Source organism: Homo sapiens, chromosome 9 (genome assembly GCF_000001405.40).
Source record: "Homo sapiens chromosome 9, GRCh38.p14 Primary Assembly".
NCBI classification, from domain to species: Eukaryota; Metazoa; Chordata; class Mammalia; order Primates; family Hominidae; genus Homo; species Homo sapiens.
Genome location: NC_000009.12, coordinates 95800027 through 96065102, shown reverse-complemented (window position 1 = coordinate 96065102; position 265076 = coordinate 95800027). Strand labels below are relative to the sequence as shown.

General features: G+C 40.6%; 1 protein-coding gene, 5 long non-coding RNA genes and 3 pseudogenes across 22 annotated transcripts, besides 15 other annotated features; 3 read left to right on the top strand and 6 right to left on the bottom strand.

The window, feature by feature from the left end:
* ERCC6L2 (ERCC excision repair 6 like 2) lies at window positions 24011–189412 on the bottom strand. 16 transcript variants are annotated; one of them, NR_164677.1, is made up of 20 exons: window positions 189019–189412; window positions 183810–184234; window positions 167132–167254; window positions 157832–158025; window positions 149274–149435; window positions 148669–148876; window positions 143788–143928; window positions 142685–142798; window positions 141724–141843; window positions 136953–137024; window positions 136239–136384; window positions 123554–123649; window positions 109090–109189; window positions 98389–98541; window positions 94447–94527; window positions 92015–93170; window positions 86888–87042; window positions 67690–67857; window positions 60402–60583; window positions 46656–52878 (listed from the first exon to the last, which is right to left on the bottom strand). NR_164677.1 is itself a non-coding variant. In NM_001375291.1 (19 exons), exons 1-19 carry the CDS (start codon window positions 189062–189064, stop codon window positions 26173–26175), a joined length of 3729 nt encoding a protein of 1242 aa, NP_001362220.1. In that variant the 5' UTR covers window positions 189065–189412; the 3' UTR covers window positions 24011–26172. The 16 variants fall into 16 exon arrangements, 15 of the variants coding, with proteins under 15 accessions (NP_001362220.1, XP_047279313.1, NP_001362221.1 ...); NM_001375291.1 differs by lacking the exons at window positions 46656–52878; window positions 67690–67857 and adding an exon at window positions 24011–26227; NM_001375292.1 differs by lacking the exons at window positions 46656–52878; window positions 67690–67857 and adding an exon at window positions 36874–37107.
* LOC105376159 (uncharacterized) lies at window positions 37137–41843 on the top strand. Its single transcript, NR_188619.1, has 2 exons — window positions 37137–37438; window positions 39109–41843. It is a non-coding gene; the product is annotated as an uncharacterized LOC105376159 (long non-coding RNA).
* Window positions 38317–38840: an enhancer, noted in NCBI's record as "H3K4me1 hESC enhancer chr9:98788545-98789068 (GRCh37/hg19 assembly coordinates)". NCBI's record gives its function as "activates a minimal SCP1, AML or CMV promoter by ChIP-STARR-seq in naive H9 embryonic stem cells {active_cell/tissue: H9 hESC(naive)}" and the evidence as "EXISTENCE:reporter gene assay evidence [ECO:0000049][PMID:30033119]".
* Window positions 38839–38898: an enhancer, noted in NCBI's record as "active region_28649". NCBI's record gives its function as "activates an Ori minimal core promoter by ATAC-STARR-seq in GM12878 lymphoblastoid cells {active_cell/tissue: GM12878}" and the evidence as "EXISTENCE:reporter gene assay evidence [ECO:0000049][PMID:35858748]".
* Window positions 41870–42370: an enhancer, noted in NCBI's record as "H3K4me1 hESC enhancer chr9:98785015-98785515 (GRCh37/hg19 assembly coordinates)". NCBI's record gives its function as "activates a minimal SCP1, AML or CMV promoter by ChIP-STARR-seq in primed H9 embryonic stem cells {active_cell/tissue: H9 hESC(primed)}" and the evidence as "EXISTENCE:reporter gene assay evidence [ECO:0000049][PMID:30033119]".
* LINC00092 (long intergenic non-protein coding RNA 92) lies at window positions 43292–45371 on the top strand. Its single transcript, NR_024129.2, has 2 exons — window positions 43292–43518; window positions 43822–45371. It is a non-coding gene; the product is annotated as a long intergenic non-protein coding RNA 92 (long non-coding RNA).
* Window positions 43803–43852: an enhancer, noted in NCBI's record as "active region_28648". NCBI's record gives its function as "activates an Ori minimal core promoter by ATAC-STARR-seq in GM12878 lymphoblastoid cells {active_cell/tissue: GM12878}" and the evidence as "EXISTENCE:reporter gene assay evidence [ECO:0000049][PMID:35858748]".
* Window positions 44063–44112: a silencer, noted in NCBI's record as "silent region_20075". NCBI's record gives its function as "represses an Ori minimal core promoter by ATAC-STARR-seq in GM12878 lymphoblastoid cells {active_cell/tissue: GM12878}" and the evidence as "EXISTENCE:reporter gene assay evidence [ECO:0000049][PMID:35858748]".
* PARK7P2 (PARK7 pseudogene 2) lies at window positions 146230–147028 on the bottom strand (annotated as a pseudogene).
* Window positions 159962–160098, bottom strand: RNA5SP289 (RNA, 5S ribosomal pseudogene 289; annotated as a pseudogene).
* Window positions 188683–189557: an enhancer, noted in NCBI's record as "H3K27ac hESC enhancer chr9:98637828-98638702 (GRCh37/hg19 assembly coordinates)". NCBI's record gives its function as "activates a minimal SCP1, AML or CMV promoter by ChIP-STARR-seq in primed H9 embryonic stem cells {active_cell/tissue: H9 hESC(primed)}" and the evidence as "EXISTENCE:reporter gene assay evidence [ECO:0000049][PMID:30033119]".
* Window positions 189126–259015, top strand: ERCC6L2-AS1 (ERCC6L2 antisense RNA 1). 2 transcript variants are annotated; one of them, NR_023390.1, is made up of 3 exons: window positions 189126–189238; window positions 214811–214876; window positions 251181–259015. It is a non-coding gene; the product is annotated as an ERCC6L2 antisense RNA 1 (long non-coding RNA). The 2 variants fall into 2 exon arrangements; NR_023389.1 differs by lacking the exons at window positions 214811–214876; window positions 251181–259015 and adding exons at window positions 190481–190594; window positions 194662–194819 and having other exon boundaries at window positions 189126–190123.
* Window positions 189202–189261: an enhancer, noted in NCBI's record as "active region_28647". NCBI's record gives its function as "activates an Ori minimal core promoter by ATAC-STARR-seq in GM12878 lymphoblastoid cells {active_cell/tissue: GM12878}" and the evidence as "EXISTENCE:reporter gene assay evidence [ECO:0000049][PMID:35858748]".
* Window positions 189322–189551: an enhancer, noted in NCBI's record as "active region_28646". NCBI's record gives its function as "activates an Ori minimal core promoter by ATAC-STARR-seq in GM12878 lymphoblastoid cells {active_cell/tissue: GM12878}" and the evidence as "EXISTENCE:reporter gene assay evidence [ECO:0000049][PMID:35858748]".
* Window positions 189692–189791: an enhancer, noted in NCBI's record as "active region_28645". NCBI's record gives its function as "activates an Ori minimal core promoter by ATAC-STARR-seq in GM12878 lymphoblastoid cells {active_cell/tissue: GM12878}" and the evidence as "EXISTENCE:reporter gene assay evidence [ECO:0000049][PMID:35858748]".
* Window positions 189832–189881: an enhancer, noted in NCBI's record as "active region_28644". NCBI's record gives its function as "activates an Ori minimal core promoter by ATAC-STARR-seq in GM12878 lymphoblastoid cells {active_cell/tissue: GM12878}" and the evidence as "EXISTENCE:reporter gene assay evidence [ECO:0000049][PMID:35858748]".
* Window positions 190112–190241: an enhancer, noted in NCBI's record as "active region_28643". NCBI's record gives its function as "activates an Ori minimal core promoter by ATAC-STARR-seq in GM12878 lymphoblastoid cells {active_cell/tissue: GM12878}" and the evidence as "EXISTENCE:reporter gene assay evidence [ECO:0000049][PMID:35858748]".
* Window positions 205087–205199, bottom strand: RNU2-46P (RNA, U2 small nuclear 46, pseudogene; annotated as a pseudogene).
* On the bottom strand, window positions 211317–212806 carry LOC124902221 (uncharacterized). Its single transcript, XR_007061680.1, has 3 exons — window positions 212691–212806; window positions 211924–212043; window positions 211317–211705 (listed from the first exon to the last, which is right to left on the bottom strand). It is a non-coding gene; the product is annotated as an uncharacterized LOC124902221 (long non-coding RNA).
* Window positions 212182–212476: an enhancer, noted in NCBI's record as "tiled region #6609; K562 Activating DNase unmatched - State 5:Enh". NCBI's record gives its function as "activates a minimal TATA promoter and a strong SV40 promoter by Sharpr-MPRA in K562 cells {active_cell/tissue: K562}" and the evidence as "EXISTENCE:reporter gene assay evidence [ECO:0000049][PMID:27701403]".
* Window positions 229585–230784: an enhancer, noted in NCBI's record as "BRD4-independent group 4 enhancer chr9:98596601-98597800 (GRCh37/hg19 assembly coordinates)". NCBI's record gives its function as "activates an origin of replication core promoter dependent on BRD2, P300/CBP, MED14 and CDK7 cofactors, and independent of BRD4, by STARR-seq in HCT116 cells {active_cell/tissue: HCT116}" and the evidence as "EXISTENCE:reporter gene assay evidence [ECO:0000049][PMID:35650434]".
* Window positions 241810–242019: an enhancer, noted in NCBI's record as "active region_28642". NCBI's record gives its function as "activates an Ori minimal core promoter by ATAC-STARR-seq in GM12878 lymphoblastoid cells {active_cell/tissue: GM12878}" and the evidence as "EXISTENCE:reporter gene assay evidence [ECO:0000049][PMID:35858748]".
* Window positions 245102–245396: a silencer, noted in NCBI's record as "tiled region #9073; HepG2 Repressive non-DNase unmatched - State 22:ReprW, and K562 Repressive non-DNase unmatched - State 21:Repr". NCBI's record gives its function as "represses a minimal TATA promoter and a strong SV40 promoter by Sharpr-MPRA in HepG2 and K562 cells {active_cell/tissue: HepG2 | K562}" and the evidence as "EXISTENCE:reporter gene assay evidence [ECO:0000049][PMID:27701403]".
* On the bottom strand, window positions 248082–249764 carry LOC107987103 (uncharacterized). Its single transcript, XR_001746851.2, has 2 exons — window positions 249523–249764; window positions 248082–248327 (listed from the first exon to the last, which is right to left on the bottom strand). It is a non-coding gene; the product is annotated as an uncharacterized LOC107987103 (long non-coding RNA).
* Window positions 259016–265076: the final 6061 nt, after the last annotated feature.

The following is a 265076-nucleotide window of genomic DNA, read 5'->3' as shown; positions in this document are numbered from 1 at the left end:
AGTTGTAAAATCTGGAGCTGTTGGGAGCTGTATTTGTCACCACAGGGAGGAATGCACTCCACAGCCAGAGAGAAGGAAGCCAGGGCTCCAGAGAAACAGGAAGCAGAGGCAAGGAGAGTCCTGGGGCATGGAGCCTCTGCTTCCTATAGTGCCCAAGGCTGCTGCCTTCCTGCCACTGGGATCCACGATCACAGTAATGTTTCTCCTTTTGGCTGAAGCTAGTTTGAATGGGGTTTCTGTCACTTGCAACCTAGATAGTTGTAACTAGTTAGAGGCAGAAACTCCATTCTGAGCCCCAAACCAAAGATGTCAGAGTCCTTTTTTCCTTTTTTTTTTTCTTCCTACAAAGAAGGCCTTTGTCCAGAGAGGAATGTAGGCCTCTCCTGCAAGGTCTTCCCCATAAAGCCAGGAGTGGTCAGGAGGACTTCACACCTGTGTTGCTACTCCAACCACTTCCAAAGATGGCTGCATCAATTTAGCCCATGATCTCGTGTGATGTGACTGTGCCACGACTTCCATCAGGAGGTGGAATCTGTTTTCCTTCCTCTTAAATTAGGGCATGACATGTGGCTTGCTTTGACCAACAGACTGCATCAGAGGTGGGGTTATGTGATCTCCAAGGCTTGACCGCCAAGTGGACCTTTCAGCCCAGCTGACCCTCCAGCTGAATGCAGCCATGTGAGCGAGCCCAGGTGAACCAGTGGAGAAACCAACATTCAGAATCAAGAGCGATAATCGATTGTCGTCATTTTAAGTCTCTAGGCGTTGAGGTGGTTTCTCTCATAGCAGTAGAGAAGTGATACATCCAGCAGTCACTCTGGCCTGGGAGAATGGGCATGTCAGTTGCACAATGTGACTCTAACTGGCTAAAGCCCTGGGTGTCATGAGTGCTGGTGCAGCAAAGCTCCCTTGCTGGAAGGAGGGCTCTGGGTTTTCGCACAGTGAGCCCAGAGCCACACGGCTCTGCATTCACTCTTCCAGGCCCACTAGTGCTCTTGCTTCGGGTGAAACAGATCCAGGTTTAATTACTAGTAGTAGCCAAAAACACAGGCTATGTCATATTTCCAAATCTGGAGTTATTGTATACAGCCAGGGTGTTTAGAATTGTCACAGGCTTTATACCTTTTTTCCCAGTTACACCAGTTAGTCCAAGGAAGGCCTTTCTAATACTTTGCTGTTCCTCCCCCTAGGTATTGCTGGGGAGTCACGGGAGTTCAGAGCTGCAAGGCAGTAAGATACAATAGAGTAAAACTCATTTTACAAGAGAGAGGGAGCGTCTTGGATGACTTGAGACTCAGAGTTGGTGGGATGTGGAGTTGTGTGTTGGTTCCCAGGGGGCCTCTGTGTGCTCCGGGCAGACAGAACCATCTTAATTGTGACTAAGTTCTCAGGGTCACATAAACTGGAGTCCAGTCGTCTGGCCTGAATTTCCTAAGACCCCACTCAAAAGAACTTAAGCCACAAGTGAGATTCAAAAATGTCCGAAGGACTTGGGACCCTCTGGGAAATGGGAGTGCAGAGAATCCCCTGAGTAGGAAACTTCCCCAGGTAAGGAAGGCCTTCAGCACACTGGGTGGGTGGGACACTGGTGTGCCGTGAGAAGAGAGTGGCACACCCAGGCAAAGATATCTCCTTTACAGCTCCCTGAAGACACCAAGCCTTCCTCACCAGGGAGCCTCACTCTCATGGGGGCTGGGGAGATAAAATGGGATAAAATACAGCATCCGGGCTCCAAGCACAGGGCCGTGGGAAGAGGCATGTTCCCGGCCATGGGGAGATGGGCAGTGATGGCAGGCAGAGACAGAACTGGCTCTCCTGGGGGTCAAGGGAGTCAGGGACCAAGGGCAGGTGGCTGAGGCATGGAGCTCACTGTGAGTGGCACCTGCATGGAGAAACTGGGCCATGACACTGAACTGCTTGTGTAGAGCTTGAGCAGTGGGGCCCTGACTTCAGTGTAGACTAGTGGGGTAAACACAGACAGGTGGGTGGTCAGATGAGGAGGCCACACACAGCAGAGGGATTATGGGATTATTTATTGATATATGTGCACGCACACAGAGATGTATACTGTATTCACACACACACACACACACACACACACACACATTCACACACACACATACTCAGGATTCCAGGAGACACAGTAAGAGAGGGCTGATGCGCCACCTCAGGGCAGGTGGGGATTCCAATCGAATTGTTCCAGTGACTCTGCTTGGGACCTGTGAACTGAAAGGTCACAGGGGATATTTGGAGAACTCATAGATGAAGGCATTAGGACTCAGAGAGGTGAAGTGACTTATCAACAAGAGGTTTGCAGGCCATAGGAGGTCGAGACTGCAGCCGGCTGTGATCGCACCACTGCACGCCAGCCTGGGTGACAAAGCCAGACCCTGTCTCAAAAAAAAAAAAAAAAAAAGAAAGAAAGAAAGAAAGAAAGAAAGAAAAAAGAGGCTTGCAGGCCAAATCTGGCCCACTGCCTGTTTTTGTAGGTAAAGTTACAGTGGGATGCAGCCGCACCATTTGTCATAACAGCATTGTCAGGAGAAGGGTAGCACCTCGCTCCATTGTGACCTTTGTTCCTGAGGTAGTGTTCCTTGCCCCTTCTACCAGGATCACAGAATAAGGGCAAGGGTGAAGCCCAGTGATGGTTCTGAGTAGATGTCATCGAAATAAGGGAGACTTGGAGCAAAGGGTTTTAGAGACTGTGTATCTTATAGCACCCAAGGCCGAGGACTTCACGAGGGCAGACTTAGGCCCTCACACTGAAACAATGGCTTGGCATGGAGTCAGTACAAAAGCATGGCTTCTGTGGGTTCCCTAAACAAGCATGTTTTAAGTTAACTCATTTCCAGTAATAACGTGCAACAACTTCAACTTTTGCTGATGCAAGCTTTTCTGGTGGAGGGAGGGGGAAGTGACATAATGAACATAAGAAACTTACAAAAAGCTTCTAGAGAAGATACGATCCAATCTTTGGCAACACTGATTGGATCCAGAGCTTTGTAAAACCAAAAGCACCAGAACTCTCTCTACCTCTATCCATCACAAATATGCAAGACAGGGGAGCAAGAAAGATTTAAAGAGAGGAGATGAGGAGGGAAAACAGTGAAACAAACCAAATGGCTTCATAATCTTGCAACAGCTGCTTCAGAACCTCTAGGAGTTGACAGTCCCCAGAAGCCCAGTGACCAGTCACCCAAGCACATCCTGGAAGGCAGGGACGGCCCAGGAGCAAATGGAGGGGGAAGTGCTGAGCTAGGCAATGGCATCTGCACCCAGGAGGCTAGCGGCCATGCTGCAGCTACACACAGGGCTACGTCTGCTTCCCTGAGGCTGCAGCAGAATGAGATGTGGCTGGCTGTGCTGATTTGCAAAGCCAACGCAGCTATGCTCTTTCTTCACTAGCCACCAGCAGCCTCACAGGGACTGGGGTCCAGTCTCCCTCCCTCTTTTCCTTCCTTTCTTCATCCTCCAAGAAAGCAAATGGTGAGTCATAAGAAAGGACTCTGTAACTTCAGATAGATCATTTCAGCGGGCATCAGCACGCCCGTCTGAGAGAAGTGTGGATAAGAATAAGGAACTTCCAAACTTTTCTTTTAAACCAACCAATGCCATTTTTCAAATGAAATATTCATCAAGGCAAAGGGGAAACATTGTGGTTGAGGGACCAGGAGGGGGAGCAAGGAGCCTACTCGGGTGGCTGTGACAAAGCACCACAAACAACAGAAGTTCTCTGTCTCCCAGTCTGGAGGCGAGAGCCACAGGATCCAGCATCATCAGGGCTGTTCCTCGTGAGGCCATGAGGGAAGATCTCTCCCCTTTGCTTGTAGATGGCCATCTTCTCCCTTCACATGGCATTCCTTGTAAGCATATCTCTGTGTCCACCTTTCCCCTTTTCACAAGGACACTGGTCACACTGGATGAGGGCCCACCCTAGTGAGCTTGCCTTCACTTGATGACCTCTGTAAAGCCTCTGTCTCCAAAGATGGTCACATTCCGAGTACCTCAGGGTTAAGACTTCAACTTAGGAAACCTGAGGGCACACAATTCAACCCATAACAGAGCCTTTCCTGCTCGGATCCATCCCCTCTGATGGGGGCTTGTAGGACAAAACCATGGAAATGTTCCTGAGCTGTAAAATGGCCAACAGAAAGATGGCAGACAGGCTGGAAAGGGGGAGAAACACAGAGATACAGCCACATGTTGATGCCCAGGGAAGGAGCACCTTTAAAAGGCACCACACCCTTAGGGGCAAGGGCAGGGCTTGGGCTGGGGACTGACTGTGGCAGTTTGTTTGTTGGAAGAATGAGTGACACTAAAGGTACCATCTTCAAGCAACAGTAATCAAAACAGCGTGTCCCTACCATAAAGATAAACTTACAAATCAGCGAAATAGAATTGAGAGGTCAGAAACATACCCTATGTTCTCTCTCTTAGACAGATAGATAGATAGATAGATAAATAGATAGATAGATAGATGCTAGAAAGATGACAGATACATAGATGATAGATATAGATAGATAGATGCTAGAAAGATGACAGATACATAGATGATAGAGATAGATAGATAGATAGATGATAGATAGATAGATAGATAGATAGATAGATAGATAGATAGATAGATAGATGCTAGAAAGATGACAGATACAGGCTGGACACAGTGGCTCACGCCTGTAATCCCAGCACTTTGGGAGGCTGAGGCAGGTGGATCACGAGGTCAGGAGATTGAGACCATCCTGACTAACATGGTGAAACCCTGTCTCTACTAAAAATACAAAATATCAGCCAGGCATGGTGGCACATGCCTGTAATCCCAGCTACTCGTGAGGCTGAGGCAGGAGAATCGCTTGAACCCGGGAGGCAGAGGTTGCAGTGAGCCGAGATCGTGCCACTGCACTCCAGCCTGGGTGACAGAGTGAGACACCATCTAAAAAAAAAAAAAAAAAAAAAAAAAAACCAGAAAAAAAGAAAGATGACAGATACATAGATGATAGATATAAATAGATAGATAACAGAGAGAGTGATATAGCAAATGCGGCAAAATGTTAACAATGGGTGAACCTGGGTGAAGGTTATATTGGTGTTCTTTGTATTAATACTATTTCTGCAAATTTTCTGTAATGTCTGTACATTTGAGCTATAAAAAAAAAAGAATACACGTGGTCTAATATTACTTGTCAGCCTGGGTACAAGGCTCACGTCATCCAAAAATCCAGACCTGGGGACTCCGGCTGGGGAGCAGGAGTGTGTCTCCACTCAAAGGGGTACCTGTTTAAGCAGCTTTTGTGTTCTCACTTACGAAGGGCCAGTCTGCTCATTTAATATTGAAACCTCAGCACTAGAGAAAGCAGCCTGTGGGTTGAGCCTTTGTTTTTCAGTTTTCATCTATTTTTCTCTTTGGAACAGCTTTGATTGAATACCATACAATTCACATATTTAAAGTGCACAATTCAATGGTTTTTAATATATTCACAGAGTTGTGCACTCATCACCACAATCAACTTTAGAACACTCATCACCCTAAAAAGAAATGCTGTACCCTCTAGCTATCACCCCTAGCATCCCCACTCTGCTCCCAGCTCTGGCAGCCACTCATTTCCTGTCTGCGCTATAGATTTGCCTGCCTCATCTGTACGTTTGGTGTGGAATCATATTGTATGCGGTCTTCCATGTCTGGCTTCTTTCACTTAGCACAATTTGGTTGGGGTCATCCATTGTAGCACACACCAGCACTTCCTTCTTCTTGTATAAATGAGCCAAAGATGGCTTCTGGGCAGTGGCCTCTAGGTTGTTCATTTCTTCACTGAAGGCTGAGACCTCTGAGCTCAAAACCCCACTGGCATCAAACTCAGAAATGTACACATCCAGTTGTTTTGAGAACTGCAGAAACAAGCAGATTTTTAGCCGTTTAGGGCCTGCCTGCTTTGCATTCCCCAGGAGACCTCACTCACTACCTGCCGGACACTGATAAGACTGAGCCTCGTGGTTTTAAGAACAGCCCCAAGGTGCTACTACCTTCCAAGGCTCTCGGACCCAGAGACTCCCCTCTGTGCTGCCAAGCAGCAGCTCCTAGGCACAGAAGCCTCCTTTTTGGCCCCCTTCCCGTTTCCCTTGCCTCCTCCCCTTCTGGAAGGTGCAACCCCCCCCCCAAGCCCCCGCCATAAGCTGCTCGAAGGTCTCATGCTGCAAGGGAGTTCCCCACTCATGCAATGTTGTCCCAGCGCCGTCCAGTAAAGCTTGCGTGTGTCACTACCCCTCATGGTCAACTTCTTTTTCTTTGATCAGCCCCCAAATCTCTCAAGCCCTCTACAATTCCTTTTTACTGCTGAATAGCATTCCATTGTACAGACATACCATATTTGTGTATCCATTCATCCACTGATGGACATTTAGTTATGCACACCTTTTGGCTATTATGGACTATGTTACTCTGAACATTTGTGCTGTTTTTGATTGAGCACCTGTTTCCATTTCTCTTGGGTATAGACGTAATGGTAGAATTGCTGGTCATATGGCAACTCTGTTTAATCCTTTCAGAAGCTACCAGCCTGTTTTCCAAAGTGGCTTCACCATTTGCATTCCCATTAGCAAAGTGTATGAGGGTTCCAATGATTCCACCTCCTTGCTAACACTTGTTATTGTCTGACTTTTCTATCCTAGCCATCCTAGTGGGTGTGAGATGGTTTTGATTTCACTTCTCTGATGACTAATGATGCCAAGCATCTTTTCATGTGCCATTTGTATATACCTTCCTTGGAGAAATATCTATTCAGACTTTGTGCTCATTTTTCAGTTGGGTTACTTGGCTTTTTATTATGGAGTTGCAACAATTTTTTACACATTCTCGATACAAGTCCCTTATCAGATATATGATTTGCAAATATTTTTCCCTTTCTGTGCATTATTTTTTCACTTTGTTGATGGTGTCTTTTGAAGCACAAAAAATTTCTAATTTCAATTTATCTATTGTTTTCCTTTGTTGCTTATGCTTTTACTGTTATATCTAAGATACAGACTGTATCTTCATTGCCAAATCCAAGGTCATGAAGATTTACTCCTATGTTTTCCTCTAAGATTTTTATGGTTTTAGACCTTACATTTAGGTCTCTGATCCATTTTGAGTTTTTTTTTTTGGATATGGTGTTGGTTCTTTTGTGTGTGGCTATCCACTTGTCTCAGCACCATTTGTCGAAAGACAATTCTTTCCCTGTCAACTAGCAACCTTGTCCACAATCAATTAAACGTACACATACAGGTATGTTTCTGGACTCTATTCTGTTTTGTTAATTTATGAGTTTATCCTCATGGCATGTGTTAGTCCATTCTTTGTTGCCATAAAGGAATACCTGAGGCTGAGTAATTTATAAAGAAAAGAGGTTTATTTGGCTCATGGATCTGCAGGCTATAGAGGAAGCATAGCACTGGCAATAGCTTCTGGTGAGGCCTCAGGAAGCTTCCAATCATGGCAGAAGGCTAAGGGGAGCCAGTGTGTCACATGGCAAGAGAGGGAGCAAGAGAGAGAAAGAGAGAAGAGCTGCCAGGCTCTTTTAAACAACAGATCTCATGTGAACTCACAGAGTGAGTGAGGACAGCACCAAGCCATTCATGAGGGATCCATCCCCATGACCCAAACACTTTCCACTAGGCCCCACCTCCAGCCCTGGAGGGCACATTTCAGCATGAGATTTGGAAGGCACAAAACACCCAAACCCATATCACATGCTGTCTTGAATGTTGTTGCTCAGGGGTGGAGCCTTTCATGTGACTCATTCCCCCTGCTGATGAGCTCCCAGTCAGGGCCCAGCCAGGTCCTGCCCCTGCCCCTGTGAGAGTGGGGCCTTTTAAAGGTGCTGCTGCCCTGGGTATTAGCACCTGACTATGTCTCTGGCCACATCCTGTGTTTCTTCTGCCTTCCGGCCCTTCTGTTGGTCTTCACAGCTCAGGAGCATCTCCATCAACCCATGGGCATGGCTTCTGAACACCTGGAGCAGTATGAGTTTTGGTGGAGGGCAGTGATCACCCTGACAGCCTGCAGGAGGCAGGGGCTTCCGCCACACTTCCTGATCCCCACCAACACAGGCCTTTGGGGTTGGCTGTACTTGTTCAGCTCTGGTGCAAGAATATAAAAGTTGAGAGACAGAGAAGATATTCCAATAAGAGAAGTTATACCTGAAAGAAAAAGAATATGGCCCAATCCCTCTTAACACTTAGACCACTAGCTGTCAAATATCCCTAGCCTTCCATCCTTTCAAAGGGAGGTCAGAAAAAGATGCTGAGAAGCAAATCCATTCATCCTCGGGAGTATCATGGCTTTAAGAACCTTCCTCAATCTGAAACTTTTCTTCAAAGAGAACGTTTACAAACTCTCTAGAGAACACAATAGAATCTAAAACTGGAAAGACACCTGAAAAGGGGAGAAGATTGCTATCTTCAGGAGAGAAGTACCAGGGAAAAGACACCTCCCAAAAGAGTGCTTTTCACACAAATGAGGGACAGGCAGAGGGCTTGGATTGTATGTCTCCAGAACGAGGTCACTCAGGCGCTTTGCTGGGAAGTGAGAAGACCTTATATGATCTGGGGATGTCTTTAACCAAAGGATCACTGGCGATGGTTATGGACACAGAAAGCGTTGGCTAATCTATGTCATCTGGAGCCCAGCTGGAAGGGATGCGGGTGCAGGCAGAGAGTCCAATGACACCCTGAAGGGCCTCTTTGTTTCCTAGACTAGGAAACAGCATTATCATTTTGCAAATAGGAAGTGAAACATAAGGAAGGCAGAGACCAATGCCTGGCTGAAGTTGTAAGATCAGAATTCCAGAATCTGTACCAGCACTATCACCACTAGCCCCACCCTTAGAGGTAAGGGAGAGGGCACAGAAGGGAAGAATGTAAAGCCATAGAGAAAAGGTCATGGCACACAGGGCTGGCTTACACAGACCTGCCATGTCCAGAGAGGCTCATCTCAGGTCCCCAGTCTTCTATGCTGAGACGCTGGGGCCAGTCTTTTTCCCCCCCTTGCCTTTAACAGTGCCTTATTTCCAGTAAGCACTAGGAGAGTCCAGGGCTGCAGTGAGGAATTGAAGAGTGGACTTGAGGGTCTCCTTTGCACAAGGATCAAAGAATGCAAGATGGCGAGGGCCCCTGTGGCTGTGCTCTGTGGTGGTCCTGGGGCTTCAGTCTGTTTCTAAGGTGTTGCAGGCAGGGATTTTCTTTCATACCATAACATTTTTTTTAGATGATAAATACATGTTCATTTTAAAAATGTGTTAAATCAAGTTTCACCTGAAGCTGCCTCCTTAGCTATTTTTAGTTTGGCCTAAAGGTTTTTCTGTACATCGTGAACTATAACAAGTATAGGTGTAAACAGACCTTAGCCTCCACTTGTACTAATCACCGAGTTTTGGCCAATCAAATGTAGCTGTTTGAACTCTATTCAAATAAGGCAAATGCCAAGCTGTAACCAATCTGGCTGCTTCTGTGCCTCACTTCTGTTTTCCGTAGGTCACTTTCCTTTTTCTGTCCATAAGTCTTCCACCACGTGGCTGTGCTGGAGTCCCTGATCCTACTCTGGCTGGGAAGGCTGCTCCATACCTGAATCACTCATTGCTCAATTACACTCCTTTAAATTTAATTCAGCTGAAGTTTTTCTTTTATCAAATGCAAATAAGCAAAAGGATAATGACAGTTACCTGGAATCCCACCTGCCAAGTTAACTATTTGTGTCATTTTCATACCTTTTCTTCATGACTTAAAAATACACACATGCATGTACACACACACACATATGATTTCTTCAAAAAATGGCATCTCACTACAATGCTCTTTTGTAAGTTTTTTTTTTTTTCATTCAGCTATATATGACGAATATCTTCCCATGTCAACTGGAGTCTTCCACGCATCCTTGTTTAGGCTGCTGAATGTTCCCTCCAATGGATGACGCATCTCAACCTTCTAGTGACGGTGCACCAGACTAATCATTATAAGTTGAGCAACACATTTTTGCCTCTCTTGCACACAGTTTACAACTTTTCTCAATGAAACAGAGGCCTAGAAAAAGGAGGACCAGCAAAAATAGTGGTCCCATGCCAGGCAAACACTGAATCCTGTTTACGAATTCCTTGTTTTTGATGGTTCCCTTAAGCTCCAGTGAAACCTATGGCTTCCCTGAAATAGATAATACTTAGTGATCTGCAAGGTATAGCATTGCTATATAGTTGTTACAATAATAATAATAGTACTGTTATTATACATTAAGTTCTGGGCTTTGAGTCTATAGTGGAAACCTATAAGAAGCTTTAGAATTACACAAAGCGGTAGGCCTGCTTCACATGAGCCACAGATGTGCTCCTGAGAGTTTGGGACAATCTAAGTGTTTAATGGCTCAAATCATACATTTCCACTTAAACTTGGTGATATGGTTTGGCTCTGTGCCCCCACCCAAACCTCATTTTGAATTGTACTTCCATAATTCCCACGTGTTATGGGAGGGATCCGGTGGGAGATAATTGAATCATGGGGGAGGTTTCCTCCACATCGTTCTTGTGGTAGTGAATAGTCTCACAAGATCAGATAGTTTTATCAGGGGTTTCTGCTTTTGTGTCTTCCTCATTCTCTCTTTGCCTGCTGCTGTCCATGTAAGACATGACTTGCTCCTTCTTGCCTTCCGCCATGATTGTGAGGCTTCCCCAGCCACGTGGAACTGTAAGTCCAATTAAACCTCTTTCTTTTGTAAATTGCCCAGTCTTGGGTATGTCTTTATCAGCACTGTGAAAATGGACTAATACACTTGGAAATGGCTAAGTTCCCTTTTTAAATTGGTTTTCAATTTTCCCTGCTCTTAATACTTTAAAATTCTCCCAAGAAGTTAAGGCTGGGTGAACATTAAACCTTCCAGAAGAACATGCTAAAGGGTCGTCCACGTGCAGAGAGTCCTTGTGTGCTGCTTCTGTCACCCCCAGACCCACTGTCCACCTGCCAGCCCCCTTCTGCCCTGGAAGCCTGCCCTGCATGGCTGCATGGACTGCACTCTACAACTCCTGGGCCCTCTGGCTTCTGGGTGGGTTTGGCCAGGGGCCGGGGGAGCCCCAGCAGGAGTTCAGGGGGAGAGAGGAAGGTGAGGCTTCTCATTGCTCTGCATCCCCCGACTCTGTAAAATCACCTGTGGAGGGGCTGTCCTCCTCACAACTTTCTCCTTCCATGTTTCAGTTCTGATAACCTCTCCCTCCCTCACCCCGCTGGATCTGGTGCGAGTGACAGCTCACCTGCTGTGGCCTGGGGTTCCTGCATGGCTCCCCTGCACCTGCCCACACCTTGTAGGTAGTCCGTATATAGAGAAACTCTCCTCTATGATGCTAATTTGAGTGTGCCTTCTGCTTCCTGTTGGGACCCTGCCTGATAAGGTCTGGAGAGTTTAGAAATCCTTTGACAGGAGAATGTGCCTTACCTCAATTTACCAGCAGCTTGAGGGCTTGAAGCCAGCAGAAGCTTTGCTACTTCTCACAAAGTCTCTGCAGAGTTAGGGATAAGGGCACATGAAAGAGGCCGCTCACAACCTAGACAATTTCTACTTTCCCACCTGGCAAGAAAATTCACTTCTACCTCCTGATCCCACATTGATTTGGTGGACATGGCTGTTTTTCGTTATCCCCAAAAGTCATATGCCTGTTTACCCATGTGTGTATGCCAGAGAGAGGTCCACTGCTCAGGTCACTTAAATCCTCTTCAAATGTGCGTTGCCCCTCATGCTGCGGGGGAGGAAACAGACCCAAAGAGGAAGAGGATCTGCCCTGAATGAGCTGCCAGCTAGCCGTAACCCTAGGAATAAAACCCAGGTGCACCTGACCCAAACTGGAGACGGCTGGACAACAGAACTGGCCTGTTAGCTGGGTGCAATCAGCCAGGCAGGAATGATGGTTACTTCTCCACACTGCCAACAGGATCACCTCCCAGTGAGCTGGACCTGATGAAGTAAGGGGCAACCTCCTATTGACCTTCACTACAGAGCCCTGGCTGTAGGAGATACCCAGGCGATATGGGTTGACTTGAATTCATCATTTATTTCAAAGCAGAGGGCAAAGGAGCTGGAAGAGGTCAGAGCTAGTTTGCAGACACAGAAAACCTCACTTCCTGGTGGATTCTTTCTAGGAGGTGCATTTCACAATGGCTGTTTCACCTCTTAGTAACCTGGCAGCTTCCACAGGGCCTTACTGCACACGTTCTGAGCGCCAGGAAAAATGATTCCTCTCACTGCCAACCATGGTTTTTAATATGTGAGCATATGGCTCTGCTGCTTCTTTTCAATCTCCCTCCACTAGTGCTGAGCTACGGCACTGGGGAGGAAACCAGAAACGCAGAGTGGGTTTGTCTGATTTGTCCAAGGGTGTATTTTAGTATTGGTAGCAGAATTCCCTCCGCTCCCCTCCCCTTTCCTCCCTCCCTCCCTTCCTTCCTCCCTCCTTCTTTCCTTCCCCGCTTCCCTCCTTCTTATTCTCTCTTTCTTCTTTCCCTTGAGAGACACTGCAGCCATGTGGGTGGGTGGGCAGACAAGTGGGTGGATAGTAAGATGGAAGAGGGAGTTTCCTTCTTGGGATTCTCATAATTGGTGTGTGATTGACATTCCATTCATCTGGAGGACTGTGATATTAATCGGAAACAGCTTGAGCTGAAACTGCCTCTAGTGTCACAAACATGCTGAACTCGGGCAGGGTCTTCTGTCTCCCTTCTTACTGAGCGACTCCTTCTCTATTTTAAACAACACTCTCTCCAAGTGTCCTTCGCCTCGAGTAACCAGAACATGCAGTTTTTCTCATTTAAACTAAAAAGAACCCTAAACCGTACAGTGGAATGTACAGTGAAATTCCAGGTGCCTCTCCACACAGGAAACTTTTAATTGTTGTACACTGGCAGAAAAAGGTTCACTCCTAAATCAGTAAAGATGATGTGCTCCCTACTTACATAAAAGGAGTTTTTCTACACCCACAACTCCGGCCCTTGCTGATTTCACCTACTTCATATTAGAGATCACTGCAAACCAGCACACGGCCATTCCAGTTTACTCTTGATTGTGGCTGTATTGTATTCCATGGCATGGTTCTATTTAATTTGTTCAACCACTTTTCTACTAATGATCTTAGTCAGCTAGGGCTGCTCTAACAAATACCACAGACTGGGTGGCTTGAAAAATAGAAATGTATTTCTCACAGTTTGGAGCCTGGGAAGTCCGAGATGGAGGCACCAGGAGACTTGGTGTCTGGTGACGGTCCTCTTCCTGTTTTGCAGACAGACGCCTTTTTGCTGGTGGAGAAAGAGTCCCTCCTCTCTCTTCTTATAAGGGTGAGAGGTGAGGCCAGCTGGACTTCCCAGGTCAAGTGAGGACTTGGGGAACTTTGCTGTCTTACCAGAGGATTGTAAAACGCGCCAATCAGCGCTCTGTGAAAGGCACCAATCAGTGCTCTGTAAAATGCACCAATCAGCACTCTGTAAAAAGCACCAATCAGTGTTCTGTAAAACGCACCAATCAGCAGAATTCTAAAAGTAGCCAATCGCAGGGAGGATTGAAAAAAGAGCACTCTGATAGGACAGATACAGAACATGGGTGGAGCCAATAAGGGAATAAAAGCTGGCCAGCCCCCCCCGCCCCCTTCACCCCCCCAGCCAGCCAGCCAGCCTTGGCAACCTGTTGAGGCTTTCTCGCAGTTGGTGTGGCTCTCCACAAAAAACCTTGCTACAGCTCATTCTTTGGGTCTGTGCTATCTTTAAGAGCTGTAACACTTATGGAGAAGGTCCAGCAGCAAGACCACGAACCCGGCAGGAACCAACTCTGGACACAAGGGCATTATTAACCCTGTCACCTCCTAATCCCCTCCCAAGGGTCCCCCTCCAAACACCAGCACAATGGTGGGTAGGCTTTCAGTATATGGATTTGGGGGACACAAACACCCGATTCACAGCATGTCACTTGGGTGCTTTGCAGTTTTTCATGGAGCTTGATTTACATGGGAGCTCCAGGGGTGGAAGAGTGTTCTCCCCGGAATGTGGGGCCTGGCCGTCCCTGCTGGAAGTCTTCCCTGATGTTGCCCTGCTTCTGGAGTCCACAGCCAGTGGTTGAGCCCACAGACCCTTGGCGATGTCACGGCTCGCAGTGAGGCCCCGCCCGTGGTGAGGGAACAGGGCCCAGGGGTTGAATGTGAAGGAGCCAGATAAAGGTGCTTGGGTTGCTGGGTTCACAAGTTGGGCTAACATCGGAGGAGCCTCCAGAGAGCGGGGAGAACCCACTTCTGAAAGCCTGAAGATACAGGCTCTAGTCCCGCCTCTATCGAAGAGTGAAAAATGTCGGGCTCGGCTGACACACTCCTCACGCTCCAGCTCTGTGGTCTCAGGCCACACCTGTCCTGCCTTTCCTCTTCCCCAGCTACCGCACAGTGGGGTGGGAAGCTCCTGTGCTAAGCCCTGCCCCAGCAGCATTCATACTGAGGTGCTTCTCTGAGAAATCCTAGCTGGAGATTCTCTCCCTCCCACGCCCTCTCTGCCTTCCTTCCAGCCACACTCTTCTAATTGTTTCTGCACTCTTCCTTCAGAATCGAAGTGAGGTCAGCAAATCGTGACTGAGCACCTGCTCTGTGCAGCGCCCTGCTTTTCCCTTTTCTCTGTAGGCTTTCAAGTTAGGTGTGGAGGCAGTAGTCTAAGATTCCAAGGTCCGTGGTTTCCCTTTGGGCCGCAGGGGTAAGAAGTCTGCTTCCAGTGGTCTCCGAGGACGGCCCATGGGGGACCGTGGGGGATGGACGCAGCAGCACAATCACAAGACGCCCCTTCTGACCTGAAGGTTGGCCCGCCGGAGGGATGACCAGCCGGGGGTCAGGCACGTCCTGTGTGCCTTGGCTGCCTCCTGCCATCTGGCGACTCTGGCATCGTGATGAGCGTGGGGTCCACGTGGACGCAGCTCTGAGTTTGTCTGAGGGCAGGGAGGCCTCACGCTGCCCAGGGTAGGGTTACGGGAGGCTTGAAGGGGAGGGGCTTAGAGGACCCTGCGGGATTAGTTGGGAAGACCCAACCAGGAGGTGTATGCAGGGGGGAAATGTCAGGTGGTCCCCATCACCCACCTCACCAGTCCCAGGGGGCGGTATGGGCTTCCCCAGGCCTCCAGCTGCCTCCAGCCTGAGGATGTCTGCAAACTGCTCCAAAGTTTGAGTTGCAGTAACAATGGTCCCCATTCACTGAGGAGTCCCCAAGGCCAGGCACTAAGTCAGGCCCTTTTGTAAACCCCTCAGTGAGATGTCAATGCCCACATTTTATAGACGGGGAAAAGAGGAGCTCGGATGTAAACTATGCCCCGGGAACGCAGAGCATCCCGGGAGCCCGCCCCAGAGGAAGCCTGGTTAGCAGCCTGGGGTGGGAGGAGGGGGTCCTGGCCGAGCGGAGGCGGTCGCCTTAGCAAAGCCCTTCAGGCCCTGTCCTCTTTGAATGGGGCTATTTGTCCGTGAACCCATAATATCGGAGCAGACTGAACTTCCTGGCAAACTTTTTGGCAGGGTTTCCCTAATGGAATCTCCAGAGAGAAGAAGTCCCCTGTCCTCCTGGCGTCACTCGTAACCTCCGGCCTGCTCCGCTCCAGGCTGTGCCCAGGGCGCCCTGCCCAGGGAGCTTGTTTGCTCTGGCAGACAGGGAGCCCATTCAGGCCCTCGGTGGCACCCGGTGAGTCTGTCCCGGAGGCCTGGCTGGGCTCCGGCTGGCTCAGGGGGACCTGGCGGGGCCTCCAGAAGCCTCCTTTGGCTCGGGTGGGGCGGGGGCGCTGACTTGACTCTGGCCCATGAGAACGACTGACTTTACAGTTCCGTCTTGCTCCATAAACCAGAAAGCCACTTCCAGCTGGTGGTATGAAGTCTGGTGGGCGGGTGTCTGGTGCCATCCTGTCCGGGCAGGGAGGGGTCCAGCCTGTGGTCTGTCGCAGGCCGATTTTACAGGCCGCCCGTCACCCGGAGCGGGAGCTCTGGCCGTGTCCACAGGGATAATATTTGTTGTACCTGATCCCGACTTGGGACGCCCACAGCTTCCCAGCTTAGCATTTTAATTACGCTGCCATCAGAGAGCTTTCTTTTTCTACAAATAGGGGGTGCCTAGACTTTTATTTTTCAAAGGGTGGGAAACACTAGGTTAAGCTTAAACCACATCTGATTATGAAGAGGCTGTGAGTGATTCCACAGCCAGCCACCACCCAGACTGCCCTGGGTGAGGGCGGCAGCGAGGGCTCTGGCCCGGAGCTCCCCCAGGGTCCCTAGTTCCAGCTCTGAAACAGCGAGAGAGCTTGCGGCCTGGGCTGGCCCCGCACGGGGACAGCAGGCCCACCTGCGGGAACACGGGCAGCTTCGCCGCGCTCCTGACTTCTTGCCTTGTTGGCTGAGCGGTTCACGAATAGCTGAAGGCTGGGATGTTTAAATATTAAAAATGCTTAGCTAAATAAGCTGGCCTGTTTGCTTTTGCTGATAGTCACAGTCTACCCACAGAGCCCTTTCAAACCTCGTCAGTGTTTTGGAAAGTGGATAAGGGACTCATTCAGTGAGGCTCAGGTTTACCCTGAGCCAGGAATGAAGCATGTATTTCATGAAATAAGGACTAGCCTGAGACCACACACACAGGCGGCTGAACTCCAGCGGCCTCCCTCCCCTCCTTCCCCTCTCCCCCCCAACCTCCTCCTCCCTCTCTTCCTCCCCTTCTCCCTTTTCTCTCTCTCTCTCTCTCCCTGGCCCTGACAAACCGGCCATGACTGACACCAGGAAACCCGTAATCGGCGTCAGAGGGGGGTTTCCAGGGCTTAGGGGGCCCTTTGTTATCCTGGAGCTGATGAAAAAATGGATTACGACAGTGTGTGCAGCCCATACTAAAGAGAGCTCACAAAAAAGCCAGGGCCACCTCAACACGGCTTCTCAGAGAAGAAAACGTTGCAGCCAAATGGAATTGTTGAAATCACCTTTGTGTGGGAGGAAAGAAAAAAAAAAAAACACCTCACACATTTTCCCCAAGAATAAGGCTGGTTTTGTCACAACTTGCCCCTAGTTCAGCGGGTCTGGTAGATGCCCCCACCCACCGGGCCCTGCGTCCCCAGCACAGCCTGAGAAGCCTGGCCGGCCTGGCTGCATGGAGCAGTTGCTTATGTCAAATCCGTCACTGTGGGACACAGGGGAAACATGAGGTTATTAGGAGGAGGCTTCTTCGAGGACACACTGGGGCCACGTTACTTGCCCTCTCCTTGCCATCGCCCTCCCTGACTACAAACTTCAAGCCCAGCGAACTGCCTCTGACTGGGCGCTGTTTGAAGTTTGGGAGATGTGAGGCTTTCTTTTTTTCTTTTTGAACTTTTATTTCAAAGTAGGCTCCCGTCTATTCAGGGAGAATGAGGCACTTAAATTCAAGAAATATTTATGGTGCTTCCTAGGTACAATGAACCAGGGTAAATTTTGCAGGGGGAAGGGTGAGGGCAGGGACTGGGCAGGGTGACAGGGGCACAGCCTAGCCCCTGCAGCCCCCAGGGCCTATTGAAATGCTGTAGGGGGCTCCTTATTAAAGGAACATTACCCCAAATCTGCAGCCCATGCCGACATCAGCACTGCATCTGGCTGGCAAAGCTAGCAACGATGTGTCCTGGCTCTTGTTTTCCTTGCCATCCGCTCCCCGCCCCTGTGGGGTTGGGATTGAAGTCCCTTCCGAAGGCCCCAGGGTGCTTCAAGGAGAGTGGCTGGAGTGGCTTGGTGCCTTCTTTCTTCTTACACGCATGCTTTTTGAAATGAGATGTTTTTGCCAAAGACAAGTAAAAAGTGGGGCGCGCTCCGGAGTTCTGGTTTGGTTTGAAATGAAGAACCCACCCAGCTCTAGGGTGTCTCAACGGGGCACGCAGATCTCTGACCTCAAGCAGGGCCACCGGTCAGGAGAAAGCGTTCTTTCTCCTGAGCTTTCCCGGGGGTTTCCCGAAGCCACCTCAGAGTCTGTGACCGCCCCGGCTTCTCCAGCCCACAGCAGAAATCACAAAGAAGGAACAAGGGACGACACAAAGGTTTTCCCTCCACCCATCCCCTTCTTGGGCTGAGAGGCCGCCTGCCGCCTCTGTTGCGGGCACCACCACCCATGATCAGCTCAGTCCTCTTCCAACCCCAGAGCTGCTCCTTAATCCTCCTTGAGGTAAAAACAAACTGTTTTTCCTTTGCTCTCACCCCAGAGAAACTGACACAGATGACTTCTGTGACCAGCAAGCAGTCAATTCTGCAGCATGGCGGGGCGTCCTTTAATTCAATTCAATTCCAACACTATCTACCTAGAGACAGCGGTGGATCCCACAGGTCGAGGGCTCAGTCCCACAAAACTGCCCTCCATTTCCGAGGTGGATCGCAAGCCCCTGATTGCCTACCCTGTCTTTCTGACCAGCCACCTATAAATCGAGGTTCCCACCATGTCCTCCATGGGTTTGATTATTTTGCTAGAGAGGATCATAGAACTCAGGGAGACGCTTAAATTTACCAGTTCCTGATAAAGATATTGCTAAGGATACAAATGGAGAGACGCATAGGATGAGGTGTGGGGAAGAGGCGCGGAGCTTCCGTGCCCTCCCACAGGGCAGCCATCCTCCAGGAACCCCTTCGTGTTCAGCTGTCCAGAAGCTCTCCAAACCCTGTCCTTTTGGATTTTTATGGAAGCTTCATTATGTAGGCAGGATTGATTAAACCATTGGCCACTGGTGGTCAGCTTAACCTTCAGCCCCTCTGCCCTCCCTCTAATCCTGCCTTGGTCTTTCACCAGCTCCATCCTGAAGCTACCTAGGGGCTGCCAGCCATCAGCCCATTCATTAGCATAGAAAAGACAGCACTTCGGAGAGTCTAAGGATGTTAGGAGTTGTCTGCCAGGGAACCTGGTTGAAGATCACATATATATTTTACCATACCAAAGTGCACCTCAAGTCTTCGAACACAGATCCCCTTAAATTGAAAGGATAAACAACTCAGATACTGCCATATCAGTGGAACCCAATTCAGTCCATCAGATTGTATGAATGTCTGCCAGGGCAAGGCCACTCGGGTTTGCCAGTTTCCAGTCCATCTTGTCAGGTTCCAAAAGCGAGTGGTCTTGGCACACACATGGCTTCACGCTTTCAGGCATCTGGGATCACTGAGCTAAGAGACAGTACAGTCTCTCGCTCTGAGCCTCTTTCAAGGTGTTCATATAATATTGGATTTCCCTGTATTTATAATTCATTGATTCATTTCTTTACTCCCAGCTACCATTCCTTCTCTCTCCATTAATACCCAACTTTTCCACCTTTGGAAGGGACATTAGAATCTGCCATTGTGCTGGTGTATATTGCAGACAGCAATACTAGTAACTCCTCCTCAGTCCTCTTTCACCCAGATAGAATAAGGTGACATAAGTACTACAGAACTACCCATGTGTAGCCCTCAGGGCCACCCCATCAGTCTCACTTGCCAGCTGTGTTCAGGGCCTTCCCACCACGGAACCTATCCCGGAGCCATCGGCAGTGTCTTGTCTGTCTTGCGGGCAGACAGAACAGTTCTTACTGGCATCTTGTGCCTGAGAGGGTGCAAGAGGAACGTGTCTAGACTCAGCCCATCTCTGCGCTGCTGTAGTTCCCATAGCCACTCATTTCACGGAGCCAGGTGGCCACCCTGAGTGAGAACAGCAAACAGGGATATCTGCCAATTCCAGGCGACTTTCCAACCTGGAAGGGAGATTTTCTGATGGGTGTTTGATGTGTTGCTTTCATGCAACCCTCAGATTTCCACAGGGCCGGGCCCCATACGGGCATCCCTTTAATAGACCAGGTTTCCATTGCCCCTCTGCCTGACCATGTCGCCAGGCCATTGGCCACTGCCCATGAGTCAGTGAAAACCAGACACAGAGGCTTCGCCACCGCTCAGTCACTGCTAGGAAAGCAGCATGCAGGTCGGCCACCGAGCTGATTTGCTTTTAACTTCCTTGATCAGAGTGGCAGCTTCCAAACAGAATGTTGTCCCCCTGCCTGGAACTGCCATTCACGAACCAAGCAGTGCTTTGCTGGTCAGTTGAGAGCTGGTTATAGGGCAAGATCCAGGTGTCAGTAGGATCCAGCCACTCCTACAACTCCTCACTCTAGTTCCAGAATGAGGCCGAGGGGAAAAGAGGCCCCTTGCTTGGGGTGTCTCCTCGCATTCTTTCCCCAGGTAGCAGGATCCAGTAGAAACCATTTCCATTTCATTATGGAATGCTCCCGGGCACTGCTATTCCCATTAGAGTGTTTATCTGACGTCACCCAAGACGTCGTGGGTATTTCGGGTTTCAAGACCATTTTATGTCCTTCAGTCATAGAGGTAGCTTCAATTAATGTCCCATAGCAAGGCAGTAATACCCTCAAGTCAAAATTCTCTGGTCCAAAGTCTCAGCAGTTGTCGGTGGGAGGCACTCACAGGCTTTTGCCATAAGCTCCAGTTATAGTTCACAGAGGACTTCAAAATAGGCCATCTGTCCCTCCCAGCAGTCCAGCCTCTATTCTTCACTGTGTGGGTTTGGGCAATCTTACTGTTCCCACAAGCATGTCCAATTCATATTGCTCTAAGGGTAGATTTGCATGCTTTCCATTTTACAGTACAAGGCAGGGAGAACATTCCCCAGGCAGATACAATATCCATCCCCATAATACAATCAGATAAAAGAGACGCAACCGCTTCACATGAAGGGTGTTCAAATACACCACCTCTCCCATGCAGGTTTAACTTAATTCCATCCAGCCTGACTTTCTTAACTGTAGCCTCCACTCGGACTTTATCAACATGTTCTGGTTTTACAATACTGGGTAGGAAAAGTGTTCCCCAACCAGATACAATATCCATTCCTATGAAACATCCAGGTAAAGGAGGCAGAAATTATTTGTTTTGAGACAGAGTCTCGCTCTGTCGCCCAGGCTGGAGTGCAGTGGCACGATCTCAGCTCACTGCAACCTCCACCTCCCGGGTTCAAGTGATTCTCCTGCCTCAGCCTCCTGAGTAGCTGGGATTACAGGTGCGTGCCACCACGCCCGGATAATTTTTGTAGTTTTAGTAGAGACGGGGTTTCACCATGTTGGTCAGGATGCTGCTTTCGAACTCCTGACCTCGTGATCCGCCCACCTCAGCCTCCCAAAGTGCTGGGATTACAGGCATGAGCCACCACGCCCAGGCAGAACCTCTTTAAATAAAATCTGTTTAAACATTCCCACTGCCATAACCCTACCAGCCCTAACATGCGTATATTCTGTCGGTCTAACTAGGGCCCTCGTCAGGGCCTCCCCTGTGGATTTCAGTACCACAGTGTGTGGAGTTCTCATTTCAAGGAGACCCAGGAATTTCTCTTCACCACTCCCTGGCCATTTTACCCACTTGTGTGCCTAAGTGGGTCCCTAGCAGGGGTTGAGTCAAGGGACCCTTGCTTAGTTTTGTCAGTCTTTATCTTGATGAACTTGCGGAATTGCCCAGACAATTTCAGATCAGATTTCTCACTGTCATGTTTGCTTCTGACTTCTTAAATTTCTCCAAACTGGGGGAAATAACAGCAAACTTTAGTTTGCTAAACTAAAGTGATCTTAATTGAACAAAAACTGACATTGGTTGAATAACAAAAGACTTCTCGGGGTTTTTAATCATTAAAAAAAATGCCACCCTCCTTCAATATTTGTAGATGTCCAGCAATATCTACTGTGTCTCTGCTAGTATTTTCCATTTTTCATCTCTAGAAATTTCTGGAATCTGCTAGTACTCTCTGCAGTACGAGTCTAAAAGAACACAACATTGGCCAGGCACCATGGCTCATACCTGTAATCCCAGCACTTTGGGAGGCCGAGGCGGGTGGATCACGAGGTCAGGAGTTTGAGACTGGCCTGGCCAATATGGTGAAGCCCCATCTCTACCAAAAATATAAAAATTAGCTGGGTGTGGCTGCACGTGCCTGTAGTTCCAGCTGCTTGGGAGGCTGAGGCATGAGAATTGCTTGAATCTGGGAGGTGGAGGTTGCAGTGAGCTGAGATTGCACCACTACACTCCAGCCTGGGAAATAGAGCAAGACTCTGTCTCAAAAAAAAAAAAAAAAAAAAAAAAAAAGAACACAGCATTTAGAACCGCATTGAGATTCATCCACAGCCACAGGTGTTTAGATGTTGAGGATAGGAAGAGAAAGGCCTGTTCTGGTCTCCCTGTCTGTAGGCATTTGCTTCCTGACCACTGTGGTGGCATGGCAGCTGGGGCTCAGCCTGCGTCTCACCTACCTTCTGGCTTATCTCCCTGATACGCAGGGGCTGGAATGCTCAGCAACTTCACCAAACATTTTTGTACCTGAGCTTTTGTGTGTGAGTTGGAATTAGCCACTCAGTTATATTTGCGACAGATTTAGAAGGTAAGAGTGGGGTGGGGTCAGTGTCTGCAGTTTTTTGGCAAGTTCATGGATATCTATCTAGAAGGCATGAGGGCCTCTGTTTAGCTGGGTCATGTGATTTCTGGAGCCTGCAGCAGCCGTGGCTGTTTCTTGATTACAGAAGAGACAGCTGCTTCTTGGTGGCTTGCTTCTACTGAATGGGTTTGGGAATCATCCCTGAAAGCTCAACCTCAAGTTGGTTTTTTTAGCCTTCCCATCAGTTCTATCAGTCATTTTGCCTAATTAAGCCCAACTCATGTAAACTAGCTAGAGTGAATTCTGTTCTCTGCAACTGAGCCTGCACTGACCCAGCTATTCTATTAGGTCTCTATTTTGAATGTCTGCTATGAGTTCACATCGTACTGGACAAGAAGGGGCCATCAAAGAAGCACAATAATCACTTGCAATGTGCCACACCAAAGTTAATTCAATCCTCTCCACAGCCATATGAGCTAAGTACTATTATTATCATACGGAAGAGGAAACTGAGTTACAGATGGATTAAAAGACTTGCCTGAGGTCTCACTCAAACAGAAAGAGGCAAAGCCATCCTCGTCCCTACCCAGTGTGGCTCCAGGTCCTACAGTCTTTACTGCCACCCTTTATGACCCTCCCAGTTGGTCTAATAGTGCGATTATTTTGCACAGAATTAGCCCAAACACCATAAAGTTTGCAGTTATGAAGTGGTATCGGACGCTCTGATTATGAAACTAGTATTTGTTCAACTCAATTAGAGGGTTTATAAATCACATCTGAGAAACTTTCAAAGCTCTGACAGTCTCAAACAAGGGTCATCAGAGACCTCCCTCTGATTAGATTTCTCCTCATGGAGCATTCCCCAACACCACCCCTCATGAGAATGATCCTCATAAGCAGCCCATTTGCTCTTAGAAATGAGTTTCCCATGTTCTGCACTTGAAGCCTGGAATCGTAACCAAATAGTTGCTATTATAAAGATATTTTCAGTGTGTTTCTGCCCAGGGATGGGAATGTGCATCTTACACCCTGCCCAGTTTCTGCTTTCTTTGCAGGGGAGAGTAGTGGTGGAGCCGGGGGGCATGGCTTTTCTCCCCAGTCCTCCATGGAGACCATTTATCACTATTGGAAGAGTTGTATGTTTCTGTGGTTGCTTGGTCCTCAGTTTCGAGTTGCAACAGACACTCAGACTTCTGCAAAATTCTATTTATTTTCCACATGGAATGCAATTCAACCCTGATGGCTTCTATAGAGCTAAGTCATAGCCCTATTAATAATAGAATCCTTGGAGCCCACTGGCACCTGCAGCCTGGCCATCGAGGGAATTGAGAGCTCAGGTCTATGATGTCATTTCCATGTCTGAGCTCCTGCCCCGGACCCATGTCCTGCTCTATCCAGTACAAAAGGAAGCTATGCTAACTTGACAGAACTACAAAATGCCAAAACCATGCAAAAGAATGCAGCCCAGCCCGGGGTGTAGCGCTCATCTGCTAAATATGAGATCCTTTCCCGGAGTGAGGCCTCTAAAAACAAGGTCAGTGGGAAAGCCGAAGCTACCTTAGCCAGGGAGGGGCCGATGGCGCCGTGACAAACTCGCCAGCGGTTACCTCAGACAATGTAAATACAAACCTGGGGCTCATGTTTATTTAAAGTTATTGGCATCGGGCTCGTTCTTGGTAGACAAAGATTATCTTGTTTACAGCGGCATCCAGATGATGGACAAGACTCTGTATAATATAAATCCAGCTCTGCAGAGGGGGCCCATTAGCATAAACAACTTCCCTCAAGACAAACAAACCCTGCCAAGGCTCAAGCTGGAATTCATTTATTATACAGCTTCAAGTTGACTTGTCTCAACATTAAACAACTACAAAAGCAAAGGGATAAAACTGATGGCCGAGGGCACGCCTCGCCTCTCCTTTCACTTCTAGAGTGTTTTGCAGAAGGCGTTTCTTTCTGGCTTTGTTATGGAGTAGTGTCTCTGCAGATGCCGTTGCTCCTGTCATCTCCCCATGAGGTGTGGCCATGGGCCACGCATACGGACATAAGAGTCATGGCAGGGGGCAGGGACCACCCAGGAGTCACCATTGTCCTTGTGAAAGCCCTTGGCCTTGTGGATAGGCCTGGACTTAGGAACCTTAGTGGGGTTAAGCACATAGGGACAGATCCCAGGATTTCGGGGGAGATATGCAGAGCTCCGAGGGCACCAGCGCCTGGCTATGAGCTCTGCCAGTTTAGATTCAGACTTGCCTGGAATCAGAGGCCAGGCCTTCATGAGAATTGGTTCACACGAGGAACCGTGGGCCTCCTGAGAAGACTCACCTAAGGGCAGAGAGGATCTAGCCAACAAGCTAGACCCAGAGAAAGCAGTGACTCCAGGTCACGTCTCGTGACCACAGCAGCAGAGACTTCCAGTGGGAGAGTCGTGCCCAGGGAGGACGTGACGCCCAGAAAAAGGGGACAAGGACATGAGCAGGAAGAGTGCAGAGGCTGGCGGCCATCACAGCTGGGAGGTCCCCAGGGAATAAAGAGCTATTGTGGGGGTGCTTGGGGGGGGGCAGGACTGTGTTTCTTGGAGACCCAGTTTCTCTGAGGGCTTCTCTACCTTTGCTCTCTGTTTCTCCTCTAGATAAGGACCATGTCTTTTTTTTTTTAATTAGAGATGGGGCTTGCTATATTGCCCAGGCTGGTCTTGAACTCCTGGCCTCGAGTGATCCTCCTGCCTCAACCTCCCAAAGTGCTGGGATTACAGGTGTGAGCCACCATGCCCGGCCTGGACCACATCTTTATCTGGTGTCCCTGGCATCCTGCAGATAGTAGATTCGACACTGTGGAGTGACTCAGCACCAGCCCTGCCGCTTGCCTGTCCACTGTAGCCTGCTCTGTCTTGGCCACACCATCCTCTGTGCAGCCCTGGGGGACAGAGACCCTTCTCACTCCCTGTCTTCTGCAGCCAGAAGGAGTGGAGCTGGCCTTCAGAGTCTTCTCTTGGGTGTTTACAGGCAGCTGTGCCTCCTGTCTTTGGGAAAACCTCCCTGCAGGGTCAAGCCACCCCAAGAGGCCACCTTCACCACCTGTAATCTCTAGTCCCCACCACTCCCCCGTAAGTTGAGGCCTTAGGCACTGGAAGGTGTGTCTTTCTCCCCAAGCCAAGTCCCACTGCCACCCTGGCTACCCTGGCTGGCTTCACTGTCCAGGGGTCACGACTCTACTGACCCTCCCCCTCCCCAAACTTTGCCACACCTTGAGCCACATCCACCCAGAAACGTTCTCTCAAACAGGAAACTCCACTCTCTTCTCTACGCCTCAGCCCTCATCTTTACTTTCATGGGGACCTCCAGTGCTATGATTCCTCCATTTCCTCTGGCCCCATTCAATCTTTTCTTCTCAAGCCACTAATCACTCCACCACATGGCCCCTTGCACCTCTGGCTGGGGCTCGCCTGCCCAACCTTCACTTGGGACCCACCCCATGCTCCACATTCTTTGCCTTCACACTTAGGCAGTGCAGGAGTTATCCAGTGCTGCTAACGAATCACCCCAAAGCCATAACAGCTTAAGCCGACAAGCACATCATCTCATACCACATCTGTGGGCTCAGCTGGGAAGTTGTGGCTTGGGTCTCTCGTGAGGTTGCAGTGAAGATGTCAGCCAGGACCATGATCATCTGCGTGTGTTGGGGCTGGGGGAGCTGTCTCCAAGGTGGTTCATCTCCACGGCTGTGGGCAGGAGGCCTCTGTCCCTTCCCATGTGGGCTCTCCATATGGCTGCTTGAGCTTCCTTATGACATGGCTGCTGGCTTCCTCCAGAACAAGTTTGAGAAGGAGCTTTGTGACCTGGAATCAGAAGTCACACATTGTTACTGCTGCTACATTTTGTTCATTAAAAGCAAATCGTTAAGTCCAGCCCCCATTCGGTATGAGGGGAATTAGACTCCACCTTTTGAAAAGAGTAAGATCAAAGAATCTGCAGACACATTTTAAAACCACCACAGTTCACTTCATTCTTCTCCCACATGACAGCAGTCACCCTTCTTTCCTGCCCCTTGACTGTAGCCAGAGCTGCCTTGCGAAGCCTTCACTCGAACAAAGTCACCATCCACACCTCTGCTTCTGCCCCTGGGCAGGGCAGCTAAGCCCTGAGGGAGACCAATCCCAGATGGCCATGTGTTCATGCCAATGTGTGCTTTCTGGCCCCGCTGGGCTCCTTCTGCTTCTGGCCTTCTTCAGGCCCAGGTGACTCCTACTGCTGTTCCAAAAGCCTGCCTCTCTCCCAGTGCCCAGACACCACTCCCTGCCCTGCTCAGCGGCAATGTGCTTCCTCACATACGACTCTGCAGTGTAGACTGTCTTCCCACATACTTCGGGGGAAGAGGGGCTTCTCTCCTTTTATTCGGGCTTGATCATTCTACATCCTTCCAGCAATCATCACAGATTCCTCCCAGTCTTTCACCTTTCCACTGGCTCTGCCTTCCTGCCTCCCCTGCCTGATACAAACAAATGCAACTTTGCTCCAGGTATTTTTTTTAAAAAAGCTAAAACAAAATAATAATCCATCATTGGCCCAACATCCCTCCTCCACACAAGAACTTCACACCCGCCCTTCAGGGACGGTCTCCTGACTCTGCAGCAGAACTTCTAGAAAGAGTGGTCTGCTCTCTTCCCCACTTCCCACCACCACCCACCTACCCACGCATGCCAATCCAGCCTCTACCTTCCTGGCTTCCATGATACCAGCTGCTCTGCCCTTATTCCAGCCGTCAAGGGCCACCACATGGCCAAATCCATAGATACTAGATCACCTGTTCTTTGTGGCCCCTGCGCCACCCTGGACACCTGTTGATACCTCTTTCCTTTTGATACTTTCTCTCTCTCCATCTCTTCCCATCTCCTCTGGCTCCTCCTTCTCCCTGCCACCTCATTCCTCTGCTTCTTTCTAGAATGTTGTTGATCTCTCTGTGGGATCTCACCAAACTCATCCTTCATCCTTGCCCCAGCATTCCTCACCTGCTGTCCTGGCGCAGTCCTCGTTTAGGTGCTCAGAAGCTATTCCCTGGCCCTGCTCCCACTTGGACATCACTTGAACTTCTACCTCGACATGTGCCTGGCTCCATGCCCTCCCCGACTGTATTTCCTGCTTTGGTGGACAGCATCTCTCTCCACCTGGTTACTCAGGCCAGAACCTCAGGGCCTTCTATCTTCCCCCAGATATGACCAATCAGTTAATTTATCTTGGAAAATAAAACAAGACAATAATAACAAAAATAGGCAGAGGCCATACATGGGATTCACTGTTGCCTCTGTCACCCTCCTTCCTGCTGACTCAGGCAAGGCCCCCGGCCTCTCTGGGCTACTGTTTCCTCATCTGTTGGCTGGAGATCATACCACAGCTACCTCCTGGGGCTGCTGTGTTGATCACACAATCAATGTGTGCAGTTGACAATAGCAGCTCCGACTGCTTTTCCTCTCCACGCACAGGGACGGGCACTGCCAGGCCATGCTACCTAAGGGCTGGCCAGCTCCAGAAGTGTTTGTTGTTGGTCTGCAGTGAGGTAAGTGTAGAAGGTGAGAGTAAGCATTTTAAACTACTACAGAAATTTGGCAGGGTAACTTTATACCTTTTGAGTCTAATAATTAAAAAAAATGGGGCCGGGCGCAGTGGCTCACGCCTGTAATCCCAGCACTTTGGGAGGCCGAGGCGGGCGGATCACGAGGTCAGGAGATCGAGACCATCCCGGCTAAAACGGTGAAACCCCGTCTCTACTAAAAATACAAAAAATTAGCCGGGCGTAGTGGCGGGCGCCTGTAGTCCCAGCTACTTGGGAGGCTGAGGCAGGAGAATGGCGTGAACCCGGGAGGCGGAGCTTGCAGTGAGCCGAGATCCCGCCACTGCACTCCAGCCTGGGCGACAGAGTGAGACTCCGTCTCAAAAAAAAAAATAAATAAAAATAATAATAATAATAATAATAATTTAAAAAAATGGGGCTTCACCTCATACCCATTAGGATGGCTACTAGGAAAAAAACATCAACTAATCCTCTTATTGGAAAGGACGTGAGAAATTGGAACCCTTGTGCACTGTCAGTGGAAATGTAAAATGGTGCAGCCTCCGTGGAGAACAGTATAGTGATTCAAGAAATGAAAACTAGACTTCCCAGGTGATCCAGCAATTCCAGTTCTGGGTATGTGGCCAAGGCATGGCAAGCAGGCGCTTGAAGAGATATCAACACCCAAATTCAGAGCAGCACGAACACCCATGAGGTGGACAACCCAAGTGTCCATCAATGGATGAATGGAGAAACAAAATGTGGAATATTATGCAGCCTTAAAAAGGAAGGAATTTCCAAAATATGCTATGACATGGATGAACCTTGAGGACATTATGCTAAGTGTAACAGGCCAGACACAAAGGGACAAATTCTGTGTACTTCCAATTATATTACATACATAGAGTTGTCAGATTCATAGGGACAGAAAGTAGAAGGGTTGTTGCTGGGGGCTGGGGGCGGGAAATGGGGAGATGCTGTTAAATGGGTAGTTTTGGTTTTGCCAAAGGAAAGCGTTCTGGAGACTAGCAGCATGGCAGTGTGAGTGTGGGTATTACTGGAATGTGCACTTAAATATGTTTGGGATGGTAAATGTGTGTTATCTTACCCCAATTAAAACAAAAATTTTTGAAGAAAAATGGGACTTGTATTTTGTATGTCTTTTAAAATTGTGTTTGTCTGGTTATTTATTTTCCGAAAGTTTCAGTCTAAGAAGGATTAGAAGCAAAAGGAGTCCTTCACTGCACATCACAGATGCTTCCAGACTCACTGCCCTGGCTCAGCTTCTCCTGGGTTCCTCACTGGTTTGCTGCTCCACTCTCCCACCTCCTCAACCCATCTCCTAACCTCTGGCCACAGTGACCTTTCTAGAGCAAGCTTAACCTGTTGCCTATCTTGTCCAGTGTTCCTACATCCAGGAAGAAAGAGGTAACTGAGGTACAATGAGGTAACTGAGGTATGCAGACAGGTGAAGGGTGAAGATGATGAAAAGGAGTTTATTGAGTGTTAGAACAGCTTAGAGGAGACCCACAGTGGATAGCTCCCCTCTGTAGGCAGGCAGGTCATTCTGTCGAGTGTTCAGGTTTCAGCAGAGAGGAGTCCCTGGAGAGGGTAGCTCCTCTCTGTCTGGCAGGTTGCCCCACTCTCTCTGCAGATCTCTGAAGCTATCAGTGGAGAGGGTAGCTCCTCTCTTTGGCTGACCATTCTAACCTCTCCCTGCCATATTCTGTCTCTGGCCATCCTCTACCCTGGCTGAGCACCAGGCTTTCATGGCCCTCAGAGGAGAGGAAGTGCCTGCCAGTTGGTCCATGGGCAGCCAGGGGCGGGCTCGGAAGAGGCACCATGAATCTCCACTCTGGTCAGCGGGACTAGTGGCCCAGCCCCTAGCCTTCAGGCATTCCCTGGCCTGAAGAAGGGGCCTTACTGGGACCCGCCCCCTTCTGCTCAGGAATCTGTCTGCCTCCTGCTGCCATTCATGGCCCCAGGCTCAGCACCAATCCCACTTGGAGATCTGAGCAGGTGTTGGGAGAGGAGAGAGGACAGGCAGTGGGATTGGACAGGCAGTAGGATCAGACACCCCCGAGCCTGCAGGGATGGGGGGTGTGGTAGAGGAGATGGGGAGTCCTTCCCAGGCCCCCAAGGGTGCAGGCTACAGAGACGCCAAGGTCCTGTGCCTGGGAGGGCAATAGCAACTGTACCCAGGGAGCTCTCCCCTAGCCATCTCAGAAGGGGCAGGGCTCCTGCCTGCTCCATGGAGTGGGTGGCCCAGGTCTACAGCCATGGGTCAGGTGGTTGCAGCTTCATCCAGGAGGGCAGATCCTGCCTGCTCCTGGCTCCCTCCAAGAGCACAGAGAGGCTCGGGTCCACAGCCACAGTTTGGGTGGCTGTAGTCCCATCCAGGAGGGTGGGGCCCCTGTCCCCAGCTGCAGCTTGGGCAGCTGCAGCAGCACCCAGGGAATTCCCACCCAAACTCAGAAGGGGCAGGGCTCCCACCAGCTTCATGGAGTGTGCAGCCCCAGCCGTGCCTTCCTGCTGCAGCTGGCTCCCCACAAGCAGCCCGAGGCCTCTACATCTCACTTGCTGTCCTTTTGCTCATAATGCTCTTGCTTGTTTGTCAAAGACCGCCTCTCCCAGGAAGCTTTCCCTGAATGTCTAAGCACCACTATCACAGGTCATTCCACACCAGCCTCCTTTGCAAATTTAAGAAGCTGTAAAAGCAAGAGTTCAGGCACTCTGATGGGCATTGAGAAGGAAGCTTTAGGCAAGTGGGCTCCTTGGCTCTTCTCAAGGGATGCCTGGAAGGTCCTCCAGCCACTTGCAATGCGTTTGTGTCTTCCACCTACATTTACAGTTTCCTCCGACATCCACATTTACAAACCAGAGCAATACAGGTGTCCTTCAAAGCCTGCACAGGTGCTGGTGGCATCAGACAAGAGGGACCGAGGTGAACCCTCTGGGGAACGTCAGCCGGACCCCCCTCCTATCCCTACCCTGACTGCGTGCAGCACTGAGATGGGAGCACAGAGCCCTTGCCTTCATGCCTGAGAAGATGGATGTCCTTTCTTTCAGCCTGGGAGAATGGCGGCATCTGGGAGAATGGCCAGGTTTCTGATGGGTTTCCCAGTGACCGGAGAGCAGCGGGGCTCAGAGCTGGCAGCCACCCGGAGCACCTTGGCTGCTCACTCACATAAATCCTGGTGCAGACAACGGGCCCTTCTTTTGCAGTTGACGTCCCTGCACCAGGCAGGTGATGGTCTTCCTGGCCTTCTGAGCCCCGGTATGCTTCCCTCCATTCTGCAGTGAAATCACCACTGCCTTTGACCAGGCACAGCCCAGATTCTGCACTGGGCATCTGGATTTGAATCGAGTGTGGAACCCCCTAAATAAGTTGTTTCTCAAAAATCTGCCAGATGACAACTGCAGACAGAAAGGGGCATCTCCTTTTATTTCATGGATAGAAACAGAAGGGATAGTGTTCTTCCAAGACCCAGCTCTTCTTTCCTGGGCACCCAGATCCCAGCCTCCTGGGGGTAATGACTTTGGGTTTTACTTTTTGTTTTGTATACAGCAAAAAACCTCTGTTATACATAGACTCAATGTAGAATTTAAGATTCATTTATGGCCAGACGTGGTGGTTCACACGTGTTATCCCAGCACTTTGGGAGGCCAAGGCAGGCGGATCACCTGAGGTCAGGAGTCCGAGACCAGCCTGGTCAATATGGTGAAAACCTGTCTCCACTGAAAATGCAAAAAATTTAGCCAGGCATGGTGGCGCGTGCCTGTCATCTCAGCTACTGGGAGGCTGAAGCATGAGAATCACTTGAACCCGAGAGTCGGAGGTTGCAGTGAGCTGAGACCACACCATTGCACTCCAGCCTGGGCAACAAGAATAAAACTCCGTCTCAAAAAAAAAAACAACCCAGAATCATTTATGGTTTCCTGCAATCCTCTCAGGTATAATATGTCAGATTCAAACTGGAAACAATGACTGGGCCTAAATCCTAATGGAAAATTTCTTGTGGTTCATATTTTTGACTGGTGACTGGCAGGTTTACACAAACAAATGAATATTATAATTTGGTAGATAAGCAAATACATTACATTTATAGGATTTAAGCACTTTCCATGAAAGCTTTGATTGCTCCAAGGAGATACCACTGGTACAGGCTGCTAAATCACCGACACACGAGCCTGGACGCCTGGGTTTGAGATTAAACGAGTCTGGGCCATGCCTCTGTGGGGGTTCCTGCTCCAATGGGGAAATAGAAAATGCTTGATAAGTAGAAAGAGTCATCGTTGACATTTTTAAGCCAGCTGGGAGCCTTGAGAATTTGAGATTTGACCTACAAACAAGGGAATGGACCTTCACAGACCATGAGGTGCTAGGTGGGGTTTGTAGAGGACAATGGCATGTCAGAGATGACCAGCATTGCGTTCTAGGCCCACATAAGCCCTCTCCAGCTCTGCCAGCTCCGGGCTCCTGGTGAGGCAGCAACTGGTTCTCAGTTGCCGCAGGTGTGAGGGGTGGCTTCGAGTTTTTGTGGCTCTGGAGTGTGACATTCCTGATAGATGAAAGGGCTCCTGGAGGACACCCACCAAAGCGGAGGCTGTGTCTGAATGAACACCCAAGAAGCAGGTGCGCCAGGGAGGTGTGTGGTGGGAGGCAAACTCTGGATCGAGGCAAAGGTAAAAGAGCCAGCTATGGCCCTCCAGCCAATTCATGCCGAGTTCCTAAGAGATGCTCTTTGAGGATCTGTCACTGACACAGACGGTGAGGCGCAAGGAGGCTGCGGAAGAGGATGCGGAGGAAGGCGCTGAGGGTGGTTTCCATTTGTAGAGCTGATTCTGCCTGGCCTAGCGGCAGCTGCCCAACATGAGTGGAGCTGCTCGTTCCTGGGGGTTTCCAGTGGAAGGCATGGGAGTGGCTTTTCAGATCTGGGGTCCCTGGCCTTTCCCTGATGAAGGGAGGTGTGTGGGGTGCTGGCTTTGGGGCTCAGGGTGAGTGTGGAAGGTTCCGGTGTGGAAGGTGAGGTGGCGGGGCCGGGGATACCCAGCCACAGCCTGGAAGCTTTGAGGAAGGGAGATGTGGAAGTAGCCCCCGCTCTCTGCTGATGGGCTTAGAGACTGACCCATGCTATGCCAGTGACTCATGACGTGCCACCCACAGGTTGAGGGCTTGTGATTTAAATTGTTCTACTTTTCTTGACTGCAATGTTGTCCAAAGTCAGTGGGATCTAAATTTTTTAAAGAAGGGGTGGGAATGTCTGTTTGCTGTTTACACGGACTCAGGACGGCCACTCAGGATGTGCCCAGCAAGCAGGAGGGCTTCCAGACCAGGCCTGTGGCGGTAGGGTCAAGTCTGCAGTGCCCAGGGTCAAGCTTGTGTTCCTGGGAAGCTGAACTAGGCAGTGGGTCCCCAGGGATGGTGGGAAGTGACGAGGGCTCAGGGATCTGCCCACTTACTCTTTATTTGCAAACAGTATGTAAACACACATGCAAGCTGTCACTGCCCTCAGGGCGCTGGCATGCTGCCACCCCAGCCCCTGGATCCTGGTGCTTGGGCGCCTTGGCTTTATAGCATTTGGAAAGCAACTTGACTGGAGCAGGCTGTGGACTTTGCTGATGCCGGGAAATTATTTTCTCTTGGATGGAAGCCCTACTTTGCTTGTTGGGAAAGGGACAGAGTTTGTTCTGGCTGAGCACCAGTGGCAGATACATCATGTTGGTTATTTTGGAGGCCTCAAGGCCCCTAGCACAGACCTGTGGGTGCCCTTGGTATACAAGGAACAATTCGGACTGTGGCTGAAGTGTCACCTCCTTAGGGAGACCTTCCCTGACCACTGTTCCTTAAAAAACAACCCCCAAGCCCAAAGAAACAAAACAAAACAACCCACCCTGGTCCATTGTATTCACACCACTTCACCCTGTCTGGAAATATTTCTGTTTCCTGAATGATCTCTCTCCATTAGACACTGGGCTCCTTGAGCACAGCACCTTGCTTGCACAGACACTGCTCTATCTCAACACTGAAAACAGTGCACGAAACACAGCAGGTGCTTTGGAAATTGTGACATGAATGCAGTGCTTTAAAATGTGTCCGGGACTTGTTTTAATCAGGTATGGGAAGACACGAGGACACTGAGATGACTATCCTGAAGGAAGATGCTTTTATACTCACAGACCCCTGGAAGCAGGGGGCGCGACAAGCACCAGGGCCTGTCCGGAGGCACCAGGGAGGGGAAAGCCTGGGCAAAGGCTTCACTGCGGTTTGGTTTCCCCGGAAGGAATGAAGGCTCAGAAGGTTTAGGATCGGATGGCTTGAATACATGAGGTGTGCCCTGGGCTGTCCTGTGGGCCCCAGTTGTCCTGGTTTGTCCGGAGTTTGTTCCTTCCGGTGGGTTCGTGGCGTCGCTGGAGCCACGTACCTTCGCGGTGAGTGTTACAGCTTTTTTTTTTTTTTTTTTTGAGATGGAGTCTCGCTTTGTCGCCCAGGCTGGAGTGCAGTGGCGCAATCTCGGCTCACTGCAAGCTCCGCCTCCCGGGCTCACACCATCCTCCTGCCTTGGCCTCCCCAGTAGCTGGGACTACAGGTGCCCGCCACCACGCCCGGCTAATTTTTTTGTATTTTTTTTTAGTAGAGACGGGGTTTCACCGTGTTAGCCAGGATAGTCTAGATCGCCTGACATCGTGATCCGCCTGCTTTGGCCTCCCAAAGTGCTGGGATTACAGGCGTGAGAGTACTACAGCTCTTAAAGATGGCACGGACCCAAAGAGTGAGCAACACCAAGATTTATTGTGAAGAGTGAAAGAACAAAGCTTCCACAGCATGGAAGGGAACCCGAGCGTGTTGCCGCTGCTGGCTGGGTGGGTGGGGTGGCCAGCTTTTATTGCCTTATTTGTCCCCGCCTATGTCCTGCTGATTGGTCCATTTTACAGAGTGCTGATTGGCCCATTTTACAGGGTGCTGACTGATCCATTTTACAGGGTGCTGATTGGTCCATTTTACAAACCTCTAGCTAGCCACGGAGCGATGACTGGTGCGTTTTACAATCCTAACTACAGAGTGCTGACTGGGGCATTTTACAATCCTCTTGTAAGACAGAAAAGTTCTCCAAGTCCCCACTCGACCCAGGAGGTCCAGCTGGCTTCACCTCTCACTGGGATTGGGGCAGAGGAAGGCTGCCTCCTGGAAGTGTAAAAGCTAAATAGAGGAGGTGGCTGGTGTCCGGGCTCTGGACTGGTCAGCTTGCAAAGCAAAGGCACGCCCAACAGCGAGTCGTTTGCTCTCTGGAGGACTCAGCTAACCCTGGGAGGGGCAGTTCCTTCCTAAGACCACAAGGCCCCAAGGATGAAGCAGCATAAAATCAGTAGAAAACAAACAAACAAACAAAAAACCCATGATCAATACAGAATGACTGTTTGACATGTGTGGCAATGTAAAGATTGTGCGTGCAGATGTTTAGATAAATATGAGAACCAAACAGACGTGAAGTAAGCTAAGACGACTTGGTGTATCATTCAATTTCTATTGGTCCTGAAATCAACACGTTTCCTTTGCGTGGTTTTGCAAAAGGAATCCCTCAGTGGGGAAACAATCTTTTCTGATACCCACCTCCGAAACTTTTTGTTGGAGTACAACATACATTCAGAAAATCACATCTATCCTAAGGTTAGAGCTCATGAATGTTCACAAACTGGACACATCCAGGAAACCAGCACGCAGACCAAGAACAGTGTGGTAAGGGCAGCTGGAAGCCTTCTTGTATTCCCTCCTTTTCACCTGTATCCTAACGTCTTATCCTAACTAACTTATCCTAACTGTACCATCCTAATTTTTTTTTTGTTTTTTTTTTTTTTTTTTTTGAGACGGAGTCTTGCTCTGTCACCCAGGCTGGAGTGCAGTGGCGCGATCTCAGCTCACTGCAACCTCCGCCTCCTGGGTTCAAGCAATTCTCCTACCTTAGCCTCCCGAGTAGCTGGGATTACAGTCACGTGCCACCACGCCCGGCTAATTTTTTGTATTTTTAGTAGAGACGGGGTTTCACCATGTTAGCCAGGATGGTCTCGATCTCCTGACCTTGTGATCCGCCCACCTTGACCTCCCAAAGTGCTGGGATTACAGGCCTGAGCCACCGCGCCCAGTCCCCCATCCTAACTTCTAACAACATAGGTTAGTTTTGCTGGCTTTTCCCTTCTTATGAATGAATTCAAATTGTGTCTAGCTCATTGTGTTCAAATTGTATTTGGAAATTCACCCACATTATTGCCTAAGGTTGAAGATAGTTTATTTTTGTTGCTGTGCAGTATGTGTGAATATATCACACAATGTATATGACGTATACTTATCCATTCCAATGCTAAGGTGAACGTGGGAAATTTCTAGTTTGGAATGGTAATCCCTTCACTGACTTTTTGCCTGCTGGTCTGTGTCAGTCTTTTAGTTGCAAGAAACAGAACTTCCTCTGGACAACCTGACTCAGAAAGATGGGTTTGCCAGAACCATTCTGCCTAGCTCATAGAATAGAAGGAAAAGGGGAACAGCCAGGCTTTATTAGGGACGCCCTTACTAGGGGACCCTGGTGGCAAGAACTCGAGGACAACCTCTCTGAGACAGAAGGGCAAGTGGCTCGACTTGCCTAGAGCAGGGTTCCTACCTCTGTTGCGTGGGACCCTAGTGGTCCCCAGGAATTTTAGAGTGTGCCATGGAGGAAAACAAGACCTGTGGCTCATTCAGTTGGAAAAGTGGTTTAAAAAGGTTACACTTCTCAGGACCTTTCACAGGAGAGGGCACACTCTAATCTCAAGGAAGGGATATTCCTGAACTTGGCTTTTCTCATGGGGCATCTACTCATATCTGAAGGGCACTCGTGCTCCAAGAAACACAGCTTGGGAAAATGCTAAGCCAAAGCCAAGTGAACAGAGGGGAGAAGTGGAAAATACGTTTTGGCCTGCATTTTTAATGCACAGATAGGGACTTTTTTTTTTTTCTGGAAAATAGGAAACTCTGAAAACAGATGCTCAGTGTGTGACCCTTCAGGAAGCGCCGTCTGGCAAGTGTGAGAGTTACAGTTTGCAGGGTGCCCTCGGGTCCACTGTCGCATCCGTTCCCAGGGCTGGGTGGTATGGGTGGGATGCCCAGATGACGGAACTGGCCGCCGATGTCACGCGCTCCTAGAAAGCGGAGAATCCAGGGCAGAGTTAGAGTCAGACCTAGGCTCTCGCAGAGAACTGCATCGCGCTCCCAGCTCTGCTGCCTCGGTGCGGGGACGGGGCTCTGCATGAGGACTGGGAATGTAAGTCCCGGGCCTGGACAGGCGCCCCTGGGAGCTAGCCTGGAGGAGATTCAGTAGAAGGCTGAGGAGTCGGCTTGGAGGGTCTCGGCAAGGCGGCGCGGATGGAGATGAAGCTGCGAAGAATGCTGAGAAAGAGCGGCCGGGGGCCTTGGAGGGAAGCTAGGGAAACGCTGCGGGGGCAGCCGAGGCCGTCGGCGCCCCGGGAGAAGGTGCATGTGGAGTGGCGCCGGGGGGACGGGTGGGCGCTGGGCGGCGGCGGCGCCGGCCTGGAGGTGCGGCCTGGGCTCCTTCCGGACCCGCCCGGCCGGCGCAGGGGCTGCAGCCTCCACGCGGGGGCCTTCGGTTCCGCCTCAACTTTCCAACCGGGCCGCCTTCTCCCAGGGCGGGTGACTGAGCCGGGCACACGCAGCCTCTCCCGCGCCGGGCTGCCCCGGCCAGGGTCTTTCCTCCCTCGCCCAGTCGCTGCCCTCTCCTTTCCCGCAGCCCGCGGGGCCTGGGCTCTCCCTGCCAGCTCCTCCTGTGTCCACTTCAGCCTTCCCGGTTCCCCAGGCAGCCTGTCCTGCCGGTCACTCCGTCTCCCACCTGCTTTGCCGGGAACTAGAGCACACACCACACAGGAGGCGGGAGGGGGGCGCAAGAGGTGGGTGTTGGAGGCGGGGGTGTGGTGTGGCTGTGGTGTGATGTGTGGTGTGTGGTGTGTGTGTGTGTGGTGTGGTGCATGTGGGGTGTGTGTAGTGTGTTGTGTGTGGTGTGTGTGGTGTGTGTAGTGTGTGGGGTGGTGGGTATGTGTGTGGGGTATGTGGTGTGTGTGGTGTGTGTAGTGTGTGGGGTGGTGGGTATGTGTGTGGGGTATGTGGTGTGTGTAGTGTGTGTGTGTAGTGTGGTGTGTGTGTGGTGTGTTTGTGCGGTGTGGTGTGTTTGGTGTAGTGTGTTGTATGTGTGGGGTGTGTGCGTGTGGTGTGTTTGGTGTAGTGTGTGTTGTGGTATGTGTGGTGTGTGGGGTCTGTGTGGTGTGTTTGTGTGGTGTGGGGCGTGTTTGGTGCGTGTGGTGAGTTTGGTGTGTGTTGTGGTATGTGTGTGGGGTGTGTGTGGTGTTTGTGTGTGGTGTGTTTGTAGTGTGTGTGGGCTGTGTGTGTGGTGTGGTGTGTTTGGTGTGTGGGGTGTGTGTGGCGTTTGTGTGTAGTGTGGTGTGTGTGGTGTGCTGTGTGTGGTGTGTTTGTGTGTGGTGTGTTTGTGTGTGTGGTGTGTATAGTGTGGTGTGTGTAGTGTGTTTGTGTGTGTGGTGCGGTGTGTATGCGGTGGGCGTGTGCAGAAACAACAAGCCCCTGCTCCGCATGGGGTGTGGAGCAGATGCTGCGGAAGCCGCCTGGCCTGTGGGCGTTGGCAGTGGGGACCAGCTGACCCAGAGACTCCGCGCTTCCCCGCGCTTCCCCCACCCCCGCCCCACTGCGGCGCTCCGGGGCTCACTGAGTTCCGAATCCACCTCCTGGGATCCGCGCCCTGGCTACCAGGCCCTGAGCCTTCTGCGGGCCAGCGAGCTCCCGCCAGGTTCTGCCAACAGGGGGCCCCAGAGGGCGGCGTGGTGGCCGCAGATCGCAGGACAGGAGCCTGTTCCCGTCAGCAGAGCCCCAATAACCCCCCGGACTCCCAACGGTGGCGCGGTCATGCCCAGTTTTCTAGCTTGCTTCATGCACTCCCAGGACCTGCCTGCCCACATCCCGCCCGGGCCGGCTGGTCCATCTCGGAGATTTGAGTCCAGCTCTCTGGGAGGCCCCAGGGCCAGGCAAGTGCAGAGGTCCGGTTCCACTCCCCAGGGCCCCTTCTCCAGCTTCCAGGACCTCGGTTCTCAGAACCCTCATGACTTCTCTTTGCTCTTTAGAGACCTTCACTGCTTCTATCAGTCACCATATCTGAATCTTGGCTTGCCACTCAATCCTCCAATATCGACCAACAACAGGAGATTCTCTCTATCTGAGGGGGGAGGTGTGTTTCCCTGACTAGACTCTAAATACAAATCCTCCACTTCTCCATCTGTCTCTCCAGTGATCTCAGAGGCATGGTCTTAACACCGCGCACAGTTCCTTGCAAGTTGAAGAGTAGACCCAAATGATCAGTTCTAAAATTCTATTCTTATTGAAGATTACTGGTGGAAATATCAATGCAAACAAAATGAAAAAGTTCAACAATGATTAATACTGCATTTCAACAGAAGAATCAAATCATCTTGACAAAACTTCAATGGGCAAAATTTGCCTTGGGGAATTTTATGCAGGGGAATCCTTGGGTCTGATGTGTGGTGGGCTTTGGATGTGTTGTGTAGCTCAGTGTCCCTTCCTGCTACTCCTAGTCATCTCCAGAAACTCAGACCACCCATCTACTAAAGGCAGGTGGATGAGCAAGGGGGCCTCGGAGGCATTCCGGATCACACTGAACCTGAGCCCCACCGCCTGACCCACTCAGTGTCACTGTTAACAGAAACTCGCTGCCATCTGGCCTCAGGCCTGCCTCCTTCCTATAGAACTTGACACTGGAAGCACCAGGCGAGCTGGACCTTCTGCTGCTACTGCACTCCCATGATGCAGCCTGAGAATGAAGCCCACCAGAGTGACAGAGAGCAGACCTGAGTGGTGAGCTGGTGACACAGGGTGTGGGTGGTGTCCCTTGAGCTTCGACACCACGCCACACCTGAAACCAGCCTGACATCCATGATTTTGCTTTTTTGCTTAAACCAGTCTGCGTCATTTTCAACAAAAGAGTTCTACTAGATATGACAAATTTCTCTAGAAGACCTAAGAAGTGAAAGACTTGAAGCTATTCCAGTGGTTCAGGAACTAGGACACTGGTAGGAAACTGGAAAGAAGGCATCAGAGTTAAGGAAATATTTATGAGGTCAACTCTGGAAGTCTTGGTTACTGAGTGAATACAGTGGCTGAGAGGAATGGAAGCATCCAACCAAATAAAAAAAGATGGTGCTGAGATTTGGGTTATGAGGTCAATGACTGAAGCAATGCGATTAACTGAGTTAGGAGTCTCAAATATAGGATGAGTGCAGAGTTGAGGATGAAGAATTCTGCTTTGGACACAATGAGTGTGAGGTGCCCAAGGATAACCCAACGGGAAGCAGTCACACCAAAGCAACAGGGTGTGCACCTGAAACTCAGAAGGGTGATTGGGCTATGGTGAAGATTCCTGATCACCCATAAATGAATTCATTAAAAGCATGAGAGTGAGTGGAGGGGCCCCTAGAATATGGTGGGTGCATGAGACTAACCCTAGATTGGGGATAGCTCCCTGGGAAATCCAAGGGACAAGGTGAGGAGGAGGAGGCGGAGCCCACCAAGGAAACTAGAAAGAGACCGCTGGAGAGGTCCGAGGACAGCAAGGAGCACAGCCTTCAAGTCTGGGAGCCAACTATCCAAGAAGAGAGTGGTTTGCTATGGATGCCGTGGGCCACCACGTCCCATCTAGGAAAGCAAGTTGAGGTCTCTCTTGAATACATTGGGATTGATTACCCAGACTTTAAAGAATCTATGTCCCCTACTTCCCTTCATTCACTCTGCTCTTTACCTTCTCCTCTTCCCTGGTCACCAGCACCTCTGCTAAAGGGTGGAGAAAGGAACTTCTGATCAGTTACAGAAAAGCTTTGGGGTTACGTGGTGCAAGCTGCTCTGCCTCTGTTTGTGAAGAAATTAGACTATGGCCAGCCATGTGAGTGGCATCACTTTGGTTTCTGGAGCAATAGTTAGTAGCAACTTTTAGAGGTGGTCATTTCGGTTCCCTTCTGGAAAGTGATTCGTGTTTAAGAAAAATAGATGCAACGTTGCTAAGTACACCTAACATTTAAACAGTCTCCAGCAGATAAATGCTGATACTGACACTTCTCACCAGAAAAAGAGAAATACCCATCATGAGGAAGAGAAATGACTTTTGTTCAGTTATGCTCCCGGGTCCCCTTTCACTGGAGGGATATCTCAGCTTTCTGAGCCCCTGGTTACTGCAATCCTCGGTTCCAGAACCCAGCAATTCCTATCATCACAATTGTTTCAAGTCTTATCCAAGCCCTGTATATTTCAGATCATCCTTAATTTCTTGTTCTGTACCCAGAGGAGATCAGGAAAACCTTTAAGTCTCTATGTGAGGCAAATACATCCTCCTCACTGCCCCAGCCCCATGTGATTGATGAAGCAACTGAGGAAGAGAAGTAGGGTGCTTCTGGCACTGGAGGAGCGCAGTGCTGAGAAACTCCGGGCTCCATTCGGAAATAGCACTGATTTCTTAGTGTACTTTTTTTTGGTGTTAATATAGAAAACATCAAAAACACAGTTAAAAGAATGAAGCATGTCTACATACGTGTGGCCAGAAAGACTGACCAGAAGCTGGTAGCAGTGAGGGATGACAGTGCTTGCCCCTGGGTTGAATAGTGGAAGAGTTAGGGGGGAAACAGTCTGCTCTTTGAGACCCTTTCAATTTCATGTGATGGATTTACAGAGACAGATGAATTAAACATTATATAAAAAAGGAATAAAACCACTGGTAGGATCTGTATTCCAGGAAGAAAAAAGCATATTACATAATAGGTCAATGCACAGAAATAAAAAAAGGAATTTAACTAGAGCCTATGCTAATCATAAATCCCTTCCCTGTTCCAGAGTCCTGTTGTCTCTGGGGTCTTGGCCTGTCTTATCTAGGCCATGGAGTGGTGGGGGTGGGATGCTGCTAGTTCCTAGGCAGGAAATAGTGGCCAGTTACCCTTGTGGTGTCATTTCTGGGTCCTGGAAAGGAGACCACTGCTGACCCCTGACTCACCAACCAACAATTATTGATGGAAATCCCACCGGCCTCCCCGGACAAAGGCAGCCCAGACCTGGACTCATTCACATGTAAAGGAAGTGGCCAGAAGTGGCTGCTGTTGGCAGGGGTGAGGGACGGGAGAGCGCGCTAAGTGGCCTGTGTCTGTGGGGGAGGGAGAGGGTGGAGCAGCACAAGCCGGCCTGAGGTTAGGAGCCTGCGGTATCTCCAGGAAAGCAGAGGCGGCTGTGGGGGGCGCCGGGGCTGAAGAGCCAAGTGTGGAGACTGCTCCATCTTGCCCATCTCCAGAAACTCAGACCACCCATCCATTAAAGGCAGGTGGATGAGCAAGGGGGCCTCGCAGGCATTCCAGATCACACTGAACCTGTGCCCCACTGCCTGACCCATTCAGCATCCCTATTAACAGACACTCGCTGCCGTCTGGCCCGGACCCGGCTGGCGCTGCGGGTCCTTCCACCCCAGTTAGGAAGGGTCATGGCTCCCGCGGAAGCCCCTGCCAGGGTGAATAAACTCGGCGTGGGGCTGACGGGCTCTGAATTACTCCGTTGCTTACAAGCCGAGTGCCCCTCTGTGCCTCAGTTTCTCCCTCTATAAAACAATACGAATACCGGCCCAGAAGCGTTGTTGGGCAGATTAAACGAGAAAATCCACTGGAAGTGTTTAACAAACGACACACAATACGGGCTTCATACCTGCCAGCCGATGTCCCCTGCAGCCTTTATTCCCTACCCAATTCCCCTTAGCCTGCTATGTGGAGATACAGGAGGCTTGCACCCGCCGCGGTCCCGGTGTATTTTAACGGGCTCCCGGGGAAGCGGTGTGGAAAATGGATTAGGGAGGGAGGAGGCCAGAGCCTCGGAACCCGGGGAGAGGTCTGCAGGCATCCAGTTGGGAGCTGGAAGGGCGGGACAGGGCCCTTGGCAGGGGGATCCAGGAAATATTTTGGAGAAATTCTCTCTAGGACTTGGTAACAGGTTGAGAGCGGCCACTTGGCCGGGGGCGCCGGCTTCGGAGGCGGGAGGGAGGTGGAGGAAGGGAAGGCAGCTGCAGGGCCGACCTGCGGGGTGGGCGTGAGGCCGGGGGATTGGGGCCGCAGGGGTTCGGCCTGGAGGAGCGGCGTGGGGGCGCCGGGGCCCTGATTCCATCCTGGGCGGGTCGGCCCCGCAGCCGCTGCGCTCGGAACCCCCTAGGCGCCCCGCAGTACCCGGCGTCCTTCCTGCCTCCTCCTCGCCCCTGTCCTCCGTCCGAGCCCCAGTCCCGCCGACCCTGCCGGCGCCTCCGCCCTCCCGCCCTCCCGCCCTCGGTTTCCCACGACCTCGGCGCGACGCGCGCGGGATCCAGTGGAGACTGCTTTCCCATAGGCCGCCATCCAGGGCGGGGAAGGGAGCGGACCCTCCCGGCTCCAGGTGCCTGGGCCCCCGGCGGCCTGCGGAGGCCTCGCCCCACGCCACCCGCCCACTGGCCTCGTCTTCGCGCGGGGGTGAGAGCAAAGGAGGCACTCGGCCCATCGCCAGCCCGGGTCCCCTTCCTGCCCGTCGCTATCCGAGAATTTGCCCCGTGTCCCCCAGGCCGCGGGGGTCCGGAGAACCGAGGGGCGGACCCCGCAGAGGGCTGCGCCGCCCTCCCTTCTCTCCCCGCGGGAAGCAGCCCCCAGGACCGCCCCTCGCTCCCTGCCCGGGAGGGACTGGGCTTCCCCGAGGTGTGCGGCTCCTGGAGAACTCGCTTTCCCGTTTCCAGCCGGCCAAGCCATCAGTTAATCGCTTGCTTTCTCTTTTCTTTACAGAGAAAAGCAGCCTGATTCGGAGGAACGGGTTGCTTGGGGCGGCTCCCAGCTCGAGTTGTGGGCCCCGCCGCGGGTGCCCTTCGGAAACGCGCTGACACCAGGCGAAGCCGCCTCTGCCCGGACGCAGCCCGACACTTGGCCCGCGGGGTTCCCCGGGACGCCTGAGAGTAATGGGCGCGAGGGGGAAAGCCGAACGGCCTCCCTGTGCCCGGCGCAGGCGGTGCCCCCTAGCTGGGTTCGCCGCGGCGGCGCTGCGAGCCCCCGACACTGAGGACTTTTGGTCCAACAGTCCGACGGGGCCCGGTGCGCCGTTCCCTCCGCCCTCTCCCCGCTCCCCGGCCCGCGCGTCTTGGAGGGTGGGTGAATTGTCGGAAGCACTCTACGCCTGGCCAACCCAAACCAGGAACCTCCGCACCAAACAGCCCACGTTGCTGCTGCTCTGGGGTTTTAACGGCCAAGGGAGACTGGAGAAGGGGTGTTCTGCCTTCCCATTCTCTTAGGCCCGTCCACTCCCCATCCCCACAGTTTGGAAGTGGCCTTTTCTGAGGACTCCAGCGCAAAGCATGTTTCTCCTTTTGAGCTGCGGAAGCCTTGCTTGTTCCCGCCATTGGGAGGGCATTCCATCATCTGCAGCTGCCTTCCTCGGTGGGCCTTGTCCCTTAGCGTCCACCTAGGGGACATTCTAAGCTTCTTGAGACCTGCTTGTCCACCCCAACATGTCTCAGCATATGGCTGTGCCCTAAGGGGTCTTTGAGGGCATTTTAGGAGGTGAGCGGCGCCCCTACCTGGGCTCCGCGGGGCCGATTCGGTTTGCCCTTTGCTGGCATGTCAGTGAATTAACTGCTGTCCTTGGGATGACCTGCCCTATGATTTGGCCTCTGGAGCATCCCGGGTGTGTATTTCAGAACTCCTCCCATCTTATCCACCTGCTGAAGGCCTGGCCCCCTGATATGGTTTGGCTCTGTTTCCCCACCCAAATCTCACCTTGAATTTTAATAATCCCCACGTGTCATGGGCGGGACCAGGTGGAGGTAATTGAATCATGGAGGTGGTTTCCTGAACGCTGCTCTCGTGACAGTGAGTTCACAAGATTTTTTTTTTTAACGGAGTATCACTCTGTCACTCAGGCTGGAGTGCAGTGGCGCGATCTTGGTTCACTGCAACCTCTGCCTCCCGGGTTCAAGAGATTCTCCTGCCTCAGCCTCCCGAGTAGCTGGGATTACAGGTGCGCGCCATCACGCCCGGCTAATGTGTATTTTTAGTAGAGAAAGGGTTTCACCATGTTGGTTAGGCTGGTCTGGAACTCCTGACCTTGTGATCTGCCTGCCTCGGCCTCCCAAAGTGCTGGGATTACACGCGTGAGCCACTGTGCCCAGCCGATCTGATGCTTTTATAAAGGGCTTTCCCCGTCCCCCTTCCTCTCTCTCACCACCCTGTGAGAAAGGTGCCTTTCTTCCCCCTTCACGTGAACTGCCTCCATGATTGTAAGCTTCCTGAGGCCTCCCCAGCTATAAGGAACTGTGAGCCAATTAAACTGCTTTATAAATTAACCCAGGTATTTCTCGGGTATTTCTTCATAGCAGCGTGAGAATGGACTGATACACCCCCAATGTGGAGTAGGGGAAGCTGAGGGAGTTAGGAGGTCCCAGCAAGGTGAAGGTGTGATGGGGTCTTGGGACAGTGAGAGTGCTGCCTCAGGCAACAGTGGGCAGGTCATTGAGGCTCCATTGAGCTTGGTGAGCAGGAAGCTGAGAGAGGGAGCTGTCGATTCAGGAGTCAGGGGTGACATGGAAGGAACCTAGGGCTTTGCCAGGCACAGGTGAAGGAAGGCCACTTAGGTACTGGCAGTGGGAAGAGAGGGCAGGGAGTGGTGGACGGAGAGGAAGAGAAAGCTGAACACTGGAGCACAATGCGGGTGCTGGGAGGCAAGCAGAGGGGGCTGGGGGCTTCTCATATGGTGCATCCTGGCATTTATATTTTGAAAAATAATTGTTTTGTTCCCATTAGTGCTTTTATAATAGTTTTAGGAAAGAAGAGAAAATATGAATTAGCTATTATGAGGCTTCTTTTGAAGTTTCTTTCAGTTCAGAAACATATCCCACTTTACAAAAAAATTAAGAAAATTCAAAGTTAAAAAATGTAGGGAGGCCAATAATTTTAGTTGCCAGACATTTTAGTCTGACAAGACAACTCATTGGAGTTTCCTTAGAGACGTATTAGAAATTCAGAGCTGCACACGCATTTTTCCCCCTGCCAGATAAACTGAAACAACATAAAGTGAGTTTTAGTTATTTCTTTCAACGAGACTGCGAGGCCTATTTAGCTAACGAAAAAGATATCTGTAGAAAGAAGCATTCTTGATTCTTATCTACAAGACAGAGCAGCAAAAAACCAAGAATGTCAGATGAGTATTATCTCTGTCCATGGCAGAAAGGTATCATGTTGGTATAATTAAGATTGGTCTTAATGGAAACTTAGGCAATAAATATAAACATCATAGTTTAACCTGCAGCAAAGCAAATAAAATACATGAAATATAATAGAAAAACAATGCAGGCAAAGGCAGGCAGATTGCTTGAGTCCAGAAGTTCGAGACCAGACCTGGGCAACATGGCGAAACCCTGTCTCTAAAAAAAAAAAAAAAAATGCAAAAATTAGCCGGGCAGGGTGGTGCACATCTGTGGTCCCAGCTACTTGGGAGGCTGAGGTGGGAAGATCCCTTGATCCTGGGAGGTCGAGGCTGCAGTGAGCTATGATTGCGCCATTGCACTCCAACCTAGGTGACAGAGTGAGACTCTGTCTTACAAAAAAAGAAAAACAATGCTATGTGTGAATTTTTTTCCAATCTTTTAATAAGGAAAATGTTTTTTTCAAAATAATGGCTTATATGGAGTGTCAACATAAAAACAATATAATTTCAAATTGATAAGTAAAATATAGTCAGCAATCTCACATACATCAAAATTTGGTATATAACACACATTCTGGAGAGGTGTTGCTTTTGGTCTTACTTTTTTTCCATTTTTAAAATTGTAAAACACATACAAAATTTAGCATTTTAATGACTTTTAAGTGTACACTTCAGTGTCATTAAATTCACATTGCTGTGCAACCATCACGACCATCCATCTTCAGGCCACTTTGCATCCTGTGTAACAGAAACTCTACACCCATTAATAACTCCCCTTTCTCCCCTCCCTCCAGCGTCTAGCAACCACCATTCTACTTTGTCTCTATGAATCTGACTAATCTAGGTACTTTATATAAGTGGAATCATACAGTATTTGTCCTTCTGTGTCTGATTTATTTCACTTTGCATACCGTCCTCAAGATTCATCTATGTTGTAGCACGTGTCCGAATTTCCTTTCAAGGCTGAATAATATTCCTGTGTGTGTAATATTTTGCTTATTCATCGATAGGTACTTGGAATGCTTTCTTCGTGTTGTAGCCATTGTGAATAATGCCACTATGAACACAGATGTTCAAATATGCGTGGACATTTTTATAGGAATGTAACAACAACAAAAAGCACACAGTGGGCTCCATCATGAGCTCAGCTGCATACAGAGATGGGGGGCGCTGGAAGTCGTGGTGGGGCAACTGAAGCACCTCTCTGGAAATACTGTGTCCCAGGGGGACAGAAGGTCAGGCAGGTGGGTCCTGCCCAGGGACAAACCTGACAATCACTGGCACATCAGAATTCCTGTGAAACTGCAAAAACAAAAAGGGTGCCTGTGCTGAGCCCTAGACCCCCTGATTCAGTCTCTTGATGAGGACCCTGGACATGTGCATGCTTAAAAGCCTCTCCGGAGGTTCTGACTTGCTACCCTTGGGGCTGGGAACCACACAGCCTGGGACTTGGGAAGGAAGGGCGAATCTGTCTTTCCTCCTAGGGGCAGAGAGTAACTATCAGATGCACTGTTTTCCTAGAGAAACCCTGCAAGACCCTGAGGCAAAATAGCTCTCCTGGGGTGGCCCTTTAGCCAAGCAAAAGTGAGATGTTCTTCCCTCCTGCAACAAATACCAAGTGGAGCCAGCCGTACATGCCACAGTGTACAGGGGCTGTCACCAAGAGGAAAGTGGCTTATGAACCATCCCAGTAAGGCCTCCTAGAAGCACTGGGCAGAGGATGCTTTGCAATCTCTGGTGGAAGATGAAACCAGAAACAAGTCTGTATCCGTGATGATGGAATGAGCAGCAGGCAAGGAGCCTAGAAAGTGATGGGCACTCTTGCTCTTTGAAGGTGTGTGCCTGTCATTGGGGCTGACAGGTTCAGTGACATCCTCGGTGAGGCCTAGATCCTAGATCCACTGTTAGCTGGATTTGTGACATAAAAATCCTTCACATGCAAACAAACAAACAAACAAACACACAAAAAAACCTTTAAGGCAGGCAGTGATCCCCATTCCTTTGGATTTTATAGACCAGTAAGTGTCAAATAAAACTTCTGGGACTGACATATGATTACCAACTTTTATGTAAGGACAATGAAAAAGACCAAAAGGTATGATCTACCATCATTTCAAAAAAGAGGGCTATTTTGATATCATAAAAGAAGGATAACTTCAGAATTTAAAAGCGTACACATTGAACTTTAATTAGAAAATAACCGTGTATTTCCTGTGGCTTTCTCATTTTCTGTGGAAGGATGAAAAGTTTATCATCATCTCTGCAAACTAAGGCTTCTTTGCCTTGAATACTTAGGGGCAGCTGCACCATTTGCAGATGTTATTTATTTCCTTGAAGAGGTGTTTTCAGGGCTGTAAGAGAACCCTGAGGAATTCAAGTGCAAAAATCTCTTGGTATCTTGCCTCAGTTTCCAATATTAATAGCTGTGTGGTGAGTGTTCAGCCAGAAACGGTATCATTGCTTAAGTAAAAAAGATTGTGGCAAGTAGCATCATGGAAACAAAGTTGAAAGGTTTTCTTAGAAATGATCTCATCTCTGTGGTTTTCAAATTAGTGCTCCATGGAGCCACAGTGGTGTTGCTTGAAGCAACAGACTTGCATTTTAATTGTTTTACTAGTTAAGTTTCTGATTAAGATACAGTTCAGTTGCTTTAAGAAAATGGCTGACCACCACTGATCTAATCCATCACCAATTTAAAGGGGAAACTAAGGCTAAAAGGAGGTAAGGGATTTGCTTGAGGCCACCCATTTAGTTAGCAGAACTTGGTGACACATCACCAGTGGAGTGGGGGTAGGAAGGATCTTGTCAAACCTTCCTAGTGTCTGTTCTCAGGTCATCAATGGTTGTACCAAATCTTTCCATCACTCCATTGCAGGGAGTCCACTCCACCTGACAGTTTCCGTTCTGAAACAGGCTCCTTTTCATACTGGACTCTGCATTCCACCTGACACACTTTCCTACATAATAGTGATAAATATTTCACTGACAACTGTTGGAAACTAATTTTTAAACTCCAGTTCTGCATTTTTGCTCCCATTTTGACTACTATTGATAAAAGTTTCCTTTTTTGAGATGGAGTCTTGCTCTGTCACCCAGGCTGGGGTGCAGGGGCACAATCCTGGCTCACTGCAAGCTCTGCCTCCCAGGTTCACGCCATTCTCCTGCCTCAGCCTCCCGAGTAGCTGGGACTACAGGCGCCCACCACCACGCCTGGCTAATTTTTGTATTTTTTTTTTTTTTAGTAGAGACGGGGTTTCACCGCGTTAGCCAGGATAGTCTCGATCTCATGACCTTGTGATCCGCCTGCCTCGGCCTCCCAAAGTGCTGGGATTACAGGCGTGAGCCACTGTGCCCGGCCTAAAAGTTTCTTTAATAGCATTTATTGGCTGGGCATGGTGGCTCACACCTGTAATCCCAGCACTTTGGGAGGACAAGGCAGGTGGATCGCTTGCAGCCAGGAGATTGAGACCAGCCTGGCCAACATGGTGAAACCCCATCCCTACTAAAAACACAAAAAAATTAGCTGGGCGTGGTGGCACGCACCTGTAGTCCCAGCTACTCGGGAGGCTGAGGCAGGAGAATTGCTTGACTCGGGGGGCGGAGGCTGCAGTGAGCCAAGATCGAGCCACTGCACTCCAGCCTGGCGACAGAGTGAGACTCCGTCTCAAAAAAAAAAAAAAATGTTTAGCTGAGTGTGGTGGTACACACCTGTAATCCTAGCTACTCAGGAGGCTGAGGCATAAGAGTTGTTTGGGAGGGAGGTGGAGGTTGCAGTGAGCCAAGATCATGCCACTGTACTCCAGCCTGGGTGACAGAGTGAGACTCAATCTCAAAAAAAAAAAAAAAAAAAAAAAAACTGTACATATATGAAGACTATAGAGCTAATATTTATATGAATATCATAATTTACAAGGTATTAAAATGTTTGAACTACATTGTCTTGTATATAAACTGAAATGAAGTGGTATCTACTTACTGGAGTTCCTCAGATAGCTGATCACATTGTAGGCTGAAAACATCTACAAGTCAAGTCTATCAAGGACCATATCATGCACTCATTGTGTAGAAGGCCCCTCAATGGCAAAACATACCATCTGGTAAGTCTGGACACAACTCAGCTGCACAGAGCAAACAAATGACGAACTCATATAATTTAAAACAGCGTTTTCACACTGTGGATCTTAACCATGGGCCATGAAATTCAATTCAGTGGGTTGTGAGAGGATTAACACACACACAAACCCACTGCCCTACCAAACACAATCCTAGAAGAGAAAAATGTCAAAGTATGTTACATGGCTTATGAGTAAATATTTCATAAACATTTTATTCCAATCATATATGTACGAACACATATGTACTGAGTCATGACATAAATTTTACAATTCTCTAGGGCAAAACATTGCTCTAAAGAAAAGCATACTTGGCCGATCAGTCCCTTGAGAAGACTTTTGTTTTTGATTTTTTGTTCACTTCTGAGCAATGACTCTACATCCTGAGTACACGGAAGCCCTCTCTCCTCAACTTGATAGCAGTGCTCTTTAGCACAGCCAGTTCCCGGCTCAGGCTGTTTTCTGGAGGGATGTGTCCTCCTCTTGCAGCCCTGTGAACTAACTGAAGGACAGCTGCAGCGGTGCATCTGAACCTGCAGCGGAGGCAGCTCAGGTCCTGCCTACAGCATGCACATGTGATGCCAGGGGCTTTCCACCATGATTTTTCACTGACATGATTTCCTTTCATTCACCGGTAGCTCTGCCTTACCTGTAGAGCTCAAGCTCCTAGCACAGAACACAGGGGCTGAGTAAAGGCTTCTAAATACATGCATTCAACAATAAGCACATTCATTTTGCTATAAACCATAAATATTACACTCAAAATATAACAGTTTCTAACAAAATAAAAAGTTTACCCATTTCTTCATACTTAAGAACTACAAAAGTACTATACAAACCTTTATTTACATTAAATCACAATAGGTACATAAAAAGTTGAGGCACTGGTATCTGTGGCTAATGGTAGTAATCACAGCTCATATAGTAAAGTGTATAACATTAACCTTTTAATTTTGAGCTGTTGCAAAATTACCATTTTAATATTATATATACCATATATTCAGTACCAATTATGACTTTTTTCTAAAATAATAATAGAACATGATGCCCAGGGAAAAAGAAAATACTTAATAACTTTCCCAAGTGCTAGTAAAAAACACATTGGTATACACCTGATTTGAGGGGCAGACATGATTCAGCCTATGAGCCATTAGGAGAGCGAAGCAAAGCTTTTTTAAACTGGAAGGACACTCATGCTGATTCGGTACAGACTCTTCATCTTTCATACTGGGAAACAATGCTCACCGGGGCAAGTGTCACATCATTATGTAATATAGTAAGAAAGATGTCCCAGGTCTCCTATTAACAAACCTAGAATCTTTTCTAATTCATAACAGAGGTTTATACTATAAATACAATCATATTCTTGAAAGATCAAATCAAATATCAAGAAAAACAGATCCATGACAATACTTTAGACTTCAAAAAATCCTAAAGCAATAATTTAATAAAAATATATGTCAACAACTGTGTTCAAGATAATAGAATCAGTGTGGAATCCAGTGCCGTAAACAGTGATGGCAGCAGTTTACTGGTGCAGTAATTCATTTATATGCTTATGTGGTACTCTGTGTATTGGTTGCGTTTTCATCTGTATCACTTGGGCTAAATTTCTTCCATAAAAATTTCTCATTTGATTTCCAAAGAGAAGTTGCTGGCTCTTCTCTCCTTTTAAAGGGTGCTGCTAGAGGTGCTTTTTCACACAGAGTCTCTATTACTGCCAAGTCTGTGAGTTTACTAAGACTCTCATCATTCTGCTCATTCAAGATGTCCCAGAAATCTTTTGGTCTCTGTTTTGCTTTTTCCATGGGCCCTGAAAGAACTTTCTTTGGCAGTTGTGTGGGACTGTTCCCATGACTTTTAAAAAGGTCATCAAGAATAGAGGTATCACCAAGTAAGCTTATCACAGAAGTATTTTCCAGCACTGGATTTTCTATCTTTTTGTTTTCCAATTTGAGAAGGGGTTCTTTTCTTGAAATGCCCGTTCTTGTGAGGTCCTGTTGGTCTTTCATGGTATTTTCTAACCTTCTCTCACGTGTTTCAGACTCACTGTTCAGAGAACGGGATGTCACAGTATCTTCGGATGCCTGGCTGTTTTTCCCACTGTCAATCTCTTGAGTAGAACTAACAGGTGATTTCTTAGTTTCTGCATCATTAAAAAACACCTCTTCTCTATAGGAAATATGATTCTGAAACTTAACTGATTTTCTTTTATATGTTTTTAGGCTGCAAACTTGAGAAATTTTGTTGGTAGAATCTTTAAATGACAAGGTTTCAGAATCTGACAGCCTTGGTTTTATAAGAGATTCTCTTTTATCAGATTTCTTCCGGGTGCGCTGCTCTCCTTTCTCAAAGGAAGAATTGTTGAATTGTGACACAGAATCCACAAAAAATTCTTTTACCTCTGGATATTGAGAAGCATAAAAGTCTCTTAGCATTTTCTGTCGTTCTTCTGATGTGGCATTGGTTATATGTTTAGCAAATTCGTTTACAGAAGACGAGTTAAAATAAGAGGCCATTTCTTCAAATTGTTTTCTAAAGATTAAATGAACAAAACTAGTGGTTATTTTCATTACATTTTATTTTGAAAGAACTCATCACCAGTAAGAGGAAATGTAGAGTCCACAGAAGGTAATCTTGTTCCTTTAGCATACGTCTGCTGAATTCCACAATGAAAACGCATTTTATCCTAGTAGAGTGAGGCCTCTACCCTTATGCTACTGAGAAAAGTATTTTAGCTCACAAAATCACCAGCTTTGTAAGTTATTTTGATTTATGCTATTATATTAGGTATTTCCTGGGAATTATGGAGGCCCAGCATGCTACTCCTCCTTTGAGCCAATTTATGACTGACATGAGGATCATGATTTATAGACTCTGTACTTGAAAATCTATATTGTATTCAAGTCTCATGAAATGAAATTGTCAAAGAATCTTAACGAAAAGAGCAAATTCTGAAAAATTAAGAAAGACATTTTTTTCCCTTCCCTCTCCTTTTCCCCTTCTTTTACAAATACAACATAGAAATCGCACAAGACTTTTTGATGAGCCCAAAGGAAAGTTCTAAACTGATAAACCTAGACTATTTTTTCCCCAGTTGGCATGGACACCTAAGCTAAGGAGTGAGATGCTATTAGAAGAAATGTGTTGTATTCTTAGTGTAAGATACTAATAAAAGCTGTTGTATGCATGTATGAGGAAATGGGCCTTCAAGAACCTTGGTAAGATAGAGGCAGAAAGATTTAGGGACCTGGGCAATGAGCCCTGCTCCTTTCCCTAAATGAGGGTGCCATGGACTAAACTGTGCCCCTCCCCCAAATCATGCAGAAGCCCCCTAACCCAGGACGTAACAGTATTTGGAGTTAGAGCCTTCAGGAGGTAATTAAGGTTAAATGAAGTCATACGGGTGGGACCCTGATCCAACAGGATTAGTGTCCTTAGAAGAGATGCCAGAGAACCCACACAGTTTCTTTCTCTTCTGTCTCTTCCTCTCTGCCATGTAAGGATACAGGGAGATGGTGGCCACCTGCCAGCCAGGAAGAGGGCCCTCACCAGAAACTGAATCAGCTAACTTCTTGTTGTTGGCCATCCAGCCTCCAGAACTGTGGACACGAATTTCTGTTGTTTAAGCCACCCAGTCTATAGTATTTTGTTATGGCAATCCAAGCAGACTAAGACAATGGGTATTGCTTTGCTGATGATGAGTTTGGGCCATGAGATAGAACAGCTCAATGTTTATAAATACTCCTTTGAACAAAAGTCATAGATAGTGAGTGCAGCAGCACTTGATTAAAAGTCCTAAAGTTTTAGAAATTATATTTTACACCATAGTTCCTTAAAACATTCATTTATTTATTCACTTAACAAATATTTATAGAGCCTGTTATGTGCTAAGCACTATAGCAGGAACTATATAACAGCAAATAAGACTCCGTTTCCTATCTTCAAGGAGTTTACAGTTTACTTGGGCTAGACAAATGCATGAAAATCAAAGTAGAATAGAGTGATAAACCCATAATGTAAATTTACCATGAGGTAAATATGGGGCACTACTGGCATTCATAGAAAGGGAACCTAGGTCAGTGATTGGTGGTAGGCAAGGTGGATAGAAAGGGTGTCTCTTCCTGACAAGTCAGTCAGGTAATGATGAGTGAGGAAGTCTCCCAGGGGGAGAGGGTGCATGTACAGGCTCAGGTCCAAGATGACCTGGTTCACAGAGGGGCAGGAGAAACTGCAAGGAAGAGGCTAAAAATCATAGGGGGTCCGTAGGCCAAGTTTAGAAGTTTGAATTTTATCCTATGCAAAACAGAGAATCCTTAGCATTAAAAAAATTACTTTTAATGTATGTTAGTAGGAGCTTCAATGCCACTTTTCTTTCTGCCACGTAGACCAGGTTACATAGTTTGTGTTTCCTTTGCTTTTAGGGGCAGACCATAAAGCACACTCACAACTTTCTTTTGTGGCTTCAGATGGGCCTGTGGCTTCTAGTCCTCACTACACTGTCTTGTTAACTTCCCGAAATCCAGATACTATACATGCTTGATCAACAGCCACTTTCATCTCCAACAGAATATTTAGTAACACATACACATGACTCCAACTTTCTGTCCTGGAAATTGCCAATGTTCTTGTTGGAAAGTAACAAGCATGTTCTTAAGAGGTTCCAGTTTTCACTTCACATGAAGTAATGAGATATTATTCTGTCTATTTTTCATCTTCAAATCCATTTTCATGGCCCTTCTATTAAATATTTGTGTTTGTAAAGATTAAGTGATTGGCAAGGTTACAAGCTGATGTCTTTTATTTATCCAAGGCTTGGTGGTGTCTCAGCAACTGCCAAAGTAACTTCACCTCTGCTGTGCTGAAACCACGACCTCACCCGTGACCCTGTGAGCTGTCACCTCTGGGAGGAGAGCTGCTTCTAACCTCATTTTATCTGAGTAGTCTGCAAGTACACTATGCCACATGGTTGCTGCTTACAGGATAAGCTATAATTATCATTCACTTTATTTCTGCCTTTTAACTGGCTTTCCTAATTCTGGGCCTTCAGAATTTTCTCTAAGAATTTAAGGAACTGCAGGGTACAAACAGGGGGCATAAGCCAGCCAGTTTGTGAAGAAAAGTTAGTTAACTAGAGTAGACTTCCATAACCCACTTAGGGAAAGGGGGAAAAAAAGAAACCAAAGATATGTATCTTTCAGCAAGTGTATCAAAAGCAGTTATGTATCATGGATACAATTCAAAATCCTCTCTCTTTCTGGAGGAAGGGAGGTGGAACACACCTAAATTCATCTTCTGTCTGCCTAAGCTTCCGGAAGGAGAGGAGGACTGAACACTTCATTCAGATGATCATGTGACTGCAGTAGAGGGAGGTGCAGTCTTGATTCTGATTGACTAGGACAGTTAATGGAAAAGAGGGTGGTAAAATGTACATGGTTGGACAGTTTTACTTCTACATCCCTAATTGGTAACCAAAGCCAATAAGGCACATAGTGATTGAAACACTTGAACATGCCACTAGAACTCAACGAAGCTGACGAGTCTGTCATCGCTCTGCCCACGGCTCAAGATGCGTATGCAGCATGCTGTACAGCATTGTGTCCATTCCAAAAGCAAACTCCCCGACCACAGCAGGTGCTGTATCAGTCACTTTCACAATGCTGATTGCAACATCTGATCTGGTGCCGGAGCTGAAGGATTTCATCAGGCTGGACAGATCAATTGTTGGAGAGAAAGGCAAAATAAAAATAGCACCATGGTGCATACCTGACTGGAAAAATGGGTAATGTTACCACCAAGTGCAAGGCTGTGAAGGCTGCTTTCTCGCTTATCTATAATGCTGTGTGCAAACCCAGCTGTAACCTGATGCAGCAGATAAACAAAAGATTCAGTGCTCTACTCTCAGCTGTCAAGCCAGGAGGCACCACAACCTCTGTCAAACTCAACCCAGCATGTGACTTCAACGAAGCCGCAGCATGACTAGCTAGCAAGGGTCTTGACATCAAGATAACACGATTACTCTTTCAACTTGGTACCGACCCTAACCTTGGGGTCACTGGGTGTGCCTTCATAAGTCAGTTTAAGCTCATCACAACCTTTTCTGAAATGACCTCATATGTTATAATGTGAAGTTTCATTGAGGAAGGATTCAATCATGCCTCACTGCTCCCTGGTGCAGGTTGTGACATAATGAAATTCATGAGCATTGAAGGACGACTCATTGAGAAACATGGGGAAGAACTTCCATTTCTTAGTCTTCTGACTCAGAGGGCACAAAGAATTAACACCTGCAAAGTTCCCTAATCTCTGTAAGGTCACAAATACATGGAAAAGAAAGCTAGATAATTCACTCAGAGACTACCAGTCAACAAAGGAGTCCCCCTCCAAACTTACTGATCATGAGGTTGAAGAGGCAGCTTCAAAACCACCTTTTAAGAAGGCACTGGTGAGCAAAGAAGATGAAAAAGGACTATAAGCAGCATACAATATATCTAGGGAAGATATTAAAGTTGCACTGACATTGAAGCCCAGAACAGAACAAACCAGTGTCCCAACATGGCTCTTGGAGGCGATCGAGAACAGAGAACGCATGCAAACTTAGGGAAAAAAAGGTATATGGTCAGTCTCCTGGCAAAATATTTGCCCAAAGTGAAAAGGCACACTCTGCAAAAATCCTTGTTGCCGATCTGTTCTGTGGGTAGGTACACTGTGTGGCAGTGTGGAAGGTGGTCACCTTTCTCTGCAACTGCAGAGAGCTGAGAGCCATACTCCAACCAGCCACGCCAGCACTCCAAAGAGCTGCGGGGCCAGCTCTTCCCTGGGCAGCTGAGGAACCAGCTGCCTGGGAGTCGCCAAACCCCTGCAGGAAGTACTTTGAACCCAGAGACATTTCCCACTGCCCCCAGAAGCCAGCAGGACCAGTCCAACCATGCCTCCCATCCCTGTTCACTTCTGTCATCCATTACCACTGGCCTCTCATCTCCTCCTACTGTACATCTTGATCTAATCCAATCCCTCACCCTTCCAAGCCATCCCTCCGTGCCCCTGGAACCAAGAGTCCCCCGAGTCTTCTGCTTCTATGCTGAATGGTCCTGTGCTCTGCTGATATTGCCTCTTCCCATGCGGCCCTTGCAAGGCAAGGCTCTTGCATCTCACAGCTCTCCAACCTCAGGGTTAGTGCTTCTAGACAATGCTGCTTCCAGACCATTCTTTTCTCAGAAAACTCCTTCCCCTCTTTAACATTTATGCCATCCAGCTAAACTGTTCTCTCCTCAATCTTCAGTGACCCCTTCATTGCTTCCTGCTAGCAGCTAAACTCTCAAGATCCTGGATTAATCTTGCTTCCCACCCCATCTCTTGCCATCATTCTTGATAACATCAATATCCATGTGGATGTCCCACCCATATCTGGCCCACCACTTTCTTTAGCTCACCTCCAAACTCATCTTAACTCCATGTTAGCCCCTACTCCCAAGTTTATAAATTGCCATTGTCATTACCATCAACAGCTCAACCTCCATGTCCCTGACTTAGTCATCTAAGGCTCCAGCTCAGCTGCTTGATGACTGCCCACAACAGCAATGCTGGGGGATATGCTGGTAACCTCAAGTCCTCAAATTCACTGACTCTTGTGCTTTTACACTATCCATCAGCCTCCCTTGTCCAGCTTAGGTTTAACTTTATAATCACTCCTTTACAAACATTCTTCAGCTTCCTTGCTTCTCTCTCCCTCCATTCTAACCCCTGGTCAGACCCAGCCATCTTTCTACTTGTTTCTGCAACAGAGCAACTGAAGCTTGCTGAATAAAATGTGCATACTGGACAGATGATTTTCCTGAAATTATTCTCAAATGGGAACTTAACACCACCCAGAAATTCTGGTCCCATTAAGCTTGCTTTCCTACTTTATAAATGATTTGTTTCCTAACTTCTCTCTCCCTAAATCTTTCTCCCTCTGAACTTATGGCTTCAGTTCTCAACTCATTGAGAAAATGTCACATCTGTGCCTGTGTTTGTCCCTTCTCTTTCAATGCCTCTCAAAGGCCAGAGCGTGGCCTGTGGTTTGGGTACTGCCCTCCACTGCTTCCAGGCCCTCCCTCTTTCTGTTTTCACCTCTCTGACATGATCTCTTTTTCTCCTACAAGTCTTTTCCCTCAACACACAACAGGTTCTGTTATCTCAACTGTAAGACCCACAATGCCCTCCAGCTGCTGCTACTTTTTACATTCAAACTTACAGCACCAGCCACCTCCCGCCAGGGCGCGCGCACTGCTTCCATCCGAACTCATAGCACCGGCCACCTCCCGCCAGGGCCTGAGCACTGCTTCCCAGGCTGCTCCTGCCAAGGTGCCTGCTGAGTGCTCTGCTGCTGTCTTCAGTGGGCAGTTTCCCACCTCATCTGCTTCTGGTTCTCAGCAGTATTTGACAAACTCCCTCCTTTTAAGATCCTCTCGCTACTCCTGCACTTCAGGACCTGATACTGTGCCTCTTATGCCTCCTCCAGAAGTAGCTGCTGCCTCCAGTCTGTGTCCTGGGACTTCTTTCCTCCTCTCTGTGCTCTATTTCTAGGCTGCTCACATAGTCTCACAGTTCTGAAGACCATTTATAAACTCTATGCTGATGACTCCCAAATTTAAACTTTTAATCCCCAAACCAGGAGTAGCTCATACATACATTGCCTACTGAACCTTCCCACAGAATGTCACATTTAATACGTGCAAAAGGGAACTCCTGAATTTTTTCCTCTCTTGTTTCTCTCTGGTTTTCCCCATTCAGTACCTCCACTCTGTTGCTCAAAACAGAAAGAAGTAATCTTGTTCTCTTTCTTTCCCGAACCAGTCCATCACCAAATTGAATTCATCTACTTGGCTCTATCCTCATGGCAACCACTCTGGTACAAACCCCCATCACCGAGTTCCTTCTTGTTACCCCTTGTTCATTCTGCACTCTTCTACAGGGAAGCTGGAACCATCTTTTAAAAAGATACATCAGATCGTGCCATTCTTCAACAGTTTTCCACTGCACTTGGAACAAAATCCAAACTCTTTCTGTAGCCCCCAAGGGTTGGCATGCTCCAGCCCCACCTGCGTCCCTACCCTCCATCTCATGCTACTCTCTGCTTGGTTTATTCTGCACTAAGGCCACCAGTCTTCTCCCAGCTCCTTGACCACACCAAACCTCTTCCCTCCTTGGAGATGCTCCTACTCCGGTTCTTTGCATGGTTATCCTTCAGCTCTTAACTTAAATGCTACCCATGTAGACAGTCTTCCCTGACTTCCCAAAAGAAAGGTGGTTCCATGTCCCCTCCCCATCCTATTATTCTCTTTCTCTTTTTTCTTATAACACATCATTTTATAATTATTTGTAGGTTTACTTTTTAAAACTTCATGGTTTGATGCCAAACCCATTCCTCTGTACTGGAGGCTCTATGTCTGTCCTTTTTTTTTTGAGACAGAGTCTCGCTCTGTCGCCCAGGTTGGAGTGCAGTGGCGCAATCTCGGCTCACTGCAAGCTCCGCCTCCCAGGTTCACTCCATTCTCCTGCCTCAGCCTCCTGAGTAGCTGGGACTACAGGTGCCCGCCACCACGCCCGGCTAATTTTTTGCATTTTTAGTAGAGACGGGGTTTCACCGTATTAGCCAGGATGGTCTCAATCTCCTGACCTCGTGATCCACCCGCCTCGGCCTCCCAAAGTGCTGAGATTACAAGCATGAGCCACCGCACCCTGCTGTCCTTTTTTTACACTGCATATTCAAGACTCAGCACAATGCCTGGGCATATATTAGGTGCTCAAAATATATTCATTGACTGAATGAATAAAATGCACTTAAGTATTTCATTTCTTTGTATAACATGATTTCCCTTTTTATGGTAATCAATTCAGGGATTAGCCTTCTAACAACATCTAAAACATTTGCAGTTTATTTTTGAAATTCAGATTTTTCTGAAATATTCAGATGTCAGTTATGGTTATAATTCAAGTATTTACATATTTTACTAATGAGCTACATTTCCTTTGAGAATTATTCTTCAAGTATAGTATTGTCAGAGACAATATACCTGCGGATTCCTTTTGGTGTTTCTCCAATTATGAAGGTGGTCTGGTTTGTATGGTAGACTTTTTTCTTCTTCTGGTTTACAGGATTTGAAATGTAAAGAGGAAGTGAAATGCTGCCTTCACTCGGTTGCTGGCCTTTCTTTGTGTGTGGCAATGTATCTGCATCCACTTTTTCTTTATATGTCTGAAAAAAAGAAAGGAAACAAAAGCTATGTCTGAAAAAATAGTCATTGTTGGTCAAATAATGAGAATGTCTTACTTTTTCTCAATACTCTTTATAATGAAGTAAATCATATTCTCCAACTGAAATCAATGTCAGAAGATATTAACCTAGGTCTTTAAGAAGATGACACAGGGAAAAAATTATTTTTATACCTTTCTTTAAGTTATACAAGTATTGGCAATAATACGTTATTTCCATTGTCAAGACTTGGGCATACTGATACATACGTTGATACCTACTATACCAAAGAAGGATAAAAATTAATGATTATATACACTATGGCATAAACATGGGATATCTAAAATTTTCTAATTTAGTAATTGCAAAATTATTAAGCAGTCTTTCAGTTGTCTAATTTCATTAATGGAGACATGTAAAAAATACCAATCTTTATGTAATAATTAAATAAATAAATCATAAATCTTACATTTCAACCTCTGCTGGGTTGCAAGAATATTTAGTGATTTTGAGATGCTAACTACAGTTGGCTGAATTATAGATGGAATCATACTCCTTTTACAGAGACCATGAATTGCCTGCCTAACATAAATTTTACTGACAGTGAGGCAAGAAAAATAAACTTTATACAGTCCCAGTTTTCCTGACAAGATGATACAGTATGAATAGGTAGAAAGTCCTCATCCTATTCCAAAAAGAGAAATACTAAATACAATTTAACAATAACAACAACAAAATTACACTGGAGCTCAAAAGTAAGAAAGCAGAATGTCTAGGTGCCCCAAACAAGGAAGTCCCACAGTGGTGAGTGGGAGCTGAAGCTCAGCAGCCCTAGTAGGGTAGGACCTTAAGTTACAGCACCCATGTGGAATATAGCACCATGTGGGTGCTATAGTCTATAGCACCCATGTGGAAATGGGAGATGGAAATGGTTTAACTCCCTGCATTAAACAACAAAGAAACACAAAACAGGAATGAGGAGTCAAATTTGCAAATTAAAGCCAGGAAAGCCAAACCTGGCACACAGGCTAGAAGTAGGCCACTTTCTTACTCTAGATAGAAAGAATCACTGGTGACAAACACGAATGCCCAGCCAGTGCCATGTGTGGAATGCGATTTGTACCACGTGGTGGTATGGGAACTCTAAGCTGAAAATTAACATAAATAATTTGTCCAGAACTAGTGAAAACCATAGATCTCAATGAGGGGTGAATAAAAAACATACCATAGGAAGACTGCCATAAGCCAGAGAATGCTTTTGATTCCAATGAAAACAGAAGGAGTTCAGACAAAAATTATGAAGAGCATATAAAACCTACCATCATGAAATTGAGCACATGTAACAAATATAAGAACTGAAATCCGAGGAATTACCTATAATAAAGCAATCTGAAAAAGATATTTATTTATGAATGAATAAACACATAGCAGAGTCTCACTTTGTCACCCAGGCTGGAGCGCAGTGGCATGATCACAGCTCACTGCAGTTGATAAACTGGAAGGATAAAATTACTCAGAATTAAGTGCAGAGATTAAAAAAAATAGGGAAGTTAAGAGACAGAAGACATATCAAAGTTTCTAAAATGCTAAAAGGACAGAATAGAGAAAATGGAAGAGATAATGCCAGAGACCTGCAAAAGAAAGGAATCCTCAAACTGAAAAAGGAGGAAGAATCCCTAGTAGGAAAAATGAAAATAAACCTGCATTTTGTTATATCACAGATAAAGGGCAAACCTTAAAAACTACCAGAGAAAGAGGATAAGACATCCTACAAAGAAATGCCAAATTAGGCCAGGCACAGTGGCTCACACTTGTAATCCCAGCACTTTGGGAGGCTGAGGTAGGCAGATTACTTTTAGCCCAGGATTTCAAGACCAACCACATTTGCCTGGCAATGTGGTAAAACCTTTTCTCTACAAAAAAAAATACAAAAACTAGCTTGGTGCGGTGGCGTGCCCCTGTAGTCCCAGCTACTCTGGAGGCTGAGGTGGGAGGATGGCTTGAGCCCGGGAGGCAGAAGTTGCAATGAGCCAAGATCGTGCCACTGCATTCCAGCCTGGGTGACAGGGCCAGATCTTGTCTCAGGAAAAAAAAAAAAAGCCAAACTAACATCCGTCTTCTCATTAACATCACAATCCTATCCACCAAAAGAAAATGGGATATCTTCAACACGCAGAGAAAAAAACAAAACAAAACAAAAAACCCTGGCAACCTAGAATTCTATACCCAGTTAAACTATTGAGAGGTGACAGCGTGCTGGCAGTCTTCAGAGCCCCCGCTTGCTCTCGGCACCTCCCCTGCCTGGGCTCCCACTTTGGTGGCATTTGAGGAGCCCTTCAGTCCCCCACTGCACTGTGGGAGCCCCTTTCTGGGCTGGCCAAGGCTGGAGCCCACTCCCTCAGCTTGCAGGGAGGTGTGGAGGGAGAGGCACGCGCGGGAACCGGGGCTGTGTGTGGCGCTTGTGGGCCAGCTGGAGTTCCAGGTGGGCGTGGGCTTGGTGCGCCCCGCACTCGGAGCAGCCAGCCAGCCCTGCTGGTCCCCGGCAATGGGGGACTTAGCACCCGGGCCAGTGGCTGCGGAGGGTGTACTGAGTCCCCCAGCAGTGCTGGCCCACTGGTGCTACGCTCGATTTCTCGCCGGGCCTTGGCTGCCTTCCCACGGGGCAGGGCTCAGGACCTGCAGCCCGCCATGCCTGAGCCTCCCACCCACTCCATGGGCTCCTGTGCGGCCCAAGCCTCCCCGACGAGCGCCACCCCCTGCTCCACGGCGCCCAGTCCCATCAACCACCCAAGGGCTGAGGAATGCGAGCACACGGCGCAGGACTGGCAGGCAGCTCCACCTGCAGCCCCGGTGCGGGATCCACTGGGTGAAGCCAGCTGGGCTCCTGAGTCTGGTGGGGACGTGGAGAGTCTTTATATCTAGCTCAGGGATTGTAAATACACCAATTGGCACTCTGTATCTAGCTCAAGGTTTGTAAATACACCAATCAGCACCCTGTGTTTAGCTCAAGGTTTGTGAATGCACCAATCGACACCCTGTAGCTAGCTGCTCTGGTGGGGCCTTGGAGAACCTGTGTGAGGAAACTCTGTATCTAACTAATCTGATGGGGACGTGGAGAACCTTTGTATCTAGCTCAGGGATTGTAAATGCACCAATCAGCGCCCTGACAAAACAGGCCACTCGGCTCCACCAATCAGCAGGATGTGGGTGGGGCCAGATAAGAGAATAAAAGCAGGCTGCCCGAGCCAGCATTGGCAACCCGCTCGGGTCCCCTTCCACACTGTGGAAGATTTGTTCTTTCGCTCTTTGCAATAAATCTTGCTACTGCTCACTCTTTGGGTCCACGCTGCTTTTATGAGCTGTAACACTCACCGCAAAGATCTGCAGCTTCACTCCTGAGCCCAGCGAGACCACGAGCCCACCGGGAGGAATGAACAACTCCAGACGCGCTGCCTTAAGAGCTGTAACACTCACCGCGAAGGTCTGCAGCTTCACTCCTGAGCCAGCGAGACCATGAACCCACCAGAAGGAAGAAACTCCGAACACATCTGAACATCAGAAGGGACAGACTCCAGACACACCACCTTAAGAGCTGTAACACTCACCGCGAGGGTCCACGGCTTCATTCTTGAAGTCAGTGAGACCAAGAACCCACCAATTCCGGACACACTATCACGTAAGAACTTTTCAGACATACAAAGCACGAGCCCACAGGCCGAGCTAATTTTTCTATTATTTTATAGACATGGGGTCTTGCTATGTCGCCCAGATTGGCATAGGTAATGCTGCAAGACCCTGGGCTCAAAAGCAATCCTCCTGCCTCAACCTCCCAAAGTGTTGGGATTATGGAGTGAGCCACTGTGTCTGGTCTTTTTTTTAATAGAAGTTCAATGGGATTGAAGCGGTGATACATTCAATGAATGTGGGCAAGGAATGACTTTTAATTCCACAAATATTTACTAAGCACCTATTACGTTCCTGCCAACATGTTATGCATTTGAGATGCAAAGATATTTATATATACAAATATTCCCCTACCCTTAAGGGATTTAAAAGTGACAAGCCATTTTTAAAAATATGATGTTTATCTTTTTTCTTTTTTGTATAAGACATTTACCTCTATAACTTATATTCTGGTTCATTTTATTGAAACTGACAAAAGCAAGAGTATGTTCTTTAGTAACAAACGATTTCTAAGGAAAACTGACATGTTCAAAAGCTACTGTGGTTCAGATGGACAAACACAAAATGCCAGGTGGTCAGGTTGAACCAGGGCTTTATATCAGTAATGTTAAAAGTACTTTCCTTAAAAATATATTTTAAAAAATTGTATCTTGGCCAGGCGCGGTGGCTCACACCTGTAATCCCAGCACTTTGGGAGGCCGAGGTGGGCGGATCACGAGGTCAGGAGATCGAGACCATCCTGGCCAACATGGTGAAACCTCATCTCTACTAAAAATAAAAAAATTGGCTGGGTGTGGTGGTATGTGCCTGTAATCCCAGCTACTCGGGAGGCTGAGACAAGAGAATCACTTGAACCAGGGAGTCGGAGGTTGCAGTGAGCTGAGATCACGTCACTGCACTCCAGCCTGGCAATGGAGTGAGACTGTCTCAAAAAAAAAAAAAATTGTATCTTAAAACATTAATAGAAAGAAAAATGTTAATCTTTAAAGTTTGAAAAAGATTTGATGCATTTATTTACTATCACAAAACAAAATGAACACCAGAAGTTCCTAATACAAAGACTCATCATCCTAGATTATACCCCCAAGAAAATAATCATTCGTTACTATGAGATGAGATGGTATTGCTTATTACATGAAGGTAAAGGGAGTAAACAGAAAGAGAAGGAACTGGGCCAATAAAGAAAATACCATCCTCATATTTTGCAATTTCTGAAGCCATAGAGAAATCATGCCAAGCAATGGCAATTGTCAATTATTTACGTGTTTACTCTGGGTCTTGCAATGACCCTGGCAGCACTGCAAAGCTCACATGTATACAGATACATTTTTCTTAAATTGGTTTTATAACTTCTTTAGGAAAATTCAGCTTTTGCAACCATAGCTATTAGACACGTGGATCTTTAATTTTTGCCAAACATTCCACATTTAAAAATCTGATTCTTTCAGGCAATAATAAAAGGAAATTTTTTTTTTTTTGAGACAGAGTCTCACTCTCTCGCCCAGGCTGGAGTGCAGCGGCGTGATCTCGGCTCACTGCAAGCTCCGCCTCCTGGGTTCACGCCATTCTCCTGCCTCAGCCTCCTGAGTAGCTGGGACTACAGGCGCCCACCACCACGCCTGGCTAATTTTTTTGTATTTTTAGTAGAGAGGGGGTTTCACCCTGTTAGCCAGGATGGTCTAGATCTCCTGACTTCGTGATCTGCCTGCCTCGACCTCCCAAAGTGCTGGGATTACAGGAGTGAGCCACCACGCCCGGCCAGGAAAATCATTCTTATTTAACATGGGCTCAATAGCTATCTTTTATTTTTAAAAATCTATCTAGTTTCATATTTCCATTTTAGCAGGGAACTTTAATACTTTACTGAAACAAGGCTGTGAAACAAAATAGTTATATTAAAAATAAATTTTAGGAATCAATGTGCCATTTAGGCTTATTCTGAATGAAAGCTCTAAAGGTTACATGTATAAACTATGTATGGGTTGGGGGCAGTGTACTGGATTAGTTTCCTATTGCTGCCATAACAGAGTATCACAAAACGAGTGACTTAAAACAACATAAATTCATTATCTTATACTTCTGTAGGTCAGAAGCTTGACATGGGTCTCACTAAGCTAAAGTCAAGATGTTGGCAGGGCTGCATTCCTTTTTGAAGGCTCTGGGATAATGAATTTCTTTGCTTTTCCAGCTCCTGGAGGCTGCCCACAATCCTTGTCTTGTGGTCCCCTTCCAAAGCTAGCAACCCTTCTTCTCTAACTGTTCTGCACAGTCACATCACCCTCTCACCACAGCCAGGAAAGGCGCTCTGCTTTTAATAACTAATGTGATTAGATTGGGCCTATCCAGATAATCCACGAGCAAAGTGGGTTAATTAACATCCTTAACTGCATACATCCAATTGACCCATCTCAAGGTCAGCTGATTCAACCTTAATTGCATCTACAACCTTAATTCCTTTTCCTGTTTGCTGGGTAATGTAATGTATTCATAGGTTCCAGAAATGAGTTAACAGACATCTTTGAGGGGGGCATTAATTGTTTTCCACTGGCAGGGAGAGTGGGGGTCTTAACCTGGGTCCACCGACCCTCCAAAGGTTCTGTAGATGGGTTTCAGGGACTTCAGAAAGGGATATCTATGAATCTCCTGAAGCTGTATTTGCACATTTGAGCATGAACACGTTTTTCAAAAAAAAAGAGCCCATGGCTTTAATCATGTTCTTAAAGGTGTATATGGCCAGAAAAGGTGTATATGGCCAGAAAGAGTTGAAAAACCGCTGTTTTAAGCAGCAGCACCATTGGTATACTTTTCGAATATTCTTGTCTTTTGAAAAACAATATCTACTTTATAAACATTTTGGTGCTCGTTAGAAAAGTTGGTTTCACTAAAATAGTAAATCTTTCACAATAAATGGTACAAGATAAATAATGCTGCATTGCAGTTGCTATTGTAGTGACAATTATAACTTATTATAAAACAACATACAAGGCTAGGATGAAAAGATTCTAGATTACGTGAACTTAACTCAAACTTGTTCATTACCAATTATATCAAAGCTGTGAAGTCATGACACTGTGGCAACACGATGAAACAGCAATAGTAATGAAGATTCAAGTAATAAAAGATTCAGTAAAATGATTTGGAATAGGAATTTAAAAGATAATACAAGCATACCTCTGATATACTGCAGATTTGGTCCTGGACCACCACCACAAATTTTTTGGTTTGTCAGTACATATAAAAGTTATGCTTACACTATATTGTAGTCTATTAGGTGTGCATACATTATGCCACTGCTTTATCAACTAAGTTTATGTAACATTCTAAATTCTTTGTTGCTATTTCAACAATGTTCACAGCATCTTCACTAGGATAGAGTCCATCTTAAGAAATCGCTCTTTGCTAATCCATAAGAAGCAATTCCTTACCTGTTAAAGTTTTATCATGAGATTGCAGCAGTTCAGTCCCATCTTCAGGCTCCATTTCTAATTCTAGTTCTCTTGCTGCTTCCACCACATCTACAGTTAGTTCCCCCACTAAAGTCTTGAATCTCTCAAAGTCATCCATGAGGGCTGGAATCAACTTCTTCCAAACTTCTGTTAATGTAGATATTTTGAAATGCTCCCATGAATCAAAGATGTTTTCAATGATATCTAAAATGGTGACTCCTTTCCAGAAGGTTAACAACTGACTTTGCCCAAGTCCACCAGAGAAATCATTATTGATGCCAGTTACAGTCTTATGAAACTTATTTTCTTTTCAAATTTAATTTTTAGAGATGGAGTCTCACCAAGTGGACCAGGCTGGCCTTGAACTCCTGGTTTCAAGTGATTCTCCCAGGTCAGCCTCCTGAGTAGCTAGAACTACAGGCATGTGCCACTGTGCCCGGCTCTGTATTTCTTAAATAAGACTTGAAAGCCAAAATTACTCCTTGATCTACGGGCTGCAGAATAAATGCCGTGTTAGTAGACATGAAAACAACATTCATTTCCTTGTACATTTCCATCTCTCTCTTGGGTGACTAGATGCACTGTCAATTAGCAGCAATATTTTGAAAGGAATCTTCTTTTCTGAGTAGCATGTCTCAATAGTGGGCATGAAATATTCAGTAAGCCATGCCATAAACAGATGGGCTGTCATCCAGGCTTTGTTGGTTCATTTATGGAGCACAAGTGGAATAGATTTGGCATAATCCTTAAGGGCCCTAGGATTTTCCAAATGGTAAATTATCACTGGCTTCTACTTAAAGTCCCCAGCTGCACTAGTCCCTAACAAGAGCGTCAGCCTGTCCTTTGAAGCCAGGCATTGACTTCTCCCCTCTAGCTATGAAAATCCTAGGTAACATCTTCCAACAGAAGGCTGTTTTGTCTTCATTGAAAATCTATTGTTTAGTGTAGCCACCTTCATCAGTGATCTTAGCTAGGTCTTCTGGATAACTTGCTGCAGCTTCTACATCAGCACTTGCTGCTGCTATGGAGACAGCTTCTTAGCTTAAATGTCATGAACTTCTGTTAGCTTCAAATTTTTTCTTCTACAGCTTTCTCACCTCTCTCAGCTTTCACAGAATTGAAGTGCATTAGAGCCTTGCCTAGGCTTAAGGGAATATTATGGCTGGTTTGATCTTTGATCCAGACCACTACAACTTTCTCCATGTCAGAGATAAGGCTGTTTCACTTTCTTATTGTTTGTGTGTTCACTGAAGTAGCACTTTTAATCTCCTTCCAGAACTTTCCTTTGCATTCACAACTTGGCTGTTAGGCACAGGTGCCTAGTTTTCAGCCTATTTTGGCTTTTGACATGCCTTTCTAATGAAGCGTCATCATTTCTAGCTTTTGATGTGAGAGATGTGAGACTCTTCCTTTAAAGTTGAACAATTAAAGGCCATTGTAGGATTATTAATTGGCCTAACTTCAATACTGTTGCATTTCAGGGAATGGGGAGGTCTAAGGAGAGGGATAGAGGGAAAATGGCTGGTTGTAGAGCAGTCGGAACACACACATTTATTAAGTTTGCCATCTTGAATGTGTGCAGTTGGTGCCCAACAGTTACAACAGGAACATCAAAGATCATGCATGTGATCTGTGGATCACCTTAACAGATATAATAATAACGAAAAACTTCAAAATATTGTGAGAATTACCAAAATGTGACTCAGAGACACAAAGTGAGCACATATTGTTGGAAAAATGATGCCAATAGCCTTGTGTGAAGCAGGGTGGCCACAAAACTTCAATTTGTAAAAAAGGCATTATCTACAAAGTGCAATCAAATGAAGTACACTAAAACAAGGAATGCCTATGTATTATGATTACAATAACCAAGAAGGTACTTTTGTAGGGAAAACTTTCTTCTTCCAGAGTAGACAGAATGAGTCCACCCTAGATCTACTAACTATCCATAATTCTCTATAACTTACTTCTTACTTTTAGGTTTTAGGTTTATACTGGTTAACAGCAGAAAAGTTCCTTATCTTCATTTAGATTGATAGTATGAAACATTCAAATGAACTTTGATAATACTTTTTCTTTTGAACCAAAAGTGTATTCTGTGTATTTTAAGGCATTAGATCTAAACCAAGTTGCATTATTTTCATTGAAATGATATTTATTGAAAGGCTCAACTGAAAAAAGTTAAGATTTTTGATATGAAAGGGTAAGTAAAAACAAAATCAACTCTTAACTTTGCAGATAGCTATCTTTGATGTCAGTATACTTAAAAATACAAGGAAGATTCCCCCCTACCTCACAGGCACATGATTAAATTAGCAGTTTTCTATTTACTCAGCTACATATGGAATCTATCTTTATATAGTAGAAGGCTATACTAGAATTGTTCAGAGAATGTTTATGAAATAAGAAACCCTCTATTAATATTCTCCAAGCAAAAAGTAATTTTGGAGGTAAGTTACTAAAGAACAGTAGAGGGCACCTAGGTAGGAATAGCAAAGAAGTGAAAAAAGCTGATAGGGAGGAATCGTTCCCACACCCATACACTGTAACAAATGAGGCAAAAAAGTTACAATCCAGGAGAGCAAGTTTCAAGTGCAATCAAGGAACAGCCTCTAGTTCCCATTTCGGCAGGAGAAATATTATCAGTAATCTCTGCATCTTTCTAAATCTCTTTGGGCGAATTCCTGGAGACACAGCTATAGCTGATAATCTGCAGATAATCTGATTCATTCTCCCCTGCTCATCTGTATACTCCAAGGTGCAGAGAAGGCTTGGGAGGATGGTGCACAGGGAAGCAGAACAGCCTGACAGTTGTCCACAGGAGGCCACGAGGAAGTAGTGAAATCTTTTATTAAGCAAGTGTGGAATGGATCTATCTACTGGGCTGGCTTCTCCAGAATATACCTCACGGAGCAAACAGAACAAAGAGCAGTGCATGCTAAACAGCTGCACCAACTCTTCCATAACCAGATGATTAGGCCTGATAAGTCAGTGAGAAAACTGGAAACAAGGAGGAGATCTTCAAAGCCACTGGAAGGTCCTGATGGCTCTGACCCACTGAGAAGCTAGAGTGGAAGGCTTAATTAAAAGTTCTGATTCTAAGGTCAAAAAGGATCTGCCCATCCCAGGATAGCTCTTTGTACACCTTGTTCCTGAGCTTCACAAGACACTCTAAGGTCATCACAGGTGGGCACACCATGTGGCCACAAGCCCTCATATCCACCTGATCATGCCAACTCTGCCATCAAGCAGTCAAAACAACAAAACATTTCGGGATTTTTGCTTAAGTATGAAAATCCTCAACATCATTCAAGGTTTGTGCCTGGAGATAGAAAATGTTACTGTAAATGCAGTTTTCCAATACTCAACAAGAACCTAAGGCAACTATGAGCTATCCCTGAATTGTCTTAACTCACTATCTGCAGAAAAGCCAGCTGGTCAGAGGATCCACCACAAATATACATAGAGTCAAATTTTCTGCCTATGTTTAAAAATGATGTTCAAATCTGAAAAAAACAACAGCATTTAGATTCAAATCCAAAACCTTTTCTGGGGAGAGAGGGAGATGAAAGTTTTTAACCATGGGTCTGCTTTCTTCCTGGAAGGAGTAATACTATATTATCCAGCTAAACTCTTTTTTCAATAGTGCTTTGCTTTCTGAGTGAGCCACATAAGGACAACTTTATATTGGCTGTCCTGAGCCTGCTTTTATTTCAAGAATAATGGAAGTATCTCTTCAAATAAACACATATCAAACTAAATCTGATAGAAGCTGCTTGTGGAAATTCAGCATCACTTATAGGGGTGACTCATTGTTCAAGAAACCCATCTATCTGAAATGATGCGAAGTGGCAGCATTGGGGGGAGCAGGTGAATGCCATGTGCTACAGACAGAAACACAGGAACTCCATCTCCCTGGGGTCTGCTGACCTGCTGGCTCTGTGGGAAAGGGCCAAGCGAGACCATAGCAATTACCTTCACCAAAGCTTGCAGATGTGCAATGGAAAATTTCGCTAATACCCTCAGTTCACCATGAGAGTACAGCCCAGGAGTAAATTCCCTTTAATTCCTCCTACAAAGGCTAGAGCAGGATAGAAGCCTTTCCAGATAGCAGTCTGAGCACTGGACTCAGCACCATAGCCCTGGCATCCAGGCCCTACTTTGCCACTTACTCTTTCCATTTGGGGAGATTCTGTACCTTTCTGAGGATCATCTTGGGGATAATGAAAGATTTGGAGACTGGGATCTAGGAGAAGGGAGATTTGGATCTGGGACTCCTACCAGTCTCTTTCGTATTTAAAATTCACAATTCTACTAGTCTTTATAGGATCTCCAGTAAGTACTAATAGATAGGTCCATCACATCTTGTAGCCTTGACCTCAATTTCAAATCTCTGTATGTACTAAGTTTTATTTGTATTACTATATTTTCTATAAAGACTACCTGAAGATCTCATATGAAATAATACTTGTTATATGTGACCTCATATGAAATAATACCTGTTATATGTCGTATCACTGGCAACAAAGATCACAGAAGAATGGTGCTGGTGAAAAAAAATTAACCATAGAAAGCCTTTCTTGGCAGGCACCCACTGCTGCCTGTGTTTTCCAGTGGCTAGCTTAGGCTCCTCATGTCCCTCCACCCTGGCCTCCAGCTGGGCCACTTAGGCTGATTTGATTAGAAGGCAACCAAATGGCTCTCCAGTGTCTGGGGAAGAAGATTTCAAGCACGTACCACAAATGACACTGAGACATTACAACTAGTTGTGAGATTTGATGTAATTATTTATTATTAATAATAAAGTGCTAAAGTATGTGAAAGATTCAGCTTTTTTAGTAAATTAGAGTTAATTCCCTATAATCACATCATCTTTACTCTCTTCTATTCTGACATGCTTTCTTTGGTTATGCATTAGAGAAAGTAACATTTTCACACAGAGAAAGACCAAATGGAAGCATATCCTGCTAGAAGTGAATTTAATGATAAGGCAACTGTTTTCATATGGGTCTAAGACAGCAGTTCTGAAGCTTTTTGGTCTTAGAACCCCTTTATACTTCAAAAATTATTGAGAATCTCAAGGAGTTTTTGTTTGTGTGGGTTATATCTACTGAAAATTTAAAGTCTTTATCACCTAATTAAAATAACAAAAGCCCATTACATGTTAACATAAGGAACTTTTTAAAACAAAAGTAACTATATTTTCCAAAGCAAAAAACCAAAAAGTTAGTGAGAAGCGTGGCTATGTTTTACATTTTTACAAATGTCTTTAATATTTGGCTTAATAAAAGTCAGCTGAATTCTTCTGTTTCTACATTCAATCTGTTGTGACACATTGTTTTGGTTGAAGCTTATGAAGAAAATTGGTCTCATACAGATATGTAGTTAGAAAAGGGAAAAATATTTTAATAGATATTTTCAGATTTGGAGATAATTATGGATTTTCTTTGACACTATACCAAAACTCAAGGTTAATTTCATTAAAAATCTGAAACCTTTCAGTAAAATTTTTATATTGTTAAAATTCATTGGTGTATCTTGAACTTTGGGTAAATCTTTTCCCCATGTGTGATTTTTAATATCATTCACTGGTCATTTAGAAAATACTTATTAATAGAGTTATACAGATCTTCAAAACACGGACACATTTAATTATACCACGTTACAAATATCACTTTTGTCATTATCAGAAAAATACGTATTGGGAAGGTGTCAATGCTATGGTGGTAGATACAAGCTTTTCAGTATTTTAACTTTCACTTGAAAGCTTGAATTTTATCACTGGCAACAAGCACTATCCATTGTTTTCTTTGAAGTGACATGCTCACTAGGTTCATTTTTTTGGGGAAGTGCCAAATACCCAAGTCTGAATAACCAGTCTGTCTATCAGTCATTCTTTCAAGTACAAATGGTGTTCTATAAAAAAGAGGCTAGTTCAATTTGCAACTCAAACAATTATACAAGTGCTTTATGCAAACTTCCCATTTCACCATACAGAACATAAAAAAGATGGGCAGTAAAGGGTTGAGATTTGCTAAAATTAATTTTGCTGCTTCCTCAAAGATATTCGTAACAGAAAGCAGTTTCTTTTTCCTGCAAGAATGTGGTGGTAAAGAATCCATTAACTACTAGTGATATAGAAGAGCTGGGCTCCCATCTAAACCCCACCCTTAAGCTCAGCCTAGATCTGTGGTCCTACGTGGAAACAGCTGACCCCGTTTTTCCACCCAAACGTTGCCTTTCTGGCTTGCCCCTTACCCCCATCCTGGGCCCATAAAAGACTTAGCTGGCAGAGCAACACAAGCAGCTGAGCGGCAAGCAGAGAAGCAACTGAGCATCGGAGCCTATGGACAGATGCAGCTAACTTCAGACAGTGAAGCTTGGAGAGGGGCCTGGCTGGAGATGGCCAGGCTTCAGGGAAAGATCACCTTCCCATCCCCTTTCCAGCCTCCCTTTCTGCTGAGAGCCGCCCACCGCTCAATAAAGTCTTCCACATGCATCACCTTTCAAACAGTTCATATGACCTGATTCTTCCTGGACACCAGACAAGAACCCACGTGCCAAGAGGGCAGGGGCTGCCACTCTGACCCTCCACTCAGCTGGCTGGCACTTGGCTGTCCCCGGATGGGAGAGCTTGAAGTGCATTGGTTGTAACACACTTGGACACTGCTGCAGGGCCCTCACAGAGCCTGCTCCCACCAGAGAGGAGTGACTGGCTGGTTGCAGCGTTTGTTCGCTCCTGTTCCTATACTTGCTTGCTCGCTTGTACACTCTCTCCTATGAGCAGTGGCCAGCAGCGGGCTGAAACGAGCCACTCCAGTTCCTGCCCGCGAAGGGGGTCAAGGGAGCTATCCTGTCTCACTACTACAATTAAGGGCCACTGCCTGTTCATGGTAATCTGCCAGCAGGCTCCCCAACATGGCTTTTGAATCGTAAATGTCAACAAGTGAAAAGATGGACCCCCCCTCCGAGTCTTGGGGCTATCTTAGGGTCCATGGACCACACTTTGAGAACTGCCAGTCTCTAATAAACTGGAATGTCTTCATTCAACACATACTTGATACCTTCATGTTGGCAAATTTGACCATGATAATCAAGAGTGGGCTTCACCCAGATTTATGTCCACACACATGAAATGGTCCCCCACCTGTTGAGTGCAAATATAATAGTCTTTCTGTCTAGAATAATCATTACATCAACCTGCTCCAGCCTGGCTCCTGGCCTTCTTCACTGTGGAATGGTTAGGTATTTGGCACCTGTCAGAGTATAAAGCCTAACATCTCAGTCTGTTCAGGTCAGTTTAACATTTATTGATTATTGCCCTAAATGAAAGGCCCTTCATGACTTGTTCTTAACCCCCTATGTGCCTTACTGCTCTCTGTTGTCCAATGTAAGTCTGCCTGGTCAGTCCGGTCTTCTCACTAGCTGCCAAACACATTGTCACATTTCTGGCTCCAGATTTCCTCAGAACCCGGCTTCTTGCCCAACACTGTCCTACCTGTACTCAAAGGTACAGCTTTACAAGACTTCCCTTGCATACTCTTTTCTTGCATTATTATGTTGATTTCTCATTTGGCAGCTTTATTATAAAATGGTATGCACCTTGATTTAAGATTTTATGTCATCTCATACAACATACCAAACCAAGCATCCAATAATGCTGCACATAGGCCAAAGATCCTAATTTCATCCATAAAAGAAATATAATGAAACTAGAGGTTCTCTTTGAACAGGTAGGGCCCCCTGTACTATTTGAAATTACTTTGATTGTTTAGGTCTATTTAACTTTTTAACTAGATCACACTTCTCTAATCCAGAGAGCAACCATGTATTTTTATTGCACTAAGTCCTGACTCATGCCCGATAGGCTCTCAATAAATGCTTGCTGTATGAATATAAACTTACACAAATATGACTGTGATATTGTGAAATAGATATTTGGTCTTTGTCCCAGCTTCCTGGCATACAACCCCTAAAATCCTTGAAATAAAGTGATGTGCTTTTCTATGCTAATGAATTGGCTGGTGGCTGGCAGCCCCCTAGGAGCTTCAGGATGGGGCTGGTCACCTGAAAGACCAAGGCAGGGTCAGAGGGTTGGGACTGTCAGCTCCACCCCCCAACTTTCAGGGAGGGAACAGGGGCTGATGGTTAAGCTGATCACCAATGGCTTAACCATCATAACCATTAATTACATAGGTATGATTGATTCAATACCTATGTAATGAAGCCTCCATAAAAACCCAAAGTACTGGATTCTGAGAGCATCTGGATAGCTGAGAAGGTGGACATTCCCAGAGGGCACAGCACTCAGGACTGAGTGTGGAAGCTCTGCACCTCTTCCCCCATACCTTACCCTGCGCAGCTCTTCATCTCTATCCTAATAAAATGGTAACCCTAAGTATTTCCTTGAGTTCTGTGAGCTGCTCTGGCAAATTAAACAAGCCCCAGGAGGGGGTTGTGGGAACCCTGATTTATAGCTGGTTGGTTAGAAGCACAGGTAAAACAAACTGGGTCTTGTGACTGACAAGCTGTAGGTAGTCTTGTGGGACTGAGTGTTCAACCTGTTGGATCTGATACTGTATCCAGGCAGATAGTATTGGAATTGAATCGGAGGATACCCAGGCATCTGCTACAGAATTGACTGCTTGCTGGTGTAAGGGAAAATCCCCCACACAGTTGGTCACAGAAGTCTTCTGTGTTGACTGTTGTGGGGTGAGAGCAGAGGAAAAACAGGGTGATTTTTTTTCCCACTCAACAACAAAGAAAATTAAATTTCTGGAGGATATTTGCCAAAAAAGTTTTTTGAACAAGATAAAAAGTTCTTGCTGTTAAGGCATTCAATTATTTCATCTGCAACAAAATAGCCTTACATAGCAAATGAAATAGTGGGATACGGCTTTCCAATCCATTTTGAAGCAGGTAATGTTAGTCATGAGACTTGTTTATAGATTAACTGAAATTTGACTCCGATACTAAGTAATGCAGCTAACAAGATGACTGACGTCTCCAAAATAAAACATCAACTTACCATCTTGCTGTAAAAGCGGTGAGAACAGATCCTAGTTATACTAAAGGGGTATTATCTTCATCAGATAATTTGCAAAATATCACAAATTCCAGTTCAGACGTATTTGTCTTATCTAATGCCAACTCACCACAAAAGAGTTATGCTCATACCAACAAATTAGAATAATTATTCACATTTTCATTTATAGAATCTCTTTGAGAAGGAAAATGTCTCCAGGGTATGTCAGAGACCTTTGCGGCAGCCCCTCCCATCACAGGCCCTGAGGCCCAGGAAGAAAAAATGGTTTCGTAGAAAAATGGTAGAGGCTTGGTCTCCTGTGTCCTAGCCGCTCTAGCCATGGCTAAAAGGGTCCAAGGTACAGCTTGGGCCATGGCTTCAGAGAGGGCAAGCCCCAAGCCTTGGCAGCTTCCACGTGGTGTTGAGCCTATGGGTGCACAGAAGTCAAGAACTGAGGTTTGGGAACCATCACCTAGATTTTAAAGGATGGATGGAAACCCTTGGATGTCCAGGCAGACGTTTGCTGCAGGGGTGGGGCCCTCATGGAGAACCTCTCTGCTAGGGCAGTGCAGAAGGGAAATGTGGGGTCAGAGTCCCCACACAGAGTTCCCAATAGGGCACTGCCTAGTGGAGGTGTGAGAAGAGGGCCACCATACTCCAGGCCCCATAATGGTAGATCCACTGAGAGCATGCATTGTGCACCTGGAAAAGCCACAGCCACTCAATGCTAGCCCATGGAAGCAGTCATGAGAGAGGCTGTACCCTGCAAAGCCACAGGGGCAGAGCTGCTCAAGACGATGGGAACCCACCTCTTGTATCAGTTTGACCTGGATGTTGGGACATGAAGTCCAAGGAGATCATTTTGGAGCTTTAAGATTTGACTGCCCCACTGGATTCTGGACTTGCATGGGGCCTTTAGCACCTTCATTTTGGCCAATTTTCTCCCATTTGGAATGGGTGTATTTATCCAATTCCTGTACGTCCATTGTATCTAGAAAGTAACTAACTTGCTTTTGATTTTACAGGCTCATAGGCAGAAAGGACTTGCCTTGTCTCAAATGAGACTTTGGACTGTGGACATTTGAATTAATGCTGAAATGAGTTAAGACTTTGGAGGACTGTTGGGAAGGCATGACTGGTTTTGAAATGTGAGGACATGAGATTTGGGAGGGGCCAGGGGCAGAATGATATGGTTTGGCTCTGTGTCCCCACCCAAATCTCATCTTGAATTGTAGCTCCCATAATTCTCCTGTGTTGTGGGAAGTACTCGATGGGAGATAATTGAATCACAGGGGCAGTTTCACTCATACTGTTCTCGTGGTAGTGAATAAGTCTCATGAGATGTGATGGTTTAATAAGGGGTTGCTCCTTTCTCTTGGCTCTCATTTTTCTTTTTGCCTGCTGCCATGTAAGGTATGACTTTCACCTTCCACCATGATTGTGAGGCCTCCTCAGCCATGTGGAACTGTGAGTCCATTAAACCTTTTTCTTTATAAATTACCCAGTCTCTGGTGTGTCTTTAACAGCAATGTGAAAATGGACTAATATACCTGACAAAAGGAGAGAGATAAGGCTGGGCATGGTGGCTTGTGCCTGTAATCCCAGCACTTTGGGAGGCCAGTGTGGGTGGATCACCTGAGGTCAGGAGTTTGAGACCAGCCTCAGCAACATGGCAAAACCCCGTCTCTACTAAAAATACAAAAATTAGCCAGCTGTGGTGATGTGTGCCTGTAGTCCCAGCTACTCAGGAGGCTGAGGCAGGAGAATCACTTGAACTTGGGAGGCAGGGGTTGCAGTGAGCAGAGACTACATCACTGCACACTGGCCTGGGTGACACCAAGACTTTGTCTCAAAAAAAAAAAAAAAAAAAGGAGAGAGATATATGAAGACAATCATACATCCCTGTCCTCAGAATACATCTGTGTGAGGAAATGAGTTCTTGAGTTGCAGTAGTTATCTGGCAACATGAAACAAAAGACCTAAGGACTAAAAGTTAATTTACTAAAGATAGTGGGGCAGAAAAGGAAAGAGCCTGAATCCCTATGGTGTCATGGGGCTGTCACACCTGAAAATGCCTCCTTCCAGACCTGCTGTTATTTGAATTAGTTTAGTGACTTACTATATAGCCCAATTTTTGATGGTTATTCTATTGCCTGCACTCAAAAGCATGTTGTACATATGCATATAGTATTGTATAATACAATGAGATAATGGCTATAGCAGATAAACACACACAAGTAAAGAGAAAGATGAGGAAAAATTTACACTGCTTTGGAGGAGAGTTGGGGGAGAGCTGTCACAGATGATACAAGGGGTAGGAGTTCAATCAGCAGACACAGGTGACAAGGAATTTTAAACAAGGAACCATAGAAGCAAAGGCTTGGAAGGCCTAAGCATGTTTGGAGAATAGTTCACAAACTGAAGGCTGTCTAAGAAGAGCCTGTTTGTTCATCTTCGTATCCCTGGTGTTTAGTACATAACAGAATATAAATAGAATCTGCTCTCACAGCTTTTTACTATGTTGTTGGTACATACTCTGTGGTTGGTATGTACCAAGATTATTGGTACATAATTCATGTCAATAATCTTGATTAGGTGAGTGTCTTGGAATGAGACTAGAAAAGCACACTAGGGCCCAATTGAGACAGGCCTCGTATACTACGGAAAGGACACAATAAGACACTTGACAGCTTTGGAAGATACAAAGTGACTCTGGAAGCCACACAATGACTCTCTAGATTTATTATTGCTATATGAGGATGCATGGGTTCCAGGAATATCTTTCTGACATCATTCTTCATGTTCTCTCTTCTTGAATGGATTTCCTATACCAGCATTATGGCCAACAGATGACATATAATGACAATGAAGAACACCAGCATTTATGCTGCTCAAAGGTGACTCATAACTTTACATTAGCTGCCAGCCAGTATACTCACTTTAACATTAACTTGTGGTGCAAAGAGTTGAGGAGACTTAACTTGTGAAAATGGTTGTAGGGACTGGCCTCACGCAGTACTTCCATGCGGGAATTATCACAAACATTTTCTAAACTCCCACTCTGTGCTGCCCACGGCTAAGTGGTAGTGTTTACAGGAGTATATGAGAGTGTCCCATGGTCCTGATTCTTAAGTAGCTTGTAACATACATGAGGAAAAAACGAATCCACATGAGGTAAGTAACAACAGTGACAGGTATACCACATCTACAGTGATGACTGGCATAGAGAATGGGCACTAAAGGAACCTGAAACTGAGTGATCCCTGAAGACTGAGGCTTTGTGGAAAAAACGGAACTTGAATTGGGTCAAATTGGAGTGGAACATCAGATAGGAGTTGATATGGCTGGAGGTGTAGGATAAGTTAATCCATCCAACACCATGATTGCCAGGCAAACCTGAAAACACTTCTCACTGAGAGAAAGAGATCATTCCCCTGACTGATTAACTATGTTCGTAATATATTTAATCAATGAACAATGAACAATGTCATCTCCAGATAATTTCCAGAGAAACTATGAAAGTTGTTCATGGAATAAATCATCTTTAAAATTCTCAGAACATAAAGGTGGGGTTCATTGTACCCTGACAAAAACTGAAAACCTGACTTTATCCCACAAGTATTTATTCATAAAGTATTAATTATATGTAAGATTATTTTAGGTTATCAAAGATGAATCAGACATATCTTACTATTTCAAAGTTCAGAGTTTATTAGAAAAGAGAGATATGTATATAATCATAATAAAAAATTTGAAAGTCATACTTTAGAATAATCACAGGACATAGAAAGTACTACTGGCTGAAGCAGAAAGAGTGTAAGAGGAAGGCTTCTTATGTCCAGCTGAGGGAAGAACTAGGGCAGACTTTGTGGAAGAGAGGACGCATTTGAGGTAGATCTTGAATGGGAGAGTGATGTGGAGATTTGGGGGATCAGAAATATAAGGCTGAAGGTTATTCCAGGTAGAAAAAAAGCTTAAGAAGAAAAAAGTAAAAACTACATAGCTATGTAGTTCACACATGTATGTATTACATATATATATACACATATAATATATATTTATACATATATAACATATAACATGTATATCATATACATAACATACATGTATGTAGTTACATAACATATATAACATATATAATATATACTTTATCCATATACATGTTAGAGATGTACATATTTGTATGTATATGTAACATATATACATTATATGTATATATGATGTATTATACATATATGTATAAACATATATGTTATGTATATGGTTTATATATACGTATGTATATATATCTTAAAGGAAGGATACATTCAACCCATGTGAGGTTTTTGTGTAACTGCTAAAGTGAAGGTAATTCTTCACAGACAAGTTATCTTGAAAAATTAAAAGACTGGTTTGTCATATTGGAAAAGTAAAATTGAAATCGCCAGAACAAAGTAGACACCAAAGGAATTGAGGGAAAAGCACAAGAAAACACGAAAGGGTCAAAGACCACAGCGATGTAAGCCTCCGGCCATTGTTGAGCCCTGGGGCCTGTAGGGAGTTACTTATCCTCTTATTTTCAAAATTTAGGAAAATGAGATGTTTGGGTTAAATAGTCTTCAAGAATCCTTCAAATTCTGAAATACTGTAATTCCTTTAATCTGTAATTTTGCTTTATTCACCTATAAAAATTCAGAATTCCTAAGACAGAGGCAGGATTTTCAGATGACAAGGCAATAGGTGTTTCCATTAGGGGGCCATGTCCAATTGATACTATGGTTTTCAGAGAAGGATAAAATAGAATTTGAAAAGGGCTGTTAAGTGCGTAACATTCTTTAATCCACTAGTTAGAGTCAGTCAGAGTTGAATGAGGCCTCTATTCCTAAATTTTTATATCATTGCCTTGAAGGCATTATTTGAAGAACTACTATTTTTTAACTATTTAGATCTTGTGACTATTCTCAACAGAGAAACTGTTCAAAGAAGACTTATAGCTATTTTCTATACAATTGGAACAGTGACCAGCTGGGAGAAGAGTTGGAATCAAACTACTTCCTAACAAGCAAAGATCATTTCTGTCATTCCCAGTCCATTTTTAAATTAGCTTATAATTCCTTTCAAAAACATTTTTCTCTATAGCATTTTTCATTAGAAATCAGCCACAGTTCAAGGCAGGTACTTCACATAAAATTAAAGGACTGGACTAGATATCTTTTTAAGGTAGTCTAAAATATTCTGAGTACTATTAGCAACAAAAATAATAGCAGGCTACTGTAGAGACTTATTTACGCATCACCCCTATTGGTAAGCAATAATCATAATTACAATAATAAAAATGTACATTTTTTGAGTAATTTCAATGCCTTTCTTGCAAGGTGTTGAATGTCTTTTGCACACATCAGCTCATCAGTTACATTAGTGCATGAATCCTGGTATCATCACTGTGTGGAAAGATGCCACAGCTTCTCGTAGCCTCCAGCTAGCAGGGGAATAGGTCTCTATGTTTATAGTTTAAAAACTGGATTCTCCTTCCTTTAAGTAGCAGGTATTTTCTACTCAAATGACGTATTATATTCTGAATCAGAATGCTATCTACAATCAATCCTAGTTCTAGGTGTAGAAACACAAAAACCTTTTTCGTGTCAATACCAGTCACATAATTTCATATATATATATACACATATTTTAAAATCTTGATTTCTACTAAAATTATTTGAAAGGATAACTTTCTGATACAAATGCCATAAAATTACTGTCTAGCTACAAAAAGAAAAATGATAAGACCATGAAATATCCCACCCAGTAAGAGTTACATGCTGAAACCATAAACCTTGCTTACTGGACTACTTTGTAAACCAGCCATTTGTGAACAATTACTTTAAAGCATCATGCCATTCATTATCCTGAAAAACAGGATAATGGAATGCTCTATCTCCCCAAAGTCTGCTCACTGTAAACAGTCCATCCCTCCTTGCTGACTCCAAAAGCTGTATAAACATACTGCAATCAAACCCACCGTAGCTCACAGAAATCCTTTAAGTAATCTACAGAATGCCAATCTAATACAAATACAAGAAAGAGAAGTTCTTACTAACACAATATTTTGTATTTACAGTATTCTGAACAGTGCTTAAACCTGCACTGGTTATATAAAAGACACTCCCCCACGCTACCTCCCACCCCAGGCTGACAGCATGCTTAGTTCTCTCATTTACACCACACTGCAATAACATAAAGAGGGGCTTACTATTAATCCAGGTTTTACTACAAAGCGACCCGTTATTTCTCTGTCAAACACTTGCAAGAGTGCCAAGTGTCTGTCATCCAATTCAAGGGATTAAGTCTTCTTTTATAGTCTGATACTTGTACCAATTTATAAAAATACAGATATAGTTTCTTAGAGTTGGTCACAGTCTATATTTTGGCTTGGATTCAGGCAGCAGAGGTTGACTATGACAGCTGGCAGGAAACTGAGGGGAGAATACATCCTCCCCCTTCAGTCACCACATCTCAGTTGCCATAGTGATTAATCCTTAATTGAAGGCTGTCTTTGTACATTTCTTTTCAGAAAATTTTAAGTAAACTTAAGTTGAAAACGTGCAGTTGACTGAGAAAAGGAGGTATCACATCACAAACAGGTACAGTTCAGCTCCGTGACATACTTTCATATAGTAAAAGAACAGATGAACTCTAATAAAGGTATTATCAGTTCCTTCAAATGCTTAAAACACTTCTTTTTCGCCTGAGCTTAAACCTAAGTCAGACAGGTTTTCTCTTCTGTTATCAGACATCTCGTCTTGTTAAAATGAGCTGTTTTCAGAAATGGTTCTAAAATATCAAAATACAATTTAAGGCAAAATGTGTTCTTATTTTGCATATTACTTTACATAATTTGTACTATCAAATAACAATGGTATAATTCAAAATTTATGTTAGGAGAGACAGAACATTTATAAAATATGTTCTATGAAGTTAATTTATAAAATTATAAACTGTAAGAAACCAAAGGAAACACTGAAAACAGTACATTTTACTCCTTTTTAAGATACATGGTTGAATTTGAAGAGTAGATTCAGTTTTTGTCATTTTGGTTATCAATAATTACTGTACATCAAATAATTACTGTATATGGAAAAACTCTGAAAGACCATAGGATCTTATCTAGGATTATGGTGTTTATTACTTCCCTTTTACAAGTTTTCAATTTAGTATATTCCTTTGCAATCTAGTTAAAGGTTCTAATTCAGACTCTATGGTATTCTTTAGAAATTGAAATACTGGTACACTGTGGCAACTGTTATTTGTGTACTGATTTCATAAAACAAATAGGATTTATTTTCTTACTGAGACAATACGTCTGCAACTGGCTACAGACACGCATGCACACAATCTTTCCAAACACAAGTAAAGTTCTTTAATAAAACTGTGATGACAGACATGAAGCACTCAGAGGAATTACCAGGAACCGAAAAGATTCTAGATTGAGCCCCAGATGAAAGATACTGTAACATCGGTGGGAGGTCTGAGGTTTTTTGGAGACTTCAGGATCAAGAAGTTTGCAGGAATTTTCTAACACTATGATTGAGTCTCTTTTGTTCTTGCTTCATTTCCCTTTCTCTTTGTTTATTCTCTTTTCTTCTCGTAACTTTTTAATTTTTTTCAAAACTGCAAATTCACTATTGCCACCCACTGCCACACCAGCTGCAAAACCTCTGAGTAACATAAATCTCTCTAGCCAAAGATGATGAGTGTGTTTCAATGATTTCCTCATTAAAGGTGCTGAAGTAATATTGACGCGATATGATGAAATCAGTGATTGGGAACACTTTTTTCTCAGAAATTCTGTGAGACAGCTTTGAAATGTTAGAATGAAATTTTGCTGTATCAATTACTGACTGAAGTCAGCCACTGAAATGAGTGTTTCTGCAGACTGTGTTTGGGCTGCTAGCAATGGTGCCATGGGAATGGACCTCCCATTTAGTGGCTTTAAAACTTCACCACAATGTAGTCATTAAACAGCTAATTCCTTTATCTTCTCTGAAAAGGGTTTATATTAAGTTGGTGTATGTGTGATGAGGGAGATAGATGGCCTCGAAGGGTATATTATAACCCCCAGGGAGTAGGTATTCCAATTTGTTTCCTAGCAAGAGATGCCCCTCCCTCTGAAAATCACTGTGAAGAGACAAGGTTTCTAATGAGATTGTGTTGTCCACCTCAAAAATATTTCGACTGAAAGAGCTCACAGGCCAACTGTGTTTCCAGCATTTTCGTTTTTATAACTTTGCTTAAGAAACAGGTTGCTTCTCAGATCAATTGTTGCAGAAATTATATGCTTGTAAATTTCTTCTCTGATAAATATTTAGATAAGCTAATGACCAGTATATCCAGTTATTTCATTAACATCCACTACAGCGGTTTGCCAAATTATCTGACCTTTCACATTAAAATTTGTTTGTATGGAGAAGGACATGGTTTTAAAAAAGGGCACAGTTTAAAAAAAAACCTAATAAAAAATTAGCTACCTGTTTAAAAGATTCTGATATACTCTTTATCCTAACAAAGCAAGTTTCTGGAAAACCCAACATAATTCCGCCTGTCTTTTTCAGATGGCACATACAAGGCAGTCAAACTGTAGAAATGCTGTTTAAAGTGTTGGTTGAGAGATGGTATATTCCTGGATCAAATGAGAAGATGAGTATAAAAAGCATATTTGGGTCATGAAAGAATGCTTTCACGAGTTGTAGTCTGGCACTGGGCCTATGGATTACACTGAAAAATGCTAGAAAGGATAGCCTTTCAAAGTCTGTTATTAGATTTATTCTAGGGATATTATAAGACAACTGACTCTTCACTATATCGTTCTGCGGTCCCCAAAAAACACCAAGTGACAAATTTCCTTCAAAGTGAGTGCTAGGAAAAGCTTTGCTTCTCCTAGAACCAGTGTTATTTTTTTCTTTTTCCTTAAGGACAAACATTTCACTCAGCCTTTCTCAGCAGGGTGTTATGGCATTTTGGGCAGAACAATTCTTTGCATATGGGAGTGCCTCCCCATTGGCCCCCTCAACCCAGTCCCCTGTCCAGGATAGCCATTTGGAATCCCTGGCTTCCAGACATTAATGCCAGCTAGGCATTCAGTCATTGTGACCACCCAAACTGCCCACACACATTTCCACATGCACTAGCTGAGATATCACTACATAGATAGCTTACCTCCTTTGTTTTTCTACCAGGAAAGTCAATAAAATTAGCCATTTTAATATAATATCTGGGTAGAACATATTATGTTCTATGCATTTGCATTCTAACTTTCTCCCTGTCTTAAACTTTCAGTTTAATTTGCATTTTCTCTGGTCCTAAATTTCATTTTGTACTCTGGTTTTATTGTTAAGGTAATTTAATTCCTTTGTCAAACCAGTGAGGTACGAATAAATTAATTCCCTTGATAGTTCAGAGGAATTCTACCCTCACCTTCATTCTTAAAAGTATAATAGCACTAAGTTGAAATAAAATATTGGTATTATATACAGTATGCATTCTGAACTCTTGCCCATAAAGTAATAGTAAAATTACTCCTGAGGCACTTAGCTCTTAGAAAATAATAAAGAATAATAAGCCAAACACAAGAAAATATTTTTTAAAAACCTTTGATGAAAGTGACTATGTATAAACAAAAATATCACAACAGCAATTTTAAGTGGGAAGAGCCCATAGGAAGTATTTATGACTTTTAACAGTATAAAAACCCTTTTGCTAAAAATATAAATTCTATATGAAATGAGTTTTCTATGTTGGTCTTCATTTTAGGTGAAAAATTGTGGAGCAACCTAATCACACACTTTCCTTTTTCCATATAAGCAGAAATGGTTTTGGTTCTGATTGAACTACATGATTCCCTCAGATTCCTTTTCATTTTGGGAGTACTGGCCAATTTTTATTGAGAGAAACTATTAAGCAACTCAACATGATTAGGTATTTGGGTATAAATTTGTTGTTTAATCTAAAACGTCTTCAATGACTACAGTTCCCAAATGGTGTTTTGATTTTTACACTTATTTGTATGTCACTTACAGTTTTTGTTGCTACTTTTGAGGGAGTACTTAGAGAAGATCCTATTGAGTAACTTCTGTGAAAAATGAGGTAACTAAAGATGATACTACCCTATATTTTTCTTACCTTAGAACTGCAAACAGCTATGTTAGCAGGCAGCTGAGAAAACTGCTTCAACTCAAATACGTCATGTGCTGCCCATCGGCTCATGTGATTTTCAGCTTTGCTCGATCCAATTACATTCTGGTTTGAGTGAATATAAGCCACTTCCTGAACGCCATCTAGGAGGTAATTTATGTTTATTAAGTGATGTATCAGTATAAAGCAATATGGTTCCATAAAAACACATTATTCTTATTTTTAATACTCAAGAGAAACATCAACATCACAATATTCTTTAGGAAAAATATTGAAAAGAGAAAGAGTTCAAATATGTTAGTCTGGGTTACCTTGGAAATGACTTTTCCTTCTCATCAATGTGAGATGAGAACTACTGATAGGTAACAATCTTTAAACCTGAAATGGAGGTTTTGGCCAAAAGAAAAGTCAGGGTTGAGTAGGGTCCTCTCTATGAATTTGTTTTCATTGTTAATTAAAAAAAAAAAAAGATGTTCACTAATTTAAAGAATGAAACTAACCTTATCTGTTCCTTTAAACATGTACTTGATTACAGTGATGGAATGAGAGCATGGGGTTTATGACCAGGGAGTTTCGTTTGATTGGCTTTGCTCAGTTTTACTGTTTGTATTTTGTCTTTTTTGTACATATGCCCAGAGAATGTCAAGATGAGAGCTTTTTAGGAAATGAAAAAAATTAACTCATGGCTTTTATCTGAAAGAGGTTTAAAAAATGGCTACAATTTTTATTGCTTTGCTTCTAGGCACCTATAATTCATTTTTGAATTGTGATCATAAAAGAGAAAGCTAGAACCAAGGCCTGTAAAAGCTCCCTGCAACAGCTCTGGCAATGAACCTCAGGTATGACCTTCAACAATTGTGCTGTTTTAGTCCTGAACCTCTTCAATCAGAAATTGCCAATCATGCAAACACAAAACATTGTTAAATAATATGATGAGACAGTAACTAGCATAACATTCTCCTTCATTTCAGAATACCAGGTACTATACATGGCACACAGTTTCAAAACCTTCATGGCAGAAAATTTACTCAGATGTTTCTTAATTTTGATGACACGTTACCATTATTCAAAATAGCATTAGTTCCAAATTAACTACTGACACCTTTTACACAGTAAAAACAAACAAACAAAAAACTGAGTTGATTATTTAAAAAAGTTTATGCAATAATTCCTCAAACCTAAAATCTAACTGTAGCACACCAACCAAAGGGTAATTCAGTACTTATTTATAATGACACCAAGATATAAATCATAATTAACTCTTAAACGAGAATGCTAATAGCCACAAAGAAAGCCTCATTTGTATATAATCAAACACAAAAATTAAGATTTCTATAGCAAAATGTCCTTGCTTATATCTCAGCTTCTTTCATATAGTTTTTGGGGAATAAGTCAGACACTTGTGAAGGCAATGCTAACTCTTAAAATCACCATACAGATTCTGGGCAGAGGGTGGTAACAGCAGAAGAAGCAGGAGAATCTCTGAATCTGTACACAAAAGCAGACAGCAACTAGACAGCAAAACCAAAAGCCCATGGACATTTACAACAAAATTAGATAACAAGATACCCTCATGACACCTAAAGTACAAGCAGGTGGGGAAAATCTCCACTAGCTATGAACTCTGCATGGTTTCAGTATCTGTGTGAAAGTAGGAAGCAACAGGGTACCTGACAGACCTAAGAACAGGAGACCCCAGAACTGCCAACAGGTATTCACCGGAAAGCACAAGGGGCCAGCTGGAGAACAGCAGCTGAATCTGGGAAGGTTTGTTGCTCTTCAATGCTGAGAGGGTGCAGAGGGGACACAGTAAGAAGGCCTGGAGGGGCTGGAGCAGGCCAACCACTAGAACTCCCCAAACTGACCCACCAGGGCTCCCACCCAGGTCAGGGCCCAATAAAGAGGAAAAACTGCTGGGAGAGAATCAAAATAAGTAGGATAGGAAGAACAAGGATGAGGGCAAGAAAAGACCTAGAGCAAAGCAAGGGAGAGAGAGCGAGAGGAAAGCCCACCACAGTGCAGCACTCTACATGGAAATAACATACGGATCTCTGTGAGGTGAGAAAAGATTTCCTAAGCTCTGCTTCATTTGTAAAATTCAGGGGAAATAATTTCATATAAAAATGACCAAGGGAAAAGCAGCAGGGTCAAATCTCAAAAAAATTATTGTGAGAAAAAAGAGAACAAGCAGAGTAATATCCCTTCAATGAAAATGTGCTAGAAAGATGTGCTCACAAAACAGAAAAAGACATGAATCAACGTAAATCAGAATTAGAGCAACTCAAATGAGTGATAAGAACTTAGGAAAGACTTAGAAATTTTTTTTTAAATTTCAAAAATGAAGACTAAACTAGAAGGAACATAAGTGGGAATAAACACAACAGATAAGCCTTAAGAGAAACAAAACAACATTTTAAAAAAGCAAAACAAAATGAACAGATAAAGATTTGAGAGAATGTGACAAAAACTGAAGATAGGCAAAGAAGACTGAACATCTGAAAAGAAGTCCCTGAAGAAGAAAGCCAAACCAAAGGAATAGAACAAGTAACTAAAAACACTGGTACAAGCAAATCTTTCCCAAAATAAAATTTGAGTGAAAACAACACTGTGTATATCAGAATATGGACCCAGGATAACCAACATGAAGACACAAGCTAGTAAAATTATTGGACAACAATGAAAAGAAAAAAACCCCCTGGGCATCCAGGGAGAGGCAAAAAAAAAAAAAAAAAGAACATATAATACCACACTTTATGCCAGAAGAAAACAAAGCTACATATTTAAGATGCTCAAGAAAAGACAATGTGAGCCAAGTATTTTACATCCAGCAAAACTTTTAGGTATAAGGGCACAAAACTGTTACTGCAAGAATCTCAGGGAATATTATTCTCATGAACACTTCTTGAGCAATCTACTAGACAGTAAGATTCAGACAACCAGAACGATGCGAGGAAGACTGACATTAAGGACTGATGGGGAGCATGAAATGTGTAGTTACCTGTGGACCAACAGTTAAGTGAAGTCTAAGAGGGGAGTAGTATACAATGCAATGTATCTTTGACAATGAAGACATAGTATATCCATTTTTAAAATGGAAGAAAAGGGAGAGTAGAGGCAAAAACAGATAAACCCTAAATGTTACCAGCAATCAAATGGAGGTAGTACTGTTATTTTATTCTTTGTGTAATATGGGATAAAGCAAATGAGCAAACATGGGGCATTAAAAGTAAATCATTCCCTATATGCTTGAGAACCAGAATTATCAATATTGTAGAAATGGTATTCACATATAATAAAGAGGCTAAATAAGAGCTCTATACTCTCAAATTAAGTATCAATACAAATATGGACGTATAACCTCGAGGTATTTTATCATCACATATGTGTACATACATATATAAAATATATATCACAAATATACGTATACATACACATATATGTGTATAAATATAAAATACACACACACACACACACACACACAAATCTGGCCACTGAAAAGGCCCAAAAATAATAACCAAGTCAACAGTAGCAATGTTCATTACTAGCACCAGACTGTGGTCTTGAAACACACTTTCTCTCTAAAAGAAACCAAGACTTCTTGGAATAATGACTGATTGTAGGTCTGGGACAGAAAATGTATGAGGTGTTCCTGGAACCTCTTGTAAGACTAGACTACAAGGAAGCTTCCAAAATGACTAGCAGCATGCCAAAATGCTTCAGGAACCAAAATATTCATGTCAGAGATTCCCCTCTATCCACAGATAGGACAATGGAGCCTTAATAATATTATTAATTGCAATGAATTGAGACCCACTAAATGTGTTTGAATCAATTACTAAGAAAAGAATGGGTCATCCTTATGGCATATAGACATATTTAGTTTAATACTAAAAACTGGTAAATAAAGAAAGCAATTAGCATTTTTCCTGTCTCTCCCATATGAACTGCGCCACTGGGTAAGCAATAATGAAGGGAAGTAGTGAAGTACCTCTTTACAAAAGCATTCTAAATAAATGAAAATGAAATCGAAAGAAAGAGAAAATATTTTGCTACTCTGAATGAATAAATAAGTATAGGTATTAAGTATCAATGGCTGCTAGGATCATAAAGAGAGAGAATAAACATTTTGTGCCTACTATAGTCTTGTTAAACACTAACTTATATCTTGCCAAAGGAACTGAACCTGAGTCTGATCCAGTCTCAGGAACCAACTGCTCTTTTGCAGGTAATATAGAAGACAGAAGAACATGTTTAACTGCATGGAGAGGGTACAATTAGCAAAATGCAAACTGAGGGAAACTCTGTAAGAGATGGTCCAGGTACTTCCATAGTTACATTGTAAGGCAATGAAAGGGATGAGGATTCCTGTAGATTAAAAAAGACTATATAATATTTTTACAAAATGGATGAGACTGAACCATAATACCTAGTGATATGGTTTGGCTGTGTCCCCACTCAAATCTCATCCTGAATTGTAGCTCCCACAATCCCCATGTGTCATGGGAGGGACCTGGTGGGAGGTAACTGAATGATGGGGGCAGGTCTTTCCCATGCTGTTCTCATGATAGCGAATAAGTCTCATGAGATCTGATGGTGTTATAAAGAGGAGTTCCCCTCTGCAAGCTCTCTCTCTTTTCCTGCCACCATCCATGTAAGACATGACTTGCTCCTCACTGCCTTCCGCCATGATTGTGAGGCCTCCCTAGCCATGTGGAACTGTGAATCCATTAAACCCCTTTTTCTTCAGTCTCAAGTATGTCTTTATCAGCAGCATGAAAACAGATTAATTCACCTGGGGATGCACATTTGGTGATAAAACCATATAAATGTAAATAAGTAATTACTATAGAGGCTAGAATAATTGGTATTTATGGGGGCAGAGGAACTGTGATTTAGATGGGCACATGGAGGGGGTCCTGGGGTAGATGGCAACATTCTCTATCTTGACCTATATGTGGTCTCCCATTTATCCTGCTACCCAACCGTTCCTTATTTGTGCCTCAATGCAGCATCTTGATTTTAGGGCTGTTTTACAAGTTAATTCAAAGCGTCTCACAGAACTATTTGATAAAACAAATATACTTTTTAAAGTTTTGAGAATGTGTCTTTAGTTACCTAAAAATTTATCCATTGATTCATACGACTGCTCTTGATTAACAACTTTCTCATTTGAACATTTCATTGGTTTTCTTGGAATAAAAGTGCTATTTTTCTTATTATGGCTAGGCAATTTTGAAGAAAAACTAGTTCTGTCTCTTATAGTTCTTGGTCTGTGGCTCTGTTTAGAGAAACTGAAGTGGCTGACGGATAAACTCTCATCTGAGGATGAATAATCATCAATAAACTGAGAGTTATGATCCTCATTTGCTGCATACACTTGGTTTGTTTTGTTCATTGTTTTGGGAGAATTGTGAAGTTCTTTTTTGGTTTCTTTTATTCTCTTAAACCTCAATGAACTAGCTCTCTTTCTTACTCTTGACTTGGAAGAAATTTCAATGTCATCAGATTCATCACTGATATCACTGGTGCCTTTTCTTTTCAAAATAGATTTCAGGGTTGTGTTCTCAGGACTTAACTTTTTTGAAATTATTCCATTTCTTTTGTCATCAGTGTTTCGACTATTATCATTATTTCTTGTTTTTACAGTGTGTTCTGTTTCAGAATCCTCAGATCCTTCCAAGGGTGGCTTAAACCTTATACTATTGTCGGGGAATCTCTCAGTTGTGTATTGTGTAGGACAGATGACATCACTATCTTCTGATTCTGTGACATTCTGTAAAATGCAATGTTTATCTGTATTTTTAATTTTTTTCTCGTCAGACTTGGAAGAAATATTCTGTTCTAAAATCTTCTCACTTTTATAAAAAATATGCTTTTCTTTTGGATTTAGGATGTTATCTAATTTCTGATGTTTTGAAGTACCAAGAGAGTCCTGATTTTTCTCACAACCAGCATCTTTGGCTTCTGTTGAAAGGCATGTGGGCTGCTCATCAGAACTTTCATCATCAGAGGCAGTATTTCCATCACTATCCTCAACTGCTTTACATTTTGTTTCAAGCAATTTCGAGAAACCACACTGGAGTAAGGTAAGCTGTCCTGGAGAGCTGGAAGCTTTACTTGAATCGGGTGCTTTGTTTTTGGCAGTCTTTATTCCTGTGGCTCCCACTGGCTCTTCATCACTGAAGTCACTGCAGAGATCACATGCTTCCTTTGCCAGTGGCTCTGCAGCTTGTTCTGTACCTCTGCATTCCTGACAGTCAGGCTGTCTAGGCTATAGGAGAAACAATGACAAAAACATCAGAAAACCTCAAGATATAATGTGGAATCAACTGAAAAGTACTCAACTTTGGGCAGGTAATTTAGGTACAAGTATATCACTTAATATTTTCTAAAAGTACAACATTTAATAAACAAATGTTAAGGATTTAATATCATAGTCTGGTAGTCTTTTCTCTTTCCATGTTGAATATTGTTGCAAAATAAAAAAATTTAAACTAGAGTACCATATAATCAAAGTATTTTGAAGAAAAACACAAAGTGGAGTGTTTGGCTTCTAAGATGCAAGGACACATAATTCTGGCCTCGAAAGTGAAAAGCATACAACTTACTGCTTAAGAATTACTGGAGTTTACTGTCATCTAGCAGATGCTTCCAATCACGCTTTAAGAATAAGACAGATTACAGGAGTTAACAAGGTAAAGAATTCAAGACTGGAAAATTGTTCTAATTGATTAAAAAGGCCGATAGGATCTTGATCACCAGAAATAAAGAATTTTGAAGTAAAATTTGCTACAAATTTAAATTCAATATGTAACCTTTGCACATTAATCAGAGTTAAATATAACCTAGTTTTCTAAAACTGAGGCTCTACTAGTAAAATATTGCGGAAAGTATTATCTGATAATACTTTTGCCAATATTTGAGATTCATATATTTCTCTAAATTTATAGAAATTTCATCCCCAATTTAAACTCATTGGACTGGTATAAATTGATAGTTAAGACTCTAAAAACAAACAAGAAAAAACCAGCAACAATAACAAAAAAACCTTCCACACATGTTTTTTACCTTTAAGATGGCCTTATGATGAAATAAAGATTTGGTGGTACATGAGATGACAAGCTACTAAAAAGATCACAAAATTAAGGAATCAAATATCTACTTTCAGGTTAGAGAATAATTTTGATATTTGGGTTCAATAATTTTAAATACACATTGATGGTGATTTTTCCATTTAACTTACCATTTAGTCAAAAATTATTTATTTGGGATGGGTTAGTTATCTAGGTGGTACTGGATTTACAGTTTGGTGTAGTTAAAATTCAGTTTAGCTGTAAATGCCTGAACTGCTCCTGAATTTGTTCTTATAATATGAATGTTAAATCAGCCTTAATTATTAATTTTATCCATAGTCCTCTGACTTTGTGTCCTTGACTCTTAATTTTTTTTTTTACAGGTTATAAAATTAAGGAAAAAGGAAAAGAAACAAAATTGTCACAGTACATGTTTTCTAGGTGTTGTAGTCTACAGGTTCAAATATTACATACCATTTCCAGTTTGTGTGCTGGAGGTCCCTCTTTCAACCATGTTGTGGCTGTCATGATCCCTGCTTCTACTTGGCCTTCTCTCTATAATGTCAGTAAGAAAGAATGCAAATAGCTATGCAACACAGGGGGTAGCAACAACCAGATAAACAACAGCAATGCATGCTATTCTTGGAGCTAAGAAAGAAAAATTGCATGCAGCTTGCTTTAGCATTCTTAATGTTATTTTTCAACTTGCTAATTAAGAAACTCATATATAAACATTTATATAACATTCTAAAAATACTCTTAATTCTTGTGTTAAAGTTTACTTTTACATACACAGAAAACTAATACTTTCCAGCCAACTTCATTAAAAGTACTAGTGGGAAGAGGGAGAGTGAAGAAATGTGAAATATTTACCCAGTATGATATCCATAACAACCATTCCCATACAATAATTATGGTAAGGACATATTAACATTTCAAACACCACAATGTTGAATATTGGGAACTTGATATTCTAGCCTATATTGTTACTATATTTATTGTTCATATTCATTTAAAAATACCCCTTAGGTGTAGGAGACATCAAAATGAAAAGGTCCACCCTAATATGAAACTAAAAACAATATTCTAGTTATATAACAGGCTTGCTATCTTTTGGGAAAGTATTTGGACTTTAAAGCTTCTGGTGTATCATTTAGCAGAAGTTCTAATGGCCTAGATTCTAGAATATTAAATTCTCCTCAAAAGGAAATCAATTCTCTTTTTAAGGCTATATTTGTTGACAGAGCAAGGAGAAATAATACTACCATCACTAGAGTTACAAATGCCCAACTTAAGAATACAGACACACTAATGGCGTGGTTCCAGCCACCTGGTATCCAGGGCAATGAGTGAGAATCTCCCCTATGGAACTCTAGGGAATGATAGTTTCTGAACTGCTGCAAGTCCTTTATTCTCCATGCCTGGAAGCTATTACAGCAATGGGATGGGAAGCCTCATTCCCAGGCTACCATTTATCTCTGTAACAGAAGCTAAATGACTACAACAGGTGAAAGTGGCAGTACTAGAAATCTTAAAGCTGTTGAAACTCCGTTATTATAGATAAATGGCCACTCCAGTCTTAAGTTGTTCAGGCCAAACACCTTGGAGCCATCCTTAACTCTTCTCTTTTACTCATACCCTGTATCTGACCCGTCAGCAAATCCTGTCAGTGCCACCTGGATAATATATACAGCATCCAGCCACTTCTCATGCCACCCACCACAATCACCCTGGCTCAAGCCGACATCATCTCTCAGCTGGATTACTGCAGTATCCTCCTAACTGGCTTCTTGCTTCTGTCCTTGTACTTCTATAGTCTAGTTTTCAATAGTAAGTCAAGCTAATATAAATCAGACTATGTCATCTTTCTGTTCAGAACCCTCTAATTGCTTTTTGTCTCATTCAAGTAAAAGTCAAAGTTCCTGCATGGTCTGGCTCTCTGTCATCTCTCCGGCTCCATCTCTTGCTCTCTTGCTGACCCCACTCTAACCACTCTGGCCTCCCTGACATTGGAGATCACACGGGGCATGTTCCTCCCTCAGGACCTCTGCATTTGTTTCCCCTATCTAAAACACACCTTCCTCCCTCACCTCTTTGAATACTCAAATGCAGCCTTCAGAGTGAGGGCTTCCTTGACTACCCCATCTAAAACTGCAATGCCCCTTCCTTAACAGTTTCTATTTCCCTTCCCTGTTCTATTTTTTATCCTTAGAACCTATCATAATACATTCCATATTTCACTTATTTATTGTTTATCATTTGTCTCCCCATATAGAATGCAGACTTCTGGTAGACAGGATCGTTTTGTTTATTTTGTTCTTTTATGTATGCAAAGCTCTATGAACAGTACCTGACATTTAGCAGATGCTCAACAAATACTTGTAAAATGAACTCTCAATATCTATCTTTGAAGAGAAACCATAATATAGATAATGGAAAGTCAATGCAAAACAGAATGAAATTGCCCAGAAATCATAAGATTATAAGTGTAAATATTCAAATTTTTACATCTTAAAACATTTTAAAAGAGATTTTATACAACCTTTAAAAATTAAAAATGTCTCACATGAAGTGAAATACTCCTTTTACTTTATGATAGGTACTCCCATTATATGGGGCTAATAATAATATTTAGAAGCACCTTTTGGCCCAAAGCAGCATGAATCTAACCAATCCTGAATAAATTTACATTCTGATTGATGACAAATGAGTAATTTTAATTCAAAATTTAACTTAATAATCAAGTGCCAATGATATGCCTAGCAAGACAAATGTAGGGCATGGATGGCCTTGTCACCCCTTATTAATATCAATTAGAAAATAGGTTAATATTCTTAGTGTTCTGGTATATTAAAGAACTTAAAAGATATTTTTAAAAAAGAAAATGTAAGACATGGATGGTCCTGTCATTAATAAACACTTCTGAAGGTGAAACAAGATATTCTTAGAATAACCAGTGAACAAGAGAACTTTTTTTTGTTTTTGTTTTTTGTTTTTGAGACAAGTCTCTTGCTTTGTTCCCCAGGCTGGAGTGCAGTGGCACGATAAACAAGGGAACTTTTTCTACTTAATAACCTGTCATCCTGATATGTCTTATATAACACTTGTTTAACAAAGAAATAGGTGGTTATTCTGATAAAAACAGGTAACTATGTCATATATGACAGAAAACAGGATAAATAATAAAATGCTAATATTTTTATAGACAATTGACTTTAACATCAATATAGGCATGTCAAGTAGTACTCTGAGATGGAGGTAGCAGCTGGGTTTGGGAGCTGGAGGGCAAACAAAGTTATTGATATGAAAAGGGAAACTGGAAAGAACAAATTCATGAAAGAAACAGCGTATTTAAAAAGCAAGGGGAAAAAACCCCAAAAAGTAGGACTCCAAATGGGCCACTGAATTCAGAATCAAATATAGTTACTATAAAATAGAAACTCAGCAGTATATATCAGAAACTGTATAATAGTAACAACATTTATAGGATTCAAATAATATATACCTTCCTCTCCCCCAGCCATCCATGGTCTACTGTTTAACTTGTTCAGCATACGATTCCTGACATTGCATGGTTATTATGTAAACGTTCTCTTCCACCTCCGGTCAAGATGGTTTAAGTTCCTCAAGGACAGGAACCAATTGCTCCTTGAACTGCCTTTATGGTACTTACTGAATAAATGAAGTACATTAAGATTTTACTACAAAGTCCTGGAAGTCAAGAGAAATATCCTGAAGTTCTCTAAGACTCAGTTTCCTCATCTATACCATGAGGAGGTTGAAAAAGATGATACTCCAGGATTTTATGATACCTATATGAATATCAATTAGAAAATAGGTTAATATCCTTAGTATTCCGGTATATAAAAGAACTTAAAGATTTTTTTAAAAAAGGATATAAAATATTTTGTTTGAGGAATAAGAAACATCTGTATGCTGAGGATGAACACAACAGGGAGAGTTTAAAATACTGGTGTGGAATTTTTATTGGGAACAGAAAACAAAAATCTCCATGAGACATGAGAGTACATCTCAGGGAGTATTTGGTAACTTTTAATTAAAACACATTTTATATTTTTGTTTATTTAGGAAAACCTCTTTTTTTAGTTCCTGACTTCAGCAGCTGTTTTCAAAACTATAAACTTCTCTCTGCCTATTTAAAATTGCCTTGGAGTTCATACTACCCAGCATATACATTTGTGTGTGTGCATTATTTGTAATTATGCATGGGAAAATCTTAGTTTAGAGGTACAATAATTCATTTCTTATTCTCTAAAAGTAAAAATTCCAAGGCATTTTTGATAAAGAAAACCAAAAGTTTCTCTGAAAAGGCAACAGCAATTGTATTTCAGATTTCCTGAGGAAGAAAAACTGTATTTAAAATATTATTGAAAAGGTCAGAGAAGAAGTTCACACCTCCAGGATGTCCTTCGTAAGACAAGACCCTTGGGACCTAAATTTGAAGAGGTTATGGATCCCAAAAAGCTCTCCTTGATGCTCTTTAGATCCTTGAACTGCTTCAAAATATCGTTTGGCATTTTCACTTCCAACCACCACACAGTGAAGTTGCTAAAACAGAAAAAACACAAGACATTTTTGAAGTGTTTGCTCCAACAATATGTCAGAATTTCCTGGCATTCCCTGTATATACACAGCTTTAGCTGGAGCAGGCAGAATCTCCTTAGGGAGGAAATTTTGTTTTAATTTCCCTGGCAGATGTTGCCATTATGGTGAAATAATAATAATCTGGCCAGTCTTATTGAAACAGAGATCTTATATTTCCTATTTTATCTGTTTTCTAACAACTGAGTCAAGATTACATCTCTATAGAATATCCACCTGACATAAATGTTTAATAATAAAAGCATACATTTGAATATACTTTTCTCCTTTTAAAACTCTTATTACAATAGCAACTACTAAAACTGGCAGAAGTAATTACTACATCACTGAAGTTAAATTACAATCTAAAGTAATGATATGATAACCACCTTGGTGTCAAACTAATTGTGGCTTGACTACATTGCCTACTAACAGCAAAAACCCTATCACTGTTTTAAGAAACACTGCATCTTTGACATAATTTTGAATACAGAAAGAACACTGACATGGAACATTTAAAAACACCATTTCAGTATCAACATTAATATGCACTATTTGCTGGATATTTTACTAAATGTAATATAAATATGTAAAATTAAAATACAATCTGATTAACCCCATGTGTACTTTAAAATTCCTTGAAAGAAACAAAGAATGCACAGAATGGAAAATAACTTCAGCCCACTGACGGAGAAATCAGTAAAAAATGATGCTTAAGGGCCGGGTGCAATGGCTCATGCCTGTAATCCCAGCACTTTGGGAGGTGGAGGTGGAGGCAGGAGGAACACTTGATTTGAGGAGTCAGAGCCCAACCTGGTCGACGTGGTGAAACCCCTTCTCTACTAAAATACAAAAATTAGCTGGGCATGGTGGTGGGTGCCTGTAATCCCAGCTACTCGGGAGGCTGAGGCAGGAGAATTGCTTGAACCTAGTGGAATCTGCAAGCAACCCGAGGTGGCGCCACTGCACTCCAGCCTGGGTGACAAAGACTCCGTCACAAAAAACAAAAAAAGAGAAATGCTTAACTATTGAGATTATCATCAGAGTTCATTTGCACTGTAATAAGTTACTCTAGGCAATTAAAATTCTTGTTAATAACAGCTGCCATTTACTGAACATTTATTACATGTATAGCATTTTATTTCCATACTCTCATTTAATCCTTACAACCTTATATCATCTCAATTTTAGAAATAAAATAACTAAAATTTCTGTATTTTAAAAATAAAGTAACTCAAGTTTAGAGAAATTAAGTGACTTGCTCACAGCTGCCAGCTAAGAAGTGTCATTCCTAGAATTTGAACCTTGGTTTGGCTGAATCTAAAATTTATACTATTAACTAATTTCTCACTTTCAAGATGCCTCTCTTAAAAAAAACCCTCGGGACCTTCATTTAAAGAAGTTATGGATCAACATACCAACTTGATCAATTTGATACCAATGAACATGGGCTGTAATCCTGGGAGTACAGAATTACAATAACAATTGATACAAGTGATAGCCCGGGTACCTACCTATTTTACCCTTGTTACTGAAACTACCTTAAACACTGATATTGTCAGACTGCAGGACCTGTAACTATAATCACCAAGGTAATTTGTAAGCCTTAATTTGAGTCTTTATAAGCTTCCTAGCAAAGTTTTATTACAAAATTTATAAAAAGCACATTATTTTGTACTAAAGTGGCTCCAGTAAAAGTGGAAACCAGGTGCTTCCATCTGTAGGCTAACTAAAAATGAAATCATGTTCAAATTCAAGAAGTTAGGGGGAAAATAGTAACTAAAAAATGTAGCTTAGTTCGTAGCTTATGAAAAACCCATACAAGGGAGAAAATGCTTGGATCTCATCATAACAATAGACAAAATAAAGAAAGAAGTAAAAAGAAAAGAACATTTATGATGTTAAGAAGTTCATGGCCGTTCTTCCATCTTCAAGGCCAGCAGTGTGGCATCTTCATTATTTTTCTCTCTGACCCTTTGCTTCCTTACCACGGGTTATTAGGCAGTAGGGTCAGAGCTAGCAGAGATGAAGATGTGCACATCTGACCCTTATAAAAAATCCCTTGTGATTACATTGGCCCATCTGGATAACCCAGGTGGTTTGGGGGATTACAATGTGAACATCTTTGGGAGACTATTATTCAGCCTACCACAGTAAAGAAGTGCAAAAAGAATGATGGGAGCAAGTCGAAATGACACAGAAGCCACCCTAATGGGTTCCCATTGGCCAAATATAAGACAATGTGAACATCAAATAAATAGTGATATTCAATGTGTTGTAATCTATTACTAAAATAGGAAGCCATGAGACCACACAAATTAAATAAATAGAAGGGAAAGCTCTTTTTTAAATGGTAGAGTGCCAAACAACAACCAAGAAGGATAATGGAAATAGAAAAATCACCACCTGACAACCATTATAGTGGTAGCTGACTCAGGCAGGAATCACGAATGAACACTAAGGGTTATGCGTGCAGGTCTGATGAGGAACTGGCAGTCTCAGAGGATCTCCCCATAAACTACATATCAATTACAAAGAAAAAAATAGTAACTTTGCAGTGGAGAAACTTAGCAGACACAAACTTGACCTGCGATCAAGGTTAACGTGAGCAGTAGTAGGGCAGGTCACCCCCATGTGCCTTCTGACTGATGCAACGAGAAGAGCACAGTATCATGTCTGTGGTATTCCTGCCAATACTGCTTGGCCTGAGTCTGGACATGAGGAAACATCAAATGGACCTAGACTGAAGGACATCCTACACAAAGGCCTTATTCTTTAAAGCTGTCAAGGTCTTGAAAGACAAAGCCTGGATAATATTCCAGGCTGAAGAAAACTGAAGAGACACAAGTAAATGGAGCCATGAACCTTGATGAAACCCTGGACCAGAAAGGAAAAAGAGAGAGGTGGGGAAACTGAATGGGTCCTATGGATTACAGCATCATGTTTTATCAAAGTTAATTTCTTCATGTGAATAACTGCATTTTGGAGAGGAGTGTGGAGGGTGGGGAAAGCGAGTTGTAGAACCGTATATACAACTGAGTGTTTAGAATGCATAAAACTGGTTTTTATGTATATTTAAGTAGGAGTGTACTTCTTTTGGGGAAATACATACTGGAAAATTTAGAGTGTTGGTAGGAGAGTGTTGCTTCTTTGGGGAAATACATACTGATGAGAAGTCTAACTCTCTCAAATGGCTCAGAAAAAGAATAAAGATAATGGCTGAGACAAAGAGAAAGCAAGTGTGTAAAATGTCAGCAAATAGGGAATTTGAGTGATTTGAGTGAAGCTAACTGGGGGTTCTTTCTGCTGTTCTTGCAATTCTTCTGCAAACACTTACAAATAAAATTTACACACACACACACACACACACACACACACACAGACGAGATGACTTTCTGAATGCCAAACTTTAGATTGTTTAAATGCTCCAAACCTGAAGGAGCACAGCTGCTGTAAAAGTGATGTTTATATTTTTAAAATGTATAAAATATCTGAATGCATCATCACAACAGATGCAACAAAAGGTATCAAAATAAAAGCCCCTCATGAACAATACAGGTCACTCCTTATTAGTCTAACCAGTGCTGTAACGTTTAGGTGCATCCTTCTAGGTATCTTTCAATGAAGTTAAAGCTATTTATACATACACATGCTCCTTAATTTATGATGGGGCTATATCTAGATAAACCCATTGTAAGTTGAAAACACCATTAGGTCTAAAGTGAGTTTTGGACTTACGATAGGCTTATCTGGATGTGGCCCCATCGTAAGTAGAGGAACATACTTCATACATAAATAGGTATCATTTTAGCACCATCATAAAACTGAAAAACATTAAGTTGAACCATGTCATAAATCAGGGACAGTCTGTCACACAGAAATAGCTTTATTTCTAAACACACTGAAACACTGTAGATATTGTTCTGTATATTGCTTTTTCAACTCACTTAAAAATGTCTTCAGACATCTTGCCACATCAGTACATTTGATCTGACTATAATTTTTTAAATTTTGCTGTCACAAAGTAATATAGGTATCAGAATTTATTCTGTTACTGTCAGACATTTAGGTTGTTTCCTTTGTTTTTTAAACAAATGCAAGCAATGCTAAGTAAAAGCCCTTGTCATCCTTCACTGTGCGTATGTGAGAGGATTTCTGTCAGTTAGCTATGGAGACTCTACATATACCTATACCAGTTGTACTCTCAACAGTAGTATATGAGCATCTCTCAAATGCCCCAACCAACAATGAACAGCACCAATCTCCCCAACCCCCCCAAAACACCTCAATATGCATTTTTTAAAAAAGCTTTTGCAGAATATACAATGCAAATGGTCTTATTTTATTTTCTATCTCTAGATTATGAGTGTGGTTAAAAAGATTTTTTCACATGTGTTAACCACTTGCATTTTTAATTCAGTGAAATGCCTATTATTCTTTTCATTGGTTTGTAGGTGATACGGTTTGGCTGTGTTCCCACCCAAATCTCATCTTGAATTGCAGCTCCCATAATTCCCATGTGTTGTGGGAGGGATCCAGTGGGAGATAACTGAATCATGTGGGCGGTTCACCCCCTACTGTTCTCGTGGTAGTGAATAAGTCTCACGAGATCTGATGGTTTTATAAGGGGAAACCCCTTTCGTTTGATTCTCATTCTCTTTGCCTGCCTCCATGCAAGATGTGCCTTTTGCCTTCTGCCATGATTGTGAGGCCTCCCCAGCCATGCAGAACTGTAAGTCCATTAAACCTCTTCTTTATAACCCAGTCTCTGGTATGTCTTTACCAGCAGCATGAAAACAGACTAATACAGTGGGAGTTCTTTATATTTTGTACATGCTGCTCTTTTATTACATATATGGCAAACATATGCTCCTAGTCTGTCTTTGAATTTGGTTTGCAGTTCCTTTGTCATACAGAAGTTTCATACAAAAATATAGTCAAATTTACAATACTCTGTATTTGCCTTAGGGGCTGCACTAGTTTCCCAATTCTGCTGTAACAAAGTACTACAAATTGGATGTCTTACAACAATAGAAATTTATTTTCTCATAGTTGTGCAGCTAAATCTGAAATCAAGGTGTCCATAGGGCCATGCTCTGTCTGAAGATTTTAGGGAATGATCCTTCCTTGCCTCTTTCTAGCTTCTGGTAGTTGCTGGTAATCCGTAGCATTCTTTGGCTTGTGGTGGCATCACTCCAATCTCTGCCTCCATTGTCACATGGTGCTCTTCCTCTGTGGCTGTCTGTATCCAAATTTCCCCCTTCTTATAAGGTATCAGTCAATGGATTAGGGACCACTCTCATCCAGTGTGATCGCATCTTAACCTCATCTGCAAAGACCCTACTTACAAATAAGATCACATTCACAGGTACCAAGGGTTAGGACTTCAACCTATCTTTTGAGGGGAAGGGGTGCAATGGACTCAAAACAGATGCTTGGTTAAAGATTTTCATATTTATGTTCATGAGAGATATTCATCTGTCATTTTCTCTTCTTGCAATGTCTTTGTCAAGTTTGGTATCAGGATTCTACTGTTTTTGTGAAGTAAGTTGGAAGTGTTCCCTCTTCTTCTGTTTTCAAAAACAATATTAAGTGTTTGATAGAATTTACCACTGAAGTCATCCGGGCTAGAATCTATCTTTGTGGGAGAGTTCTGAATTAACAACACAGTTTCAACCAGCCTGGGCAACAGAGTGAAACTCTATCTCTACAAAAATAAAAATAAAAAATTGGCTTGGTGTGGTAGCACGCACCTATAGTTCCAGCTACTTGGGATGCTGAGGTGGGAGGATCATTTGAGCCTCTCACAGTTCTGGGAGCCAGAAATCTGAAATCAGTATCACTAAACTGAAATCAAGGTGTTGGCAGGACCACGACCACACTCCTTCTGGAGGCTCTAGCAAAGAATCTACTTCTTGACTCTTCCAGCTTGCGGTGGCTGCCACCATTCCTTAGCTTCTGGCACACCACTCCAATCAATGCCTCTGTGGTTACATTGTCTTCTCCTCTTCTGTCTGTGTCAAATTGTCCTCTAGCTCTTTCTTATAAGGACACTTGTGGATAATCCAAGATAATCCCCGAATCTCAAGACCCATAATTTAATCACATCTGCAAAGATCCTTTTTCCATATAAAGTACCATTTACAATTTCCAGGGATTAGAAATTGATATTTTTCGGGGCCAGTATTCAGCCCGCTATAGTGCCTTTTTCAAAGTGTTTATTTTCCTAAACTGTTGGGTAATTATTTTTGGCTGGGCTATTCATCTGCCTTTAAATACTTCACATGCTTATCTCTGTCTACTGCAGTGCTTATCTGAAATAAAGTGGAGGGTGCAAGTAATTAGTCTTCTGGGCAACAGGAGGGACTTTCTTCTGAATATTAGAAAAATTTGGAGCTCTGTCTTGCTTCTTTGTTTCCAGTACTTCTACTTATTGTTCTCACTTGACAGTAGACACCTCTGCTGGCTGTAATTTGGTCCAAATGGGATAGGATTATAAGGGCTAAACCGTCTTGTTACACCATCAGTGATACCCTGAAGAGGGCTCCACAGTTACCCTAAGGCTCCCTTCTTTTTTAGTATCTGCTGACTCTAAACTTGGAATATCCAGAGGCTGCACCTACCTTTTCAGTAGTCGTCTTCTGAGTTTAACTTGGCTTCTTCCTTCAATCTGATCCCAACTTCCTTTTGTCTTTTAGGACTCCTTACAATTTTGGGGCCACCAAGAAAACTCTTCTTGCTTTCTAACATTTTTACAGGTTTATTTTTTTTTTAAGAACATAATTTTTTTTTGAGAAGTGTCTGTTCATGTCCTTTGCCCACTTTTTGATGGGGTTGTTTTTTTCTTGTAAATTTGTTTGAGTTCATTGTAGATTCTGGATATTAGCCCTTTGTCAGATGAGTAGGTTGTGAAAATTTTCTCCCATTTTGTAGGCTGCCTGTTCACTCTGATGGTAGTTTCTTTTGCTGTGCAGAAGCTCTTTAGTTTAATTAGATCCCATCTGTCAATTTTGGCTTTTGTTGCCATTGCTTTTGGTGTTTTAGACATGAAGTCCTTGCCCATGCCTATGTCCTGAATGGTATTGCCTAGGTTTTCTTCTAGGGTTTTTATGGTTTTAGGTCTAACGTTTAAGTCTTTAATCCATCTTGAATTAATTTTTGTATAAGGTGTAAGGAAGGGATCCAGTTTCAGCATTCTACATATGGCTAGCCAGTTTTCCCAGCACCATTTATTAAATAGGGAATCCTTTCCCCATTGCTTGTTTTTCTCAGGTTTGTCAAAGATCAGATAGTTGTAGATATGCGGCGTTATTTCTGAGGGCTCTGTTCTGTTCCATTGATCTACATCTCTGTTTTGGTACCAGTACCATGCTGTTTTGGTTACTGTAGCCTTGTAGTATAGTTTGAAGTCAGGTAGCATGATGCCTCCAGCTTTGTTCTTTTGACTTAGGATTGAGACTTGGCGATGCAGGCTCTTTTTTGGTTCCATATGAACTTTAAAGTAGTTTTTTCCAATTCTGTGAAGAAAGTCATTGGTAGCTTGATGGGGATGGCATTGAATCTATAAATTACCTTGGGCAGTATGGCCATTTTCACGATATTGATTCTTCCTATCCGTGAGCATGGAATGTTCTTCCATTTCTTGGTACCCTCTTTTATTTCATTGAGCAGTGGTTTGCAGTTCTCCTTGAAGAGGTCCTTCACGTCCCTTGTAAGTAGGATTCCTAGGTATTTTATTCTCTTTGAAGCAATTGTGAATGGGAGTTCACTCATGATTTGGCTCTCTGTTTGTCTGTTATTGGTGTATGAGAATGCTTGTGATTTTTGTACATTGATTTTGTATCCTGAGACTTTGCTGAAGTTGCTTATCAGCTTAAGGAGATTTTTGCAGCGAAAAACTCATGAAAAAATGCTCACCATCACTGGCCATCAGAGAAATGCAAATCAAAACCACAATGAGATACCATCTCACACCAGTTAGAATGGCAATCATTAAAAAGTCAGGAAACAACAGGTGCTGGAGAGGATGTGGAAAAACAGGAACACTTTTACACTGTTGGTGGGACTGTAAACTAGTTCAACCATTGTGGAAGTCAGTGTGGCAATTCCTCAGGGACCTAGAACTAGAAATACCATTTGACCCAGCCATCCCATTACTGGGTATATACCCAAAGGACTATGAATCATGCTGCTATAAAGACACATGCACACTATTCACAATAGCAAAGACTTGGAACCAACCCAAATGTCCAACAATGATAGACCGGGTTAAGAAAATGTGGCACATATACACCATGGAATACTATGCAGCCATAAAAAATGATGAGTTCATGTCCTTTGTAGGGACATGGATGACATTGGAAATCATCACAGTAAACTATCGCAAGAACAAAAAACCAAACACTGCATGTTCTCACTCATAGGTGGGAATTGAACATTGAGAACACATGGACACAGGAAGGGGAACACCACACTCTGGGGACTGTTGTGGGGTGGGGGGAGGGGGGAGGGATAGCATTAGGAGATATACCTAATGTTAAATGATGAGTTAATGGGTGCAGCACACCAACATGGCACATGTATACATATGTAACTAACCTGCACATTGTGCACATGTATCCCAAAACTTAAAGTATAATTTAAAAAAAAAAACAAAAACATAATTTTTGGATTTTTTTTCCCCAAAAGATTGAAAGCCAACCTGGGAGGCTAGAAGGTGTGCTCCATTGGTTAAAATTCCAAACTATCTTTAAACCATATTTAGTGCCTTTTCCTTCCATGATTGCCATCTTATCTTTATTTGTGTCATATAAAGTTCTTAAATTACCTCATCTTCTGAAGCGTGTTTTATCATATACTACTGCACAATGTATATTTTATAACAAGACATTTCATTAAATGAGTCGCATGAATAGGTAAAAAGGAAATGTATATAGTAATGGACTGAAAAAAATTACTACATAATTGAGGAAAGACTCTTACTTGAGAGTAGTCTAAGACAGTACTCAAAAGAACAGCTCCTAAGATGAGTAACTTCCCACTTTTTCCCAAGGTTGGTTAAATAGGTTAGAAAAAAATAATTTTCAAGTAGTTGTGCTATACCAAAAAAAAAAAAAAAAATGAACTGTTTATTACAGAGCTAAAAGCTTTAAGACAAAACAAAAACTGCTGTGTACAATTCTATTTTTAGAATGAAGAAAATAGCATAAATTTAAGATTGGATCATTCTTAGGTTAACTACCAACACATGTGGCAGATGTTTGCTCTTAAATAGATGCCAACTGAACATATAGGAAGCAATTCAAATGTAATATTTATGATTACACGTGAACCTTATTCCAGATTGTCTCAAGTATCCAGTTGTAAACTAAATAAATATTGTTTGTTTAGAGGCATAAATGAAGTAGTAATTGATATCTCAAGCATATTAAAGAGTTAATGCAATTTCGGACGAATACTAAAAGTACCAGGAAAGTAGTTAGCACACTTAAGCTCTATTCCTATAATTTCATTTACTGGGGGATCTCTGGGGTCCCAGTTTCATCATGTACATCATGCACCTCTAAGGTAGTGCTCCCTAATCTTCATGTGATGGCACATGTAGAAAATGGTAACATATGAATATCTACCTGGTGTAAAAAGAAGAGGTTACTCAAAGGCTGGCAGCTAGCTGATATGGTTTCACTGTGTCCCTACCCGAATTTTATCTTGAATTACAGTTCCCATAATCCCCACATGCTGTGGCAGGGATCCAGTGGGTAACTGAATCATGGGGGCAGTTATACCCATGCTGCTGTTCTCAGGATATTGAGTTCTCAAGAGATCTGATGGTTTTATAAGTGGTTTTTCCCTCTTTGCTTAGCACTTCTCCTTCCTGCCATCCTGTGAAGAAGGGCATGCTTGCTTCCCCTTCCACCATGATGGTAAGTTTCCTGAGGCCTCCCCCGCCATGTGAAACTGTGAGTCAATTAAACCTCTTTCCTTTATAAATTACCCAGTCTTGGGCAGTTCTTTATGGCAGCATGAGAATGAACTAACACACTGGCTTAGGTACTCTTGCTGTCCAGAAAGCTGTGGGACCAACATATCAGTGCACCTGTAGCCCATTTGTGGTAAACCATTACATCTTGGCCTGTAATTTGGGGAGCTGTGACCTTGCTACTCAAAATGTGGGCTGATTAGTTTTACTAGGACTCCTGGGAGCTAGTTAAAAATTCCACATCATGGGCTCTAACTCAGACCTACTAAATCACAATCAGTATTTTGACAAGATCCCTTGGTAATTCGCATGTACACTAAAGTTTAAGAGGTACTGCTCTAGAAAACTTTCAGCTCAAAAATTCAATGAACCAAAGAATCTGTTTCATAAAAGTGTATTCAAGGGTAATTTTTATAATCTTATTAAATTCCGCAATACAGTAAGATTTAAAACTTACATTTTACACAAATTTGTTCCTAATTTTTGAAAACAGATAAATGTTGACCTCTGAAACAGAAAAAGGGAAACATATTTACCTGCTTGTATATCTGTCGTAAATACATGATTTCCTCCACAGTTCCCAAGGATATCAGCCTAAGCACTTTGACATCTCTACATTGTCCAATCCTATATGCTCTGTAAAAGGATTAAAAATACAAACAAAAATCAAGTGAAGCAACTTTGGGTTGAAGAGGTAACTTGGGGACATAAAAATGGAAAATCATTAAATTTTTAATTAATTTAAAAATAAACATTTTATGTTTAAATATGCTCTATTTAGTAATAATTCAAAAATTCAAACTCATATAAAAAGCTTATTAAGGAGAAAAAATATTACAGAAAACCTACAAGTATCAACTTCATTTTTGTTATAAACATCACTTTCCACTGTCTAAAAACATTTCCTAAATTCAGGTTTTTCTTTTATAGCAGCTTTAAGCTTACAGATTGTTCCCCAAAGATTTCATTTATATAAAAATCCCCAAAATGCCAACTAATCCATAGTGCCAGAAAGCAGACTAGTGGTTGCTTGGGGATAAGGGGATGGGGAAGAATGGGAGAGGTGGGTCACAAAGGGGCAGAAGGAAAATTCTGGGATGATGGGTATGTTTATTATGTTAATTGTGGTGATGGTTTTACATGTACATAAGTCAAAACTTATCAATTGTATACTTGAAGTATGTACAGTTTATTGCATGTCAATTATACTTTATTAAAACTGTTAAAAAGTAAAAAAAACCACAACTTAGCAAAAAGTAATTAATCAACTGTAAAGTCTATGAAGTGCTGGTCTACAGTTCTCATCCGTAGATGAGGTGGATCTGACTGAATCACTCAGTTTACTGGCATCCAAGGTGTTTCCATACAGACCATAGTGCTAATTAAAATTCTAAACTGATTCATCACAGTGGTTTAACTATAGGTCTATTCCCCACAGCTTCTCTCATATGGAGGCTTTATAGGATGCTCTGTATGAGCACCCAATGCCTGTTACAGTTGCTGAGGGGAACCGGGGCAAGGCCATACTGCCTATATGCTTGAAAATGTCACAATTTGGGGGAAATTTATCTTTGAACTTATAAGGTCACCCATATGTTACATTTGATGTTCTCTCTGCCTCCTTTACCTGTCCCTCCTCACAATGGACTTTTACTCGAGGACATCTTGGATCCTGCAAATCTCACATCTCCAGCAGGAAATGGAGGCTCCTGTGACACAGCACCACCAGGGGTAAGGTACTGCATTCTCACTTCCATTCTGCAACCCAGGAGCAGAGGAGAGGGGCTCAGCATCCCTTTCTCTCCTACAATGTGTTTGGGTTCTAAAGAAAACCAGAAATGGATCTAAGAAAATGTCCTTTGGATGTATGCTTAAGCCAGTTGTTTGGTGAATGGGAGAGATTCCATTAGGATGCACATCCTTTAATCTTTACAGACAAAAATTTTAGACACTTGTTACTGTGCGCCTATACTTCATCATTTCTTGATCCATAAAGCAAGGATTTGTAAGTGATGAGTTTTCACCAAGTGGAGACAAGTGTTGAGGAACTGTTATACGATAGGTAGGTCATTAGCTTTATTTCTGTTCTCAGTTCCGGCTGTCAGAGTCAGTGGAAGGACAGGGAGAGGAAAAGGAATGCCATTTATTCAGTTTTATTGTGAACTAACTTTCAGTGAATACCAAAGCACAGTACACTGTGCTTGGAAGAATACTGGGATAAATAATATGTCTCGATGACCTAATGAAAAAGTACAAAATACAACAAGATCAAAAAAAAGGGGGAAATTTTTCTGTGGTTTTCATTTTGACCAATTTCCTTGACAGCTGTCTGTGGAGAGAGGCTGATTAAAAGTGTAAGCTTTGCAGTAAGACCACATGGATTCAGATCCTGACCCTGCCACTTATTGGCTATGACCTTGAGCAAGCTACTTAAGTGCACTGTGCCTCAGCTTTCTCATATGTAAAATGGGTATAATAGTGCCTATCACATATGGATATTCTGAGTATTAAATGAGATAATCCATGGAAAGCACCAAGAATGACAGTTCCTACCTTACCATAAACACTCAATAAGTGCAGCCATTATTCCTTTGTCCTTATTCTTCCAAATGTACTTGAATAAAATTGTACACAAAATATTAAGTATTATAAATAAACATTGTTATTGGTTAGATGGCCTTTCTGCTTAAGTGTTTCTATGTATTTGACTTTTTCCCTCAGATTAGACTTTTCAAAAGTGTCTCTATTTTATTCTTTTCAATGAATTAGTTACAATTTATATTATGTTCTTATTTTTATCTTAATAATGTAATAATGTGTATAATTCTATTTTCTTTACTTTGTTCCTTTTCTAGTTTTCTAAATTATTCTTTTACTTTTGGCCTTTCTTTTTTAATAAATGAATTTAAAAATTGAAATTAGCACCAGAATTTAAATATTGATCCACAGTAATTTCATTGTTTTTTTTTTTTTTTGAGACAGAGTCTCACTCTGTCTCCCAGGCTGGAGTGCAATGGCTCAATCTAGGCTCACTGCAAGCTCCGCCTCCTGGTTCACACCATTCTCCTGCCTCAGCCTCCCAAGTAGCTGGGACTACAGGTGCCCACCACCACGCCCAGCTATTTTTTTGTATTTTTAGTAGAGACAGGGTTTCACCGTGTTAGCTAGGATGGTCTTGACCTCCTGATCTCATGATCCGCCTGCCTCGGCCTCCCAAAGTGCTGGGATTACAGGCGTGAGCCACCACAACCGGCCTCATTGTTGTTTCTAAATAGCAAATTTTTCTCTCTTGATTTCCTCTTATTGTGGCAAAATATACAAAACAAAAAATTTAATCATTTTAAGCATTTTTAAGTGTACAGTTAAGTGGCATTAGGTATATCCACACTGTTATGCAACTATAACACCTATATAGCTACAGGCACTTTCCAAACTGAAACTCTGTACTCATTAAACAATAACTCCCCATTCTCCAGTCCCCCAGCTACTAGCAACTACCATTCTCTTTTCTGTCTTTGTGAATTTGATGACTCTAGGTACAACATGAAATCATACAATCTTTGTCCTTTTCTGGCAAAAACAGGTATCCATTCTTCGTAGCTGATATTACAGGAAAAACAATTCAATCATGACACCACTGAGTACGATGTTAGCTCTGGGTTTTTCATAAATGACCTTATATGTTGAAGTAGTTTCCTTTTTTTTTTTTATTGAGACGGAGTCACTCTGTTGCCCAGGCTGGAGCACAGTGTTGCAATCTCAGCAAACTGCAACCTTCGTCTCCCAGGCTTAAGTGATTCTCGTGCCTTGGCCACCCAAGCAAGCAGCTGGAACTACAGGCATGTACCACCATGCTGGCTAATTTTTATATTTTTTTTTGTAGAGATGTGGTTTCACCATGTTGGTCAGGCAGGCCTTGAACTCCTGACCTCAAGAGGCACGAGCCAACGTGCCTGGCTTGTTTCCTTTTATTTTTAATGTGTTGTTTTTGTCATCTTTAAAAAGATGTTGAATTTTGTCAAATGCTTTTTCTGCATCAATGAAATGATTATGTGTCTTTTTTCCTTCATTCGTTAATGTGGCATATTACACTGATTTTTGTGGGATGTTGAACTGTTTTTGAATTCCAGGAATAAATCCTACTCTGTGTATCATCCTTTCAATATGCTGCTGAAATTCAGTTTGCTGGCATTTTACTGAGTATTTTTGCATTAACATTCATAAAGATTATTGGTCTGTAGTTTTCTTTCTTGTAGAGTCTTTGATTTTGGTATTGGGGTAATGCTGGCTTTATAGAATTAATTGGAATGTGTTTCTTCCTCTTCAGTTTTTTGGAAGCATTTGAGAAGGATTGGTGCAAATTCTTTTTTTTTTTTTTTTTTTAAGATGGAGTCTCACTCTGTTGCCAGGCTGGAGTGCAATGGCTTGATCTCGGCTCACTGCAACCTCCAACTCCCTCGTTTAAGCTATTCTCCTGCCTCAGCCTCCCGAGTAGCTGGGATTACAGGCACACGCCACCACGCCCAGCTAATTTTTGTATTTTTAGTAGAGACGGGGTTTCAGTGTGTTGGCCAGGATGGTCTTGAACTCCTGAACTCGTGATCCGCCTGCCTTGACCTCCTAAAATGCTGGGATTACAGGTGTGAGCCACCGTGCCTGGCTGGATTGGTGCAAATTCTTTAAATGCTTGGTAGAATTAATCAGCAAAGCCTTAAGGTCCTGGGCTTTACTTTATTGGGAGGTTTTTGATTACTGATTCAATCTCCTTACACAGTTATAGTTATATTCAGGTTTCTATGTCTTCATGACATTCTTCCTAGGTTGTGTATTTCTAGCAATTCATCCATTTCACGTAGACTATTCAATTTGTTGGTATACAAATGTTCACAGTACTCTCTTGAACTCCTTTTTATTTCTGTAAAATCAGTAGCAATGTCCCCTTTCATTTTTGATGTTAATTATTTGAGTCTTCTTTCTCTTAGTCAATCTAGCTAAAGATTTATCCACCATTTTCTTGATCTTTTCAAACAACCAACTCTTGGTTTCATTGATTGCCTCTGTCGTTTTTCTATTCTTTGTTTTACTTATCTCTGTTCTAATATTTGTTATTTCCTTCCTCTGGCTAGCTCTGGGGGTTTTTCCTTTTCCTAGTTCCTTAAGGTGGAAAGTTAATTGTTGATTTAGACCTTTATTCTTTTTTAATGTAAGCATTTACAGCTATAAATTTCCCTCTTAGCATTACTTTTGCTGCATCCTGTAAGTTGTGGTGTGTGTTTTCATTTGTTTCAAGCTATTTTCTAACTTCCCTTGTGAATTCTTCTTCAACCCTTTTGTTAAGTGTGTGTTGTTTAACTTCTACATATTTGTGAATTTTTCAATTTTTCTTCCGCTGTTGATTTCTAGTTTCATTGTACTGTGACTGGAAAAAAATGAATGATTTCAATCTTTTAAAATGTATTAAAAACTTGTTTTGTGGCCTAACACATGATTTATCCTGGAGAGTGTTCATTGTGTACTTAAGAAAAGTATGTATTCTGCTGTCGTTGGAAGGAAAATTCTATATATCTGTTAGGTCCAATTTGTCTATATTGCTGTTCAAATCCTCTCCTTACTTATTGATCTTCTGTCTGAATGTTTTACCTATTATGAAAGTCAGGTGTTGAAGTCTCCCATTATTATTGCAGAGCTATTTCTCCCTTCAATTCTGTCAATGTTTGCTTCATACAATTTGGGGCTCTATTGTTTGTTGAATTTATGTATATAATTGTTAAATCTTGGTGAATCCACTTTTTACCATCAGATAATGTCTTTCTTCTAACAGTTGTCGACTTGAAGTCTATTTTGTCTAACATTAATACAACCATTCCTGTTCTCTTTTGGTTACTATTTGCATGAAATATCTTTTTCCATGCTTTTATTTTCAACCTGTGTATATTCTTGGACCTAAAGTGAGTCTCTTATGGATAGCATATATTTGGACACTGTTTTTTAAATCTGTTCTGCCAATCTACATCTTTTAATTATGGAATTTGATCCATTTACATTTGAAATAATTAAGAACAGGGAAGAACTCATTTTTCCCACTTTATTTATTTTCTATATGTCTTATAACTATTTTGCCCCTAAATTCCTCCATTACTGCCTTCCTTTGTGTTTAATTGATGTTTTTTAGTGACATATTTTTATTCCTTTCTCATTTCCTTTTACATATACTTTAGATATTTTTGTTGTGGTTACCACAGGGATTACATATAATATCCTAAAGTTATAACAACCTTAAATCAATTGATTTTACATTGATATCAATGTACTTGTCAACATAGATTTATAATTATTTTATGCATGTGTCTTTTAAATCCTGTAGAAAATAAAAAAGCAGAGTTATAAGCCAAAATTACGATACTGGTATTTATATTTGTCCATGATACTTACCTTAACTGGAGATCTTTATCTTTTTGTATGACTTTGAGTTACTGTCTAGTGTACTTTCATTTCATCTTGAAGTTCTCCCTTTAGGATTTTTTTTTTTTTTTTTGAGACGGAGTCTCACCCTGTCTCCCAGGCTGGAGTGTAGTGGCACAATCTCGGCATCTCGGCTCACTGCAAGCTCCGTCTCCCAGGTTCAAGCAATTCTCTGCCTCAGCCTCCCAAGTAGCTGGGATTATAGGCGCCTGCCACCATGCCTGGCTAATTTTTGTATTTTTAGTAGAGACGGGGTTTCACCATCTTGACCAGACTGGTCTTGAACTCCTGACCTCATGATCCACCCATCTTGGCCTCCCAAAGTGCTGGGATTACAGGCGTGAGCCACTGCACCAGGGATAGGATTCCTTACAGGGCTGGTCTAGTGGTAATGAACTCCCTCAAGCTTTTGTCTGTCTGCAAATATCTTAACCCTCATTTTTGAAGGGCAGTTTTGCCCAACATAAAATTCTCGGTAAACACTTTTTCTTTGTTTCTCAGTTGACAGTTTGTTTGTTTTTTTTTCCCCCAATACATTAAATATATTATCCCACTGCCTTCTGGATTGCAAAGTTTCTACTGACAAATCCACTTGATAATCTTAATGGAAATTCCTTGTACATGACATGTTGCTTTTCTCTTGCTGCTTTCAAGATGCTCTCTTTGTGGACAGTTTGATTATAATGTGCCACAGTGTGGATCTCACTGGGTTTATACTATCTGGACTTGGTTGATCTTCTTGTATTTGTATATCCATATTTTCCCTCAAATTTGGAGAGCTTTTCATTATTTCTTAATCTACCCTTTTGTCCTTTTCCCTTTCTTCTGGGCCTCCATAACGTACATATTGGGTCCATTTGATAGTGTCCTATATGTTCACTTCCCCTTTTTGTTTTGCTCCTCAGATTAAATAATTTTAAATAACCTATCTTCAAGTTTGCAGATTTTTTCTCCCTATTTTGGTCTGCTGTTGAACTCCTCTAGTGAATTTTTCAATTCCAAAATTGAATTTCGTGTCCAGAATTTGTTTGGTTCTCTCTCTTTTTTTCTTTTTTTAATTTCTATCTCTTTGTTGATACTCTCATCTTGCTCATATATCCTTTTCCTCACTAGTTCTTTCTCTGTGTTTTACTTTCACTCTTGGAGTATTTAAGACACTTGTTGTAAAGTCTTTGTCTAGTAGCTCCAATGCCTGTTTTGCTTCAGGGACAGTTAGTTTCTAGAGATTTATTTTGTTACTCTGAATGAGCTGTATTTTCATTTTCTTTCTTTTCTTTTCTTTTTTTTTTTTTTTTTCTAATGTCTTGTGGTCTTTTCTTGAAAACTACCATTTGGAAAGACAGCCAACTCCCCAAGTCTTTGCAAACTGGTAAGGAAGACCTTCACTAATTAGCAGGGTGTGTCTTGAGCCTTGGGAACAACATGGGGTGAAGGCTAAAAGTCTTCTCAGGTCATTTCTGGGTATACATCCTGCCTGGGTATGCTGCCATCTTGGCTAACTGCAGCCTCCACCTCCCGGGTTCAAACGATTCTCAGCCTCCTGAGTAGCTGGGACCACAGGCACACGCCACCACACCTGGCTAATTTTAGTAATTTTAGTAGAGATGGGGTTTGACCATGTTGGCCAGGCTGGTCTCAAACTCCTGACCTCAAGTGATCTACCCGCCCTGGCCTCCCAAAATGTTGGGATTACAGGCATGAGCCACTGTGCCTGACCTCATTAAAGTTTTATCATGAGATTGCAACAATTTAGTCACATCATCAGGCTTTGTTTCTAATTCTAGTTCTCTATTTCCACCACATCTGGAATTACTTCCTCTACTAAAGTCGAACTCCTCAAAGTCATCCATGAGGGTTGGAATCAACTTATTCCAAACTCCTGTTTGATATTTTGACCTCTTCTCATGAATCACAAATGTTCTTAAATGGTATCTAGAATAGTGAATCCTTTCCAGAAGGTTTTTAACAGACTTTGACCAGATCCATCAGAGAAATCACTATATATGACAGCTATAGCCTTACAAAATGTGTTTCTTAAATAATAAGAGTTCAAAGTCAAAAGTACAACTTGATCCATGGGCTACAGAATGGATGTTGTGTTACTGCATAAACAACATTAATCTCCTTGTATATCTCCATCAGAACACTTGGGTGACTAGGGGCATTGTCAGTAAGCAGTTAATATTTGGAAAGAAATCTTTTTTTTTCTGAGCAGTAGGTCTCAACAGTGGGATTAAAATATTCAGTAAACCATCCTGTAAAGAGATATGCTGTTATCCAGGCTTTGTTGTTCCATTTTACAAAGCACAGGCAGAGTAGAGTTAGCATAACTTTTAAAGGCCCTAAGATTTTCGGAATGGTAAATGAGCACTGGCTTTAACTTAAAGTCACCAGCTCCATTAGTCTCTAACAAGAGAGTCAGCCTATCTTTTGAAGCCAGGTATTAACTCTCCTCTTTATTGACTACAGTCCTCAATGACATCTTCTTCCAATATAAGGTTGTTTTGTTCTCATTGAAAGTCTGTTGTTTAATGTAGGTACCTTCAACAATGATCTTAGCTAGATCTTCTGGATAACTTGCTGCAGCTTTTCTACATCAACACTTGCTGCTTCACCTTGCACTTTTTTGTTATGGAGGTGGCTGCTTTCCTTAAACATCATGAACCAATCCCTGCAGCTTCAAACTTTTCTTCTGCTACTTCCTTGTGTCTCTCTGCCTTCAAAGAACTGAAGTGTGTTAGAGACTTGCTCTGGATTAGGCTGTGGTTTAATGGAATGCTGTGGCTGGTTTGATCTTTGATCCAGACCACTAAAACTTTCTTCGTATCAGCAATAAGGCTGTTTGGTGCTCTTGTCATTCATGTGTTCACTGGAGTAGCACTTTTAATTTCCTTCAAGAACTTTTCCTTTGCATTCACAACTTGGCCAACTGCTAGCTTTTGGCCCATCTTGGCTTTCAACATGCCCTCCTCACTAAGCTTAATCATTTTTAGCTTTCGATGTAAAGTGAGAGACATGCAACTCTTCCTTTCACTTGACCACTTAAAGGCCACTGCAGAGTTACTAATTGGCCTAATTTAAATACTGTGTCTCAGGGAAGAGGGAGGCCCAAGGGAGGGAATGAGACAGGGGAATGGCCAGTAAGCAGAGCAGTCAGAACACACACATCTACCAATTAAGTTCATCTTTTTATAGGGGCATGGTTCATGGTGTCCTGAAACAAATACAATAGTAACTTCAAAGATCAGTGATCACAGATCACCATCACAGATGTGATAATGAAAATCTGAAATAATGTGAGAACTACATTCTCACAGAGACACAAGTGAGCATATGCCACGGAAAAATGGTGCTGGAAGACTTGCTTGACTCAACATCTCTACAAACCTTCAATTTGTAAACAAGGCAATTATCTGTGAAGCACAATAAAGTGAAGTGCAATAAAATGAGATGTATCTGTATACACAATTATTAAATTATGGTAGATAACTTTTATTCAAGTAATTTATATATTTATTTAGCCTAGTGGATTTATTATTATTATTTAATTTTATTTTTTTGAGATGGAGTCTCGCTCTGTCACCCAGGCTGGAATGCAGTGGCCCAATCTCAGCTCACTGCAAGTTCCGCCTCCCAGGTTCACGCCATTCTCCTGCCTCAGCCTCCCAAGTAGCTGGGACTACAAGCGCCTGCCATCACGCTTGGCTAATTTTTGATATTTTTACTAGAGACGGGGTTTCACCGTGTTAGCCAGGATGGTCTCGATCACCTGACCTCGTGATCCGCCCACGTTGGCCTCCCAAAGTGCTGGGATTACAGGTGTGAGCCACTGCACCCGGCCAATTTATTATTTTTTAAGAGAGGAATATGGAGTTTCCCATTATAGTTGTGGATTTGTCTGTTTCTCATCATATATAAGAGTTTTGGCTTTGTTATGTAGTGACTATTACAACTTCCTAGTGGACTGTGGCCCTCTTTGTTTTGCTTAATGCCTTTTGTCTTGAATTCTATTAATAATTTGATATTAGCATTGCCATCCATTCTTAATTTTTGTTACCATCTCCCTGATTTGATTTTTTTATCTTATTTTCAACTTCCTGTGTCTTTTTTATTTACATATATGTTTCATAATAAGCATAAACCTGAGTCTAATTTTTCCTTTCTGCCAGCCCCACTTTTCTCCTTCTTTCTAAAAAAAGTTTCAACATATTCATATTTATGTTTGGATTTAGTTCTGACACTTCATTGGTCATGCTTTCTGAGTTTCCTCCATCTTCCCAACACAACTATATATTTCCTATCATGTACTAAAATAATTACATTTTCTTGGTACTCTTATTTCTTTTGGAAGTTTTACACCTGTTGCGGGAAGTCAGGGACCCTGAACGGAGGGACTGGCTGAAGCCATGGCAGAAGAACATAAATTGTGAAGATTTCATGGACATTTATTAGTTCCCCAAATTAACACTTTTATAATTTCTTACGCCTGTCTTTACTTCAATCTCTGAACATAAATTGTGAAGATTTCATGGACACTTATCACTTCCCCAGTCAATACCCTTGTGATTTCCTATGCCTGTTTTACTTTAATCTCTTAATCCCATCATCTTCATAAGCTGAGGAGGATGAGTGTTGCCTCAGGACCCTGTGATGATTGCGTTAACTGCACAAATTGTTTGTACAGCATGTGTGTTTAAACAATATGAAATCTGGGCACCTTGAAAAAAGAACAGGATAACAGCAAAGTTCAGGGAACAGGAGAGATAACCTTAAACTCTGACTGCCAGTGAGCCGGGTGGAACAGAGCCATATTTCTCTTCTTTCAAAAGCAAATGGGAGAAATATCGCTGAATTCTTTTTCTCAGCAAGGAACATCCCTGAGAAAGAGAATGCATCCCTGAGGGTAGGCCTCTGAAATGGCCGCTTCAGGTGCGGCCGTCTTTTATGGTCACTACTGTAGGGATGAAATAAGCCCCAGTCTCCTGTAGTGCTCCCAGGCTTATTAGGACGAGGAAATTCCCACCTAATAAATTTTGGTCAGACCAGTTGTCTGCTCTCAAACCCTGTCTCCTGATAAGATGTTATGAATGACAATGCATGCCCGAAACTTCAATAGCAATTTTAATTTCGCCCCGGTCCTGTGGTCCTGTGATCTCGCCCTGCCTCCATTTGCCTTGTGATATCTTATTACCTTGTGAAGGATGTGATCTCTGTGACCCACACCCTATTCGTACACTCCCTCCCCTTTTGAAAATCGCTAATAAAAACTTGCTGGTTTTGCAGCTCAGGGGGCATCACGGAACCTGCCGACATGTGATGTCTCCCCCAGACACCCAGCTTTAAAATTTCTCTCTTTTGTACTGTCTCTTTATTTCTCAGACCGGCCGACACTTAGGGAAAATAGAAAAAAAACCTATGTAAAATATTGGGGGTGAATTTCGCCCGATATCTGGCTGAATTTCCCCGATACACCTAATATCCAGTGTTTTTCAAAGTGGAGTTGAGAACCAATTGTATCATAATCACTGTGGGTGGCTTTTAAAATTAATTGTGGCAAAACATACAAAACGATTTACCATTTTAGCTATTTTTAAGAGTACAGTGCAACGGGATTAAGTAAATTCAGTTTTCCAGCCATCACCACTATCCATTGCTACAACTTTTTTATTATCCTAAACTGAAATTCCATGCCCATTACACAATAATTCCCCATTCCTCCCTATCCCCTAATAAGCACCATTCTACTTTCTATCTCTATGGATTTGACTATTCCAGGTATTTCATATAAGTAGAATCATACAATATTTGTCCTTTCATATCTGGCTTATTTCATGTAGTATAATGTCTTCAAGGTTTGTCTATGTTGTAGCATTTATCAGAATTTCATTTCTTTTTAAGGCTGAATAGTATTCCATTTTATGTATAAACTGTATTTTGTTTATCCATTCATCCATCGATGGACATTTGAGTTGCTTCCACATTTTAGCTATTGTGAATACAGGTGCTATGAACATGAGTGTACAAGTATCTCTTCAAGTCTCTGCTTTCAATTCTTTTTGGTATATACCCAAAGTGGAAGTGTAATTGCTGGATAACATGGTAATTTTATGTTTAATTTTTTGAGGAACCACCATGCTGTTTTCCACAGCAGCTGTGCCACTTGACATTTCCATCAACAATGCACAAGGGTTCTGGGTTCTAATTTCTCCATATCCTCAACTAGGACTTGTTTTCTGTTGTTGCTTTTATTTTTACAATAGTCATCCAACGTGTGTGAAGTTGTACCTCACTATAGTTCCGATATGCATTTCCCTAATGATTAGTGATGCTGAGCATCTCTTCATGTGCTTAATGGCCACTTATATATCTTGTATACCTTCTTTGGAGAAATGTCCTATGCATTGTTAGATTGGGTTGTGTTTTTTGTTGTTGTTGAGTTTTAGGAGTTCTTTTTATATTCTAGATATTAATACTTTATCAGATATGTGATTTGAAAATATTTTCTCCCATTCTGTAGACTGCCTTTTTTCTCTGTTGATAGTGTCCTTTGATCCACAACCTGGGTGTTTTTTAAAACGTAGAATGTTGAGTCCCATTCTACATCTACATAAACAGAATGCCTGCAGGGTGGAGTTTGAGCATCTGTGTTTTTGAAAATTGTACCAGGTAATTATTATAACTCACTCTTTTAGTTGTTGCCCCTAAATTTTTTGCTAGCATTTAAAAACATTTGTTGGCATACAATTTGAGAACTGACCAGGGTATCCTGGTCCTTTCCTGAGGAAAAAAAAACAATTCTAAGACAACTTTACCCACCTCTACCCTTATTCTGACAATTATCAAAATTTATATAACATTTTAGTTCTTGTTACTAATTTTTTCATACCATCCCTTCATATTTCAGGGAATTCTTTCTTTACAACTGCATGAAGCCTATCAGCCACACTCCCAGTAATTTTTTAGACTTAAAATTTTAGCCACAAATTGTAAATACAACTCAAAATAATTTTCTTTCACATATAGCCATATAAATTTTTTCACTTTGACAATTCTGTTGTCATTCTAGAATCCTATAATGCTGATGAAATGTATGTTCTTCAAAGTCTGATCTGCTGAATTGAGTCTGATTCTCATTTCTTTGTTAACAATGTATCTTTTCCTTTTTGTTGCAGTTTTTATAAATCATTCTCTCCCTGTTTCTCACTTTGGAACCTTTTAGCCCTTCTCTTTATCTTTGAAACTTAGAAATATTACTAACATGTATGTTTTCTCTCTCAGTCATTATTCCTACTTCATACTAAATGCCCCTTCAAAATTAATAACAATTTTCTCCAATCATGTCATCAATTATCTCCCGTCCTCCAGTCTCTGTTCATTATTTCTGGAATACACAGATGATGATTTCTGGGATTTTTCCTCAATTTCTCTTTACTCATATTTCACATCTATTTGCTACTTGACTTTATGTTTTAAAATATTCATTCCTTTTATCTTCCATATCCTTCTCCATTTTTCCATTAGCCCTCTCCATTTTTTTTCAGACCTTCATTTTTTTCCATATCCTTCCATTAGCCCTCTCCATTTTTTTTCCCAGACCTTCTACTGAGTCACTTTATTTTGGCAATAGTTTTAATTTATAAGAACTAATTTGTTTTTTTATGTACTTTTTTCCTTGGCATCCTATTCTTATTTTATTCCCTTCAATGTCTGTTTTTCACCTTTGTCCTTTGCTTTCTTGCTAGGTTAATTTTATTAAAATGTTTCATAATTCTTCATTTCCCATTCATAATTAAAATGACGACTAGGTGCATCACTGGAAAGCCGGTCTGTGTTTCCATGCAGGTAACACGTGTATTTCCCTTTTTCATGTCCTGGGGAGATCTGGAAGTACTTCAGGCTTGGCTCTGGCTTTATGATCTGGTTCCAACATCCATTCTAGGAAGCTTTCTACAGTCAGATTCCCCATTTGTTTATAAAATGTGTAAAATTATTCTTTCAGCTTTAATCAAAGAGTACCTGTTACGGCCAATCTCTCTGTAAAGTAGGGTGTCAGAGGGGAATTTGTATTAGAGTCAGGACATTATCAATTTCCCAGAATGATGCACTCTGTCTACTCCCACATACTGTAGTTGCAAGCCCATGCTTAAAATTTCTGTACTCTTTCCTGCAGACTTTGGATTGTAGTATTTCTCTGCGGATACCCTGATCACAGATTCTACTTGCTTTCTATCTTCCAGGAGTTTCTCAAAACTTCTGATCTACTAGTACAGAACTATCCTATTTTCCTACAGTATTAGGAATTTATTCTTTCTTCTTAAGTCATTTCTGTCATATTAATAGGATTCTGAGATGGATGAAAAATGGCTATTTTTGGACTGTTATTTGGATTGAGAAGGTCAGGATTATATTAAATGTACGTTTTTACCAGTTTCCCCCTTTCTTCTAATCATAGTCATAGTATAAGCAACCTTAAAAGTTCAAGAGTATTTTTAGATTAAAAGTATTTGCAGATCACTTTAAATTTTGTCAGTATTATACCTGTCAATGGCTTGAAGATCATTGGCTGGATTCCAAGTAGGATCAAATAATACAACAACATTGGCACCGACAAAATTGAGGCCTAGTCCACCAGCCCTGGAGGAAAGAGAAAAAAAAAAAGCACATTAGAACAGCAAAAACTAACTGTTGTGCTATAACTCAACTGTGCCAGGTTTCTATAGCCAAAACAGTACGATATTGCATTAATTTCATCAAAGTAAGGTGGTGATTAAAATACAAATATGCCACAAATTAAATATTTAAGGCACAATTTTATTTCTACCACTCTAGAAAATCCCTAAAAAACTGGTCATTAGAGCCCACGTAAATAGTTTGTGCTGGTTTTTACTTTTTTTTGATACTCAAATACTACTTCTGCAAGATTTTCCTAATATAATTTTTAAAAAGTGTTAGTACATTCTAGCTAAATAAAGTAATGCATACATTAAAAAACTCAATTCAGGAATAGATGCACATCTTATTCTTCCACTAAGTGCAGCTAAAACTCTGGATATTACATAGGAAATAAACGTAAAACTCTGAAAGGTACAGAGAAGATAGGCAGGCTAGGGACTACAAGGCCTAAGGAATGGCATGGCAGTGAGTCATGGCTTTCCTGAAAAAAAGGAATGGCTTTTCCAAAAAAGAAAGCTTCCATGGCTTTTCCAAAAAAGAAAGCCTAGCTGAAGGAGTCCCACATTCAGCAACTGATGGAACTCCTGGAGAGAAAATTGGCAAGGATATAAAAGAACAAACTGACCAACCAACAGGATTTAAATGACATACACAGAACACACCACCTAGAACAGCACAACACACACACTTTTTTTTTCCTGGTTCCTATAGAACATTCACCAAGATAGACCAAATCATGGGCCATAAAACAAACCTCAACAAATTTAAAAGAACTGAAATTATACTGGTATATACTGAGTATAATGGTATTATACTGAGTATGTTCTCTAACAATAACGGAATCAAACTAGCAATACATTTCAGGAGGACAACAAAATAAATTCCACACACTTGGAAACTAAACAACATACACTTAAATAGCTCATGAGTCACACAAAATCTGAAATCCAAAAAAACTGTGAGAAGAAAGTCTAGCTTTCTTTTTTGCTTAAGATACCACAAGCTGGGTTCTTAACATATCCCAAGCTGTTGGTAATGCCGAAAGTCACAGACTATAAAAATATATATATATATCCCAAGAAAAGCCTTTTCCCTTTAGCCAAAGAACCAGGAAAGGTGTAGCCTTGAAAGGCAGAAAAATGTGACACAATAACCACTCTACTCCTGCCAAACACCAAGGAACAATCTGCAGCCCCATCCCTACCTTAGTCAGCAAAGGCTGAATGAGGATGCTAGACTTCTACCCTTGCCTGGCTATAATGAGACACTACCACTGATTCTTGCTGGGGTGGTGTCAGAGAAGACTGAGTGAAGAGCTAGAGCTTTCGTTTTCTTCCCAATGATAACAGGGTCTCCCTCCATGGTGTCAGGGGACGCCAGGTGGGAGCAGTAGTAAAGCACTTCCCTCTCAGGCTATCAGCAGAGGCCAAAGACGGAACCTAGCTTTCCACCCCTACTTGGCTGGCATGGTGTCAAAGAGGAGGTGTACTAAAATGGAAGATTTAAATCACATGCAGAGTCTCATAACACAATACTCAAAATGTCCAAGACACAATGATACAATAAAAAATCACTTATACCAAGAACCAGGAAAATTGCAGCCTGAATAAGAAAAGACTGAGATGAATCAGATGTTGGAATTACCTGACAAGAATTTTAACAAAGCCATCATAAAAATGTTTCAACAAGCAATTACAAACATGCTTGAAACAAACAAAAAAATTGAGTCTCAGCAAAAACAAACAAAACAAAAATGGATATAAAGAGCAAAATAAAAATTTTGGAATGGAAAAATAGCTGAAATACAAAACTTGCCAAATGGGCTGAACAGTACAGTGGAAAAGACAAAAGACAGAATCAGTAAGCATGATGAGAACCAGTATCATTCACGAAATATGAACAACAGAGAGAAACATCAGAAACCATGGATATCAGAAGAAAGTGGCATTATCTTTCAAGTGCTGAAAGAAAAGAACTGTCAACCCAGAATTCTATACTCAGTGAAAATATCCTTCAGAAAGGGAAAGGAGATAAGACATTCTCAGACTAACGAAAACTAAGAGCACCTGTTACCAGCAGACTTAACCTAAAAGATTGGTGGCTAGAAAGTTCATAAGGAAAAAAAAAAAAAGCAGAATAAGGCTTGGAACTAGAACAGAAAGGAAAGAGGAAGATCAGAATAGGTTAAAATAGGGGTGAATATAAATACTATTTTATTTCTCATGCATTTCATAAATCACATTTCATGGTTAAAGGAAAACTGCAATACAATCTGATATGCTGCTTAGGGCATGTAGAGGAAATATCTAAGACAATAATATCTTAAAAGTGGAGTAGGAAAAGAAGCTTAAATGTAAGTAAAATTTCTATACTTCATTCAAACTGGTAAACCTGTATACCAGTAGACTGTGAGAAGTTACTATGTACAATGTAAATACCCAGAGCAACCACCAGGAAGCTACACAAAGCAATACACTAAAAAACACTATACATAAACAAATACAGAATCCTAAAGAAATGTCTGAATAAGAGAAACAGTGGAACTAGAAATAGGAGATAAAAAGATAAAAGTTAAATAAAAAATATCAATAATTACCTTCAATATAATGGCCTAAATATACCATTTAAAATCGTAAGATTGGCAGGGTAGTTTGAAAAAACAATATGCTCTCCACAAAAAACAAAACAAAACACTTTAAATATGATGACACAGCTAGGCTGAGAGTGAAAGGATGATAAAAGATATACCAGGCAATTATTAAAGAAAAAAGCAAGACTGGCTATATTAATATTAGTCCAAGTATATGTCAGAGCAAAGAAAGTTAATAGTTAAAAGAGGGACAATGCACAATGACAAAAAGATCAATCTGCCAAAACACCAAACAGCACCAAAACAGCAGAGCTGAAAGATACATGAAGTCAAATTAAGCTGAAAAGAGAAACAGGCAAATGCACAATTATAGTTGAGGATTTCAATATCCCACATTCAGCAACTGATAGAACTCCTAGAGAGAAAATTGGCAAGGATATAAAAGAACAAAATGACCAACCAATGACATACGCAGAACACTCCACCTAGAACAGCACCACACACACTTTTTTTTCCTGGTTCCTATAGAATATTCACCAAGATAGACCAAATCCTGGGCCATAAAACAAACCTCAACAAATTTAAAAGAACTGAAACTATACTGGTATATACTGAATATAATGGTATTATACTGAGTATGTTCTCTAACGATAATGGAGTCAAACTAGCAATACATTTCAGGAGGACAACAAAAAAAATTCCAAACACTTGGAAATTAAACAACATACATCTAAATAGCTCATGAGTCAAACAAAATCTGAAATCCAAAAAAACTGTGAAAAAAAATACAAGGAGAAATAAATAATAATGTAACACAAATGAAAATACAACATATCAAAATATGTAGGATGCAGCTAAGCAGGGCTTAGGAAAATTTGTAACATTAAATGCTTATATTAGAAAAAAATTAAAGGTCTCAAACCAATAATCTGAGGTCCTCCCCCTAAGAAACTAGAAAAAGAAGCAAAAAAAGCAAGCAGAAGAAAGGAAATAATAAATAAAAAAGCAGAATCAATAAAACTGAACACAGAAAAATAACAGAGAAAAATCAGTGAAAAAAAGCTGATTCGTTGCTAAACTAGCAATGACAAAGATAAAAGAGAATACACAAATTACCAATATTAGAAATGAAACAAGGGATATCACCACAGATCCTACAGCTATTAAAAGGATAAATGAATACTATAAAAAATTTTATGGTCATAAATTCAATAAGTTAGAAGAGAAACAATTCCTCAAAAACCGCAAACCACTGAACTCAACTAAATGAAACAGACAACCTGAATAGTCCTATAACTATTAAAGAAATTGAGTATGTTATTTTCAAAACTCTTAGGGAAAAAAAATAACCCCTCCAGGCCCAGATGATTTCACTGGAGAATTTTACCATTTACAGAAGCATTAACACCAGCTTTATACAAGAAGCACATGAAAAGATGTTTAATATCATTAGACATTAGGTAAATGCAAATCCAAACCACAATGACATGTCTCTACATGCCCATCAGAATGGCTAAAATGAAAAAAATAGTGACGATAGCAAATGTTAGTGAAAATGCAGAGGAACCTGATCACTCACACACTGCTGTGGGGAATGTAAAACCATATAGCCACTTTGTTAACAGTTTAGCAATTTCTTATAAAACGAAATACGCAACTATCACATAATGCAGCAGTTGCAATATTTAGCATTTATCCCAGAGGAATGAAAACTAATGTTCAAACAAAAGTCTGTACACAAATGTTAATAGCTTTATCTGTCACAGCCGAAAACTGGAAACAACCCAGATGCCCTTCAACAGATGAATGTATAAACAAACTGTGGTGTATCCATATCATGAATACTAAGAGCAATAAAAAGAAAAGAACCATTGATACATACAACAACTGGATGAATTTACAGGGAATTACGCTGAGTGAAAATAGCCAATCCCAAAAGGTTACATACTTTATGACTCCCTTTACATAACATTCTTGATTATGTTGTTCTAAATTACAGAAATGGAGAACAGATTAGTGGTTTCCAGGGCTCAGGGAGAAAGGGGAGAGAGGAAAGCAGATGTGACTACAAAAGGACAGCATGAGGGATTCTTGTGATGGAAATGTTCTGCTCTTCACTGTATCAACGTCAGTATCCTGGTTGTGATAATGTACTACAGTTTTACAAGATATTACATTGGGGGAACTGGGTAAAGAGTGCATGGGATCATTCTGTATTATTTCTTAAAACTACTTGTGAATCTAGAAATATCTCAGAATAAAAAGTTTAATTTAAAAATGTGGCTAACATCCATATGGCCTTAACACAGAATGGATTCTTAAGTACAGATTATTTCCACCATCACATGTTGATCACAAGACAGGCAGTCAGGGTGCTACCGCATATGCTTCAGGCTTGTCATAGTGAATACAGAGAGAGCCAAGAGTTACACTGCAACAGGATGCCACATGTTCTCTCTCCAAAAGGAAGAGAACAAGATGAAATAACATCAATGCTAATTTTATAATGAGCTACATCTAATACTTCCCTGGACCCAGAGTTCTTTTTCTCCATATATTTCCTGGTGATACCACCCATATACTCACTCATCAAAGTCAAAAGCCATGCTAAGTATCACTATAGACTTCTTCTTCTCCATGACTACTTCCCTTTCCCACTAAAAGCTAACCAGTATCAAGTCCTGTCATATTTAGCTCAGAAATGTTTTTCTCTTGAGTCCCTTCTCCATTCCTATTACCACTGCCCTTTTCAGAGCTGTTATTAGATTGCACTTGCATGTATTACTTCTTTGGTCTTCTGATTGTCCTCTCTTACTTCAGACCTTACACCCATGCCCATTCTCACATTACATAAAAATTATTTTAAGCACAGAATATACAGAACTAAGTGTACTACTCATCTGGAAAATTTTACTTTTGCAGTATAGTACCCCAAATCGTTAACTTAATCCTTACAAGTTAGTAAGTATGAAAGCATTGTAGTTCAAATTACAGGGCTTGCTTAGAAAGCTGTTTGTAGCTTAAAACCCATTAATTCCTATTCATCAGAGACCAATCGGCCTCAATGACCAGGCCTACCGTCTCTGCAGCTGGTATCACACCAGTCATTCTTGATAACTATACCACAAGTGACCAAAACATTTAAAGTTGCTTTCATACAATTTTCTCTGCTATCTTATTTGCCTGGCTAACTTTTCCTTGTCCTTCAGGTGTCATTAACAAAGCCTGAACTAAATCTTTCTCCTCTGTGCCTCCTCCTACCCTGCATTCGCCATACTGTATTGAACTATCCTTTTACATGTTTCTGAACAACTCCTCCTGTACCCCTCTACTTTTTGAGTTATAAACTTTAAGAGACGTGTCTCCTCCAGGGCCTGTCACAGAGTGGATACTTACACTCTGTTAAACTGAGCTTCGTTAAAATAACTCATGAGTTCTCCTATGTAGTCATACACCCAAGCTGTTGCCTCCACATATCCTAAGCACTAAACACATAAGTTCTCTAGTTATTTTGGTACCTATGCTATTCTCTGTGCCTAAAATGCCCTTTACCAAAACCTGCTTTTCCTTTTCTTTTTAATAAAATCTTATCTCTAAAGAACCAGTTAAAACATCACCATCCTTCTATGGGATTTTTTGATCTATCTATTTCTTAAATGCCTATGAATCTTCACACATAAACTCCAGTAAAGCATTTATTGCATTATACTGCTCTTCAAAGGCAAAAATTCTCTTATTTTTCTTGCTGCACATTAAGGGTCCATGAAGATATTAGTAGTTGAACAAAAAGGTGTGAGACTGAGACAAAATAAAGCAGTAAAGGCAGATTTTAACAAAAGGCATATAATATGATTCTCATTATTTATTTGAAAAGAGTGGTTTAGAATGTCTTTCTCTTGGGGTACATAACAAAAGAAATGTCCTCATCTTTCTGGGAAAGTTGACAGTGTTTTGGAATAATGTTATGAGAGACAGAAAATGATGTTTCTCCTGATCCCTTCAAAGCTCATGATTCCTGGTGTTGGACTACCTAGAGGTACTTATATCATCTGGAAAATTTTACTTTTGCAGTATGGTACCCCAAATCCTTAACTTAATCCTCACAAGTTAGTAAGTATGAATAAAGCATTGTATTTCAAATTATAGGGTTTGCTTAGAAAGCTGTTTGTAGTCAACTAGTGTATGATTCTGAAAGTCAAAACCAAGAATGAAGTTGTGCCTAGTATTCATGCTACAGAGTCTTTTTGACACTTAAATGGAAGCCAAAAGTTTTGTCTTCATTTAACTTGACCTGTGGTTAAGGTAACAGTGAAGAGAAGTCACTAAAGACATATTTTTTGGCAGTTTTTATTATTAGTATAAAAATCACATATTGGTTTTGCTAGATTCATTTTTTTCTATCAGCATACTACTTATTTCTTTTGGAATAAAATTTCTAAAGGAAACTTTTGGCAAAACTGAATGTATATAATGTTTGTATACTGAGTTGAAGATTCCAGCTGCCTATATAATTTAATAGATTTTAAATAACAATAATTGTGATCTTTTCATGTTTTGAACTATCTGATCTACATATCCTGTATTTAATACTCTGTAAGACAACGATGATAAATTTTTACATTTTTACAAAGAAAAGGCAAAACCAAAATCCAAGAACACAATGATTTTCTTTCTCTTCCTCAACTGTTTTCCTGAGCCCAGCTGTCTTTCAGGCTTTCCTCTGAGGCTTTGCATTGCCATTTTCCCTCATCAGCTGCCTACACTGTATCACAAAACAACTCACACTTAGATAATGCTTTACACTGGATGCTAATCATCCAGGGGAAGAAAAATGATAATCTTTTCTCCTACAATTTCTATCAAAAATGCAAATAAATTAACCTTTATTGAGCATCTACTATATATCAGGAACTATGCAAGGTATTTTCATATATGCTAGTTCTTTTGCTCTCAAGACTTCTTTTTTTTTTTTTTTTTTTGAGACAGAGTCTTGCTCTGTCTTGTCCAGGATGGAGTGCAGTGGCGTCATCTCAGCTTACTGCAGCCTCCACCTCCTGGGTTCAAACAATTCTCCCGTCTCAGCCTCCTGAGTAGCTGGGACTACAGGCATGAACCGCTGCACCTGGCTAATTCTGTATTTTTAGTAGAGATGGGGTTTCACCATGTCAGCCAGGCTGGTCTCGAACTCCTGACCTCAGGTGATCCATCCGTTTTGGCCTTCCAAAGTGCTGGGAATACACGCGTGAGCCACTGCACCTGGCCTGTTCTGAAGACTTCTATAAGCAAAATATCCTGATTTTTCAGGCGAGAAAATTGACAATCACAAAAATTAATTTGTTCAAGGTCTCCTAAGTAGCAAGTGTCTCGATTCAAACCCAAATGTCCTGATTGAAAGTTCAGTGCTCAGTAGAAACTGAATTTTCTCCTTTGGAAAACTGCTTATTAGACATACCATGAAGATGTCATAGAGACTTGACTGAACTCTAAGAAAAGAATGAGGTGGGATAGGGAGAAAGTATTAGAAAGGATTAAAAAAATGGATAAGTTAGGGGATTGGGTGGAATTTAGACAGCAAAAAAGCAGAAACGAAGTTAAAGGTTTCTATGTTGAATAAATCTAATCAACTGTTCCAGTTACCTTCTTGATGGCAAGGTCAGGCATAACCATGTATGATGCCATCTCAGATGCCATATATGAGCCACAGATAAGATCTCTACTAGTTGAGGTAGCAATCTTCCAAGAGATTCTGAAGTAATAACTTCAGTCCTTGCTGAAGAAGCAAAGCTCCCTTTAAAGAAGAAGAAAAAGGCCCTAGACTCTCTCTCTCTCTGCAGATGAGATAATTCTCCCTTTGATGATAATACAACTCAGAAACCTAAACTTTAAAACTTGTCACTCTGTTCTTACATGGTTAACAGCAAAGGGTTACTTGTTAAGCAAAAAAAATTTTAATATTGCTCTTTTCGAACTGAGGACTGGTATTTGAGACACTTAATGAGTATGCAGGCTGTTTATTCCTTAGGTCTGCCACATGCTCTTCCTGTATCAAATAAGTATATCAGAAAGTACACCTTAACTACATCTTAATGTTCTACAAACATGTCTTTGATGAAATAAGTTTTATTATTATGTATTAAGTATTATAAAAGGTCAAACGAAGTATCCATTTGAACAATGCTTCTAAGAAAACCTAAATAAATATAAAGAGATACCATGTTTATGGATAGGGTGGCTTCATACCTTAAAAACTCCAATTTTCCTCAAACTCATTAATAAATTCATTGATTCTCCAAAAACAAAAAACAAACCCCAGGAAAAATGCCAGATGATCATTCTTTAAATAAACTGAATGAAATGACTATAAAAAGCTAGAGTTTAACACACTGATGTTCTAAAACAAAAGGTAACTCCAAAAACAAAAGAGGTCAGAAAGCAAGAAAAACTTTAGATTAAAAATGTGATGGCAGAAATGGTGGCTCACACCTATAATCCCAGCACTGTGGGAGGGCGAGGCAGGTAGATCACGAGGTCAGGAGTTCAAGACCAGCCTGGATAATATGGTGAAATCCTGTCTCTACTAAAAACACAAAAATTAGCTGGGTGGGGTGGCACAGGCCTGTAGTCCCAGCTGCTCGGGAGGCTGAGGCAGGAGAATTGCTTGAAATCCGGGAGGCGGAGGTTGCAGTGAGCCAAGATTGCACCATACAGCCTGGGCCACAGAGTGAGACACTGTCTTAAAAAAAAAAAAAAGTGATCATTTCAAACAAAATAATAAGATCGAAAAATGACATTTCTCAGAACAGAGCAAAAAGACAAAGTCTGAGAGAAAAGTTCAGAGATTTAAAGAACCAATATAGTTTGAAAGTTTGAAAGTCTGATGACCTGGCATGCCAGAGGGAGGGAGCAGAGAAAAAGGAAGAAAAAAAAAAGGCCATTGTTAAAGAAATAATAAAAAAGCATTTTCCAGAGTTGAAAAAGAACATAAGCCTTCAGAATACAAGCCTACTGTACCCAGCACAAAAAAATGAACGAAGATCCACACCAAGACTCAAATATCACCGTGAAATTTTAGAATAGTGTAGATGAAGAAAAACTCTTACGAGTTCCCAAAAAGGAATGAAAATCAGATTGGCACTGCACATCTATTTAGCCACACCATCTATCAGAAAACAATGCTGCAAGCCCTTCAAAGATCTAAGAGGAAATGATTTTCAATTTAGAATTATATAGTTGGACAAAGTATCAATTAAGTGAGAGAGCAATAAAAGACATTTTCTGTATTTACAGATGCAGAAAATTTACTTCCTATATATTCTGGCTTAAAAAGTTACCAGAGGATATTTCCTAGGAAAACAAAGGGGCAAGTCAAGAATAAAAACAGCATGGAACCCAGGAAAAAGATCCAACACAGAAGAGCAGTGAAAGAAAGCTTCAACATGACAGTTCTTTATCAGGCCTAGAAAACTGGGCCAGATTGAAACTAAGGAATAAAAGTTTCAGGAGGCAGGTTCAGGATACAGAGGACTCAACAGAAGAGAATGTGTGAATGAGAATTAGTAACATTGAGGATTATTACAAAGGGCAGAAACAGACTGAGAGGGGGAAAAGACCGAAAAAGTCATGATTGAAATTTGAAGTGAACTGAACAGTGCAAACATAAAACATGGATGAAGTCTTAGGAAAGAGAAGTCATATGAGGTTGATGTTAAGACTGATCTTGCATTGACCAAAAGGTCGTGAACATTAAGAAAAATTATCTTAGCACTACTTGCCCCTGCATTAAAGATGTTTAGTTTATAAAAACATAGTAATGTAAACGCTTTTTTGCCTTCAAATTTTAATGCCAACCTATGGACAATAACCGGTTACTGGTACAGGGCTTATTGAAAACATTAATACCCTTGACAAAGTAAAAGTTAAAATAGTTAACATAATATGTATAGGTGACAAAAGTAGAAGGGTGGGTGGGTGTGTGCTAATGCTAATACCACACATTACAAAGACTTAGAAGGCATGTGGAAAGTTAATGGACCAAACATCAAAACTTGAATCATTTTCCAGTAAAACATGGCGGCAAACCAAGAAAGAAGAAGACACGGGATCCAGGAAAAAGATCTAAGAGAAAATTCAATGGATCTAATGCAGAAGTACAAAGATTGAAAGTTACAAAAGTAGTTTATAGACAAATAATTTTAAAATAGCAAACACTGTGAGAAAAAAACGGGGAGAGAGTAGTGAAAGTAGCCTAATCATCTTTCTTAAGAGAAGTTCCAACTTATGTAAAGTTGATAAACTAAAAGATAATGAAGACTTTGTACTCTGGCAAGATAATGGCTAAGCCAATGTGAAAACATTTCTGTCACAACATATTAAATATAAACCCTTGCAAAATGATAGAAACTAAACAAAAACTGAGCTTATGTGTCTTTTGCAAAACACAGCTGAAGAATGTATTTATTATATTACATAAGGTTCCTTATATAATGACTTATGAAATAAATTACTCAAATTGTCACAGAAAAATAGGAATCCAAAACTTTTTCCCTTGTCTTGTCAGGATGCCCAGCAGAAGCCAAAGCAAAACCACACAAGCAGAAAACTCCTACAACCGGTCTCCAAAGGATTTCCAGAGGAAAAAAATCCCATTGAAGATAAGCTCAAAAGAAAAAAAATGACCAAACATGAAGAAACTATCAACCATAAGCAAGAGCCAGAGGAAACAACAAATAGAAGGATCAGCACCACCAAGTACAGGAGTTAATAGAGCAAAAATGCCATCCAAAAAGATGTTTTTCGAAGTATGATTAAAATTAAAAATTCAATGGATAGGTTAAATAGCAGTTTCTGACAGATAGAGGTGAAGGGGTAATTAGGAACTTTATGGAGGATCTCAGCAAATGAGCTGGAAGTGAGCAGAAGAAGGATAAGAGACTACTGCTTGTCATTATAGAGTCTATTATTGGAACCATTGTTTAGTGCATCTATCAACTGGAAACACTTTAAAGTTAGAATGCTTATATGTTTTATGAAATTTAATTGACCACAGTATTCTATGTCATTTAGTGCTCTGTATGTAAGGACGCATGAAAAAAATTACTTCTTGCATTCCTTTATAGGAAAATGGGAATCCAAAGCTTTTCCCCATTTGCCTTAGTGGTAGGAATTCAAGAATAATTAAAGTGCTCAACAATGTTGGCTCATTCATAAGTATATTTTATTCCTCATTTTAAGTTAATTTCTATTCTGATTTAATTTTTACTTTGTGCATTTTATATATGTTTATTTTTAAAGTCCATTGAAATTCTGAAAGACAGTGGGAGTGAATCTATAAAATTCTTATTACACAGGATGTCAAAAGTTATTGATCTGTTCCTTCCTAAAATGGGATTAATCTTACTTAGGTGTTTATGTTGATTTAAATCTTTTCAGAAGTGTGTATATTCTCTAAAAGGTCTTAAAGGGATATTCATACATAGGGGTTAGAACCAATTTACCTTTCATAAAAACTCTAACTGCAGAGCTGCTCCAGTTGAGATGAGGTAGAGGCAGAGGAGGGAAACGTGAGCCCCTAGCCCCAGTGGGCTCTCAAGGGCTCCCTGACACAGTGGGAAAACTGCTGCTACAGTGAGTCTCAGTTATCCAGTTAATAAGAAGTCTGATTATTCTCACCAGGAGACTTGGGTCAAAACACTACCATGGAAAATTCATAGGAGGAAGTATCAATTTTTTTATTGTTACCTTTATAAACCCAGACTTCTAAGAGGAATTCAATGTTGATAAAGGAAATGAGAGAAAAGCTTAGCTAAAACTTAAGACATTGAAATTTCGGTCATAATAGTATTTTTGCTGCTTCTAAATAAGCATAGCCATTAAAAATTAATCCAGTAATAGTTTTAAAAATTATGCTAAATCTCAAAAACAATTGGATAAAAATCTAGTTATTAAATTTAATTTTCTTACATTGTAGAGACAAGGCAAATGTTAACATCTTGTGTACTGTTGAACTCTTTTACAATCTTGAGTCTTTCCTCTGATTTTGTACTTCCATCAAGTCGTCGGTAATCAAGCCCAGACGCCATACAGTACTGCTGTAGCACGTCAAGCAACTAGACGAGAGGTATGAAGATGGGCAAACATGAATCTTGGTTAAGTAAGTTTCAGACCATTACAAAGTTGAGACTTGTTAAGTATTAATTATTGGTGTTCATAATTTCTTTCTTATAATTCCAAGAACAATAAATATTTTTCTCACTTCTGACCCATATATTTATTCCCGTTATCCTGCAACATTATGGCTTTAACATTCAGAACTTGTTTTAAAAATCAATCTTTTCATTTTTAAGAAACAAACAATATTACTGGTCAAATCATTTACATAAATATATGCATGCTATTTTTTAAGTTCTAAAATATATGAAATGTCTTAAAGAACATTGTAATTATTAAGAACATCAACAGAAAATAAAAATCTATCTTTGAGTTTGATATTTAGCAACCCTGAAACAATTGAAATTTTAGTGTCTGTTTAAAAACTTCAAGTTGCTTACCTCACTATTTCCTACTGTGTAGATAAGAGAAAATGTGGCTGTAAGGTGTCATGTAGGCATATGCTTTATTCTTTATGCCTCAAAAGTTGAGGCTGGCCAATCAAGGATATACTTTAGATGAACTCACCTTGGTGGAAAAAGAAAAGAGAAGAACTTTATCTCTGTTTTTCCTGCAATGATTTAAAAGCTGCTGAAGGACCTGAAAATGAACCACAGAAAATCAGTGAACCAGTTCCAACTAAAAGTACACTTTATACATATAAACATCACTTGAGAATTTCTTTAAAATTATTTTCATACAATACTAACCTCATTCATTTTTTCTAATTCCTTTCATTTTTTCCAAGTTAGAGAAATAAAGTATTAGCTATTACATCAAATGTTATTCATCATCATATTGTCAATAAGGAGGTAAAGTTCCCAAAGACTTTTATTTCATCTCATCTGGTTTTAATAAAAAGGAAGCATTTTGGATTATGGGATGCATTTAAATGGATTAATTTAATTTCCAAAATACACTTTCTTTATACCTACAATATGCTAAGAAACTAAATTATAGAGCAGCATTCCTTTTAGGAAGTATTTAAATTGTCCCTAGATGGATGTAATGAAATGTGTTCAATTACATCTAGGTTCTAAAAGTCTTGATATTTATTTTCTTAGAATAATCAGTCAGATACACACCTCTTCTCATTTTCTCCCCTTTGTTTCTCTATTTACAGTAAGCTCTGACTTCCAGATTTGATTTTGACCTCAAAATGCCAGTAATCTGCCCCCACACACAGTGCTTTCAGGGAGGAAACAAACAGTCCAAAGCCTTGTGTATAACAGTCACACTGTTACTTTTATTTCCACATCTGGCAATGACAGCTCCAGAACAATGTGGAAAAGCAATCCACAGAGGGGAAAAAGAAATTTTCTATACAAAGTCTAAATTCTTCTGAAAGATGAAACAAACACTAAAACAATTTATTTAATGATAAACATTTAAGCTTTTAAATAAAAAAAATACTCAATATAACACTTACTCAATCAAGAGAAGCTATTGTGCTAACTTTGACCTCTACCTCCCCCTAGTCCCTCAAAAAAAGCTATGGAGTTAAAAAAAACTTCTACTCAGATAACCAAATTTATTTATCAAATGGTAAATAAAAATGTTATGGATCGGGTAAACATTACTTTCACATTTGGAGAACATATGAAGTTTTATTTGCATTTAGTTCATTTTTTAATAAAATAACTGATTCTATATGAAGTATGTAATTTGAATTTCACATAAGACTTTTTAAATTGGTAGATATTATTTTTTCTGTTTTACAGAACTGAGTAGAAAATGCACAAAACTCCTCTTTCCCTACTTCCAACCTCCTCCACACTTTCTCTTATTAATATCTGTATTAATAATATTATTAGAAAATATAACATCAAGTATTATTAGTATTGGTGTGGTTTATTTGTAACAACTGATGAGTGAATATTGATACATTATTATTAGCTAAAGTCCATAATTTACATTAGGGTTTATTCATTGTGTTACATAGTTCACGGGTTTTGACAAATATATCATGACATGTATCTACCATTACAGTATCATACACAATTGTTTCATTGCCCTAAAAATTCCTTGTGCTTCACCTACTCATTCTTTCCTCCCCCAGAACCCATAGCAACCACTGTTCTTTTTACTGTCTCCATAGTTTTGCCTTTTGATAGTATTATATAGTTGGAATTATACAGTATGTAGCCTTTTCAGACTGGTTTCCTTCACTCAGCAATATGCATCTAAGGTTCTTCCATGTCTTTTGGTAGCTTGATAGCTCATTTCTTTTTATTGCTAAATAGTACTCCACAGTATGGCTGTACCACAGCTTTTTTAATCCATTTACCTACTGAAGGACATCTTAGTTGTTTCCAAGCTTTGGCAATTATAAATAAACTCATAGGTTCTTGTCGGGATGTAAGTTTCTAACTCATTAAAACTCAATAAAATTTAATTCATTATAACTCATTTGGGTAAATACCAAGGGGCACAATTGCGGGATCATATAGTAAGACTATTTAAGGTAATATTTTTTAGTTAAGAGCTTTGTGAGAAACCACTGAACTGTCTTCCAAAGTGACTATACCATTTTGCATTCCCACCAGCAGCAGATGGGGGTTCTTGTTACTCCACATCCTCACCAACATTTGGGCTTGACAGTGTTCTGGATTTTGGCCGTTCTAATAGGTATCTAGTGGTATCTCCTTGCTGTTTTAATTTGCAATTCTTTAATGACATATGTTGTTGAGCATCTTTTCACATGCTTATTTGCCATCTCTATTATCTTCTTTGGGGAAGTACCTGTTCAGATCCTTTGCCCATTTTTCAATTGGATTGTTTGCTTTCCCATTGTTGAGCTTTAAGAGTTACCTGTATATTTGTAAACCAGTCCTTTATTGTTTTGCTAATATTTTCTCCCAGTCTGTGGTTTGTTTTTCATTCTTAAGATATTAACATTTTAAACCAAGGATATATTGTATAGAAATCCATTCTCATTATTTGGGGTGGTATCATAACTATTGCAACTTTAAGTGTTTTCAAGTATTTTACAGTAAAAACAAAAACAAGTCACAGGAAAAGTAAATGTTTTTAGACTGGAGATCTTAATTAGGCTAGTTTAAAGAGACTAACTAAATGAACGACTATAAATTAAGATCCCAGAAATTTCCAAAATGACAATGTAATCAACAGATGTTGGAGTCTTAACAATATAGACCCAATGTTTTATCACTCAGTTGTCCTCCACAGAACAAGACAATCCACCTATAAAGGAATCGTATTATTTGGGGGTGTTAACAGCAAGGAACCTTGGATCTTAACTTTCCTCAACTTGGTCAGTCAGGCCTAGAAAGATGAACATGACCCTTGTGTGACTTCAGCAGCACCAAGCTGGATTCCTGTCTTTTTTTCCACCCTCCACAGTAAGTGGCTCTGCGGCATTTCTCAAGAGAAAGAAAAGTGAAGATTTTCATCAGGTGAATGATTGCAACTTGTGACTAACCCCTTGAATGATAGTTGAGGTCAAAACTCTGACACTCAAGAGAAAGAGGTGGGGTCATAAGTGTAGCTTTGAGGCTATAAAGATTATAGCAGGCATTCTGTTCAGAGTCCTTGCACCTGCAGGCTGACCTGTGACAAGACAAGCTAAACAAAGATCTTTTATCACCTGAATTCAAAAGGTAAATGCAACTCAATTCTTAGAGTTCTTAAACCCATAGGCAATGATTCTATGATAAGCCTGTAAGTCTGCATTACCAAATCAATATATGACCAGATGATGCTGTTAGTCAAATGATTTAACATAGTCCTAAAAATATATCCCTAGCTTATTACTATCCATCTGTTTGGCTGGTGCTCTCTCACAAACCAAGTAAATTACCTGCATCATTCACATATAAAAATACTACCCAGCCTCCAGCAACAATTTATGCTTACCTTTTCCCTCCTAAAAATTAAAATAAAATTAAATTTAATCATTCTCTTAATCAGACACTATTATTCCTAGGGAGATTAACTTTAAAAGTATATTTTACAAGTATATATTAATGAATATATAAAAAATATAAAATGCAGAGTTATAAAACTTAATTTCAAGACTGGCAATTTTTTAGTGAAGAGTCACAGGGAATAAAATTTAAATGAGTAGCAATGACTAATGCAGTTTTCAGAGGAGGCTATAATTTCTGGAAATGTTCTACTGGTTTAAACTGTGGGATAGTAAGTGCTCAGTTCTAAACCGGACTTTTTATATATTTTAATTTAAAAATAATTAAAGTCAATGAAATGGATGACAAAAATTTGCTACCTTAGGAAATATCATTAGATTTGAATTATTTGTTGTGGTAATAAATCACATGATATCCTCATTAATATAAACATTTATTTTTTAAAAGCAAGTTTTTAATGCAATAGTCTTTATGTATGTATGTATATTCCTACCTTCTATTTTATTTCATTGATTTTAGAGGTCCCAAGCAAACTAAACCATGATGAACTTATCTAGATCAATTGCTAAAAGTATTTCTATAAAAAAAAAACAAAAACTGCTTTGAACTACTTCCTTTTTATTCTTTTTATGTCAAAAAGAACTTACCTTTTAAAAACTATAACAAAGTTGAGTTTTGTTCTGTAAAAATCTGTGAATCTACAAATAAAGATTCTTGATAGACACTAAGGGGTTAAACAAACTCTGTTGTTGCAAGGAGGCAGGAAGCTGTCAGCATTTCATGCTGCTGCCACAGGCAATGCCCAAGGCCTGGGTCAAGGTTGGAGAACTTAGCCTTACTTTTCCCACCCTTCCCTCGGTAACACATTACCAAGAGCAGCACAGCTACAGGTCAATTTTCCTGTGTATGACAAATGACTATTTGCAACTTTACGATCTAGTTCTGCAAGTAAAAACAACATGCAGAAAATTCTAGACATACAGACCTTGCCCATCTTAAACTCTTCAAGAAATTCCTTTCTCTAATTCCAAGGTAAGGCCTTTCCTTACCCCCCTGTTTTGCATTAGCTTTTATATTTCTGGTAGGTTATTTCCTTAAACATCTGAAGACAAGCTATTATCTATGTGGTAACAGCACACGCATTTTAAGAGGGCATAAGTCCAATATATCAATAAGGAAAATTTGAAGTATATTTGAAGCAACTACTACAGAGGACCTATCGAGTGCACACCATCTGTATTCGGGGTTCATAGTGACCTAGTAAATGCTGATACAATTGCACCACTTGTCCATAGCCACCATCTCTTCTGAATGACTGAGCACCTGTTCTGATTAGTTGGTGTCTCTGTCATACCACTGAATAAATATTTTGTGTATCATGTCTGTATGCAACCTGAAAGAGGAGCACTTACCTTCATTTTTCCACTGTATTTAGGGTCAGAAAGTGTTTCAAAGGCTGCATCTTTGCTTTTCTGCACAAAATCTGGGAATCTGGAAAATACCTGATCACATATCCTTTTGATAAGTGTTTCCTTGAAGGGAAAAGGCAGAAGAAAAGATATTTCCACTTAACACATTCAAACCTGTATAAATTGAAATAATTTATGAAAAAAATTCTTTTTAGAAAGAATGTATTACTTTAAAGATTTTTGCTTCCCTAAGTCAGACTAAGAATTCAAAAACTCTTAAAGTTATATGTTAAACGTATGGCACTGAATTCTTAATGATGTGGTTATTAACTTGATCATTACTTTTCAATTTTTTAAGATTTCCAAAACAAGGTGCTAAATACTCCCAAAGAGTAAAGAGTACTATCAAAGAACAATATCAAATTCTTATGAGATTTCAAAATTACATTTAAATGGCATCAACTATAACAGAAAAAAATATAAAATCATTACAAAAACATCTTTTCATTTATGTGTGCTCTAGAATAAAAGGAAACAACCAAAGTAAACTTTGAAATTACTGATTTTTGCCAGTTTGGTAAACAGCCCTAATATTTAATATACAAATTATTATAAATCCTCATTTTACCCAGTAGATTAAATACCATTACAGACATTATTAGAGGAATAGAACTGACCCATCAAATATGTTATTTAGTAATTATACCAAAGACTGTTTTGAAAAATAAAGATATGAACATTATTAAAGGCATAAAAGATAGTTCTTATTTTAAATTAAGCTTAAATTTGTTCACTTTGATTAAAAACTTAAGTGCACATACTCCTTGATATCTACATTTAAAAATAAGCAAATCAGTTTCCTCTTAAATTTCATCCACAAAAACTTTATTTAATAACTATTTTAAAACTTTATAAAATATTCACAACAATAGCATCACAAAGAAATGTAAAATGCTAACCAAACCTGTTGTTTGGAAGTACTAGCAGCTTGCAGTAGCGCGACATGGTTAGCTACCTTCTGAAGGACTGTAAGGTAACTGAGATACAAGGTTTTCACTGTTTCACCATGAGAATTGGTCTGTAACCAGAAAAATATAGAAAATAAAAAGGACCAGCATAGCTATGCACCTGCTTACATCATAAAATGTATCACTTACAATAACATTTATTATCGGGTTACTTTGGCACAATAAATTCCAAGAAAATGATGGTCAACTATTGCACAAAATATCCACAAATAGCTAATGTGGAAGCATACTTTTGGTAAATCATAATACAACTATATTTTTCATAAAGGGAGAAAATCCTTATTACAGAAAGTATTTATCCTCATGACACACAGTGATGGAAATGTTGCTGTTACGAGGTGCCTGGTAACAAAATCTAAGTGCAGTGGCAGTGCTATGCAGACCCCTTCTCATTTATGCTCCAAGGCTCCTAGGAAACTGGGCTATTACAAAAAAGGGAAGTAGTTAAAAACAGCAAAATAAATGAGACCAAATAAATATCAAACTAGATAAATATTCACTTAGGGTTTCTCTACGTACACAGATATGTGACATAATTTAATAAAACAGAGGTGAAACATGAGCAGGAAATATAAACAAAAGGTTAGAAAAAGTACAAATAAATTTTGTTTCTTTAAAAAAAACACTTTCTTTGATACTCAGTTTCTATTAAATTGACACTATATCTAACATCAGAATAGTATTTTAAGCCTCCTATACAAGAGTATGTTCGTTTACTATTAGTGGATAATGAGAAACTTCTTGAAAATGAAATGAAATTTCAAAATGAAAGGATACTTCCCAAGAAAAGCTAAAATGGAGGATATCAAAATTAAGCTTACTTTCTGCAATTAACTTTTTGAAAATATATTTGAATATTGTATTTTATATGTGATTACTATTTGATATTGTAAAATATTTTTGAAAACTATTTTTTAAGACATAGCTTTAAAGAACTGTCTGAGGAAAAGGTATTTTATCATCTGCTACTTTCTTTTACACTAGAAGAGAGTACTATGTAATCAAAAGCATGATTATAAAGATATATTGAAATGCTTGCCTTATAACAACAATTTCTCCTTTTTTGGCCACTCCTACAGGTACAAGGCTCAGAAGATTGAAGTATCAAAGTCACGTCCTCTGTTTCTAACACTGTTTGATAGACAGCTTTCTGGAAATCTGTCAAAGAACAATACACCATCTGCCAAGATAAAATACAAGGTAGTTATTAGTATTTTGTTTATAACAATAATAAAAATCATAATCTACATCTGATTTCATAGATTATAACAGTGAAAACTGGCCGGGCGCAGAGGCTCACGCCTGTAATCCCAATACTTTGGGAAGCCAAGGAGGGCGGATCACAAGGTCAAGAGATAAAGACCATCCTGGCCAACATGGTGAAACCTCATCTCTACTAAAAATACAAAAATTAGCTGGGCGTGGTGCCACGCGCCTGTAGTCCCAGCTACTCAGGAGGCTGAGGCAGGAGAATCGCTTGAACCAAGGAGTCAGAGGTTGCAGTGAGCTGAGATCACGCCACTGCACTACAGCCTGGGCGACAGAGCGAGACTCTGTCTCAAAAAAAATAGTGAAAATTGCTATAAACTAATTTTTCCCTCTATTTACATCATTATGATGATTTCTACTGACTGTCTTATATTCTTTGCTCTCCACCCCACCCTGGATAATATAAAGTATAATTTCACTTTCAAATAAACCTCATAGAATTTTTTTAATTAAAAGAAATCATAATATGAACAAACAAATGATGTTCCTTACACAGTTGACTCTTGAACATGGATGGCGCTAGGGTGCTAACTCCCCACACAGTCAAAAGTCCATGTATAACTTCTGACTTCCCAAAAACATAACTACTAATAGCCTACTGTTGACTGGAAGCCTTAACAACAGTATAAATAGTTGAGAAACACTACTTTGTGTATCTATTATATATTATATTCTTACGATAAAACTAGAAAAAAAGAAAATGTTATTAAGAAAATCACAAAAAAGTGAAAATATCTTTACTGTTCATTAAGTGGAAGTAGGTCATCATAAAGGGCTTCATATTGAGTAGGCTGAGGAGAATAAGGAAGAGGAGAGGCTGGTCTTGTTTTCTCATGGGTGGCAGAAATGAAGAGGTGAAGGAAGTGAAAAGGAAGTCAAGGGAGGCAGGAGAGGCAGGCACACTTGGTGTAACTTTACAGAAACATGTCGTAATTTCTGTCTGACATTTCTGCTTTTCATTTCTCTAAAAAAATGTTTCTATATGGTGCCAGTCCTTCTTCCACCATTTGCTTTAGTTTCAGTGCCCATATCATAGAAGGGTCCATGTCATAAAAGAAGTCAAAAGCAGTCTCAAATAATCAGAATCCCTCTGCCACATTATTTAATGTCAATTTGTTTTCTGGCACTGCTTTTTCTGCGTCTTGTTCCTCATCGTCTGGCACTGGTTTGAAAGCACTTATCTGCATCAAGTCATCTTCGATTAATTCCTCTGGTGTGGTGTCCTGAATTTCTTTAAATTAGCTCTTGAATTTCTCCAAGATCCGTCTCTTGAAACCCTTCACCTTTTTTGCCTCTCATGATTTATTTGATTGGCTCTGTTGTAAATCCTGTGAAGTCATGCACATCTGGACACAGTTTTCTCCAGCAGGAATTTACTATTCCAGGAATGATGGCTTTCATGGCTTTTTCTATAACAACGACGGTATCTTCAAATGGTGTAATCCTTCCAGACATTCATGATATTCTATCAGGGTTCTTCTCCACAGCATTGACAATCCTTTCCATAGAGAACCAGGTGTAATGAGCCTTAAAGGTCCTTATGACCCTCTGATCTAGAAGCTGAATTAGACATGTTGTGTTTGGGGGCAAGTGGACCACTTTGACGCCTTTGATGTTGAACTCATGGGGTTCTGGGTGGCCACAAGGATTATCCAACATCAAAATAACTTTAAAAGGTAGTCCTTTACTGGCAAGGCACTTCCTGACTTCAGGGACAAAGCAGTGACATTTTTTTATTTGTAAAATAGAAACATATAAATATTTGTAAATATTTGTATGCTTATATCACTACATCAGATTATTGGCAATAAACAGGCAAAGGTGCATACAAGCAAATACAGTAATGTCTCTATAAAACAATGCTAATTTTTTTTTTCCCTAAATGCCATGTTTATTCTGTAAACAGGCTCAGAAATGTAGACACAGGCCGGGCGTGGTGGCTCACGCCTGTAATCCAAGCACTTTGGGAGGCAGGCAGATCACGAGGTCAGGAGTTCAAGACCAGCCTGGCCAAGATGGTGAAACCCTGTCTCTACTACAAATACAAAAATTAACCGGGCATGGTGGCGTGCGCCTGTAGTCCCAGCTACTTGGGAGACTGAGGCAGAATAATCGCTTGAACCCAGGGAGGCGGAGCTTGCAGTGAGCCAAGATCACGCCACTGCACTCCAGCCTGGGTGACAGAGTGAGACTCCGTCTTAAAAAAAAAAACAGACACAATTTGTAGGTTGAGAAATCTCTGTGTAGTTGTTACTTCACAACAGCAGGACTGATGATGGCTTCTGAGCATATTAACCTACCATTTTTCTGTTTTTAAAAAACACAATGAGAATGGATTCCAAATGGCTTATTTCTCTAACTGATGGTCACATTTTTCTGCTCTAGTCTTTAAGAACAAGTCGAGCCTTCACTTCAGCCACCACCTCTTTGGCTCTTAGGCCTCAACAATCCCAAGAGTAGACATGAAGCCAGTCCTAGGCCCCCCGACTTGTAAAAATCAGGCCGTCCTTTTCCACACAATTCTCAGAGTAGCTGTAATGACTTCCATTCATCATTTTGTCTTTAGCAAGTAGGTATGTTGTAACTTTACTTCCAAAACCTATTTCATGAGCCAACAGACCTGCAGGACCTGAATAAATGGTAGCTATGAGGCCCTTCTCGTTTTCTTGTTCCTTCAGTATCTCTCTCAAGGCAGCGGACTCAAATAAAATCTGTGCACCCAGATTACCTCCTGTTAGAAACATCGTGTCATTTGGTCCCTCTTTTTTGCATCTTCAAGACTGACATCAGGACAAATAACAACATCACAGCTACACTGTAGTGGGTCTTTTCCAGCCAGACCTGCAATGGTGACCTTAATCTCAGCTTGTCTCATCATGTCTACAGGGCTGACTGCCTCCATTTCCTCTGCTCCTTTAGCCAGGATGACCACAACTCTTTTGGAAGCTATTTTTATCTTTTATTTTTTAAAGACCCAAACCAGACTGAAGAAGGATGCATGGCAGCACACATCCAGCCTGCCCCCTCCTGATGCTAGATTTTTAAAAAATGTTTATATAAAATATTTAGTACAGCCTGACCCCAACCTTAAATATAAAAGTACATATAAGAAAAAAAGAGAATATAGAAGTTGGTGGTCAATGATTGAAGTACAAAGGTATCTTCAGTTATTTATTATTATTAAACATAGTACCAATTACTCAATATTTCTTATGTGTCATGCATTTCAGAGTAACCATGTGAGGCAGGCACTATTATCATCACTACCATTTAACAGAGGAAGAAACCCAGGTTCCAGGGCCTCACAAATTGCTCCAAGTCACAAAACTCTAAGCAGAGGTGCTGCAAGTCACAAATACTCTAATCAAATAGTATTTGATTTCAGAGGCCAAGCTCTAAACCTCTATGAACAATTCTTTTCTTATACTTTTGTACTGTTCCTACTAGACAGATAGCTAAATCACATATATGAAGTTGCATAAAACATTTTTAAAAGTGAGAGTTCATGAAGTATCTCAATTTAGTAACAATATTTGCTTTAGATAAATATCAAAAGTCAGATGTATCTATTTCCCCAACTTGCATATCAATATCGTATTTTCCTTTCAAATCTATCTTTTTAAAGAAACAATCAAGAGGATACACTAAAATTAGAGGGCATTTCATAGGATTGCCCTTATTTGGGACAACATTAATTAGGTTTAGTTCCATAGTAATCTACAGAACCTTTATTCCATTGCCCAAGCTAGAAGAAACACAAGATGAAGAACTATAAAAGAAGACTACTATATTTTTTTAAAATCCTCTTGAAGTCCACTCCTCATATTTTCTTGAACAATTTAACAATGTAGTTTTCCTACAAATTCTAAAAGTTAGGTTAGTTGTGTAACTGCAAATAGCATTCTACAAGAAACAAACCTATATATTTTTTAAAAAGCTCTTAACCACTTTGATCCTACAGCTAGAATTAAGGTACCAAAGAATACACTGTGTGGTGGATAGTACACAGTATAGGAAGGACAACGTGTGAACAGAAAACACACTGCAGAGAGAAGCTCTTCCTTCTTTACTGGGGAAAAACTGCATCAAAAGTTTTGATGAGGCCAGGCACGGTGGCTCACGCCTGTAATTCCAGTACTTTGGGAGACCGAGGCAGGTGGATCACCTGAGGTCAGGAGTTCGAAACCAGCCTAGACAACATGGCGAAACCCTGTCTCTACTAAAAATACAAAAAAATTAGCCAGGCGTGGTGGTGCACATATGTAATCCCAGTTACTCGGGAGGCTGAGGCTGCAGAATCGCTTGAACTTGGGAGGCGGAGGTTGCAGTGAGCCAAGATCGCGCCACTGCACTCCAGCCTGGGTGACAGAGCCCGACTCTGTCTCAAAAAAAAAAAAAAAAGGTTTTGATGAGAAATGAGTTTAATGTATACTAATAATAAACCTGTTAGCTAACAGGTTAATAAAGTCAGTAAGGAAAACAACTGAGCTCAATCAATGGTTTCTGAAATTCTGCGCGCAACAATTTTTTCCATACAGAATAAAAGGCAAAAAACTGTATTTACAAAATGCCACAGGAGACAGACTTTTTCTTAAAAAGGAAAAAAAAAATATGACCACAAATTAATAATATATACAAATGCGGTTCTTACCCGGTCTTCCTTCTTAGGCAACTGATCCTTGATAAGAGTCTTGGTGCGCCTGAGAAACCAGCCAGACATCTTTTTGGCAAGTCTTTGCATGGCCTTTCGGCCAGTGGCTAGTTCTCTCTTTGTTGCCGTGTGTCTCTGACCATGTTCTACTGGGTCAGAAAACTGCTTCTTGAAGTAGGTCCCACTCCCTAAAAGGCCTGGCACAGCCCTTTATAAAGACAATAAGAAAAATGTAAGGGCTTTATTATCTAAAAACACTAACTTCTTGCTTCTAAGAGATATACTACATTACTTGATTATCAACGGTAACAAAAACAAAAGCCAAGAAAACAGAATGTTCTTTCTTTACGACAGTTTCAGGTTCTAACTATGATATGAGGATGAAACTGGCAGTGAACATGTATATTTACTTCAGGGACCAAGAGTAATATATATAAAGATAGGTTTTCATGGGACTCTCTACTGTGTATACCACATCTGGGATCAAACACATCTAAAACCAGACAAATGACTGTTTCGTTTGTTTGGAAACTAATGATTAGCAAACAAGACCGTATTCAGCTGAAGAACTATTAAACAATTTTTTAAAAAGTGTTTTCTCTCACCAGTCCATAACACACCACAGTTCCTTCATGTTGTTCTGAAGGATGGTTCCAGTGAGGCCAATGCGGACATTACATTTCAAAGCTTTCATAACTTCTGTTACTCTAGCTTTTGGATTCTTGATTCTATGAGCTTCATCCACAATGACAGCTGACCATTCCAAACTATAAAGTAAGAAAAAAGAAGGGTGAGGTTGAGAAAACTTCCTTTCTTAGTCCTTACAATTTTAGACAGTAGCTTTCTCTATCAAAGTTTTGGAATTATTTTTTCCTTTTTACTCTTTGATGACTCCATTGGATTCTTACCCACTTAGTTAAATGGTCACACCCTTGGACAGTCGACAAAAATAAAATGCGTAGAAAAGAAAGGGTATAGACATTCTTTAATGATGGTAAAAAGAAAAATTTCATTTAAACATCACTGAAATGACAATAAAGGAATTTTTTAAAGTAACAAACCAGAAAAACAAATATAAAAGAAATAAAACTTGCAATGTTTTATTGCAATATTTTTCTGAATGAAAAATATCAATATAAACTCATGATTTTTAAAAGCTGTATTCCATAGCCCTGTCCACTAAGAAAGTTTAGAGTTGATTGTTACCCCAGTAGCAATGAGCACCCATAGTGGTCTCTTTACTGAAAGGAATGAGAGCCTCACGGAAGAATGGAGAAACAGCTGATTTCAGGCATATGTTGGGGGAAACACTGAACAGCCGAAAAGCACAGATGTATCTAAAGACAAATGCGAATATGTCCAAAGAATAGAGACGCCAGCCTAATTGGAATATTTGAGCATTGTTACAAATATTGACTACAATTGAAAATATTGAATAAACAAAAATCCAGGAGTTCTATGAAAAAAATGAATTTAAACACTTACTTCACACCACACATGAAAATTAACTAAAAACAGATCACAGACCTAAATATGAACTCAAACTTTTAAAAAATGGGAAAAAAAATTTGCGACTCTGGATTAGGCACGTATTTCTTAGATATGACACAAAACTTATAGTCAATTAAAAATAGTGTGATAAGTTGGACTTCATCAAAGTTAAAAACTTTTGCTCTTCCAATGACACCATTAAGAAAATAAAAAGACATGCTACAGACTATATTGCAAATCATAATCTGATACAGGACTTGTATACAGAATATATAAAGAATTATTACAACTCAGCCAGGCACAGTGGCTCATGCTTGTAATCCCAGCACTTTGGGAGGCTGAGGCGGGTGGATCACGAGGTCAGAAAATCAAGACCATCCTGGCCAACATGGTGAAATCTTGTCTCTACTAAAAATACAAAAATTAGCTGGGCGCGGTGGCGTGTGCCTGTAGTCCCGGCTACTCAGGAGGCTGAGGCAGGAGAATCACTTGAACCAGGGAGTCAGAGGTTGTAGTGAGCCCAGATTGCGCCACTGCACTCTAGCCTGGTGACACAGCAAGACTCCGTCTCAAAAAAAAAAATTATTATAACTCAACAAAATTTAAAACAACCCAATTAAAACATGAGCAAAAGATTCTAATAGACACCAAATGTCTATCTGAAGATATAGATGTCAAATAAGCACATTAAAAAATTCTCAGCATCATTAGTTATTAGAGAACTGCAAATTAAAACATGAAATACCACAACACACCCACTAGAATGGCTATGATAAAAATGATTAACAATATCAAGTGTTGGTAAGGATGTGGAGAAACCAGAATCCTCAAACACTGCTTTTGGAAAAGCACAGCGATTGTTCTAAAACAGATGGCGGTTTCTTAAAAAGTTAAACATATACTTAGCATAAGACCTCACAATTCCATTCCTAGGTATCTATCCAAGAAAAATGAAAACTTAGGTGCAAAGACTTGTATGTGAATGTTCACAGCAGCAAATTTGTATAGCCATAAACTGGGAACAATTAAATGTCCATCAGCTGGTGAATGGACAAAATAACAGGATAGCTGTATAATAGTACCATTCAGCAATAAAAAGGAACAAACTACTGAAATGTGCTACAATATGGATGAACTTCAAAAACATTATGTTAAGTGAAAGAAGCCAGACACCAAAGACTTTATATTGAATGGCTCCATTTATATGAAATACCCAGTTAAGGCAAATCTATAGAAAGAGAAAGCAGATCAGTAGTTGCCAGGGACTGGAGATGGAAGCAGGGACTGACTATAGACAAATAACTTTCTGAGGTGATGGAAATGTTCTACAACTAGATTGTGGTAATAGCACAACTTTTAAAATTCACTAAAAATCATTCTAACTTACAAGGGTACGTTTTATGTCAAATATACTTCAATAATCCTCAAGTCCATAGCAATATTCAGAAAGAAAGAAAGAGAGAAAGAGAGAAAGCAAGCAAGCGGGCAAGCAAGCGGGCAAGCAAGCGAAGGGTGTAAGAAACTTTGCCACCATTGTAGATGACCATTATGCTAACTTCTTACTCCAAAAATTAGTCATTAAAGAAAAAGAATCGAGCATTCACCTTGCTTTTTTAAAGTCAAAATTGTGGTTAATTCCTAATTAATGGAGAAAGCTTTCCTTTACAGGAGAATACCGGTAATTAATGTGTAGAAAAGAAATAATAAAATTAGAAAAATATTATTTTGCCAAACATAATAAAGTAACTGATTCAGACAAGAACAATTTGTATGTGCTAATACTACTAAGTAAAAGGATTGAGGGATACCAGGATATTTAAATGGTGGCAAAGTATCACTCCACAGATTATTTGATCATTACAAAGGGAGAAACATATCTTTACAATGGAGAGATCTGATGATGGTAACCTTCTTAACCTGTGGGACAAACTTGGCATCACTGACAGTGAAACAACCTGACATTAGGTACTTCCTGAAGTGATGCAATATGAAGTCCACAGCATCATTTATGAAGCATTCTTGCCAAAAATGTTTAATCTGAATCTATTTAAGCCTTTGGGCCAAAACCACTTTACTAAAATACAGATGACAGATGAATATATCTTGAGAAAGTAATCAGACAAATCTAATATGTGAGATATCCTAAAACAACTGACTGGCCTGGTCCTCTCAAAAAGTCATATAATTAAAAAATACAAGTTGGAAAAATGATGTAGATTAGAAGAATAAACAGACAACCAAATTCATCACCTGAACCTTTATTGAATCCTGCTTTATAAACATAAGATATTAAAGATGTTTTGAGAATAACTGAGGAAATTTTAATTGCTATTAATATTCTTGTGTGTGACAATGATAATGTGGTATGACAAGAAGTATCACTAGTTTTAGGAAATCCATGCTAAAATACTTAGGGATAAGGATGTCATGTTTTATGCAACTTGCTGAAATGACTCATTACCACCACCGTACACAAAGACATAGACATAGACACACACATTTACATACATTAACTTACATTTTGCCAACATTTGAATGTATATACATACATACACACACACACACAAAACTGTTGGAATCTAGATGCTCATGTACTGTTATTTTAACTTTTCTATAGGTTTCATCATTTTCTTAATATAAAGCTGAAAAAAGCTAGAAGCCTCAAGAACAAAGACAGGAGAAAAATAGCAAAAATTCTAGAAGCTAAAAAGAACATGGACAAGATGGCTGACAAAAGCAGAGACTAGTGTCCTATGCCAATAGTGGAAAAAGCCAAGAAGCAATCTAATTCATATTATTTACACATTCTTGAAAAGTTAAGAATTGGTGGCTCCAGATGCCTCTGGAAATTGGAGTCATGTAAATGTTCAATAGTCTGTTTAAGAATCCTCCCACTGCACAAAGTAGATGGGCCAGGTCATCCTAAAGCGGGCAAGAGAAGGGCAAAAATCCTAATTTTCCTTAAAAAGAAATCAATAGATGATGCTGAAAACTAAAGAAAAATTGAAAAGTTGCAGCATAAACATGTTCTTTAGCAATAAGGAAGTAAAGACTATGAAGATCAGTAAGAGTTGAGGTAAAGGTAATTGGCGGACAGTGAACTGCAGTTTTTCACTAAAAGCCTTTTATCATGTTTGGCTCTTTAAATCATATACATAATTAACTTTGATAAAAACTGAAATGAAGTAAAAAATATAACAGCAATAAGAAAAAAACTACAGCTCACTCACATTCAGTTCATAGCACGTTCATCCCCTCCACAGAGTATCTGTGATAAATGCACAGAGCACTATCCTCACAAAAACAACTTAATATTTGCTCAGGTAAAATATTAATTATTTTAAATATTTGCCAAACACAAACAAAATAAAGGCATTTGAACAAATAAATTCAACTAAATAAATAAATATAAAATCATAAACATTCCTCTAATCTTATAAATATATGATTTATAGTTACATAATTCTACTTCAGAATTCTTATTTAATATTTATAACAATATTTATAACAATCAGAAAAAAAGTCACCTAAAAAACATTTATTTGGCAACTCTTATGTGCTAAAAGTACTGAGATACAGAAATTAAAGATAAAAATTTCCTACACCAAAGAGCTTACAGTCTAAGGGGACAGACAGGTAAGAAATAATTAAAATATGACTGATGCTATGATAGAAGAATTTATTACATTTATCTAATTGCAAAACATCTTTTGGGGTGGTACAGTATATTGGTTAAAAACCTAAGGTTTGGCCAGGCATGGTGACTCCCACCTATAATCCCAGCACTTTGGGAGGCCGAGGTGGGAGGATCACTTGAGTCCAAAAGTTTGAGATCAACCTGGGCAACACAGGGAGACTTTGTCTCTACAAAAAACAAAAACATTTTCCAGGCATGGTGGCGCATGCCTGTAGTCCTAGTTACTTGGAAGGCTGAGGTGGGAGACTGAGGGTACAGTGAGCTGTGATAGCACCACTGCACTCCAGCCTGGGCAACAGAGCAAGGCTCTATCTCAAAAAGAAAACAAAACAAAACCTGAGGTCTGGCGTTAGATGGTCAAGGTTCAGTCCTCATGTCTGCCACTGACTTAGTTGTGAAGGCCTAGAAAAATTATTTAACCTCTCTATGCCTCAGATTAGTCTTCTGTCAGGATCCATGAAATAGTAACAGGCTAATTTATTAGCTTGTAAGTTTGATTTATAAAATTAAATCCCAGACCTGACAAAAGTGGTAGCTCCATATCCAATTTTACCAATAATTATATTCAAAGTGAATGGTCTAAATACCCAAATAAGAGGCAAAGATTATCCGAATGGATGAAAAAGCAATATTTGGAGACTCACTCCAAATATTAAGAACAGATATACTGCAATAAAAACAGGAAAAGCTATTTACATGCAGTAAGCATAAGACTCAGCATAAGACAGCAGCATTAGTCATACAGTCAAAAACTGGAAACAATTCAAATGTCCATCAACTGGTGAATGGACAAAATATGGGATAGCTATATAATAGTACCATCGGCAATAAAAAGGAACAAACTACTGAAATGTACCACAATATGGCTATGCTCATATCAGATAAAACATCAAGATAAGAGATATTATTAGAAATAAATAGGTATATTTTTTAAAGATAAAAGGATCAATTCATCAGGAAAAAATAACAATCATAAATGCATGTGCACCTCATAAAAGAGCTTCAAAATACTAAATTAAATGCTGACAGAGGTGAAAGGAGAAATAAACATATCTACAATTACAACTGAAGATTTCAACTCTCCTCTCTCAGATACTGTAAGCCAATCGAAAAGGAAATCAGCAAAGATAGAAAACACCTAAGCAACATCTTGGCCAATCTAGTCTTATTGATATTTATAAACACTACATCCAATAACTATAGAACATTGTTTTCCAAGTGCACATGGATCAGAAAAATGCAAATTACACTACAAGATACTACTACACATCTACTAAAACAGCTAAAACAAAAAGACTGACAATACCAAACGTTGCTGAGAATACGAAGCAACTGAACTCTCACACATTGCTAGCTGGAGTAAAACCACTGTGGAAAATGGTTTGGGAGTTTCTTCTAAAGCTAAACCTACAGTTAACCATATAATACAGTAATTCTACTCCAAGAGAAATGAAAACATATGTCCAAAAAAGGCTTACATACAAATATGCCTTGAAGTTTTATCTATAATAATCCAAAACTGGAAAAACCCAAAAATCCATCCTCAAATGAATGGGTAACAAAATGTGAATATTGATGAAATGGAATACAATGCAACATTAAGAAAGAACAATCACTGATACACTCCTCAACATGAATGAATCTCAAAAAACATGCTGAACAAAAGATGCGACACACACAAAAGGGTGCTTCCTGTATAATACCATTGACATGCTCCGTAATAGCTTAAACTCACCTATAAGTGGCAGAAATTAAAATCAGTAGTTGCCCAAGGTGAGGGTTGAGGAAAAGCCACTGTAAAGAGGTAAAAGAAAAGTCCTGGGATGATAAAAATAGTTTTTACCTTGTTTGGGATAGTGATTGCACTCATTTGTCAAAACTAGGAGTCAGTATACTACTGCCCATGGCCAAATCCAGCCCGTGGCCACTTTTGTATGGTCAGTAAGCTAAGAATAGTTTTTACATTTTAAAGGGTCATAAAAATAAAAAAGAAGAATATGCAACCGAGACTATATGTGGCCCAAAAGCCTAAAATATTTACTATCTGGCCCTTTACAGAAAAAGTTTACCAATCCCTGGTCAAGATTCATCAAATTGTATTCCTGAAATGGCATAATTATTCTACACAAATTAACTCTCATTAAAGTTGATTTTAATACAACTCTCCAGCTGGGCTTGAGGGGCTAGTTTTCACAAAGACTGATTTAATTCATCCTCTGTCATTTTCCAGATGGGCTAATTTACCCAAAGCCACATGGCTAATTAGTGATTTTTTTACTCTCTTTTTTGTGTGCTCATAAAATTTGAGACAACTATCAATTGTTCATCATTTTCATCCTATGCTAAATCATTTTAATGCTGATGTGAAAGTATCACCTTAAAAAAATTACCAATTTTCTAAACTTCGGTTGACTTTGGGGGAATATCATTAACTCCTTCATTAGCAGTAGTTCAAATTGAGTATAACTATAATGTCTAAACATTTTAAAGACTTACTAGATAACTGTTTCTAATGCCATGCTTTAATCTTCACCTAAAAGGTATAAATTGTATCCCTGTAGAGACAAATCTAGGCTACAAGCAGATGGAAACTAATGATTTTACCAAGGCCCAGCCTACTGCTGGAACAACTATGAAGACTTCAGACCTCACTACCATGGTCCCGTGACCACATTACTATAAAAGCCTTGTATTGGTTTGCTAGGGCTACCAAAATAAAATACCACACACTGGATGGCTTAAAACAACCAAAATTTATTTCCTCACAATCCTGGAAGCTCGAATTTCAAGAGCAAGGTGTCAGCAAATTTGGTTTCTCCTGAAGCCTCTCCCCTTGGCTTGCAGATGACTGCCTTCTTGCTGTGTCCTCACAAGTCCCTTCCTCTGTGGTGTGTGTGTGTCCTTGGTGTCTCTTTCTCTTCCTATAAGGATACCAGTCATACTGGACCCAGGCCCCACCCAATCAGCCTCGGTTTTAATCACCTCTTTAAAACTTAATCAAAGAGACCTGTCTCTAAACACAGTTACATTCTGAGGTGCTGGGGTTGAGACCTGAACATTTAAATTGTGGAATGGGGGTTGAGGAGAAGCGACACAATTCAGCACATAACAAGCCTCTTAATTGGTCCTTCTCCATTCAGCTTGGCTCTCCTTTATCTGCACACACAGAAGCTAAGGTATTTACAAAGTGCAAATCTGATCATTTTTATCCTATCGGTAATCTGCTGACAACACTGTAGGGGGCACTCTATTGCTCTCAGGATAAAGATCAAAATCCTCAAAGTACCTTCCAATACTCTCTATAATCTTTTCCCTGCTTATCTCACTGGTGTTACCTCTTGGCCACTTCTCCCTCACACTCTATGCTACAGTGGGTGTGTGGGTGTGGGGGTGTGTGTGTGTGTGTGTGTGTGTGTGTGTAGTTTTTGCCCCTCTATATTCACAACAGACTCCCATAATTGAAATAATTCATGAAAATTACTGACCTAGTTCAGAGGCAGTGTCTGCATAAAAGGCTGTACATGAGATTTAGGACAAGTCTTATCATTCTTTAACAATCAGTGTTTGAAGAAGTATCCTGTATTCAATGTAAGAAATAGAATAAGAAGTTCTAGAAAACCTGATGCAGGTTTTTCCTTCTCAGAGAGTAAGTTATTATGAACTAAATATTTCAATAATTCTAAAATGAAATTAAATCAAGCAAAGGAATCATCATTATTCCTTTTTAAAAAATCACAATATAGGCTTGGCACGGTGGCTCACACCTATAATCCTAGCACTTTGGAAGGCTGAGGTGGGTGGATTGCCTGAGCTCAGGAGTTCGAGACCAGCCTGGGCAACGTGGCGAAACTCCGTCTTTACTAAAAACACAAAAGCAAGACTCTGTCTCAAAAAAAAAAAAAAAAAAACTCTTAATATAAAGGGATGTAAGTAGACTATTAATACAATCATTCCTATTCCTATTATTCCCATTACCTGTTAAGTTCATCCAGGCATAAGCGTAGTGTTTCATAAGTTGTTAGAGCAATTTCACATTTCCTCTGCTTTACACGAATTAATTCATTATCTTTTCTGTTTCCATGTAAAACAGTGACTCTGAAATATCCCCAGGTGTCCAATTCATCCTTCCAGTTGTAGAGGACAGAAAGAGGAGCAACTATTAAGAACATCTAAAACAAGAATAAAAAAATTTTGCTGTTTTTTAAAAACTGAAAAAGAATCCCAAAGTGAAATCCACAATATCAATATCAATAGTCCTCTTCCTTAATTTTGACATCTAGTTAGTAACAATAAATACAACTGAGTGATTAGCTATATCTGGACATTGAAGATTCTCAAAAAATAATTTGCTGTTTAATTAGCTTTTTATCAGGACAAGACAGACACCTAACCTTGCTCAAAGAAACACGTGTTTTTTATTTCCCCCTACCAAAAAGGCACTGAGAAATGAGAGAGAAGTAACTTTCCAAAAGAGAGAAAAGAATAAAATCTGGATCCCAGTAATAGCTTCAAAGGCCAAGTGGGTAATGTACATACACAAGCAGGCCACGTGTTCTTGAAATATATGGTCTCCTGGAGCTCTCTTTCCTTCTGCATTTTCCTAGCCCATTTCCGCTCCCCCTCTTTCAGATACTCTCAGTTAAAGAACTGGAAAATTCACTGGAAAATTGAAGCAATCAGAAGAAAACTTCCTGGATGAACTTCTCTCAGTATCCTATCAATAACCTATCTATATTCATTTCCATATATTTTGCCCTCCCACCTGTTGCCATGGGTACGCTGCTCATGTTCTTCTCCAAAAAAACCCCTCATACAGTGGCTCCCATTCCTTCTTGCCAACCTAAAGTCAATGCTGCAGAAACTGCCCCCAATCTCCCCTACCTGATTAACTTTTCCATTTTAATGAACCACATCACCTATGGACAAGCATGTTAGAATATTTCCCAGGGTTAAAAAAATCCGAAAAACAAAAATTTTTTAAAACTTCTTTTCCTTAACCCAACATCTATCTCTATTACCTCATTACTCTACTCTCCCTATAGCAAAGATCAAGAGTTATCAGTGCTTAACTCTCCTCCTGCTCTCTCTTGAAACTCAGGTAAATGGGACTTGTGCCCTAATAATGCCTACCAAATCAGTCCCTCTGAGGATTACCAACGTAACTCTCTGGTTATTCCTCACATTCATGTACCTTTCCTGTACTAACCCAGAATCCTGCTGTCATCAACCATTTTAACTTTTTAATGTTTTTATTTCTCCCTGTTACCACTATTCCTATCCTGTTAAGTTTAATAGGGTTACCAGTACGATTATTTTCTAAAGTTTTATACTTGATCTACTTGATAGAGATGAACCAATTAAACATACTGAAAAAATTCAGTTTAACCAAGAAATAATACAATACTGCTCTAAATTCTGCTCTGTTTTCTGTGAAACATTTAACCTAGGCCATTTGTCAACTCTAAAAAGTCAAATTTGTGACTGTGTTTTGGAAAGAGAAAGAAGAAAACGAAAGAAAATCAACATGCTGAACGTGAGAGTTCCTTTTTCCCAAGCCATCATCAAGCATATGTAAGTACTTCTTATACTTGATTCATCTCAAGTATGTCCGTCCTTTGGGTGAAGGTTAATCCTATGATTTCCATTTTTAACTTTCAAATATGAAATTAGGCCTCCAATTACTAAGTCCAATTACAGTGTCTCCCTTTGATTTTTTTGTATATTACGAGATGACAATGCTAGGTGCAAATTGCATCTGAGCAGTCTTAGTAGTTTTCCACTTGAGAGGCCATTCATCAAAGGTGCCAATGAATCTAAAGAGTCCTGGCATCAGCCCTAAGATTCCAGAAGATGTTTAAAAATTAAGGTGGCAACATAATTCTTGATATTTCTTACAAACATTGGTCTTCAAAATTATGAAAGGTGAAATAATGGTTCAAAAATTCATTTTGGTAGTGAAAGATGTCAGAGAACTGAGTTATGCTATTATGCAGAGTCCAGGGAAAGTACATAAGAACTTAGCATTTCCTACAATCCAATAAATAATATTTCATTTAATAAGTCTTTTTTAAGCAAATGATGCCAAAATAATAAAATGGAAAGCAGTGTCCAACTGCTAAGTCACTACACACAAAGCAACTCTGGGAGCTATTCCTCTAATCCAAGTACTAACCAGGTCCGACCCTGCTTAGCTTCCAAGATCAGACGAGATGTGGTGTGTTCAGAGTGGTATTGCTGTAGACATGGGGGAAGGGTGATAATTCTTATTCTGAAGCTAAAATACAATTTTATAAAACTGAATATAAAATTAACACAAATAAAATTAAAATTCATTTGCTTACGTATTATTAAAATTAACAGAAGCTAGGTTAAATAATGCAACTAGAGAATACTGAATTATTTATATCTTTCAATAAATCTTGCTCAATTATTAAGGAGTTTTCTATCAAATCTGATTCCTCAGGAACCACGGCATAGAAGAATGATGTAGTGTGGACTGTGATGAGATACTCAAAGATTAACGTGACAATTTTTGTGGCAGAAGTAGTAATAGTATTAATAATAACATAACAATTATTGAGCACTTACTGTGTGCCAAGGCCTTTAGAAGTAGTTTACAGAAATTAATTCAGGGACTTTACCCAGAAACACAGATGAGGAAACTGAGGTACAGAGATATTAAGCAACACACTCAAGGTCATACTGCTATTAAGTAGCAAAGTAAGTATTTGAACCCAGGTCTGCCTAATTCTAAAACTCTTAACTACCATGACATATCCTGTTAGCACCTTCAATCAAAAAGTCTACGTCCTTGAGATGTGTAACTTTATTTACCTTAACTTCAGTACTTCATATAGTACCTAGAAAATAGAAGGTATTCAATTGATGAATGAATACATGAAACCATACATGTCAATGCTAAGTTCGGAATAATAATATATGTTCAGAGGACAGTGAGATTACAGTAGAGTTGAAACAAAGGTTCCACGTGGAAAGAAGTGTGATATCAAAATGAAAAATAAATTATACCTTTACAGAAAAATTACGGAACATAAAATTGGAATCTTTGCTAGAAAACTCAAAGGTCTAAAAAAAGCCTTGTATTTATCGCCACAACCTTAACTCTCTCAAAAATACCTAACATAATTAATTTACACCCTACTGTGTGTATAGCTGATCATTTTCTCCTTCAGTATGCTGCAGTTATTTCATATACAGAAATTTCAGTTTAGAATCCACTGTAGTCAGGGGCTCTTCCAAGTCCTTTGTATAAAAACAGCCTAATTTTTGACAGAATATCAAGTTTTGGCATTAAATAAATTAATTACCTATGTTGGGTATTTTTGAGAGAGTTAAGATTGTAGAGATAAATACGAAAACTTTTTTTTTAGTACTTTGAGTTTTCTAGCAAAGATTCCAATTTTACATTCTGTAATTTTTCTGTAAAGGTATAATTTATTTTTCATTTTGATATCACACTTCTTCCCATGTGAAACCTTTGTTTCAACTCTACTGTCACTGTCCTCTGAACATACATTATTAGTCCTAACTTAGCACTGACATGTATGGCTTCAATTATTAATTCATTCATCAATTGAACACCTTCTATTTTCTAAGTACTATATGAAGTATTAAAGTTTGGCATTATGCCAAAACTTGATATTCTATCAAAACAGAAAGTTACAAACCAGATCAATAAATATCAACTCTTGCAATTAAAAAAGAGAAGTAAATAAGAAATATAAGAATGGAAATGACAAGCAAAGTTAACTATAAATTCAACACAACATCAACTAATATATCAATAGGTTTTGAGGAGAAATTTGAGAAAATTTATTTTTCATAAGTTGAGAAAACTTGAGGAGTAACTACCAAATAATAAATTACATTATAAAGCTAAAATAACTAAAACTGTTTAGCACTGGAAGAGAAATGAACAAATAATTAGGACAGAATAATACGTCTAGAAATAGAAATGAGTTTAATTTTACACCAAAGTGGCCCTTCAAATCACTGTGGAAAAGCAGGCTTACTCAACAAATGACATTAAGATAACTGGTTAACCAACTGAGGAAAATAAAATTGGATTACTAGACACCTACAGCAAAATAAATTCTAGCTGAAACAAAGATATAAAGGTATAAAATAAAATCACACATATTATAAAAGAACCATGAATGAATGTATTTATAAATTTAGAGTACAAAAGGCTTTTCTAGGCAAACATAAAACCCAGAAACTATACAGACCAATACATGTAACCACATAAACATTTTTAAAAAATCAATAAATAATTCAAAGCTGACTCTACATGGGGAAGAAATATTTTCAAAATATATAATGAACAAAAAATTAGATTCCAGGATATATCGTTAAGGACTATTAATCAAGGACTATGATTAAAAACGAGAATTAGATTTAAAAATAGCTTTTAAACATCTGAAATGCTACAGCTTCACTCATTAAGAAATGTAAATCAAAGCAAGATAAAAATTTTAAATCTCTCAGGTAGTCATAAATTTATGTTTGCTAATACCTAGTGCAAACGAAAAGGTGGAAACAGACATTCTTATACATCACTCGTGGGGATATGGGGTAATTTAACTCCAGTTATCAAAAAGTAATCCCCTAAATCCAGCTCTACCTGCTATCCAATTCCAGTACTAAGAATTTATCCTACAGTTATTATTGCAAAAGTTGTGCATAAGGATGCTCACGGTAGCATCATGTGCAACATAATCCTCTTGGTACATATGAAGAACTAAAAAAATAGTGTATAGTAAATAAAATAATTATAAAATATTTTTGTTAAATTGTCATTGAAATTGCTTCCGATGCTGGTGTTGTGATTGCTACAAAAATCCTCCTCTTTTGCATTAATTATGAATTTTACTTAGAATCTCTAAAGCTTCATCATGCAAGATAGTAATATTTTATAATAAATTTATTATGATTCATAAAAATTGAATTTCAATCAAAACTTAGCCTACATCTAAAGAACCATTCCAAAAATCAATGTTTAAAATGTAGAGCTTGTGTCTTTTCCTTTAAGAATTTATTCTTGGCACAAAACATTCATGCATTCTTATTCAGATGATTTATTCACACTTGAAAAGTTTTTAAATGTATATGAGATGTATCGTATCACACACACATACCTTAGACCCACCACTCCTTAATTTGTAACATTCAGTTCATTAAAGGGCTTTCTTCAACAAGCTTCAACATTAATTTTTCAGAATTCAATTGTAATTCTGGCATTAGCATAATAAATACAAAAGAAATGATTTCTTCTCCATTTCATAAACTGTCTTTTTAAAACATACATTGTTTTAAATGAACCAATACAAATTTATCTTTTAAAACTTTCAAAGTTATAATTTTTGTTTGTATTTACTTCTGGGAAATACTGTAGAATGTCACTGGTGATGCCATTAAAAACTCTAAATTCCAGTTCAAATGACTAACTCAACACGTTTGTATTGATGCCAATGAAACAAAAGAACAAACATAATAAATCCATAATAGTGGCAGAATGCCTGGAAGGGCAGTACCAGCAGGTCAGAACAGTGCAGGAGCAGATGAGAACTGGCACACCTGAAGAACTGAGCAATCCGCCCTACACCTCTGAAAGCAAAAACTCCCCCTGCCCTCCCCCGCTAAAAAATTTACTTTTCCTAGAAGGAACCTAAAAACAACAACAAGCAAAACAAAACTCAACAAAACAGCTAAGGTAGTTGGAAAGACTAAGTCAAGAAAAATAATGGCCAAGTAATTTTAAGAAGGAAAAGTTACACCAGTCATCAAAGAAACTGATTCTAGCATCAGTATGCAACTTTCCCTGCATAAAGCACTGTATATATATTTTCTAAAGCAAAACTTATTTGGAAGAATTCTATGGTGAGTGTTAGGGCTCATGGAAATTTCCAAATTTCATCAATTAAAAAAGTCCTTAATACTTCCAAACAATTAAAAAAAAAATCCTTTCCAAGGAAAAAAATCGGGTTGACACTGAACTCTCATCTGCAATATGGAGTGACAGAAGATGTTTTGTCATTATAAAAGAAAATTTTGAACTTAAAATTCCATAGGCAGATAAGCCTATGGATAATCAAGTGTGAGAGCAATATACAAACACATAAAATTTACTGAAGAATTTTTTTTTTTTTTTCTGAGACAGAGTACCACTCTGTCACCCAAGCTGGAGTGCAGTGGCACAGTCATGGCTCACTGCAGCCTCAACCTCCTGAGCTCAAGTGATCCTACTACCTCAGCCTCCTGAGTAGCTGGGACTACAGGCACAAGCCACCACACCTGGCCTCTGAAGAATTAACTGAAGACGTTAAGAAAAAGTTGGTATGAACACAAAGAGAAATAAAAAAATTTAACGTTTTTCTTTCCAGATCCAACTGTTCAGACAAGAAGAAAATAACACTATTAAACATTTTAACAATGCAATTAACAAACATGATTAAATAGAAATATATAAAACCATGTGACCATGATTACAAAGAATGCACAATATAAGCAACATTTTAAAACAACAGAGACTACACAATGCACTACATCAAAGCATAAAAACTGATCCATGGATGTAATCACAAAGAAAAAAATATCAAGGCTGTTATCTGATGCAACAAAACTAGAATTGTCAAAAAGGGTTCAGCCCTCCCATCATCCTGAGCCCCAACAATAGCTATTCACTTGGAAATTTTTTAATTTCTCTTTCAAATAGTACTTGGGTAAAAGAGAATAAAAATTAGGGCCACAGATAATTTAGAAAAGACTAACGAAAAAACTACATATTAAAAACTATAGAACACAGACAAAGGAGTACTGAAAGGAACTTTTTTTTTTTTTGAGACAGGGTCTTCTCTGTTGCCCAGGCTGGAGTGCATTGGCATGATCACGGCTCACTGCAGCCTAGAACTCCTGGGCTCATGCGATTCTCTCACCTCAGCCTCCCCAGTAGCTGAGACCACAGACACACACTACCACACCTGGCTAATTGTTTTATTTTTTTATTTTCTGTAAAGACAGGGTATTCTTATGGTGCGCAGGCCGGTCTCAAACTCCTGGGCGATCCTCCAGCATCAGCCTCCCAAAGTGCTGGGATTACAGGTGTGAGCAACCATGCCTGGCCCAAAGGAACACTTATAGCTTTAAGGTAATTTATTAGAATACAAAAAGACTGAAAATAAATAAATTAAGAAATCAACTGAAGAAGGTAAATAGCAATGTACATTATAGCAAGGAATTTACAGTTCCTCCATATCTGTGGGTTTCATATCAGTGGATTCAACTAACTACAAATTGAAATACTAAAAAATTCCATCTGCACTAAACATGTACGCAGACCTTGTCATTATTTCCTAAACAATACAATATAAAAGCTATTTATGTAGACTTTACATTGCACTAAGTAAACTACAGATGATTTAAAGTATATGGGAGGATAACAGGTTATATGCAAATACACTATTTTATATCAAGGACTTGAGAATCCACACATTTTGGTACCCAAGAGAGGTCCTGGAACCAATCCCACATGGATACCAAGGGACAACTGTATATGTGTGTGTGTGATATGATACATCGCATATGCATACATACGCACACACACACACACACACACACACACACACATATATATATAAAGAGAAAAAAAGAAAGAAAGGAAAGAAGGAAGGAGAGGAACTGGAGTCAACTGAGGTAACTATTATAAGCATATTTTACCACATTATCAAATGAGTATCTTTGTTAACTTTCTTTTCTTTCATTCTTGTTCTTTTTTGAGACAGGGGTCTCACTTTATTGCCCTGGCTGGAGTGCAGTGGTGCAAACATGGCTCACCGCAGCCTCAACCTCCCCAGGCTCAAGTGATCCTCCCACTTCAGCCTCCGAAGTACCTGGGACTACTGGCACACACCACCACACCTGACTAATTTTCTGTATTTTTAGTAGGGAAGAGGTTTTGACATGTTGCCCAAGCTGGTCTTTAACTCCTGGGCTCAAGCAATTCGCCTTCCTTGGCCTCCCAAAGTACTGGGATTACAGGCATGAATCACTGCGCCTGGCCCATTCTTGTTCTATAATATTTTAAATATCTTTAAGTATTTTAATATATTTAAAATATTACTTTTCCTTCTTTGTTCTCTCTTCTATCTGCTGTCACAGTGGCATAAAAGAGATATATATAGGCTCTGTGGTGACATTTAGAACCAGGGAACAACTGAATCCAGAGCTAAAAACAGTACTTGAGCTATTGAATACTTAAAATACATTAAGAACCATTATTCTCTTCAGGATCACATTGAATCTGATACTCAGGATGCATTTATTCTACTGAAAAATAAAGAGAATTTAAAATGATAGCAATTATATCTTAAGCCAGTAGTTCTGAAAAGTTTGCATTGAAATGGTCTTTATGATAGACAAGAGTAAACTTGGACTTCTCAGCAATCTTGTACATAAGACTTGTATAAAAGAGTCTGTTTTAAAACTTGCTGTAAGTAGCTCATTACCAAATATAATAAAAGATTTCATAAAATCACTTCATTTTTATTCTTATCTGGTTTCCTGGAGGCTGAGGATAATATTTTTTAAAAGACATGTAAGTATAATATACTTTTTTATATTTCATTGCTTTATTAGAAATCTTTTTTGTAAGAATCATATATAACGTATTTATAAACATACGTTTATGAAGAAGAAAACTGAAGTATGGATATGAATAGCATTCAGTCATATGGGCAGAAAGAGAAATAAGCACAGACCTACCTAGTCTTTCTGATTCCAACTTTCCTATATTGGTAGAACTTATTTCATATTTTTTGGATGCAATTAGCTAGGCAACTTGAAATAAGTCAATGACGCACTTTTGTTACCAATATCTGTAACTATCGCCTTTTCATTCTCACATAAATAAAAAACAATATAATGAAGGTTTCAATTAACTTTACATATACATTCTGTAAGTTTAACAAATCAACCTAAGTAAATCATGTAAATCCAGCCAACCAACAGATTAAAACCTCAAAGCAAAACCAAGCTGAAATTCTGTTTTGCCATGACAGTCAATCAAATTTAACTTGGGAATAAAATTGGTAATCTTTCAAAAATTAGGCCTATAAAACAAATATTTTAATAACATCTTTAAATTCTTAGGTTTTAAAATGTATACCAATACATTTTAATGTGTGATATTTAAATATTTCTATATGCTTTTGTAATACCAGCATCATGAGTAGAATATACATTGTCTAGAGATTTTACCTTTTTTGCTGTAGAAGAAAGGGGTTCCTTTTTCATACTTCTTAGTAAAAACTCTGGCATGTTATTTTCAATATCCTCACGAGTTCCCTTTTTATGCAAAACTGCAGCCAGAAATGAAATAACCTGGGGAAAAAAGACTTTTTCAATCACTGTGTATAATGTATCATGACGTACAAAATTTCACTGCTTACATGACTATTCAATTAGTGACAAAGTATGTACAAAGAGATTTGTTGGGGGAAATAGAACATGAAATATTAGTACTGATTTTCTTTATTTGTAATAACAAACTGTTTTTCACTCTTGTAAACAAACAAAAATCCTCACATTACCATCTTTTCTTTTCATAACTTCTACCTACCCAATGAATTCTTTCTTAATTCCATCACTTGAGACACTACCTTCTTATTTGTTTCTAACCATGGAAACTATCTCTTCGTATCCTCTATCAGAATAAACTGTATACATTCTTGTTTCCATGTAGAAAATAAATTCCTTAAGGGGGATAATATTTGGCCCATAAATTTGTACACTTCTATTTATCTAATAAATATAGGTGAAATGGAAAAATGTTATTTTAAGACAGACTAATTCATTAATGTATGCAACATTTTGAATAACAGCTCATCTCCAAAAATCAAGTGAGCAAAACAGAAAAAAGGAACCATAACCTCATATAATAAATTAGAGCAAGAAATACTAAATTGATTTGACTTTGATTCAAATGTTAGCTCTGATTGCTTGGCTGCTCTGTGAAGTTAGGCAAGGGCGTTAACCTCTCTGAATAATATCTGTAAAAATGGCAAAAAATAATTTTGGCAAGGTTGTTTTAAAGATTGGGAAGAAAGGTATATGAGGTATCCATATGGAAGAAAATAACTGATCATTACCTTACAAAAATAAATAAGAAGAAAAACTATATAAAACAAAAAACTATGTGAGAATTAGAAAAATTATAGAAAAAAGTATACTTAACAAGGGTGTGGATACCTATAATCTGAATCCCAAATGATAGAAGAAAAGAAATGATACAGAAGTATCTGAAGAAATAAAAGCTGAAAACTTAACTGATTTTAAAAATCAAGCCACAGATTCAAGATCTTCTTCCAAGAACCAGAACCAAAACCAAAACAAAATGAAAACCAAAAACAAACAAAAAACCACAAGCAGGTGCTTGAGACAGCAAAATGTTTGTTAAAAGCAGCCAGAAGAAATAACAACAGATCACCTACAAAAAAGCAACAACTGGTCTGGCCACAGTGGCTCACCCATGTAATCCCAGCACTTTGGGAGGCTAAGACGGGAGGATCATTTTAGCCCAGGAATTTGAGACCAGCGTGGGCAACATGGCAAAACCCCATCTCTACAAAAATTAGAAAAATTAGCTGGGCACAGGGTGGCTCATGCCTGTATCACTAGCTACCTGGAAAGCTGAAGTAGGAGGACTGCTTGAGCCTAGGAGAATGAGGCTGCAGTGGGCCGTGACTGCACCACTGCACTCCAGCCTGGGCCACACAGCAAGACCCTGTCTCAAAATAAAAAAAAAAAATCAAAAAAAAAAAATCAAAAAACAAACAAACAAACAAACAAAAAAACAAATAGACAAGTAGCTGACCTTGCAGGAAAAAGAATGGAAGATACTATACAACAGAATATTTTCAAAGTGATAATAAAAGCAACCTATATTTTTATACCTACGGATGATATTCAAGAATGAAGGGTAAAGATTTTCAGACAACCAAAAAGTGAGCCAATTCATCACCAAAAGAGCCACACTAAAGAAACTAACTAAAGAATGTTTTCAGGTACAAGGAAAATGACTCTAGTTAGAAGATCGGTGACACAGGGAAAGATAAAGAGCAACAAAAATGGTAAATATATACAAAATATATATGTACATTGATTGACATTATGAAACAATAAAAAAGTTTGGTTGAAATCAAGTAACAGGTTAAAAGCTATGACAGCCTGTAATCCCAGCACTTTGGGAGGCCAAGGTGGGTGGATCACGAGGTCAGGAGATCAAGACCATCCTGGCTAACACGGTGAAACCCCGTCTCTACTAAAAATACAAAAAATTAGCCGGGCCCGGTGGCGGGCACCTGTAGTCCCAGCTATTCGGGAGGCTGAGGCAGGAGAATGGCGTGAACCTGGGAGAGGGAGTTTGCAGTGAGCCGAGATCGCGCACTACACTCCAGCCTGGGCAACAGAGCAAGACTCTGTCTCAAAAAAAAAAAAAAAAAGCTATGACAACAAATGTATATGAGTCAGAAGGAGCACAAGTGTAGTTATAATATTCTGAGGTCACTATGCTGTAGGGAGGAAACTAAAGTACTAATTTATGTTAGATTATGATAAATCAATGGTATCTGTTGTAATCTCTAGGGTAATCATTAATAGAAGAATAAAAGAATGTGTACCTAATAAAAGGGGATAATAAAGTAATAGGAAACAATCTACCCAAAAGGACACAAAAAAAGTGGGAAAAACATGACATGGAATAAATAAAAATCAAACAGTAAAATACTAAGTTTAAATCCAAATATACTAGAAAGCACATTATATGGAAATGGACTAAACTGTCTAAACAAAAGATAAAGACTGTCCAAATAAAATATATTTCCTTGTCATTTACAAGAAAAACTTCTTAAAAAAGGGATAAAAATTCTAATAAGAAAATAAAAATGACAGACCATGTAAACAAAAATCAAAGAAAATTGATATAGCTATATTCATATCAGATAAAGATGCTGAGACAAAAAAGCATTATGAAATTAAAGAGGCACACTTTAACTTAATATTGATAATAAAATTAGTTCACTTGGAAATTTTAAGAAGTCTAAATTTATCAATAAAGAAAAATTTATTGAAATAAAAGTAGACAAATCCACAAGCACAATGGTAGATTTTAAAATAACTCAGCAAGAACAAACAAAATAATCAGTAAAGATACAGAAGACTTTAATAACATGATTGTCAACCTTCACCTAACGAATATTTGCTAGAACACTGCACACTACTGCAAAGCAGTTTCATTTTAAGTACCCACGAAATAGTTACCAAAGTTGACATACCGGGCCTGGTGCAGTGGCTCACGCCTGTAATCCCAGCATTTTGGGAGGCCGAGGCGGGCGGATCACCTGAGGTTAGGAGTTCAAAACCAGCCTGGCTAACATGGTGAAATCCCGTTTCTACTAAAAATATAAAAAATTAGCTGGGCATGGTGGCGTGTGCCTGTGATCCCAGCTACTTGGAAGGCTGAGGCAGGAGAATCACTTGAACCCAGGAGGTGGAGGTTGCGGTGAGCCAAGATCACGCCATTGCACTCCATCTTGGGCAATAAGAGTGAAACTCCGTCTCAAAAAAAAAAAAAAAAAAAAAAAAAAAGGCTGACATATGCCAGGCCACAGAAGTCTCAATACATTTCAGTAGACAGAAACCATACAGAATATGTTCTTTGATCACAATACAAGAAACTAGAAATAACAAAAATATAAGCAGAAAATCTCCAAATGTTTGGACAGTAAGGAACAGAGTTCAAACAACTCACAATATAAATTATAAAATATTTGAATTAAATAATGAGTAACAATACATGTTGAATTTGTAGAATATGGCTAAAGCTGTACCTTAGGGACTTAAATGAATATTACAGACAGTCCCCAACTTATGATAGCTCAACTTGCAATTTTTCAATTTACAATGGTATAAAAATAATACACATTCAGTATAACTGTAAATCAAGTACCCATACAATCATTGTTTTTCACTTTTAGCAAAATATTCAATAAACTATATGAGATTCAACACTTTAGTATGAAACAGGCATTGTGTTAGATGATTCTGCCCAACTATATGCTAACGTAAGTGTTCTGAGCATGTTTAAGGTAGGATAGGCTAAGCTATAACGTTCAGTAGGTTAGGTGTATTAAATGTGTTTTCAACTTATAATATTTTCAACTTACAATGGGTTTATGGGGACATAACCCCACTGTAAGTCAAGGAGCATCTGTATTAGGAAAGAAGAGGGACTATTAATCAGTTATCAAAGAATCTATCTCAAAAACTTATGAAAATAACAGAAAATTTAACACAAAAAAGCAGAAATTACTAAAGCATACAATGAAAATGATCAACAATGCCAAATGATCATCCTTTGAAAGAATTTTTTCAATAAACCCCTGGCAAAATTGATGAAGAAAAAATAGAGAAAAGGCAAACAAAAAATATGTATAAGCCATAATAATGCTTTGCCAATAAATGTAAAATTTAGAGGAAATTTAGAAATAGAACTTATCAAAAACCAACACAAGAAAAGGAAATTTAAATACTCATAAAACCATGAAATAAACCTGAATATGTAATTATAAACCTTCCACAAAGAAAGTTAAGGGCCAGATAGTTTCACCAACAAATTCTACCTAATGCTTAAGAAAAATGTAATGCCAATCTGTAACAGACCCTTTCAGGGTTTAGAAAAAGGGGAAAATACTGTGACCTCGTTTTATGAGTTCAGCGTAACTTTGATAAGAAAACCTGACAAGAACATTATAATACAGGAAATTTACAAGCCAATTTATCTTACTCATATAGAAGCCAAACTCTTAAACAAAATATTAGCACACAGAACACAGAAATTTAAAAAAGGAAATAATATATACCAAAACCAAACTGGGTATATTCTGCAAATATAAGTTTGACTTAACCTTTGAAATTTAGGTATTAGGTAGTTATCAGCTAGGTATATTAGGCATTACACTTAGCATTCCTAACTCTTAGATTCCTTAAAATGAGAATAGAATGACCTATTTACAAGAAACATATTTTATCTGAAGCAGTACATTATTAGGTACATTGCAAGAAGTTGAGAATGTATATTTTATCATTAGAGCAACCACTAAAAATAAAAAGCAAAGAAGTATAGATAAAAAGTCAATAGAAAAATTAAAATAAAATTCTAAAAAATATCATATCAACCCAAAAGGCAAATCAGACTGTTTCTGAATGAACAGATTTGTATCCAAATCCATACATAAGAATTACATTAAATGTAAATGAACTAAATATTCCAATTAAATATCAGAGATTGTCAGAATGAATAAAAGAGCTGTCTACAAGGGACACTTCATAGTAAAAAAATGGTCAATTCATCAGGAAGATATAACAATCACAAAGGTTTGTGACCCTAATAACGGAGCTTCAAAATATATGAAGGTAAAACTAGCAGATTAAAAGAAATAGACACATCTGGCTTGGCGCAGTGGTTCACACCTATAATCCCAGCACTTTGGGAGGTTTAGGTGGGTGGATCACTTGAGGTCAGGAGTCCGAGACCAGCCTGGCCAACATGGTGAAACCCTGCTTCTACTAAAAATACAAAAATTAGCTGGGTGTGGTGGCACATGCCTATAATCCCAGCTACTTGGGAGGCTGAGGCATGAGAATCACTTGAACCAGGAGGCAGAGGTTGCAGTGAGCTGAGATCACCACCACGCTCCAGCCTGGGTGAGGGAGCAGGACCTTGCCTCAAAAAAAAAAAAAAAAAAAGATTTATACACTTCACCGAGAAACTTGACTTTTAGGAATCTATCCTACAGAGAAATACTCTTAGAATTCTATCCTACAGATATTCACTATTTGCTATTTCCTAAAATAGGCAACAACCCAAAAATCCTTCTCCCTAGGTCCCTAGAGGAATGGTAAAATAAGTTACAGAACATATAATCTATAGTATGCAGTAATTTATTAATTAATGAATGGGGACAATCCTTATGTACCAACATAAAAAGATCTCCAAGACCTATGTTTAAGTGAAAAAAACAAGGAGTAGAATAACATATAGAAATAATAGTCCTATTTTTTAAATTTATTTACACATACATTAAAATTACAACTTGTTCAACCAAATAAAAAAACAGATTGGACTTCATAAAACTTAACTTTCGTGCATCAAAGTAAAATAACAAGCAAATAAAAAGACAACTATAGAATGAGAGAAAATATTTGCAAATCATATATCTGATGAGGGATTAGTATCCAAAATACATAAAAATTCTTACAACTCAACAATAAAGACAATGAAATTAAAAAACAGGCAAAAGACTTAAATATATATTTCTTTCTCTAAAGATCTACAAAGGGCCAAAAAAGCACATGAAAATATGTTCAACATCATTGGCCATTACAGAAATGCAAATCAAAACCGTAATGAAATACCACTTAACACATAGTAGGATGGCTATAATGAAGAAAACCAAAAAATAACAAGTGTTGGCAATGATGTGGAGGCATAGGAAACCTGGACAATTGTTGGTAGGAATGTAAAATGTTTTAGCCATTGTGGAAAATAGTATTGCAGTTCCTCGAAAAAAAAAAAAAGAAACACTGAATTACCATAAAACCCACTAATTCCAATTCTAGGAATACACACAAGAGAAATGTTTGCATACAAATGTTCACAGAAGCATTATTCATAATAACTAAAAGTGGAAACAACCCAGAAACTAGAAAGAGGTGGGAGTTGCACAACATTCTGAATGCATTAAATGCACTCAATTAATCATTTTATATAATGAATTAATGCTGTGTGGACTTATCCTCAATTTAAAAATTACAGCTTGCATTTTTATAAGAATGCGTTTGTGTATTACAGTGTAATCAGAATTATTTTTATTCTAGAAAAAAGTTAAAAAGTATGTACGTAAAGTGTCAAGTCAGTAAATATCAATGATTCAATAAACAGGAGCTTTTTTTTGAGACAGAGTTAGGGACACACTTGTTGCCCAGGCTGGAGTGCAATGGTGCGATCTTGACTCACCGCAACCTCCGCCTCCCGGCTGCAAGTGATTCTCCTGCCTCAGCCTCCTGAGTTAGCTGGGATTACAGGCATGCGCCACCATGCCCAGCTAATTTTGTATTTTTAGTAGAGACAGAGTTTCTCCATGTTGGTCAGTCTGGTCTTGAACTCCCGACCACTGGTGATCTGCCCACCTTAGCCTCCCAAAGTGCTGGGATTACAGGCAAACAGTAGCTATTTTTAATCCCAGCACTTTAGGAGGCAGAAGCGGGCAAGCTCAGGAGTTTAAGGCCAGCCTGGGCAGCATGGTGAAATCCCACCTCTACAAAAAGTACAAAAATTACCCAGGCCTGGTAGTGCGCATCTGTAGTCCCAGCTACTCGGGAGGCTGAGGTGGGGAGGATCACTTGAGCCCAGGAGGTCAAGGCTGCAGTGAGCCAACACTGCACCACTGCATTCCAGCCTGGGCAAAAAAGCGAGACACTGTCTCAAAAAACAAAAACACATTAGCTATTTTTCTGGCATCATTCCTTAAGGTAGAAGGCTTTGTTTCTTGCATATGATCTTGTATATAATAAACAAAGTAGCTTTTGCAAATTATGTTGTCTAAAATATTATAAAAAGATGAAAAATAGGATGGTTTAAACTTGTCCTAAGTTTTAAAATATTCTAACAAAATTCGCATGTCAATTTGCAGGACTTATCACAAAGACTTTGGTGTCTGACCAACCAGTTTCATACTAGCTATGTGACACTGGGCAATTTACATAAACTTTCTATAAATTTTAATATTTTCACCAATTAAATAGAGGCAAGAATATCTAATTAACATGAATGTTTAATGGAAAATGTTTATCATAGAGCCTGGCAAATATAGGCAATATAAGTTATAACCATAGAACCATAATGTTATCCAATTCAACTTAAAATTCACTAACACATTCAATAAAAATATATTTATTACCTACTCAATACCAAGATGCTGGAATAGTCTAGGTGAAAGGCTATTTCTAGATGCTGGAATAGTCTAGATGAAAGGCTATTTCTATCATTCAGTAGTATGAAATCAAGCTGATTTGGGGTGACAGGGAAGAGGTAGTTAGGAGATGTGTTGAAGGAGCATGGTTGAGAAAAAAGTGGACAAATGAACAGAAAATAAACAGTTACTAAAGAATCCAGTGAGAGATTAATGTGCGCAAACTGGCTGATGTAGAACATAAATTAAAAGAAAGAGAACGGATACTCCACAAATAACTGAGTTTAGGCATTGGACAATTTAAATATTGTTAACACCACCTAAGTAAAAGATCTTTGATGCATGTTCACAATTTTCATTTTATAAATATTTTTAAAGTTATGTTTTCTATTTAAAAATACATCACCTAATATTAGAATTTACTGAATTCCTTGATGGTGTAAATAAGCATAACATTTTGGGTTCTAACTACCTTTTGGAATATAACTTTACACTGATCACAGAAAATTTATAATTAAAAGTATAGGTAATTGGCATATTGACTGGAAAGGGGCATGAAAAAACTTTTTAGGGTAATGGAATTGTCCTATATTTTGATTAGTATATTAGTTACACAGACATAGACATTTGTCAAAGCTCATTAAGTAGTATACCTGAGATCTGTGCATTTTACAGTTTAAGTGTACCTTAATTAAAGAATTAAAGATACACACATGCACACACACACACACATATATTGACAGATATACTCTTTTTAATTTTAGGCAACTGGTCCTCAAAGGCTACTGAAAAGACAAGAGAGATACCTATTAGATACCATAACAATTTAAATGAGGTAATATAAGATCAAATCCACTGATTTGCTCTTAACTCACCTACAGATTGTTTCATTATAGGAAAATTATATTCCTAATTGTGCAAATTCATAATTCAATTTGCTCATCTATCCAAGGTGATATACGATCTTAATTCTAACTTCATTTGTCAAATTCTCTAAAACAAAGATATGTGAAATGTTCCTTGTGTTTAAGAATCTCAGATCTTTGGAAGATATTTCATATGTGGCAGCTAAATTTATAAACTCTAAGTATAGATTAGCTTTATTTAATTCACTAAATCCACTAATGATTTTTAAAAATCTTTGTATCTCATTTAAATCATCTACACTACCTCTTAACACTACTTATCCACCCACCCCCGAAAAACTTAAGTTGAAATAGTAATAAACTTTAGTTGAGAATACAAACTGGAGAAGCTAGCTAAAACCACTAACAAACTCTTAGCTATATATTAATTATATTAATTAAAATATACTAATAGGTATTGTGGTAATGCTAGCAGCAAAGTGTCAATACACAAAAGACAGTTAGGGAAGGGAGAATGTGAAGAACAGCACAGGTGGATTTTATGGACCAGGACTATAAATGGCACTCATCACTTCTACCCTTATTTCTGCTGGCGGAACCCAGTCACAAGCTCCACTGACATGCAAGGAGATTTGGGAAATGCAGTCTCTGTCAGCTAGCCCAAACTCTAAGAAGGCAAAGGAAATATGTATTTTGGGTGGAGATCTAGCCATCTTACCACACTATGGTGGTCCAGTAGAGGTCTATCAAAATATTAATTCACAGAAGACTAAAGACACATTTACAATGAAGGTTTACAAAACTTATCTGCAAAGAAAAAGCCAGAACATGTTTTATTGTGGAATAGTTCTAAAATTGCTTATAGATGAAAAGAACAAAAACAAATATTTAAATCAGTCACCTCTAGAATAGTGAAAGGCCAAAAACTGCATTTCAGAAATGAAATATCACTCTGGGAAAGCTTTCTGTTTTTACATGTATTCCTTTCTAAACTCTGTCAAGCCAACAGTTTTATAAGTCATCTTTCCTCACAGAGTCAGCTCATGACATACTGAGTAAATCTGAGGCTGGGAAAAAGGGCATAAACCTTCCCTTAGACCAGAAGAGGAAGGCATAGCAAAAATTGTCTATTTCTTACAGAACAAAAAGAAAAAAATGTTTACTACCTTATTTTTCAACTTCCTGGGAGATACAAAGGTACAGAGAGAGTGGTTCAGAACCACACTTCAAAAGTATTTTTGCTCGCTTTGAAAAAAAAAAAAAAACCACAAAGTGCTGTTTTGAAATGGGGTCTAGCTCACTTATCTTTACAAAGCTCTCCCCTAAAATCAGAACTACATGCCAAAAGAAGAAATACAATTTTATCTGTGAAATACTAGTACATTTTTGTTTCTGCTTAAAAGGGCTCAGGGATCTGGGGGCTAATTAACCTTCCACACTGGATATTATAGCATTTTCTCAATGAATGAAAATAAAGACAATATTATTTTTCTCTTTATTACTATATTCCTGAGTGAATAACATGACTTGAGATCCCAAGAACCTTCATATTTTAGTATGTTTTGAATCTACTGAAGATCTTATTATCCAAAAAAGGTACTGAAAATAACCTAAGAAACCTTTAATTATCAGCAATCCCATTTCTCTCAAGAGTGAGGTTTACTATACATCTTTTTAATAAGACAGCCTTCAGTAATGACATTTTCAATAATGTAATATCTAATAATATAGAAACAAAAATTCAAAGAATGTCTTCATGCTTTGCAAAATTCTATCTCTGCTACTCAAAAAGTACTATTATCTTCTTTGCATAGCAGATGAGAAAATAAAATAATATGGTAAGACATATTACTGCATCTGCTTAATAGTAGTCCTTAAGATTTTGGTGTCTGTAAAAGCTAATTACCACACTACCATTAAAAACTAAATTATTTTGATTCAATGAATTTGAGCTCTTCTCTTGTGATAAACCTTTCAAATACTATATTAGAGCTATGCCTTCAGTAAAAAATAAAATTCATTAAAACTCAATTCAAAACTCAAAGTTTGGTGGGTTTCCAAAAGCAAAGTATGAAAACACCAATTTCCCTGTGGAGTCTTCTTTGACACCCCCAGGCAGGCTTGTTTCTCCCCCCCAACCCACTTACCAGACTAGATGACTCTTGGCCTCATTTCCTTTTATTACTCTTTTGTGAACTCTGTAAGGCAGGTGTATTAGGGTTCTCTAGAGGGACAGAACTAATGGAATAGAGATATATGAGGAGTTTATTAAGTACTATCTCACACGATCACGAAGTGCCACAATAGCATGTCTGCAGGCTGAAGAGCAAGGAGAGCCAGTCCAAGTTCCAAAACTGAAGAACTTGAGTCCGACGTTCAAGGACAGGAAGCATCCAGCATGGGAGAAAGATGCAGGCTGGGAGGCTAGGCCAGTCTCTCTCTTCACATTTTTCTGCCTGCTTACTTCTAGCCACGCTGGCAGCTGATAAGACTGTGCCTGCCAGATTAAGGATGGGTCTGTCTTTCCCAGCCCACTGACTCAAATATTAATCTCTTTTGGCATCACCCTCACAGACACAACCTAGATCAATACTTTGTATCCTTCAATCCAATCAAGTTGACACTCACTAGTAACCATCACAGTAGGTATTATATGCATTTATATTCATATTGGCTCTTCAGTGCCAATCACAGTGCCTGGCCCAGAGTGAGTACTTATCAAATGTCAACCAATTGAACAAATGGTTAAAAGTTGAGTAAAAGGCTTTTAATTAACTGTATTATTAAGTCAAAAGAAGGCAGTAGATGATAGAAGAGGAAAAAAATAACAGTTCTAGAATAGAAATGAAAATTATTACTTCTGTGCCTGACCCTAGATAGGGAAGTCATTCCTGTGCCTGTTTTACGTACTAAGTTAAAAAGCTGAACAAAATTATCTCTAATATCATTTCCATTTCTAAATGTATTTTTTTTTTAAATGAAATGATCATCATCCTATGTATACATATTAACACAGAGGCCAGGCACAGTAGTTCCTGCCTGTAATCCCAGCACTTTGAGAGGTCAAGGCAGGCAGATCACTTGAGCTCAGGAGTTCAAGACCAGCCTGGGCAACTCGGGAAAACCCCATCTCTACCAAAAATACAAAAAATTAGCTGGGCGTGGTGGTGAGCAACTATGGTCCCAGCTACTTGGGAGGCTGAGGTGGGAAGATCGCTTGGGCCCCGGAGGTGGACTTTGCAGTGAGCCGAGATCTCGCTACTGCACTCCACCCTGAATGCCAGAGTGAGACCCCCATCTCAAAAAAACAAAAAGAGAACAACAACAAAAAAGATTCACGTAGACCAAACATCCCTTAACCAATGTTCACTGAACTCACCAGATTAATCAAAGTTTTCTAACCCTCTGAAAAACACACCGTCTGAGCAAAGGCTCTGAAACTTTAGTGGGCCTTGGAATTACCTGAAGCATCTGTTAAAACACAGATTGCCATCCTCTCCTACTCCCACCGAGTTCACAATTCAGTATGTCTGCAGTGAGACCCCGGAATTTACAATCCTAACAAGTTCCCAGGTGACACTAATGCTGCTGACCCAAATATCCACTTTAGAGAACCACTACTCCATGGTAAGCACCCACTCACCTCTTTTCCTATCACTGAGTTGTCTGATTACCAAAGGTCAGGTTCCCAAACCTGTATACTCCAGTGAAATTGTTTATTGTACTTAAACTAGCTAATTATCACGTAAATGTACAAAAGGGATTCATTTTCAAGTTACCTGTTGAATTAGATGTGAAAATTCTGTGAAATATTGGGAGATAGTCATAAAAATCTTGGATTTTGTATTAAAATTTCCTCAAGTATCTTTAATTTTTCAGTCCCACTAAAACCAAAAATAGTAGGTGATGAACTGCATGGTGTTGAACATATCAAGGGCACAATGGACATGAGGAAATCTAGGAGTGATAGACATGTTCATCGTCTTGGCTGTGATGATCTTTTCTTGGATATGTGTATGTGGGATAAAATGTATTAATGTCTGCTATTTTAAAATGCAACAAAAGATGGATGGATATTACAAAACCATGTATAATGAAATATTAACAGAATCTAAGTGGTGAGAATATGGCTTTTCATTGTACCATTCTTTTAACTCTTCTATGTTTTAGAAAAATGTCAGAAGGTATCGGGAAAAATTAGTTCATAATCTTTGACAAAAAAAAATCTGCAACCTGCTTATAAGATAGTAGTTATTATGTGACTCCATTTTTTGCATATGTATGTTTGTGTGTGTGTTTACAGAAGTACATGTATATGTGGGCATATCATTATGTATGTTGCATATTTATCTGTGCCCTCTTCACCAGATCTGTCCTTCCAATTCACCTTAAAAATACTCAAGTCTTTCCTACCCCCAAACAATACAAAACAAACAAAAAAGAAACCCCCTCAAATTCTCGTCTCTCTCTTCACCTACTACTAGGTCACTTTTATTCCCTTTCGAAGCCATATTTCTTAAAGAGGTAAATATACGTTCTTTCTATGTCCACGTCTTCACCTACTCCATTATGGCTTGTGTCTGAAAGCTCCAGCAAAATGGCTCTTGCTCAGCATACCAATGATTTCTATGTCACTAGAACAAATGGACATTTTTCAATTCTCATCCCCTGTAGAGTGTAAAATATTAAATTCACCTACTTTTAAATTTGAAATGAGGGAAGGAAACTTTATTTGGTATGTAAAACAAGCTTTAAAAAGACTTCAGTTTCATATCATGGCCAAATTAGAATATAAAAAGGGGGAAACTAAAGGGATGAAATCAAGAAACAGGAAAAAAAAAAAAGAAGAAAAGAAGATAAAACTATAGCTCAAACAGTAAATGTCAATGGTCTATTTTCATTATCAATTAATTTTACTACATTCTGAAATTTTAGTTAACACAGTAATCATTCACATTTCTTCAACTGGCTTAGTCATATCTATAGAAGCTTTATCTATCTATAGAAGCTCTACCTTAAATGGGTCTTTCAAACCACCTATCTATGTAGAAATTATTCCCTGAGTTACAACAACAGTAACCAGAGAACTAGGTCCCCAAGCATCAGACAAATCCATCTGAGTATCAAAATTAGTGCAGAAACCATTTCCTAATCTTCAGACGGTACTCCCTCAAAGACTTGCACAGCACACTAACAGCATGTACCAGAACATCTCCAAGTCCTTCAATGATTACAGTGTATCAGGAATAGAAAATTCTGCAGTAAAATCAGCTCCTTTAAAAATAATCCTATGAACTGTAAAATAAAGTAAATTTCTTTGTAACATGGGCCTCAGAGATGAAAGACAGCCTTCAAATTTGAGACTAAAATGTGCGCAAGAATTTGAATTCGAATTGTATTTAAGCTGCAGGATGGTGGTTCCCAAACAGATCACTTTTTGTATGTAGTACCCTCATGTTTCTTCTTTTTTTGTATGTGAGACAGAGTCTCACTCTGTTGCCAGACTGGAGTGCAGTGGCACAATCTCGACTTACTGCAACCTCTGCCTCCCAGGTTCAAGAGATTCTCCTGCCTTGGCTTCCCAAGTAGCTGGGACTACAGGCGTGGGCCACCATGCCCAGCTAATTTTTGTATTTTTGTAGAGATGGGGTTTCACCATGTTGGCCAGGATGGTCTTGATCTCTTGACCTCGTGATCCGCCCGCCTTGGCCTCCCAAAGTGCTGGGATTACAGGTGTGAACCACCAAACCCAGCCTCATGTTTATTTTGAAGTTGAACATGCACTGGCTAATCAAAGAATTGTGGTAACAAACATTCTACCACAGGCAAAAACAGTAGAAGTATATGCGAAAACAGTTACAGCAGGGCTTTAATTAATTTATTAATTTTCCTCTAGTACTCATCTGTAATCTTGGTCACAGATGGCGTTACTGAAACACCACGGGTTCGGTCTAAGACCTGCTGCTCACCATACAGCCAGCCAATCACTGAGACAACACGTATTGCCAAGGAAAAATGCTTTAATCAGGCACTGTAGCCAAGGATCAGTCTCAAATCCATCTCCCTGATTAAAATTAGGAGTTTTTACAGCAGAGAAGAAATGTAACAATGTATGGGAAAACAGGAAGTTGGGAGGGCTAAGGAAGTAATCTGATGAATGAGAGGCCTGGTGTCTCACTGTCTGAATTCTACGATCTGGTGAGTTTCAGTTCTTTGATACTTTTTGAGAGGCCTGGGGGTCCTTTCCTGAGGAAGGAACTCAGATAAAACAAATACAAGTTTAAAGCTTTAGGACCAGAAGGGTCAATTTCTATGTTTATCCAAAAACAAGCAAACAAACAAACAAAACTGTCTGTGGGACTGTTGGGTCAGTTTCAGAGGTAATTTCTTGAAGGCTCCTTTCTTTATTCTTGCTGTCTATCCTCCACCTACAGGCCGGCATGCTAAATGATAGTTTGTGGAATAAACGAAGAAGGTAAATTCATTTATTCCACAAACAATCATTTAGCACGTCCAGTGTGCATGTCTAAACTATCTGCACTGCCTAGGCTTGAAGGAACATAGAGTATGGTTAATGGTAATATGATTATTAAAAGACTTTATTTTAGCCTAGTTTTTCACACCAGACCTTTACACACAGTAGCATTATTTGGCTATTTTTTTTTTCTTTTCTTTTTCCTTATTCCATCATTGGTGTCTGAAATTTGGCTATTTATAAATGTTAAATTTAGTTTTCCACTTAAACCTTTGAGTTCCAATAACTAATGGAGGTAATATGAAGAAGAAAATAAGTTAAACTCAATTATAAGAAAGGAAGCAGAATAACTTAATCACAAACTAGGCACACACTCCTGAAAATCTAAAGTGATCGTTTAGTATAAAATCTAGATTCAAAACTCTATTCTTCTTGGATCACAAACCTCTTTGAAAATCTAAGGAAAGCTAAAGACCCTGTAGCAGGCAGCTTCTGACAGGACTCCCAATAATACCCACCTCTTCATATTCCCAGTCCTGTTTAATCTCCTTCCCTTGAGTTCTGGCTGGACTTAGCAACTTGCTTCTAATGAGAAGAATGTGACAAAAGTGAAGGGATGTCTCTTGTGTTATTACATCACCAAAGACTATGACTTCTGTTTTACTAGTGCTGTCTCTTGCCCTCCTACTTGCTCTCCTTTTATGAAGCAAGCTACCTTGTGTGAGATGCCCCATGAAGAGGTCCATGTGTCAAGGAAGCAAAGGAGGCCTCCAGCCAACAGCTCACAAGAAACTGAGGCCAAGAACCCACAAGGAACTGAATCCTGCCAACAAACAGGTGGGCTAGGAAGTGAATCTTCCCCAGTCACCTTGAGATGACTGCAGCCCTGTGAGAGGCAAAGCTACAGGACCAGGCTAGGCGGCAGCTGGATTCCCAACCCACAGAAACTGTGAGACAATACATGAATATTGTTTTAAGCTGCTAAATTTGGCATAATTTGTTATACAGAAACAGATTAACTACAACAAATCCCCTCTTTAGGAAAGTATGTATGTGTACAAATTCTAGTACACATTTTAGGGAATCTTGAAGTCTCTCTGAAGTTCACAAACAGAACTGCTAGTGACCCAGGGATTCCAGATTAAGAAACTTCTAACATGATAAACTTCGAACAATATGCACAAAAGGCCTATAGGAACAATTTAACCATGCTATGTGGCATAACAAATGTTAGAATGCTTTCCTTCCATTAAGTATGAAGAAAGTTAAATGACTTCAAATATATTGATATCTTAGTACCAGTATTACCAAAGGTAAAATCAAACCAAGTGGTACCAAAACATTATTTTGGAATAAAATATTTCATAGGTACTGAAGAATGATAAAATAACTGAGACATTGTCCTCAACTTTGAGGACTTCACTATCTAGTTAGTGAGACAAACACAAACATACACAGGAACACACAAAATAGCTATCGTAACAGCAGTACAAATAAAGATTTACATATAGTATCCACTCATGTACACAGTAAAGTGACTTTACTGTTATAACATAATTAAATACCTGTACTGTTTTTCCAAGTCCCATGTCATCACCCAGAATGCACCCTCCTCCATGGATGTAGTGTCCATAAAGAAACCGGGTTCCTTCTCTTTGGTAGTCTCTCAAATACCTATTGATGGTATAAGGAATAGAGTCTCCATTGTCAGATAATTTAAAAGCAACAGAAGATGATGGAAATTTTCGGTTTGGGAAATAAGGTTTTTCTAAATCTTCATCATCAAATATAAGATTCCTAGGGCAATCTTTAACAAATTTCACTTCTTGAAGCTGTTTAAGAGGTATTTTCCTTTCTTGAAAATCTGCATATAAGACGACTGCAAATGACTTGCCATTTTCATCCACTGTGATAGATTTTATGCTTGCTTCACAAAGTTTTCCATTATCTGGAGAAGGGGCAAGACATCTTTCTCCTGGATGCCATATGTCTGCAAGAATAAAGAAAATAAAGTTTCCAAAGCTAGCTTATAAAGTAACACCTCATTTATTCACAGCTGTGAGAAACAATATATACCTCACATAAATGCCTTTTCCAAAAAACTGGAACAAGATAAATTCTAACATGTATAGATATTTTTCTAAAATAGATTTTCAGATATTCTCCTATAATAAACAGAATAAAGGGTACATACTTTATTTCCAGTGGTTCTTACCCTAACTGTGTGTCATCATCTCCCCTGGAGTTTAAAAATATACATTCTTAGACACCACCTCTAGTGATTCTTATTCAGTGGATAGGGGTCACGGGCATCTGGTTTTATTGTTTTGTTTGGTTGTTATTGTTGAATTCAAAAGATCATTCTGACGCACAGCCAGGGTTGAGAGCCACTGACTAAAATATTCTTCCTGACTCATGAACATATATATATACATATATTTCATGATATGGTAGAGTAATCGTGAATAGGACTTGGTAATGAGTAAACTAAAATCCTCTGGACAGCAATGCTTTGTGGTTCATCTGTCTTTTTTACAGTTATTCCATTGCCTTTCTCTAGAAACAGCTGTTTCTTTTCACTGCAATATTGTTGCCTCTAAGCCTTTACTTTAACCACTGCTTGTATACAGCTAACCATGGGAACCTCCAATTCAACTACAGTGATGTCACAGCTTTTCCTCTTCCGGGTTTTGAATATTTACTTTAAGAGATGAATTCTAAGATCTCTTTCTGCAAAGATCCTATTACACTTTAAAGAGTATTACCTCTCTCTTTATGAACTTATTCTGTGACTAACCATACAGCTATTTTATTTTCCCAGAAAATATACCACTATGAATGAGGAGGGAGTCCACAGTATACTATTGGTACAATTAAAAAGTATCAAATAAAGAAAACTAAGTAAAAATAATTTTCCAAATGGAATTTCTTATGGCAAGAATCCAAAAATAATTCTATGGCTACAAACATAAGAACACTAGGAATTATTTTTCCTATACATTTCTCACTGAGATCAGATAACCACTGGCAGTTTCCTAGGGTCTTCCTGATGACCTCCAGTTAGATATTTATAACTACAACATGACATGTTTATACTATCTAAAGCAAGAATAGCTCATTAAATTCCTCATCCATCAGTTGTTCCTTAAAAGTAAAGCCACTAACTTTGATGAGGTTATTTTACCATAACAATAATGAGTACAGAGGGAAAAACCTTCTCTCCCACTCTACTCTCTGGACCCAAACTGTTGACAACTGTTACACCATTCTAAAAGAGTGTTTTAATGTCAAACTAAAGCCTCGATCCACTGTACAAGTAGAACAACATATAGGTCAATGGGCCCAATTTTCATAACAGTACTATTTGCACCTTAAAACCTAAAGCAACCCTTACAGCAATTCTTAACACATTACTTATATTTCCCATTATGTGTTTGCCTACCCTATCATTTCTTAAGACTTATTTTATTATCTATTATTCAACATATGTGATTTAAGCACAAATTATTCACCAAATATTATACCACACAATGGGTATAAAATGAAGAAAACTAATGTCAAAAATGATGGTGACTAATAGTCTTCCTGCATCTTATTAACTGGCATCATCTCAGAGAAATGCAAATCAAAGCCACAATGAGATACCATCTCACACCAGTTAGAATGGCAATCATTAAAAAGTCAGGAAACAACAGGTGCTGGAGAGGATGTGGAGAAATAGGAACACTTTTACACTGTTGGTGGGACTGTAAACTAGTTCAACCATTGTGGAAGTCAGTGTGGCAATTCCTCAGGGATCTAGAACTAGAAATACCATTTGACCCAGCCATCCCATTACTGGGTATATACCCAAAGGACTATAAATCATGCTGCTATAAAGACACATGCACACGTATGTTTATTGCGGCACTATTCACAATAGCAGACTTGGAACCAACCCAAATGTCCAACAATGATAGACTGGATTAAGAAAATGTGGCACATATACACCATGGAATACTATGCAGCCATAAAAAATGATGAGTTCATGTCCTTTGTAGGGACATGGATGAAACTGGAAATCATCATTCTCAGTAAACTATCGCAAGAACAAAAAACCAAACACCGCAGATTCTCACTCATAGGTGGGAATTGAACAATGAGAACACATGGACACAGGAAGGGGAACATCACACTCTGGGGACTGTTGTGGGGTGGGGGGAAGGGGGGAGGGATAGCTTTAGGAGATATACCTAATGCTAAATGACAAGTTAATGGGTGCAGCACACCAGCATGGCACATGTATACATATGTAACTAACCTGCACATTGTGCACACGTACCCTAAAACTTAAAGTATAATAAAAAAAAAAGCTGGCATTTAAAAAAAAACAAAAAACTGGCATCATCATCTAACCAACTTTTCAAGGTAGAAAACCATTAGTCAGCCCTTAAACCTCATTTAATATTACTCCTTACATCCAATCCATCAGAATATCCTGGTTCTACTTCAAAAATGAATCACTTTCCTCCATGCCACTATCTCTCTAAAGCAAAGGCTGGCAAACATTTTCTCTAGAGTCAGTTATTAGCTATTTGTTACTTTAGATTTTGTAGGCCATACAGTCTCTTGCCCTTGTAATGCAAAAGCAACCAGACAATACATAAACAAATGGGCACAGTTGTGTTCCAATAAAACTTTATTTACAAAAAAAAGTGTCAGACCAGTTTTAGCCCACAGGCAGTAGTTTGCAGACCTCTGTCTTAAAGCATGCCACCATCAACTTTCCCTAAATTATGCCTAACCAGTCTCTCTGCTCCCAGTCCACCTATTTAGCGTAGGGTACCCATTATTCTCTATCTCATCATTTTATTGCCTCTGTAGCACTTATCATAACATTTAATTATCATGTCCACTGGTTTTTTGTCTTTTCCTTCCAGTAGAGAGTAATTTCCTTTCCAAGAAAAGTTTGTACTGTTATAAATTTTATCCCCAGGACCAACACAGAGTCACACAGCAGACATTCAGTGAACATGCGAATTTATTACACATTCTTTTTTTTTTCTTTTTTTTTTTAGACAAGAGTGTCTCTGTCGCCCAGTCTGGAGTGTCATGGCACAATTATAGCTCACTGTAAACTCCAACTCCTGAGCTCAGCCATCCTCCCGCCTCAGCCTCCTGAGTAGCTGGGACTACAGGTGTGCACCACCATGCCTGGCTAAATTTTTTATTTTTAGTAGAGACAGGGTCTCGCTTATGTTGTCCAGGCTGGCCTCAAACTATCCTCCCGCCTAAGCTTCCCCAAAGTACTGGGATTACAGGTGTGAGCCATGCGCCTGGCCTATTACAAATTATCAATCTCACAAATCCTTGATATCTTGCGAGAAAACTAAAAAGTACACCAACATATACATAACTGTAAAAACTGCATTGGAAGAAGAGTGCTATGAGAAGGGAGTATTGAGAAATGTAATTTAAAAGGGAAAGGGGTCTAAGAACTGTATCTCAGATAAGTGTACAGCATGTGCAAAAAAAAAAAAGCCTTAAGGGAATCACACAACTTATTGGAGTATTTTGGGTTTGAGTTCGGATAATTTCTAGGACGAAATAAATTCAGTTGAGTTAGAAATGGAATCTCTCAGTATCCAAACTACAGAACAACTGCTTAAATTGTTAAGATTTCCTGTTGGATTTAACAGGGAAATGGGTTAAGTGTCCTAAAATTTAATGAGTCGAAATCATTTGTTTTGGTTTAAACTAATTACCAACTCAACTCATTCTGGTGATAGGGTCTCTCTCTCCCTCTTTCACTCCAAAGGCCTCCTCAAGCATTCCTCAAGGGTGTTCCCACCTCGGGGCCCTGGAGCTTTCTGCTCCTTCCACCAATTTCCCTAAATACCAAGAGTGACTAGATTTATCAAAAGGAATGAGCCTCCCAGTCACAATATCCACTCGGCAGCTTCATCTATTTTTAGCTGCCAGTCTCCTATAGGTATTTATATGTTTGGTCCCTGAATTACAGCGTCATCAATTCCTAGACCTCAGAATTCAGGCTTGTAACTTGCCCTCTCTGAACTTTAGCTCTGAATTCATCTATTTAATGAGATCGATATCTTCCTCAAAGGAAAGCAAGTAAACAATCAGCATATTGCTGGGCTCAGGAAAATCACTCAATACCTGGTAGCTTTTGTTATACAGCACAATTATTAATGAAAACTACTCATTTGGGTGCCAGAAGGCATCCCAGGTGACTTGTGGTAGATAATCACACCTTCTTTAAACCTCCTATTTAAGGCAGAATATAATGCCCTGACTCAATAGGCAATAAAACTCAACTGAACTAAATATCTCAACCTTCATTTATCTACTTACAACAAACTTCTGCCATTCACTAACAACTGGGGCATACAAGAATAAAGAATGAAAATAACATTTACTGAGTGCTTAATATGGGCCACACGCGGGGTCACATAAATACTTTGCGTATTCCCCACGTCATTTAATAATCGCAAGAACCTAGTAATGAACCCAGTTTTACAGATGAGGAGCCTGCCCAAAGTTGCTCAGCAAGTAACTGTCAGAGGCAGCACTAGATCCCAGGGGCTGACTCCCGAGTCCAGGTTCTCAACACTGAATCGGAGATTTGGTTCCAGGCCTGGAGGGGTTCACAATCTGCAGCTGTCACTGAAGAGGATCTACAGGGCAAAACCCCAACCCGAAGGGCACCGGCAAGAACTGGTCCAACGCGACGCAGTACACAGGCCTCTGCGTAAGGGGCGAGCGCGGAGCTGGTACCTTTGCCTGAGGTTTCCGCGCGGGGCTGTGGCGCCGACGGATCCATCCGGCCAGGGGGAGGGGCCGAGCCCGGCTGCATGTAACACCCGGAAGGCGGCGGAGGACAGCAAGGTGGCTGGCCGGCAGGCCAATGGCGGCCAACGCCACTTCCGGCCGCCCTCCGAGCATCGCTCTTCGGCAACCCGAAGCCACAGGATGGAGGAGGGGGATCCCAGCAAAGGTAGCGACTAAGGGGACCCAAGCAGAACGGGAGGGCGACGTCCGGAGCGGCGGCAGAGCCAGGGGACGCTGTGTGAGGCTGGCAAAGCGGTGTTCACCTAGTTCTCTCGGGCTCCGCCGCCGCCGGAGGAGGACAGGAGGCCGGCAAGGCGACCCCCAAATCTTCCTAGGCTCTGACTTCCGTCTCCTAACCCCCGCAAATTCCAACCCGGTCTTGGAAAATCCCGCGAGAACGGGCTCCCGAATTGTCATTGGGATCTCGCGAGAACGAAATCTTCCTTTCTGTGGGCGGAGCAATCTTCCCGATGTCTCTTCCCTCTGAGGCCAGTAGCAGGAAGGGCCTCGGGAGTTGCGAGTGTCGCGAGGTTTGAGGTCGCTCGGTGGGCCGGGCGCTGTGCGAAGCTAGAAATAACTGGGGGCATGGAGAATGCGGTGGCTGTAAAGGGCCGCTGAGGCGGTGGAGGCCTGGCAGAGAGCGTCCCCGCGGTCGCGGCTTCTGGCTTCTCTGTGGAGCTTGGTTCTTCCGTGGTGGTGCAGCACCCCAGGAACTTCAGGAACCAGTCCTTCCTTGGAGAGCTCCCCGGGACAGCCACGGGGGCCAAGTGAAACTAGCGCGTTTTCTTGGATCCTACACTTTATAGTGAGTCATAAATACTTTAAATACAAAGCCAACAACATTTGCTGCAAATAAACGTAAAAATACTGTTAAAGTGTAAAGTGTTTTCCTCCGTACCATCTGACGTTTCTGGCGGTTCGTTGAACGCGAGAGAACGCTGAGCCGTCTGCACTGAGCCCGGGAGCATCTTCAGGGCAGCGCCGCCCACGCGCGAGGTGAATGAAGGACACGGCCTCTTGACACTCCCAGGCAGCACAGATAGACGGATCCGTAAGTGGCTCCCGCGCATGTTAAAATTTGTATACTGTAAGGTATTTCATGGATTGAGTGAAATACCTGACAGGGCCTGTATCCGTTCCCTATTGCCACAATAACCAAAAACCACAAACTTTGTAGCTTGAAACAGCACAAATTTATCATCTGACAGACAATGCATTTATTATCTCACGGTTCTGTAGATCAGAAGTGCTACCTGGGTGTCACCCGGGCTGCACTCCTTTCTGGTGACTCCACAGGACAATCCTTAGCTTGCCTTTGCCAGCTTCTGTCCACATTCCTTGGCTTTGGTCCCTTCCTCCATCTTCAAAGCCAGTGATATGCCATCTCTCTGAACCTTCCATCCTCAAGTCTACCGCTGATTGCAGCTGGAAAAGATTCTGAGGGCTCACCTGAGTAATCCAGGATCATCTTCCCATTTCCAGGTCTCTGCCCTTGATCACATCAGCAGAATCCTTTTGCCATGTAAGCTAATATATTCACGAATTCCGGAAATTAGGAGATAAACATCTTTGGGGGATCATTATTCTGCCTACAGTAGTGTCTTAAGAAAACAATATGGCTGTTTGCAAATAGATCTCAATTCTATGGCAGATACTAAAAACTAGTAGTATGTGTTCATAAAATGCTTCATTTAAAATATGACTTGTTTGCTTACCAGCAGGCAATAACTTTAAGCCTAAGTGAAACATCTAACTCAGCCATCTATGTGTGAGTTGTTGGCCAGATCACTTCTCCGTGTTTTATTGTACTCACCTATCACCATTACAGTGAAGCTAATAATAGTAAACTACCTAAAAATGGTAATTGTAAAAAATTAGATAATTAAGTAAAACTCCTAAAACAGTAGCTGGTCATAGTAAGGAATATATGTGTTGTTATTACTATTATTATCAATGGAATGCATCCACTTGAAAGTTGCATTCTACATAGCCATTATGTCAGTTTAATATTTTGGCTAATAGGCCGGGCGCGGTTGGCTCATGCCTGTAATCCCAGCACTCTGGGAGGCCAAGGTGAGCGGATCATGAGGTCAAGAGATCAAGACCATCCTGGCCAATATGGTGAAACCCCGTCTCTAATAAAAATACAAAAATTAGCTGGGCGTAGTGGCACATGCCTGTAGTCCCAGCTACTCAGGAGGCTGAGGCAGGAGAATCGCTTGAACCCGGGAGGTCTATAGAGGTTGCAGTGAGCCGAGTTTGCGCCACCGCACTCTAATCTGGCGACACAGCGAAAAACACTACTAATTATAATTGTAATTCTTGATTCTGACATGCACCCTGATATTGGAAATCTTAAAATCTAGAAAAATCTGCTGCTTGTTATTGATGGATTATATCTCTTTTCACATTGTCTCTAAAATCAAAATGGCAAATTGAAATTTTAATCAAGCTTCTTTTTTTCCCCTACAACTACCAGGGAAGAAGTTTGATTTTTTTCCCCTCTCTGAAATGACTAGTTGTGTAATTTTGTCTTATTTTTCCAGAGGTCCATTGAGTTAAGATGTAGCTCTTGACAGAGCAGACCTCTTAATAGAAGTGATAAGCAAATTCAGAAATAAATTTTGATTTAAATGGGAGGTATCATCTGGTTGAAGGAATACCCTTGTGACTAACAAAAGAGGAGGATACCTCATTTTCTTTTTTTTTTTTTTTTTTTTGAGACGGAGTCTCGCTCTGTCGCCCAGGCTGGAGTGCAGTGGCGGGATCTCGGCTCACTGCAAGCTCCGCCTCCCGGGTTCACGCCATTCTCCTGCCTCAGCCTCCCAAGTAGCTGGGACTACAGGCGCCCGCCACTACGCCCGGCTAATTTTTTGTATTTTTAGTAGAGACGGGGTTTCACCGTTTTAGCCGGGATGGTCTCGATCTCCTGACCTCGTGATCCGCCCGCCTCGGCCTCCCAAAGTGCTGGGATTACAGGCGTGAGCCACCGCGCCCGGCCCTCATTTTCTGAGTGTTTATTATTTAACCTCACTGCTGTACTTACAGTGTATACTGAAGCAGAAATAATCATGACATGAAAATATGTCCTAGTGAACTAGTTGCCTCATAAAGTTAGACATTCTCAAATATTCCTTCCCCCAGTAGCTTTTGTCTTTGCATTGACATCCTTGTCTAGGTGCTGATATTGTGAACATCTAACGCTGTCAGACCAGTCACTTCAAAGTTAAACTGAATATCTTGTAAAATATTAAGGAATTCCTGTAGTTAATATGTGTGATGTTGGATAAATCACATGAATGAACTGAATCACATACAAAACTTTTGGCAAAGGAGGATCTAGCAAAAATTAAGCCAATTAAAACTACAAAAGAGAAAAAAATAACACAGATGGTGATAACACAGGCATTTCAAAACAGGCTCATGGAAGGATGATTAAACCCACCAATAATTTGCCAAAAAATAGTCTCTCTTTATCTTCACACTGCAAAAGTCAAATATATATCTGTATGTGGTTGACAGATCTCCAGAATTGTGAGTTAATCTAGCAAAAAGGCTCCAGAAAAAAATAGATATGAAACTCTAAGACAACACAAGAAATTAAGTCTTTTGAGTTTTAGTTAGATGATTTTAGGTTGCAGCATTTCTCCCTTCATACGTCGTTCCAGCCAATAAGGAAGCAAAGATGAGTGAAGGCAAGAGAAAGAAGATAAAATAGACCTGTCCTTCCTTGCCACAAATAACCTAAATCTTAAAGTTTAAAACTCAACGTTGCACAACAGTGTGAACATACTTAACACTATTAAACCGTACACTTAAAAATGGTTAAGAAGGTACATTTTATATAATATGTTCTTTCTTATCACAGTTTAAAAAGCAAAACACAACAAAAAAGCTCCGGCCAAAGAAAGGAAAATTTGAGGCTTGAATGAGGTATAGTGAAAGATATATAGAGTCAGTGTTAGAAGTATATCATGGTCCCATATAATGAATATCATTACACCTTGAATATTCACCAACACCATTTTTACTTCATAGACTCAATAAATAGACTCAAATAATAGAACATTTAATACCTCATGTCAGATAAGTATAAAAATCCTGCAACAAAACACCAAGAAATACTGGTTGAAACATGTTTATAAAAACTCTCAAAATATAAAAGCGAATGCTTATACACTGTTGATGGGAATGTAAATTAGTACAACCTCTATGGAAAACAGTATGGAGATTTCTCAAAGAACTAAAAGTAGAATTACCATTTGATGCACGAATCCCACTACTGAGTACCCAAAGGAAAATAAATCATTATATTGAAAAGACACCCACACTTGTATGTTACCACAGTAAAGTTCACAATAACAACGTCATGGAATCGATCTAAGTGTCTATCAAGAGATGACTGGATAAAGAAAATGTGGTATATAAACACCATGGAATATATTGCAGCCATAAAAAAAAAAAGAATAAAATCAGGTCTTTTGCAGCAACATGGATGGAGCTGGAGGCCATTATCCTAAGTGAAATGACTCAGAAACAGAAAATCAAATACCACGTGTTTTCACTTAAAAGTGGGCGCTAACTAATAGATACATATGGACATGCAGAAGGAAATAATAGACACAGAGGACTCCAAAAGTGGGTAGGATGGGAGAGAGGTGAGGGTTGAAAAATTATCTGTTGGGAACAACTTTCACTCTGAGTGACAGGTACACTAGAAGTGCAAACCTCACCATTATGCAATATACCCATGTAACAAACCTGTACTGTACCCTCTGAATCTATAAAATTTTAAAAATAAAAAAATCTCAATGCATAGCTGAGCTTTCAAGAAGTACGTGAAATACTCATAGATCAAAAATAAGGAAGGAACTGAAAACTAGTTATTAAGATGGCACTTATACCACTCCTTTCCTGGACACATTTGTCTGGCTCAGTTACAAAAAGGTCTGAATTTTCACAGGCTTGTGGGAGCAGAAGACATGGTCTTAAGCTCCCACAAGTTCCCACATTGAAACTGAGCCTCCCATTTGAAATCAGAAAGCTTGAAAGGTAACATCCTTAGTGAAATGGTGAGCTAGAAGAAAAAAGTCTGGATAGCAGAAAAGAAGGAGGATGAAGAGGGATTTGTCTGCCTTGGCATGGGATTTTTGAAGGGGTATTCTTAATTCCCTCTGAAATTTTGAAACCACAGCTATGCCCTCAAATTTAGGATTTGAATGTATACAATCTGCGTTACCTAAGAAACTCCAAGCCAAGATAATAGCATAATGTAGTGCCTGGTTAACTGTATCTAGGTTGCTAGAAAGAAGCATGCACATCCTGGCCTGGCCCTTGTTCCTTGTTTTTGTCTCTTTTTCCGAATCATCCCTAAAGAAGTTGGAAGCAGCTTAGAAAGTAGGAGAGGAAGGTGAGGCATAAATCATATAAAAGAAGCAATCACCCCCACATTTTCCCCTGCCAACCACTTGCCTGTACCAAGTGTGAGCTCTGAAAGGGGAAGTCTTTAAGGTTAAACAAGTGTTGAAGTCTTAATTTTTTTTATTACATGGACTTTACCAAACTGACTTTTTGTTTGTCTCTTTTTAGTGGCTAGAAGTGACCCCAGGATTTTTTTATTATCAAGAGAGACTAGAAGAATCATGAGACTTTTCCTAGTTGCCTTTCAAGAATATGAAGAAAAAAATGGTTCTCAAAGTGGGTTTGAATGAGTATTGTTCCAATAAATGAACTTATATTCATATTTCATCCCCTGAGTCCTGGTGTTTCAACATCCATTAGAACTGAATAATCATACTGCATATCAAAGTTTGTGGGAAATTGCTAAAGTGTAAAAAATGCTCATATTGAAAAAGAAGAAAAGCTGAAAATTAATTGTGCTTCCAACTTTAAAAAAGGACAACAAGCTAATCCTAAAGAAACTAGAATAAAAGGAAAAAATAAACAGAAGTTAAAGAGTAATTTTAAAAAATACAATAGAAATTATCAACGAAGCCAAAAGTTGATTCTTTGAAAAGATTAATGAAGTAGGCAAACCACTGGTGAGATGAATCAAGAAAAATAGAGAAAAGACTCAAATAAACATTAGGAATGGAAAATAGGGCAATGCTAAAGAGAATTCAAAGATCAGAAAAATATGGGAGTATACTAAAAACGATTTCATGCCCAAGTGTTCAAATCTATATTGCCTTTAAAAATATATAAAAAAGGAGCCGGACACTGGCTCATGCCTATAATCCCAGCACTTTGGAAGGCTGAGGTGGGTGAATCACAAGGTCAAGAGATCAAGACCATCCTGGCTAACACAGGGAAAACCCGTCTCTACTAAAAATACAAAAAATTAGCTGGGCGTGGTGGCACACGCTTATAGTCCCAGCTGCTCAGGAGGCTGAGGCAGGAGAATTGCTTGAACCCATGAGGCAGAGGTTGCAGCGAGCAGAGATGGCCCCACTGGACTCCAGCCTTGGCGACAGAGAGAGACTCCATCTCAAAAAAAAAAAAAAAAATCAAAAAGGAAAAGAAGCACTGAAGAAATCCATAACCGTTGGAGAAGCTTGAATCAGTAGTTGATAATGTCCCTCCAAGAAAAGACCAGATGTAAGTGACTGTACAGGAAAGTTCTGCCAAATGTCAAAGGGAATAGATAAATATCACATAAACTCTTCCAGAGAATACAAGAAAAGGAACACTCCCCAACTTATTTTATAAACTTGGTTAAATCTTGATAGCAAAATTTAATAAGGACACCATGACAAGTGAAATTATAAGCAAATTTTACTTACAGTTATATGCAAAAGTTCTAAACAAAATACTGGACAACTGAATCTAATTTTGAATAATACTAGCAAGAATAATAATAATAACAATAATAATAATAATAATGCATCATGACCAAGTTGGGTTTACCTCAAGAATGCAAATATAGTTTAAAACTGGAAAATCTAGTAGTGAAATTTACCACACTAAGAAATAAAGAAGAAAAATTATGTCATCTCAACAGATCGAAAAATTTTCTAAAATCCAACCAAATATTAGCAAAAAAGCAATAAAGGAAAATTTCTTAACTTAATAAAGAGTATCTATTCGAAACCTGCAGCAAGCATGATAGTTAATGATGAAATGTTAGACACTGTCTTTTTAAAACCATAAACACAATGATATCTGTTATCACTACTTCTACTCATCATTGATCTTAACCATTTCAATAATAAAAGATACTATATATAAATTATAGATATTGAGAAGGAAGACCAAAACTGCTACTATTCACAAACAATATTATTATTCACCTAAAAAGCAAGAGAATATGCAAGTAAATCTTTAGAATAAGAGAATTCAATATGGTTTGAGGATACAAGTGCAATTTATAAAAATCAACTGTATTTCTATACACTAGCTACACAAGTTAGAAAATATAATTTTTAAAATGTATTTTTACAGTAGCAACCAATAATATATAAGAATAGCTAATAATTATCTAAAAATGTGTGCAAGTTGCTTATAGAAGCAATAATAAAACCATATTGTAAACCTACATAAAGGAGAGATATACCATGTTCATGGTATAAAAAAAATAGATGTCAATTTTTCCAAAATTATTCATAGTGCAATTCCTTGCCAGATTACTGGCAGGTTTTTTTCCCCTGGACCTTGACAAGAGGATTGTAAAATTTATATGAAGGCGTAAAGTGCCAAGAATGATCAAAGCAATTTTGATAAAACATAAAAAAGGAACAGAGGAATAAATGGTGATGGAACTTCCCACAGAGGAGGGAAATAGGGTTGAACTTCTTATCCTATACACAAAGTTAAATTCCAGGTAAATTAAAAACAAAATGTAAAATGCAAAACTTTTAGAAAACTTTAAAATTAGAAAAAATGTAAAAACCAATCCAACAAGTTATTTTTACACATCCAAATTTTCCAGTCATCCCAGCACAGTTGTCAAATATCAAATGAGTGGCAAAGTACTAGAATGATGAAAGAAGTGGTATAATTATACCACTCATAGGACTACTTACAAAGCAGCTGCCTTCCTAGACATGCTTTTATTCTAACTCTTTAAATGAATAGGATTGTATTATATTGTTTACATGTCAAAATTTGCATGTCAATGATGCATATATGGTTATGTTCGGAGCATTCCTTTTGGCATTCTTTTGTTTTTTAATGTAAGATTTTAATTTAATGACAAATGCAAAAAATATAAACATGAAACATGAGATTTATGTCATATATGATTAACTTCTTATAAAAATAATCAGCATAAAACACTAGCATGTCCATATAAGAACATGCTACTCAGCTTTGTTAGCCTTAAATAAACAAAGGTAGGTTGTTTAAAATGTAAATGTAAATCAATAGATTAATATTGCTTTAATAAATACAACAAATGCAGACTTAATTACAATAAAATTTAAAATGCTAAAACTAATTATTGAAAGTTAAATTATAAATTGAATAAGATTTCACATAAAATATTGACATAATACTCGGACTTAATCCTTATCATTCTTCCCTCATACATATCCAAAAATGTTGTAGCATAGAGAGCTGGCTGATATAAGTTCCACAGAAAGACTTTTTCCCATCTAGAAAAATACAAAATTGTATTTTTCCAATGAATAAGCTGCAAAAATCAATTACATATTCATAATAGAATTGACCTCCTCCACCCCATAAAGATTCTAAAGTAATATGAATTACATTTGAAGGACATCAAGATAATCCCTCCCAAAATGTAGATTTACAATATTGTGTAAATCTTCATGGAAACATTACATATTTGAATCATGGTGAAATCATAGGGTGAAAAATTTTTTCTATTCTTACCATGGACTCCACTAGTGGTCTTCAGATTACATGACCTATAGGCTCCATTTCAACTCTAAAATTCTATATGATTTCTGCTGAAGATAACTTTTATCTCAGTTATTTTAGAATGCATCACCTCATCTTTGGCAACTTTCCTTGAATTGAATTTTGATTGCTTAAATTCTTCAAGCAAGGCAGACTTTTTCAAAAGAGAAGCTACATAGACATGGTTTAAATATTTTAGGTTCAAATTTTAAACCATGTCTATATACTTTGTAAAGATGATTGCCAAAGTTTTACTTTTCAAAAGTGTTCCCAAAGTAATTGACAGCTTAGGTACCATGAAACAAGGGTAAAGAGAATTCTATGGCCATTACAAGATATGCAGACTTGAATAGTGATTCTGAATGCAAATATAATCTTATACTTCATTTATAAGGATCATTTTTATCACGTTGCCCTAAATTGGAATGCAATGGCATGATCTGGGAATTGACAGTGTTTGGTTAAAAAGAAATTAACTTGAGGAATTAATTAAGACAGGGAAACATAAAAAGCATGTAAAAGGTAAGTGAGTTTATTTTTAAACTGGATACTATTTTTTTTAATATAAAGCAACTCTTTCAGGGGAACTGCTCTCTCCAATTTATGCACAGATTATTTGACAGACTGGTTGAAATATCTCACACCACTTTTGCACATTGGAAATGCAAAACCCAAAGAATTCATATTTTCAAGACTGTTAACACCTTCTCAAATTTCTATAATTCATTCAATTTCTGTAGAAAAACATGAGCTTTATTTTTCTTACTATTAATTATTTATATAGTTCAGTTTCACAGATAGGTTCTCAATATCTAAAAGCCTGCAATAATTTCACTGTCGAAAACATTTTCTTAAAGTTTTTATGCATTTACTAGTGTTGTCACAATAAGGCCTTGTATGGCTGTGAATTGTCCTTGGGCTTTTGATATTCACAACCAGGAGAGGATCTCTTTTCTTTTTCTGTCATCCTTTTTAATACTTTTCTTTCTTTTTTTTTTTTTTTTGAGACGGAGTCTTGCTCTGTCTGGAGTGCAATTGCACAGGCGCGATCTCGCCTCACTGCAAGCTCTGCCTTCCGGGTTCAAGCGATTCTCCTGCCTCGGCCTCCCGAGTAGCTGGGATTACAGGCACCCACCACCACGCCTGGCTAATTTTTTGTATTTTTAGTAGAGACGGGGTTTCACCGTGTTAGCCAGGATGGTCTCGATCTCCTGACCTTGTGATCCCCCCCACCTCAGCCTCCCAAAGTGCTGGGATTACAGGCATGAGCCACCGCGCTGGCCGTATTACTTTTCTTAAAGAAAGACTATGTCAGTTCCTAAGTCTATGGCACCTTGAAAATTTACATGCCTGTTAAAGGTGGACATTTGTACTGTATTTTTAGATGATAGTTAAGAAAAGGAGATGATGGGGGAAGTTCACACATGGTCAAATATCATTAGAAAATAATAATTCCACTAAGCAAAATAAGCCTAAGACCATAACAAAGATGAATTAAACGAAGAAAGTCCACATTCTGTCTTCCACTTTTGTTTGTGTTTTAACTTAGCATTCATTGATAAAAGAGGATATTCTTGAAGGAAAAAAGTTAAAATTACCACTTTTTTCTGCTTTTAAGTATTTTAATTATTGTGGTATGTATCACTAGTCTAAAGGAATAAAGTATAAATTTCTTGTCATCTATATTACTCCTTCAAAAACATGGTTTTTCCAAGTTGGTCACAGTTTAGCAGGGAAGAAAGGGTTGTAAACCAAGTATAGTGTGATACTATACAGTGACTCATACTGTATAAATACATACTGATGCATTTTTGACCAAGACTAGTATCTTTCAGATTTCAGATATGAGTGTATAAGCCAATGGTAATTTGCATGGTTCTTTTCCTAACTATGTATTTTTTAATATTTCTTATAACCTGTAGACCACTTACTGAAACTAACTCAGTTTAGTGTTAAATTCTATTAGATGTCTTTTTCTTATTTGTCTGCTGTAAAAAAATCCCTAGTTATTGAGACAAATTGCAAAAGAAATAATATATTTTAGAAAATCTTAGAAAAGTTGCCAGTCACCTGGGTGACGATTCAGTTATTCATTCATTCAACAAATATTTGTTTAGTACATCTGCCATATACTAAGAACACCGCTAGGCACTGAAGATAACAGCTATGAAACAGAAAAACATAGTTCCTACCCTCATAAAACCCAAAGTCATCAATGTCTCCAAAAATTTTGGCTAAAACGTGGAGAGTACACAAATTCTTACATAGTTAAATAGTACAGCTATTATTGGAATCATTTTCATACTTAGACACATTATATAGTAAAATTTAAGAATATCAAAGGCAAATTTCTAAAAGTTTTCAGAAAGAAACATCCCTTACAAATGAACAGGTAACATATTCATATTAGACACTTTAAAAACTTCTACAAAAATGACAACTGAGTTGGCCGGGCATAGTGGCTCATGCCTGTAATCCCAGCACTTTGGGAGGATGAGGCGGGTGGATCACGAAGTCAGGAGTTCGAGACCAGCCTGGCCAACGTGGTGAAAACCCACCTCTACTAAATATACAAAAATTAGCTGGGCATGGTGGCATGCACCTGTAATCTCAGCACTTTGAGAGGCCGAGGTGGGCAGATCACAAAGTCAGGAGTTCGAGACCAGCCTGGCCAACGTGGTGAAAGCCCACCTCTACTAAATATACAAAAATTAGCCGGGTGTGGTGGCGCATGCCTGTAATCTCAGCTACTCGGGAGGCTGAGGCAGGAGAATCGCTTGACCCCAGGAGGCAGAAGTTGCAGTGAGCCGAGTTTGCACCACTGCACTCCAGCCTGGGTGACAGAGTGAGACTCCATCTCAAAAAACAAAACAAAACAAAACAAAAAACTGAGATATAGTTTTTTGTTGTTGTTGTTGTTGTTGTTGTTGTTTTTGAGACAGAGTCTCGCTCTGTCACCAGGCTAGAGTGCAGTGGCGCAATCGGCTCACTGCAACCTCTGCCTCCCAGTGTCAAGCGATTCTCCTGCCTCAGCCTCCCAAGTAGCTGGGACTACAGGCGTGCACCACCATGCCCGGCTAATTTTTGTATTTTTAGTAGAGATGGGGTTACACCATGTTGGCCAGGATGGTCTCAATCCCTTGACCTCGTGATCCACCTGCCTTGGCCTCCCAAAATGCTGGGATTACAGGCGTTAGCTACCATGCCCGGCCTGAGTTATACTTTTTTAGTATTGGAGAAAAAAATCTTTGAAGCTAGAATCTTGCACTCATCCGGATTGGCATTTAAATATGAAAAGTGCAATAGAAATAATCTCAGCCGTATAAAACCTCAGAAAGGTTGCCACACAAAGACCCTATTGAAAATATTGGCTACAATAATAGTAGGAGACTTTAATACCACATTCTCAATGGCAAATATTACAAGTAGACAGAAAATAAATAAATAACACAAACAACACTGTAGACAAATTGGACTAACAGACATATAGAGAATACTATGCCCAACAACAGCAGAATATATATTTTTCTCAACTGCACAGGGAGCATTCTCCAGGGTAGACCATATGTTAGGTCACAAAACAAGCCTGAATAAATTTTAAAAGATTGAAATCATACTGTGTATCTTTCCCAATCAAAATGGAATGAAACTAGAAATCAACAGCAGAAGAAAAAAATAAAAATTCACAAATTGTGGAAAGTAAACAACACACTCTTAAACATCTAAAGGGTCAAAGAAGAAATCACAAGGGAAATTAGAAAATATCTTGAGACAAATGAAAATAAAAACAACATACTAAAACTTACAGGATGCAGTGAATGTAGTCAGAAGAAGGAAAATTATAGCTGTAAATGCTTACATTAAAAAAGAAGAAAGGTCTCAAATCAGTGCTCTAACTTTCTACCTTATGGAACTAGAAAAACAAGTACAAACTAAACCCAAGCCTAGCAAAGGGAAAAAAATAACAAAGATTAGAATAGACATGGAGAATAGAAAAATAATAGAGAAAATCAGCAAAACTGAGAGTTGGTTCTTTTAAAAGCTCAAGAAAATTGACAAACTTTTAGCTAGATTGACTAAAAGATGACTCAAGTGATTGAAATAAAAATAAAAAATTGCTGATTTTATAGAAATAAAAAGAATTATGACAGTAGCATGAACAATTGTAAACCAACAAATTAGATAACCCAGATGAAACTGACAAATTCCTAGAAACACACAGCCTACCAAAACTAAATTATAAAGAAATATAAAATATGAGTAGACCTTTTTAATGAGTAAGGCAATTGAATTAATAATCAAAAACCTCCTAACAAAGAAAAGCCTCGGAGCAGGTGTCTTCACTGGTGAATTCTACCAAAAATTCAAAGAAAGATTAATGCCAGTCCTTCTCAAACTCTTCCAAAAAAATAAAGAGGAGTGAGCAGTTCTTATCTAAGTCTGTAAGTCCAGCATTACTTGATATCAAAGCCAGAGAAATATGCTACCAGGAAAGAAAACTAATATCCCTTAAGATTATTGAGGCAAAATACTCAACAAAATACTAGCAAGCCAAATTCAAGAGTGTATTAAAAGGATTACACATCATGACCAGGTGGGATTTATTACTGGAATACAAGGATGGCTCAATACACAAAAATCAATGTAATGCACCACATTAACAAGTAAAGGAAATAAAAACACATAATCATCTCAATTGATACAGAGAAAGTATTTGACATAGTTCAATACCCTTTCATGATTAGAAAAAAAAAAAACAAACTCAACAAACTAGGATTAGAAGGAAATTACCACAACATAATAAAAGCCATATATGAACAACCCACAGCTCAAACATCGTACTCAATGGTGAAAGAGTGAAAGCTTTTCCTCTAAGATCAGGAATAAGGCAAGGATGCTGTTTTGCCACTTCTATTCAACATAGTACTAGAATTCATAGTCAGCGCAGTGAAGTAAGAAAGAAAAATTAAAGACATCGCAATTGGAAAAGAAGGAATAACATTGTCTCTGTTCACAGATGACATCATTTTATATGTAGAAAACCCTAAAGATTTTACACAAACAAATCTGTTAGAGCTAATAAACTGATTTGGGAAAGTTGCAAAATCACAAAATCGACATGCAAAAATCATTGCTTTTCTAAACATTAGCAATGAATAAACCAAAAAGGAAATTAGGAAAATATTTCAACTTACAATAGCATCTCCTCCAGCCAAAAACAACAAAAGCCACTTAGGAATTAATACAACTAAGGAGTTGAAAGACTTGTACACTAAAAACTACAAAATATTGCTGAAAGATATTAAAGAAGACACAAATAAATGGGGGAAAAAACCAGTGTTCATGAATTGGAAGACTCGATATTGTTGAGATGTCACTGCTACCCAAAGCATTCCACAGATTCAATGCAATCCCTATTGATATTCCAATGCTTTTTCGTAGCAATAAAAAATCCATTCTGAAATTCATACAGAATCTCAAGAGACTTCGTGTAGCCAACTCAATCTTGTAAAATAACAAAGTTGAAGGTCATATACTTTCTTATTTCAAAGCTACAGTAATCAAAATAGTGTGATACTGAAAGACAGAAAGACAGACATAGAGCAATGTTGTTGCTATTGTAATAGCAACATTATCACAATAGCCAAAAGTGGAAGCAACTCAAGTGTCCACTGATAGATGAATGCAGACAAAATATGGTATATACATACAATGAAATATTATTCAGCCTTTAAAAAGAATGAAATTCTGGTACATACTACAACATGGATGAAACTTTAAGACATTATGTTAAGTGAAATAAGCCCCAGTCAAAAAGGACAACTTAGGGATAACTTACTAGAAGAATAAATTAGAATATAAATCTCAAAGCAGCAGAAATCATTTCTGTGTATTTGGAAGAACACAAGATGAACTAGGAAGAGGAAGAAGAAGCCACATAGTAAAAGGAAATATAAAATGAAAAAATAAATCCTGATAAAACAGTAATTATAGTAAATGGCACTCATATTGGATTACAAAACAAAGCGCTAAGTATAAGACATTCTTACACTTTAAAACAAAAAGACATAGAAAGGTAGAAATTAAAAGCACTAAAAACATATGCAAAAGAAATATAAACAATAAAAAAGGCCAGAGTACCAATCTTGATCTTAAATCTATCAAAAGACTTAAAGCCAAAAATATCTTCTAAAGACAAAGAGTAGCATTACACATAGATATTATAACAGGTCAAGAAGGTAAAACAAATCAAGAAGTTCAGCAAAGTTGCTGGATACAAGATCAGTTTTAAAAAGTCCATAACATTTCTCTGCAGCAGCAATGACCATCTAGAAAACATAATTAGGAAATAAGCTGCTGTACACAGCAGTAAAAACAACTATAACATGTCAGTAAACTTTTGAAAGAATGTGAAAGAGCTCCATGGTTAAAGTTTTAAAAACCTATTACGAGATGCGAAGTTCTAAATAAATGGAGAAATAGTTTATCTTTACAGATAAGATCATTTAACATTCTAAAAGTATCCACACCCCCCACTGACAAATGATTCATAAATCTATAGCATGCCAATTGAAACTGTAGCTAGATGTTTTTAAGGACTTTACTTATTTTAAAATGTATATAGAAGAATGAACATCCACAAATAGTTAAATCAATTTTGAAAAATAAGACTAAAGGGCAGGAATTTGTTCTGCCAAAACTTAAGATTAAAACAAAGCTATAGTAATTTAAAAAAAAAAACACACAAACAATAGTATGGTACTGGTGTAAAAACATAAATGAAGAAATGGAACAGAACGGAGATCTCAGATGGAAGTCTTAGATACGATAAACATGACACCACAAATCCTTGGGGAAAGAAAAACCGGTTTATGGTAATGGGAAAATAAGTTTACCATATTGAGAAAAAACAGATTTATATCTCATACCATATACATATATATACATATGCATATAGAGAGGAGTGTGTGTATATATGTGTGTGAAAATATATATGTATATATGTGTATATGTACTAAACATCTAAATATGAATAGCAAAACTATAAAGCTACAGAAGAAACTATAGGTTATGACACTGGTATGGGAAAGAACTCTTAAGCAAGTTACCAAAAGCACAAACAAAATGTAAGGAATTGTTCATTTGACTTCATCAGAATTGTTCAGTGAAGGACCCCACAGCCAAACTGAAACCAATGTGTTAACTAGTATTTAAACTGATAAGAACAGATACTACACTTGATCTTAGCCAAAAGGCCTAACTTGTATTTAGGATGTACAAGAAAACATATGCAAATCATTCGATAATAAAGAGTCAGGAAAACTAATTGAAAAATAGACAAAGAATGTATATAGGCAATTTGCAGAAGTGGAAACCTAAATGGCTAAAGGATATATGAAGAATGCTCAAATGTATTAAAAATCAGCTAAGAGTGATTTAAACAAATTCAAAAACTACAACTAGATATCCATGAGATAAACAAGCATTAGAAAATCAGATAAGGCCAAGTATTTGCAAGGATGTGGGAAAATAATAACCTAAGTGAACTACTAGTGAGAGTAGACTGGTACAGCTAGTCAAATTCAGTACTTAGTCAATTTCAACATGCATACACCTTATTACCCAGCCAGCCCTTACCTGGGTATATATATTGTAAAGAAGTTTTCACACTTAAGAGTCATGTATTATCTATTTGTGGCTTCCAGTGATTAGGGGGAATCTTGGTGTTCATTCCTGGAGGAAGGGGTGAGTAAAATGTGCAGACTGCATAATATTGAGTATTGTATGGCAGCTTGAAGTAACAAACCAAGTGTCAACAGAGCAATATGAATAGATCTTAAAAACACAGTGCTTTGGGAGGCTGAGGTGGGTGGATCACCTGAGGTCAGGAGTTTGAGACCAGCCTGGCCAACGTGGTGAAACCCCATCTCTACTAAAAATACGAAAATTAGCCAGGCGTGGTGGCGGGTGCCTATAATCCCAGCTACTAGGAGGCTTAGGCAGGAGAATTGCTTGAACCCGGGAGGCTGAGGTTGCAGTGAGCCAAGATCGCGCCATTGCACTCCAGCCTGGGCAACGAGCAAAACCCTGTCTCAACAAAACAAAACAAAACCACAGCGCTGAGTAAAAAAATAAGAAGTAGAACAAAGTCTAATAAGATACAGTAGACTATATTATTATATTTTGCAAGAGTATGTATACACGTGTTAGACTTCAAACTCAGAGCAGTTGTCTATGGAAAGGGGAATGGGAGAGGGAACGGTAACAGAATGAGGTGAAAAAGGAATAAATATCTAAATTAAGTGTTTTGCTTCAACTCTAATGATCAGGTGATATGAACTGAGGAATATGATTAGTTCAACTCTGGCACTGAGGTCATTTGAAAATATTGATAACATATAATATCTGTATTTGATGAATGTGCAGTGTAAATGAGGAAGATGACACAAGATTTACTTTATAGTAAAAACATGCTGAGTAATATAAGTCAAGTAAATGTAGGTGTGATCAGAGATTAGTGTAATCAGAAAGAAGGCATTCTGGAAGAGATAAGCTTTTAGCTGGCATTGAAGAATAGTTATATTTAGATGTGTCAGTTAGATAAAATATTATTCTACACAAGGTAAACTTTGAGAAAAGTCAGAAAATGGAAAAAGTTCATGTCAAGTGTGAAAAACCAGTGATTAAGTTTTGCTGGAGTATTTGCGCCTGAAGGGGATTAGTGAGAGAAAGGGTTCCTGGAAGATTTTAAAGGTGAGGCTAGAGAGTCCAGTTATTCCAAGGCAGTAGAGATCCACTGAAGACTTTATAGCAGGAGAGTGACATCCCAAGGACACAGGGGTCATTGCTGATGCTCCCAAAGTGCCTGCTGATCTGAGCTGCCAGGGTCATTTGATTAGTATCAATGACTTCAGGGACTCATCTAGAGTTCTCACATTTCCTTGTACTTCATTTGACTGAAGAATAAAGGACTTAGAAAATTGGAGCCCTAAGAAACAGTGAAAATAAGTCTGGGAAAATCCCTGGAGCCTAAAATTAAGCTCTGCCTGTTCTTGGTTTCTTGTTGCTCTCTGGCAACTTCATTAAGTTTCTATTCCTCTTTCCACTCCAACATATTGCAGCCCTTTGATGCCTTTAGATTAGCAAGTTCAACACCTTCTTTGGACTGTAGGTATGAAGACCCAGTTTTGAGCTAGGCTGACATTGGACAAGCTGCAAGGCCAGCAGTTCCTGCATCAGGTCAGCACAGGGAAGTAGGTATTAAAGAGCTGAGCCAGAGCCCTGGGTGCCAGGGCTGGGAAGAAGGCTGGTCTGGCAATCTCAGAATGGCATGGTATTGATAGGTGAGAGCAAACACTCATGATTATGGAGGTCTAACTTGAAGTTGCCAGGTTGTCGTGACCTACAGACTTAGTCTCATTGTTCTTTAAACTTAGTTTGAAAATTTAGAAAGCAACAGAATGAAAAAAGTTCCGCTTAGTTATCTTGCCTTCTCTTGTCACTCAGGTGAGAATGTGAATGCAACTGGACTCTTTTTCTCCTTGCCCAGTTCCTACACGTAAAGATTCCTTTACCAGGAACAGCCCTTAAGTCTTTCATGTCAGTTGTTTAATTCTCTGGAAACTGACCTCTGTTTCCCCATATCCTTCTTGCCTAACTTGTAGATTTCCTGGAGTTTGTCTCCCTGCAGCTGAAATTCTGGCAGCCAATAGGGGACTCAGCCTCACCCCAGTCTCTAGAATCAAACCAGGTATTAATAGGAGGGATTAAGTTGCTGTGACTCAACGCTTAGGCACTCTAGCAGCAAAGATGCTTGATGTTGTCCAGCCCTGATCTTGGGCCCCAGTTTTCACAACAGGCTTCTATCTTGCTCCAATCTGCTCTTTACACAGCTGCAAAAGCCCCTGCCTTGGCAACGTTCCTGGTAACAAGATCCCTCTGGGGAATGGCTCAGCCTTGGTCTTCCACTCCTCCTCCCCCCCATCACTTCTGCTGCCCCTCATATACTGAAGCCTTGCCCTTGAACACTGTCTTCTTGATATTTACACGTTGTGCTCAGTATGATGCTTGGGTCACAGACGATTAGTAAAGACATGAACTATGTTCATCATTCCTAGGGGGAAGGGGAAGGGCCAGGGTTCACTAAAAGGGTGTCATTCATTGCTGATGTCCTAGAAACTGCAAACTGCCAATTTGAGTTTAGGAAACACCTATTATTCTACCTTGATTGTATCTAAAAATGGGGTGAGAAGGAAAGTGGTTTAGTGAACTCCACCCTCAGGAATAAATGCAGAGGGCAACACCTCAGTGAAGTGTGGTGGTCTGCAATGTATATTTCAGACATCTGCCATTCCATGTCCTAGGTATGTACCTCTACCCTGCCCTTGGAATAGGAAAGTAGTCCTTGTATTCAAGCCAAATTGATATTAGGAGATCCACATATGATCTTATCAGGGACACTACAGTCTGTACTCTCTTTCTTTGCTGCCTTTCAGGGAACATATACCAGACCTAGAACACTGATGACTATTCAGGAAAGGTATGGAAGAGTGGGCACAAGGTGGGACCCTGACTATTTTCTGGAGTCACCACCAGCTGGGACCCAGTTCTGCTGACTGTTGTAGTCCTGTTGTAACAATTGCTTTCATGTTTGCTAAAATAAATAAATATCAATGTGTTTAACCAATAATGATAACCACTTTGCTTTTTGGCAAATCCTAAAGAGATAAAACTAATTCATATAATTTAGCGGGGAGAGAAAAAGGCACACACAAAAGTCTCATCCTCCTAGATCCATTTACCATCTTGAAAGGGACAAGTAACAGATAACTTGTTAATTATGGAAGGATTCTATAACCTTACTCACTTCTACCAGATTGGTTACTTCATTATCCTATTTCTTTTCAGAGATCAGGAATAAGATCCTTAAATTTTTTAGGTTTCTGTGCTTATCTACAGATGTAGAAGAAAATGCAAAATGAGGGAGATTATGCAGTGGTATGAAACAAAATCTGAAGGGATAGAAAGGATGGCTGAGTTGCTGGAGAGGAAAGAAAGCTGAGTTCCTGGGGCCTGCTTTGAAGATGAAAGGAAGGCACCAGGAGATAAACTGGGCCAGAGATAGGTCTTGTGAGGCTTTGCAGTTAAAAAACCTGCAGATGGTTTTTGGATGGGATCAAATATCAGAAAGGCAGATAAGCCACAAACCCAAATTAGTTTCCAGTTAAGTTATTGCTCTCAGATACAAAACTCAATACAATACTTGGCATTTTGTTTCACATGCAAGCTTTTTCCTATCATTCTTTCAATAAACATTTACTAAATGTCTATTCTGCAGCAGGCACAGCTGTAGGTAAATTAGCCAGAAATCAATTGATTGAAAACCAGTCCTCTATAAGTCAACTTAGCAAAGCATCAATTTGCCTAAAAACAATTTGCTAAATTTACCCAATTTATCACAAGTATATTTTTAAGTATTATTCTTCTTGAATATTCTTCTTAAATGTAGTATTCATGGGAATATTTTTAGGACTATTCAAGTTGTAGCAAGTGAGGACGTAGGTGGTCTAGGGTTTTTCAGACATTTTTCCTAGTCTAGTTTTTTTGCTAAGTATTGGTTGATGGTTTGTCTCTAGGTTTGTTGTATTTGCAGTTCCTTCAGTCTGGACTGCCCTTCCTCAGATATTTTCATGTTCGCTTTCCAAATTGCCTGTCATTTTGTCAGACGTATCACTGGATCCAGCTAAAAGGTGAATTTTGAAAACACTAAAATGTTTCCTAAAGCAAATATTGTACAGAAATAGTCAAATCAGTCACAAATAAAAATTCAGCTTTCATTTTATCTTAAGAATTTAAAGGACCAACTTATCAATGGTAATCAATTTGTAATTAGTTTAATTTACAATCACTCTGAAACCCTCAAACATCACTTTTTCAGATATAGCTTGGATTAATTAAAAATTTCACACTTGTCTAGAGACTATTCTACTTCATGTTACTGCACATTCTAGAATTAGCATACAGATTTCTCTCACACTTGGTACACTAAATAATTTAGTTATTTTTATAAATTGCATTAATTTCTAGGTTTTTCTAAAATACATTATTACCCTAGAAGTAGATAACCAGATGTTTAAAGTTTCAGACTTTAACTGCCTATCAGTAGAAAAGAATATATTTAATTAAAAATCTCCAAAGAGATAATCCTAAGGAAAAAAAGACAGCATATTGGCAGGAAAAGAGTAATTTTGAGTGTAGTACACCACATTCTAAATGAAAAATTTTGGATGACTTACAAGAATCCAGAGAGATTGAATCTGAATGGTGTGATTCAGATGGTAAATATGTGCTATGCATTTACTAAGAAGTCATAAAGTACAGGAGAGAGGTCTCACTTAGAGGCACTTATATTTTATAAAATCAGAAAGACTTTAGTTTATTGAATAAGGTCAAGTCTTATTTACATGCAACGATAGAAAAGCCAACATAAGTGGCTATAACTAGGATCAAATATTTAAGATGCAGCTAAAGGACTTCAACTTACAGTTCATGACAAATACACAGGAGATGAACCAGCTATAGGACACTATGAAGAAATAAACATATTTGAGACATGATACAAAACAATGGTCCTGGATGCTTTAAAAATTCAATGCCAAAGAAAAGAAGATGTGTTGGGGCATGAGGGTGCTACTGAGAACACTGTTGCACTAAAAGAGATTAAAAGAAATACAGAAACAAAATGCAATATACAAACCTGGATTTAAAACAAAACCCAGCCATTCAACACATGCTTAAATATATATCTGAGGAACAAATGAGAAAATTTGTACATGATCTGGGTATAAGATAATATTATAATAATTGCTAATTTTCTTGGATGTGTTAGTAGTATTGTGATCATGTAGTGGAATGCCCTATTTTTAGGAGATGACCCTGAAATATTTAGGGAAGAATATCATGAAGTCTGTTGCTTATTTTGATATAGGTTCAGCAAACAACATACACACACAAGTGCACACACCCACTTATCTGGCAAAATGTTAACAATTGTTGAATCTAAATGGTAGGTGTCTAAGTGATATGAGTGTTCATTGTATTTTTCTTCTGAATTTTCTATATGTTAGAAAATGTTCATAATAAAACATTGGAAAAAATAAAAATTATTAAAGTTTTTGTAGTAAAAGACAGGTCCTTTTAGAATTTTGAAAAAAGGATCTTAAGGAATTATCTTTATTTAAGAAACAGAGCTAAACTTAAGAATAAGATAGCACTGTTTATAAAGAATGCCATTAGCCTATTCCTAAATAAAATGCCAGGCAAATAATGATAATTATTCTTAAGACATAGGCAATTGGCCTTACAATACCAATTATCTGTGTTTCTAACTATCCTGCATCCTCTCAGGGTAAATAAGGATGTTAATAGCTTACAGCACTATACCACTGTAAGCTCATAGAGGTCAGTATATTATAAATTATTTTCAGTGTTATAGGCATCCAACCTTTACACAAATGTCAGAAAGGAGGCAGATGAAATTCTGACTTAGTATAAAATCTAACAATCTTTGTAAGCAGAATGGTTGAATCAATATTTTTCCATTTAGCTAACATAGCACATGAATTAGTTGAATTTACCTGAGTAAGTGTGGAGCTCACTGAGATTGTGACTTGGCATCGCTGGAATATTGCAGTAAGTGCAAAATGCTTCCCAAAGGATGCTGCTTTTTCACAGCCGAGGCTGGAGAAACCAACTTAGTAGCAAATTGGTCTACCTGTTAAACAAGAAAATGAAACATGGAGCAGAAGAAATGTCTGTCAGTGTTATAGACTAGAGCTCCTGTAACAGCCAACCCCTTCTCAAGGTCCTAGATGATCCCAGTGGGCCTCAAAACCCACCATGGGTGATGTGCAGAGTGCCTCAGGGCAGTTAGGACTAGAAGACCTGGCATGCACGGCAGTCTAACAGGAAGGAGTTTAGTTTTCTATTTACCTGCAACTGAATATAGATTTCCACCTTGCATGCAAAAGCCCGCTTTTCAGTCAGCGGCATTCAGAGATCTGATGCTGGATAACAGCTTCTTCGAAGGAATGTTCTTATTTTTTTGAAAATCTGAAACACAAGAAAAGTATTATTCTTGGGCACCAAATAAAGACCTGGTAAAAATCCTTATTGCCACAGAAAGTCATCATCTTCTAACATTGTGAGAGATAGAACTTGGAGGCAGCAAACACTCTGCAATAATACATCAACATTCAGATCTCTTTGAAAGAAAGTTTCCCATTATAGACTTGGCTACTTGTTATACTCTAGGTGAAGACCACCTGGAGGGAAATGTCTACACAGCGACTCATTTCTTCTACTAGAAGATGTCAAAAGTAGAAGCTGCTTAGTCATAGCAAGATTGCTGTCACCAGTGAACATGTCAACTGAGTCATACAAGGAACGTCTAAAATGGACTTCTCAGAAGTTGAAAATGTTGCTTCTCTTGATTAGTAGCGCAGGAAGGGGAGAAATAGGTATTCCTTGATTAATGGGCAAACACACCATTTCCCAGAGACTCAGACAGTTGGAGAAACCCATGAATGAATAAGTCAGAGAGGAAAAAAAATAGTGCCGATATAAAGAACCGTTTATTTTCTCCTTGTTTCCATGAAGAGTGCCTTTTTGTTTGCAGATCCTCACTACTGCAGCAACCCAGAGAATAGAGGAAATTATGCCAATAGCTAAAGCAAAACTTGAAGATTTCTTTAAAGTACCTAATTATGGTTTTAAAAAATTCTCCATCTCGATTTGCTGGAAGTTGAGACCCAGGTCTTTTGCAAGCTTGTGAAGTGAAAGAAATTTCTAACAACCTTCCCTGGACCAAACCATTCTCTCCAATCTCCGTCCCTTCCTGTCTTTTCATTGCTGGTCATGCCTCCTTTGTGTACATTCAGGCTCATGATTCTCTGATTCTCTGCCAGAACATACCTCTTCTCTCAAGGGCCTGCTAAATGGCTTGATACTCTGGCCAGTAAACAATTTGAAACCCTCCATTTGTATGCTTATGGACAATTGGGATTTCAGTTTAAAAAATAAAGCATATTTTTAAAGTGAATTCTATTTTGTGATGTGGCTGTTGATTTCGTTTTAAAATTAGAGACGAGGACCAGGCTGAAAGACAAGCTGAGGGAAAGACTATGCCGTGCAGCAAAGTGCACAAAACTTAAGTGTATACAGCTTGGTGAATTTTTGGATATGAATCCACCTGTGTAACCACCATCTGGAGCAAAATATTGAACATTTTAAGCATCCCAGAAGATTCTATCATGCTTCCTCCTAGCTCTAACCTCCTTCCGCCTAAAGGTAATCATGATCCTGATTTCTATCACCAGGGATTCATTTCACCTGTTCTTAAACTTTATGTGAATGAAACAACACAAGATGTACTCTCTTGTGTCTTATGTGTGTGAGATACACTCATGTTGTTACATGCAGCTGTGGTTTGTTCTTTTTCATTGCTATGGAGTATTCCATTATATGCAAATTCTTCCATTTCCATTCTGTTGCTTTGGTTCTTACAAAATATGTCATTTCATGGGCATGTGCACTTTAAAAAAACAGACTTTATAGGTCGGGCGTGGTGGCTCATGCCTGTAATCCCAACACTTTGGGAGGCTGAGGCGGGCGGATCACGAGGTCAGGAGATCGACACCATCCTGGCTAACACGGTGAAACCCCATCTCTACTAAAAATACAAAAAAATTAGCTGGGCGTGGTGGTGGGTGCCTGTAGTCCCAGCTACTCGGGAGGCTGAGGCAGGAGAATGGCGTGAACCTGGAAGGCAGAGGTTGCAGTGAGCCGTGATTGCACCACTGCACTCTAGCCTGGGCAACAGAGCGAGACTCAGTCTCAAAAAAAAAAAAAAATAGACTTTATAGAGCAGTTATAGGTTCACAGCAAAATTAATCAGAAAGTACAGAGTTTCTATCAACTCCCTGGCTCCACAAACATACAGCCTCCGCCACTATCAACATCCCCCTACGGAGTACTACATTTGTTACGATCGATAAACCTTTATTGACACATTGTTATCACCCAAATTGACCCCTTTCATTATGAAATGCCCTTCCAAAATCCCTAACAACTCCTGTGCTCTGAACTCTTCTCTTTCTGAAGTTAATATCATTATTCCTGCTTTCTATTAGTGTTGGCACAGTATATCTTTCTCCATCCATTTACTTTTAATATATGTGTCTTTATATTTAATGTGGGTTTCTTGTAGAGAACATATAGCTGGGTCTTGTTTTTTGATGTACTCTGACAATCTGTCTTCTAGTTGGTGCATTTAACCATTGACATTTAAAGTAATTATTGATATAGTTGGATTAATATCTACAATATTTATTACTGTTTTCTATCAATTGCCTTTGTTTTTTGTTTTTATTTTTAAATTCCATTCCTTTTCTGCCTTTGGAGGTCATAATTGATAATTTTAGATTATTCCGTTTTCTCTCCTTTCTAAGATACTTTTTTTGTTGCTTTTTTTAGTAGTTGCCTTAGAGTTTGCAAAATACATTTACAACTAATCTAAGTCACCTTTCAAATAACGCTATATCCCTTCATAGGTAGTACAAGTACTTTACAACAAAAAAAACTTATTCCTCCCTCCTGTCCCTTGTATCATTGTTGTCATTCATTTCACTTATCCATAAGCACATACACATATATGTATTCGTATACATATATGTAAGCATGCATAATCAAATGCATTGTTGCCACTATTATTTTGAAGAAACTGTTTTCTGTTAGATCAATTAAGAATAATTGTTTAAGTTTTCTAAATGTTTAAAATTTTCCTTCACTTATTCCTTCTCCAATACTTTTCTTTCTACAGATCCCAGTTTCTGACCTGTAGCATAGTCCCTCTCTCTGAAGAACTTCCTGTAATATTTTTTGCTAGGTGAGTCTGTTGGCAATAAATTCACTCAATTTTTGTTTGTCTGAGAAAGTCTGTATTTCTTCTTCACTTTTGAAGAATAGTTTTGCAGAGTAGAGAGCTCTAGGTTGGTGGCTATTTTTTTTTTTTTTTTCTTGAGACGGAGTCTTGCTCTGTCGCCCAGGCTGGAGTGCAGTGGCGCAATCTCGGCTCACTGCAAGCTTCACCTGCCGGGTTCACGCCTTTCTCCTGCCTCAGCCTCCCGAGTAGCTGGGACTACAGGCGCCCACCACCACCATGCCCAGCTAATTTTTTGTATTTTTAGTAGAGATGGGGTTTCACTGTGCTAGCCAGGATGGTCTCGATCATCTGACCTCGTGATCCGCCCGCCTCAGCCTCCCAAAGCGCTGGGATTACAGGCGTGAGCCACCGCACCTGGCCTGTTGGTGGCTATTTTCTCTCAACACATCAAATATTTCACTCTACTCTCTTCTTGCTCGCGTAGTTTCTGAGGAGATTATGACATAATTCTTATCCTTGTTCCTCTACAGATAAGGTGTTTTTCCTCCTCTGGCTTCTTTCAAATTTTTTTTTTTTATCTTTCATTTCTGCAGTTTGAATATGATATAGCTAGGTGCGGTTTTTTGGCATTAATCCTGCTTGGTGTTCTCTGAGCTTTCTGGATCTCTGCTTTGGTATCTGACATTAATTTAGGGAAATTCTCAGTCATTATTGCCACCACTATTTGCTCTGTACCTTTCTCTCTTTCTTATTTCCATTATGCTAATGTTACACACAGTTCTTAGATATTCTGGGGTTTTGTTTGTTTTTTGTTTTTGTCATTTTCCTATGACTTCTCAATTTTGGAAGTTTCTACTGACAAATCCTCAAGACCAGAAATTCTTTCGTCATCTATCCAGGATGATGGGCTCATGAGTAATGAGTCTATCAGAAGTATTCGTTTCTGTTACAGTGTTTCTGATTTATAGTATTTTTATTATTTCCTAGAATTCCTATCTTTCTGCTTACATCACACATCGATTCTTGCATGTTATTGACTTTTTTCATTGGAGCCCTTAGCATGTGTATCATAGTTGTTTTGAATTTCCAGTCTGATAACTCTAACATTCCTGCCATACCTGAATTGATTTGGATGCTTATTCTGTCTCTTCAAAGTGTAATTCTTGCCTTTTAGTATGCCTTGTAATTTTCTGTTGAAAGCCAGACTCACCAAAGCTCCTGGATTCTCATGTGCATAGACACTTAGGAGCCCTGCCAGGTCTCCTGACAGTTCTGAGTGTGGCCAGGTCTCATGATGAGTACAGTCCCATCTCCAGTGGAGGCTCTGCTATGCTTAAGTACATCACAGGCACAATTAGAGAATTTCAAGTTTTAATTCTATGGAGTTTTATTGAACAGAAAATATCAGAGATAGGAATTGAATACTTTTTGTCATGGCTACAATTTTTTTTTCTAAAAGCCAGTCAGAATTTGCAGTTCACAAAGACCCCCAAACCAAAATTTAATATTGAGTGACTGTCATCAACTCCTGACATTGAGGGCTGGTTATTATGAAGCCACAGCTTGATAAAGGCCTTTTGATAATAGAAGCTGTCTTCTACCTTTGTTACGGGAAAAGGGTCCTGATCCAGACCCCAAGAGAGTGTTCTTGGATTTTGTGCAAGAAAGAATTCCAGGCGAATCCATAGAGTAAAGTGAAAGCAAGTTTATTAAGAAAGTAAAGGAATACAAGAATAACTACTCCATAGGCAGAGCAGCCCCGAGGGCTGCTGGTTGCCCATTTTTATGGTTATTCCTTGATGATATGCTAAACAAGGGGTGGATTATGCATGCTTCCCCTCTTTTAGACCATATAGGGTAACTTTCTGATGTTGCCGTGGCATTTTATAAACCATCACGGAGCTGGAGCTGGTGGTGTGACGGGATCTTTGGGGTGTTGCTTTTCTGGCTGGAAACCTCCATGCTGGCAGGGCCTTTGCCCGAGTTCTTGTCCTGGATCCAGGAAGAGTGAGGTGTGCAGACAAGTGGAAGATGAACAATATGAAGAGGAGCTTTACTGAGTGTTGCAACAGCTGGGAGGAAGTCCACAGTGGGTAGCTCCTCTCTGTATGCAGGTTGTCTAGTGGAGTGTTCAGCTCTCAGCAGAGAGGAGGCCCTGGAGAGGGTGGCTCCTCTGTGCAGACAGGTCGTTTGGACATCGCTGCAGGTCTCTGAAGCTCTCAGCAGAGAGGATAGCTCCTCTCTGCCAGCAGGTTGTCTTGTCAGCAGAAAGGGTAATTCCTCTCTGCAACTGGTCTTCCGGTGGCCTCTCCATCCTTTGTTCTGCTCTGGCTGAGCTGGGGGCTTTTATGGCCTTCAGAGGGGAGGAAGTGCATGCTAATTGGTTGGTGGGTGGCCACAGGCGGCCTGGAAGAGGCATCATGAGTCCCTGCTCTGGTCTTGGGACTGACTGGCAGCCAGGCCCCCCCAGCCTACAGGCCCTCCCTGGCCTGAAGGAGGGGACTTACTGGGGACCACCCACTTCCACCCACGAATCTGTCTGCCTTCCACTGCCATTCATGGTCCTGGGGCTCGGCCTCAATCCCCCTCTGAGATCACAGCAGGCACCGGGAGAGGAGAGAGGCCAGGCACCGGTAGCAGGCACCCCCAAACCTGCAGGGATGGGGGTGGGGAGTGGGGGTAGAGGGGCATGTGTTGGGGGGGAGTGTGGGCCTTCCCAGGTCCCCGGAGGATGCAGGTGCAGAGGTGCCCAGGTCCTGCACCTAGGAGGGCTGCTACAGCTGCACCCAGCTTCTTTATTGCAACCTGTTTTATCAGCAAGGTCTTTATGACCTGTGTCTTGTGCCGACCTCCTAATCTTACCCTGTGACTTAGAATGCCTTAACCTCCTTGGAATGCAGCCCAGTAGGTCTCAGCCTCGTTTTACACAGCTCCTATTCAAGATGGAGTTGCTCTGGTTCAAACGCCTCTGACATCTTTGTGCTGATAAAAATACATATCTTTGGCTGGGCGCAGTGGCTCACACCTGTAATCCCAGCACTTTGGGAGGCTGGGGAGTGCGGATCACGAGGTCAGGAGATCGAGACCAGCCTGGCCAACATGGTGAAACCCCGTCTCTACTAAAAATACAAAAATTAGCTGGGCGTGGTGGCACGCACCTGTAGTCCCAGCTACTCGGGAGGCTGAGGCAGGAGAATCGCTTGAACCAGGGAGGCTGAGGTTGCAGTGAGCCGAGATAGCGCCACTGCACTCCAGCCTGGCAACAAAACAAGACTCCGTCTCAAAAACAAACAAAAAAATTAAAAATTTAGTTTCAAGCCCATAATAATTAGTGGATCTTCTATCTTTAATAAAGCTGGAACAAAACCTACAAAAATTAATCATTATGCATCTTTGAACTATATTGAACTATAGAAAATTATTTTTTGAATGTTGAAATCAAATCTTAAGAGTTTCAGCTGGTCTTTTTCAGCATTACAATAAATTCTAGCACAGGTTTCCCAAAGTGAGTTCTAAAACAGACGTTCTTAAACAATAACATGTGCCTAGGGATCTTGTCAGAAAGCGTATTTTAATTCATTAGGTCTGGGGTAGGGCCTGAGATTCTGCATTTTAACAAGCTCTGAGGACACACTGATGATGCTGATCCACTATTACAGATTGAGTAGCAAAGGTTGGTGACCCCGATGAGCCCCCATTATTATGAAAATACAACCGGGAATGGTTAGGTGTGTGTTGCAACAGGAAAAACAATGTCTGTGTTAAATGACACTAGTTCAGTTTTAAGTCCTGCCACTTGCTAGCTGTGCAATCTTGAATAAATTCATGCAATGATTCTGAGCTTCAGTTTTCTTATCTATTAAATGTGTTTATTACTCACCTTACTAGCTCAAAATATAATGGAGTCTCTTCTAACTTAAAAGTTAGATTCTAAGTAAATGTATAAAGCAGAAATATATGTGTATGTATGGTATATGTATAAGTACTTGCTTGGAAGTACCTTTAAATCTTCCATTAAGTATATGATTTTAATAAATCCAACACAGATAGGTAGAGACTTCGCATTATTACCTAGGCAGTAATCTGTTCCTGGACAGTTGGCATCATGGTTTGTTGGAACATTTTGCAGTCCTGGTGAGGTTCAAATTCCCTTCCATCACCAAGAAGGGGTGGAAAGGACAGTAATTGTCCAAATCCCCTAAGGATTGCCCTCTGATTCTCAAAGACATTGAGCAATTTCAAATTAACTTTCAAATCTGTTTGTGTAAACTGTATCCCTTTTCAGAAAGAACAATCTACCACATTCACTTATAAACAGAAACTTAAATTGCAACAGATGTTTCCCTTTTTGAAAAGGTTCTTGAATTCATTGACAGACCTTTGGCTAAACTGATGAATTAATTTGTTCGGGCCAGATTTCATAAATCCTCTAATAATTCTTCCCTTTACACATATTGACTTGATTTATCAGATCTACAGCATGTGGTTTAAATGTTTTAACCATTACTGCTTTAATCAAATACCATTTATTTCAAGGTTGGATGATGACTGACCATTGAAAGATATAGCTAACTAATAAAGTCCAATTTGTCAGTTAAGTAAACCTGGGTATCTAAATAATAAGTAGAAATTAGTCTATGTCACTGAATTTTGAAATGTTTGGCAGCTTTAATGTAACTCCTTCTCTCCCAGGACTTTGTGGAAGATAAATTTCTGAGTATTGCTACAAAGCTTGGGCATGCATGTAGATGCCATGCTTAGATGTAGCTAATTGAGCTTGGCTATACACAAGCCAGCTTTTAACTATACAAGTAGATTTGTTTATGGTGTGTTAGACTCTTTTTTAAATTAATACACGAAAGCTAAGTACCAATTTAGCATGGTTCTAATCAGGTTTTAATACAAAATTGAGCTGAGCTTTTCAATTTTATTTTTATTAACTCACAGCACTAAACTTGAGGTGAACCTTGCTTACCATAAACAAGTTTAAACTCAACTTTGGTAAAAAAAATTTCAAAGAGTATATATAAAGCTTTTTAAGAGTATCTGTTAGAAAACTTTATTTCTAGAGTCCAATGAGCTGAATTTCATCAGTGTTCTTTGGTGGTTAATTATCACAGGGCCACGAGAGAAACTCAGGGGATCACTTACTGGTTATACCAAGAATGGATTAAGTTGGTTATTTTCCTTTTTGATATGAGCACTGTCAGAGTCTAGGATTCCCATTAGAATATTGAAGTGAGAGTGGTCATAATATCAAGATAAAATGCCTTCTGTGCATTGGGAAAACCATTTGATTATGACCCTCTCAAACTTAGACTGGCTAAGTATAAGATAAAGGATAAAACACACGCAAAACAGCATCAGAATTACCTGGACGCTAGTTAAGACACAGACTGAGACAAGGGTGCCAAAATCATTCAATGGAGAAAGGTCAGACTTTTCAACAAATGGTGGTGAGAAAACTAGATATCCATATGCAAAAGAATGAAGTTGGACTTTTAACCTTATATCATATATAAAAATTAACTCAAAATGAATCAAGAACCTAAATGTAAGAGCATAAACTCTAAAACTCTTAGAGGAAGACATGGGGGAAATCTTCATGACATTGGACTTGGCAATAATTCCTTGGATATATCACCAGAAGCACAGGCAACAAAAGAAAAAATAAATAAGTTGGACTTCATCAAAATTAAAAACTTTTGCCTATCAAAAGTCACTACAGGCCGGGCGTGGTGGCTCACGCCTGTAATACCAGCACTTTGGGAGGCCAACGCGGGTGGATCACCTGAACTCAGGAGTTTGAGACCAGCCTGGCCAACATGGTGGAACCCCATCTCTACTAAAAATACAAAAAATTAGCCAGGCGTGGTGGCAGGCACCTGTAATCCCAGCTACTTGGGAGGCTGAGGCAGGAGAATCGCTTAAACCTAGGAGACGGAGGTTGCAGTGAGCCAAGATCGGGCCATTGCACTCCAGCCTGGGCGACAGAGCAAGCCTCTGTCTCAAAAAAAAAAAAGAAAAGTTACTATAAAGACAGTGAAAAAAATAACTCACAAAGTGGGAAAAAAAATTGCAGATCATCTATCTGATAAGAGATTAATATCCAAAAATATATGAAGAACTCCTACAACTCAATAGAAAAAGACAAACAATCCAATTCAAAAATGGGGTAACTTGGCCGGGTATGGTGGCTCACAGCTATAATCCCAGTGCTTTGGGAAGCTGAGGCCGTTGGATCACTTGAGCTCAGGAGTTTGAGACCAGCCTGGCCAATATAGTGAAACCCCGGCTCTACTAAAAATACAAAATTAGCCAGATATGGTGACCCGTGCCTGTAGTGTCACCTACTCTGGAGGCTGAGGCAGGAGAATTGCTTGAACCTGGGAGGTGGAGGTTGCAGTGAGCCAAGATGGCACCATTGTACTCCAGCCTGGGTGACAGAGCGAGACTCCATCTCAAAAAAAAAAAAAAAAAAAAGAGAGAGACGACTTTAACAGATATTTCTTCAAAGAATATATACAAATGACCAAGAAACATAGGAAAAAAGCTCAATATCATTAGGAAAGTGCAAATCAAAACCACAATAGGATGTAACTTCACATCCATTAGGATGGCTGCTATCAAAAAAGTAGAAAACAGCAAATGTTGGCAAGGATGTGGAGACATTGGAACACTTGTGTCTTGCTGGTAGGAATGTGAAATGGTGCTGCTGCTGTGGAAAGCAGATTGGCAGCTCCTCAAAAAGCTAACAGAGAATTATCCTGTGATCCATCAATCCCCATTCTCAGTTTATACTCAAAAGAATTGAAAGCAGGGACTCAAAGAGATGTTTGTACAATGTTTATAGCAGCATAATTCATGATAGCCAAAAGGTTGAAACAACTCCAATGGCCATCAACAGATCAACGGCTAAACAAAATATGGTATATACATACAATGGAATATTATTCAGCCTCGAAAAAGAGTGAAATTTAGATACATGTTTCAACCTAGATGAGCCTGAAAAACATTATACTAAGTGAAAAAAAACAGATACAAAAAGACAAATACTGTATGATTCCACTTATGTGAGGTACCTAGAACAAACAGACAAATTCACAAAAACAAAAAGTAGAATAGAGGTTACCAGGGACTAAGGATGGGGTTGGGGGAATGGGAATCTATTGCTGAATGGGTATAGAGTTTCTGTTTGGGATGATAAAAAAGCTGTGGAAATGAGTAGCAGTGATGGTTGCTCAATATCATGAATATATGTAAAACCACTAAATTGTACACTTACAAGTGGTTCAAAGGGTAAATTTTATATTATGTATATTTTACCACAATGAACACACACACACACAAACAGAGAGAGAGAGAGAGAGAGAGAGAGAGAGAGAGAGAGATTGCTGGGTCCTATTCCCAGAGTTTCTGACTCCGTAGGTCTGGGCTGGAGCCAGTTCTTTTTTCTTTCTTTTTTTTTTTTTTTTTTAGATGGAGTCTTGCTCTGTCACCAGGCTGGAGGGCAGTGGCGCCATCTCGGCTCACTGCAAACTCTGCCTCCCGGGTTCAAGCGATTCTCCTCCCTCAGCCTCCTGAGTAGCTGGGACTACAGGCGTGTGCCACCAAGCCCAGCTAATTTTTGTATTTTAGTAGAGACAGGGTTTCACCATGTTGGCCAGGATGGTCTCGATCTCTTGACCTCGTGATCCACCCACCTCGGCCTCCCAAAGTGCTGGGATTACAGGCATGAGCCACCATGCCCAACCCAAGAATTTACATTTCTAACAAGTTCCCAGGTAATGCTTATGCTGCTGGCCTAGAAACCACACTTGAAGAAACCACTCCTTCAGAAAATAGTTCTTGTCTCCCAAGAGGAGAAGGAATGCGAAAGAGGATTTTAAAGAAAGCTTCCAAATTGTGGCCAACTCTGATAGAAGATCATAGACACTTGAAACTCAGTGCTGAAGAGGATGCTGTAGTCATGCCCAGGCTCAATGGGAAAGAGCTCCAGGATGAGGGGGGCTTGCATACCATGGGACGGGGGAGGAATTGACAACAAAGATCCACATATTTATCATCCACAAGGTTGGTTGGTCTTAATCTTGTGCTTGTCGTATCCATTTTATAATACAATCACATTCGTACACTTGACTTTAATTTACATCACAGAGTTATATGTCTTTGATGCAAGACTTCAGCAAAATGGCCCAGCCAGGGTGTTAGGGTTTTCTGGCACTCTACCCATGGAAGAGGAGAGGATTGGAATGAAGAGAGGAAGGCACAAGGGAGAAAGCTGACATATGGAATCAAGTTGGAGAAAATAGTGGGAAATAGAAAAGTGTGTGCAAAGATTTATTGTGAATTCCTAAGTACTCAATTAAAAGCAGACCAAAACTTGAGAATTGGGTTGAAGGCTAAGGACTGTGAGTGGGGAAAGGGTGGACAATGCATTTTCAGGGACCAGCCCCATCACTGGCTCAGGGTTTCCTAGGCACGGCTCTTCTCAGGCAAGCTGTGCTGGAAGCCTGGATTACATCTGGAATTCAAGAACTCTCCCTGTTTCAAATACAGCCTAGAGAACACAGGTGGTCCACAGGCTGCATTTTTGCCACCCACAACTTTGGGCCACATTTAGAGGAGCCAGTGAAAGAATCAATCTGCTGAGTCAGAAGAAAATTCAACAAGCTCTTATCCAAATAGGCACTCGTACGTGTTGCCATATTAAAGATGCAAGTGGTCCCATTAGTAATAAACTCTTCAGACACAAAAGGCATTTGTGTCACAAATTCTGTACAAGTTATAAATAGAGGGAAAAGCATCTGGGAATGTGAAGTCAAGAGTCCTGTGTTTTGACTCTAGCTCAAGTGCAGACCAAAAACATAGGCGTTCACCTCTCAGTTCAGTTTAACAATATTTCTCAAGGATCTATCTGTGAGGCACTTGGATGCATGGTCTATAAATAAGACCAAGTCCCTTTCTTGAAAGTGCTTAAAATCTAATGAAGGGGAGGGAGATAAATACACAAATCAATGGATTCAAGACAGGGTATTGAAGATGTTATGAGAGTAATACAAGTAAAACATTGACCAAGTTAAAAAGGACAAAACAAAACAGCAAGTAAGGTGTTAACTCCTCCATATTCCATTAGAATACTCTTAGCATGCCCAGTTCCTGACACAAAAGTAGGCATTTGATAAATGGCTCTTTGAGTAAATTAAATGAGCATTATCTCTTCCCAGACCTAAACAGCCCACCAATGACCTAGTTTACAATTTATGCACTGTTAATTTGCCTAATTAGACCCAGTATCTACTTCTGTGCCACAAAATCATATGATTAGAGCATTAACAGTCATGAAACGCTTTATAGACCTGGACTTCTCCAATCGAGGACATTACAATCTACTAAATAAAGAATAACTTGAAGAGGGATTTAAATAGAGGAGGGTATTGAGAAAGCCATAAATTTAGTAAAAGAGAAGTTAAAATCGGCACGTGGGGTTCATAGCATTAAAGGACATGATTTACCTCTGAAACTCATGTTTGTTTCTACCAGATGAGCAGGAAGAGATTCCAAAGAGGAAAAGATGATTAGAAGTAGGAATAACTAGCTTGGGCAAAGTGGCAAGACCTCCATCTCTTTAAAAAAAAAAAAATGGCTGGGTGTGGTGCTGCACACCTGTAGTCCCAGCTACTCAGGAGTCTGAGGTTGCGGTGAGCTATGCTCATGCTCATGCCATTGCACTCCAGCCTGGGTGACAGAATGAGACCTTGTCTCAAAAAAAAAAAAAAGAAAAAGAAAGAAAGAAAAATTATGTATGAATCAATCAGCCAAGTTTCTCTTAGCATCCAATTCATATCATGTATCATACTTGGCACACTGACCCATTTTTGTAGGAGTTCAAGACAGAATGTTCCTGTGAATTGAAATTCTTTCATTTTGCACACTGGAGGGTCATTCCTGCAGATTAGGCTTCATGAGCTTGGCAAAATGGAGCCCGTGTTGCAAAGGAAAAGCAAAAGGAGTTGAGCTGCTTGGAATTTCTTGGCAGTGGAAAATCTTTTCAAAAACAAGCATCTTCAAGGCAGTGTTCTCAAAAGTTACGAGGTTCTACATATATTTTAGCAACATGCTTTTAAAGGAAAAGCCCAAGACTGATGATTTCTGTTCTACTGAAGAATACAATATATAGTTATGGTTCTTAATCTTACTGTGCAAAATTAATCTCACATTAAGCAGGCATGAGAACAGGGCCAGTGAAACTGATGCAGCAAAGAATAGTGAATAGGAGGAAATCAAGCGTTTGATAGAACATTGTGATATAATGTTGCAATGCAGGATTTCTTTATCTACTTCATAGTTTTTAAAATAATAAAATTACAATTCCTTTCACTCCTCTGTATAAGGTATCTGTGTTTAATGCATGACTATTTGACAAATAAGTAAACGCCTAAGCAACTAACATGCTGATATCACAGTTTACCATATAATTTATCAGGTAACAATAGGCATTCCTTCAGCCACTGACCAGGTGTTCATACCTGAGAAAATTGCCTAGTTTCTCTGAGCTTTCATTTCTGTCTTAGTTTGTGTTTCCCTTGTGGCACACCCTGAAGTAAGGCCCTTATTTAGGAGGCATGCTAGAGGCAGTTTGTCCTGGCTGAGGAGAGCTGACAGTGCTGTCCTTCCCAGATTCAGGGATGTCCCATTGAGAGCTTGAAACAGGCCATGGTGGGAGCATAGACACTGTGGAGACCAGCAGCTGCTTCACACAGGGGCTGTTTCTATTCCACTTGTTGTTTTCCTCTGTATTTTGAGCACTGGTTTACTAGCGTGCCGCTGGTATGGGAAAATCAGCAGAGGAGTGGAGGAGTAAGACAAGGAAGGGAAAGCCTCCAGTTAGGGGACATTTTAAAGCCTACTATCCCTAAAATTAAGCTAGAGATTACTTCTGTGAGGAAACTCTGAGAAATGTTATAGGACACATTGCAAATTTCACCTGCCTGAGGATAGAGGGAGCTGGGGTATTTATACACCAACTGCAATCTCATTGTAAAGACTGCTGGGGTGGAACGGTTGATTCCTCTGGCACATCTGCCTCCAGTGAGTGGGAGGAGTGGCCTTGCCCATCCTCAGCAAAGAGATGCAGCTCCCATCAGCCATCAAGTGGCAGGCCAGCACTGAAGTGATAGAACCCAGGAGTATGGGTGGGGCACCAAAACAGCATCTGCTACAATTGCTTTGCCCATAGATTTTAAAAAGTCAACCATCTCACATTAGCTTAATGGGAATATCCTAATGTAAAAAGTAGATATAATTGTATTATTTTATAGAAAGTGAGAAAGACAAGAGAAAGATAAGAGAAAGACAAGATGTTTAGTGCATCATCATCATCATCATAAAAATGACAATGATTGACAATAACCCATTGATCTAGAAAACAAGAGGAACAAAATTTTAAAAATCCCTAACAGAAAGCCTAGTTAATGTTCATGAATAGGATGTCAGCACTGGGGACCAGCAGTTTGCAAGGCCATGGAGTATACATTTTGGAGCATAGGTAAAGACTCCCACCTAAAATGACCTCCTCCTCTGGACCATTCTGACCCCTAACATTTGCCACTTTGGTTCCTTCACTGAGTGTGGCACATAAAAGGCCCTTGGTGTTGATGAAAGAGGTCACTTTGAAATAATACACGAACCCACAAGCTTTACCGAGAGCCTCGCCATGATGGTTTTGTCACAATGCTGGGTGCTAAGGAAATGGACAACAGGAAATTTTTACAGTGGAAGAAGATTGGAAACTATTCAGAGCATGGAATCTTGGGTGAGGATGACTGATAGAAATAGAGGCCAATGACTTAGCCGGGGCCAGATGATGTGCAACCTTATAGACCGGATAGAATTTAATTTGGATTTTATTTTCTTAGATGTGACATGATCTGACTTACACCTTAAAAGGATCACTTTGGCTCCTGCAAACAAAATATAAAGGGATCAGGAATGGAGTGGGAGACTAGTGGGAGTATTGCAGGAATCCAGGCAAGGGCTCTCAGGGTGGAGACAGTGAGACAGGATAGGGTTCAGACCCTGCTGTGAAAGTAGCTAGATGGGATTTGCTGAGGGATAGAATATGGGGTGTGAAAGGAGAAGAGAAATTAAAGATGATGCCGAGGGTTTTGGCAAAGACACTGGTTGGAAGTGCTAAACTTGCTGAAATGGAAAGACTGGGATTTGGGGGAGGATAGGTTAAGGGTAGCAGGAAATTAGTTCCGTTTTAAACATGGGAATTAGGCCTGGTAATAGAGATGTCCAATAGGCAGTGAGGAGTGGCCCACATTTTCCTCAAAGACCTCAAGAGTTTTGCATCTGTTCTGGTGTCTCAGAGTCCAGTACTTTAGAATATGCAAGAGATAACTTTGCCTAGAATTTGCAGGACAAGTTTTTTTGTTTGTTTGTTTTGTTTTTTTTTTTGTTTTGTTTTGTTTTTTGAGAGGGGCCTTGCTCTTGTTGCCCAGGGTGGAGTGCAATGGTGCGATCTCGGCTCACTGCAACCTCCGCCTCCCGGGTTCAAGTGATTCTCTTGCCTCAGCCTCCAGAGTAGCTGGAATGACAGGCACCTGCCACCATGCCCCGCTAATTTTTGTATTTTTAGTAGAGACGGGGTTTCACTATGTTGGCTAGGCTGGTCTCGAACTCCTGACCTCAAGTGATCCATCTGCCTCAGCCTCCTAAAGTGCTGGGATTACAGGCGTGAGCCACTGCACCGAGCCAGGACTTTTTTTTTTTGAAACAGAGTCTCTCTCTATTGCCCACACTGGAGTGCAGTGTCACTATCTTGGATCACTGCAACCTCTGCCTCCTGGGTTCAAGGGATTCTCATGCTTCAGCTTCCCAAGTAGCTAGGATTACAGGCATGCACCACCATGCCTGGCTAATTTTTGTATTTTTAGTAGAGATGGGGTTTCACCACATTGGTCAGGCTGGTCTCGAACTCCTGACCTCAAGTGATCCCCCCACCTCGGCCTGCTAAAGCATTGGGATTATAGGTGTGAGCCACTGTGCCCAGCCCAGGACAAGTATTTTTAATTGCTCACTCTCATAGGCTAAATTCTGTCCTCCCCCAAATTCCTATGTTGAAGTCCTAACCCCCAGTACTTCAGAATGTGACTGTATTTGGAGATACAGTCTTTAAAAAGGTAGTTATATTAAAATGAGGTCATTAAGGCTCTAATCCAATCTGACTGGTGACCCTATTAGAAGAGGATATGAGGACACAGACTCACAGAGGGAAGATTATGTGAAGACACAGGGAGAAGACGCTGCCTACAAGCCAAGGAGAGAGGCCTCAGGAGGCACCTGCCCTGCTGACACGTGGAGCTCAGGCTTCCATCTTCCAGAACTGTGAGGAAACAAATTTCTATAATTGAAGCCACCAAATCTGTTGTACTTTGTTATAGCAGCTGTAGCAAACTAATAACACTCACTTTGCCCATTAAAAATTTGAATTCCTAAAAACTGTATTTTTTACTATATGATATCTGTTTTCAAGCAAAATAATAGTCTGTTGGAATTGAACTCTCTACTTCTACAGAAGAAACAAACAAATAAATAAAATTGGCCTGTTCATTGGAATTATTTGTATTTTCCATCTGAATGCTAAAGCCTCTGGACTAACAATAATTCTGCTTTTTACATTGAGTGCTTTTTCTAATAACACTTATCCAACAAATTGATTGTTTCTCATGATAACTACTGGATTATATTATTAGAAACCATGACATTGACATGTAGCATCATTACACAGATTTAAGCTTAATGGAAATGAAAGCTAGGGCACTCTCCTATTTTATACCATAGAAGCTTGGAATCTGATTTTTATTATTCTAATCCACACTGCTTCTATGAGTGGTGTAACCAACCACATAGGCTTTGACAGAATGTTTGTATTCTGGAATTTTCTGAGATCATACAGGTTAGCCGACAGCATGAGATGAATAAATGTGAAGGAATGTTTCAAAAACCTTCTCAGTAAGAGAAAGCCAAGTGTAGGAAAAATCTGCAGAAAAGTGGTTGTCATTAAATGAAGGCTACTTAACCTCATACAATGTAGTAGATGAAGATATCTGCATCTTGTTGAGAAGAATTCTTATCTAGAGTAGGGACACTGATTCATGCATTACCGAAGGAGATGGAAAGTAGGTCTTCTGACAATGTGATGGGTGATATGAGTCCATTCTGAAGCAGCCATTCCTGTTCTTTCATTATGGTGGATCATTATTTAAGATCTAGGACCATAGCAGGAGGGAAACAGCTCTGGAGGCTTCACTTAGTGCCATTTTCTAAGTTATCACTAGTAATCATTTACCTTGTACTGAGGACGGGTAGAGGAAAGAGCTACCAGACTCCAGCAATGAAACACTTATAATATCACACTGGATCCTTCTCCTGCACCACTGTGTCCCCAAATCTTTATTCATTGGCAGGCTATGTGGCTGTCTCCCTCTGAGATTTAATTTATTTCTGTTTTTTAAGACCAGTTTATTTTCAAAAGTAAATACATTTCTGTTTGTTTTGGGAGTTTTCATTAAGAGGCCGACTTTCTTACTTTGCCAGACTATTTGTTCCAATCGTGTCTATTAAATCAAGAGAGAGGGTTGCCAGGCATGGGGTAGTCACAGCTTGCTTTAACTGTCTGTTAAACTGTCCATTAATCTGCCTAGCAAGGAAGCTACTCCCTTGAAATAATTGAATTGAGGCCCATGAATTCTCTGCTCCACCAAATAAGTTTTATAAACTTGTGGATGCCTCATTTTATTTCAGTTTCATTAACCTTTATATTTATTTTACACGCATGATTAGCGAGACTTAGGAACCTCAATGTTAAGGGTATTTTAAGTAGGAATTGATTATTTTTCAGCCCATTATATGGGCTCATTATAAATAATTCCCAAATCTGATCTCTTGATGAGAGATGACAGTGAAAGTCTCTTTGCACTTCTCTGCCAATGACCAACATTACTTTGTGATTATACGTGAATTTGGGCAAGTGTTTTCTTCTCCGAGTCCTCCTCTTCTGATTCCTAAAATTGCCTAGTTTTTCCACGTTGGTTACTTATTGGTAAAACCTTAGCAGAACCATTGCCCACATCAGCAATTTAAAAGATTGTTTGCCCAGAGTGTTTGCCCCGGACATGTTTCAGGATGATGGTCATGCAGTTTTGGTGTCTTAACTCCAAGAAGATGCAGAAATGAAAATGGTTACTACATTTCAAATTGTTGTTTAAAGATATGTTACACACGATTTTATAAAAATCAGCTAGGTACCCTGTGGTTGCTGTCTGGGCAGGAGGTAAGATTAAAGTTTTTCCTTTGAAATCTGTTATCATGTCAAACTTTTATCTTTTGGGTTTACTGGAGGAGTGAGGGAAGAAAAGTTCATGTCTCCAGAGTGATAAGAAAACTGTAAACATTTCTTTTTATTGGAGCATGGCCAACAGTTTTATTTTCCTAGAAATTCTAAGGCCTGAGGAATCAAAATTGATTTGGCTAGGAAACTCTGGTGGGTATGTGGGTTTTACCCAAAATGTAAAGGATGTGGATTCTGCCTTTGATGTGCCCTCACTCTCCTCCTCCCTTCAAATGTGGACAATTATGACGTCAGCAACTGGCCACAAAATACTTCCGCAGAGACAGGCTCTATCAGTTACTCTGACCAGGAATCCACAGTCCAAGATGGTGAGCTAGCATTCTATCAGAAAGGCCGCACTCAGGCATTTCTTACCCAACACCTTGGGGCTTCTTGAATTAGCATACTGAAAGTCACAAAATGAGTTTTTATTGGAGACAGTAGTGGCCTGTTGACTGTTATGATACATGCTCTAAATGAGCTCTGAATGGTGAATGTAAGATTTTCAAGAGGCTTGGATTGGCTAAAAGTTTTTTTGTTTATTTTTAAAAACTTCCCTTCCGTTGAATATAAAGGATGTAAGAATGTCTTCTGGTTCACTGTTTTCTCAGTGCCCGTCATATCGGTTTTGGTCAGTAACACCAATTGTTTGAATGGGTGAATGAACGAATGGTTTGCAATCCCATTTCTGTGAGGAAGCTTGATGGCCTTCCATCCAGGAAAAAAGAAAAGTAGCTCAAGTTGTTTAAATTTTCTGACAAAATATCAACCTGATAATCCACACACAGCACCTAATGCATAGGAATCTTTCCACCCAGGCACACACACACTCCTCACTCTCTGGCAACTTGGCGTTGAGTGGAACAAGAACTGGCAGTTCAGCAGCCCTTGCCTAAACCTGCTCAAGATCATTTCTGTTTACAGAAACATATTCTATGAGACATGCTAAGTTTGTACTTAAGGTTTTCAAACCCCTACCTCTATACTAAGTTAGAACTTTAAAAACTCTTTACAAGACAACATAATCTTGCAGAGATTCTTGTGTCATTCCTCGGCCGTATTTGGCATTGCTCAGGCAGAGTGAGCGAGTATACACTTTCTAAGAATAACCCATGTAAATATGTTCTGATTTTTTTTCTGTTGCTATTAAAGAGATTATCTGCAATGTTGCTCTAATACCCTTTGTATCTGGATCTTTTTGACAAACTGTACTTTGAGGTGCAGTTCCAGGAAAATGTCTCTCTTCCAATGAATTAGAGCTCTTCCTCATATCAAACGATGAAGGCCATATATCGTGTTTTCCTTTTTACGTTGGCTGCCAGGAAGCATTCCTCAGCTTTAGCCAAGGCACAGCCACAGACCCATAAAAGCATATAAAGCACATATCTCTGCATCTACCTAGCATGGAGTTGATTGCATATTTAGCAATTATTTAGTGAAAACTATCCATTTCAAAATCTAGATAATTCTATTTGAAATTACAAATATTAATGGTAACTAGTCAAAATATTTGAGGCTGTTGTGTGGAAAACCTAATAAAACATTAATTGGAAAAACAGAGATAATCATTTTTATCTAAGAGTCATATCTGATCTTTCATCAAAATTAATAAGATCAAGCCTAAGATTTGAAAGGTAAAATCTCAGTCGAAAGCCCAGCTTATATTTGATTTTTAAATTGATTTTAAATGGATTAACCCCTCTTAATATTATATATATAATAACAATGATTGCATCCTTTACCTGGATTAGTTTCTTTTGATATTGATCAATTTAATATTTAATCATAAATAAATATAATCAACATTCTTTTCTTCTTAGTCACAAAAATTACTACATGCTTTGGCAAATGGAAAATTATTATTATTATCATTTTTTATTATACTTTAAGTTCTGGGACACACGTGCAGAACATGCAGGTTTGTTACCTAAGTATTCATGTGCCATGGTGGTTTGCTGCACCCATCAACCCGTCATCTACATTAGCTATTTCTCCTAATGCTATCCCTCTCCTGGAAAATTATTATTGTTTTCAGGATTATGTTCATGTCAACCTTTTCTTTCTGCCTTCTACATTCTAATGCCATGTGTCAACCCCAAGCATAGGCTGGGTATACATGGATCTAGGAAAATAGGGATACCCACCTCCAACCCCAATCATAAAACTCAGTTTAAAAGAAAACCCTTGAGCACCTAAAACATTAGGCAATCATCATTGAAACTTCATAACGAACAAGCGCCTTCAGCCCTGTGTCTCTGAGGGTCCAGTTGTTTGGAGGATGCTCAGCTTTGGGGACATTGGATCCTGGGCTACGCGTTGGCTTCCTTGCTTTCCTATCATTCCCCGCTCTCTCCCGCCTTTCCTGTTTCACTGGAGGCTGATCCTCATTAACTTCATTTCCCAAAAGCTCTTTTACCAAATAGTTTCCCTTAGGTTTGGTGAAAGAGGGGAATTGGTTAGAGGCTTGAGGGCAGGAAGAAGGGAGCAGCCAGAATATTCCTCCCCATCCTCTCTGTAGCCCAGCTCCTGGGCTCTGCTGCTGGCTGTGGTTCCCACTCCGCTAAGTCTGGTAACACCACCTCCGTCCTGCGTCCTTCCCACCTTTAGGGTGACAGCAGCTTCCTAGTGTTGCCAGTATCTTTGTTTTCCTTACTGTCTTCTGTCTTCTTTTCCCCTTCAGCTCTATCAGCCCCTTCCTCACTGACCATTTTATTCTCTCTATTGAATCCTTGTTATTGATAAAACTCCAGAGGGACTCCCTGGCCTGGCTTCTGTTTTCCTGATTGGACTTTGATTTACAGGGTTCCCACCCACAGCCCAAGCTGGGTTCACAGAACTCAGCCAAACCTGGCAGCTTGAGAGAGTGCAGAGGGCCCTATTTTACAAAGGCTCAAGGAGCTTCTGAGAAAACAGCCTCAGGAAGGAAAGAATGGACATTGGGTCAGGGTCAGAGAAGAAGCATTTTAGCCAGAGGGGCCTAAAAATAGAGCTTTCTTGGAGGGTGTAATCACAGGCAGCAGGAGTAAAGGGAGGGGAGAAAAGGAATTGAGACAAGGAAAATGGATTCAAATGGAAGGCAGAGGTTTGCCGAGGTGACTACACCTTCACAAGGAGACACAGACACAGATGCCTCCTGGACAGGAGCCACAGAGCCTTCGGAAGAGTCTGTCCATGAATAAGAAGGAACAGGGGATGGAGAAGGGTAAGAATTTATCTGCTGGTTCCTTCCCACCTCCTGGTCTCCTGCCTCTCATTGTTCAAAATGTGCCAGACAGCCAGTTGTTGGGGTTGGGAGATGAGGACACAGCAGGGCTGACTGATGCTCTCCATCCAGCAGGTAGCCCTGGCTGAGGTGGGGTGGAATGAGGCTGGGAGCTGGAGTCTGCTACAGTGACAAGCCCAAACCCAGTGTCTGTCTCACTGATTTTCCTCCAGCTCAGACCTCACAGGCTCGTGCCTGAGTTGTAATGATCACATGCTACAATGACAGAGGGTATAACATCAAAAATTGTTCCACTAAAGCCTTCATGGGCCATTGAGGCCACAGGGTGTCAGCAGCTTTGGCCCCAGTAGCTTGGTCATTTCAAGAGATGGTCCTGGCATCATGGCAGGGATGCCTGGTTGGCAGCCTCTGCAGCCACTGAAGATAGTAGCATCAGCTTTAGCGGCAGGGGTTTAAGGGGCCCTGGGTTTTGGCCATAGCAACTTTGGTGGGAGACTATCCCAATGCAGAAGTTCCTGTGTGTCAGCAGCAATGACTGTGTCTGTGATGACTTCGGTGGCATAACTGATGCTCAGGGCATTGGCAGCAGAAGACACAGCTGGTGAGTCTGAGTGGGAGAGTGGGCCCTGGTGACCCAGCGGCCCCAGGGGATGGAGCACTCTGCATGGGTGACTGGCATCATCAGTCATCTTTTACCCTTAGGTGGGGTGGTTAGACCTGGTGTAAGAAGATTTTGCTTCTTGTTATCAATGCATGGGTCTACTAGGATGAATCACAGAGATACCTCTTCAATCCACCAACCAGATAGGTTCTTTCTATCAGCAATTAGAGGTTTGTTGTTTTTGTTGTTGTTGTTGTTGTTTGTTTTTTGTTTTTTGTTTTTTGTTTTTTTTTTGAGATGGAGTCTCACTCTGTCACCAGGCTGGAGTGCAGTGGCTCGATCTCGGCTCACTGCAACCTCCGCCTCTCAGGTTCAAGTGATTCTCCTGCCTCAGTCTCCCGAGTTGCTGGGATTACAGGCGTGTGCCACCACGCCCAGCTAATTTTTGTATTTTTGGTAGAGATGGGGTTTCACCATGTTGGCCAGGATGGTCTCGATCTCTTGACCTCATGATCTGCCCACCTCGGCCTCCCAAAATGCTGGGATTACAGGCATGAGCCACCACACCCAGCCCTCTTCTTTTTTTTTTTTTAAGACAGGATCTCACTCTGTCGCCCAGGCTGGAGTGCAGTGGTGCAATCACAGCTCACTGCAGTCTCAATCTACTGGGCTCAAGCATCCTCCCTCCTCGGCCTCTTAAAGTGCTGGGATTACAGGTGTGAGCCACTGCACTGATTCAGCCAAAACCCTGATTCTTCCTAAGCAGTGTTTCAAGGTTCCTTTTCCTGAAGCTCCAGTCATCTCGCCTGCATTCTTCAAAGCCCTTAGTGGTTTCATGTCCACAGCTCAGGGAGGCCCAACACCTCAGCCGGTAGTTCTAGTGTGTTGGAGCACCCAGCCATCATTGCCATCGGAACCTTGTTCTCTGCTACTCCCCTTCCATATCCCCAGTCCAGTCAAAGCAAAATGCTTGCTGCTTTGTTTCACCCCACACTGCATCAGCTTTCACACCTCTGCTCATGAAATTCCCTCTGGCTGCATTGCTCTTGCTCCCATTCCTTCACATTCAAACCCATTCCACTCTTCAATACCCAACTCAGTGCCACCTCCTCCACCAAGGTCTCCATGATCTGCCATATCTAACAACTGGACTTCGGGAGCCTTTTCTCTATACCACGTCTGGAATGTAGTGCTAGTATAGCTTGTGTCTTGGCTAATTAATGCATATCTTGTCCCCCATGTAATAAGCCTGTTAATTTTTGGAAGATTCCCCAGGGACCATGTCTGACTTCTTTGTACCCATCCAGCCCAGGGTTGTAAGGCATCTTGCATCTGCCTAGTGGAAGAATATGGACATTTTAAAAATGTTTAAAATGAAATGACTATGTGTAATTCTCCCTCTGCCACCGCCAAATAAGTTCATCATAGTGGGTAACAGTATCCCTGTCTTAATAATATGCTAGCATAATTTAAAGACAAATGTAATCACAGTCATAATCATAGCTTGCAGAATGTCTGAGGGATCAATTATCTTCCTATATTTAAAATCTATCACTCTTGGCTGGGTGTGGTGGTTCACGCCCATAATCCTAGCACTTTGGAAGGCAAAGTGCTAGGTGGGAGGATTGCTAGAGCCCAGGAATTCAAGAACAACCTGGGCAACATAGTGAGATCCCATCTCTACTAACATTTTTTAAAGATTAGCTAGACGTGATGGTGCACATCTGTAGTCCCAGCTGTTTGAAAGGCTGAGGTGGGACGATCACTACAGACCAGGTATTTGAGGCTGCAGTGAGCTATGATCATGCCACTGCACTCCAGCCTGGGCAACAGAGCAAGACCCTATCTCTGAAATAAATAAATAAATAGTAAAATAAAATGTATCACTCTTGCTCAGGTCTACAGCTATATGCACAAAACATGTCAGGGGCGTGCGGAATTAAACTTGTTAAAGAAAGAACTACCACGTTGATTGGAATATTAACATTAAAACAACAACTGAATGTATATGTCAAAAGGAATATGAACTATCTTTCATCCTGAATTCAGACAATCAGAAATGTTATTCTAATCTCTAGATATGTGAATGACTATTAAATAAAGCAAAGAAACAATCCCCCAGTGATAGAGAAAACTTACAATGCAGGACTTCACATTAGTGTAGAAACTGCAGTAAATATCTGTTATCTTGTTCTTGTCCGTTCATTAGTTATACACATATTTATTGAGCTCCTAGTAACTGTCAGTCACCTATGTAAGCACTGGGGATACAATAGTGAACGAAGTCCCTGCTTTCATTGTGCTTCTGTTCACAGGACAAAAACATAAACCAAGTAGCGAACACATAAGTGCAAAAGCTTAATTTTGGGTGGTGCAAATGTTATGAAGAAAACTAAGTAAGATCAGGTGATCTGGTGGTGAGAGACCGAGGTGGGTTCTCCTCTGGAGGGCTGGTCAGGGGAAGACCTCTACAGGGAGGTTCCTTTTATTCTGAGACTTCAGTGTCAAGGAATGAGCCACGAGAAGCTCTGATGCAGGTGTGTTCTAGGCAGAGAGGACAGCAGCGTTTCTAAACTTTCTCACTTTGACATTATCAGCATTTTGGACCAGATAATTCTTTCCTTTGCGCCACTGTCCTGTGCACTGTAGGACACTCAGCAGCATCCCTGGGCTCTGCCTGCTGGATGCCAGTAGCAACTCCCTCACCCCATCCCTAGTTGTGATGGTCAAAATGTCCCCAGCCATTGCCAATGTCCTGGGGGCCAAACTGCCCTGGTTGAGAACCACTGAGGTAGAGTGAAGGCTCACAGTCAAGATCAAGCTTGATGTGTCCAAGGAAATAGAGCAAGGTCAGGAGGTGTTTATTAATGCTTGCTTCCACTGTATGACAAAATCCTCTTCTATGATAATCATGTAGCAATCCAGAGCCATCATTATTTTTTATTTTTTGTAAGTTATAAAATAGCTAGCAATTTAAAAAGAAGACTTTTTTATTTTTGAAACTAAAAACTTGTCAGAGCCACATAGAAAACTGAATTGAAGTAAGTCAACCTCTGTTTTTCATCTTTGCAAGCATTATGGTATCATTGGATCAGATGCACACTGTGCCCAAAGAGAGCTTGAATGGTCACAAACTGTTACACACTTGCTCTCAAAACCAGTGTGTATAGTGGCACCTTCCCCGACTGCTGTGCCTGGGGCATCTCTAAATTAACTTCCATGTAAAATGCAATGTCTATTAAAGCATAAGTAATACAATATGCTAATTTAAAGCTTACCTATACATTGTTAAAATTCCATGTACATTCAGCAATAGCTTATAACTCAGACCAACAAATGCTTTATTTTTCAGGGAAGGAGTATTTTATCACTGAGGTTGTTTAGAATTGCTGGCTCATGGTGATAATAAAAATCATACCAACTGCGATGGTTTTACCAATCTTTTAATATTCTGTGGTCAGTGCACACACTTATAGCCCACACCTAGGGCCGGCCACTCCCATCACTCTGCCCCAGACGGATCAATGAAGGCAGGAGATGAGATCTCCAGTAGGCAGGGGCCAGAGCATATGCAACTTCGGAAGCTACAGTAAACACTTGGGTTTTCATTTTCCTTCCATTTTAAGTGCAGTGGAAAGTTGGTGGAGGGTAGGAAGCAGGGGAGTAAGATAATCTGAATTGTGTTTTCAAATCAAATCATTCTGGCCAGGAAGGAAGCGGGGAGACTGGAAGGGAGATTGACGTGGGAGTCCAGGGGATACCATCCTGCTGGCTGGGACCAAGGCAGATGCGTCCAATGGAGCAATGTGGGAATGCGAGTGGAGGCCGGATATGTTCTGAAGGTGACACGGGCAGGAGGGGCTGTAAATCTGGAGCCCAGGATAGAGGTCAGGGTTAGGGGTTTCATCTGGAGCCAGCGGCATATGCAGTTGTGTTTAAGGGCTCAGGCAGCTAGGGAGAGCGCGGCTAAGGGAGGCCGGCAGCCCTGCGATGTTGAGAAGCCAGCAAGGTGTCTGGAAGGCAAGAGGGAGCAGGGTCGGACAGGATGGGGTGAGGGGCAGGTGTGCAGGAAGAAGGGAGGGGCCACCGGGACAACCTGACAAGAGGCCAAGAGCAGAGAGGACAGATTGGAGACCTGGCTTTGCATTCTGGAGGTGATGGAACAGAAACCCACCTGGGGATGACAAGAGGCAGAGGTTGTGACAATAGAAAAAATTCTTTGCAGACATTTTGCTTTGAAGGAGAGCAAAGAAATTGGAGGAAGATATGGAATATTGATTTCCCTTTCTTTTAGTAGTTCATGAGCTTCTTTTGAGGAATCTCTGCTCTCCCATGCTCAGCACGTATGGTTTGAGAGGGGCTCAGGCCCTATCTCCACTGGTGCACGTGACCCAGCTTGGCCACGTGGAGCGTCACATCCCCTAGCCATGTTATTGGTTAAGAAATAGGCTTGTGACTTGAGTTGGTACAATCCTGAATTTTTTGGGGAGCTACAGGGGACATACTCTCTTTTCCCCTGAGTCTGAATTTCGGAGGATGTGCATCTGGAGCTGCAAGCAGTTACCACACGAGTCCTTAGAACAAGAAGAAATATTCTGGAAAGCAGAAGTGACAGAGAGACTCATCTGCACACTTGAGTCCCTCCAGGCTGCGACTCACTTACCTCTTGAGTCAGTAAATTTCCTTGTTTAAAAAACTTAAGTCAGTTTGAATTAAGTTTCCTGTTTCCTTGCAAGAGAAAGTGTCCTAATAATAAGAACCTTCTATAATAGCTTACAAAGGGCACCCGTACACAATTTCCTTTGTGAAAGGCAAGACAGGTATTGTTTTAGTTTCATAGGGCTGCCATAACAAAATACCACAAACTGGGTGGCTTAAAACAACACAAATTTCTTCTCTCGCAGTTCTAGATGCTACATGTCCAAAATGAAGGGGTCAGCAGAGCCATGCCTCCTCTGAAGGGTCTGGGAGAATGTGTTCCAGGCCCCTCTCCGAGCTGTGGTTGGCAGCTCCTTGCTGTGGCTGCATCACTACAGTCTCTGCCTCCATCTTCACATGGACTTCTCCGCATTTGTCTCTGCGTCTCTTCTCTTCTCATAAGGACACAGTCATGTTGGAGTAGGACCCACCCTCATGACCTCACCTTAACTTAATTAGATGTGTAGTAGGGTTTCTACATAAGTTCCCATTCTCAGTTCCTAAGGCTTAGGACTCAGCATGTCTTTGGGGGGAACACAATTCAGCCCATGACATTGTTATGATTATTCTCACTTTGCATATTATTTAGACTTTGCATAAGTTGCTCAGAATCATAGAGTCAATAAATTGTGGAATAGAGACGCAAACCTAACGACTTCAGTTTGAAGTCACAAATTCTTAAATGGTGGCATCAAATATTTCAGCTTTGATTTTTTTTTAAAGAGTGTAAATTATTGAGAGAGTTTCACAAAATGGTTATTTCTCTTAGACTGTGGAAATTGTACTACATTCCACGTCTGAGTGTGATAAACCTGGACGGTTATTCAGTCTTACCATCATACTTTTGCTTGAGGCCCATGTGTGATCCTTCCCCTGCCCCAACACCACCCAGGGGGCCGAGCCCACTCCTCCATGTGGGGTCCCTAGGGGACAGCTCTCTGCAAACACCCCGAGCACACTGATGTGCCTGTGCTTCCCCAGGGAAGCAGGAGTTCCAGCTCAAAGCCCGCGGGCCACGGGAGCACATCCTGAACTTGGGGTGGTGACGAAACATGGCTGTGCTGTGCCACCGGCTTGGAGATCTGGTGGATGTTAGTGTAAACCAGAAAATTTAAATCCATCAAAAAAAGGAACCGACATTACCTCAATCAGGCAATTTGAATCCTAGAGAGATAGGCAGGCTGAAAGAACCTACATTTCTACAATGCTGAACCCAAGTAGAGATTATGAACTGCGGCACCATTCTTAGTGTGTTTCTCTCTCCTTTTATTTTTAATTTAATTTAATTTATTTATTTATTTATTTTTGAGACAGAGTCTCACTCTGTCGCCAGGCTGGAGTCCAGTGGCTGATCTCGGCTCACTACAACCTCCACCTCCTGGGTTCAAGCGATTCTCCTGCCTCAGCCTCCGGAGTAGCTGGGACTACAGGCGTGCACTACCACGCCCAGCTAATTTTTGTATTTTTAGTAGAGATGGGGTTTTGCCATGATGGCCAGGATGGTCTCTATCTCTTGACCTCGTGATCCACCCACCTCGGCCTCCCAAAGTGCTGGGATTACAGGTGTGAGCCACTGCACCTGGCCTTCTCTCTCCTTTTAAGGATTGTACTCAGGATTACAAGATACTGCACATCAAAAAATGAATCCCAATATGTGGTCAATTGAGGAACTTGAAAATGTCATGCCAATAATAAAAGCTTGCGCACAATAACTGAAGTTAGAAGGAGGTAAATATTGCTAAAATATTGCGGATTTAAAAAGATAATCTAACCCTTTATTATTTTATGTGAGTCTCATGTTCCCAAAAGATAAAAGAATTTAGAAAAAGGCCAGGAAAAGTGGACAATACACCTAAAAGAACACAATCACCAAATTCTATGAAATGCATCCCCTTGAGGGGAGCTTGACCTGAAAATTGTGATTTGGAGTGGGAAAGGGTGTGTCTGAATATGTTTTCATCTTGTGGTCTTTGGTTCTCCTAGGATGCAGTGGAAGAAAATTAGGACACTGATAAAATTTTAAGAGGCATAGAGCCCCCGCGATATTTGAGCAGTGAAAACGCATGGTCATTAGCACAGGTTTCACCATGAGGCTCCCGGGAGGACTCCTGCTTACGCCTCCAGGCTCACACCTCCCTCCATCCCTCCCAGCCTTTGTTTCAAGAACGTCCACTCATTTGTAAACTGTATATTTTGTTGCTCTGTGTCTCCAAAACCCGAGCATATTGCCTGGAGCACAGAAGGCATACAGTAGATATTTGTGGCATAGGTAACTGAATTAATAAAAACTTAGCCATTCAATATAGATTGGATCCAATTTATTTTTTTTTTTCTGATTTCTTTGTATCATAGAGGCTAGGACTGCTGTGGTGGAAAGTAATCATAATAGCTAAATATGTAAGGAGCATGGTTTTCTTGGATAGTTAGAACATGCCCCGCTTTGTCGGACTAGTCTAATGGAGAACTCCAGGGCCATGAGGCTCACTCCCTGAAGAGCAGCAATGTGGGAGGAACTCAGCACTCGGAACCCCGTTGATTATTACCAGGAGTGGAGAAGCTCACTCACATTCTGCCATGTTTGAACACCTGTGTAGCAGGTGGCAAAACAATCAGCTCATACATCATTTTCCAAATCTTGAGCCCTACCCAAATTATATTCCCACAGGATAAAATATTGGTCGTATTTCCTAGGGGCTTCACGCCTGGAGAATAGGAAAGCCCAGGTCCTTTGCTGCCAGCTGGGACAAGCTCTGACGGGTGCCTTATCCTCTTGAGGTCCCTGCAAGATCAGGCTGGCGCCACCCCACGGGTCGCAGCCTGAGATAACCCCTGGTGTGGCTCTTCTCCTCCTCATCATCCTGCTTCCCTCACTCCTGCCCAGCCTTCCCTGGCGCACTTCCTTAGTAAACACCTCCTACCTCCTCTGTCCTCACCTTACAGATTTGTTTCTGGGGAACCTGACCTTACCCACATGCTTACTCTGAGGGACACAAAGCTGTGTGAGGCGCAGTAACAACCCCCAAGGAGCTTTCAATCCAGTTGAACTTGGCTTGAATTGCATCTGTGCTTCTTACAGGAGGGTGGGCCTTCAATAGAGCTAGACAGAGCCTGATGACACAGGCGTTTGGGAATCTTGAGGACAAACCTGTTTTTATAAAAATCTGCCTGCCTCGTGCATGGCAGCAGGTTTGACTCTGGCCTTGCTTCACTAAATTAAGCAAAAACAAGCATTATCAAATGTTTAGATTTCCTGGAGTCTCTGGCTTCAAGTAGCTTGATGATTCATTTCTGACAACCTCATAAAACCAACCTCTAGCCACGTCCAGGCTTAAGCTTTGTGGTGGTGGAGTGGGTTTTCCCTGTTGTATTTTTAACCTAAGAACAGAAGCAATGCTAGCCACACTGATAAAAACAAGTGAAGAGTTAACTTTCAAGATGACCACAGTCAGATGGTAGCGTGGAAGCCACCAGAGCCACTTAATCTTCCCAGATGATGGATCACTGCAGTACCTAAGTCTCTCATGTGGATTTCTGCCACAGTCCTCTGCACACACTCACTAAAGGGATTTGCAGTTCATGGGTCCAACACAGCAGCATGACCATTGGTTGGGCAGGGCCAAAGGCCCTCGAGGCAGAAGGGTTACCAGGAGAGTCACGCAGCCTTTACCGTCGGGATTTGTGAAGACAGTCACAGTTGGCGACAAGGGTTTTCAGAGTTCTTGGTGTTACTTCACCACCCTCCCCTGCTCTGAGCCCACTCTTTCCTCCCCTGTCCTCGTTCTTAGCTCCTGCTGTTGCCTCCTTTTAGCTCTCACACATTCTCCCTTCTTCCGGTTCTGCCCCAGATATTCTCCCAAGCTCTGTCCAAAAAATCACCAGTTTACCCCTTGAAATTATTTCTCAAGAACTATTTTCCCCCAAGAAGTTGCAAGCTGCTGCATCCCACCTTGGTGAGCTGAGAGCCTGGAGATCAAGACCTGGGCGAGCGGCCAGACCCCTCCTGGCTTCATGCTCAAGTCTTTTTTCAGACGCCCTGAGATCAAGAACAAGGGCACATTCTTAGTTCATGGCCTTTTACAAAATGCTACAGATAATGGAATTTAGATGATGCAACCATTTTACTTGGAGTAGAATGTGTTTTTAGCTGAGGGGGTTTTCAGGGGAAACACATTATTTAGGTTTAGAGGGTATCATGCTTGTCAAAAGCAATTAAATGGGACATAGAGCCCTCAAAGAAATGTTCAAATATAATCTGGACATGGTTTGGGTATCTGAATAAATGTAAACTTGACCAAGCCTTCTTGTTTAAGAAATATAGCCTAAAACATACTACTCTTGATAAAAATTGAAGTTACTAAAATGTTCTGATTTAACGTTGCTTCCACCGGCTAGTTGTTGCTTTATAAATGTCATTTGCCATGTAATTCCAAATGACTTTACAGACTACAGAGCATGGGATTATTGTGTCAAAAGGAGGCTTTCATGATCTCACATAAGCCAGAAAGACTTTATTTAAACTTACGTAGGAAGATGTATTGGTTGTTTGGCCCAAGAAGGTCTTATTTGAATGACAGCATTTAGGGGACCACATGACATTTCTATAAAACTAGACTAGAGTTGATAACAGATGAAGGATTAATTTGTTGTTTTTGTAGTCAATATAGTCCCAAACCATGGATATATTGCTTAGATCCACTTATACCATCAAGCCAGCCCAAGACAAAATTACTACTCTAGTTGTCTAGCATAACCAACTACTCCAAATTTAGTGACATAAAATAGCCTTTATAGTAGGCTTACAGATTCTGTGGATTGAGAATTTGGAAAAGACAGAGTAGAGATGGCTTGTCTCTGTTCTGTGGTGTCTGGGGCCTCAGCTGGGAAGACTGGAACAACTGAGGCTGGAGGATTTACTTTGAAGATGGTGTCTTCTCTCGCATGCCTAGCTGGGCTGCTCCAAGCCGGACTTACTGGGACTGTTGACCAAACCACTTACAAGTATGGGGCCTCTCCACGTGGCTTGGGCTTCTCATAGCACGGCTGATAGGTTCCAAGAGGAAACATTCTAAGAGCAAGTATTTCAAGCACAAGAGTCCAAGAGACTAGAAGAGATAGAAGCGGTGTCACTTTCTCTGACCTAGCAGCGGAAGTTATATAGTCACTTTCTTCATACTTATTGTCTGAAGCAGTTGTAAGCCCATACAGAATGAAGGGGAGAAGTCAATGAGGGGAGAGTAATATGTGGCCATTAAAAAAAAAAAAAACAACCCCACTATCATGGTTTTGGCAAGATGGAAAAAACACGAGATTGGCTTTGAAGTCAAATTCCTCTGTTTCTAAATGAGTGACCTTAGGCAAGTTACTTGACCTCTTCCTTCTTGTACAAATGTGGGTAAGTAACCACAACGTTGCTGTGAATAGGCACGAATCTGTAGTAAAGTGTATCTGTGGTTCATAAATGGCTGGCTAATGCTAGTCCGCTAGTACTACTCCTATTTTTTTTTTTTTTTTTTTGAAGCGGAGTCTCACTCTGTCGTCCAGGTTGGAGTGCAGTGGTGCGATATCAGCTCACTGCAAGCTCCGCCTCCCGGGTTCACGCCATTCTCCTGCCTCAGCCTCCCGAGTAGCTGGGACTACAGGCGCCCACCACCACACCCGACTAATTTTTTGTATTTTTAGTAGAGACGGGGTTTCACCATGTTAGCCAGGATGGTCTCGATCTCCTGACCTCTTGATCCGCCTGCCTCAGCCTCCCAGAGTGCTGAGATTACAGGCGTGAGCCACGACACCCGACCCTCTTTTTCTTTGTTAAAAAAAGTACAGTTTTATCAAAATACAATTAACGCAATAAGGTACATATATTTAAGCTGTACGATTTGGTAAATTTTGATGTATGAATTATACCCATTAAACCATCAGCACATAGAAGGCAATGAAAATATCTAGCAACCCCAAAAGTTCCGTCCTCCCTCTCCTCACGTCATCTCTCCTCGCTCCTCCTTCCACTCCTCATCCCTGGCAACCACGGACTCATCTGCTTCCCATTATAAGGCTGGGCTTGCATCTTCTGAAGTGTTGCGTGAGTGGAGTCACATAGCAGTACTCCTGTCTGACTTCCTCACTTAGCATACATTATTTCAGATTCTCCATGTTGTGTGTATGGTTCATCCGTAATTCTTTCTATTGTTAAATATTATTCTGTTGTATTGATATATCAGGTCATTTTCATCCATTCATTGTTCTTTCCTCTTCCTTTTTGTTTCTTAATCACTTTTGCCTCCCTTTTCGGGCAGGAGCATCCTTGATCTCCCTCCCATAGCGCCACCCAAGTCTGCCCTCACAGCACTGTTGAGAAGGCGGCGTCTCCTGGGTCCCTCCATGGAGGAGAGGCGTGCAGTCGCACCTACAGAGGCCACCTACTAGGTCACGCCTCAAGCCTGGCCTTTCCTCTCGGCTCAGCTCTGTTAGAATTCCAAACCTCCCCTCTTCTGACACCTGAGGGAGGCACTGACAGACATTCTTTAAGCCCTCAGGAATTTCCTTTTCCTTTAAAGAAAGAGAAATAGAATTCCAAGTAAGGGCGCTACAGGAGAGGATTTTCCTGCAGGATGTAATTATGTTCTTTCTGCTTCCTATCCTCACTGGGCATCACAGCAGCAGAGGTGCATGCGTTCTGGAAGGTAAAGGGTGCCTGCAGCACCGGCTTCTTTTTCTGCCACACATCTTTTAGCATGGGACCCACATCTACTCCAGCCCAAGAGCAGTTTCACTCATGGCCGGAGCCAAAGAACACACAGAAATCTCCAAATGCTGGGGGTGGTAAGGGCAGCGTTGCATCCAATTATGGTGAGAGAGAGGTGTCCTTCTTTCTCTTTTATTAAATTATTTTGAGATGAAGCTTCCCTCTGTCACCCAGGCTGGAGTGAAGGCTCTTTGCCTTCTCGACTCACTGCAACGTCTGCCTCCCAGGTTCAAGCGATTCTTCTGCCTCAGCCTCCCGAGGAGCTGGGATTACAGGTGCGCGATACCACACTCTGCTAATTTTTAGTAAAGATGGGGTTTCGCCATGTTGGCCAGGTTGATCTGGACCTCCTGACCTCAGGTGATCCGCCCGCCTCGACCTCCCGAAGTGCTGGGATTACAGGCATGAGCCACTGCACCTGGCATGTCCTTCTTTCTCTCTTGTAGTTGTTGCGATTCTCCAGGCCCCTGCCGGAACTCCTCACTGGCGTCCCTGCTGTGACCCTAATCTCCCCAGGCTCACCTCCACACAGGAGTCAGAGATATCCTGCTAGAAGCATATTGGGTCACCCACTCCCCACTCAGAATCTGACAATGGCTTCCTGTTGCACTTGGAGGAAAATTGAAGGTCCCTGCAATGGCTTACCAAGACATAGGATCAGCCTTAAGTCCTCAGACGGACCTCATCATCTGCCTTGCTGCCTTTAGAGCTGGCCAGGTGACACGTACGGTCACCCAGGACCCCAGCCTGGAGAGGCCCCACACTCGGGTCATTGTTCTGCTGTTGCCTTTTTGAAGGTTTAAATAATTTTTGAACATGGGACCCTCCATTTTCATTTTGCACTGGGCCTTGTAAATCTTATAGCGACTCCAGCCACATAGGCCTCCACTGATCCTCAGTCAGGCCAGGCACATCTCAGCTCCCTCAGGGGTTGGGCAGTGGGCAGCCCGTTCCCTCTGCCAAGGAAGCTCATTCAAGAGATGTGTACCTAGCTGCTTCTCTCGTTCACTCAGGGCTCAGGTCAACTGTCTCGCCAGCAGCTGGGAGCCACAGATCATTCTGTAATCCCAGAACTTTGGGAGGCTGAGGCGGGAGGATCCCTTGAGCCCAGGAGTTCAAGACCAGCCTGGGCAACATAGTGAGACCCCAACTCTAAAAAATATATATATATTTATATGTATATATTATATATATAGTTATATATTTTTTTTAGTAGTGGAGTGTGGTAGCACAGTCCTGTCATCCCAGCTACATGGGAGGCTGAAACGGAGGATCGCTTGAGCCCAGGAGGTCAAGGCTACAGTGAGCTATGACTGGGTCATAGCACTCCAGCCTGGGCGACAGAGCAAGACCCTGTCTCAAAAACAAAACATAAAACAAAAACAAACGAACAAAAAACCCAATGTCTCCCCAGAAGAGAAAACTTCTCTGACCACTATGTCATGGTGTCAATGCCCCTCAGCTCCCATGGCCATCTCCTTTGTTAAGTGCCACCTGTCTCAGCCTGGCTTGATGTTCTATAGTTATTAATTTAAAGTTGGTTCTTGTTTTCCCCATGTAAGGTCCTTGAGGGCAGGGACATTGTCTGACTTGTTAATTTCTTTTTTCCGGGGCCTAACACAGGGACGTAGATGTTCCTCAATACATTTTTGTTGAGTTAATTTTTACCTCCCAGCCATAGCATGAATGGTGACATCTCACCAGGAGCACGTTTTAATCCTATGAATTTGGCTGTGAGAGAAGTTCAGAGCACACATTTAAAGATACATTGTTTTATTTTAATTGTGGTCAATTGGCTTTTCTCAGACTACCATAAAGTCACATTTATCTTAATCTCTTTGCCTTTTTTTTTTTTCTCTCTCTTTCTCTTCTCCTGGTTTTCTATGACTCTAGTTCTGTGTTTTAAACATTTCAAGGTATGGAAAAGTTGAGATTTTTTTTTTAACTATGAAGAGAGAAGTCATGCATGGAGGCTCATGCCTGTTTCTCTCTTCCAAGAAAAGAAAAAGAAGAAAGAAAGAAAAAAGGAAAAAGAGAGAAACAAGATAAGGCACGGGAAATATCCGAATAACCCCCCAGATGGCTCTGAGCTGGACAGTCTCAGCTGGAGAGGGCGGCAGCTGCCTGGTGTCCTGACTACAGGTCCCAGGGCCCTGCCCCGGCCCACGCAGGGCAGGAATGTTAGTGCCAAAGGTGTCTCTGAGGTCATGTAGCCTAAACTCTAAACATTTTGTGTTCTTTCAGAGTGGAAACGATGTTTCAGGTTAGGAAAGAAAGTAAAATAAAACAAAATGGAATGGAGCAGAGAGGAAAGAAAAGGAGAAAAAGACAGTAGAGGGGAGGGAAGTGCAGGAAAAGGGAAGAAAAGAAGGGAAAAGAAACCATAAAAGGTATACCTGGATGATTCTGCCTCTGGGGGAGAAAATTAATTTCTTGAGATTACAAGGCTGCTTTGTTGTAGGTCAGGCTCCCAAATTTAAGTTTTCTGACTTTCTATTTGATATTAAATGTCCTTTAATAGACGAAATGATCATTGACATCTACATGCCCAATAGAGTTAGATATTTATTACCGTTCTCCATGTTCAAGTGAATTTTTCTAGCATTACTCATTTCAATGAGCAATTTCTGTCTAGGTCTGTGCCCTCTACACGTGGGCATCAGTGGCTCCACAGCCAAGCAGGCAGCAGATGGTGAAGGCCAGGTCAGTGAGCTGCACCCAGCCCCTCCAGCAAGCTAAGAGGGCCGGTCAGGGGTCCTGGCATACATCTCCCTCCAGTCTGTCTTTTTGCACCTGGGTGAACAGAAATGGATTAATAATAATCTTTGGTTCTTGACATACTCTCCCCGTTGGTCCATGCACGCCCCTCTACGTTTTCTATGGAGAATTTTTTTTTTTAATAATTGTATCAACTCCCATGGACTCACCAGGCAACCTGGAAACCAGAACCCTGACAACACCGTGCCTCCATCGGCAAGGTGCCCCCATCCTGGCTCCTACCTCCCCAAACCCGGAACTGGAGGTAGTCCCTTTCCTGGGTCTCGTGATGCTTTTTCCCTTTGCTTTAAAACCCTTGTCCTTTTTGAAATAGATGACATTCCTCCCTGTGTTCTCAAAAGGCATGTTGTTTAGTTTGGGTTGCTTTTAGCTGTGTACAGAGGTATCATGCTGGAGGTAATTTTTTGGTACTTGCTCGGAAGGAGGAACTGGCCTTGCAGGGGACCAAATCCTTCCGCATTCCTAGGTGGAGAGAGAGCCCAGCCACCATTCCCTGAATCTGGCCCTGAGCTGACCCAGCGGCCTAAGGAGGGCTGCCTTCCACGCCACCCTCTGCAGAGGGGAGCTGACAGCGCCGGAACACACGGGCCTCTGCCGGGGTCTGCTTTTGCTCGGATTCCCCACCTGTGCTCCAGGCAGAGCTTCCCGCCACCCACTTTGCAAGCCTGCTCGCTCCCCCACCTGTACAAACACAGGGCTTCCTGTCACCACGTGGCCTAGCAGCGCAAGGCCGCGGATGGGGAGCTTCGAGTTTTTAATTTACTAATGAGAACGATTGTAGACCTGGAAAACAGCTGTTATCCCAGGGGCCACGACACAGTGTAATTCAATTGCGTCTTTATGATTTCTGTCTTGTCCTTTGCAATTTCCCACAAACCTGAAACATGTTTGGCTACTCACTTTCCATCTCACCGCGATCACAAGACTTAGCACTCAGAGAGACTCTTACAGCATGGAATGGTTTTTACTCCCTAAGTACCAAGTGGGAAGTAATAGGATATGGACTTATTCATGCTGTCGTGGTGCAATGTAAGGACGCTGAGTCTGCAAGGATAGATAACTCATTTCCAAATAGGGTCCCTCCCACGTCCTCTGTCACCGCTATTATTAACCATTTTTTAAAAAAAGAGGCTGATGTGTCATAGTAGAAAGAACATGGACTTCGAAGTCAAGACAAAAAAATGAGTTCCAGTCCCACTTGTGCGTTTACCTGTTATGTGGCCTTGGACCTTGCCTGCTCTTAGTTTCCTGGTCTGTAAGATGGAGCCGGATACCGACTTCATAGGGCACGAGGAAGATGAACGGAGACAAGATGGGAAACAGCGTGGCTCGCACAGCCTGTAGGTCATGGGTAGCCTTAGCGCAGGCTCCCAGCTCCTCACCCTGCCTCCGCAACAATCCGAACACTCCCACTCTCTCTCCATTCTGATCCATTGTACACCACGGTCAGATGACTCATCCCAAAGCAGCGTCTTGTATATATCACATTTCCTTCTCTCCCCAACCAAACCACACCCCTAAACAACAACAGAAACCCTTCGAGGTTTCCCAATGCCTTCAAGATGTGCGAATCCTTTAAGTCGGCATTGATGCTCAACCGAAATTTAGAGTCCATTTACCGCCTCACAGGGGCCGTTATTACTCCTATACCTGAATCCGCTGCGCTACACAAACTCATTGCTCTCTGAGTGTGCCAGATTCATGCCAGGCCCGTCTTTTCCCCTGCTCCCCACGTTCATGCCGCTCCCCTTGCAGGGACTGCTTGCCCCTCCTTGGCATTGTATATTTTCTTTAAAATGCGGATAAAGTCCCATCTCCTCCTCTCCCATCCCATTGGCTATTTAATGTATCCCACCTTGCTTTGTTGTTAGTGACCTGTGTATGTAGCCAGCAGCGCCTGGCATAGGCTCTGTAGAAGACGTTCAGAAACGTGAGGTAATGACTGCAGGTATAAAAGCACAAATTTAGAAATGCCTTTGAAACCAACTGGAATTCAACTCATAACAATTTTCTCCCATGCAATTTTGAAATATCAATAGCCAGACTAAAATTATCAAGCTTTGAGTTTGTGTATTGCTCTGTGTGTGTGTGTGTGTGTGTGTGTGTGTGTGTGTGTGTGTTTAGGGAGCTGCATTTAGTGGTTTAGCTTCACTTTATTCAGCTCCAAGTGGGAAATAATTATCTTCACTTCTTTCTCCTGCTACTCGCAGCTGATAAGCTCTCATCAGACCACGCTGATTGTTCAAGCAACCAAAATCATACCGGAATTTAGGAAAGATAATTGAAGAGAAGATAAGGTTGACAATTGTTGACCAGTTTCCTCTCTTTAACTTTTCTCCCAGACTCCCTGCATAGTTTAATCTTCTGTATTTTGTGTGTCTTTTTGCTAAAGCAGCTTAGCCTGTAATTTCATCCAAAGCCTTCCAATGCCTTCCCAGAGCCACTTGAAGGCATTGGGAAACCTCAGAGAGTTTCTGTTGTTGTTTAGGGGTGTTGTTTAGCCTGTAATAAAATACACCAAAGAAAGTGGTCTTCTCAGAGCCCCCCAGCAGCTGGGGGGTGCTCTGGCTAGTTGGCAGTGAAGGACATTGAGGAAGGAGGCTCTGTTTAAGCTCTAAACTTGGCTGTTTAGATTCCAGGCATTCTTGATAAGTTATACCTAAACCAGTACTTGGACAAGGACCAAAGGATTATGCATCAGTGCCATACCCAAGATATTTGAGGATTCTGTCAAATTGAAGATTGACTAGTGTCCATGTGTAATGATGTAGTCAAGAGAATATTGAATTGAAGCAATTAAACAGTAATATCTTGAATTCATGTTTTTGAAAAGGCTGTTAACTAAGTGTCCATTTTTCTGCCCACCAGGAAGAGTTTGAAGTTTGAAATCCCAGAATGAGGAAATTCATCCAGCTTGGAGACTTCCAATCCCTTCATTGTGCAGAAGGTTGCTAATGCTCTCAGGAGAAGCCCTTCACCAAGAGAATACTTCCACATAGAGTCCTCTCCATTGAGACTAAGGAAACATGCTATGTCATGTAGCCACAGCAGCCTTTGCAGCTGTTGAAGGCAGCAAGACTTGCATGGCAATCAGAAGACACAGAACCAAGACTCATATCCAGTTATAAGATGGCAGATGGGACACACACTCATCAGGCTTAGTGAGCAGCCAATCCAGAGGGAACCATACTCAGCCCTAGGGGCTGGGCGCGGTGGCTCTCGCCTGTAATCCCAGCACTTTGGGAGGCCAAGGCGGATGGATCACCTGAGGTCACGAGTTCAAGACCAGCCTGACCAACATGGAGAAATCCCATCTCTACTAAAAATACAAAATTAGCTGGGCATGGTGGTGCATGCCTGTAATCCCAGTTACTCGGGAGGCTGAGGCAGGAGAATCACTCGAACCCGAGAGGCAGAGGTTGTGGTGAGCTGAGATTGTGCCATTGCACTCCAGTCTGGGCAACAAGAGTGAAACTCTGTCTCAAAAAAAAAAAAAAAAAAAAAAAGCCCTAGGAAGATTTCTTCAAACAGATGAAGCTAATGATATCCCCAGTGTGTTTGAATATATTGAGAGATCACACAATAGGGACACTGTTTAGGGTTGAATTAATAGCAAGCAAATGGGATGCTAAGGAAATATAAAGAATAAAAGTTCAAAGGGAAAACAAAATGTTATTCAAGAAAGTCAAAACATCCATCGTAACTTTTTTTTTTTTTGAGACAGAGTCTCGCTCTGTCACCCAGGTTGGAGTGCAGTGGCGTGATCTCAGCTCACTGCAAGCTCCGCCTCCCAGGCTCACGCCATTCTCCTGCCTCAGCCTCCCGAGTAGCTGGTACTACAGGTGGCTGCCACCACGCCCGGCTAATTTTTTGTAATTTTAGTACAGATGGGGTTTCACCGTGTTAGCCAGGATGGTCTCGATCTCCTGACCTTGTGATCTGCCTGCCTCAGGCTCCCAAAGTGCTGGGATTACAGGCGTGAGCCACCGCGCCTGGCTCGTACACTGTTTTATATACCACTTGCAGTATCATGATTGTATAAATACTAAATATCTATTGATCTATCCAAAACTACAACATAAGTATTTTTGGAATATGGAGGAGTGGGTGCTGAGTATGCATGGGAGAAGGGAGGCTGAGGTGAAGGTGGGAGAGAAGGAGACAGTGAAATATTCATCTTCCAAATTGGAAACTCAAATAGATAATGCCTAAACATGAAATATCAATAGAAATGTAATATTTAAACATATGGTGGTGCTTCTGGGAAAAAGAAAAGAGGATGGAGAAGACTGTTTGTTTGTATGTTTGTTTGTTTAAACAAGCAATATGGATGAAATTACAGGCTAAGCTGCTTTAGCAAAAAGACACCAAAATACAGAAGCTTAAATGAGGTAGGTATAAGTTTCTCTGTTTGATATGATCTCAAGAGAAGCAATCTGGGTTGGAAAGTCACCTTTATGATCCTCAAAACGTAGCTTCCACCTGTGGGACTAAGGCAGCCATTCTAGTTTTGTCTTCCCAGCCAGAGGGAAGGAGGACAGGGTCAGGAGAGCACATGTGCATAACTGATAGGAACATGCCCCAGAAGGGCCACACATCCATCGGTCAGGATGTGGGCATAAGGACCACAGCTGCATGGGAGGCTGGGAAGCATAGGGTCTAGCTGTTAGCCACGTGCTCAGCTAAGACACTGGAGCCCTGATATTAAAGAAGGTGAGGAATGATGCTAGTGCTCAACCAGCAGTCTCTGTCACATCAGCTTTGCAGAATCATTTGATTCTTTCAACTAGGTGCATATACAACTTCAATACAAATGAAAACTAAATATAAGACATGGTTCTTAAAAATCATCTTTTGTACAATTGAGGACACAATCAAAACCCAGACACCAGGGTCCTGAAGCAGAATGCAGGCATCCACAGAAGAGGCGGTGCTGATGGACTGGACCCCAGAGAGTCCACACCTGCTTGGTGCCATACCTTGGGTCCCTCCAGATCAGGATGCTCCCAGCAACTTTTCTAGGATGGTTATACTGCACATGCTGCAAAGATGAGTGGGCATCCCTGCAAGCCTATGGTTTTAGAGTAAATGGTTCCAAAAGAAGGTATGAAGCAGACCCATAGATGGGGATTAGTGCATAGGAGGTTTATTGGGGAGTACTCTTGGGATCAACATCTGTGAGCAACGAGAAAGAAGCAGGATTGAGCAGGGAAGAAGGTGGGTGTTCTGGAGCTGAGATCAAACTTCAGAAGTGTTGTGGCAAGGGGGCCCAGTATTGGTGAGTCTTTCAATGTGACTGCTCCAAGAACTCACAGCTTGGGGGTGTCATCTCAGGTGAAGTTGTTGTGTTCAGCCTGGGCAATTCTGGAGAGGCCTGACAAGTGAGGCCTGCCCCTGCAGAACTCCTGGCAGCTCAGGGAACACATTTTTCATTCCTGAGATGTTGCTTCACAGCATCTACTCTGTGTGGATCCAAGGAGCTGCCTCTGGGTCTCTGGGAAATCAGTCGTTTGAATTTGGATTCCAGCGTGTGGCTCTTACATTTCTTTTTAGGAGAAATCCAATAGTGGTGCTCTCATTATGATGACAGAGGGGCTGGGAGGTGCCAGGGGCCCAGCAGGGAAGTGGCAGGAGTACAGCAGCATACTGTGTAACCTGGGCTAGGTTTTTACTCAAGGTGGCTTAGGACAGCTTTTGAAGATTACAGGGAGAAGAACCTAAAATATAGGCAAACCAGATGATAACTACCCTGCTTTCATCTGTGCCTCAGGGTGATTAGTCAGCATTTGTTGGTTAACATGTCAAGAACCCTGTGATTTTGTCAAATATATATTTGGTCTTTGACTCCATTTTCTGACATACAACTCCTAAAATCCTTATAATCTCCAAAGTGATAGTGTCTTTTTGTATGCTTATGAGTTGACTAGTGGCTGACAGCCTCTATGTAGCTTCAGGACAGGGACTGGTCACAGGAAAGACCAAGGCAGCATTAGAGGGTCGGGACTCTTAGCCCCCTACTCCCACCTCCAGGAACCAGAGAGGGTGGAAAGGTTGTTGACCACCAATGGCCAATGATGTAATCAATCCTGCCTACAGAATGAAGCCTCCATAAAAACCCAAAAGGACAGGGTTTGGAGAGCTTCTGCATAGCTGAACACACGGAGCTTCCTAGAGGGTGGCACACCCGGAGAGGGCATGGAAGCTCCCTACCCCTTCCCCCGTATCTCCCTCTAAGCATCTCTTCATCTATATCCTTTGTAATACCCTTTATAATAAACCAGTAAACCTATGTTTCCCTGACTTCTGTGAGCCACTCTAGTAAATTAATCAAACCCAAAGAGTGGGTGGTGGGAGCCCCAATTTGAAGTCAGTTGGGCAGATGTTCCAGGGGCCCCAACTTGTGACTGGTGTCTGAAAGGGAGATCAGTTTAGGGTACTGAGCCCTTAACCTGTGGGATCTGAGGCCATCTACAGGTAGATAGCCTCTGAATTTTTTTTTTTTTTTTTTTGAGACAGAGTTTCACTCTGTCGTCCAAGCTGGAGTGCAGTGGCTTGATCTTGGCTCACTGCAACCTCTGCCTTCCAGGTTCAAGCGATTCTCCTGCCTCAGCCTCTCAAATAGCAGGGATTGCAGGTGCATGCCATCACGCCTGACTAAGTTTTGTATTTTTTAGTAGAGATAGAGTTTCTCCATGTTGGCTAGGCTAGTCTCACACTCCTGGCCCCAAGCAATCCTCCCGCAAAGTGTTGGGATTACAGGCATGAGCCACAGAATTGAATTGAATTAGACACTCAGCTTGTGTCTTCTGCTTGGTGTCTGGGGAAACCCCCACATTTTGTCACTGAAGTCTTCTGTGTTCACTATTTTTTTTTTTTTTTTTTTTACGTAAGAGCAGAGGAAAAACTGTGTGAGTTTAAGTAGTTGACTCACAAACCCTAATCTTAATTTAGGTTCCAGAATGGCCCAAGGCAAAGGTTTTAAATAGTCCTTCTCCATCTGCCCTAGAGGGTTTATTTGTTATCACAGGGGTTGTTAGAAGGAAATTTTCTTTGAAGAAATGAGTGATGCTAAGGCATGTAGTTGGCTGAAGAGACTTCCACTGGCACCTCCTCCCTTGATCTGGCAAACCCAGCAGCTGACCACCTTTGGAGTGACAGAATCTCTCTCTCTTTATGGATAGAATTCTGTCCTATGGTCCCCACCTAATGGAGAGCCACCTATGTCATCTCTGTCACCTACTCTGATGTTAAAATTTTGTTGTGACCACAACAAAGTAAATATTTCCTGCAAGATGCTTTCCAAAGTACCTAAAAAGACAAGAGAATGAGAGGAGGAGGTTGCATGGCTATTTTTGTACTTACCTCCCAATAAATGTTCGTGTGTATGAGGCAGAATTTGGTCTGAGACTTGCTTTCATTTAAAAACAAGTCCTGGTGAGGTAGTGGGAGGGAAAGGACCTAGACCTTCACCTCCTTCTAACTGCTAGAGGCTACCAATATTTTTTAAAAGAGCCTGATATTTGTGAATGGCTAAATAAGCCCAGAGATTAAGAAAGTAAATGATGCCTCATATTCTTGCTGGTTACATGTTCCAACAATCTGAACAGTAAAGATACCTGAAAAAAATGATTATCAACACATTGGTTTAGTGCAGTGATTGATCATAAAAGATAAATGATCCAGCTGTAGAAATTGGGAATATGATATATGATAATGATAGCAAGGCAAACCTAACCTGATTATTCTAGATATTCATTTGTCATTTACATGGTGTCTGCTACTGGACTTGGCTTTGGGCAGGCTCAGGTTCTAGAAGAGTCTTTCATGCCCCCAGTGATCTGTGGCATGGCTATGGACAATCCCTGGGTTTAACTCCTATGTGTGAAAAATCTAGAGGATTCTAGTGGCCGAACATACAGAAAAGTAAATCCAAAATCTAATCTTGCTTTGATTTATGTGGTTGGAAGCGGGGAGGTTTGGGAAATGCAGTCAGACAAAAGTCATCCCATCTAAATATTAAATGCAAGAGAATTAAAAGGAGACAGAGAATAGAAACCACTGTCAATATGTTGCGAATCTGACAACTCTGGGATTAGACATGATTTTCCCATGTTCCCTCACACAAACCCTCCATTCAGGCCAGGCCTTTGCTCTTTCTATCCCCAAGAGCTTGCCCACCAATTTACACCTTGGCTCATGAAACCTAGGTTGCCCTCCTCTATTCACAAACTCTCACCACCCTTCAGCTATCCCATCCTCATGTATAAAATGCCTCCCCAACTCCTGTTAGCCAGTGTTGATCTCTTCCTGTAAACTCTGTTAACTTTGCCACTTATATATTTCATACTTTTTCTTCTTGAGATTCTAAGTCCCACAAACATTTACTGGGGCAGGCGGACCTTGTAGTCTTGTGAGACTATGGACAGATGAGGACTGTCCATGGTTAGACATGATTAGTGAACAATCCTATACTGGGAAAACACATGCTTAAATGGGACAATACTGAAGTATTATTTGCTGCATTCTGGACTTCTTCCCTTAATCTGCATTTTTTTCTGGGCAAAAAGCCAGAATGGCCCAAGGCAAAGGTTTTAAATAGTTCCCAGGAAGCCACATTCAGACTGCAAAGGCATCCTACTGAAGGGGCCATGGTGTTCAGAAAGGTAGATGTCCTCTGGGTCTTGCCCTGACCCCAAGCACAAGGTCTTTCCCCTTCTGGAGTCCCTGCCGGGTCTCTGCTCAGACGTGGTCTGCCCTGCAGCTGTTGGGCTGGGAGCTGGAGGGCAGGCAGGCAATGGGTGGAAATCAGGGGAACGTTTCTCTTCAAAAACTGCTGTTTGAAGGCAGAAACCAGCTGTGCACCTTTCCTAAGGATTCAGGATGAGGATGTTGGGATTTGAGAAGATAGAAAGATCTAAGTCAAAAGCCATTTGAATAAGGTAGAAATATCTTTCTCCTGAAAGGAGGCTAAACATAGAGACATACCCCAAAGACATGAGAAAATGAGAGTCTTTATACTTGGTGAAAACAAGAAATGAAAGATGATGGAAAGATGCATGCAAATTATCTTCCAGCTTGCTCTTTTGAAGATGCTCGTCTAAAAATAAGATCACGTGGAGGAGAAATGACATGTCTGGTGCTGAAAACAACCCTACTGGGACCAGGAGATGTGGAGCAAAATGTATTCAGAAAGAGACTTTGCTCTGGAAACCATTGCTCACTGCCCTGCTGCCAAGGTCACAGAGAGCTGGAGCTTTGCTGCTGCAAAGCTGTTTACATACAAGGATACACAGGAACGAAAGGTCATGGGAGGTACTTGAGCCTGGAGTCTCCAAAGTCAAAAGACAATAAACACACCAACTTTCAGGGCTTTTAACAAGCACAATCGGGCCAAACAAATTCTCACTTTGGATGTAGATCCACAACATCTTGCAGCAGACGGAAATAGGACTGGGGCAAGAGTTGGTACAAACAGAAATACTAAGTTTATCACGACCAAAATAGGCAATGGAGGGTAAAAGCCCGCAACCTACTTCAAATATATCTGAACTGGTGTTAAAACTAAGCTAGCATTGAAGAGAGGGATAAAATTCAGGAGCAAGTTTCCAAAGAGACTCATAAGAACCCAGAGAGAGGAAAATCTTTTTCAGAAAATTCATAAAAGTTAATGAGTCGCCATTCTGATGTAACGGAGAGAACTTCAGTAATATGACCAGTGATGGAGTTGGTGTGAAATGCATAGACTCCACTATGACCTGACCGGGTATTTCCTCAGCAAATATTTGGGTATATTTAATTGAAATGCATTTGTGGCAAAAGTCAACTCCTACAAAAAAATTGTTAAAATATTCTTCCTGGAAGTTGTCTCCCAAAGTGACTCACATCAAGTAGTCTGAATAAATATGGTGAGACTTGGCACCCTCTGAGGCATCATTTGCTAGGAAGAAAATGCTTTTGAATATCCTAGAACTCTTGGAAAACTTACAGAACCATTGGCCTCATGCAAGCCCATTGTCCCTGTCCAACACACCCCCACATCCCCTTTCCCTCACCATCAGGCACGAAAGTCCTTCCTAAGTCGCAAATGCAAATCTAACTGACTGGCTTCCTTCTTACAGACCAACCACAGCTACTTGTCTTTGAAATTCAACTTCAAGGAAGACAGAAAAGTCTATTTTTAATCAGAGAAAAACCTCAAATTGAGTGCGAATTACTGCCTAGGCCCTGTTGAATGCACACTAGAATCACTTTTGAGATGATCACTAATTTTATGGAGTGATATACACCAGAATGAACTTCTAGCCTGCTTTATAATCAATCAGTTAATCAACAAGTCTGAGTGGAGCGTGTATGCTTTGCGTTATCTGCAGTGCGGCCTGAGGTTACGGGAGAAAAAAATGGCACTGTGTATTGCTTGAATGCTCAGGGCTGCGTTCAACTAATTTTAACCATTGAATCAAAATGATCAGGTAGAGGGCAGGAAATGTAGAATGGCTTGAACAACTACCTCATGAAAACATGCAGTATGCGTTTGTAATTCAGCATCTTAAAATGTCTCTTTTGGCAGTATTTCTTTACAAATGTGGCAAAGCATGATATCTTTGAGTAAATTTTTAAACTTCACAAAAGTTTCTGAAAAAAATATGTACAATCAAAGAAAAACACTTGGAAATAAATTCTGTCTATAGTTTATGCACATTTAATGTATTTTCTCCTGAAATCATTATGCATCAACATTTTTTGAAATTTCTCTCTCTTAGCCTTGTAAAGTCCTAATTCTAGTTTATCACACTTTGAAACAACTTTCCTTCTTTTTTTTTGAGACAGAGTCTCACTCTGTCACCCAGGCTGGAGTGCAGTGGCGTGATCTCGGCTCACTGCAAGCTCTGCCTCCCAGGTTCACGCCATTCTCTTGCCTCAGCCTCCCGAGCAGCTGAGACTACAGGCGCCCGCCACCATGCCCTACTAATTTTTTGTATTTTTAGTAGAGACGGGGTTTCACCATGTTAGCTAGGATGGTCTCAATCTCCTGACCTCGTGATCCACCCGCCTCGGCCTCCCAAAGTGCTGGGATTCCAGGTGTGAGCCACCGCACCCGGCCCTGAAACAACTTTCTATACCCAAACTCAACTGGATCCCAGAGCCAGCCTATTTCACATATCAAATTGAAAGAGTTCTTGCATGAGTGTCATTTCTATTAGACTAGAAGAGCTTACAATTTACAATTTATAAGTTATTTTAAAGAAACAATTAAATTTTGAAATTTAGCCCCCTTGTTGCTTTTGTTAGGACTGTATTCTCATAATTGCACCTTGCAAAAATAACATTTGCTAGTGTTTCTTCATGCTTAAAACTGTAACGAACATACCAATGTCTCATACTCCCACCACCTAGATAACTTTGATAACATGCCTTAAAGATTTATTCCCTTGCATGACAAAAAATTCAAGAAGTACAGAAAGTTGTAAAATGAAAAGTAATATTGTACTCATCTGGTCATTGTCACTCGGATTATTAGCAGTTTTTTAGAGCTCTTTCAGAAAACATTTTTCTTATATACCAACATGCATGCACACACACATATATACATACATATTTTCTATTTCTTTTTATACAGAAGATCATACAATCAGTACCTATAGTGCCTCGTCTGCCTCATTTTCACGTCTTGAAGAACTTCCCATGTTAGCACAAATAGACCAATTTCATTCTTTTTAACAGCTGCATACAAGGATACACAGGAATAAGACACCCAATTCTGTCAGATGCTAAATATATCCCACATAGTCTACAGTATATCTCAATAGCTCTTTATAAATAGACATATAAGTAGTTTCCAGTTGTTTTCTCAATTAAAAAATGCTAAACGAAGATCCTTTTATAGCTTGACTTTTTTAAAAGTAAGTTTATTAGTCAATTAAATTCCTAAAAGTGGAATTTGGAATTTGCTTATTTTTTAGAGAAGGGGTCTTGCTAAGCTGCCCAGGCTGGCCTTGAACTTCTAGGCTCAAGTGATCCTCCACCCTAAGCCTTCCAAGTAGCTTGGACTACAGGTGCAGTCTAAAAGTGGAATTTTTTAAAAACTAAGTTTTCCAATGTATTCTAACCTTTTCTGTTGCCTACAATTTGGAGGGCAAAGAAGCTTTCTAATTTTTTTCAGGTTAAGAAGGAAAAACAACCTGGAAAACATCAGTGACACCCAACGTGCTGGCCTGGCTGCTTTGATTAATTTCACATTCCAGTGTGGAGGTGTTAATCTTGAGAATACACTTAAGAACGAGGTCCACAGCAATGTTCTTCTCACTTCAGAATAATGCAAAATGAGCTATCTAGTAGGTACTGTGTCCGGAGTTGGTTCCTACCAGGTGGGTTCATGGCCTCTCACGAACCTTTGCAGTGAGTGTTACAGCTCTTAAAGATGGCACAGACCCAAAGAGTGAGTAGTAGTAAAGTTTATAGTGAACAGCAAAAGAACAAAGATCCCAGGGTAGAAAGAGACCCGAGCTGGTTGCTGCTGCTGGCTGAGGTGGCCAATTTTATTCCCTTATTTGTACCCTCCATGTTCTGTTTTTGTCCTATCAGAGTACCCTTTTTTCAATCCTCCCTGTGATTGGCTACTTTTAGGATCCTGCCAATTGGTGCATTTTACAGAGCACTGATTGGAGCATTTTTACAGAATACTGATTGGTGCATTTTACAATCCTCTTGCTAGCTACAGAGCGCTGATTGGTGCATTTTACAGAGCACTAATTGGTGCATTTTACAGTCCTCTTGATACCTACAGAACACTGATTGGTGCTTTTTACAATCCTCTTGTAAGACAGAAAAGTTCTCCAAGTCCCCACTAGACCCAAGAAGTCCAGCTGGCTTCACCTCTCACTAGCACCTCCATGCAGTGAACCAGAGAGAGAATTCATTAAGAAACATGGCCATTTAAAAATTATTGACACCTGATCAAGTCTTTGTGATGAAGTCACACCATCAAGAGTGTTCTCAGTCACGCTGAACATGCAAATGCCACTAAAGGCAGTAACCACCTCCAGTCTCTCTAAAGGAAGTTTTATATGAAGCCGTTGGACCTGGAACTCAACTGTAATCACAGAAGATTTCTTGGGAGAGAATAACTCACCCCTGTATAGCATCTAAGTGGTCCCCAAGACATGTATAATTTTACAAGACCTAGAAGTTGTATAATAGAAGCCAATTTTTAAAATCTTGCTTTCATTAAATGCAGAATGTTCATCCTATTGGGGAAAACTCAATTCCTTTGCCAGTATTAACAGCCAGACCAAACCTCCCGTATATCAGCACGGCGTGACAGATTCAAATCATGCCTTAAGTCACTAGGGTTGGGGAGAGATTGAAGGGGACTGTGTCCTTAAAAAGAACAAAATTGCTGACGTAAGTCTGAATAGAAATTTAATTTTAGGGAAAAGAGAAACTCCAGGCAAAGCTAGATTTGCTCCACTGATCAAGCCAGACAATTTTCCATAAAGCCAGATTCTTTGGTGATGTTCCTAAGAGGAGCAGACTACAGAGCCCACTTTACCTTTGCCATCTCCCAGACCCCATGCTCTGTACCCACAGGGTGTCCAAGGAGGAGAGGTCCCACACCCACTGAGACTGCCCCGGGCTGTTTGTGAGCACAACTGCATTCCCCTAGGTAACTGCCTTTAGGATTTTTTTTTTCCTCTGGGAGTTTGGGAAAACTAACACTCCTCAAGATCCTTGAATTTAATCACAGATAGGAAGCATCATTCCATCAGTGTACTATTAATTAGAAAATTAACAGTCAGAACTTGGGTGCATTAAAAAAGCAGGCAAAAAATACAGCCAATAATATATTCCTGCTCCTGAGGAATTTCCAATGAAAATTAGATATGAACCTTGAATAGCCAATGGGAATTTTAAGAAAACAAATGGAAAATTGCAGAAATAAATGGAGATATGTATGAAGCAGCATGGATTGAACTGCTTTGATTAGATGTGCTTTCCCATTTCATTCATTCATCCTTTTAACAAATATTTTTGAGCACCCATGCACCAGGCTCTTCCAGATAGAGGAATACAAAGATTTTACACATAAATAGTTCAGGTAGTGGTTTGAATTTAAAGTGGCTTTCATTGCAGCAACTGGAGTCCACCAGTAGGCTGAGAGGACAGAGCAAATACCAGGCAAAGACATAACAGATCAATGTTAAGACAAATAACCCAAGCTCAGTTTTTAAAATGTAATATAAAAACATGTACTAACATAATCTGAAAAAAATGACTTCTTTGTTATAAGAATATATTTTTCCCCAAATCCGAGAAACATTTATAAAATTAATTATATACTTGGTGCATGGACCTCACTAAATATCAAAAATTATTTTTTAAAAATGCAAATCATGTTCTCTGACCACCATGCAGAGACAGGAGAAAATACTTAAAAAATAAAAATAAAAGGAACCAAGGCCCATATGACTCTGAACCTCTGGATCAAACCTTACCTGAAGTCAATACAACTTTGGACTTCTTGGTTATTTCAGCCAGAAACCGCTTACCCCTCCTTTTTTAGAACCAAGCTTTAATACTTGCAATAAGAACATTCTGATATCAACATCTGAAACTACTCAGCCTAATTATAAATCAAATGTGAAAAAAGAATATATTTTCAGACCAAGTGTAGCTCTCATACAACCTTTCTCAGGCATACTCAAGGATGAGCAATAGCAGGATCTGAAACATAGTAAGTTGAACCCAGGAGAATGACAAAGGGAAGTTCCTGAATGCAGCTGTGCAGCAAACCCAGGAAATGATCAATCTTGGAGAGCTAGGTGTCCAGGAAGGAAGGATATTGTAAAAAGAGATTCCATACATTTGATAGTATTCTTTCGAAAATGGAAAAAATTTAAAGATGCAGTAGAGCCAATGATGCCAGAAAAAATAAGCAATTAGAAGCTCCAGGAGGAACAAGGAAAGGAAATAGAACAAGCATATTTCTTGGATCTGCAGTGAGTGCTATTTACATGGTCATAGTCACAAAAACACTTTATTGAGTTTTGGGTGTTTAGAATCAAAGCAATAACGCAGCACAGATGAATTGACCATTTCAGAGCAGAAGTAACATCAGCCTTGACAAAGCTGAAGTTGTCAGGTACAACATAAAACACAACAAGGGAAGTAAAAAGGAAAAACAGCAAAAGGAGGAGCTTGACTCTAGTGTCCTTTTGTTAGTACCTGACAGAAAAAGAAATAAAGCAACCAATAAAGGTAAAATAGTGATGAGTATGTGGAAGACAGGAGAGGAGTGAGCTAAATCCTTACTTATCACGGCAGGAAGTCAAGAGATATCTTCTTAAAGGGATAAATAAAAAAATAGGGGTTTGTACATATCATCTAGAGGTATTGAGTAAATTTGAATATGTTTTGAATCACGTGAACTAAAATCAGAAAATGTTACAAGAGTAACATGGGTGCCTGTGGGGAACTGAGATGGGGACTGAGATGGGACTAGGAACTGTGCTTCATTTTAAATTCTTATGATCTAATTAAATATTTAAACCAAATGTGTATTACCTTAATGAAAAGAAAGTTTCAATGCTTAAAAAGATAAATCATACTCAACCTCACTCATCAGTAAAGGAATTCAATCAACTCACTTTCAATTAGTTAATTTTACAAAAATATGAAAAATTTGATGATACCCAAGGTAGGTCAGGATGTGGCCAGAAGGTGGGGGAGAAATTAAAAATATTTTAACACTGGTGTAACATATACACCCACTACTCAGAACTGATGCCAGCCATAAAGTGCCAGTATACCCCTGTTAGTACCTGCCAGCTGAACATCAGTCTAGGGGACAGGTGTCCCCATTTGATGGGGGGATGTCAGTGGGTGCAGTTGTCCTGGAGGACATTAGTCATTGTTTTTGTTTTTTTTAAATAAAGTCTTTTGAAAATGTTTACTGAATTGAATATCCATCTAAGTAAAACATTAAAAAGGATATAATTGTAATAGTTTTATCAACATATAATTCACATATTATACAATTAACTTACATAATGTGTATAGTTCAATGGATTTTCATGTATCCCCAGAGTTGGGCACCCATCACCACAATCAATTTTAGAACATTTTTATCATTCTGCAAAGGAACCTCAGATCCTTTAGCTATCTTCCCTCCCAGCCACCCTCCTCCTCATACCTGGTCCCAGGCAACCACTAATCTACTTTCTGTCTCTATAGATTTGCTAGTTAGTCTGTACATTTCATATAGAATCATATGTGGTCTTTTGTGATAGTCTTCTTTCCCTTAGTATATGATTTTTAAGTTTCTTTTGTGTTAAACCATGTATCAGTATTTCATTTATCTTGTTGCTGAACAATTTTCTATTGTGTAGGTATACCACTATTGCTTATCCAATCATCAGTTGATGGACACTTGGCTTATTTCTATCCTTTGATTATAATAGTGCTATGAACATTCATGTGAAAGTTTTTGTGAGAACATATGTTTTCATTTCTCTTAGGTATATAGTAACAAAGAATGAATTTGCGGTGTTAAATGATAACACTATACTTAAATTTTTGAGGAACTGCCAAGCTGTTTTCCAAAGTGGATGCACCATTTTACATTCCCAACAGCAGTGTATGAGGATTCCAATTTCTCCACATCCTTGCCAACACATGTTACTCTTTGACTTTTTGATTTTGGACATCTCTGTGGATGTGAAGCCGTGTCTTCCTGTGGTTTCGATTTGCATTTCCCTGATGGCTCAT

Bases quoted from the DNA above. Each gene is read 5' to 3' on its own strand.
- ERCC6L2 (NM_020207.7), bottom strand. From the start codon at position 189,064: ATGGATCCGTCGGCGCCACAGCCCCGCGCGGAAACCTCAGGCAAAG. The intron at 149,436-157,831 runs GTAATGGGAATA...CTTACTTTATAG, and splicing joins TGCCTGGATGAACTTAACAG to TTTGGAATGGTCAGCTGTCA. The intron at 148,877-149,273 runs GTGAGAGAAAAC...GTCTTTATAAAG, and splicing joins CTGTGGTGTGTTATGGACTG to GGCTGTGCCAGGCCTTTTAG.